This window comes from Sander lucioperca, chromosome 14, assembly GCF_008315115.2.
Source record: "Sander lucioperca isolate FBNREF2018 chromosome 14, SLUC_FBN_1.2, whole genome shotgun sequence".
NCBI classification, from domain to species: Eukaryota; Metazoa; Chordata; class Actinopteri; order Perciformes; family Percidae; genus Sander; species Sander lucioperca.
This window is the reverse complement of record NC_050186.1, coordinates 26,655,828-26,918,812: the sequence shown is the minus strand read 5'-3', so window position 1 is coordinate 26,918,812 and position 262,985 is coordinate 26,655,828. Positions and strand designations below refer to the sequence as shown.

Genomic DNA, 262,985 nt, shown 5'->3' with positions numbered 1-262,985 from the left:
TGGTATGAATGTCAAAAACATTACAGACCAGACAAATAGGAGGAGAAAATGACCAAGTGGAGCTCCAAACCACATCGCTGAGGTTAATGTCGTCACCCTGGGCTGCAGGCCTGCACAGCGCTGATCTCTGACCAGAGGAATTAAATGAAAGGGAACACTTTCTCTAACATTTGTGCAGTTTTATTTTTACAAGACTATTCATTTTATGGCCACAGAGAGAAAAATTTGGTTGGTTGACTAATATTCTCAATTGATTTAACCACAATAACACTATGGTTTTTAGTTTTAAGATAACTTTAGCACTGCATCAGCTTTCTATTAGATTCACTGTTACCTTTTTACCTGGTTTTGATACCTATTTAAAAGACTGTATATGTAATGTCTGAGCCATCATCACAGGCTGCACATTTTTAACCACAGAGTGATGTTTCCTTCTCAGATTGTTTCATTTTAAAACTCTTCAAGAAGTACGACTTGCTAGCGTTTCACAAGGAAAAAAGCAAAGATTTGAGAAAAGCCTGAAAAAATACCAAAAGTTTGTTTTATCTTGTGATCCTTTGGAGGGCTACCCCCATGTTGGGAACCCCTGATTTAAAGGGGATGTACTCGATGTTCAGAAAAAAAAGTGGTCTGGGATTGCCTCCACGTGGCTTTCACAGAAAGTTCCCCAACTTGTCAAATACCGATGCTTTGTCACAGCCCCTGGCGTCCGATACCAACACACTCACATGCACTTTGGGCATACCCACACTTGGCCCAGTCAAACCGTGCCCGAGCATGTTTGACCCCAAAGTCCGGTTCTTTTGACGGGGTCATCCCTTTGTTCCCACAGCCCAATGGTCCCACAGCCCTATGTTCCCACATTTCTAAGATTATTTTCAAAATTAGGCCCTATGTTAGGGTTAGGGATAAGGTTACATTCCATCTGTAGTCCATTGCTACTGGATAATAGGTTGGGTGTAATTGGCTACCAAATTGGGAGAAAAGGGCATAACATCTGATATAAATTATGAAAAAGGAAATAAAATCTTAGAAATGTGGGAACTGTGGGAACATAGGGCATAATTTTCAGTGAAAACAAAAATCTTAGAAATGTGGGAACATAGGGCTGTGGGAACATAGGCACGCTCCCCTTTTGACTGGTGCGATCGCTCCGTGCCATGCCAGTGCACGGTTCAGTTGGAATGCTCAGCGATTGGTTGTTACCTTACAGATGAACGGGAAATGTAGTCGGCGAGTTGTGAATTGTAATGATGCAAGCGTGCTCTGGCCTTAAATCTTTCATTGTAGTGTTATAGTGCGTTCCATTTACCTTGGAACTCGGAAGCCGGAACTGGAAATGACGTCACACCCAAGTTAATTGCGTTCCATTTACAACTCGGATTTTTCATTGTGGGGTTAGCTCTAGCCAGATTAGCAATTGTTGATTAGCAAACGCATTTTGCTGTTTTTTTTGTGCATACAAACTGCGTAACATCATGTCCACAGATAGAAGATGGACTGGACTGTGTGTACGATTGACTTAGTGAGACACAAATAAGAGAGTGCTAATAGAGTGTTACTACAGCTTTCACAACTGTTGATTCAAGGGGCATCCATGTTGGATTTTTAGCTCGGGGTAGTCGGTAGTGGCCTGAGTTCTGAGCTCAGAAATCCGAGGTTAGGGGGGCGTGTTTCCGACTTCGACCTCGGAAAATCCGACCTCCGAGTAAAGATGGAATGCGCTATGAGGGCATGCCAGCGGGAGAGTGGGGAGGGGGTGGGGGCAATCATGCTCGCGCACGGTTCAAGGCAGACTTTATTCTCTGCTCAGGACGCGTTTACTTCATAATATCTTTACATAGCAAAGAGCTGTTTATTGCTATATTAATGTTCTGAAAATTGAGTACAGCCCCTTTACAGCAAAGAGTGAAAAGGGCAGAGAATGATGGGCTGTCTGATCAACACTCAAACTGAACTTTACTAACTGCATCGTCATCATCATCATCATCTGCGCAAATTAAAATTATTTCTCCCAGGGAATAGGTGACTTATACAGAGATGCCATCTGCATAATACAGCCATCATTGCAGATCATTACATCGCAAGAAGTAAACACATATCACAAATCTACTGTACACTTACCATCAAAGCATTTGCCCCTGCTATGAATTTGAAATGCTTCACTACAAACAAAGTGAAGAAGAGATTCCAAATAATAAGGAAACTTGGCCTGTTTTTGTTTGTGCCTCTTTGCAGCCACTTTGAGTTTATTGTCAAGTGCACAATGGGCGTGCTGCGATGAGCTGCCTTTGATGATCACAAATGAAATCAGAGATTGTTATGATGAGTTTGTTGATCATCAGCCGGCCCTTTTTTTTTCTTCCCTCCTGCTCATAATGATCAAAGTCAGCTTCAACGCTTCTCCCTGGGAAGTTCTAGTTCTTGCGGTCTGCCGTGGTTTTGTTTCCAGAGGCAGAGCTGCATTAGCCTGGGGGCTCAGCCGTCCATATGGAAGACATATGCACCCGCTTATTTGCTCATGTAGAGACATACTGCCTTCTCTGCCTGTACTCCATGATGTAATTAGTAGCTCCTCTTGTCAGGAATGAGGTTACTGTTTATCTTTGTCGAAGCCCGTCCATTAAATCATTATTAGCTGGCTAAATGCTGCAGGAGGAGTTCGCTGCCTGCGTGGCCGGTTCACTGAGTTATGGCCAAATATCGTCTGGGTCTGACTGTCCTATAATGGATGGCTCTGGTTAAGCTTTGGCCCGATCCATAAAGAGCAGTTTCTGCACTGTGGGTAATGCAGGCCAGGAAACATGAGGAAATATGAGATAGAGGAGGCAGTGAGTCACAGGAGAGGACACAGAAAAGTCCTGACATGAAAGCCAGAACAGACATTACATCGATCTGTGTAATGTTGCCCGTGTCCACCCTTTACACACCGATTTGTATTACTTTTCAGGAGATTAATAAGAGAAAAAAACTCCCAAGGCCTTTTTCCTTACGGTAGCATTTTTTATTGTTGTGCAGCACTCACCATTTATTAGAAAAATATTAACCCTTTGAACCCCTCCTTTTATACAGGTTCATGACATAGTCGCTAACTGCTTTAACTAGATTTTCAGATTAAAAGTTCTAATCCTTTACATTGGGGCCTTTTTTTCAATGTCATTCCCTATCTCTCCCTCATTTCCTGTCATCTATTTACTATCAGCTCTATAAAATAAGCAGCAAAGGCCGTGAACGTTTAAAAAAAAAAAAACTTCTCAAAAAGGTAACCATCTTTACTGTGTCCTGCCGTTGTGTGAAAACCTACCGTGTGCATTATGAAATTAGATTGCGTTTTTATGTCATGATGGAAAAAGGCTTATTACTGACTGACGTCTTTATTAAAACAATATGAGTTTGTTTGGCTGTGCTGTAAACTGATAAACCAGCTGCTCTTCTGTTGTAATTTTGACAAAGTTGCTGCTGAATACACTTTTTCCCAGCAGCAGCAGCAATGTAACTTTCATAACAATATGCCTGTAAGATTTTGATCTTTATAGTGAGCACACGTCTACAGGATTTGGCCTGATTGAGGCGCTAGAGCAAGGGTCAGCAACCTTATGCACATTGAGGTAGCTCAACCAATGGCACACTAGTATGGACCTAAAAGAGTCTCAATAAAGATAAATTCACATATGCACACACAGGATTCATACATGCACACACATGATTCATAAATACACACACAGGATACACAAATGCGCACAAAATTCACAAATACACACACGAAATTTAAAAAGCACAGAAGATTCACAAATGCATACAAAATTCATAAATGCACACAAAATTCAGATATGCAAACAACATTTACAAATGCACACAAGATTCAGAAATGCACAGGTCAAAATTCAGAAATGTATTTCTGATGCACACACAAATATATCTTGATTTACAAACTGCTTGCGGTCTGTGAACTTCACTGCATTTGTGTGTGAATTTTGAGACTCCCCTGACTTGGCTCGACCATGGATGTATTAAGAGAACTGGATACAGTGTTCGGCGGGAAGCCCCGTACGTTCCAATGAGAGTGCTCAAAAGCGCATAAAGCAAACATGGAGCTCGGCTCTTCCGCATTGTTGGCCCATAACGCTGGTTGGTTCACGTTGGGCATGCGCACTAGCAACAATTTGTTTGCGTTGTCGTAGCAACCGGTAGCAACATGCGCGTTCATGAGCTTCTCTGTCGTGTCTCTTACAAGTGGCGAACTCATGAACTTGCCGTTTTCATTGTCTAAAATATTCACTAACGTTAAACATTGTTTTCGTTGTTCCCGATCGTTTACATGCTTAGCTAAATAAACGATAGATGTATTTAGCTAGACAACTAAGGAGATTTTATAATTATGTTGTGCTACTAGCTAGCTACCTACTAACTAGCACTAGCTAGCTGTTAGCCTGCAGTTTCGTGAACAGAGCTCATCTATGGCTTCAGCTCTCATCCACGTTACAAGCTTTACAGCATACAGCCCTCGGATGTATTATAAGAGAGAACCAAGGCAATGTAATCACTATGTCTGTAGTAACGTTATGTAGGCATATAGCTAGCTATGTATAGATCTTAATACAGCCATGCTAGCTACACCTGATGTTAGCAACTAGCTAGCTAGCCGATAGCCCGCCAGTTTGGGAAACGCTAATGACGTTACATCCACGTAGCTAACAGGCTTTACAGCAGCTACATACATACATCCCTGGGATGTATCATGACTTCATAAGATAATACCATGGACGTATTCATAGAACACATGGTGAATTACAACCATTAGCTATATCCATTATTACAGATAGCTACATGAGCTCGGGAGAACAGTCATGTGAGCGGGCGGGCGCAGTCCCGTGGCTCTACTCGCGTCCACTATGCGCATTCATCATGCCAAATTTAATAATTCTGGATTCGCTTCTAGTGAATGTTAAAAATGTTAAAAACGTAACGTTTTAAACAAGGACCCTTTCAGTGTTCGGGCTGGTAAGTTGATATACCCAGAAACAAATTATCCACTGAAATATAGACGTTTCTTTCGCCATGCAAAGTCTATGTGAAAAGTCTTTCTGGGCCATGGGGTGCAGTACCACCGTTATCCGCTAAGCCCATGGTGGCTTTTAGACTCGGCGCTCTTCCTGGGGGCTTGGGGTCGACACACAAATGCCTTTTTTTAAACAGGAATGTTCTGCAACCAATCAGATATCTCCCTTGTTTTAGCCAATCACAAGAACGCACCCCACGTGGGGGATTCAGAGTGATAGAGAAAGACTAGTCTGTCAAGGTGTACTTGATTGGTCGAACTTATAAGTCACGCCCACTGCCAACTCGGAACTTGCAGACAGAGCAACACCCAACAATGGGACATTTTTAACATCTTCTGACAACATTTTAGGCGAGAAATCAACTATGTAGAGGTCAAATATGGGCCGTATACGAAAAGTGATGGCTAATTGCAAATTTTGTCCGACTGTGTGTCGGGAGTTCAGCGGCCGGTGCTGCCTGTGTTGCTGCCTCGCCGCCCGGCCTGCTGGGAGGTATATGGAGCTCCGTCACGGCTGGCAGCCCACGGTACTCCATACCCGCGCAAAGTCACCATTTTTTGGGTTAATGGACTACCAAACGCCGCTGCCCTGACAGAGCTCCAGGGCCTGCAGCTCCCCTCTTCCTGCTAAATGGCCGCTGTGTGAGTGAGAGCGCGGTCAGTGAGCTTGTTACGCCCGCAATCTCTTACCACAGGTTCCAGTTAATCATATAATGGATATGTGTGTTGAGTTATTTAAACAAACGATCATGGAAATAAACGCCTCTTGTCCGCGATTCTCATTGATAGAGCCTGCGGCTGGATGGAGCTCTATCAATGAGAGCTAGCTAGCCTCCTCTTAGACCTCTGAAATGAAACCCCCTAATCGGACACCATAGTTAGCTTTATAAGACATTGGGGTAGATGTTCTATAAGTGGCATAACGACATTCAAACTGTAAATATACGAAAATTATGCCGAAAGTGTAGCAACGATCTTTCCCATAGGATTAAATGGGACACATAGCTAGCCTAGCTAGCAGCTCTTCCTAAGGAGACCCCTGATGTTTACAAAAATGCATTAAATTGAAATTGGACACCATAGTTAGCTTCATAAGACCTTGGGGTAGATGTTCTGTAAGTGGCATGACGAAATTCAGACTGTAAATATATGAAAATTATGCCAAAAGTGTAGCAACGATCTTTCCCATAGGATTAAATGAGACACATAGCTAGCCTAGCTAGCAGCTCCTCCTAAGGAGATCCCTAATGTTCACAAAAATGCATTATATTGAAATTGGACACCATAGTTAGCTTTATAAGACCTTGGGGTAGCTATTTTATAAATGACGTGACAAAATTCAAACTGTAAATATACGAAAGTTATGCCGGCAGCTGGCAGCCAGCCAGCTCCAGAGCTCTGCGGAGCCCCGAGCCTCGTTCGTCCAATAACCGAGAAACGGTGACTTTCGCTGGGTATGGAGTTTGCTGCTTTCTCGTCAGGCTGTGTGGAGCTCCTAAAGTTGAGCAAAACATTACGTGAATAACTACGAGAATGGATGACTCCTCCCACATTCATATAGCGCTGTGTGAACGCGTTCATGTGATTGGCTTATAAGTAAACAATCCCCCACGTGGGGTGCGTTCTTGTGATTGGCTAAAACAAGGGAGATATCTGATTGGTTGCAGAACATTCCTGTTTAAAAAAAGGCATTTGTGTGTCGAGCCAAGTCAGGGGAGTCTCAAAATTCACACACAAATGCAGTGAAGTTCACAGACCGCAAGCAGTTTGTAAATCAATATATTTGTGTGTGCATCAGAAATACATTTCTGAATTTTGTCCTGTGCATTTATGAATCTTGTGTGCATTTGTAAATGTTGTTTGCATTTCTGAATTTTGTGTGTATTTCTGAATTTTGTGCGCATTTGTGTGTCCTGTGTGTGTATTTATGAATCATGTGTCTGCATGTATGAATCCTGTGTGTGCATATGTGAATGTAGTGTGTGCATTTATCTTTATTGAGACTCTTTTAGCTCCATACACTAGCAACAAGTGTGCAAGAAAGTTTTTGGGGAAATGTTCCAATCGGCATGCTAAATTTACAGCCATTGGCAGGAGCACAGCCTGTTATTTACGGTAGTTTGATTGACCCGCTAGCTAGTACTCATTGCCTTCATCACAGAATGTGGCACAAAGGGAAAAAAAACAACATGATGGCAAGCTGATTTATGCTTTTGCGTCGAATCGACGGCGTACCCCAGCAGACCCCTCTGCGGCGCAGCGAACCCCCCTCCGAGCTCTCTGCCATCGCTCGACGTGCAAATCCAAGAATTTGTAACTTTGCGTCGAGGCGATGCAGACCGCAAGGACTGTGATTGGTCAACCCGTCCTGTGTGTTGATAGTCGGTGTTTCAAGCAGCCTACTGTGGGGAGTAGCAACATGCTAGTTGACTGACATAAGCTTTGCAAATAAACTCAGACATATTTTGGTTATGATGACGGGGTTATCCATTTGTAAAGTGTCTATATGTCAGTAACGTTTTGAAATTAGCACTTCGCCAGCAAGCAGTACTTTGTGGGCAGTTGTGCTAAAGTTTGCTTGCTAACATAAAATAAACAGGCTGGCAGACACCTCAAATATAACCTCAGACTTATCACCCCCTAGCATTATGGCGGTGAAATGCACCGCGATGCAAAGCAACCTCTGACGCAGAACTCCGAAAGGGTCACGACGCTGTAGGAGCGACGGAGTAGCTACGGCGTGGAGTTGACGCAGAAGCATAAACCAGCCTTTAATGCTGATTGTGATTAATTAACAATGACATTTTAAAATAGAACTTCATATTTAAAAGGTTTCTGACTCCAGCAAAAAGTAGTCTATTATATATCTACAATAGAAATACTGTAGCTCATCCTCTGGGGAGCATGAATGTGTTTAGAAAATGCCAGTGGGATTTGAATAGGCCATACCATTTGGATATTTGTTAAGTACAAGTTTTGGGGAGATGGGGGTGCTATAGAGGAAAGGTCAGGATGCCACTGCACATTAGGAATCCTCTGGGAACCATGAACGTCTAATGCTAAGTTAATGACAATCTAGTGTGCTGGATGGATCCCTGACTGTGAACAGGTCAAATATAGTTACAGCATACAATTCATTATGCTCTTTTTCCATGAGAATTGTTTCTTTTAGGAGGGATCAGTGTTGACAACCAAACAGCTGGGAGTGGTGACAAGCGGGGCATCGGAACATCTGTCATAAACACGAAATATTAAAACCTCCTCTCACTGTTTGATGTCCTCCGCTCTTGGCAGACCTGCAGAGACTCACAGGGAAATGTCTGTCTTTTGCAACTGTGTGTGTGTGTTCTTGTTGTTTGTTCTTGGGGTTCAAATACAGTATACGTGTGGGGTCCGGACAACTTTGTGGGGCCAAAATGCTGGACCCCACAACTTTAAAGGGCTGTTTGAGGGTTAAGACTTGGTTTTAGGATTAGGGTTAGAATTAGGTTATAGTTAGGGTGAGGGTAAGGGTTAAGGTTAGGCATTTAGTTGTGATGGTTAAGGTTAGGGTAAGGGGCTAGGGAATGCATTATGTCAATGACGGGTCCACACAAAGATAGTGCCACGCACTGTGTGTGTGTGTGTGATTATGTTTGTGAATGTGCGTGTCCCTGTGTAGTCCCACTTTGCCAGGAAGTCTGGCTCTGTGGGCAACACGCAGTGATGCATGCTGGGAGCCTGAGGCACGGAGATATTAATTAGCTCAGAGGAAACAATAGATGACTGGCTAACAGAGAGCAGAGCACAATGGAGACTTTTAAACAGGGTAATTTTCGTTTGAACTAAATGAAATACTTTACATGCATACCGTGGTTTAAGCCTTAGAGAACGGACCGTCGCGGGAGATCGTTGTTTACATCGTCTGTTTAAATCCATCTAAACTGTAAAGCATAACAGCTAGAGCATTCTTTTTTTCTTCTGCTGCAGAAAGCTAAGGCATCTGTATTTTGGGCCATTACATTGTACGTTCGTAATGATGCCATCACGTTACGTGACGTCCGGTGTAAAACCCCATGTGACACTAGACGAAACTATCAAAACACCTTTACACTCTGCTCATAAAAATTAGCATATCTAAAAAAAAAAAAATAGTTCAAATGACTGATGGGGTGTTTCTTTCATGTTTCTACATTTAGAAATCTTTTGCATCACTATCTTTTGTGTTTATTTAGTAAAATCTGATGAAAACACGTCTTTAACCCTTGTGTTGTCTTCCTGTTGACCACACAATTTTTTGTCTTTCTGGGTCAAAATTAAAAAAAAAAAAATTTCGACACTTTTTTCGCTTTTCCACCCCAACGTTTTTGTCACTTTTATCCAACTTTTTTGTCACTTTTTCCCGTCTGTCATTCTGTTCTGAGCCGTTTTTGAAGCTTTTTCCGACATTTTTGTCACTTTTTTCGACGTTCTTTAATCAATTTGTTTTTCTCAAATGATATAAAATTGAATAAAACACCCAAATTCAAAGAGAGTAGTAAACTGATCATTTATTTTACTTGTGAAGAGCGTTGTAGGGAATCATCCACGTAACTTTTTTTCTTGAAAATTTGCTTGAAAGAAATCCAAATTTCTGATATAGAATTTTATTATTTAATGGGTCAAATTTGACCCGAGGACAACAGGAGGGTTAAATACAATTTATATGACACAACTTCAATACTGTATTGGTTTATTGACTTTCATAACCTTTTAGATTTCCCTGTCTTTTTGAAGATATTCCAAGAAATGACTAGACTGGGTGAACCCAGCCCGATCTGCCGGCGATTTGATTTCGGCCTGCACCTCAGGCTGGAAACCTATACATTTTTCTATCATGCGGGGACCAGTCACAAACTGGCTTATCCACCTGGCCCGCTATTGGCGGGTTCAACACGATGACGATAGAGAAGCGAAGGCAAGCAGCTTTTTGTTTACATTCAACATGGCGGCCACCGAAGCGCAGCAACCCGTTGATGTCGCTGTCGCTGCTCTTTTAAAAGATTTCAAAGGCAAGTTTTCTCTGAAAACGGAACAGAAAATTGCCCTGGAACAATTCCTACAAAAGAAGGATATGTTTGCCTTACTATCGACCGGCTTTGGCAAAAGCCTAATTTGCCAGCTACCCCCACTGGTGGCCAAAAGAATGGAGCTCAGCTCAAACCCGGATTGTTGGTCTGATTGGTTGAAGGACTATCCAATTGCGTACAGAGTCATTTGAACTATGCCCGTTGATCACGCCTCTTGTGCAGTAGAAAATACAGAGTAGACTCCCCAGACTAATGTTCAATCTTAAAAGATTGAGCTTGGTCTGGTGATAGCCAGACTAAGAAATTACATCACAAGAAGCAAAAAGACCACCGTAGGTACTAGCAGACCATTTCTATTTGCAGCGTTCAAAAGGGTTAAACAGAGCAGTAAACACACTCCAGCTCCTGTCATTTTTATGGTGCTGCAAAATGAAAAATCTCCTATTACATTTACGATGGAAGATGGAGCAGGAAATGCAGCTCTGTGAAGAGACCGCTGAACAAATAAAGCAACTTGTTTTGCAAAGTATTAAAAGGGCAGAAAGACCACAATGTGTCTTCGTCGCTAAATTAATTGTTTTCGAAGAATGGGCTGTGACGTCTAACATCAGATTTCCCGCCAGGCTGTGAACATTCATTGAAATTCTTTTTAAGCAGTGGAATTCAAAAAACATCGTCATGTTTTCATCTGCTGCGGTATTTAGATTGATCTTTATTTCGTCACATTAATATTTAATTTCTGCTGTCAGGGACTTGCTTTGAAATGAGGACGTTATTATACTGAATGAGATTGATTTTTAATAAATTATGTTTTCTACGAAGAGATAAGAGACACGGGTGATTGAAACACATGTTCTCAATTATATGGGACTGTATTAAATGTGGTTATCAATTAAAAATGTATGAAAGTTATTAAAATGAAAAGTGACTCCATGACGCCCTTGTTTCTTTTGAGGGGAGAGAAGATAAATATTCTCTTTGTTTCTGTTACTCTGGAGCTCATCTAATAACTGAAAATAATTCATTATTATTATTATTATTATTATTATTATTATTATTATTACTACTACTACTATGGTGACAGTGTGCATTCAGTTTACAGTTTTTAAGAACTCCATAAAAAGCCAAAACAACATCCTTATAATGAAATATCACATACATGAGAATATTATAATACTCATCTATTATATGTTACATGATACATGTTACTTTTGTAACACTAGAAAATCATATTGGTTAAAGGAGAAACCTGGCACAAAATGACCCTAGGGGTTAATAACACATGATTACCAAATCGACCGTTCTCTGGGATATGTTTTCATGCTAATCGAATGTGACCAGTTTTAGCGCAAACCGCTAATTAGCTTTAAAAGCTAGTCGTCGGGGCACAGGTAAAGTAAAAAGAAATCACTATTTCTATACCACTAACAAGGCTCAAAATAGCACCACACTTCCACAGTAGCAAAATGAGGGTCTCTACATGTCAACCGAAGCATTGAGAACTTTGTAAGTGAAGAAAACAGTCATGACCAGTCGAACGATGAACGCCGTGCTTGAGCTATGTTGCTGGTTACTGGTTGCACGGCGTTTGTCGTTCGACTGGTCATGACTGTTTTCCCAAGATGGCGCCCGCCTGTATACGTGAACGGTACAGTCTTTCAAAACTATCTTTGTGGTTTGCGCTAAAACTGGTCACATTCGATTAGCATGAAAACATATCCCAGGGAACGGTCGACTTGGTAATCATGTGTTATTAACCCCTAGGTTCATTTTGCGCCAGATTTCTCCTTTAAGGAATATATTCCAACAAAAATGTAAAAACCTCTTACAGGATATGGCAACTTTTAGTAATTACTGATTAGTATGAAAGACATTGGTCTCAGTTTGATTGACTGTAAATCATTAATAATAATGTAGCTGTAAATATCACATTCTGTGCTGATGGTCTTCCAAATTAAAGGATAAATTCACATTTTTTTCAAATATGTCTGAAAACACACCCATATGTATATTAAAAAGCAGTGTTGATCGCCGAACTTTCTCCTCATGTCCATAACAGCTTCCTCCTAAAAGCAATTTCAGTGATGGGGCATAAAATCCACAGTACTATTTCTGTGCAAAAAATACTTCCAATCCTCAGCCTAAGCAATTATGATTATTCATCAGTCAGAGTTAGACAGGTAACGCAGGCATCTCCCAAAGTTAGAACTCAGGAACCTCACAACTCATTTCACATAATGTGAAGAAGATTCGGGAGATCTTGAAGACTTACACAGGACCATTAAATGAACACTCAATTGAGGAGAGAATTAAGCAGGCAGTACAGTTTAACCACGATGTGTTATTGTGCAGTGCCGTCCCAACTCTCTGATGTTCCTGTCCTCCTGAAGGTGCATTTAAACTCATGCTGGAGGCGTTAGGTTTAGCTGAACCTTTAAGGTAAACAAAGATATCTTTCTCTCTGGAAAGTATGCTAAAGTGTGGCTGGGCCACCGACCTCCAAAAGGAGACAGTCCTGAGACAAAACATTCCCTTATCATACAGCTGCCTAGATTCCTCGAATCTGTACAGAGACAATAATGAACAGGTTTGGTTATTAGACTGGCCCAATATTCTCGTCCCCTGACCTGTGACTTATGAATGACCTGATATTGTCTAAGCTCTCCCTTTGTTTCATCATACCACACCATGTTGTTTTTGGAAATTTAACCACAATTGTCTTTTTAGTATACCATTCCATCTTTTTGTTACTACCCCTCCGCCGCAGCTCAGCAAGATGTGCATCTCTCCCTTATAAGACATCCAACACATGTCTAGATACATGGGCTACGATACGATTCAGGAACGATACATTTTATTATGGAACGATTCAGTGTGATTCAGTCAACCGATTGTCAGTTCACGAGCCATCGGCCGAATCTTGGTCCATTTAGATCGATCCAGGGGTCCGCGTATCAGTGTAATCGTATCTGTAATAATGCAAGCGGATACTGATTCGTATTGGCGAATCTTTACACCCATAGAGGATACCTATTTAAATTGTCTGACTCAGACTGCTGAAGCCTCACAGTAGATTCAGCTGGAGTACTGATATCTGTATTAATATCATTGATTCTGGCCCAGTATTGCTTGGATAGTCCCTACCTCCCAGAGGGCAACAAACTTCTTTGTTCAGTTGTGATCCCCCTAGCTGGTTCCGAGGATTCCCAGCCTCTCCAGCAAAAGTGTTTTTTTTTTTAAATTTTATTTACAACTGAGATGCCCATTGCAGGATGTTAAATTTGAATGTTAGCGTGGCCGGGTCGGCTCAGTGGGTAGAGCAGGCGCACATATACTGAGAGGCTTATGCCTCGACGCAGAGCTCCAGGGTTCAAGTCCAACCTGTGACGATTTCCTGCAAGTCTTCCCCCTCTTTCTCAGCTAGCTTTCCTATCAATTAAAGGCGGAAAAGCCCAAAAATAATCTTAAAAAAAAGAAGCTTAGTTAGCACACTTTCTACCAGTGCTTTACTGTATGAACACTGTCCAGAATACTCTGTCTACCACACAAAGCCATTCAACCACCTGACCAGTTTAAGACACTTTTTTTTAGATTAAATTATTACTGTCAGCAAAACTCTAATTTACATTCCGATATGTAATAGTACCACCAAAACACAACAAACCATGTTTGCAGCAGCTACTCTCAGATACAACTCACTCTACTCAATCAACTCTGATCACTGACACCCCCCCCCCCAAAGTGCATGCGCAATAAATCCCACCCCCTCCCTCAACCATCTTGTCGTTGATTGGCTGGAACGTGGTTTGTTGTACTTTGGTGCACAGCCTGTGCCTCTAGTGTTTGTTTGACGTTTACGACCCCTGTGTTGTCTCCCGAGACCGGGCTTTTTTACAGTGTATTCAGGGGCAGGCAGCTAGCGGATCAAGGAGAGATGCCTATGATTTGGAACAAAAAAGAAATCACGCTGAAACCATGCAGGAGCACCTTTAAAGTGGTAAATTTGAAATTGGAATTAATTACTTCTCTGCAATTTTCACACTTTGCAAAGTCATCCAGTGGGCCTGATTGGACCCTTTGGCGTGCCGGTTCTAGGCCCATGGTCCATATGTTTGACACCAATGTTCTAGACCTTACTATAATTGCATACTTTTAACACAGTAGCTGTCATGTCGTGTTTGGCATTGCTCATAACTACTTGTTTGGATTTCCCCATGCTGATTTCCAATGCACTATTGCAACAATATTGTAGGGCTGCAGCATATGTCTGAGTTACTGTAGGTGTTTTGTGCTTGTATCATTGTACATGTACATGTTAAATGCTATAAAAAGAAAAATATAGAAAAAAAAGCTACTTTTGTAAGCATATTAGCCAGTCCAGTGAATTAAAATAATGATACCAATGGAGGTCATGACACCTCTTTCACACAAACTGTGGATATTTTATGATTCAGGCTGACACAGGACATCTGTACTATGTCTCCCTTTTTTTTTTTTTTTTTTATCACATTGGCACCTATGAGCAGTGAGCGCGTACTGAGGAAGGCGATTTACTAGTCTACTAAAAACCTCAAAGGTGGCAGCACGATGCGGGCAGAAAACAAACAGGGCCGATGCTCTGCAGTGACGAGGTGAGAGCTGTTCTCATGAGGCAGCGTAACGAGCCGCCGCCGCCGCAGCGGGCTAAGCTGCCATTTCCGCCCATTAAAAAAACTAAACCCCGGGGTTGGCCCCGGCCACCATTACAAGGCAGCTGTGTCCACGAGGGTCAGAGACTGACGCGGACTTTGATAGCATGTCTCCAGCTAATTGCGAGAACGCTCATTATGTCTGATAAAGAAGAACATAAATCACAAGGAGAGGACTGACCCGCGGCTGGCCCCCGGACGTTTTGGCGGAGGGAAACTCTCAGGGGCCGACTCAGAACGGCTAAGATCTCATTACGTCTTTATCTTGACAAAGAGCCAGCAGCATCTTTGATACTGCCGGGGAGACCTGCTTTCATACACACTCCCTCTGTTCTTTGTGGCCGGATAAAAGCAACCCGAGACTGACACCAAATCTGGTGTTGAGTCTCTGATGCTGGTGGCTGGGAGTCCCTCCTACCTCACTGAAAAGATCCATGATCTTTCTAAAAGAAGGCCTGTAATCTAGACCGACTCCTGCAACTCTCTCTCTCTCTCTCTCTCTCTCTCATCAGCAGTTGTGTCTTCAGCTTTCATCTATTTCAGGAGGATGTGCTGGACTTCCATTGACTGTTAATAAAATGTTACTCTTGTGCACTTAGGGTTCTGTCACACCTAACCTATTGGGTTCAGTTTAACTAATGCCTACCATACACTAGAAGACTTTGAACAGACTTTGAAAAGACTAAAGTCTGACACCATCTGACATCTTAAGACAATCATCTAACGTTAAAGAATGCCATAATGTGTAAAGACTGGGGATCTTGCAGGGTCACAAATTGCGAGACTACAACTAGATTCGCTAGCGTTAGCTGAGAACTTAAGGGAAAAAGTTTGGCCATTTACTAACTTTCATAGATTATTGATTGATAACCACGTTTAATACAGTCGCAAATAATCGAGAACGTGTTTCAATCGCCCGTGTTTCTTATCTCTTCGTAGAAAACATAATTCGTGGAAAATGAATCTCATTCAGTAATTATTCAGTATAATTTCAAAGCAAATCCCTGACAGCAGAAATTAAATATTAATGTAAATAAACATGAATCGAAATAAATTGAGGACGTCATGTTGGGCTTTGGAAAACACTGTATGTAAGCAATGTACATTATATATTTATGCAGGTTCATCTCCATCACCTGTCAGTCCATGTGACATCCTGTTTACTCTCTTTGGTTTGCTTTGGACACTGTCCTCCCCCCAAAAAACGTTCCCATAGGTCGTTTGTTAAAGCAGCAACTTACGACTCATATCCACTTTTATAGTGGCGGCGCCCTCTAGTGGCCGTATTAGTTATGACGGGAGTGAAGCAGGAAGGAAGGTGACACAGTGTAAAAGGATAAAAAAAAAGGATCAAACTTTATTCTTAATCGTCACATACACATACAATGTAGTGACATTCTATTACTGCATTTAACCCATCCTAAGTATTAGGAGCAGTGGACAACGATACATACAGCATCCGGGGAGCAACTCTGGGTTCAGTGTCTTGTCTTGTCAGTCATCTCATTTTCGACGGGGTCCTTAACGATTAGTAAATAAAAAGTGCTCTCATAATTAGACACAACAGTTAACAAAAACGAAAACAGACACAAAAAAAGAAAGAAAAAACATCAGTCAGTCATAATCAAGTTTGAGGCAGAGCAAGAATGAAACTGGATATTAATAATATTAGAAGAAGTGTTATCATGGTGTTGTAGAGGATTATGAACAGGTAAAGTTGGCATTTTTAAAGGAGTGGATCAAATGCTTACAGGTAGATTATTCCAATCTGAGGGGCCTTTAAACTTAAAGGCTGTAGTGAAAGTTACAGCAGGGACAGAAAGTCTGTTTTAGATAACTAGGGTAATTGAAATGTATACATTTATAAATAAACTGCAACCAGTGCTGATGTCTTCTTACTGAGGGTGATGGCAGAGTAAGTTTTTCATACACAATACAATGATGAGTTGTGAAAGATGAAACATGTCACAATCTTTTTCTAAACTTAACTGAGTAGTTTTTGTGCCTAAATATGACCAAACCGTGACCGTTTCACAACATTAACGACGTGTTTAAAACTGCGACGTTACGTCCTCTGGTTTAGATATGAGGACGGAGAACGTTCCTGCGGGTATTAGAGGGTAGGAATAAACGATCCGTATCATCGTATGGTTTGGAGGACTTGTTGTTTGTTTGTGATAAGTCAGTGTGAACATAGTCTATATCCAAAATGTTCCACTTCCGGGGTTGTTCAGGTGCCGTCGAAATTTCCGCCAGATGTCCCTTCGTTTTTCGGCCGGATGTCCGTTAGCTTCCGCTTTCTTTGTGTTGGAATTCTAAACTCTGGCGGATTTCTGAGGACTATGGTTAACTGCTCCTCAGATCTCTGCAGGGTAAATCCAGACAGCTAGCTAGACTATCTGTCCAATCTGAGTTTTCTGTTACGCGACTAAAACAACTTTTGAACGTACACGTTCCACCAAAACAAGTTCCTTCCCGAGGCTATTTTGCAGAGGCACCGTGGCTCCGTCCGGTGCTTAGTGCCGCCCAAGACAGTTGTGATTGGTTTAAAGAACTGCCAATAAACCAGAGCACGTTTTTCTCCCATCCCGGAATGCTGTGTGAACTAGCCAGACCCTCCTCCGCAGCGCTGTGAAGGAAGGTCTGGCAAAGCAAGACTTGTGTTAACAGAAATTGGACCAGAATGAAAGGCCAACTAACATCAAGTCAAATCCCTGTGAGTACAGAGCATATTGCAAATTGACATGTCAACTTCCTATATATTTGCAGAGGAAAATATAGGGCTATAGTAGAGGTCACATCTGGGTTGTCAACATGTTTGAATCAGGGTGGAAAATGATAAATACATGGCACTCCTTATCCCAACACATCGCACTGCTTTCTGCAAATAAACATACAGACTGGATTGCAAAATAGACAACCTAACAGTGACGGACAGTTTTCTGGTGCATCATGACTGAACATGTCTATTTTGATACTCAGCACCACTTCCTCCAACACTGATCAAGTCTTTGCAAACATTTCACCTTTCAGCGACTTCTCTCTTGTGTCTCTCGTGTGTGCATGGGAATACAGAGATTTCGGGATCTAAAATGTAAAAATTGATTTTATTCGCTATACACAAAGGCCTTCCACATGGTTGTGTTTTTTCTCTCCAGTAAGTTCTGATCTTGAACTGTGGCAGCTGCATCAGAGTGAGATCCTTTACAGCAGCACATGTTGGACTGAGGAAATCCAACTGGCTCAGAGATTTCTTTCAGTAATCCACTGTTTCTGGGGCTACTGTAATACAATCTCCAGTCTTACGGCTGTTGTTTGAGACTGTAAATATATTTTTTCTTACAACATCAAATGTAAATTTGAAAGGAAACTAAATATAGTCATGAAATCAAAATCAGTGAAGTAACTATACATGCTCTTGCTAATGTTTAGTGCAGCTTGAAGGTACAGGTACTTTAGTACTAGTCTCGCATTGCCAGACCTTCCTCCACAGCGCTGCGGAGGAAGGTCTGGCTAGTCCACACAGCATTCTGGGATGGGAGAAAAACGTGCTCTGGTTTATTGGCATTTCGTTAAACCAATTGTCATGGTGCCGGACGGAGCAACGGTGCCGCTGCAAAATAGCCTCCGGATGGAAGTTGTTTTGGTGGAACATGTGTATGTTTAAAAGTTGTTTTAGTCGTGCAACAGAAAACTCCGATTGGACAGATAGTCTAGCTAGCTGTCTGGATTTACCCTGCAGAGATCTGAGGAGCAGTTAACCATAGTCCTCAGAAATCCACCGGAGTTTAGAACGGCAACACAGAGAAAGCGGAAGGTAACGGACATCCGGCCGAAAAGAAGGACATCCGGCGCTAATTTCCTGGTGGCACCTGAACAATCACAGAAATGGAACATCGTCAGTATGGACTACTTTAGTATTACTTACTTTACGCTTTTATTTTGGAAAGCTTTCTGTGTCTCTGCTTTATTAATAGTAATAACAGTAATATTTTGCAATGTGTTTGACATTTTCTGAAAAAAATACTTCATTGCGTTTTGAAATGAACCGTGTTCATTGATAGTGCTTCTACTGTCCGTCACTCAGACAATGAGAAACCAAACATGCATATTCTCCTCATGTGACTACGAATTGAAAAGACAAAAATCTTTGCACACAGACCGGGTCCGGGAACCTTTACAGGACTTTTCTGTCCTTCCGTCTTTCCCGCCTTAATCCTTTCCTCTTTCTTGACTTCCTTGAATCTTAAAGGACCAATGTGCAGGAATTTCTCCCATCTAGCGTTGAGATCATATATTGCAATCAACTCTCTCGCGCCACGCAGTTCAAAGTAAGTATTACAGCTACGGTAGCCTTCACGCTTCAAAAAGCCAGTCTCTTGCTCTTTTCAATATCCTTTATCTTTTTCTGGGCGAAGAAGAAGACTCCTGTTCCTGAAATTTGGATTTTAAATACGTGTGGTCCTCCATGTTTCCTTCTTCAAACTTGCCGGGGCCGGGAAGCTACGATACCCATTAGCAGCATTAGCAGCATCTGTGAGTTTATCATGTGACAGCAAAAACATGAAAGGCGGAGCAGTATATCCTGTATGTCCCTTACCGGCTAACGTATTTCAAGATGGAGCATGAATATGGAGCGTCTACGTCAGTTCATGCAAATGTAAAATTTCAAGCCAAAAGGAATACTTGGAATTGATGGTGGTGGTAAATATTCATGAAAAAGGACAAGTTTGTGAACGGGCAACACAGATTTTGATAATGAACAACTAAACACGTTACACACTGGACCTTTCATTTTTCGTTTAATTCAACTAGTACTTTGATGTTACATTCAACATAAGATATATTTTGCAGGTAAAAAAAATTGTATCTCTGCCTTTCAGCTTTATTACACACTGTAGAAAATATTTTTTTTTTTAGAAAAAAAAGAAATATATATTTTCTGCATTTTTACACGACTTCACACGACTAGGCCTTCATTCCGTCTTTTCATCGTTTCTTTACTTCCATCTATCCTTCCTATATCCCTACTTTTCATTCTATCTGTCCCTCTTTTTGTTTTCTTCTTTCCTTCTTTCCAAATTTCTTGTTTTCTCTATGCTTCAATTTGTCCTTCCTTTTTCCATCCTTTGTCTCTTCCTTTTGTCTCTCTCCTTATTTATTTTCCTTCTTTCCTTCCTCCCTTGTGTGCTACATTGATTCCTTCCTCATTTGCTCTTACGTTCATTTCCTCTCTCTTTCCTTATACAACTGATTCTAAAGCAAAATTATATTGCTAAGAGTATTTTTTATGAGTCAAAATTATTTTATCTCTAAATCTATTGATTTTTTCCCCTAACTTTATGTAGCAGGTGTGTGCTGTACTAGGTACTGTGCATGCTAATATTACATCAATGATTTAAAAACTGAAAAAAAACCCCGTTTTTTTCTAAATAAGTAAATACTTTTTTCTTTTTTTTTATATTCTTTATTTTCTTTATTGCAAGACAGAAGACAAAACATTAAACGACCAACAAAAACAAGAAACATTAACAGAGCAACAAAAACGTAACAAAACAAACAAAAATATTGTGTGTGTGTGTGTGTGTGTGTGTGTGTGTGCGTGCGTGCATGTGTGCGTGTGTGTGTGTGTGTGTGTACATGATCAATCTGGGACAAAGTATGATGGAAGGGTAAATACTTTTGATCCTTGAATACAGATTACTGCAGAAACCTATTTGTTTTGAATTGGAATTTGAATGCCGAATATTTACTGTAATGGAGTATTTTTGCCCTCAGGTACAGTACAGAGTTCTTTCTCCTTGTTTTTCTCTACGTAAAGGTTGAGGTTGTGAGATGGAGAGGGAGGGGTCTGTGTTCAGTGAGGGGAAGTATTGGTTTGAGGAAATGGTTGACCTTTGGCCCTGGCTACATGCTTCCTAAATGCCAGAGGGTTGACAGCACACCAACCGTTTCCAACTTCCCTTCAAACACACCTCGGCTCTCCCCCTCCAGAGGAGCAGGCCTGTACATTACGCCAGGACTTTGACACATGCTGTTATTCTAACACATGGCTAATTTTCTCCCTGACACATTGGAAGCCAAGACAAATATTCACTTTCATTCTGCTGTGTGAGTTTTGGATTATAAGACTCGAGGTTTTGACAGCACAGCATGGAAACAGCAGAGCGGGACATTTGGCCACTGCGGCGGACTGCCGACACTCATCTAAAAGAAATTGCAAATTTATTTTGACATTGAGTACACTTTCGTTTGACGTGAGCGACGCGGATGTGTCCGTGTCTTCGGAGAGCATGATTCAGAGTAAACACAGGCTATGAAAATTTCCAGAAACATTCCAGCACTGTGAGAATCAAGGCGTAGCAACATCTGTACGCCCCACACCCCTCCTGATTCAACTTTTGACCACCAGACCGAGCCAAATTTATTCCTAGTTAAATAATGTGCACTGGAATTTAGCCGCTTTTCAAAATGCATTGCAATGTGCTTATTTGCTGTATGTGATTTAAGAATGTATAGGGAGGCAGAGAGGGACGTGGGAACCTGAGTAATTTCATGTAAATCACGTTTTCCCTTCAATTAAACTTAAGTATTCCCTCCTCAAATGTACGAGAGACAGAGAGACTTGAGTCTGTGGTCCATCCATTCTCATTCAATCCCATTTTGACGAACAGCCTCACATCCGAATAGTACCAGGTTATCAGAAAGAACATTTTATTCAGACAGTCGTTTGACACGCAGAAACCACCACTCCTGACAGCTATTCAACGTTTTCTTTCTACATTTCCTGACAGCTGCAGTCAGTTGTTATGGTCCACTTTGACTGTGCTATGTGTTGTACTGCCACAGTCTCTTCTTTGAGTACGCTAAGACAAGGTGCACAAGTTGGACGTTTTAAAATTCTTGGGGTTTGAATAAATTACACAGCTAATATTGTGGACTCACTATCAAAAGATTAGTCAGATGATATGCAAATTATTTTGTCCACAAATCCCATTAATAGACCAAAATCAACCATGAATTGATCCAACAATATTGTCTGATCTGTGTCTTGTTCCTCTGTGCTGTGATGCTCCATTGAAATCCAAGAACACCCTGTTGCATTGTGTGACATGTCCCTTCATCACCATGAACACACACATTGTAGTTTATTTGGACTCTATCACACTATTTCCTCCTGTTTGAGTAACCTTTGCTAAAAACTATAGTGATGAGCTGTTTTAGGAAATGATTGAGTCTTTCATCAAATACAAAGTTATATACATGGTGCATAACTTTTTGATATTAATGAACGTCCGTTACATTCAAGCCATTGCCAAATGAGTTGCTACAAAGCTAATTAAGACTATCAGCTCCACACAACTCTCTCTGTATTTCTCAGTATGGCTTTGTTCAGAAAATGGTGTCGTCCAGCGACAGAAAGTTGAGCAGAGATAATTCCCTCTTCTGAAGAGTCCATGTTTTTTTAATCCTCTGTGTCCTCCTTGATAGCAAGCAACTGCGTGGAGGAGGGTCATTACTTAGAATTCCTCATTGCTGTGGCAGAAACTATGCACTATAGCTTTAAATTAACATCTCATACAACCACAATCCACCCCAACCATCTCCCTACGACTATTGTGTGACCAATGTTATTATTTGCTGACTTATTTGACACAAACCCCATTTAGGTCATTTAGGGGCCTTGGGCATCCACCAGAGCTCGCCATTTCAGTCTTTGAAGTTTCCAAGTCTCGAGGTATTTTTTGACCTACCCAGTTTCCTCTTTCCCTGGGGATTGTAGTTCATGACTTTTATTGGGATGGTATTTGTGTGAGTGACCATTCCATTTACACTTTGTTCTTTTGAGTGTGGTAGCTATGTCTTCCTGATTGGTAATCCTGCACAGTTCCTCATTTGTGGACTGGATGGGCCACCATAGATTTAGGATGTCATGTAGGCATCTGTTCACAGAATGGATTAAAATCTGATTGTGTATTCAGATCACGAGGGTTGCGATGCCCGAAAAAAAATGTATCACCAGATTTACAGACGTCTCTTGTAAGTCTATGGGGGGAAAGTCTTTTTGGGCCCCATGGCATTACATGACAGACAAGAAGTTGTAATTCCAGTTGTTTGGCAGCTATGTCAAATTGGATTCAAAGCCCGGCACACTTTCTGGAGGGCGCCTGTGCGTGTACCCTTTGATGGCAGACCCTCATGCCCTCGCCGACAGTATAATTTTGGTTTAAGTAGGTGAAATGTTTCACGTCTACACTAGAAAAAAACATTTGCCAAAGAACATAATCCAGACAGCAATTATGTTTCCCTTAGAAATGTAATTAGCAAAACAAAGTAGCAGTATTTACAATAATTCTTTAGGGGGGGGGGGGCATTTTTGTCACAGTGCATGTTTTAATTCAATTTCAATTCAATTTTATTTATAGTATCAAATCATAACAAGAGTTATCTCGAGACACTTTACAGATAGAGTAGGTCTAGACCACACTCTATAAAGCCCCAACAATTCCAATAGTTCCCCCAAGAGCAAGCATTAGCAGTGGCTATTGCGACAGTGGCGAGGAAAAACTCCCTTTTAGGAAGAAACCTCGGCAGACCCAGACTCTTGGTGGGCGGTGTCTGACGGTTGGGGTTATGACAGTACAGGGTGTAGCGTGGCACAGCAGAGCATGGGTGGACGCGGTGGACGCAGCAGGACGTAGCCGGGCATTGCAGGGAATCGCAGAGCGTAGCAGGGTGTAGCAGGTCCATAGCCACAGCTGCACCCAAGACCCAGGTCTTGGTGTCGCCCTAATCCGAGGCGATGTTCTGGGCGAAGAAGAAACATAAGGACTCTGGGGAGTAAACTCCCCAGAGCTAGGTTAGTAAGAAGCACTTCTGGGACAGGATGTGCATAAAAGGAAACAAAAGAAAAGAGCGTGTCATAAGAAGGAACTTCCTCGGCAGTCTAGAATTATAACAGCATAACTAGGAGAGGCACTATATTATTGATTATACGATAGGTAAATCTGATGACTGTAAAGAGAAGCAGAGAAAAGCAGGGGTGCTGTGTCTGCAGCTATACACCCTGCCCCGCCGGTCTAGGCATTCACTGCAACTCCTCACTCCCTAACTATAAGCTTTATCAAAGAGGAGAGTTTTCAGTTTAGTCTTAAATGTAGCGACGGTGTCTGCCCCCCGAACCCAGACTGGGAGCTGGTTCCACAGGAGAGGAGCCTGATAGCTGAAGGCTCTACCTCCCATTCTACTTTTAGAGACTCTAGGAACCACAAGTAACTCTGCATTCTGGGAGCGTAGTGCTCTAGTGGGACAATAAGGTACTAAGAGGTCCTCAAGATATGAAGGAGCTTGACCATTTAGAGCTTTATAGGTCAGAAGAAGGATTTTAAATTCAATCCTGGATTTTACAGGAAGCCAATGGAGAGAAGCTAATACAGGAGAAATATGATCTCTTTTCTTAGTTCTTGTCAGAACACGCGCTGCAGCATTCTGGATCAGCTGGAGAGTCCTAACGGACTTATTTGAGCATCCTGATAATAAGGAATTACAGTAGTCCAGCCTGGAAGTAACGAATGCATGGACTAGTTTTTCTGCATCGTTTTGAGATAGGATGTTCCTAATTTTAGCAATGTTACGAAGGTGAAAAAAGGCTGTTCTAGAGGTGTGTTTTAGATGGGCGTTAAAGGATAGATCCTGATCAAAAATAACTCCTAGATTTCTGACAGTAGTACTGGAGGCCAGGGCAATGCCATCCAGAGTAATTATATCTTCGGCTAATGAGGTTCGTAGGTGTTTGGAGCCCAGGACAATAACTTTGGTTTTGTTTGAGTTTAACATCAGGAAATTGTAGGCCATCCATGATTTTATATCTTTAAAGTCTTTCAGTTTTAGTAAATATTTTTTGTAAGTATTTCAGTTGTTTGTGGATTTCATATTTCATATTATTTGTTATGTGTGTGGCCTTTTACCTATTTTTACCATTTAAAAAAACAAAAATGTGCAGGAGTTGACATCAGAGATGTCCATGTAATAACAATCAATATTACAAAAAAAATTCATCCTAATACAGTACAGTTACAATTACATCTGATTCGAGATGAGATATATGACTGAAGGAAAGCGAACAAGGGCCTGCCAAGGCTCCATACCGAAGTTTACAAAAAAATGCAAGTGCCATTCCATTTTTCATTGGTGATAATCGGCCGTGTCGACCTGTTCAGCCCTGGGAGTGGTGCCTTTTAATGGCACTGCATGACTAATGGGCCAAAGGCACTCATCCATCAAAGCATGTGAGCCAGCGTCTGTGGGCCACCATACACTCCTTATCCTCAGGCGGGTTAATGGCACTGTACTGTAGCATGGGAAACAGAACCAGGTGTCACCTCACTGTAAAGCTATGCTAATTAGCCAAGCAATAAAAACACTCAGGCTAATTAACAAAGAGGCATATAAAAGGAAGGAATGTCAAACTGTGACTCACAAAAGGAAGGAATGTAGGCGAGCAAACACCAGCTGAGGGTGTGCTGAGCATGCTCCTGTCTGTGTTTTTATGCGTGTGTGTGTGTGTGTGTGTGTGTGTGTGTGTGTGTGTTAGTGTGTTATAGTGTTTGTGTATGGACAGAGGTCATAATGTATGAGAATATCCAGCCCTTCCACATGGTCTCTGGGGTCTGTTTTCTAATTACAGCCTCTGCCATGTCAGGCCCATTATTCATTTTCTTCCGCAAAATTGTTTATTTATTAATCTACGAGACACATTGAATCCAATGGGTAGCATATTAAAGTTGAAACACGTATTACCCAATATAGTCCCAAGATGGTAAACAAAAACAGAAAAAAAACCTGGCATGAAATTTATAATCTTCTAAACTAACCTGCCACCGAGCCCCTGTCAGATAAGCCCTGATCCAAACTCTATTTTGTTTTTGGAGAACTCTTGTTTTCTCGGCCTATTGGTTTAACTTGAAGGACAACCAGACCAATCCGCTCATCGTCCTATTCTCCCCGACTTCCAAGAACATTGTTTCTTTTGCTGCTATACAATCAACCTTGGAAAAAATGTTTACAGCCACATTATGGAAAATGAAAATTACATTTTTACCTGTTGATAGTGCTAGAAGTTACCCAGTCTATATCCACGATGTTCCACTTCTGGCATTGCTCCGCCAGATGTCCATTACTTTCTGCTTTCTTTGTGTTGTAATTTTAAACTCTGGTGGATTTATGAGGACTATGGTTAACTGCTCCTCAGATCTCTGCAGGGTAAATCCAGACAGCTAGCTAGACTATCTGTCCAATCTGAGTTTTCTGAGCAATCCCAGAAGTGGAACGTGGTGGATATAGACTAGGCAATGTGAGACTATAAGTTACCTAACTAGCCTTGCAGGTATCACAAGGACACACATGATTCGTTGTGATCAGGGCTTTAGACAAAAAAAAAATATTTGTAACTTTTTAAATAGTAAGATGGTTCCTAACTGCGAGGGACATCTAATCACTCAACGAAACGGGAAAAAAAATGAGCGTTATGCGGCCACTGCAGTTAAGTTTAGGCACCAAAACGACTAGTTAAGTTTACGAAAAAGATTGTGGTTGGGTTTAAAACACTTCCAAGAAAGAGGCATTTCCGGGTTGAAAGTCCTTTGTTTTCCCCAGGAAAGCGAACTACACTCACCGGCTTGAATGTTCTGTGTTTTATGACACTTCTTTAAGTAATAAATGGAAAACATTTAAAAAAAATAAATAAAATATATATATATATATATATATATATATATATATATATATATATATATATATATATATTGTCCCCCCATTTTTGTGCTGATCCGAAAATTGATCCGATCCATGACTCAAAACCATGATCCGTTCTGAACCGTGAGTTTTGTGATCCATTGCACTCCTAGTGATAAAAAACAACAACCAACACTTACATGTTGCACTTTGTAGTTTGGCTTTTTTGTCACTAATGTACTTCTTTGTGATTCTTGCTGCTCTGAGTTTGTACCTTCATGGTTGAATGGACTTATTGGAAGTCGCTTTGGATAAAAGAGTCAGCTAAATGAAATGTAATGTAATAAACCTATGTAGCCTATACTATATGATAGGGAGAGTTTCCCAAGTCACACCAGACATCATTTTTTGTTTTCAGGATGGTGGCCGCACGGCAGTGTGAAACTAGCTCACAAAGCATTTTAACCTGAGCTCTCGTTAAGTTTCAAAATTGGTCATTTCTTTCCCTTCTCTCTTTTGTGTAACACTTCTGTTGAAAAAAAAATAAATAAAAAACTCACATGACCAAAAAAAAGCTTTTTCATTAACTGCACACTATTAAATATAGTGATTTCTACAAAGGGCACCTTTAGGGGAAATAATAATTAAGGTACTCTTCCTGGTCTTTATGCCAAAATGAACATTTTCTCCCTCTTCAGATTTTATATGGCTTGTCTCCATTTCATTCTTTACACTTATACATTTAACCTGACAAGGAGAAACACTTTGTTCATGATGAACTGTGAGCAGTTAAACTCTCCAGACACACTTGTGATCAGTTGTCATGATTGCGGTCGTTTGCCTGCAGGTGGGGCCTTTAAAGGACCTGTGTGTTTCCTGCTCTGTAAACCACAGTAGTGTGTGGCTGCTTTTGAATCCAAAATGTGTTTTTTTTTGCACAGTTACAAATTGACAAGGGCAAACAAAAAAAAAAAATAGGGATGACGTTTTATGGCTTTCAACTTTTTTTCAAGTGGTGCACTGAAAAGGGAAGTTTGAACATGTTACATGATGTACTGTTGGGAGGAAACATGTCGTTCAACCAGAAAAACTGGAGCAAAACCTTTTCACTCTGAACACCAACGCCAATTTTCATGTTGACTGTATCCAGTGTTCTCCAGCCCAGGGGACCTGTGTAGTTGATCCTGAATGATCTTAGTGTTATTGTCTTTTTATTATAGTGAAAATAAATGAACTGAAAACCCAAACAAACATTAGTCCTAATGAGGCAGTTAACAAAAAAAACAAGACAGAACAAACAACTGTAGACAACGGAGCTGGGGTTGCAGTGATGTAATTGCTGCAGCAGCAGCACCATGGGCCTATCAGTCTTTAGAGTTTATGCTCTTTTAGTAAATATTAGGATGCCTTCTTTAAGTGTGAGCCCTTCATTTTCAGCCCGTTTATTTACACAGATCAGACACCAGACAGCTGTGGTATCTTTTTTTCTGTTAAAGCTACACTCCCTACTACGAAACAATCTTTCTTAGCAACTAATGTTTGTATAATCATAGTCCTGAACCAAATGTAGGCAGATAACTTCACTAGAAATAAGAAAAATTGACACTAATTTTGGAAATGTGTTACAAGGCAATGCATTCCCATGAACGGGTTCGTATGATACTGTACGAAAATGCATACGCACCAATTTGTTTGATATCCCATGGAATTAGGCGGCCGCCGGCTGGTCACGTGACGAGCTGCGTGAGCTGTTGGTCGTATCAGCGGCCGTTGCTAGTTGAGTTTAGCCGACAAAAGGTGAGCGTCACGCGGCGACGACAGTTAAATAGGCACCAAAACGACTAGCTTAATTTAGGAAAAAGATCCTGGTTTGGATTAATAGTGTGTTACATTTTTACTCAGTGTTCAAAATCTCCAATTCTAAGTCGAAACGCTAGCCTGGTCCTACCAGACTCTGGTAGCCTACATTTCATTTGTACAGAGAGTCTGGCCACTCTCCATTGACAAGTGTTAACTTCCTTGAAGGCGGGTTTAAGTTTAAAACTATTGGATCTGCCCAGAGCCACTCTGGATCTGCCATAACCAATCGCTAACGTTTGGTCGTGACGTCGGCTTAGCATCGCTAGCGTTAGCCTTAGCCAACTCCTTCAACACTAACAGAGCGAGCAGGAAAATCAAACTTTTCCCGAACCCCGCGGGGAAGAGGGCCACAACATCATGGCCACCAGCTCGCATCTTTTCCCGCCACAACTCAATCTAGCGCACAACTTCAACGTCATCGTTTTCAGCCATTCCCTCTGTTCGCTGATAGGAACGCCAAAGATTTGACCGGAGATAACCCAAGAATATACTGCAAACCCAGACGGTGTACTGAAGGAAAATAGAGAAACGCACCCCGTGAACTCAGACTTCCGAGTTGGGAAGTCGGAGAACATCACAGTATTGTCCAACTTCTATCTGTGGACACGTTGTTTGTATGCACAAAAACAACCAAATGCGTTGTTATCAACTGGTATTGCTAACAATGGCTAACCTGGCTAGAGCTTTAACCCCACAGTGAATTCCGACTTGTTAAATGGGTGTGACATCATTCTGAGCTACAGCTTCCGATTTCCAAGGTAAATGGAACGCACTATAAAACAATCCCATGGAACACACATCCGTTTCCTGGGTGAAAGACTTTGATTTTCCCCAGGAAGCAAACTCCGCTCCCCGGCTTTAAGGCTCTGTGTTTTATGACCCACCCATCCCCCCCAACTTCCTCCCTACAAGGTCCACAGTGTTCTTATAAAGCAGCAGTCAATGTGGTACATACAGCAAAAAATGTGGAATACATATGAATAACAGTATGTTACTTGCCGTACCTATATCGTAGCCTGTACAGTGATGTCATCACACTCGCAGATTTTTAAAAAACTTGCTTCAAAAACAGACTTTTAGCACTAAAGACAAACAAAGGTTTTTGCAGTGCGCTAGCATAATTTATGCTTATTTAGTCAACTCAGTTTTTGTGCATTTAGACAAGTAGAACTGCATGCCTAATATGCATGTTTACATACTGCATAGTCTGGATCAACAAAACACTTCCAGGAAAAATCCTGACATCTGTCTCTTATCTTCCGCTCTCACTGTGTTGCCATTCTCGAACTCTGTTCACTTCGGGAAGCAACACCAAACTTCGAACTAGCAAGCACTACACTGGCAAGAGCAAATGACGTTTAACCATGTATCGAGCTGATTTAAATAGCTCACGTTATTGTGTGTGTTGTTTTGCAGAGCCATCGTCGCTGTGTCCGGAGCTTAGCGCCGGCCAAGACCATTGTGATTGGTTTAAAGAAATGCAAACAACCCAGTGCATTTTTGTTTTCTGTTTTTTTCCACCTATCCCAGAATGTATCTGTGGTATAGCCAGACCTTACTCCTGATAGGTCTGGCAATGCAAGACTACATATTGCGAAACTTCATTAACAGTCATTTACTAAATGTATTTCCCTAAAGGAGACACTGCCAAAACAGTTCAGTAACTTTTCAGTACCTTGGTACTTTTCTTTGGTATCCCTGACATTTGCAGACGCCTCACCAGCAACCAGACTTTCTAAATATTTAAACACAAGCAGTCTACAACAGTTTATACCCAGTCTGAATTTCTGAGAGGTTGGTACTTCAGACCATCAGCATAACTCACTTTCACTGTTCCCATCAACAATAACATTGGATGCATTTAGAAACACATCACAGCAGAGTTTGAGCCTGGAAAGCTCAGCACAAGAATGTACCATAGAAATAAAATTAATAGAGAGGACATTCCCGGTCCGCTAAGCCACTGCTGCTTGGTCTAACAATCCCTCGTTCTTACCCTCCGGAGAACGTCCTCCCAAACGGCATCTGCCTGTCCTCTCAGCCAGCGGCAACAGATTTTACCAACAAGTTCCCGAAACCAACGACGATATGGTATTTGATCCTACCCACAAATGTAAGACAGTTCTATCATGACTTTCTATATAAAGCTTTGTGTATGCATGGAAGCCATTTAGAATTTAGACAAGAGTCCTACACTCAAGATCATCATGTAAAGAATAAATGAAAGAATGGTTTCAGGGAAACTTTCCACATTTACTGCACACTTTTAGTACAAGGACACTACCAGCGTGTATGCATGTTTGTGCCCATTTACCCCGAATGTACATTTTTCTAGGAATAATAATTTTCCAAAGCATTTTAAACAATTTTTTTCCTTGTGATCAAAAAAGTCAGGCTGCTAATTACTAAACTGCTAATTTTTCCATAACCACTTAAAATACTATTTCTAAGTGTCAAAATCATAGCAGGGCACCTCAGATAGGTCAACCGTCAAACTACTGTTCTAAGGGCTTACCTTTTTTTGTTACATTAACAGTAACTGGTAAAACTAATCCAAGTGGGTCAAGGCGTGGTCACACTAGCTTTTTAAATATTGAAATGTTGAGGTGAAATCAATTAATTTCAATTCAAGTTGATTTCTAAGTGGATTTATTCATTTATCCCAGGATAGTGTAATCTACAATACATCTAAAAATGTTTCTTTTATGTATGTGTGTTCTGATTTGACTGAGTTGTGATTCCAAGAAAGTGTATGACTTTTGGTTAAAGCAATCAGTCTGTAAAGTGTAATAAGGTATCGTAACCAGCTCCCCGATATGTGCGTCACAGCTGCAGCTCCAACACTTCCTGTTGTTAGTACCTGCATGCACCTGTCCCTTTCACCACAAAAGTGACTTCCAATAAGTTCATTCAACCATGAAGGTAAAAACTATATATATATATATTTATTTATATATATATATATATATATATATATATATATATATATATATATATATTTATTTATTTATTTATATATATATATATTTAGTATTTATATATATATATATATATATTATGTATATATATATATATATATATATATTTATTTATATATATATATATATATATTTATATATATTATATATATATTAGTATATATTTATGTATTTATGTATTTATATATGTATTTATGTATTTATATATATATATATATATATATATATATATATATATATATATATATATATATATATATTTATTTATTTATTTTTTCTTTTTTTTCCATTTATTACTTAAAGAAGTGTCATAAAACACAGCGCATTCAAGCCGCTTTCCCGGGGAAAACAAAGGACTTTCAACCCTTAAATGCCTCTCTCTTGGGAGTGTTTTAAACCCAACCACATCATTTGTGTGTCCTTGTGATACCTACAAGGCTAGTTAGGTAACTTCTAGTCTCACATTGCCTAGTCTATATCCACGATATTCCACTTCCGGGATTGCTCCATTGCCGACGGAAATTCCGCCGGATTTCACTCATTTAGGCCGGATATTGGTTACCTTGGGCTTCCTTTAGCTCACACAGTCACAGCTTGAGAACCTTTGTGTTATACCATTTTATTAGACTATGAATCCAAAACTACGGACCAGAAGTTTGAGGTTTTGAGTCACTTTTTGTCTCATGACTTCCTCAGTTAGCCTGTAGTTTAAAATATTTATAAAAGTTGTTCGAAACTTCATGCCCTCGGCTTAAGCACAGAATCCTGCAGAGAGAAAGAGCGAGAAAGAAATCAGTTCTGTCTGACATCAAGCATCTTAATTTCATGATTTAATCAGACAGGTTTAAAAGGTGTAGCACCGTTCTTGGGGTCGTAGATGAAGTCTGGTTCTCTGGAGAAGCCGAGGCAGCTCGCCTGCTGCTTGAAATGTTCGAGTTCGGAGTCCTTCACGGTGGACTCTTTGCCTGGAAACATAGCAAAAATAAATGAGTATTTAGATATAAAATGTTATTTTCTCTCAGGCTCGTTCCTTCCTACCTATCAAATAAATGGCACGAACGTTGACCTCCTCCACTGTAACGTCTATGTTGAAGTTTAATTGCTGTAATAACTTGTCGAGGTTTCTGACGGTGGTGTTGACGTTCAAGATGAAACAGCCGTCACAGCTCGGCAGCAAGTGGAATTCCGAAAAGACCATGTCGCCCACTGAGGACAGAAACACAGTTTACACCTTACACAGCGTCTGTACTTTGACGTATTTTGTAGAGAAACTGAATATTTGAGCGGTAAATCACACACTTCACATTTGATTGGACCGCTAAAAAGTGGGAAGAGTTTAGGTCAGTTCTGAGGGTTGTTGGCATCGGCTCAACACAAACTTGCCTCAAATTAGACCAGGAGCAGGACGAAAGATTAATGAGAAACTTTGCTGATTTTCAAACTGCTCTGTCACTGCAGCACTGGCAGTACATGCAGATTAACACCATGCAGATCACCAAATACAACCAATGGTTCAAGAAGCCTTTTTGGGCATCACTAATTGAAAGACTATAAGCATCTGAAGGCAACATGATCTGCCCTGCTGGATTCTCTGACCAACAGGACTAACAAACATGTAGAAACAGTATCGTCTTTGATAGGGTATCTTACCTGACCCTGATGCAGTGTTGCCATCAATGGTTACATTGATAGCTAGGTCCACACAGGTTCCATTTCTGAGGAAAACAACAAGAGGAATAGGTGAGTTCAAATTCTGACAGAGCTGTTTTACGACTTTCCTATCCATGTTGTCTTAAAACATTAAGATTTCTTCACTTATGATTACTGAATGACATTTAAAAGCTTGGAAAAGGTTAGTTAGTGGATGTTAAGTTAGGATTGTTTCATCAAACTTCTTCCGAGATCAAGATTTGACCTTTAAGCCAATGCATCCAAGAAGTATGTAATTTAACAATAATCAAAATACGACTCCTGAGCTCTCATGTTGGGTTTGGATGAGTCTGGATCAACGGAAGTACATTTCTAGAATAACTGCCCGACATCTGGATGTCCCTCCGCTTCCGTTCTCTGTTGCCATTCACAAAACCACTGCTTAAGGGAAACAACAGCAAACTTGGAGCTAGCAAGTTTCACACTGAAAATGGCAAGTTTTGAAGAAAAAGCCCAATCAGAGCTTGTATGGGCCTTTCATCAGTAAAGTTAATCAGTTAAAGAGAGAGTTAAAGGAGGTAGTGAAGAGCCTACCCCCCAAAACATCCTTTCTTTCTTTTATTTGCAGCGTACCACCACTGTCCAGGATGCATCGGACAGTTGTGAACCAAGGGGTAAGCTTCTCCTCACAACACATAGAGCCATTTTGATGCTAACTAGCACTCACCCCCCGTTAGCATTCCATTGACTGTCATTCATTTTGACGTCACTTTGACAGCGAATAACTTTACATCTGAAGTGTTTAAAAACTTTATTTGTCCATTGTTTATTTCTAAAGAAACACGACAATGTATAAAAGGCTCCATTACCTTGTATCTCACGTTATGGCTCCGTAGCAGGTGTTTTTGTAAAAATAGGATAACGATTGTGCCATAACCATGGGACTTACTGTTGCATAGTAGAGGAATTACCGTCTAGTACAGGAGAAGCTCGCAGGCAGTTTCGACTTACATTAGCTGTTTAAGTGTAATTACTAATGTTAACTAGCATTTTAGTTAGCAATAATTAGCCTGTGCCTATGTTATCTCCTTACATATACATACGCTCTCCGTCTCTGCAATATTCGGAATGATTGAGATTTCTCTTGGCACAGCTACCAGAAGACTTACAACTTTCAGACAGGTTGCTCACGTCACATTATGTCGTCTCTCTCAGTTGGAGGCTGCGCCGTAACGCTCAGCGCTCACCGAAAAAGTGCTTCTAATATCCTTCACTGGTCTCTGTCCAGAGCAACGGGATCTGTTGGTTCATTCTATATGCAGTCTATGCTGTGAACTGGGGCCATTAGCGGTGTCAGTGTTGTGATGTCGGAAATTGTAGAGTAAGGTCTGGCCCCTCCACACATGGTCAGGGGTTGTTTGCCTTTCTTTAAACCAATCACAATTGTCTTGGCCGGCGCTAATCTCCAGTCGCAAAGACAGTGGATCTGTAAAATTTTCTTGGGGAGGAACTTGTTTTGTTGGAACATTTGCACCCCGCTAAAGAATACGTCACATACAATATTAAATAAAGTTAACTGTTCACTCGATACAGTAACTTGAGCTATTTAAATTAGCTGGATATTTGGTTGAATGTAATTTGCTCTTACCACTGTATCAAGTGTGTACTTTGTCGACAACAAATCCTTCCCAAAACGTCCCAGTTAGAGAGTACCGTATTGGTCCGAATATAAGACTTTTTTTCCCCTGGAAATACGTCTGAAAAAGTGGGTCATCTTATATTTGGGGTCTAGACTTTCAGCTGTTCAAGTCGCAGAGGCTGGTTTTAGAACGTAATGGACGTCACCTGTTTTAACAATCAATAGAGAAGTCAGCTGGTAAAGTCAGCTACAACTATAGAAATTAAATGATCCATAATCCATTTTATTTTAATGTTACAAACAGCTGGTCGAAATGGCAGAGTTTTAGAAAGAGCCTCAACGACCGCCCAAAAGCACTGTAACGTTATATGGTCAAGCGAGATAGAGAGTGACTGAAGAGGGGGAGCACCCAGCGGCGTCAGAACAAAGCCGGGAATCAGAGAAATAAGTGTTTTCGCTGATATTTATCACTAGAAATGTAACTGTAGCAAGCATCTCAATATCACTAACGTTATCCACATTCATATTTAGACGCAACAAATGATATATCCAGCTACAGAAAAGTCTAAAAGTCGGAAGTTAGAACGGAAGTACAACGAGGCGTTGTCATGGATACACCGTCTAAATATACAAACAGCCAGATAAAATCCTACCATGGTCCTCATAGCGGCCGCTTCCATGAGATTGACAGGAGAGTGTGTGATTATGTGTCCAAAAAACAAAATGATGGGATGCCCTTTACCAGAACAGTCATTCAGCTGAAGGCCTTGGAAATATTTACCGTTAATTTAAATGTGACACTTTCATCTAAAAAAAGTATTTAAAAGATGTTAAAAACAGCCTACCTTGTTTTATTCTGTGTTTTTATTAGAATTATTTTCAAATAATTTTTTTTTCTTTATAAAAAACAAGATTTGTTCTTCAAAAAAGTATTTTTCCAAAAATGAGTCTTGAAAGAGTGGGGGTCGTCTTATAATCAGGGGCGTCTTAAATTCGGACCAATACGGTAAATGCCCTAAACATATTCGTTGTAAATCTTTACAACCATTCACCGAAAGAACCAAGCAGGCCTGCCTGGTTGGACCATCCAAATCTTTCTTCAAAACTTTACATTTTCAGCATGTAACGTTAGCTTGCTAGCTCGGAGGATCCCGGTTGCTATTCCTCGAAGCGACCGGAGTTTAGGACGTAAACACAAAGAAACTGGAAGGTGAGGGACACCAGGTTAACCTCCAGCGGCGCAGCAACTATACGTTAAATGAACCGTCGTCGATCCAGACTACACTTAGGTTGATTCAAAAGGTTGTAGTGATAATAACGGAGTATCATCTGCATAGTGGTGTAACTGGATGTTATTATTAGGATATATAAGTGTAGTAAGTGTAGTGAGCCAGGAGCCGCATATAGTAAAATAATGAATAATGGATGTAAGCAGGAAAAGTAGCACTTGTTTAACAGTGTTAAATATGTGTTTTCTTCCCTCAAATGTTTTCCTAATTATAATTTGCATACATTATTATGTTGTGTATTTGTACAGTCATCAACTCACATCTTGTCCTTCTCAGATAAAATAAATACATTTGGGCTGGATGGTGATTCAGTCACATTCACCCAGACGCTCTCTGTTGCCAGTAGAAGGGCATTTAATCCTTCACCATCAACGTAACCCGCAATAGTGGTCCACCTGCCATACATCTGCACACAAAAACATGAAGTAATTTAGTCACAAGCAACATAAATATGTATATATAGCTATTGCAACTTTGGGATAAGGGCAAAAGTACCAAAAATGTCAAAAGGTACCTAGAACTAACAGAGTTTTTGCGCAAAGGTAGTGTCAGTGCAGTGGAGACATCAGAGCCAGCATTAAGGGTCTGCTGACAGATAGCCAGTGACCTTAGAAACTGGGCTGTTAGCTGCTGAGATGATAAGTCCTCACATCTTCAAAACCCAGAGGCAGTTTCAAATTGAACACATATTAGAAAACAAAATGGTTGTGTGTTGGATATATATGTGGGGATGTTTGAAAAACCTGGTTTAACAATAGCCTACTACTGTTCTAACAGGATTTCCAGAATCCCCAAACACTCAACATCTGGATGAAAAAAGGTTTGTTCACTGCACGCTAAAAATCTTTTTTCAACCAAACAAAAATTGTAGCCAGTGGCTACGTGGATTAAAAACAGAGTTACATCTTGGGAAATTGGTTAAAATATTTTTTAATTGTGTAAGGGTTTACATATTTATTTCTTATCATGCATTTATTTATCTTTAAGAGAAATGCATGCTTAACTCTGACTCAAATGTGATGCTAATCCTTGAGAAGCACAAACTGTGGAAGAACTTTCCAAAACGCTGAATAATGCTTTAATGCCTCAATGCTAATGCATAATACACAAACCCAAAGACCAAGGCAGTAGAACGATGAAGGCTTACCATTGATGGTTCAATCAGAGGCAAAGGCTTGACCAAGGGTCGGCATTCTTCAGGCGTCAGGGCCGAGCTGCTCAGAAACAGTCCTGCTACCAGAAAATAACTGCAGAGCCACAGATTCATGATGATACAGCTGATCAGCTTCAAAATATAACTGAAAAAAACACCAAGCACAGATGATAGCTGTCACGAAAGTCACGATGACTGAGCGTCAGAGAGGCGGTCAGCCTTTATGGAAGTAGCTAGTGGTGCAGTTACAAGCTTCTGTTGTGCAAGCAATTTCACTGCCAGCATACCTCTCTGCAGGTTCAAATGGGGTTCCAAGGTTTGCTGTGGGTGTAGGATTTCATAACACTGTTGTTTTGTGGATTAATCATTTATACTGATTTGTTTGAGTTGCCTGTGACCACCAATGCCTACATTGACTATAGTCCAACACAGGACTGCTTAAATCCAGTTAAAACCAGGACTGACCTTTGCCATATACTGCTGTAATATCCAAAACTCCATTATTTACTGTGGGTCATGGCTTCACATCTTAATGCACAATAAATTGAGAAAAACGAAAATTTGCCCAAATAAAGTTTCTTAATGGTATGATGAACACAACAAGGTTGGACTGTCTACTCTAGACTGAAATGCTTATTAAGCTGGTAGTAGGCTATGACCACGTTGTGACCGCTTTTGAGCCTGGCCAGAGTACAGATGTTACTAAAGAAGACGAGAAGATTGCTTAAAAATCTGTCTCCAACTTTCAGCTGGAGAGAACATCATGCATGCCCTCGAAACATACCCTGGATCAACGGTGAAGAGAAGAGCTAGACGTTTTTTACTATAGTCAAGGTGTGACAAAACCACCTTTACAGCCCCCACTGACGTGTGTTGTCATCATAACAAATAACTGCTATTGAAACTTTGTTTTGTACTAGTAAAATGACCAGCAGCTCAATGTCCTTTCCATCGATTTTTTTTCTATAGTTGGTACATTACAAGAGAAGAAGGAACATGTAAGACAGTTCTATCATGACTTTCTATATAAGGCTGCGTGTATGCATGGAAGCCATTCAGAATTTAGACAGAGTACTACACTCAAGATCATCATGTAAACAATAAATGAAAGAATGGTTCCAGGGAAACTTTCCACATGTACTGCACACTTTATTAGTACAAGGATACTACCAGCGTGTATGCATGTTTGTGCCCATTTACCCCAAATGTCAATTTTTCTAGGAATAATAATTTTCCAAAGCATTTTAAACATTTTTTTTTCCTTTTGATCAAAAGGAAAAAACTAAACTGCTAATTTTGTTTTTAAAAGTGTCAAACCACTGTTCTAAGGGCTTCCCTTCTTTTGTTACATTAGCAGTAACTGGTGACACTAATCCAAGCCTTAACTAACTTGGATTTATTAATTTATCCCAGGATAGTGTAATCTACAATACATCTAAAAATGTTTCTTTTATGTATGTGTGTTCTGATTTGACTGAGTTGTGACTCCAAGAAAGTGTATGACTTTTGGTTAAAGCAATCAGTATGTAAAGTGTAATAAGGTATCTTAACCAGCTCCCCGATATGTGCGTCACAGCTACAGCTCCAACACTTCCTGTTGTTAAAGTACCTGCATGCACCTGTCCCTTTCACCTCACACAGTATCTTTAGCTCACACAGTCACAACTTGAGAACGTTTGTGTTATACCATTTTATTCAACTATGAATCTAAAACTACGGCCCAGACGTTTTATGTTTTAAGTCACTTTTTGTCTCTTGACTTCGTGAGTTAGCCTATAGTTTAAAATATTTATAAAAGTTGGTCGAAACTTCATGCACTCGGCTTAAGCACAGAATCCTGCAGAGAGAAAGAGCGAGAAAGAAATCAGTTCTGTCTGACATCAAGCATCTTAATTTCATGATTTAATCAGACAGGTTTAAAAGGTGTAGCACCGTTCTTGGGGTCGTAGAGGAAGTCTGGTTCTCTGGAGAAGCCGAGGCAGTTCGCCTGCTGCTTGAAATGTTCGAGTTCGGAATCCTTCAGGGTGGACTCTTTGCCTGGAAACATAGCAAAAATGAATGAGTATTTTAGATATAAAATGTTATTTTCTCTCAGGCTCCTTCATACCTACCTATCAAATAAATGGCACGAACGTTGACCTCTTCCCCTGTAACGTCTATGTTGAAGTTTAATTGCTGAAATAACTTGTCGAGGTTTCTGGCGGTGGTGTTGACGCTCAAGATGAAACAGCCATCACAGCTCGGCAGCAAGTAGAATTCCGAAAAGACCAAATCCAAAGACCAAGGCAGTAGAACGATGAAGGCTTACCATTGATGGTGCAATCAGAGGCAAAGGCTTCACCAAGTGTTGGCATTCTTCAGGCGTCAGGGCCGAGCTGCTCAGAAACAGTCCCGCTACCAGAAAATAACTGCTGAGCCACAGATTCATGATGATACAGCTGATCAGCTTCAAAATATAACTGAAAAAAACCACCAAGCACAGATGATAGCTGTCACGAAAGTAACAATGACTGAGTGCCAGAGAGGCGGTCAGCCTTTATAGAAGAGGCTAGTTAGGCGCAGTTACAAGCTTCTGTTGTGCTAGCGATATTTCACTGCCAGCATACCTCTCTGCAGGTTCAAATGGGGTTCCAAGGTTTGCTGTGTGTGTAGGATTTCATAACACTGTTGTTTTGTGAATTAATCATTCATACTGATTTGTTCAAGAGGTCCTGGCTGCAGGCCTCCATTGTGAGGTCGCTACCGCAGCAGGCTCCACTCTCAAGCCACTTCCACTCTCAGGACAGGAAACACACGGGATGCATTTCAAAATAAAATCACTTCCGGTTGAATCGCTTTCCTCACAAATGCATTAATTAGTAAACAATATGATGTAAAATCTATCAATTCCTTGTCTATAGTATATATCGTTTTTATTTATATAGTAAACTTTTGTTTTGTTTGTCATTTTTGTTCTGTGTTTTCCTTTTATGTTGCGCATGAGCCCCAACGTGGGCATTTTGATTTATTCTGTCCAAAAAAGCCATCCATAACCTATTAATTCAAAGAAAAAAATAAAGCTTTTGATTTGGACAATTGAAGCATTAGCCTTTGTCTTTTTCAAAACACTTCTCATTAATGATTGCCATATATGTAGACTAATATACACTGCACTGCGTAACTTTACAACTTAGTCATTATGAAAAACAAATGGGTGATATGACTCGGGGCTCAATTGTCTTTTTAGCCTACTATAAAGCTGAGGATCTTGAAAAGAGGTCGTCAAATAATTGATCAATGAAAACAATGTAGGGCAGGACTAACTGGTCAGTGCACACATTTTCTTTTAAGTTATTACTCATATTCATAAGCCAACATCTCATAAGATGTCATAGGCCTATACATTTTATTGTGTACTATACAGTATATACAGTACTTCGCTGCCTTTTCATTATCATTTAACTTTGACTTTATTGCACTGCTCTTTTTCTATATATTTTTTTCAATTTGTTTTTCTGTTGTATTATTCTGTAATTTTATTCTTAACCACCATACATTTCATTTTTGGTCCTATGTCTATGCTAATTATGTTATTGTGCTGCTGGAACACCTAAGTACCACTAGATACAACCCTAACTCTTGATATCTACAGTATAATCCAAGTGAATTATTAAGTGATCAATGAGAAAAACAAAAAACACACCAAGTCACAACATGATCAAATGTTCTGTAGCCCTTTGTTCTCGAACACAAACTCACTCATCTGTGTCACATTCACAATAGGCCAAATTATGTCTTTTGTCCATTATTTCCTCACATAATTTTCACATGTCCTCAGTGCTGTAAAATGTGAATTTGAAGGGCTCCAGGATTGATTCCTTTTCATGGTCATCCACTTCATCTTTCCACAACCTCCCATACTGCAGAGCAGCCTCAGCCTGGTTCTCCTCCCTCATGTACAGAACATCAGGCAGGTCCACTTTGGGGGCAGTGTAACTGACTGCAATATATTGTGCAGCGTTCCACTGCAGGCTTTCCACCACATGGAATGATGCATCTAAAAAGGATATAAAATGCATCATGTTTGAATTATAGTACATGAACTTCAATTCAAAATTAATGTATACAACCTGCAAACTTAGATTGTCTTTGCTTACAGGTAAAATGGCCACTTGCACCAGGTACTGTAAAGGAGGCCTTACTTATGTAGAAGTAGTAATAATGACTACGAAAATACTTCACTACGGGTTAAAGTCCGGCATTCAAAAACGTACTTAAGTGAAAGTGGCTAAAACAAGACACTTAAGTAATTTAGTATGTTATGTTAGAAGCAAAATATACTCAAGTATCAAAAATAAAAGTACTGATGGTGCAGAAGCATGCTATTTCTCAGTAATTTCAGTGACTATTCGTTTTGTTTATATACTGTAGCATACAACAGATGTGGAAAAATAAAAATAAAATGTGCCATGTAGTCCTGCCACATTTTGATCACTTGTGCACTTAAACAGGTGATATCACTAATTAGCTAGTTGACCTCTGGCAAAACATCATGGTGTATTGCATCGTGTTGGTAGCTTGGCTGTCTCACATATCACGTTTGTGAGTTCAGAAAGACACATTTTCAACTTTGTGACGATGCCCAGCTAATGCAAGGAGAGTTTACAAAAATGTGTTATAACGATATATACAAAACAAATGCGAGCAGTTACTTTACGTTATGCACTAAAACGTGAATAATCACTGAGAACTTAAGGTGTTGATGCTAACCGCCATTGGTGAAAGTTAACTTTGACGTTATCTAACTTAGCTTCAAAACGACAACCCAACCGACATGTAACATTCGGTAATTTGCATCATTAATGACTTCTATAACGTTACTATTTTACGGCACCTATATTGACGAAGAACACAAGAAACCATGCATTTACTTTCTGTGGACATATGCTGACTCGCTGGTCTCCATAGAATTAAAAGGCAGGTAAAATCGACATTTAAAAAAGCACTTCCCGTCCTGATAGTGGAGGTGTTCTGACAGTGGGGCCTGCACCGGAAGCTACCTCACAGTGGAGGCCTGCAGCCAGGTGCCTCTCGATTTGTTTGAGTTGCCTGTGACCACCAATGCCTAACTTGACTATAGTCCAACACAGGACTGCTTAAATCCAGTTAAAACCAGGACTGACCTTTGCCATATACTGCTGTAATATCCAAAACTCCATTATTTACTGTGGGTCATGGCTTCACATCATAATGCAAAATAAATTCAGAAAAAGAACAATTTGCCCAAATAAAGTTTCTTAATGGTATGATGAACACAACAAGGTTGGACTGGCTACTCTAGACTGAAATGCTTATTAAGCTGGTAGTAGGCTATGACCATGTTGTGACCGCTTTTGATCCTGGCCAAAGTACAGATGTTACGAAAGAAGATGAGAAGATTGCTTAAAAATCTGTCCCCAACTTTCAGCTGGAGAGAACATCATGCATGCCCTCGAAACTTGCCCTGGATCAACAGTGAAGAGAAGAGCTAGACGTTTTGCACTATAGTCAAGGTGTGAGAAAACCAGCGATTGTATTATACTTGTCTACATTTAAAAAAAAAACAATCTCTTGAGTTAGACTTGAAGGCAGCTCAATACTTATTTAAAATAAAATCTATTTTGTGTTTGTCAAAGTTATCAGTGTATCAACCATTTACTACCAGTTGCCACCAATTTGACTCCCAGAATTCTAGTGCCTGTTCTAGTTACTTTGTACCACTTGGTACTAATTCTACCCAATTCTGTCAATTGTACTAATTAATAATGGGCAATGTAGATATTGCATTAAAGATCAGCCACTTCTTTCTATAACAGTCGAGAACCCTTTTGCAATTATGTAAGCACATAATGTCATCTGAAAACTACTGCCCTGATTAAAAAGCAATGCAACTGATCTCAGCTGGTATTCTGTCTGTAATGGAGTGGAATGGAAATTTCTAAGTGACCCCAAACTTTTGACCGGTAGTGTACATTGTTGGGAAGTGATTGTCTTCATACAGTCAGTCTCAGCCAGCTGCAACAGACTTTACCAACAAGTTCTCCAAACCAACCAAAATATGATTTATTTGTTCCTACCCACAAATACAACCCACAGGAGTGGTTTTATCAATTAGTGCCCCTAGCGTTGGCATTAATACAACGTCATGTCTAAACCAGAGAACGTTGGTCTCAGTTTTGAACGTAAAGTTTGCAATTTTAAACAGTTCTTTAACATTGTGAAATGGTCGCAGTTTGGTTATGTTCAGGCACTACTTAGTTAAGTTTAGTAAAAGTTCATGGTTTGGGTTAAAATCAGACGTTACTTCACTTCCTGAAGGTTACGCACGTCACGCTGAACGAGAAGATTAAGTTAAAAAATAACTGTTTACTTTTATCCTTAAACCCCAGTCTTCCGGGTGAAAGTCCTGTGCTTGTTTGACCAATCCACCACCCCAACCGACCCTGAAATGTAAATATAGGTCGTAATTGTTGCTTGTACAAGCAACTTTTGGGAGCGTTTTTCAGGATAGGACAGTCTCCCCTTTACAGCCCCCACTGACGTGTGTTGTCATCATGACAAATAACTGCTATTGAAATTTTGTTTTGTACTAGTAAAATGACCACAGCAATCAGCTCAATGTCCTTTCCATACATTTTTTCTATAGTTTGTACATTACAAGAGAAGAAGGAACATGTAAGACAGTTCTATCATGACTTTCTATATAAGGCTGCGTGTATGCATGGAAGCCATTCAGAATTTAGACGGAGTACTACACTCAAGATCATCATGTAAACAATAAATGAAAGAATGGTTTCAGGGAAACTTTCCACATTTACTGCACACTTTATTAGTACAAGGATACTACCAGCGTGTATGCATGTTTGTGCCCATTTACCCCAAATGTAAATTTTTCTAGGAATAATAATTTTCCAAAGCATTTTAAACAGTTTTTTTCCTTGTGATCACAAAAGTCAGGCTGCTAATTACTAAACTGCTATTTTTTTTTTAAACTAACTAACTTCCTCAGTTAGCCTATAGTTTAAAATATTTATAAAAGTTGGTCGAAACTTCATGCCCTCGCCTTAAGCACAGAATCCTGCAGAGGGAAAGAGAGAGAAAGAAATCAGTTCTGTCTGACATCAAGCATCTTAATTTCATTATTTAATCAGACAGGTTTAAAAGGTGTAGCACCGTTCTTGGGGTCGTAGATGAAGTCTGGTTCTCTGGAGAAGCCGAGGCAGTTCGCCTGCTGCTTGAAATGTTCGAGTTCGGAATCCTTCACGGTGGACTCTTTGCCTGGAAACATAGCAAAAATAAATGAGTATTTTAGATATAAAATGTTATTTTCTCTCAGGCTCCTTCATACCTACCTATCAAATAAATGGCACGAATGTTGATCTCTTCCCCTGTAACGTCTATGTTGATGTTTAATTGCTGTAATAACTTGTCGAGGTTTCTGGCGGTGGTGTTGACGCTCAAGATGAAACAGCCGTCACAGCTCGGCAGCAATCGGAATTCCGAAAAGACCATGTCACCCACTGAGGACAGAAACAAAGTCAGAACAGTTTAAAGTCCTTTAAACCTTTAGCATCTGTACTGTGATGTATTTTCTAGAGAAACAGAATATTTGAGCGGTAAATCATACACTTCACATTTGATTGGACCGCAAAAATGTGGGAAGAGTTTACTTCCCTCAACCAGAGCAGGAGCAGGACGAAAGATTAATGGGAAACTTTGCTGATTTTCAAACTGCTCTGTCACTGTAGCACTGGCAGTACATGCAGATTAACACCATGCAGATCACCAAATACAACCAATGGTTCATGAAGCCTTTTTGGGCATCACTAATTGAAAGACTATAAGCATCTGAAGGCAACATGATCTGCCCTGACGAATTCTCTGACCAACAGGACTAACAAACATGTAGAAACAGTATCGTCTTTGATAGGGTATCTTACCTGACCCTGATGCAGTGTTGCCATCAATGGTTAAATTGACAGCTAGGTCCACACAGGTTCCATTTCTGAGGAAAACAACAAGAGGAAAAGGTGAGTTCATATTCTGACAGAGCTGTTTTATGACTTTCTTATCCATGTTGTCTTAAAAAGTTAAGATTTCTTCCCTTATGAATACTGAATGACATTTGAAAGCTTGGAAAAGGCTAGTTAATGGACCTTAAGTTAGGATTGTTTCGTCAAACTACTACCGAGATCAAGATTTGACCTTTAAAGGAACATGCCGACTTATTGGGATTTTAGCTTATTCACCGTAACCCCCAGAGTTAGATAAGTCTATACATACCCTTCTCATCTCCTTGCGTGTTGTAACTCTGTCCGACGGCTCCTCCGGTAGCTTAGCCTAGCACGGATCCTGAAGGTAATCGGTTCCAACTAGCCAACTGCTCCGAATAACTGACAAAATAACGGCAACTTGTCCCTTTTTACATGTTGTGATTTGTATAGTCACAGCATGTACAAATAACAAGGTCACATGAGACACCGCCATCTTCTAACCGTATATAAACTGGGAACGATATATTCACAGAAAGGCGAAGCATTGCTACTCTGCTCGGGGCTTCTCAGGTGCTGCAAGCATATCACTCCGCCCAAGTAGCAGAAGTAGCACTGCTTCGCCTTTCTGAGAATACAGTTCCCAGTTTATATACGGTTAGATGATGGCTGTGTGTTATGTGACCTTGTTATTTGTACACGCTGTGACTATACAAATCACAACATGTAAATAGGAACATGTTGGCGTTACTTTGTCACTTAATTGGAGCAGTAGGCTAGTTGGAGCCGATTACCTTCAGGATCTGTGCTAGGCTAAGCTACCGGTGGAGCCGTCGGACAGAGTTACAACACACACGGAGATGAGAAGGGTATGTATGGACTTATCTAACTCTGGGGGATACGGGGAATAAGCTAAAGTCCCAATAAGTCGGCATGTTCCTTTAAGCCAACGCAGACAAGAAGTATGTCATTTACCGATATTCAAAATATGACTCCTGAGCTCTCATGTTGGGTTTGGATGAATCTGGATTAACGGAAGTACATTTCCAGGATAATTGCTTGACATCTGGATGTCCCCCCGCTTCCGCTCTCTGTGTGTTGCTGTTCACAAAACCACTTTGCTTAAGGGAAACGACAACAAACTTCGAGCTAGCAAGCTTCATGCTGAAAATGGCAAGTTTTGAAGAAAAAGCCCAACCAGAGCTTGTATGGGCCTTTCATCAGTAAAGTTAATCAGTTAAAGAGAGAGTTAAAGGAGGTTGTCAAGAACCTCCCCCCAAAAAAAACCTTCTTTCTTTCTTTTATCTGCAGCGTACCACCACTGTCCAGGATGCATCGGATGGCTTTGGAGTGTGGCTGTGAACTGGGGCCATTAGCGATGTCAGTGTTGTGACATTGGTTATTGTAGAGTAAGGTCTGGCCCCTCCACACATGGTCAGGGGTTGTTTGCCTTTCTTTAAACCAATCACAATTGTCTTGGCCAGCGCTAATCTCCAGTCGCAAAGACAGTGGATCTGTAAAATGTTCTTGGGGAGGAACTTGTTTTGGTGGAACATTTGCACCCGGCTAAAGAAAACGTAACATACAATATTAAATAAAGTTAACTGTTTACACAATATAACTTGAGCTATTTAAATTAGCTGGATACTTGGTTGAATGTAATTTGCTCTTACCAGTGTATCAAGTCTGTACTTTGTCGACAACAAATCCTTGCCAATCCGTCCCAACCCGTCCCAGTTAAAGAGTACCGTATTGGTCCGAATATACGTTTTTTTCTTCCTGGAAATAGCTCTGAAATAGTGGGGTCGCCGTTCTATTTGGGGTCTAGACTTTCAGCTGTTCAAGTCGCAGAGGCTGGTTTAACAACGTAAGGGACGTCACCTGTTTCAACAGCCAATAGAGAAGTCAGCTGGTAAAGTCAGCTATAATTATATAAATGAAATTATCCATAATCCATTTTATTTTAATGTTACAAACAGCTGGTCGAAATGGCAGAGTTTTAGATGGCACCTCAACGAACGCCCGAAAGCACTGTAATTTTATATGATCAAGCGAGATAGAGAGTACAACGGTACACCGTCTAAAAATACGAACAGCCAGAGAAAATCTTAACGTGGTCCTCAAAGCGGCCGCTTCCAAGAGATTGACAAGAGAGTGTGTGATTACGTGTCTAAAAAATGAAATGATGGGATGCCCATTACCAGAGCAGTCATTCAGCGGAAGGCCTTGGAAATATTTACCGTTAATTTAAATGTGACACTTTCATCTAAAAAAATTTATTTAAAAGATGTTAAAAACAACCGTCTACCTTGTTTTATTCAATGTGTTTTTATTAGAATTATTTTCAAATAAAATTATTTTCTTTATAAAAACAAGATGTGTTCTTCAAAAAAGTATTTTTCCAAAAATGAGTCTTGAAAGAGTGGGGGTCGTCTTATAATCAGGGTCGTCTTATATTCGGAGCAATAAGGTAAATGCCCTAAACATATTCGTTGTAAATCTTTACAACCATTCACCAAAAGAACCAAGCAGGCCTGCCTGGTTGGACCATCCAAATCTTTCTTCAAAACTTTACATTTTCAGCATGTAACGTTAGCTTGCTAGCTCGGAGGATCCCGGTTGCTATTCCTCGAAGCGACCGGAGTTTAGAACGTAAACACAAAGAAACTGGAAGGTGAGGGACACCCAGCTTAACCTCCAGCGGCGCAGCAACTATCCGGTAAATTAACTGTGGTCGATCCAGACTACACTTAGGTTGATTCTAAAGGTTTTAGTGATAATGACGGAGTATCATCTGCATAGTGGTGTAACTGGATGTTATTATTAGGAAATAAGTGAGCCAGCAGCCGCATATATAAAAAATGACAAATAATGGACGTAAGCAGGAAAAGTGATCACCATTAGCACTGTTTTCTTCCCTCAAATGCTTTCTTAATTATAATTTGCATACATTATTATGTTGTGTATTTGTACAGTCATAAACTCACATCTTGTTCTTCTCAGATAAAACAACTACATTTGGGCTGGATGGTGATTGAGTCACATTCATCGAGGTGCTCTCTGTTGCCTTCTGAATGGCATCAAATCCTTCACCATCAACGTAACCCGCAATAGTGGTCCACCAGCCATACATCTGCATACAAAAGCATGAAGTAATTTAGTCACAAGCGACATAAATATTTATATAGCTATTGAAACTTTGGGATAAGGGCAAAAGTACCAACCGTTTCAAAAGGTACCTAGAACTAACTGAAAGAGTTTTTGGGCAAAGGTAGTGTCAGTGCAGTGGAGACATCAGAGCCAGAATTAAGGGGCTGCTGACACATAGCCAGTCACCTTAGCAGCTGGGCTGTTAGCTGCTGAGATGATAAGTCCTCACATCTTCAAAACCCAGAGGCAAAGTTTCAAATTGAACACATATTAGAAAACAAAATGGTTGTGTGTTGGATATATATGTGGGGATGTTTGAAAAACCTGGTTTAACAATAGCCTACTACTGTTCTAACAGGATTTCCAGAATCCTTAAACACTCAACCATCTGGATGAAAAAAGTTTTGTCCACTGCACGCTAAAAGTCTTTTAAAACAAACAAAAATGGTAGCCAGTCACTACCTGGATTAAAAACAGAGTTACATCTTGGGAAATTGGTTAAAATATATATTTTTTTTTTATTGTGCAAGGGTTTACATATTTATTTCTTATCATGCATTTATTTATCTTTAAGAGAAATGCATGCTTATCTCTGACTCAAATGTGACGCTAATCCTTGAGAGGCACAAACTGTGGAAGAACTTTCCAAAACGCTGAATAATGCTTTAATGCCTCAATGCTAATGCCTAATACACAAACCCAAAGACCAAGGCAGTAGAACGATGAAGGCTTACCATTGACGGTTCAATCAGAAGCAAAGGCTTCACCAAGTGTTGGCATTCTTCAGGCGTCAGGGCCGAGCTGCTCAGAAACAGTCCCACTACCAGAAAACAACTGCAGAGCCACAGATTCATGATGATACAGCTGATCAGCTTCAAAATATAACTGAAAAAAACACCAAGCACAGATGATAGCTGTCACGAAAGTAACGATGACTGAGCGTCAGAGAGGCGGTCAGCCTTTATAGAAGTAGCTAGTGGCATAGTTACAAGCTTCTGTTGTGCAAGCAATTTCACTGCCAGCATACCTCTCTGCAGGTTCAAATGGGGTTCCAAGGTTTGCTGTGGGTGTAGGATTTCTGTTGTTTTTGTGGATTAATTATTTATTAATTTGTTTGAGTTGCCTGTGAACACCAATGCCTACATTGACTATAGTCCAACACAGGACTGCTTAAATCCAGCTAAAACCAGGACTGACCTTTGCCATATACTGCTGTAATATCCAAAACTCCATTATTTACTGTGGGTCATGGCTTCACATCTTAATGCACAATAAATTCAGAAAAATTAAAATTTGCCTAAATAAAATTTCTTAATGGTATGATGAACACAAGAAGGTCGGACTGTCTACTCTAGACTGAAATGCTTATTGAGCTGGTAGTAGGCTATGACCACGTTGTGACCGCTTTTGAGCCTGGCCAGAGTACAGATGTTACTAAAGAAGATGAGAAGATTGCTTAAAAATCGGACACTACCAGCGTGTATGCATGTTTGTGCCCATTTACCCCAAATGTAAATCTTTCTAGGAATAATAATTTTCAAAAGAATTTTAAACATTTTTTTTTCCTTGTGATCAAAAAAGTCAGGCTGCTAATTTTTTTTTTATAAAAATAATTTTTTTGGCTGTTTTTTTTCAAAGTGTCAAACCACTGTTCTAAGGGCTTCCATTATTTTGTTACATTAACGGTAACTGGTGACACTAATCCAAGCCTTAACCAACTTGGATTTATTCATTTATCCCTGGATAGTGTAATCTACAATACATCTAAATTTTTTTCTTTTATGTATGTGTTTTCTGATTCCATTATTTACTGTGGGTCATGACTTCACATCTTAATGCAAAATAAATTCAGAAAAATGAAAATTTGCCCAAATAAAGTTTCTTAATGGTATGGTGAACACAAGAAGGTCGAACTGGCTACTCTAGACTGAAATGCTTATTAAGCTGGTAGTAGGCTATGACCATGTTGTGACCGCTTCTGGGCCTGGCCAGAGTACAGATGTTACGAAAGAAGATGAGAAGATTGCTTAAAAATCTGTCCCCAACTTTTAGCTGGAGAGAACATTATGCATGCCCTCGAAATTTGCCCTGGATCAACAGTGAAAAGAAGAGCTAGACGTTTTGCACTATAGCCAAGGAGTGACAAAACCAGTGATTGTATTATACCTGTCTACATTTAAAAAAAAAGTCTCTTCAGTTAGACTTGAAGGCAGCTGATTACTTCATTAATACAAAATGTATTTTGTATTTGTCAAAGTTATCAGTGTATCACCCATTTGCTACCAGCTGCCACCCATTTGATTCCCAGAATTCCAGTGCCTGTTCCAGTTACTTTGTACCACTTTGTACTAATTCTACCTGGGCAGAGGTTGTCTCCTCAGCTACTGGTTGTGTATGTGTGCGTATGTGTGTTATAGTGTGTGTTGTAGAGCTGCCCTGTCTGTGAGCTGGCTCTTGGGATCTCATGCAGTTACATTATTGGGAAGTGAGAGTCTTCATACAGTAACTGTGTGTGTACCTGAGTGCCAGGTGGCCCTTTGAGGCCCCGGGCTGGGAGAACACCTGCCTCTGTGCCGCCTGCAGCTCTGTATTGTCCCATGTGTTTCGGCTTCATGTTGTTGTTGTGTAACAGTTACCTTAACACGCTGCTGAAGGCTGCATGGAAACATTAGGCGTATCAGAACTAGTCAACACTATGCATCAACCCTACAACTACTTCTACCACTAATACTTTTATTTTGCTAATCATACTAAAGCCTCTATCAAAGGGTGATTTTTAGACTTTAATACATTTCACCTGTGTGCCAGACTACATTCTAATTTACCCCTTTTTAAGAACTCAACTATATGTCTTGACCTCACTATGAATAATCAACTCGTTCTTATTCCCAACTCGTTCTTATTCCCAAAAATCACCCTTTAGCATCTGTGTGGGACGCACCGGGCATAGCAGCAGTTCGACTGCGGTGCTGCAACATGATGTAGTATTAAGAGCCACAGGTAGTGAGTAGTAAGAAAGACATAAAATCCGTGTAAGCAGGTTGGTTGGGGTGGTGGACGGGTCAAACAACACAGGACTTTCACACAGGAGACCGGGGTTCATGTCACATTCTTGTCCCGTGTGTCACAGAAACATACATTTTGTAACCCCACCCACGATTTTTTCCTAAACCTAACTGTCCTGTTCTTGTGCCGCATGTCAGTTAAAGGTTAGGTTATGTATTCCCCTTTTTGAGCAGTTTTAGGCTGTTAAAAATCTAGCAGGTGATAACCACAGCTAGCCTTTGCTCAATCTAAATTCACCTAGCTTACTTATCCCTGCCTGATTCTTGTCATCGAAAACATAGGCATGTTATCCCACATGAATAAGGCAGTAAAATGCTACATAACCAGCTAAATTAAACTTGCTCAAAGATAACTATAGCCTAGCTTAGCTGAGAAGCATCGGGGCTACTTCCCACATCGCCTCTCGATTCTAGCAAAATCCACATCTTTTGGTGTGGTGGACCTGCCTTATAAATCACATTTAAGTGTATCTAATTATAGATTAATGTATAAGTTAATTAACTTGACAAGATGGCTAAATTAACACATTTTGATTGTAGATATTACATTTTCCTCAACATTCCATTAAGATTGTCTCATTCATTTTTTGAGGGAAATAAATGTCTAAAAATGCATGAAATTAAGATATGTATTTATCTGTTGTACAGTTTGGTTGACTAACTTATTCTGAACCTTTCTACCATTTGTATAACAGTGCTGTATGCTGTAAAGCAGAGATCTTCAACAGGGGGTCCGGGACCCCTAGGGGTTACTCAGAGTAGCTGCAGTACATAAGTGCATAAGTGCAGCTTATTACAGAGCTACATACAAAAGAAATCAATAACTTGTCACAAAATGTTGATTTCAAAATGATTTCATCGATTTCAAAATGGTCCTCCAGACTCTATGATCAGTATTGCATCCACAGCAACGGTCTGTTATTCACAGCAGCAGCCTGCTTTACAGAAATAACAGAAGGTAGAATGCCGTAATTGACCATAATTGAGTATATAACAAAGCCGTGTAATAATCCAAAATACAGCAGCCACTGCAGCAAGAAGTCCTGCTAGCTTCATTTATATAGAGCCACACATAATTACTTAGTATAACAGTTATTATTCTAACATGACATAATACAGGAAAAAGGGGATCAATGACAGACAGTATAACATATCGTGGCTCTATTGTAGCAAGAAATAACTAATGATCAATCACAATGCTCTACTGTGCTGCACCGGTACAAAAGGCCATTTGGCAAATATTGATTTTATTCCCCCTAAGGTATGGGCTTCACCCTACAGTCCTGTATAAGTCTGAATAATAGATTTAGCCTATTTCACAGGCCTTGAGTCAATCACAGCGCAGTGCTCTGTGTTTTCTCTGGCTCAGCTCTCTCTTTTCAGAGATCCCATTCAGCTCGAAGCCATCTACAGCGAGAGCAGAGAGCGATGAATATGTTCTATTCCACTCAATCTTTATTTTTAGGATTGAGTAGACTTACAGATGGCCTACATAAAACTGAATAGGGCTTCATTTTAACAGTGGGGCAGAGAATTGGCCAGCGTGCCATTGTGTGGTCTCTATTATGGGAATACGGGGGAGTTCAGTAATACAGCCTGTCCCTCGCTGTCCGTACACACGGCCAACATGATTTTCCATGATGATTTCTGAAATGGGTTTGTCCTCGGGGTTTGCGGCTGCGCTGCCACGCGGTCGAAGGTCGCCCTTTCTGAAGAGGAGGTGCGATTGTTTGGCTGCTGATATCACGTCTCACTCCCAAAACGATTAATTTACTGCGGCCCGTCGCCCAATTCCATCTGCTCAAGCCTTCAGCTAAATTGAAAAGGACAGGAATATAAGTTTGAACAGGAAGCGTTAAGAATTAAATTGGAGATATTATGGGGGGCTCTCCCCGTGAGATCAAATTAACACGAGCCACATGAGACGTTCTTAAGACCAAGGCGACAGGAAAATTAATCAGGAAAATGAATGGTTATAAATTAGGTGTCAAACTAGTCTGTTAAGTATGCTGGATGTTCAGAGATATCTGCTCAGTCTCGCATCTCATTTTGACCTCGGTGGCAGTCAATTTATCCCCTAATTTTATTTTAGAGCACATAAGTACATCCTGAAAATCCACATCTATCAGCTAATTTTTTCACCACCAGTTTTTCATTAAACAGACTACATGGCATTTTTGCATCCATGATCAAAACTGTGTCAGATTAGGCAATCACAGAGGAATAAAATGAATGATGTGGCTGAGAAAGTTGGCCCCCCACCAATCATAGGTTGCCATTTATCACGACTTAAGTGCTGCACACCAGTAATCGGGAAGTTGCCAGGGACTAACTTCACTTTTCGACCTGATAGTGTTGGAGGGCTGTTGCACAGGAAGTAGTTTCGCATTGCCAGACCTTCCTCCACAGTGCTGCAGAGGAGGGTCGGGCTAGTCCACACAGCATTCTGGGATAGGAGAAAAACAGTGCTCTGGTTTATTGGCATTTCTTTAAACCAATCACAATCGTCTTGGGCGGTGCCAGGTGCCGGACGCAATAACGGTGCCTCTGCAAAATAGCCTCGGGAAGGAACTTGTTTAGGTTGAACATGTGCTCGCTCAAAAGTTGTTTTAGTCATGCAACCGAAAACTCAGATTGGACAGATAGTCTAGCTAGCTGTCTGGATTTACCCTGCAGAGATCCGAGGAGCAGTTAACCATCGTCTTCATAAATGGACCGGAGTTTAGAACGCCAATACAAAAAGCGGAAGGTGACGGACATCCGGCCGAAAATGAGGGACATCCAGGGGATCTTCCGGCGGAACCGGAGCAATCCCCTAAATTAATCGTCGTCGATATAGACTACTTAGGTCCACTTTGTCCAGTCATCACAGGTTTGGAGCTTCAGCCCCTGGCTCCTCCTATTATCAACTAGTGCAAATTGCTCCTGATGGTCAGACCAGCATGGTAGCTCGCTGACATCAGTGTGTGAGTGGCAGGCCAAATGTAAAGCACTTTGCATAAAAGTATATAAGTGCAGCTGTCTCCCAAAAAGAGTGGGAACAGGCTTTCACCTGCTGCCAAAGAAAGACGGAACCTGGAGGTTTTGTGTTGATTACCGACGGCTGAATGCTCTCACCCATAAGGACGCCTACCCCCTACAATGCATCAAAGAGTCTCTTACCACCTTGTCCAAAGCAGGGACATGAATGCTAGAGGGAATTCGACAAAGCACAGACCCATGTCCAACCAAAAGAAAAATCTTTTGTAATTACATAAGATACAAATGGGGCTATAGTCTTTACCCTGAGTGATACGGGGAAGGTGCTAGCGGCACCTGTAGTGTCCAGTCCGCTCTTCCTGGTCGGGGCACCTGTGCAATGCTGGTGAGCCAATCTGCCAGACGTCCTCTGCTGCAAAAATTGTTTTATGATTAAAATATTTATTATAAAAACATACATACCATAATGGGTGAAAATTGCTAGACTCCGCCCAGACAGTTCGTTTGAAGTGTGAACACATCCATGCCCAAGTCCACTTGAACATTTTAATTTTCTTTTTTTAATTTAACCTTTATTTATCCAGGTAAGTCGATTGAGAACAAATTCTCATTTGCAACGACGGTCACCTTCACACAGTTACACATTCATACTTGGAAGCCACCCAATACAACCACAATCTGCTGGCCACTGAGCAGCTCCACTGGAGTGGTTGGGGTTAAGGGCCTTGCTCAAGGGCACCTCAGTGGTGGTAATGAGGGAGGGACAAGCGCTGCTCTTTCACTTTCCCACTTTTCCAGATTTTATCCTGTCGGTCTGGGGATTGAACCGATGACCTCCCGGTCACAAGCTCACTGCTTTAACCTTTCGGCCACCACTGTTCCCAAAATGTGGTCATTACAGTTCATGTGTTTGCATCAGGTGTAAAAACCAACTGTACTAAAACACGGAAGTTGACTCCAACTATCTACGGAGGTCCGGGGACATGTATGCCCAAATAGGCTGTTTCACATTAATGTTAAGACCCATAGCAAAACAACATGCTCTATAGGGTTGGGTATCGTTTGTTTTTTTTCCCGATACCGGTGCTAAAGCGATACTTTTAAAACGGTGCCGGTGCCTAAACGGTGCCTGAACCCATACTTTTTAAGAAAGTTAAAAAAAAGAAGAAAAAAAAGAAGGGTACTAAACAACAGTCGGCGACATTTAAGAACATCTTGTTTATTACTTCGGCCATATGGTCAAAATGAAATGATTTAATAGTAATGTACTAACTATAACTTATAATAAACAATAACTTATTTCACCAGTAAATTGCTGTTGAATGACAAAAACAACCACCAGATGGGAAAAGGGTATTTTACAATAACTTTGAATGCACCGCGAGGCTGTAGGTTACCAGTTTCAGTGAACGCACCGCACTGTGTTTTTCCGACGTCGGCATCTGCTGTGCTGCAGAGCAGACTGTTGCGTCCCGGTGTTGAAATACAGTCACACTTTACACAGTTTAACGTTAGCTGTCAGCATTTTAACTGTGTTTAATCCAGCTGCTAGCTAAAGGTAGGCTAAGGTTACCTGCTGTTGAGTGTAGTGTAAAGTCAGGCACCGAAATTTTCGTTCTTCTTCGGTCTCGTTACTACCGTTTAGGTCGGAACCGGTGTCCTGTTGGCACCGCGTTTCGGTACCCAACCCTAATGCTCTACATAGCTCAACAAGTTCAGTTGAATAACATAAATCATTTATTTTGCACCACTTTTGCAATTTTTAATGCTTCCTTTGTGAAGCATTTTCTTTACAGATGGCGCTCTCTGGTCAACAAAGGATTGAAAGCACGATGAATTGTCATTCCTTGAGCCTGTTTTTTCAAATCAAAAGCGCCATCTAAGGGGGCCAACAAATCCAACTAATGATTCATGAAGCTTTATTTGGAAATTGCTAGAGTTGTACCTTTTGATGTATGGTTTTGCTGTTCTTTTCATGTACTGTGAGTATAAATGTTAAGGATGTATGTAATCCAGTTTATGTAATATTCTTGTGAAATGATGGAGACCCCAGAAAGAGTAGCTTCTATTTAAGACAGACAGAAGGAAATGGGGATCTTAATAAGCTAACTAACCAGTGTTCACACCTACCCAAACAAAACCACAGGGGTTACCACTACCAGTAATGGAGGTACGGGGATGAGTTGTAAGGAAAACATCCCTTGTGATGATAAGCAGTTTACACTGTCTTTAAGTTGATCTATCTGAAAGCAGAGCAGATAGAGGGAGTCTGTCGGTATAGCTAATCCCGCTGCTGTGAACAGGTTTCTCTGTTTATCCTCAATAATCTTACAGTAAGAGTTTAAACATGAGAGGAAACCCACAGTCTTAAACACTGATTACATCCTCCATAAATCAAAGTGGATAGTATTGACGTTTACATATTTACACTGTATTCCTAAAGGTTTACTGACAGCTCACCTAACAACAGACGAGGTCCCTGAATCTGTGAGAGTGGAGCAGAGAGAACAAGAAGTGGAAGTGTCTGACAGATGTGTTTCCCTTGGACCCAAAACACAGATAAAAGGAGACTGGTTATCAGTGGGAAGTCCAGTCTCAGACATTCCCACAATCCAACATCTGTCAACATGGAACACGTGCTGTAGGGGAGGTAACTACAATAATGGAGACTTCATGCCAGTTACACACCAGGGTTATAATACAGTAGTAAACTAAAATGAAAATAAGCAGTGAGAAATACTTTTAGTAAACTGAAACTAAATTAAAAACTAAAACCTTCAAGAAAAACAAACTGAACTGAAACTATATTGCCAGGTTAAAAACTAATAAATACAATAAAAAATTAAGCATTTCAGTTTTAGTTGTTTAGCTATAATATACCACTGCTGAAAATAAAAAGTTGTCAGCATGCATTTTCATCAACTTTCGTGACATTGAACAACAGAAATTGAACGGACTTGACATCACGCCACACGGCATCCCTCCCCTTCTCTGCTTCTCTTCATAGTCATTCGATTCATCTACCAACCATTGTAGGGCTGGCTCAGGTTTGCCTTGGACCAGCTCAACGTTATGCTGCTATAGTTTCAGACTTCCGGGGGACTTCCTTTGACACACTCATCTCCTCTCTCTCTGAAACAGAAATACTTGTTACTAACTTATCTCCGGGGAGCTTATTCCACCAGAGTCCTTAGATTTTCTCGCAGTTTTCCTTCGATTTTTGTTATTTAGTTCTGTAAGCAGATATTGTTGTATTTTTTTTCTTTTCTTTATTTCTTTTCTTTTTTGTAGATGTCATGAAATATTTTAATATTGTCTGATTAAATGTTGTTTTTGACCCCAGGAAGACTAGCTGGTCGTCTAGGCGTCAGCTAATGGGGATCCATATAATAAATATGAAATCGGGGTGGCACCTAAATCATGGTAGCAGCTGCCGCCGTGGTCCTGCTCCACACCCTGCTACGCCCTACTTCGCCCTGCAATGCCCTAATACACCCCAAACTGCTACAGCTATTATTTCTAGTCATAGTTCTACTATCTTTATTGTTACTATAACTGCCACTGTTTATCATTCCTGCTATAACTATTATGAATCATATTTCTCTATATCTGTATATCTGTATCAGTGTCTGTGTCCAAACCGGCAGCAACAGATGCCGTCCACAAAAAGCCTGGGTCTGTCCAAGGTTTCTGTCTAAAGGAAGTTTTTCCTCGCCACTGTTGCACCAGATGCTTGCTCATTAAAAATTGTTGGGTCTTTGTCAATTATAGAGTGTGGTCTAGACCTACTCTATCTGTAAAGTGTCTTGAGATAACTCTTGTTATGATTTGATACTACAAATAAAATTGAATTGAATTGAGATGGCACCGGAGTAGCACAAAGATTAAACATTAAACACGATGGCAATTCTCCAACAATATTTCTTGTATGTCGCCTGTACGTAGCTATGAGACATTATACCTGGCTCTGACAAAAACAAACTAAAACTACTGTAAAACTAAATATAGAAAAACTAAAACTAAACCTTTCTGAAAACCTGAAACTAAAGTGAAACTAGCAAACACAATCTGAAAACTAACTAAAACTGAACGAAAATGAAAGTCAAAAATATAATAAAATAAAAGTAATTGAAAATTCAAAACAAGTATAACCTTGTTACAAACCCGTCTAGAAAGGTGTCCATAAAGGTTATTATGTTGAAAAACAACTAGCAGCATCCTTCTGTACAGTATATTGGCAGAGCAGAATCCCTGATTTTAATGTGTTTCCATGACAACAGGATACAAGAGCTCAACAGTCAAAGCATCTATGTGTATGAATTGCACTAGTCAAAAACATTCTGAAAGACCTCAAATATCAGAGGGAATGTTGTGTTTTGTTTTCACTTTGCATAAAAATGAAACTAAAGAACAGAAGGAGTTTAAACCCCTGTGTCTGTTTTTGCTTTCTGTCATTGCATATGCTTTTTGTTCCCCTCTGCATATTTCTAAATTGCAAAAGAACATTTTAAAACCCCTAGCTAATTGTTTCTGGTCAAAAAAACATCTGTTAAATGTAGCTTGAAAGCTACATGAGGTGGTTAACTGCTAATTGGTATGAAACCAAACACCTGCAGTGTTTGCAGTGCTGGTAACAGTAAAGTGCTTTTGAATGAAGTGTTCACATTATTTCTGAATAGTAGACCTACAGCTCTGCAAAACATCACCGTCCTTGAGTCTTAAACAGGGCCGTTGTCTCATGTTCTTTCATTTGTGTTATATTTTTGGAATTTTCTTCATTTATGTGGACACCCATTAATAGATATTTCTTTACATGTGCAGTGATGGGCAGCCCATAAAGTGACAGTTAAAGAGAACAGTAAGACACTGAAATAATCTAAATGGTTCGATAGCTTTTGGTCTATGTCGACGACGTTTCATTTCTGGGATTGTCCAATTGCCGCCGGAAATTCTGCCAGATGCCCCTCATTTTCGGCCGGATGTCCGTTACCTTCCTCTTTCTTTGTGTTGACATTCTAAACTCCGGTGGATTTATGAGGACTATGGTTAACTGCTCCTCAGATCTCTGCAGGTAAATCCAGACAGCTAGCTAGACTATCTGTCCAATCTGAGTTTTCTCTCGCACGACTAAAACAACTTTTGAACATAACACGTTCCACCAAAACAAGTTCCTTCCTGAGGCTATTTTGCAGAGGCACCATTCCTCCGTCCGGCGCTTAGTGACACCCAAGACAATTCAATTGGTTTAAAGAAATACCAATACACCAGAGCACGTTTTTCTCCCATCCCGGAATGCTGTGTGGACTAGCCAGACCCTCCTCCGCAGCGCTGTGGAGGAAGGTCTGGCAATGCCTTGCCCTCCGTGGTAACCCTGTCTCAAATACATTTTGAAGCAAATGTAATGCCGGCCAGCCTAATGAGGAAATATTGTTAGTTATCGTATCTGGACGAGTTGTGAAAATGTAAAAATGTCATTGACAACATATGTCTATTGGTTTTCAATACATCATCCATTTTTTATTGACTACTGTATCATTGAATTTTTTAATGGTTATGTTTTAGGCACTGGCCCTAGTTAAGGTTACTGAAAGATCTTTGTTTTGGTTGACTAAAGAAAAAGTCTTTAGTGGCTTAAAGCACCGGACAAGACGTGTCTATTAAAGGGGCGCTATGCAGTTTTGGCAATTTCTTCGCTGTTTTCTCGCTTTTTGCTCGCAGGTTTCTCTATACAGCTCCCCCTACAGCTTTGGAATAGATATTTGGCAATACTGTCGTAAAAACTCGGTGGCGACTCTCCCCCCCCCTCCCATCTTCTCCCTCTGGTCATGTGCATTTGTTTTCAAAGAAGCCAGCGAACGCACAGAGCCACGTCCGCTGAGGTTTTTCTCTAAATATTACCCTTCTCTCCGTAACATATTCTTTTTTCCTACAATGGCCTTAGAACAACAAGCTGACAAGAAACTCTGTGACAGATAAGGTTTCTGATCAAAGATACTTACAAGTGCAACAGCAAGAACGCAAGGTCAGCATCAGATTTGCAGGCTTGTGTTTGTCTCAGTTCTCGCCATTCAGAAAACGCAGGTCCGATGTTTACTCGTGTCTGACTCCTCACTCGGTCTCTGTTCCTCAAACAATGCTTTCCTGGCATTCTGCTTCTTTTTTGCCCAGCCATGACGATGGTGTGAAAAACTCCATCACTACCTTGTTCTTATAGCCTACCGGTTCCTGGATGGGGGCGTGTAGCAGCAATAGACAGTGAAAGAAAGAGAAAGTTGCAAGGGTGGTTTTTCCGCTCACAGGCGCTAGGGGGGAGCGAGACGACCACCATTCAACTAGAAAAAAGTCATATAACCATTCCAATGACTCCGAAACTGTTTGGTTAAGGTAAGTTAAGCTAAAAAAAACTGTATAGTTCCCCTTTAACATTTAACTGACCCTAACCTTAACCAAAGTACGGCTGAGGATCAGGTGGTAGAGCGGCTGTCTACCAATTGGTAGGTCGGTGGTTCTTTGGGCAAGACACTGAACCCATTTTCTCCCGATGCTGCGCCATCGCTGTGTGAATGTGCGTGGATGTTTATCTGATGAGCAGGTGGCACCTTGTATGGCATCCTCGGCCACCAGTGTATGAATGTGTGAATGGTACCTGTACTGTGTAAAAGCGCTTTGAGTAGTCATTAAAACTAGAAAAGCTCCAGTAAATACAGTCCATTAATAAATGCAGTCCATTTACATGGTACTGAGGATGAGAGTCCCACACTCTCATGTTAAAGTTCTGCGCTTTGTGCATTCTTTCTAAGAAGAAGAAGAAGAAAGGCATACTTTATTAATCCCTCACTAGGAAAATTTTTGTTATTTTACACACACAGGCCCAAAATACACACATGCACAAACAGGACCTATACGCCTGCATTAATGCCGTGGTTTCCAAACTATTTCTGCAGGGCCCCTCTTTTGTAGATAAAGATTAATTAATGTATTTATATTTAGTGTCAATCTTTACATAATCCATGATCCTGAAAGAACCAAGCAGTCCTGCCTTGTTGCACGATCCACATTTTCTTCCAAACCATTTTCAGCGTGTAGCTTGCTAGCTCAAAGTTTGTTGTTGTTTCGAAGCGAAGGGATTTTGAGAACGGCAACACACAGAGAGCGGAAGGTCCGGATGTCGGGCAGATATCCCGGAAAGGTACTTCTTTTGATCCAGACTAAAATGTGAAATTCAGACATACAAAGAGCAGGACTTTGACACCAGGGACTGGGGTTGGCATCCCTGAGTGTGGTTAGAAAAGATTGGTTTTGGTAAAATTATATTTTTGTCAAATTCTTGATGTCCCTGGGAAATTGTTTGTATTGTATGTATTTGCTGTTGCAATGTAGTGGTACATAATGTGATTTCTAGGCAAAAACAATAAACAATAAAACTCACCATGTGAATTGTGTGTATACACAATGTAAACTGATCTGTGTCCTCAGTTGCAACAACAAACAACAAAATCTGCCAGTGCAGTTCGAGGATTTCCGCCTGTTTCCAAAGCAAATTGAGTTGTTTCAAGACAATAATGCTAGAAATGAGTGTCAGTACCCTGAAACAAGACACTAGACAGGATTTTATGACTCAATTACATTGCTTGAGGACACTTCAGCCGGGTAGACACTTTGGGCTCATAAAGAGCATGAAGTGGGCCCTTGTGCTTGCAGTAAAGTCTCTCTAACCACTAAGGCCTATCTTCCTTCTTTAACCTTAGTTTTTTTTGGCCATTTTAGGTCTTTATTCATAGGACAGATGAAGACATGAAAGGTGAGAGAGAGAGGGGGGAACGACATGCAGCAAAGGGCCGCAGGTCGGAGTCAACCCCGCGGCCGGTGCGTCGAGGAGTAAACCTCTATTAATGGGCGCTCGCTCTACGAGGTGAGTTACCCAGGTGTGCTAATTATAAATTAACCTACACAATAATATAATGGCCTACAATACAGCTGAAGTTAATTAAACACCGATTTAACACTTAGTTTATTGACAGAACTGTTTGGATCGTTTCCAGTTCCTAAAACGTGAGGATTTTTCTGCATTGCGTTTCTTACATACTTTTACTTCAGTAACATTTTCAATGCAGGACTTTTACTTAAGTAAATGATCTGAATACTTCTTCCACCACTGCTCAGAGAGAACCACAGAGTGTTGGTCCTTCAGTTAGCACCTGACTACAGAGCCGTCTGAGAGTTGACATGGCCTCATCAGGACCAAGATGGTGGGTGGAGGTGGACTTGGGTGTCACCAGCGGTCATGGAAGGGCACCAGCAGCGTCTGTTTACAAACGGGGATGCTTTTTTTGTTTGTTTTTTTCACATTGGGAAAATACACTGCCATGTTTCTAGCAGAGCTGAGACATGATACACGATCATCAACCTCAGAGCTGCAGAGGTGGAACATATCTCAAATACCATTACTCAACTACTGTGATTGGAGTACAGTTCTGAGGTTTTGGTATTTTTAGTAAGTATTTTTCTCTAGTGTTTTCCCATTCTTTCTGCCCATCTTCATTTTATATTACTTTTCACCCAACAACTCTTCGTTACTATCAGTTCTTTCACTTTTGATATTCGAGTGCAATTGTATGCTTATACTTCCTTTTACTTGAGTAACATTTGCAATGCAGAACTTCTACTTAAAATTGGGTATTTTTTTACAATATTGTATTGCTTGAATTAAAAGGGAAACTTTACTAATTGTACACATAAAGATGAGCTTACTCACATAAGGAGTTACTCAGCCTGTGAAAACAGTTTTATGACGTCTTCTGTAGCTCTGGAGGAGTCACAAAATAACCCTCATGATGTGATAGTGACGTCATCAGAGTAATCTCGACTTGGAGGCTACTGGGATACAGAGTCCTCAAGTGTGTTGATGACATGAAGGCCTGGATGGCTCTTAAAGAGCCCCTATTACGCTCCTTTTCAGCGTCATATTTGTACCTATGGGCTCTCTTAGAATAGGTTTATATGTTTTGATATTCAAAAAACATATTATGTTTCTCATACAGCCCATTGCTGCAGTGCCTCCACCTGAAACACTCTGTCTGAGCTTTTGGCCCGCCTTCCTTAAAAAGGCCCATCTGCTCTGATTGGTCAGCTGGCCCACTCTGTTGTGATTGGTCAACCAAATTCCAAACAAGCCAATAGGCGGGCTGTGCTTGCTCAGGCAGCACCAATGGGCAGCACATATGAAAAACTGGGCTGGCTTTCTCAATCAGTGACATCACTAATTGAGGAATTTCAAACAGGAATGTGAGCGAGGCGTTTTTAGGCAGGTGAGAAAAAGTGGAAGTCTGTGGAGTCTGTGGAAGAGAAAGCTCCATTTAGAATGAAATGTTTTTTTTTTTGTCCATTATAAATCTATTACTACAAAAAAAAAAAATATATATATATATATATATAACACAATAAAAGACCAGGGGGAAAAAAGCAGAGTAGGGGCTCTTTAACTTTTTAAGTTTTAATGAAAGAAAGACTGAAGTGATAGTTTTTGGTGACCCACTGGGACCTCCCTGTAGATTTGGGTTCCTTGGCCCAACCATCACAAACCTATGGTTTACAATGGACTCTGATCTTAAGCTCGACAGTCAGATCAGGTCATTAAATCAGGCTTTTCCCAATTAAGGAAGCTGGCCAAAATAAAGCCAATTCTTCCGAGGCATCACTTTGAGACAGTAATCCACGCCTTTGTTACCACAAGGCTGGATTACTGTAATGCACTGTGTGTGGGTCCTCTGTCGCCCGTCTCCAGATGGTACAAAACGCCACCGCGCGCCTTTTAACTGGCACATGTAAACCCATTTACCCTCACTCCAATGGCTGCCCGTACATTTTAGGTATCACTTTAAAATTCTTTTATTGCTTTAATATTCCTTCAATGGTCTTGCCCCACCCCAGTTGTGGAAGAAGTATTCAGACCCTTTCCTTAAAGCTATAGTGCGTAGTTTCTGCTGCCCCCATGAGGAATTCTAAGTAATGACAACAAAACTGTAGGCACATCCACATGATACAAGCCTTCCATGACTGCGAACCCCCCCCCCCTTTGCTTTGCTTGAGTTTCTGCGCGCGAAAGTCACCGGACGACACAATCGTCTGAACAAAGCCATACTGAGAAATGCAGAGAGTTGTGTGGAGCTGAAAGTCTTAATTAGCTTTGTAGCAACTCATTTGGCAATGGCTTGAATGTTAACGGACGTTCACTAATATTAAAAAGTTATGCACTAAAGCTTTAAGTAAAAGTACTAATACCACACTGTAAAAATACTGTTACAAGTAAAAGTCCTATATTTATAAACAGTGTTGGGCAAGTTACTTCCAAAATGTAATACATTATAGATTACTAGTTACTGTCATTTGAGAGTAATTAGTTATATTACAATATTACTGTCTCTGAATTGTAATGCGTTACACTACTTTTGCATTACTTTTGAGTTACTTTCACCAAAATAACAGGGGAAGTTTGATTTGGCAGCTAGCTTGTGAATTTCACCACCGGATCAATAAAGTCTCCTCTTTATCCACTTTAATACATCATAGATTATTCATATTTTGTATAATTAATATAAATATGCAAAGTAACTAAAGCTGTACAAAATAGATAAGTAAAACGTATAATAGGCAAGTAGGAGAAAATGAAAATACTCAATTAAAAGTACGGCATTGTTGTAAAATGTTTGTTTATAGCACTTCAATAAGAAATTCATGTTGTTTAGGTTAAAACACTCTAAAGGAAATGTTCAATTATAGTGTGATTAAAACTCACTATTAACATTATTTACAGTACTTGATTTACAGCTGATTTGTGAAAAGGTAGCCTGCACAACCTTATTTAACAGTAATTTAGTTTTACTGCGAACCGTCACAGGAAGTGCTTTTATTTTGAAGTAGGCTACACGGAAGTTGTCTGTTGTGTAGCCTACTCTTGCTAGCTTACTGAGATGCAACATGTCCGTCAGGCTCAAGTTGTTCACTTTCTTGTTTGTAAAACTGCAACATATTGAACAGTAAATGGTCACAGTAAAAGACAAGCGTTTTTGGTCGTCATTCGAAGCCATTCCACTACATCATAGTTACTCTCCACGGCTGATAAAAATGCAATGATATTTACGTGTAGCAAGCCTCAGCATTAATTCCCGACATGTTTATATCTGTCAACCGCTGACGTACCGTCACCTGTTGGGACATACATGCTGTCCGTACCGTCTCTGGTTCTGACCACGGGAACAGAAACAGGACAGCTCACTTCAACGCAGCGTAATAACTCCTGAAAATAATATCCATCTCGCAAATGTATCTGTCTCTGCAGTCATCTCAACCATCGAATACAGCGACAGGAAAATAATACGGCTTTTTTTTTTTCCTGTGAAGAAATGTGTCGCGGTGTTGGTGAATTCTTAAAGAAACCAATGCACCACTAAATGTTGCGTTAAAATGCGTTGTAACTCGCGTTACTGAGATTGTAACGAGTATCATATTACCGAAATTTAATTAGTAATGCGTTATATTACTGCGTTACAGCAAAAAGGAATACATTACTGTAATCGCGTTACTTTTGTAACGCGTTACTCCCAACACTGTTTATAAATGTTACTTAAGTAAAATTATGTAAGTATCATCAGGTTAATGAACTTTAAGTATTAAAAAAATACTCAATGCACATTTTAGAAACTGGAAACGATCCAAACAGTTCTGTGTTTAATCGTATAATCGTTTTAGCTGTACTTGTAGGCCATTATATTGTTGGGTATAATGTATAAAAAACATCATATTTCATAAACTACATGTGTTTGGTGTGTTTTAATGTAGTGGAGTAAAAAATACAATATTTCTCTCTGAAATGTAGTGGAGTAGAATTAGAAAGTGGCATGAAAAGAAAAGACTCAAGTACTTAAGTATGGTACTTGAGTACGTTTACTTAGTTACATTCCACCCTACATCTCTGGCTATATTGACATTGCTACATTTAGGTTATTTTGAAGTGGAATGTGTTTTTAGCTCCAGTAGAAGAACTAATCTCCGTTTAAACTAACATGCCCAAACTGAATATCTCATCAACATTCTTGTATACTGGGCATAAACAGGAGGCAGCATGTATACTTCGCCCATTGCTGGTAGTTGCCGTGGAAATGTTAGTAGCTTAGTCTCAGAGACCGAGACGTCATGACCCAATCAGGCAGCAAAACATTTGGCGTCAGTGTCGGTGTTGCCAAAGGTCTCCGTTTGTGGCTGTTGAGACTGCAACACAACCCCGCAGATTCCAAACCAAAACGGGTCCAGAAGTACTTTTAAATGTCTCCAGTTTAAAAGCTCTGAAACACCAGAGCAGGGGGAATGCGAGGTGTAAACGTAGCAATAGATATACGTTTTTAGACCAAAATGTAGCAATGTAAATGTAGCCTCTGAGCTGCTGCACCCTCGTACACCCACTGGTTCTCTCAGGTCAGCTGATCAACTGCTCCTGACAGTGCCAAAAACGTAACAACAAAAGTGTAAGCTCAAAGAGGACCGTGCCTTCACTGTTGCGGCTCTTAAATTGTTGAACGATCTCCCTCTTCCTATCTTCACTGTCTGTTATTAAATCTCTTCTTCTCCTTGGCCTTTGACACCTTGTATGACGTTGACATTACTTGATTTTATTTGTGATAGTTTTCACGGATGTTATTTTTTCTCATGTTTTTAGTATTTTATCTTTTGTGTGAGCTGTGTATTTTATGTTTTGAATGTTGAATGTTTTTGAATTTAAAATAATTCCGGTTGGGAAGGGTCTAGTGCAGGCTTAAGGATGTCGGCATGTCTTATAAAGTCGCCTCACTTACAGTTTTGTCAACATAAAGCCCTAAACAAAAGTCAGCCATAAAAAGAAAAAGTGTCAAAAAACGTCCGAAAAGTGATAAAAAAAAGTAGGTGGGCCACAAATTATTGTTAACCTGAGTTGATGTGCGTGGTGTATCAAAATCTGCAAGGGGCCTGGTTTGGCCCGCGGGCCTTGAGTTTGACACATCAAGATGCATTGTGGAAAATGCAGGACCCAGTGTTTTGGAGCCTGACCCCCATCGAAGAAACCATTATGACCATTATTGTATCATTCTGTGTGAGTACATGTGAGTGTAAAGGATTTTTGTCACCGCTAAGAGTTCGTGGCTCCAAACCATCCAAGGTACATTCCCAGCAGCAGCACTTTGACTCAGACACCCTTAGCTGCACTTTTATTACAACTGATAAAACAGGTGGGCACACAGGACCAAAGGACAGGGTGTTCTTGACCTTTTCCTGGAATTCTCCCCATTGTGTTCGTGACAACACAGTCTGAATGTCATGATGGGATGTCTTAAAGTTCTTGCAGCAGGTTGGTGACAGGTGGCACCGCTCCAAAAAAGCAAAATCTTACCAAGTATATTAAGTCTTAGGCCCTGTTTACACGTACATGGTTGTTTTGAAAAACGGAGACATTTCCCTTCGTTTGTGCCCTTCGTTTACACGCAAACGGCGAATTCGCCTCTGAAAGCGAGTCTTTCTAAAACCTCCAGCCACAGTAGAGATTTTTGAAATCTTCGTTTGCCCGTTTGCATGTAAACTGAGACAAACAGAGGTTTAGGCAGCCGAGGAAGTGAGGAAGAGAAGAGAGAGAAAGTGATTTGTTGCTGTTGTTGCTATTTTCAGGATTCTGATTGGCTAACGTGGGCTTGAGCTTCTCGTTACACTGCCACCTACAGGTTTGGCATGCTCTTGAGGGCATTGACGGCATATATACACGGGTATATGTAAACAAACACTGTGCACGATGTTATTTTTGAAAATCTAGAGGTTGAAATGTCCGTTTATGAAAATAGCCGGCCACGTGTAAACGTAGCGAGAATGTGACTTCCCAACATTGCATGTTTTGGTTAATTGCCCAGTTTGAGTTTTAGCAGTGTGTGTTTTTCATTTGGTTTTATTAGATGTGTTGCATGTTTTAACAGTTATTATTTGCATGGGTTTGTGGATTTGCTGTTTTTTTCTAATTGTTTGTTGGATTTGGAATTAGGATTATGAGAAGCTGTTGTGATTGCCTGAACCCCCCCCCCTTCCCCCCACAGCTCATGATTGCCCACAGGATCTAATGATGTGCTTGTTAAAAGTGTACGCGGAACAGGTGCACAGGAGGAAAAAAGAGGACAAAGAAAGAGAATCCCTGATGTGACCGGCCGGAGAGAGTTGTGTTTTTAAGTTTGTTAGTCATTTTTTATTGCTGTGCAGAAGTAACCGGTTTGATTTTAAATAAATGATTGAAGAAACCATCCTGTGGAACTTAAGTTATTTTCACAGTGCGAAATGCCTTGTTTTGCTGGTAATAAAGGACCTCACACAACCGTGTGACATATATTCAGGTCATTTCTAGTCAACATCTAATAACACTTAGTGTAAGACACGATCACTTGACAAGTTATATTTCAGTGAGATATGGGGACTTGTTTTCGGACGATGCATCTTAAATATATGAAGTAATATTAAGTTAAAAGATCTTGTTTTGAGTCACGTCTCAGTTGAAACGAACTTCCTTTGACATCCAATGTTATTTGTTAAAGATAGATCATCTTGTTTGAAGATCATATTTCAAGAATTCCTGCCAAGTGAATTTGTACTTATTACAAGCAAAAAAACACCTACTTAGTTTTATGGGCTTTTTTTTCTCCAGTGGACAGAGGGAGGGAGAGACAGACAGAAAGTGAGGAATCGAAGCAGACAGTGGGAGAGGCAGAGCGAAAGCGAGGAGCAGAAGAGTGTGTGAGACCGAGTTTTCTTGGCAGGGGCGCCCTGAAGCGCTGCACATTCCCACAAGATTAATCAAAGCTGTTTCTGTTTATTTTTATTTTTTTTTTCAGTCAGTGAATTACCTCCAGATCATAGAGAAACAGCTGTTCACCCACTTCCACTGTGTGATTATGCATCGAGTGACAACCAAGACAAAAAAACCATCACGCCTACTTGATGTTCATCCCATTTCACAACTCGTCACTCATTTGCATAGTGATTAATAAAAAACAAACCAGACGGCGGTAATTACAACGACAAAGAAATATTTATTAAATCTTTTTTTTCTCGTTTTGTTGTAGTTAGTCATAGCTGCTCCGACACGTGGTATTTACAAAGAAATTGCCTTTTTTTTGTAGAAAACTCTAGTGAGGGACTTGAGCAAGAAACAGACATTAGAATAGTTTTAGATGAGTACAGGAGAGGATGGGGGTCATATAGGCACAAGGTACACTTAACTACAATGTTCAAAGAAAATGTGCAGTTTTGTGGCACATTCATGTCCAGTTGGGGAAAAGAAACACAACTGTGGCTAAAGGAACCAAAACCTTCCCGGTGCTAGATGCACCGACAAAAGCACACATCTTTTTTTTTTTTTTTTCTTTTTTTTTTTGAAGATACAGAGGATGGAAAACAGTCGCTGCATAACAGGGACACAGTGGTGTTAGCTTCAAGCTGTTCTCATGAACCATGTTGTAAATATAGCTACGAAACGTTAAGGACTGTAATGCATAAGCATTCCACGTAATCCTCTAACCCTAACCCTAACCCCATAAAACACAACGCTTTCAAGCCGGGGATCAGAGTTCATTACTGGGGGAAACACAAGTGTTTCACCCAGGAAACTAGTCATTTTGCTGCCTTAACTTGACTGTCATCGCTGCATGACGCTCAACTTTTTGTTGACTCAACTCAACTGCCACGGCCCCCTGAAAAGACCGTCACATCGCCGTGCTCTGCACCCAGCTCGCAGTCACCTTTTTTAAAAACGCAAACTAACAGTGGCCGCTGATACGACCGACAGCTCGGTGTTAGCTTCAAGCTGTTCTCATGAACCATGTTGTAAATATAGCTACGAAAAGTTAAGCACTATAATGCGTAAGCATTCCACGTAACCCTCTAACCCTAACCCTAACCCTAATCCCATAAAACACAGCGCTTTCAAGCCAGGGATTGGAGTTCATTACTGGGGGAAACACAAGCGTTTCCCCCAGGAAACTAGTCGTTTTGCTGCCGTAACTTAACTGTCGTCGCTGCATGACGCTCAACTTTTTGTCAGCTAAACTCAACTACCATGGCCCCCTGAAAAGACCGCCACATCGCCATGCTCTGCACCCGGCTCGCAGTCACCTTTTTCAAAACGCAAACTAACAGTGGCCGCTAATACGGCCGACAGCTCACGGAGCTCTGTAGCCGACGTCACGTGACCAACCGGTGGTCTCCTAATTTCGTAGGGTTTTCACACAAATTGGTGTGCATACATTTTCGTACGATATCATACAAACCCGTTCATGAGAATGCTTTGAACAAAAAACCTTCCCAATGCTAGATGCACCGACAAAAGCACACATCCTTTCTTTTAAGATACAGAGGATGGAAAACAGTCGCTGCCAAACAGGGATACAGTGGTGTTAGCTTCAAGCTGTTCTCATGAACCATATTGAAATATAGCTACGTAAAGTTAAGCACTGTAATGCGATCCTTTCCCTAAAATGTAACTAGTCATTTTGCTGCCTTAAAGGTGCCGTAGGCAGGATTGTGAAGATCCAGGACTTAGCCAAAAAATCTGAACATCGACAACTTCTCAGTCCCTCCCCCGCTTTCCGTTAAAGCCCAAAACGGTCTCCTAAGCCCCTCCCCTCACAAGGGAGAATGAATGCGTGTGCGTGAGCAGTGATTGACATGCAGTTAGACATCCCCCCCCCGGCCATGATTGGAGCATCTGAACAGGGAGCGGTGGACTTTTGCAAATCGCACTACAGGCTGTAGGTGAAACAGAAAGTTAGTTTTATAAGTCTTACCTACTGCACCTTTAACTTAACTGTCGTCGCTACATGACGCTCACTTTTTGTCGGCTAAACTCAACTGCCACGGCCCCTGAAAAGACCGTCACATCGCCGTGCTCTGCACCCGGCTCACAGTCACCTTTTGTTGGCTAAAGTCAACTACCAACTGCCAATTATACGACCGACAGCTCACGGAGCACTGTAGCCGGCGTCACGTGACCAACCGGCGGTCTCCTAATTTCGTAGGGTTTTTCATACGAATCGGTGTGCATACATTTTCGTACGATATCATACAAACCCGTTCATGAGAATACTTTGAACAAAAACACTTCCCAATGCTAGATGCACCGACAAAAGCAAACATCCTATTGAGATACAGAGGATGGAAAAACAGTCACTGCAATTACAGTGGTGTTAGCTTCAGGCTACATGGTATCAAAATCAGGTGAAGAAGAAGTCCTCAGGACATATTACTCGCCCTCCTTGTAAGCACAGTTTGCTCAATAGAACATGAAACATCAAAATTCGAGGTGGAAAACAGACTTCCTCCCGCTGCCACAAACAAACAGACATTGAGCTTTCTACACCAATAAAAGCCAACCGCGTCTCCTGCACCGTGCGACACCGTCGTCACGGTGATCTTAACCGCAGGTTGGCTCGGACACAGCTGGGGGTAAAGATCAGCGAAAGACCACAAGCAGTCACAAAGAAACAATACTGCACCTTAAAGACACTTTTGATGCAACAACACAATAAACAAGAGTGGGTTTTTTTTTGGGGGGGGGGAGGTAAAATGATATTCGAGCTGTTGGAGATGCATGTGTTCTTTCTTCAGACCCTTTGATCCATTATTGTAACCCGAGCACACTGTGTGATATGTGCTACGTTTGCACAAAAACATTTACAGACAGAGGGTGCAATGTTGATCCTGTTATTTGTTTTTTCCTGTTTCATATAAAAGACATACAAAATGAAACGAAGCATTTTTGTTTTTTATATCAAACACTGAACCTTTTCTTTTGTGCTAAGAACATTAATGTGCCCTTCAAAACAGGTGTGAAAAAAGCGAAAGTATCTAACACTGTATGTTACAACGGACTAATTGTTGGATACACAGTATCCACAAAACTAACTTTTGATTGTTTTTTTCTCATCGTGGCGTGGCTAATAGAGGCAATGATTACAGTGACACTGGACTCTTAATGGTGAACTAAAATATGTGGAGGCTGGTAGGTGTGAGGAGGAAACCATTTTTAATAAAGTGTTCATGTGTGGCCCCTCAAATTAAAGATGACTCCTGTGCTGAATCATTCGCACGTTCAAAATACTTCTATTTGTTCCTTCAAATTTGAAATGTGTGGGACAAAATGTCCTCAAACTAAAAGTGTTGTGCTATCTTGAGTTCTTTTCTCCCTGCCACACTCAGCTCAGATTTAATGACATTTTTTTTTATTTCGATGTCATACTAAGAAATGTGAATATTCTTTTAGGTTTTGTTTCTGAGAAACCGAAGAGAGAATAGCAAATGAAGTAATCTGAGATTATGGAATTCGAATGTAGTCATTCAAGGAATGAATGAATGTAGTAAACAATATAATGTATTAAGTATTGAGTGGCGAAGTTAGCAATGCTACTAATTAGAAATAAACAGCAATACAGAATCTGATGGAACTATTTCTATATGGATAAAGGATCATTTTTAAAGGGGCATTGGACGGATTTAACACATCAATTTAAAAAACAGTGGCTCTGAAAGGTAACCTTGGATAAAGTCGTAAAAAAAATAACAAGTTGTCCTTGAAGACTGGTGGTGTGGAGTTTGAAAGGCATGGAGAGGCAGGGACGGTGTAACAAAAGAACTGCATTATGGGATTTGTAGGATCCTGGGTTTGGGGGGGGGGCAGCATACCTCGACCTCTATATTGATATCATTATTATCTGGTAAAATGATAATTTAGAATTTTATCCTTTTTATTATCACTTTTTTTGTAAAATGTAATTGTATTCTACTGATATGACTTAGTTTTTGAAATTATCAATCAAAATTTTAATGTCACCACTACCGATCCCAATATCGGGACTTCCATAGTGGTTCATAAACGATTATTTTCTCCATACAAATTTTATGAAGCACACATTTTTCAGCTTCTTTGTAGAATCATGCTGCATGCTTATTGGCTCTCTGACGCTGATGAGATTTACTTCTTATTATATTTTGAAATTAGGTATTGAATGACGAGGCATTTTTTCGATTACTCAATACTTCAGAGGCAATTCTGTCGGTGCATAAAAAGTATTGAATTCCATACCCAGCCCTAGTAGCATTTATGAGCCGTGATCAAATTCCACGCTACTTCTGACGTCTGACAACAGACAGACCAATGTGTGAATGAGAACTGCTATATTGTGAATTCAGCTTCATTAAAACACAGTATATGTGATCACATATGATCACTTCTCCCTCCGGCAAAAAGTAGCTCTGCTGCATCAGACAGAGTCCGTAATGAATGAAAGGCATAATTCAAAATGAATTTGAAGTCAACCGTTGATAATTACAGGCATTTTTATACATTCACGAGTGAATTTGATGCCCGATTCCCGTCTGGAAAAACAGCAGAGGAAAGCTGTGGTGAAGAGGCATATACTGTATATGGTGAATGGAGATGCAGGGTTATTGTCAGATTGCACAGCGCACTTGTCAGGATTGGAGAAAGGATCACAAACGGGTTGCTTTAAATTAAGGAGTACAGGGACTAAAAGTGACCATAATGATCACACAAGATGGATTTTAGATTACATTTGAACAATTTAGTTTAGGGCTGGGCAATATATCGATATTATGTCGACATCGATATATGAGACTAGATGTCTTAAATTTTGGATATGGTAATATCGTGATATGACACAAGTGTTGTCTTTTCCTGGTTTTAAAGGCTGCATTACAGTAAAGTGATGTCATTTTCTGAACTTACCAGACTTACTAGCTGTTATATATATATTTCCCTTTACCCACTTAAGTCATTGTATCCACATTATTGGTGATTATTTATCAAAACTCTCATTGTGTAAATATTTTGTGAAAGCACCAATAGTCAACCCTACAATATCGCCGCAGTATCGACATTAATGTATTTGGTCAAAAATATCGTGATATTTGATTTTTTTCCGCCCAGCTCTAATTTAGTTCCTTAATATTGGCACGGAAAAAAACAATACCCATCAAGTCCCTTTAAATCGTCGATGGTCGAGCAGATCGCCAATCTGAACAAGCCTGGTGGAAAATACATGTTTACCGCATGTCCGTGCTTGGAAAACATGACTATTGATCTCAGCGGAGGCTCTACAAAGCTTCACAAGTTGCTCTGAGAGTTTCAGTTTGCCCTGAGAGAACAGGACACCTTGTTCTGTTTATTCCATCTCTGCGGGTGGTCGATTTTTCATTCCAGAAATAACCGGTAGGAGGGTGCCCCCGGTGTATGTTCTGTACACGCGCCACTTTACACGACATCAAAGAGGGCAACTGAATCGCACACCACCCCCTCCGCCCTCACACACACTACCACCACCTGCTCTGCACCTCCGTCACTGTCTCACTGAAACATCTATCGCCACACAAAACTTGTGCTGCTTTATCTGAGGGAGAGTAACCCTCTTGATTTAAAAAAACAACACAATTTTTTTACCTCATATTAGGCATGGACACATCCCTGAACTTTGTAGGAAATTTGTCTCTATATACAATAGTCGTGTTATGACAGTGATTCACAAAAGCAATAGTGTAATAGTAAAACTACATTTGTGACATTTTTAATGACAAAATCCAAACACAAACATTCTACGATTTCTACACCCTGATAGCACATCAGACTTTTTTTTTTTTTTTTCTTCTTCCTGGACTTTGTTAAAAACATTTAAAAGACCATCATCAGCAAACAGATACATAAACTGTACTCAGTGTTTTTTTGTATGATTGTATCCAAAAATGTTGTAATATGTGAACTAACTTAATGGGTAAGGGTAGTTGTTTTTATTGCCTTTTCTACTGTTTGTACTTGCAGACTAAAACCAGAACAGAAAGAAAGCACGAGGACTTCACAATAAATAGGAAAATACATTTTGCCTGGCAAAATACCATATCCACTTCTACGCTCCGTTCGAATATTTTACTGTACACCCGTGATGGCTGCTACAATTGAATTAGGTGATTATTAAAAAAACGAAAAACACATTAACCGATCATTAAATCGGCTCTATCCCAACACTAAAAGATGAGTGATTCTTTAAATTTTCTTCTTTCACTCTCAACATGGGTCCTCTGCAGTCTGACATCCGACTCCTTTTTAACCTGAGAGGAAGGTTAAGTCATCAAAGGCCCACCCTGTACACCCCCACACCTTTGGCAACAGTCTCCTAGCAACAACATCTTTCTTCTTTTCCTTTCCGTTGGCCTGTGTGCGATGCTTCGCTCCCGGATCTTCTTCGAAACCTCTTCCACTTTGATGTGAGATTTAATCATGTTATATGTCAAGGGGTTAGGTGAGGTTTTCCTGAACACAAATCAAATGTTAAAAGTCTGTAAACGTTTGCGGGATCCTGCTGTGCTTCTTTACCATTCAAGCTAAAGAGTGTACTGATTGTGTCGTCTGTGTTCTGTGTGTGTGTATATGTCTGTAAGCATGTATGTGTGCTTGTCTTTAACACAAAGAAAAAAATCTGCATACTGTGGACGGCAGCGAGGCGGAAAAGTAAGAGACTAGGCCTCCTTCACCTCGGGGCGCCTTGTCCATCAGCACCCACCAGAAAGTCAAGAACCACTCAATGTTGGCAAGTCAAAAAACAACAAAAGGCTTCAGCGTCGAAGTCCCTTCCTCTCTCGTTTCACCTAGAGAGATGTCAGTGTTTTTCTTCTTCTTTTTTTTTTTTTTTTAAAAGTGCTCCTTGAGGGGAGGGGTTGCAGGGTAGGGCGGCCTATGGTCCAATAAGGACAGTCCATTCCTGGGGGATTCCTCAGGCTGGGCGCTATAAAGACATGATGGCAGCCAGGAGTATGAGGGCGGAGCTCAGCAGCAGGACGGAAGTCTGGCGCCGACCAACTGAGTTCACATCCCTTCTCGCCGGCTCTGGCGACTCATGACCGATGCCGTCTAAAGGGAAAGAGATGAAAAATGATCATTGATGGTTAGCTTATGCTTACCATGAAAACTCTGAAAAGAAGTCTGATCCCATATCACATCTAAAGACTATTTGTCATAATATGTAAAGACTGGGAATTTTGCAGGTTGACAATTTGCAAGGCTACAACAAGATTGGTTTTGAAAAATTTAACCAAGCTAGCTAGCTACCGCTAGCATTAGCTGGTAACTTTAAGAGAAGGTTTGCTGATTTTCTGTTCTGCTGTCCATGCAGATGAATGGTGGCAGCACCCGGAGGTCCGCGTTTACCCGCCGGTAAAACTTTGTGGGATGACGCGCTTCAGAAGGGTTGAAAATCTGGAACTTTCCCTCTTTAGTGTTTAGCTTAGCACGGCGCCATAGCAACCATAAACAACACTGGCTCTAGCCGGTTTGCTGCTTTCTGTTTGGTGCAGGAAGGAGCGCACCAATTGGTTGTTGACAATGTTCACTTGAATTGACTTTCACTACCAAGACTTAACGATAATATCAAACATATTTGATTTTGTCTGAACTTCAAGACGGGAAAAAGACTGACTCGGACTTCTTATTACGAGTTTTATGACCACCTTGCACCAAACTACTGAGACGATGGGAGCGCGCGCCAACTCCAGGACTCATTATTTCATTCCGATATTGAAGAATGTGTCTGCGACAATGGAATAGTTTGGTGTAAGGTTGATTTCAGCTTAGCAAATAGGCTGGAAATACTTTTTTTGATTAACAGCTTGCCATACATCGGCAGATTATACATTTGTTCCAAACATTCGTACTGTATTTAGCTGAGTTATTGTCTGTGTTTAAAAATGACTGTTCTAATACAGTTCAAAGTTCATGACTACGTGATTATTCTAAGAGTATACAGTGTGTGCTCTATACTAAATGTCACGTCAATTCAGTAAAATCTTGATGTATAAAATGAATGAAAATTCTCAAGGAAATGAAAAGAAAAGATTTTCATCAGCAGACGTAACAGACATAAATATTATGTACTGCATATTCCCACCAACCTCTGGGTTCTAGAGAGTTGTGATTGTTGTCTTCGAAATCAACCCCTTCCTGCACGGTCCCAGAGTTTTTCACACAATTGTCTTTGAAAAACAAAGAGGAGAGAGGATATGTGAAGATTAGAGCAGTCAAACGTCACAAGTCCACAGCCTGATCACAACAGAATGGCAAACTGGGCAGAGTAGACACAACAATCAGTAACTCACTCTGAGGCCTGACGAAGATTTTGAGTCGAAGGCAGCTTCTTCTTCCCTTGTCGTCAGTGATGGAGGCTGTGGAGACATCAGGCAGGAGTTGAGAACAAAACACTTCAGACACATTACCCACACGTTTTCATTTCAAAATCCCTTCCTTGATCTAATCGAGGGTTGTGCGATTATGGTTTAAAATGGCTGTTGTCGTATTTTGCTCAATAATGAGATCATGATGATTCATCCACATCTGGAAATACAAACAGTTTGGTTTTTAATTTGACGAAATTGCCTTCACTTCCATATTGCATTAAACATCACAATATAAAGGGGAATAGCTTTAATGTACAAGCCTTTGAATCAAAGTAGGGACACAAATCAAACACTACAAATCAAAGTGTCAGCATTGCACCGTGTCACCTTTTAGTACGGCTGCTTGTGTTTAGACATTTACCTTTTGAGAACTTTGGCCACTTTTGTTAGAAATAAATAGCTCTGTAAAACAATGGGTTTGTATTTCTCAAGGTGCGGTATCAAAACCAAAACTCAGATATAACGATATTTTTGTATCCATTGATAATCCAGAATCACAGGTAAAGGACTGATGGGATCAGCCTAGTCCATAGTAACGGACAACGGACGCAATATCTTGGTCACTTTTTTTTTTTGTTGCCTTGTCTGGCCTAACTTCAACTTCTAAAGTCTCCTTTCAGTTTGACTAGAGTATGTAATAATGCAAGTCTTAAAAAACGGCACACTATATGTTGGACCCCAACCAATCATTAGTCGTTTTGGGAGCAGAGGAACCTTTTAATAGTTCTAAAAACACAATTCTAAGAACTACAAGACAGCCATTTTGAGGGGATATTTTTTGCTCCTATTTCAGAGTAGGAACTCTTCCAGCACAGGAGTGACGTGAGTGATTGGTCGAACACATGAGCCAATGCAGCATTTTTTTTTTTTTTTTTACGTTTTAGCAGCAACAGCTCGTAACGAAAAAAAAAAATGGAAGAAAACACAGACAAATGATCAGACAGCGAAGTCCAGGCTTTACTGAGCATATATGCAATGGGGGAAATACATGTTGATTTGGGCTCAGCAAAGCCAAATTAAAGAATCTTTGATAGCTTCTCTCTGAACTTGCTATACCAACTGGCAACTACTTCAGCCTTCCTATTGGTGGTTGTTGAAGGTATGTAGTTCTTGGGGGAGCTCCCCAATAAGCAATTCCTTTCAGGGAGTCCCCAGAACAGTTTGTTCTGAAAACGCCTATAGATTGCCACGTCTGTAGTTCAAGTCACGACTCCATGATCACCTGATCTACATCTCGAAAGAAAAAAATAATAATTTAGTCCGATTTTAGCCTAAGTTTTGTTGTCCTAGTTCTGCAAACTAGGGCTGCACGATATTAAGAAAATGTGCAAGAGGCGATAATGTTGTTGGTGATAACGATATTACTTGCGATCAATAAACTGATATTAAAGTGTACTCAGTTCTGCCTTTCTGCTGCTTTTTCCATATCCTCCTAAAATACAACAACTTGCTTGTTGACTTGAAACAAATGAAAGGAAATCATTTCCAACATTCTTGTATTGAACAAATTGAACATTGAATTGAATATGAAAGGCACCACTAATACTTTCAATTTAAAGTGTAGTTTTCTACTGATATTCTCTTTCAACTAACAACGAGTGTCGTCCGCGATATGTCGCAGCCTTCGCCACGTCTTTATTGCCGCAGTTGATATTGCGATTGTGCAGCCCTACTGCAAACCCACTCGGTATTCTTCATTCTCTTTCGCTTCAAACTTCACCAGAGACCGCTTCACTAAAAAAACTACCTTCATTCATAAACATCAGCTAACCAGTAGAAATGAACAATCTGACAAGGTCCATTGTTTCTCCATCGGAGGCATTCCACACTTATCTCTCCTTTAAATACAGCCTGAAGAGATTTATCTCCCCTCTCATCCTGATGTGAAAGCCTTTCTGCTCCATATTTTATCATATGAAACAACTCAATGTCACCCTCATATTTCCAAGTCTAATTTGGCCACGGGCAGTCATTTCTGCAGATGAGTGGCATGCTGTTATGCCCACCTACAAAATCTCATTTCCTCTGTGTTACTGGTTGTGAAAGGCGAAGATTAAAAACTTCTTTTTGTAGGGGTTGCTGTGATTGTTCTGTAGAGCTAACAAAACTAATTCGTTTTCAAGTAGTGCAGGGGACCGAGTCGCTAATAGAGCACTGACGGTGTCTCCAGCTGTGACGGAATGACTTCAACTTCTGTCTGCACTTTTGTCAAGAACATTTTTATGTTTCGTCTGACCTTAATTATTCCCACTATACATTTTTCTCTTTTCTTTTTCAGACTTTTCCTCACAGGACTTGATACTCTGACCTCTCTCATTTCCTGCTGCCTGCCGAGTCCCTAAAACTGCTCTTAATCTGACCACACACTCAAACATACACACACACACACACACACACACACAAACACAACCTGGAGTGTGTTAGGATATCTGTCACCGTGTGTTGAGTATGTATGTGCTCGTTAGGGGTGGGGGAATTATCGTATCACGTACTGTATGTATTGTGATACCAATTTTAAAAATGGATTCATTTCCCTTCACTGTTTTCTGTTCATACGGTACTGTCAATGGCGACTACATCATATCCCTTTCCAGCAAAACAGAGCGAAAGCCGAAAATGCAGAAAATACATGTGATGTACTTCTTTACAAGTGAAATAAATGTCGGACTGACTGACTGACATGTGATGTGCATTCTTCTTAGAAAACAATTAGTTTTTTTTTAGAAATGTCTCATGGTATATTGTCTCTAGAAGTGTATTATTTAACTTTTGTTTCTGTTAAAGAAGAAAAAGAAAATCTCAATACTATTGAATCGTAATACTTCTACAATCGCAGTACAAATCGAATCGCCACCCATGTATCATGAAAGAATCAAATCAGGACAAATCATATCGTCCCAGCAAGTTGTGGTTGCATCTGTATAAATGATGTCCATATAGTTTGTCCTCAGACAGTCCTCTGTCCTTCCACCCAGGCGTTCGGCGTGATGGATTCTGGCCGTGCGGTGAATTCCTGATAAAAGTAAAACCATGTCAGTGTTTCCACTGTCGCAGATGACTCTGGCTCTTATTTCAAAAAGGCACTTTATCAGATGCCGTGCGGCTGTGAGAGGAGATAAAATCCATCTTTAAAAACGTCACCATGAGAGGAATATTGGAAGTGAAGCAGCAGAGGGAGGAAATAAACCAGAGAGAATGGGTGTCAATCACGCCGCTTCTGTCTGTGTCAGCGGGTATCGAGTAACTTACCTCACACCCCGACGGTGGCTGGAACTCACTCACTGTCTCAGTTTCTGTCTCGGAACTCAACTGGCCCAAAGCCTGTCTTTGTCTTTCTCTACGTCTCTCAAGCTCCTTCTGTTTCCTCGGCTTTTCTCTTTGACTGCAATAATAAAAGGTCTACTTCTGCACTCTCGCACAAACGTCTTGAGGGACGGATATATCAAGACACATTAAAGGGCAAAAGAAAGCTCTGATCCAGGACGTTTCATTAATCTTGTGAAATGATTGGGATTAGGGCTTCAAAGAAGTAATTATTTTAGTTATCAAAAAATCTCTTGATTACTTCTCGATAAAAGTTTTAGTCTATGAAATGTCACAAAGTAGCGAAAAATGTCAATCACAAGTTCTCAAAGTGGGAGGTGACATCTTCAAATTGCATATTTTATCCCATAGGCCAACAAATGTCATTTAAAATGATATAAAAGAGAGAAAAAGCAGCACATTCTCACATTTCAGAAGGAATTTGGTATTCCTTCTTTAACTATTTAATAAATAGTTAATAATAATAATGATGTTCTGGATCAGTTAATCATTTGAGCACTAATACAGATATTGATATGCTTTCTTTTGATGACCATTTCTATTAGCCTGTAGCCAAAACAGCCAGGGAAATGCTTTACCACAGTCACTAAATCAGTGAGCAAGATATATTAAACTGCAAGTAACCATAGCAACTATACATATGTCTCTCACTGCATTGCAATTAACTCGCAGCTGAAACAGACTGACTGCATATGTTAGATGGCAACACACCGCGACAAACAATCTGTTGTCATTATTCTATGAAGAACTTCTTGCCCCTAACGCCCAAACAAAAGCTGAGTAAACCCAAAGAGCGTCGAGACGCAGTTATCTCTGGAACATTGGTGAAAGCTCAGTGCCGTGTGTAAACCCTGCTATTACAGCTGGGCAATATGGAAAAAAAATCAAATTACGATATTTTAGAACAAATACATCGATGTTGATATTGCGGCGATATTGTAGGGTTGACTATTGGTGCTTTTACAAAATGTTTACACAATGAGAGTTTTGATAAATAATCACCAATAATGCGGGTACAATGACTCAGTGGATAAGGGCATATTATAAAACAGCTACAACAGTCTGGTAAGTTCAGAAAGTTACATCACTTTACTGTAATGCAGCCTTTGAAACCAGGAAAAGACAACACTTGTGTCATATCACGATATTACTTTATCCAAAATCTAAGACGATATCTAGCCTCATATGTCAATGCCGATATAATATCGATATATTGCCCAGCCCTGCCTGCCATGAAAGTTACAATTGACGAAAACTAAATCGTAGGTTGTCTACAGTGCAGATTCCAGACTTTCAATTAGGTGCAACGCTCTTGTTTCCCTTTGGTAAGTCTCCATGGTACAAGCAGGATAATGCACCCTGGGGTGTCATGTACTGTATAGGGCTGGGTACCAAACTTTGATACTTTCAGGGAAACCAACATAATTGCCTCCATAGTATCGAGTATCCAAAAATGGCTCCTCATTCAATCCCAAATTTCAATACCTAAGGAGTAAATCTCATCAGTGTCACTGAGCCAATAAGAACGCAGCATGCTTATACCAAGATCTAATAATGCTACGTGGAGACATGCAGGAAAAACACTACATTACGCACAGAGACGGCATGTGTGTGTTGTTGTATTTTGAGTAGTCTATATTCACGATGTTCCACTTCAGGGATTGGTCCGTTGCCGCCGGAAATTCCGCTGGATCAGGCTCTTTTTGGCCGGATGTCCGTTACCTTCCGCTTTCTTTGTGTTGGAATTTTAAACTCCGGTAACTGCTCCTCAGATCTCTGCAGGGTAAATCCAGACAGCTAGCTAGACTATCTGTCCAATCTGAGTTTTCTGACGGCATGACTAAAACTGCTATTTCACAGCGGCACCGTGGCTCTGTCGGGCGCTTAGTGCCACCCATGACAATTGTGATTGGTTTAAAGAAATGCCAATAAACCAGAGCATGTTTTTCTCCCATCCCGGAATGCCGTGTGGACTAGCTAGACCCTCCTCTGCAGCGCTGTGGAGGAAGGTCTGGCAAAGCGAGATTATATCGATATATATCTATATATCTATATATATATATAGCAAAAGATTTTTTGATACCAATATCGAATATATATATATCTATATCTATATATATATATAGATATATATATATATATATTCGATATTGGTATCAAAAAATCTTTGATCGACAGCCAACCCTTGTCATGTCTCGGAACACCTCATCATGCATTATCTCGTCTTACAGTATCTTGTTAGGGCTTTGATCTGGTTTTTAATGTGGAGTGTCAGTAGCACGTTCTATTGTGTTTTAGTCCTTTTACGTCTCCTATGGATCTGTGGAAGATCCTTCATCCTCCAAAATGTTGTCTTGAACTGCAGAATCCTTTCTTCCTTCCTTCTCTGTTTCTCTACTATTTCTCACCCTCATTCTTTATCTTTCTTTGACATCGTGTCACCCTGTCTTTCTCTCATCTCCCTCTCTCACCTGCTTCCTCTCCCCATACCGCCGTCCCTTCACACAATTAACCGACTGTCTCTCTCCCTTTCTCTCATGTCTGCCACTGAGGTCAGAGTCTGGCTTTTCTATCCTCGAGCAACACAGCCGGGCTTCACCGTGACTGTAACTCCAGCTCTCGCCTGCAACTCTAAACCCAGAGTTAGATGGGTCATCCGGCCGCCACCTCACCATGACAACAGTGAACCTGTCAGTCACATGTTCAGACACATGTTACACGTTTAGTCATGACTTGTGATCGTCGCTGTCGCACGTTCGGGACCGCCAACACACATCACAGATCACTAAACAGGCCGGGGCCAGGATTTGGCAGTGGTGGAAGAAGTATTCAGATCCTTTACTTAAGAAATAGTACTAATAACACACTGTAAACATACTTTGTTGCAAGTTAAAGTCCTGCATTGAAAATATTTCTTATGTAAAAGTATGTAAGAATCATCAGGAAAAAGTACTCAAAGTATTACAAGTAAAAGTACTCAATGCAGAAAAATCCTCACATTTTAGGAACTGAAAACAATCCAAACAGTTGTGTCAATCAACTCAGTGTTTGATCGGCTAATCATTTTAGCTGTATTTGTAGGCCGTTATATTGTTGTGTAGTTTCATTTACAACATTGTGTTTTATAAACTACATATATTTTGAGTGCAAAAATCTTAATATTTTTCTCTGAAATGTAGTGGAGAAGAAGTAGAAAGTAGCATGAAAAGAAAAGCAAAGTACAAGTACCTTTAATTTGTACTTAAGTACAGTACGTACCGGAGTAAATGTACTTAGTTACATTCCACCACTGGGATTTGGTGTGACTGTGAGTTGAATTAGATGGATCCTGATTTAAATAGTGTGAGATCAGATGTTTTTCTTGTGATGAGCGGTCTATCTTGGGGAACAAAGCCCTTTTGTCTTTGCATCAGCCGCAAGAGCGAAAGGGAAGCTGTCTGGGCTGTGCTGGAGGGGTTCATGTCATTACCGATGTAGATCTGCACTGACTGTACGGAGCGGGACCCGTGCGTTTGAAGCACAAGGGCTTTACAGGGAGACAGTCATCTCTCTCACACAGGGAGAGCCAGACTCTCAACTGTCTCCTCTGAAAATTGGATTTCTATCCCCTGAGATTAGGATCAGGCTTTTCCCCGCTCCACCGGGGCTCTATTAGAAAAACATGCCGCCCTCTGAGGCCACGAGAAAGCTTGGTGACCTTTGACCCTTCCAGGACCAGCCGCAATACTGATCCCACACCAGGGTGGCTTTCCTCCGGGTGTTTGTCTTGTCTGCCAGACGGGCAGGCCCTTAGCCAACTGCAGGTGTCATCTATTTGACGTGGCCCCGCCCTCTCTTCCCCTCACTGCCTGGGGGCGAACGATGATCACCACACAGGAGGAGGACAAAGAAGTGTCTGTCTTCACTCAGACAAGCAGACATGATCCCCCCTTTCAATGTGTCATTTACATGCCCACTGAACAGATTCTGAAACCCTATTGTATGTACAACACTGGTATGAACTATCAGGTATTGTTGAGCTTTTGTTAGCGTAAGTCAACATGGGATCTGACACCAGCAGCTGATAAAACATAGTTTACAGTAACGCAACTGTAACAATGCTGCTGGGTAAAAAAACAACAAAAAAAAACAAGTATCCATTTGGGAAAATATGTTTTTATGTGTGATGGCAATACTTATTTTCTCACTGATGCCATTATACGCTTCAAAGCTCCAAGAAAGATGCATTGAGAAAGTCTGAGTGAAGAAATGACGACACACTCTAAGCATTCAAATAAAATAAAAGAAAGCAAATCCTTTTTTTTGCAGGGACAATGTTAGGCTTGCATGGACATAAAACTCAAGCACTAAAGATAAGCAACTGATTTAACAACTAAATGTTCTTTAAAAAGTCAAAGGGACATGCATGTGGACATAAAAGATTTTTCGGTACAAGAAATGTAATCACCAAGCCTAAAATTGTGTTTACGCAGCAAGCTAAAGCTAAGGATTACACTGTGTAAATGAAACATTCGAAACGTAAAGCTGCACTCGACAATATATTAACAATGAATCAAATTACTATGTGTAAAGGTGTCACTCTGAATAGGGATCCTATAAGAATTATCACTCAGCCTTCTGTGCAGTTCCCCTCAGCTCTACGGAGCATGTTAGCCTCTTTTAGCTAATGGCTTAGTTTTTTTATTAACCCACAACTTTACTTTTTTGGTTCACTCACATCAAACTTGTTTTTGGCTGCAGGAAGCAGCTGTTTTCAGTGAAAAAAAAACATCTGTCGTTTGGTGTTGGGCAGGTAGTGTACACTGGGTTTATCAAAGTTAGCAACTAGCTAACGTCACTAGTGTAGCAGCATTTAGCAGCTAAAGAGCCAGATATTTCCCTCTGGAGACCGAAACACAGCTGAAATAACAGTGAATATTTAACTTTAACATTCTTCAGATGGCCAAAATCACAACTAACTCTAATGCTCCATGTCTGTTGGATGTGTAACTTCTTTGCTAACATTTTAAAAGGTGATTACATGTCAATGCTGTGTTTTTAGCTTGTTCTGCTTCCCCCCAAGGGGCCAAAAAAGTAGTCAAATCTGCTTTAAATCACTGAATGATGAAGTGTTCTGACTTTGCTACTGATTCTGACTAGCTTCTTTCCACGGCAACAGCAGCTGAGGCTCATGAGTATTGTAGTAGTTAGAGCCATTCAACATACCAAACTGGCATAAAAACATGATTTCTCAAAACATTAAATTTAAGTATTTATACAATTGATGGCCACAACATAAATCTATAGTATTACATATAGTATTACAATATTCAGTTGAACCAAGTGTTTCTATGTGGAGGAACAAAGAGGTTTCTATTAAAAGAAAACGATTAAATTCCAGAAACAGCTCTTCTTTCCTACACAACTCTAAACAATGTGAGGACAAATATGGGTATTATGTGAAATGTTCTGACTATAAAACCTTGATAGTTTCCCAAAGGTGTCTTTGTCTTATGTTACTTCATCCCGTTCTCAGATCACATGTTCTCAGAGGGAAAAAAAGGTGTCTTTGGCGAACAAGAATCTGATGGATGAGTCATGAATCTGAGTCAGTGAGAGATGGCCCATATGGCCTCAAACTGCTCAAAGCCATATGGGCTGTCTCTCTGCCTTTCTCTCTCTGGATGATCAATCAAAATTAAAGTCCACAAGAACATCATCCTTACTTAGTTTCACATCAACCAGAGCCAACTTAACAAATAAAGCAGAATTAGGCAATCTGTGACTTTTCTTATCGACATCCAATTGCAACAGCATCAACAATTCCCTGGCACGACTAGAAGCAGACCACAATTCCCCTAAACAATACAGTCACATTTATGCAACAGAGTTGAGAAAACTGTCCAATGGACACAGAAATCCAACAGAAACATCAAGTGAAGGGTAATCCATCACAACACAAAATACTACAACAAAAATTGGATCTGGCTTAACTCGCACAAGGACGAAAGTGTTGAAAGACATGAGGAGAACAAATTCCCCAGTGGCTATTATTTTATCATCAACCTTACTAAATTATATATATAAAAAAATCTTCCTTATGATCTTAAACTCAACTGACCTTGATTGCAAACCCACAATACTTAATTTCAGCTTAGTTGAGTTTGCCAAGTTTCCAAAGATATGTGTCAAGATGGAAATCATTGGTCCAAAGTGTTGACTCAGTGACCAGCTAACAGATACTAAATCCTTATTTGCATTTCAACCCAAATCAACATCCTCTGAGATAGATCAGATGAGCCAAACTGTGTATTCCTTTGAATGAATTTAGAGTTTTAGGCAGCTTTCCAAAATACTTGTTCTGGGTATAGGAGCAAAGCTGAAAAGTTATACTAAAAACCAGACAACTTTCTCCATACTTTCCCTGTCCTCTCACCAGTCTCTTTGGATTTAACATCTACATTTTGTACTTTGTTGTAATGCCAATATTAGATTTCCTTTCCCTGACTCTTGCACTTCTTACAATAAAGTTCCTCTGACCTGTGTCAGCTAAATACCAAAAATCTACCGTGGAGAGCAGTGTATCTCTTTAAGTCTTCTTCTGCCCCTGCAGGGCACTGACTTCACTTATGAAAACATGACTTCCCAGCTGTTTGTTTTCCCCAGTTTTCTCACAAAGAAGAGAAAGCTGAGCTCAGCCAGTCAGCAACAAAACACATTTCAAACGAGACCTCGAAAGTGGAGATGTTTTGCTCCCACTGGCTTGTATTTTGGCTTGGCCCTCATTCCAAGGACTTGCAAAACAGAACACGGACATTGCTGCTGTCTTTTCTGCAAGATGACACGGAAAGGGATCTTCTGATATAACTCCAAGTTAGAGCTGGGTAGCATTGTAAATCTTTCTTTGCTAGTGCTGATACCTGAGTTTCAGAACTGATACCAAATCAATACTTTTTGGGCAATTTACTTTGAGAAATATGAACTTTTTCCATTGACAGAGGAACCGAAAGTTGTCAAATACTACATAATACGTCTTCTTGCAGCCGTACAAGAAAAGGGTGTAAAATTGGCACAATTTTTCTTCCAATCAGCAATTATCTAATCAAACAACAAGTAAAACATTTTTCAAATTAACGACATTTATCAAATTAACGATCTTCAAGTTGCCCAATTTGTTCATGGATCTTTAAACAAAACACAACCTCCTCCTTTTTGCAATTTGTTTATCCCTAACAATCAATATCGCAATTTTCCCACTCAAAAAGCAGCCCAGCTTTACCCCCCTCAAACGGGAATCACCAATATCCCAATTTAGCATTTACAGAGGTTCTAAGATATGGAAATTGCTTCCCTCCCAGCCTAGAGAAACTTTCTCATCATTTAAAAAATCTGTGAAAAATATTTTACTGTATCTATAACATAACATGTTTCTTTTTTTCATGATCACTTTTCCTTTCTCTGTTTCTTAACTCTTTATATTATTTCCTCATTTGATTGTTCCTTGATGTGTCCATGGTTGCGATTTTCTGTTATAGTTTTTCCTATTTTAATTTAGTTAAAGTTAATTTATTCCCCATTTCCTTGTTTACTGTCTCTTGTGTTCGTTTTACCCTGTTTTCATCTTTGTGTATGTTTTATGCTTCAGTTTCCTGTTTTATTTTGTAGTCTCTGTTTTCTCCCTTGTCATATCTTGTTTTACTTCCTGCCTTGTGTTTTCCCACCTTTGTGATTGTCTGCCCCACCCTGATGTGTTTCACCTGTTCCTGGGTCCTCGTGTCACCTGTCCCTTGTTTCACCTCGTTACCTTGTGTATGTAGTCTCGGTGTTGTCTTTGTCTGTTGTCAGATCATTGTATTTGTCTTTTGGCTTCTTCAACATTTTTTGGTACTATTTTGCCTACTTACTTCAGGACTCTTTTTATTGTAACCCTTTTTATTTATTAAATCTTTGAACTTAACTCTGCCCCGTCGTCTATTTCTCTAAATTCTGACACTATGTTTTTTGATTTGCTATCTTTTATGCTACCTATTGTTAAATTATTCTAGGAAACCCAACTTGCCAAGCCCCCCTTTTCTGGGTTTACTTTGCATGACTTTCTTTCCCTAATGTCTCTTAAATGTATCATTGCTGTTTTTTGTTTTTTTTAGATGTGCTAAATAAATAAATACTAAAAATCTGACAAAATATTTGTCGCCATCTTTCAGTAAATTACAGTTTTGGATACGAAATGTGTCCATACATTTTTGTCCTTATCAAAAGTACAATCACTTTCATAAATATAGGTAACAGGGTAGGTAAGCGCATACTCACAGATATAATAATACTCTCTGCCAGGGCGAAACTCAAAGCCTAAGGAGAAGGGAGTAAAGAGCTGGAACTTCTCGGAGAACTTCAGCGGTCCGTTGGGCGACAGAGGCCTGTTGCACTCCCAGCGTTTGAAGCCCTTGGCGGTGTGGTCGCAGGAGCTATAGCCGTCGTAGTTCACCATGTAGAGGACGTATCGCTCGGCCCGCTCGTCAGACACCGGGCCGATGTAGTGCGGACAGTAGACATCAAGGTAGTCGTTGATGCAGACGTCGATGTGGTAATCACCCCGGTAAAACCTGGAGGAAAGAGAGAGAAAAGGGTGTCACGTGAATATGTTGCGCAGAAAAACATAAAATCTGCGTTAAATACCTAAATGTTTTGGAGTCAAAGTGTTAAATCTTCATAATCTGTATTACAGTCAATTCCAGTGTTTTTACATGACTGTGACCAATTTGGGCATTTTAATTAAATAATCTGCCTCTTGTACTTCTATTTCTGGGGTATAGCCAATTGTAGTCTATATCCACGACGTTCCACTTCTTGTTACGATTCCGCCGGACATTCCGCCGGATGTCGCTTGTTTTAGGTCGGATGTCCAATCTGAGTTTTCTGTCGCACAACTAAAACAACTTTTGAACGTACAAATGTTCTACCAAAACAAGTTCCTTCCCGAGGGTACTTTGCAGAGAAAATAGGGCTCCGTGTCGTGCTTTGCGCCGCCCATGCCGATTGTGATTGGTTTAAAGAAATGCCAATAATTCCAGAGCATGTTTTTCTCCCATCCCGGAATGCTGTGTGGACTAGCTAGACCCTCCTCCTCAGCGCTGAACCTTTGTTGAAGTCTCAGGTCAAGTCATCAGGGAATCTCAAGTAAGTCAGGTCTAGAGTCCTTATTATGGTCACTTAAAGGTACCCTATGTGGTTTTTGATCACCAATAGCACTAAGGAGCAACATTTTTGCATGTGGGTTCCAGCATATGGGTGAAGCAATACATATACCTGCCAATGGTTTTACACCATTCCACTGATTGACAGGTGGTGCTAACATGCCAAGAAACGCAGCAATGTGTTAGCAAAAGGCAGGGAATGAGAAGACTTCTAGCAAAGACAACATTGCCTTTGCAAATATTCTGAGAAAAGAAATGCATTGGCATTTGTAAGACCTAAAGGAGACGCACAATGTGTTTGGTAGTGAAGCAACAATACACTCAACTCACGATTCACGAGTTTAAGTTCACGATACGATTGTCTCACAATGTTTTTAAACAGAATGAGATGCAGACAAATGACTGAAAGATTTCTTTAAACTGTGCAAAACAACCCCCTTATCAAAAGTGCAACTGGAATTGTATTTTGTCTCAAATAACAAAAATGAAAGCTAACAGATTTTAAAACAAATCCCACATCAAAACAACAAAACAAAAAAATGAACTAAAGAAATAGAAGACGTAGTGACGTCTGAAGTCAGACAAGTGAAATTAAATGTAATGCCCGTAATTTTTCCATCTTAAACAGTAATCTTTACACATTTATATTGATTTTTAACTAGGGATGTTTGGCTGAGTAACAATGAAAGTATACAGGGCACCATACAACTCTGAAAACGCAGATTAATAAAAACATGTTTGCATTTCCATCAAAGAAGCTTGTGAGCCCCTATGCTTACATGACCAAATGTAATTGTTTATAATCCACAGTGAGGGCACTTTTCTGTATGTCAGCAATATTAATAACACAATGAATCTATCATTGGTGAGCCGATTGTTCCACATTTATGTATGCAAGGATAATCCCCACGATAACATCATGCGATCTCTGACCTTGACCTTTTTAATGATTTATTTACCAAATGAAAATACGCTGAGCATGCATGCTCTCTCTGCTGAAGCCTGCTTTTTTTATTGTTTTGTACACATCTAACATTGAGATCCCCTGAAGCAGGGCTTTGCTCAAGGGTACGTCAATAGCAGCTGTCTTAATTGGGAGGATAGTTACATGCTGGTTTGTTTGGGGAGTCTCTCGCCATGATGCGTTCTCCAAAGAGTTATGAGTGCTCCAACGCCTGATGACAAGAGCTGATACTTTAGTTATCTCAGGCTGTTTTCACACCTAAGCAGTTTGGTCCGTTTTAACCGAAGCCTGGAGCTCATTGAGAAATACCAATGCTTACCTGAGCTTGAAAACAGGCGTCCCGGTTCGCTTCCAATTGATCTAGAGCAGGGGTCTTCAACGTTTTTTAAGCCAAGGACCCCTAACTGAAAGAGAGATGGAGCAGAGACCCCCTACTACATTGTAAAGTTGTATAAAATTGTATAAAATTGAGTTGCATATTAAACTGGGCCTACAATAACGTACCTAAAGTCTTTATACCTGCCATTTTTGCATAGAATACTAAGCTAGAAAAATAATTGTTGGCATGATTTTATAAATCATGTTTTAATGTTAAACATACATGTGGCACAATGAATCCTTAAGATGAACTGTATCTGTGGATGGCTACCTTAGTGACTACCTTACCTATAGGCCAGTAAGCCTATCATCAGTGGGTTTTTTTTTTTCACAAATAGGCTGATTTATATTTGCTAATAATATGTTGGATTCATGTCAAGAAATTTTAATGTTCTTGGAAAATTTCAAAAAATGTACATTCATTTGGTGGACCCCCCTGCAGTAGCTCTGAGAACCCCCTAGGGGTCCCAGACCCACTGTTGAAGATCTCTGCTCTAGAGTTCAGTTCACTTCAGGTGAGAACGCGATCCGATCCAAATACAGGAAGTGAACCAACAACAATTTCAACCTCGCACTCAATTTACAGACGTCTTTATGATTTAAGTGACAAACAACTTTCAGATCCATAACCTATTATGACCATGAATCGCTCCTCGAGTGTGTGAAATCACATCATCATCTCTCTCTCATCAGGGCCGTCCTCTCCTTCACTCGCTGTCTTGTCAGCTGCTTACATTGTTTGCCTTCTTCTAAAATATTAGAAACAAGGCAAAACCATAAAACTCTCTTCTCTCTGGGAAGCGCTACAGATCACTGAAAACTCAGACTAACAGACTCAAACACAGCTTTTTTCCCCCACAGCTATAAGAACTCTGAACGGACAAAAACTCACAAGTTGAATGTTTTTGAACCAGTATGCAATGTTCCTAATGTGCAATTTCTCAATGCCGTTTATTTATTATCGTCTGGAATGTATGAATGACTGTGAGGAGAGAATGTTTTTTTGAGAATGTTTTATTTTTGTGTAATTAGCGGCGTAGCATTCTTTCCGTTGTCAGTTTTGAATGATACAACGACAATTAAGGCATTCTATTCATAACGCAAGACGCAAATTTGGTGTTGCTCCATTATTTCTGAGACCAGAAGGTGTCAGAGAGTTTCACTCGGATATTCTGTCCAATAATAAAGTAACCATTTCCGCGTGATATTTGTTTACAATTTTTGGTGTGTTTTGACAAAGTGCAGTCTGAACGCAAACCGAACCAAATAAAAACTTCAACAGTGTTGCCCCAAATCTACTGAGCTATAGGAGTGAAAGCGCCCTCAGTGAAACCACAGCTGAAGAAAAAGTGGCCGTATGCGCTGGGTAACTGAGGCCTGGACTGTGAAAGACACATCCAGGCTATGGTTCTGTTTTTTTGTTTACAGGATCTCATCACGTCAGTCTCAATCATCCCGAGTCTCTCGTGAGACTCCACCGATCCCCCTGCAACACACCCTCCCTGGGAGAAACCCTCTTACGACACACGCTAGTCAGTCCTAAGCCATATATCTATGTCGGTGCTCGGCAGTGATGACTTATGCTGGTGCTGAAATTGAAGTCCCCTAGCGTTACAGGGCTAATCCCCTGGTTAGCATGTGCCTTTAGCAGCTTTAGGAGGATCCCTCTGTAGAATGAGATTTTCATTAGCCCAATGTGACAGCTTGATGGAGGAGCCCCTTGTGGGAAAACTCAGAGTCTGGGAAAATGAGGCCTGTTCTCAATCCTCGCCGTTAAAGAGCCCCGAGATTTTTTTTCGCCTGGTGTTTACTGTAAACCGAGTGGACAGGAGAAGGGCGGGAAAAAAAAGTTGCAGCGGCGTGATATGCCAGGTATTCATTCCTGAGGAGTGTGATTGGAAACACATATTCCCATCGGCGCCGTATAAGGTTGCATTTCTGAGGCTTTTAGCGGAGACAGATTAGGCTCGGGACGGCCGGCTGCTTGGGTCTCCATAGCTGCTAATGGCCCGCGGTTCAGTATCACTGACATACTGCGGATGTCTTCAATACTCCACCTCTGTTCATTGACACAGTGAGCGCCGTCAGGGGAGACAGGCCAGAGACCGTGTTGGAGCATGCAGCAGGCTGATGATCCGATACGGGGGAACTCGCCGGAGCACGTTTTCACAGAGCCACATTGGCCACGGATCAGATATTACCCACAGGCTTCCTGTCTCCCAAAGAATTAATTTCAAAATACTATTGTTGGATTATACAGCATTGAATAGGGCCAAAATACATTTGGGATCTGCTGCTACATTATGAACCATCCAGACCTCTCAGGTCACCTGGGACAGGTCTGCTTTCTGTCCCCATGCAGAGTCAGAACTAACCACATATCTGGAACAAACTGCCAGAAAACTGTAGGTCTGCTAAAACTCTGTTCTTTTAAATCAAGGCTGAAGACTCTTCTATTTGACGCTGCCCCTTTTAAAGTAATTGTTCGTTTCATACAGTGCGTTCCATTTGTACTCGGAAGTCGGATTTTCCGAGGTCAAAGTCGGAAAACACGCCCCCTGACCTCGAATTTATGAGCTCGGAACTCTGACAACCACCGAGTACCCCGAGCTAAAAATCCAACATGGCTGCTCCATGCATCAACAGTTGTGAAAGGTGTAGTAACATATAGTTAAAAGCACTTCTGTCTTATTTGTGTCTCACTAAATCAGTCGTACACACAGTTTCTATCTGTGGACATGTTGCTACGCTGTTTGTATGCACACAAAAAAACTCATTTGCATTCAACTCGGGTGCGAAGTCATTCCCAGCTTCAACGCACTATTACACTTCACTGTTACTTTTATTCTTGTATTTCATAGCTGTCTTATTCTATTTTAACTGTTTTTAACTGCTCTTTAATGTTTTATGAAAAGCACTTTGAATTGGCTTGATGCTGAAACGTGCTATACACATCCAGCTACCTTGCATAGCTTTGCATACTCCTGCTCCTTGCCAATGGAATGGGAGTACCAATCAGCTGATCTGAGGCCAGGTGAGACAGGCAGGGAGGGATCCAGACGCAGCTGTTGCTGCTGACACGTAGTGTACATGTTGGGTTTTTTTCCCGAGAGGCATGGGTAGCATAAAGGGAGGTGTGTGCTCACCGAGGCCTCCTGGGGGTATCATGTTGCCGTTACAGATTGTAAATGTGCTGCAGGATTAGTGGGCGTCCTACTGGGTTTGCATTGGCCACAAATGAGCGGATGCGTGTGTTGGGGTCTTATGCAGTGGTGGAAGAAGTACTCCGATCCTTTACTTAAGTATAAGTACTAATCCCACACTGTAAAATACTGTTACAAGTAAAAGTCCTGCATTGAAAATGTTACATACTGTAAATAAAAGTATGTAAGTATCATCGGGAAAATGTACTTAAAGTATTAAAAGTAAAAGTACTCAATGCAGAAAAATCCTCACATTTAAGAAACAGGAAACGTTCCAAACAGTTGTATGTTTAAGGGTCTAATCATTTCAGCTGGACTTGTAGACCTATATATTTTGGTGTAGTTTAATTTATAATAAAACATTATATTGCATAAACTACATGTGTTTGGTGTGTAAAAATCTTAATCTGTAAAATAACTAGTAACTAAAGCTTTCAGATTAATGTAGTGGAGTAAACATATAATATAATAGTACAATATTTCTCTCTGAGATGTAGTGGAGTAGAAGTAGAAAGTGGCATGAAAAGAAAAGACTCAAATACAAATTTGAGGTACTTGTACTTTACTTAAGTACAGTCCTTAAGTACAGTCCTTGAGTACAGGGGCGTCGGACTGGGGGGAAAAAGGGGACTGAGTACCCAGGGCCCTCATGTGAGGAGGGCCCAAAAAGATGCTAGAATGAATAGCTGTGGATGCGGGGAGGGGCCCATAGAAAATGCCTTTCTATAGGGCCCAGAATTTTGTGCTACGCCCCTGCTTGAGTAAATGTACTAAGTTACAGTCCACCACTCTTTTTCTCTCTCTGAATATAGTCTGGTCAAACTTGAAACCAAAGCCCTTGTTTTCTCACACAGTTTTTTTCCCCCCTTCGGCACCAGCTGAGCGCTTCGGCTCCAGGCAGGCACAGCATGGCCTCCTTCAGCTTCTAGTTTCAGAGCCGCTTGCTGATATTATGACTACCAGGGGTCAACCGGCTCTACAGTATTGTGTCCTCAGCCAGAAGCACTGTGGGGATAGCCTGCTTTGTCCTCCCGTGTCTTTGCTAAGCCTTAAATGTTAGCTTTAACCTCGGGAGTGTCAGTGGCTGTCAATCAAACCTGACCCAGGAGGAACGGATACGATTTGTCAGGATTAAGAAGAGTCTGTAAGTAAAGCCTTTCTGTGAGAGAGAGGTGGGAAACAAAGTTTGCGAAGGTGATGATAATTTGGATATTTGTAATTCAATTACATCCCGATTGTGTCCGCAGTGTGGACAGCGATTACTCCTGGCGTGGACACGCATCTCATAGTCAGTCTCCAGTGACCACTCCTGATTGGATTTCACTTCTGCACTCAAAAGTAAAAACATTCTATGGTTCAGAGCAGAAAAAATCTAAACAGTTAGTCAGCGGCCTCGATGTCGGCTTTGGAAAACACTGATCGACATTCTTCACCATTTTCTGACATTTTATAGACCAAACAACTAATTGATCCATTGACAAGGAAAATAATCGTTAGTTGTAGCTGCATTTGAACTTTTTTTAGGTCACGCTGGAAAGGTGGTGCGAAACTTCCTACCACGAAAAACCAAAGACAGACAAATTACTATAGAACACTTTGCAAAATATGATAGGGTTAGGGGTTAGCGGTTAGGGTTATTGTGAGCGTTATCTCACAATAATTAAAAGAAAAGACATTACGGATGGCAGCCAGGGACCAGAAAGTGTAGGTGAGGTGTAACGCGACTAATATTCCTCAGGTCGAGTCGAAAAACCAAGATGGACAAATTACTATGGAACACTTTATAAAATATGATAGGGTTAGGGGTTAGGGTTATTGTGAGTGTCTCACAATAATTAGAAGAAAAGACATTGCGGATGGCAGCCAGGTTCTAGGAAGTGTAGGTGAGGTGTAACGCGACAAATATTCCTCTGGTCGAGTCTAGGTGCAGAATAAGTGCATCCCTGTCTGCCTGCAAATGTACTTTGGCCGATCAGTTTCTCTTTCTTGCCTTGGAAGCATATTTGCCTTCCAATATGTTTATGATCACTTCACCAGAGATGCGTTTGGATGGCAGTTCTCAAGAGGGTCAAATCAGGCCAAACATATGCAGCCTAAATCAAAAAATGTGGATTGTACGTGTTTGTTGGAAAAGACGATAAAAATTCACAGTGAGAGAACAGATGATCCAGATGTTTGCCAGATAGAGGCTATAAGGAGGTTTTTGAGTGACAGAAATGAAATATTGATAAGAGACACAGAGTCATAAACGCACAGCTCCGACTCAAGATGTGCTGGAATAGATGACATTTCATATCTCAATGTCTTCTGGTCTCTCCTTTATGTGGAGCCGGACTAGACACTTTGTCCTGCGGATATTTTTTATGATCTCTACTATCTGTACACTAGGGGACTGTCCTCCCCCAAAAACTCCCACATAGGTCATTTTTCCAAGCAGTTATTACGACTCATATTTACGTTTTTAGTGACAGCGCCAAATAGCGGCCGTAAAAGTTATGACATGAGCAAAGCTGGAAGTGAGATGACGAAGTATAAGAGCACCAAATGTCTGTGTAAGGAGGCAGGTTGAGGGTAAGGGATGGGTCAAACAAACAGGGGACTCTGAGACAGGTTTGAGTCCCATTTGAAAATCAAAGTAAACATTTTATTCAAACTTTCATAATCAGAAAAAGTTCTATTGACACAATAAGTACACTTATGTGGAATTTGCCAAACAAACATGTTAAACGTTAATATGAAATAAACAGTAACTGGAAGTGAAATAGCGTCTGGTTTTAAAACAAAACCTCAATCTTTTTTCTAAACTTAACTAACCAGTGTTGGTACCTAAACATAACAGTAGGGTTTTTTTGCCTAAAGCTAACCAAACTGCAACCGTTTCACAACGTTAAAGACGTGTCTAAAAACCGTGACCGTTACCTTCTGTGGTTTAGATATGAGATTGTATTTCCTGCCACCTCCAGGGGTGCTAATTTATGAAACGCTCCCGTGGGTCGTATTAGAGGGTAGAAATAGTCGGCTGAAATCGTCATATGGTTAACAGCATCCGTCACCCCAACCCCACCACCCTCCTGCTGTGTTCTGGACTGAAGCGTGAGAAAGCGTCATTCATTTACAGAGCTACAAACCATCAGGGTTTCTTCATTTCCATTACCAGCAGGATTTATTTGTCTGTTTCTCTAAATTGCTTTGTTGTCATAGGCTATTTAGTGAGTCATTAAGCCTTCACAGGGCTGATCGAGGCAATTTCAACAGTTGTGTTTTCCTTCTGGTATTGTTCTGAGCAGCAGGACGCTCGTAAGGCTCTTCCAGGGTTCGGGGGTTTTGATAGAAGGAAGTTGAAAGAAAAAAAAACGATCTGACTTAAGAACAACAGCACAGTTCAGCAGTTCTGCGTCAGTTATAAATGTGTCATAATGAGCCATTAGCAAAATAAAACCACCTAAATCCTGAATCCATTTGTCTTGGGGATTAATGATCCCTGATTGGCTGAATAACTCGCGGCCAGTTGGAGGGGCTTATCAATGACTCAGTAACTGGAGCTCTTAACAAAGCACACATCTACGGATAATCCCTCTTTTCAGCAAACTCCCTTGCTTGTTTGCTTTCTTTATCCCCTTCTGTTGTGGTAGTGTCACTCCGTGGCCTGGCACAGGTAAGGGACAGGCAGAGGCAGTATAGACAGAAATAGAAAAAAAACGAGAGCTAATGGGAAGGAGAGAAGAGAGGAGGGAAAGGGTGGAAAGGAAGGAGAGTGGGAGTAAGTGAAAGAAGAAAGGAAGGGACGAAGACAAGGGGGTATAAGAAACTAAAAGACAGTCGGGGGAGGGAAGTAGAGGAAAAGGAGGAAGACGCACAGTCGAGTTCATCAAGACCCGTAGACCTACCTCTAAAATATCCCAAAATGTGGATAATCAACAAGTGCTTTTAACTCTTGTGTTGTCTTCGGGTGGGTGGTTTATTACATTTTTTTGCATTTGAAAAAAAAAAAAACTGACATGTTTTGAAACAGTATCCCGATGAAACGTTGACATACACCAGTCTGTGATGTTCCTTCCTTAAATATTAATCTAAATAACTCATAATTTCTGCTTTTTTAACTCAAGAATTTTCTATAAATGACGTTTATTGACTTTGAATTCCAAAAAGTAGTGTAAAACTGGTAATAAGTTGGTGTTAGTGGTGTGTATACATGGTAGTGAAAAGAAGCGTTGGAACGGCCCAAAAAAGCGCCAAAAACATTAAACAGTGCCAAAAGTGTCGACAAAAAGGGACAAAAACATCAAAAATGTTGATTTTTGTTTTGACCCGGGAGGACGATACCTGGTCGAATGGAAGACAACCCAAGGGTTAAACTTTGCACGACTGAATAAAGTCTCACTAACACATCAGTATTACATAAATTATATGTTACACAGCTCTTTCCAGGAAACTTCCAAAGAAATTGGAAATTGTACATGGAGACGTACATTTCGTGGACGTAATGTATTCCGATGGTCTGACAAAATTCTAAAAAAATAAAGAATAATAATAATAAATAAGATTGACTGAAGTGCGTCGTCGTTTCCAAAAGGTCTCCGTTTGTGCCCGTCCAGACTACAAAGCAACGCAGAGTTTTCAAACCAAAACAGGTGCAGCAATGTTTCAAAAAAAGTCCGAAGATATTTGTTATTCAACCGAAACCTAGTGGTTTGGATGTTTCCTGAGAAGAGGAGCAAAAACGAGATGGAAAAAAAGAAGAATGTAGGCAAACAAGAGGGTCCAGGAAAGTAAAAGGGGAGGAGGAGAATAAGATAAAGCCCTCCTGTTGTTTTCCTCATGAACGCAGTTGGGTCAGACAAGGGGCAGCTTCCCAGGGTTATTCCACATCGAAAGAAAAGAGGAGATGCTTTTCGGCCACAGGAACACATGAAGCTTCTCTCTTAACACACACACACACACCCACACACACACACACACACACACACATAATGTCTGCATTGAAAGACAAGAGAGCACAAAAACCACAGACCTCACGCTGATTCTATACCAAGTCCCTCATTTTACTCCTCCACAAACCCGCTGTCTTTTTAAACAGCACACCAGTGTTTTAATCTAACACAGTATAAATACTGCCAAGTACAAATACTTTGTCACTACATAGGTCGAATGTTCACGTATTTGTTATTCATATTTTCTGGAAACTTTTACTAATAAAATCTGAAGAAATCTGTTAGACTGCAAAAGATAACGTTACACACCTGTGGCCGTATTTTCAAGAAATGTCTCCGTTCGTTTGGAGTGAAAGATTCTTCCTCCCAAAAGAACTGTCTCTGTTTTCTTGTGTTGTCACACTTTGAGTCAGATTTTTAAGAACGTGTGGAAACCCTGAATCCTATGCGTCACTATAGGGAAGCCACAATGAAGTTCATAATCAAAGTTTTTTTCAAAAAATCAAAACACTTTACTTGAAGGTATCTAAATTAAGAGTGACATGAACCCTAACCCTAACCATAACTTGTCATGACAAAAAACCAAATGACACATACTAAAAGAAGCGTTATGTCATAAACATTTTTGACTTGTTCATAACGTTTATGACACGTTCATGACAGTGTCATGTCACTCTTATGTAGATACCTTCTTCTAATTAGTTACATTTCTTATCAGAAAATTAATTTTGATACTTACGTACAGTAAATATCAGATACTTTAAGACTTTTACTCAAGTTATATTCTAAAAGGTGCACTTCCACTTCTACCAAAGTCATTTTCTGGTAGTACTTTTACTCAAGTATTGGCTTTCGAGCACTTTATACGAGACCGCAGCACACTATCTTGATCTGCAGTTCCTGATGACAGCCTCTAGGGGGAACTCTTTATGGGGCCAAACAGGGGGTGATGAGGCCTGTGATGTCACCAGATGGGGTTTGTCCATCCCGTTGCCCCCGGGGGGTTGGGAGGTCTCCATCCCCCCCTCCCTCCACCTGTCCCATCATTCATAGCTTTTCGCCGCTGGGAAGTTAAAGCCATTATTACTTAGCTGGCTAATTACATACACACATCTGTCTGAGGACTTCCAAACACAAACGTACAGACACACACACACACACACACACACACACACACACACACACACACACACACACACACAATGTATTTAAACACATAATGTGTCTGCCAGGGGGCTCGGTCTGACTGGGCGTTGACAGCAGAGAGATGAGAAAAATGGAGTCTGTAAAGTATAGACAGTTCTATGTTTTTTTTCTTACTTTTTTTTTTTTAAACTGCTGGGAACAAAACCAGGGGAGGTGAATAATTGACCTCAGATTGAAAACACATTGCTGCTTGTGGGAAGGCACCTCGAAAGGTTAAAAAATACAACAGAGGATAGAGAGAGACCGGAAGAATGAGAGCGCACGGTGGTGTGTTTATGGATCCTGGTGGTCCTGACTGTGCCAATCACTAAGTCGTCCTGCGGTGCAGCTGCAGTGTGCTGCTGTGTGTGCCAGGCGTACGGAGTCCATGCAGACAGAGAACGTGTTATGTAAAGCTCCGTGTATATTCTAATCTCTTGCTAATTATGCCCTGCTGTCTTTGTGCCTTGTGTGCCAGTACACGCTTTGAGAAAAACAGGAAAACAGCAAAACAATACTTATTTTTTCTTCTTCTCAATACGCTACTTGGAAAAATATAACCTTGTTTTTTTGGCCATTTCTGCCTTTAATGGATAGGACAGCTAGACACAAGCGCTCTAGGTGAGGCATTAGTTTTGTGGTCCATCATTTCCTAATAGTTTCTGAGGAAGTTTCCAGGAAAGAACTACAGTAGGCCTATATAATGTCATTTCATTGTTATTAAAGAACGTAGGAATTTCCTTTAAAAAATAAGCTGCATGTAAATTAGCACCTCAGAGTTTAGTTAGGGGACTCACAAAAGAGAGATATAAAAAAAAAAGGAATGGTCAAAATTGAGATATTCTGACTTTTTAGTCCCTATCTCCAAAAAAACAACTTGCATTTCCCATAATGCAACTGAATAGTTTCTTTCATTAGAACCCCATTGCCCGGTAAGTGCCCACTTCTTTCAAACTCAATGCCACCTGTTTATAATGGCCAGTTCAAGATGACCCTGATGACATCACTATGACATCATCAGGGTTTTCACAGGCTTAGTATTACTAACCATGACAAGTAAACTGATGATGTGTGAAGTCGGTAGAGTGCCCCATTAAATCCAAGTAGGCAGTAATTTATTACTAATGTTTTATTACAAACGGTATTATTCTCCATATATGTATTAAACTGCAGGGTTTTCCCTACCATTATAATGCTTAGGCGCAGCACCAAAGCCGTTTTGGGCCACACCACTTCAGCCGAATGAAAGTAAAATCCAAGTGGAGAGCATCAAAACTAACTGAATGACTTTTCCCAGGTTGTAGTTGATTCCCAGTAGACTTCTTTAGCAAGTTTAATCTTTAACCCTCTGAGGTGTAAGGGCATTTTTAGATATCTTTTCTTTAATTCTCCTTTTAAAGGTACACTGTGTAGCATTTTAAGTATTTGATTAACTAAAATAAATGTCTTCATTCATAAACATGTCCTTCATTGGTGTAAAATGACCTCTGCCAATGATCTGACTATATCCTCGTAAGCGAAGAATTTCTTATCTGTATTAACATTGGACGGGCATGTCCCTATAATCGCTGAGAGGGACATGAAGCACTAGCCTCAACGCGTTTTCATTCAGAGCCAGCATCATGTGACTGAAACCAGCTGAAAATGGAGAAGGAGATGGCACTTGTCGCCACCCCGGCAAATTTGAAAGCCTGCACTGCACTTTAGATCATAATGGAGGATCATACTTATGACGAGCCACAGGAGAAAGAATCCTCGTCGCCAATAAAGCGAAAAATGAAATTAAAAAGGCAATGTGACACATAACGGCTACCGTAGTTGCAACACACATTTGAAAAAGTGAGGCGCTAGAGAGCACTATTCGTTTGAATGCAAAGTACAATTTCACCACTAGATGGGAGAAATTCCTACACAGTGTACCTTTAAGGGTTTTTGCATATAACCTGATCCCCATGTGTTTCATATCAAAATGTTCAGAATAACCTCAGCTTTCTGTAAGGTGCAAAATGGTTCCAGAGCAATGTATAAAGAGATGCTCTGGCCCTAAAGCGGAAATATTTCTCAAATCTATTGTCAAAACATACCTACACTCAATTGTTTTGCTGCTTGAAATGAGTTAACAAAAGTCTTGGGTTCACAAAAGAAGAGTAATGTATGTATAAAATAGTAAATAAATGTCTAAAATTAACTTTTGCAACATCGTTTTTTTTTGGCGTAGGAGTGTTGTGAAACATCGGCTGGACTCGCCGGTGCGTCTTTTGTCCTCAGAGGGTTAAGCCTTTTGGCTGTTGTTTATTATTCATCATCTGCTCTAGCTTTTTTTTCAAATTCATGTACATAAATATGGTAATAAGAATTGTTCAAAATGATGTGAAATTGCTTATTTTGTATTGCAAAACGTAACATTTTCTTGGGGAAGGACCTCCATACCCCCTGCCTAATACGTGCACCTAAGACTTCCACAAACCTAGAGGGAAAACCCTGAAACTGTACGCTGACCTGCTGTTCACTGAATAAAACTGGACGCAGTTGAAAAGTAATAGGTTTCTCCAGCTGAGTACTAAATGAGACACAGCAGGCAATCACACAGTTACTTGACTACTTTGAGTGACATGGCCCTTTTAAGATGAATATTTCTGACTTGTTACAGACTGAGAAGGACAAGAGATTCTCCTTCTGGCTTACATGGATGAGGCAGGTTAATTACTGACAACGCTATTCTGCTGTCAAAAAGGTCAAAGCAGCAACAGCAGAAAGGGGTTAGTGTCAGTCAACACACACACTCACACACACAGCAGGGCTCCGTCATTCAGTCAGTGTAAAACCCCAAGGGGCTGACAGAGCGAGTCATCAACCCCCTCTGTGCCAAAGATGGTTGCTCAGGTTGCCATGACGGCAGTTTACAACAACACACTACTCAGTTGGTTAACATGCAGTTTTAAAACCTGATTATATTCAGGTTAAGGCAATATCCCGGTTAGCTCAAACGCCATGTAAACACCTTACCTTGGCTAAAGTCAGGGTTCTCATACACAAGTTATAAGTAGTGCTAGGTACCAATACCTGGTTCCACTATGGAACCGGTTCCTAGGCAAGCGGTAGGAATCAGACCGGATTAGAATGCAAATTTTGGTTCCTTATTTCGATTCCATTTAATGTGTCAACTGAAATATTTTCCCTCTGTCACTCCGAAACGGAAGTAAAAATATCACACTTTCTCTTTAGTCTACCGTTAGTTAGCTACTGTGAATGTAGGCTACTTTTAAAATGCCCTATTTTCCCTCTGGGCTCACCAAAACGGACGTAAAAGCCTTTCTTTGATGTCATTTTTCAGTTTTTCTAATAATCGGTTTAGGAATTGGAATCGTTTTAAAAGTACTGGTTCGGCATCAGAATCGTAAAAATCCAAACAATACCCAAACCTAGTTATAAGACCAAGATTACTCCTTTAGTAACCGGGGTATTCCTGCATATATATATATATATCTATCTATATATATATATACACCTTAACCGGGGTAAAATATTTTCTGCACATGCTCCGCAGGTTATAACTGCCCCTCCCCACTCCGCTGCGGTGGGTTTTTAACCCACAAATAGAAGAGAGCACTTGGAAGCAATGGCGCCAAAAACAACAGCAACAACCCGATCTGTAAAACCTTTAAACCCTCCGAGGGATACTATCTAGAAGACCCATTTCGGATGGACGAGAAGACACACAAAACACAAGTTTTTCCAAAGATTTTGACAAAGGTCAACGGAAAGATTACGTTATAATTTGTACTCATTCGGCTGATGTGGCCTTTTGTTTGTCCCCTTTCCTCATGACTTGTTACGTTAATCCCATTCTATTTTTATGTTGTGTGTAAACCTTTTTTAAAACGCTCAATAAAAATACTTTTAAAAAAAAAAGGTCAAGCGGAAGAAAAAGCCTTTTGGACCATTTGTACATCAGCAGAGCGCCACCTACTGTACCGAAGGTAGAGTTACTCCTGTCATTCTCCTCATTCTTCCCTGCTCATGTATACGGGGAGAACTGGCATAACCCAGTTATTCACTTAACCCGGTTACTCCCGGTTACTGCTGTGCATCTAAACGCACTGACTACCACAGAATCGGCGCTTTTGGCAAACACATATCGTTCGATAGATGGATGGATGGATGGATAGATGGATGGATACTTTATTCATCCAGAGGGAAATTTTAGGCATCCAGTAGCTTAGACAACCATAACACAACAAACACACATACACACATATATCTCACATACATAAAAATCACTCACAGAAATTTAAAGAGTTAACAATTTGTGAAGTGATTACAAAGGTCTGGAATGGACTGACCATGTGATGCAATCACTGTGATAAGGTGCAATGGTGGTAGTGCAAAAGTAAACAGTGCAGTGATTGAACAGTGCAATGACTTATTATTAAATATGAACTATGATTAAAAAGACAAGAATGTAAACATAATAGAACTGCTTGACGAACAAGAAAAGAAATAACATACTTTAAGAACAATATCTGCATTAGGCTACTGCAGGTGTATACCACACAGGAACACACTCCTCTACGACCCATAATGCCACATAACTCCAGGAGTCCCATAGCAGCTCCTGTTAAAAATTACCCCACTTAAATATATCCCATCAGCCCCCTGCTGGAACATGTGCACTGAGGAAGAATCTGCAGGTTGCTAGAGATCACTGTATACACATCGTGATGATGATAATGAGTTTTTAATTCGACTTAATGTGGACGCCCACGCCCAAGCACACAGCCGGGGTAAGCTCTGAGAGCCCAGCATGCCTCCCGGCAGACGAGCTGCTTCGCCATGCCCGCCTGATATCGATCTGACACCTTAGACTCTGAGCCGAGGTCAGGGGGTTAGCGACAGCCCATTATTCAGCCTGGGAGCCAGTGTTTGGTCAGTGTCTGGGCCCAGGTGACGGACTGACCTCGCTGTCGTCCATCTTAGGAGCCGCTGAGGGACGGAAGGGGAAATTTAAAAAGTCTAAAAACAACCCGCCATGAAATGCTCGATGCTTCATTCACGTCTACCTCAAGCTGGATCCCTTCTCTCTTTTTCGTCTTCATTTGTCCTCTTCTTGCCTATTTACTGAATGTTTTTTTTTTTTTTAAATGACTGAAAACTGCGCAGTTTTCTTTTAAATAAGATAGGTAGATTGTTGTAGATTATCAATATATATTGTAACAAAGACTGTCTATGTTGTCCATTCTATTCCGACGGTTTTTGGACAAAATAATGGGGACGTCGATATTTGGCAAATACAGCAGGGCCACACGGACTCCTCACACGCAGAATTCCACAGATCTGAAACAAATTCAGAAAAATAGACTCTGAATGTTAACACATCTCAACCCCATGCAGAATACCAGTCTGCTTTATTCTGCAGCTTTTCATTCTGGATCAGCGCTGAAAACTGTAAAACAATCTCTACATTCCGTTTGGATCTGGTGATCAGCCACATTTCCTATAATGGTCCGATACAACCGTGGTATTTAAAGTGGGAGCGACCACAACATGACAGCTGACAAATGAATATGGTGCCCATTGTATTATTTATATTGCCCAACGCTTCATTCCAAAGCGTCAATTTGGACTCCTGTTGCAAGAGACTGCAGAAAGTGACAACTGACTGCATAGAAAATAAACAGAAAAAAATAAAAATAAAATAATAAGAACCTGCAAATCAGCTGCAGGTGTAACAGCAACCCGGTTTCACACGAGCTTCTCTTTGAATTAATTTTCTCTTTTTGTCAGAAACTCATTTTTAACAGTTTAAAAAGTAATTTCTTGCTGCAGTTGCTTCCGTATCACAGAACGAGAATACAGGGAAGAATACGTTAACAACCAGAGGAAAGACTAATCCCCCCCCCCCCCACACACACACACACACACACACACACACACCCCCTACACACACACACAGACAGAAACCCAGATGCGAGCTAGCCTAAGCAGCGGTGCATTCTACAGGCAGGCCCCACCTGAAGCGTGCTTGACTAACATGGACCCTGATCCTGGCCTCGGCAGGGCCCAGACTCCGACCCCTGACCTCCCTCCCCAGGGAGGGATCCGAGCCCCCTGCACTGCCCCTATCACTTTACTGCACCCCAGGGAGTCGCGGCCCCGCCCGCCCACCCTGCCCCAGGCCCAACACACTCTGAACCCCCCGACTAGGGGGGGGAGGGGTTGGGGGGGAAAGGGGGGGGGAAAGGACGGCGGTGAAGAGAGGAACCCACAACGTCTGGACTCAATCACCCGCCCATGACATGCCTGCAAAGCTCTCACACACAAACACACCACCACTGCACGCAGGTACACACACACACACAAACACACACGCACACGCACACACACACACACACACACACACACACACACACACACACACACACACCAACACCAGCACTTATCCACCAGTGAGGTCTCACACACATCAAAGTGCGGTGGAGCTGACTCGGTTGAGTAATAGGCGTTCTGTGGGGAGATGGTGAAATGCTCAAAACTCGGGCTCGGAAAATTTGTTGTGTTCAAGGCTCGGAGGAAGAGAGGGGGGGGAGAGAGGCAGAGAGAGGATTATATTCAAGGTCTGAAAGAGAGAGAGAGAGACAGAGAGAGAAAGACAGAGGAAGGGGTGGCGGTGGGGGGGTAGAAATGGCAGTGAAAGATTGACGAGTGAGAGAAACGCAAAGGAAGAAGAAGCCAAAGTGATGCGAGAACATGCCAGTGATGAGAAAGAAAGGAGTGGGAACGAGCCCATCCTTGATTTAAAACTCCCATAGGTCCTGTAGAAGAGCTAGGAGGTCTGTGTGTGTGTGTGTGTGTGTGTGTGTGTGTGCGTGCGCGCAAACTTGGTTGTGAGACCGTGGAGTTTATTTGTATGGCCCAACATCACATAGCAACTCTCAACGGCTCCCAACGCAGCACAACCTCTTAATAAGGAGGACAATTCCTACAAAGAAATAACGACAGAAAAGAAAGAAAAACCAGGGTGTCCATTTGCGCAGAGATGTGTCACCCACAGTAAATGAGTTTCAAAGGAAAAAATGTATCTTCATAACTTTCAAGAACAACAACACTGAATTGAATATGAAAGGCACCCGCTAAAAAAAGAATGACAGTTACATTCCAAAGTGCAGTTTTCCACTATTTTCTTCCAACTGACAAAAAGAATCGGTGTCTTTCGCAATATGTTGCAGCCTTTCGCGATGTGTTAATTGTACCAGTTGATATCGCGACGATTAAAAAAAAAAAAAAAAAAAATATATATATATATATATATATATATATATATACTGTGCAGCCTTAGTCTAAAGTGGCCGTTGTACAGGCTTACGGTGGGAGAAGCACTAAGGAGCACAGCTCTGTCGTCTTTACATCCAACAGCAGGCCCAGAAAAAACAGCACATGTAACATCATGTAAGGGCTAAACATAGACGCGCCCTCCGAGTGCCACGCATGCCAGCGCCCGAGCCGTACCACCTGGTCCGCTCAATCTGCCCCCCCCCTTCTCCTTTCCCCTTGACACAGAATGTCTGTCAAAGTCCCGTCCATCAGCCTGCAAAACCGGAGACTATATCTCAGATCTGCACATACCGCCTTAAGAGAGCCATAGCTCAGGTTCACACACGGCGCCTTTTACAGGTTCCGGGCTCAGATTCACACGCTCCACCTTAACATGCTGTATTTCATATTCACACCGGCTGTAGCATTCCTGTGCCAGCGCCAGTGGAGGCCATGTTCCTCATTCACATACAGTATTCAGCGCAGGCTAGAGCGAGGCGTACAGTCAGTAGGGTAATGACCCGTCTTTTAGGACCTCCAGCGGGCACATTTTAATGCATATAAATAGGTTCCCCACTGCTACAGAGCATAAACAGACCCGAGAGGTGCTCCAAAATTTCAAGCACATGTGAATACCTGCGAACACACACACCCCACACAGAGGCAGCGGGAGCTAAAAGTTTATGACTAAGGATTTGCTAGTTTGAATCTCTGACTGAATGGGATATGTGATACGGAGGAAGAATAACAAACAATACTTCTTCAACAAGTGCCTTCAGCCAGACAGTTCATTTTATTGCATGTAAATCCAGTATTACAGCTAGTTTTCCAATCTAGAAGGATTTCATTTTTTCAAATATTCAAAGTAACAGAAGTTATAAATAATTACGTTTTGAAAAACTAAAACATACCGACATTCAACTTTGATTTTTGCCGACACAAATATATATAAAAGATTTGTAGGACCTTTAAGGGTCATTTCAACTATTTCTTTGAAAGAAAGTTGTTCCAGTCAAATCTGTGAGTAGCCCTATGCTCTGTGGATTATTCTGAGTAACTGTTAACATTGTTCCTGGATACAAAAATTGCTTTTGAGATTAATAAAATAAATATGTTTACAAAATGTTAGGAACGCCACGCAAAGAAATTCCATCCAGCTTCATTGCATTGGAGTGGAGGCAGACTGGTGTCTAAAAACCTGGACAAACAAACTCAAAACAACCTGTACGACTAGATACCACTAGTTATTTTATTTACTATAGATAGACGGAAAGGAAGAAGATAGATGGAAAAGAAAGAAGAAGAAAAAAAAATTCTTTTAAATGTGTGTGTATGCATGAATGTATGCATCTGTGTCTGTGTATGCATGGGTATATGTGAGCTGTATGTAGGTAGTTATATGGTGTACTTGTATGTAAAGAAGAGTTGTGTTGAATTGTTTTGTATTTAACTAAAAGATCAAAATAGAGAAAGGGGGTAGGACTAGAAAAGTTTGTTTATGAACTTCTTCCTACTCCTTTTTGAAAATGGGAATTTCTTATTTGAATTACTTATAATAGCTTTGGTAGATTGTGCTGAGAAGTACATGTCCTTATGTATCTGTCATTTTAATTTTATATATGTATACATATATAAAATTAAAATGACAGATACATATACACACAGATACATATACAATATATATATATATATATATTTTGGTCTGGGGACCATGACGGGTCCTTGAGGGGGTCCCCAGGCAAAAAGGGGAATCATTTATTTTCACTATAATTCCATCCATAAGTAACACAATGACAGAATGTAGGACTATTTTGCTGATGGCTTTCATACACTTTATCATCTGAAAGCAAAATCAGATGGGGGACCCTGGGACAAAATACTATCAAATTGGGGTCTGTGGTCTAATTTGTGTCAGTTTCGGAGTCCTTGTAAAGGTTTGGGAACCACTCTTCTATACTACGTTGTAACTCTGAGCCTGAAGCAGGGCGTTGCCAACAAAAACAGATCTCCCTGGATAAATAAAAGTAAAGTAAAAAAGCACACATACAAATCCGTGCGGCCACATGTACAGTACATGCACTCTGCAGACACAGCTCATATTATTCAGAGCCAAAGGCCACCGAGAGCAGCAGAAATCTGGCCCGGGACAAAACAGACCGGTCGGACGGTGTGGACTGGCCCCAAAAACAAATATGACCAGCTGCTCTCCAACGGCTGATCAGCATTAAACCAAACCAAGCCCACTCCCATACAGAAACACGCCTTTCAAATGTTTGAATCAACTCACATCCGCATCACATCCAAGAAACATCGCGGGCCTAATATTTTTTCCCTCATATGTTTTGCAACACCTGACACATATCCCGTCTCCATCCGTGCGCTCTCTGAACTTCACACCCGGACCCCAGATCAGCTATCAGATCGCTCCTCGCCCCAATGAGCGTCGCCTCGGCCCAATCCAGGCCAGTTGTGAACTCACTAGATGGGAACCACATGTCAGCAGCTGCATGTCAGATTGAGGAAGGATTTACTGCTTGGATGTGATGATGGAGAGAGCCATAAAGGAGAGATAGAGCCGCTGTTGATAGATGGCCTCACTGCCGCCCGCTTTCCATCTCTGAGAACACAGGCAGACGGCTTCTTTCGGCAAGGACGCTTACAACAGATGTGTATCTATTTTCGGTCTTCTGACTGTCTTAGTGTCTAGAGCTGCAAAGATGAATCGATGAATCTAATAACCCTCGTGTTGTCTTCCTGTTGATGTCGTTGTTGTCCTTGCGGGTCAATATTTGAAATGTTTTTTTTTTTGTTTCTTTCCCCCACGTTTTTGTTGCTTTCTTCGATGTTTTTGATTATTTTTGTAAAAGTTGTTGTCACTTTTTTCAACGCGGTTTTTATTCATTTTTTTATTTCATTCATGGTCAATAAACCTAATGTATGTGACATTATACCACATTTTTTTTGCAGAAACTATGAATTATTTTGAGTCATTGTTAAGATCAGAGGATGTTGAGTGGATCACAGACTGATTTATGTCAAAGTTTAGTCGGGATGCTGTTTTGGAACCACAAAAAAACAAAAAAATTCAAATGCTATAAAATTTAATAAAATAATGAATGAAAATAATCATTGATTTTACCTGCGAAGATCGCCATTCAGCGTACAACAGTGTTGTTTTGGGGCAATTTGGTTGAAAGAAACCCATATTTCTGATATAAAAAAAACTTTGAAAACGGGTCAAATTTGACCCGGAGGAAAACACAAGGGTTAAATGAATCACCATCTATCTTAATAATCGATTAAAGGTGCTCTAAGGGATGTTGGGTGACGTCACTTCTTGTTGACGTTCGAAGTATTGTCAAACAAAACGGAGGCTAGCTCGCCCCTCCCTCCTCCTTATCCCATCCCCTCCCCCTCCCTTCCGCGCACTAACCCCCCCAACCCCCACCCCAAAATCCTTCTTGTCGGTTATTGGCTGGAACACTGTTTGTTATGTTTGGTGGTGCAGGTTGGCACAACTTGTTGTTGTTGCCGTTTGTGGAGCCTGGGCTGTCTACAGAGTCCGCGTTTTCAGTCAGCTCGCGGACAGTGCGGAGATGTTTGCTGTATGTGACAAAAAATGTTGTAGCCTAAAAAATGCGTGACATTGCTTAGAGCACCTTTAATATAATATAATAGATAAATAAACTAGGGGTCGACCAATACTGTTTTTTTTTGTTTGTTTTTTTTAGGGACAATACCAATTATTAGTAGTTAATGGAACCGATAACCTCTATTTGGAGCCAATATGCATTTACAGTGAAAATGAAAATCTTTTAGTCAAAATTAACATTTTGGAATGTTGCAAAAATGCTTTGGGCAATTATTTAATAAAACTGAAACTTTAAACATAATATGCAGTCAAAAGTTCTTCAAGTTTTAACATGCTAACAGTTTGTTTGCAGGTGTTAACAGACTGCTTACAGAGCTGTAGCGGAGCCAAAGTAGCTCGCTTTTTAAATAATTAACTTTATCGGTAAAATAAAACCAAGATACAGATAATCTGCAAATTGCCATATATTGTCCCAGATAATCCGCCAGGCCGATAACTGGTGAATCCCTAAAATAGATAACCGATATTGTTCTTATGCCGGTGTTTTCTGTGTCGTTTTCTTTGTAATTTGACCCGATGTCGTTGTAAATGAAGGTCGCCCCTCAATGATCTCTTGAGTATGAATAAGAGTTCTTTATCATTAATAAAAAAGTCTAAATTCTCTGATTCTAGCTTCTTAAATGTGAATATTTTCTAGTTTCTTCACTCCTCTGTGACAGTAAACTGGATATCTCTTTTGAATTGTGAACATAAGCCATTTGAGGATGTCATCTTCAGCTTTGGGAAACAATTAAACCATTTTCTGACATTTTATAGACCAAACAACTATGCCATTATTCGAGGAAATAATCAACAGATTAATTGACAATTAAAATCATCATTAGCCTCAGCCATATTAGTGTCGGAAACATCCTTTTTCTTTGCATTCACTGTCCACCACAGTGTGTCTGTGTGTGTGTTTTGACATGTACAGTACGTGCCTGTGTTAAATTAAGCGTTTCGAGGCAACCGAATCCTCCCCTGTGCCCGTCATTATCGCCGTGTTTTAGGGAGCAGACTGCACAGATTAGCCCCAGCCGCTGAACCGTGGGCCACCTCATTTAACACACCACTTGATGTAATTGTTATTGGAGTGGAGATACTAGCCTGCTGTTCAAACTGCAACACTTCTCTCCTCTCTTTCTCATTCTGACAGTTGTTGGCACCTGGCCTTGTTTGTGATAGGAGGAGAAAAAAAGAGAAATTAAGATTTGGCAACAGAGCTCGAACAGCGTATGGAATGGAGGCCAAAAATACCATGATTAAGACAATGGTTTTATATGTGTTTCTGCACACATTTGCCATATTGTGATTACTATGCATTACTATCAGACAAAACACTATGGGTGGGAATCACCAGAGGCCCCACGATGCAGTATTATCATTATACTTATGTCACAATACAATATTATTGCGATTCTAAACGTATCGCAATATTCTGCGATATATTGCCTTATAACCTAACCCTAACCCCTAACCCATTTACTTCTTCCAAATTCAAATGATTCCCCCAAAACATCAGCTTTATCTAAAAAAACTAAAATCTCTGTTCATCTTACTTAAATTTTCCATCTTGTGGACTGAAAACAAGCAAGTGATTTGATTATTCTAATACCAAAAAGTTAAATTCTCCTTTTAATTTAAATTTATAAAATAAAAGATTGATATTTGGCGTCCGTGTATCGAAACAGTATTGCCACAGAAATTATCGTGATACTATGCTTATCTATTTGTTTTCCCCCACCCCTAAAAAGAATACACCCATATTAGTATCGTAGTATTGACTTTATTACACTTGCAGTTCACCAATTCAGTGCTTCCTGGGATGGGGCCGAGGGAGTTTTAAAGACAAAGAGACAAAGGGAGATATTAGGGTGAAAAAAAGACAAGGCTGAAAATTGAAAATAAAAGATTTAAAAGAGGAAAGAGAGAAAAAGGAAAGAGCTGGAACAGAGATAGTAAGATATTCAGTGGGAGACAGTGGGGGGTGGAGGATTGGATAAATATACTCCCCTTCACTGAATGACATGCATTCTCATCTCTCATCTCCCCCCTGGGGAGAGAGAGAGAGAGAGAGAGAGAGAGAGAGAGAGAGAGAGAGAGAGAGAGAGAGAGAGACAGAGAGAGCAGAGCAGGGCTGGACCTGCCATCTTAACCCTTCCTCTCTGCTCATTTTACACCACTATCCCCTTTCTTCATTTCTCCGCCTGCTCTTCTTCCACTCACGCTCTGGGCTGCCATCTTAACCCTGCATCTCTAATCGTTTTAACACAACCCCTTCCCCTTTGTTTCTTTCTCCCACTCTCAGCCCTTTCATTGCTATCACTAAACTCTCTCTCTCCTGTCCTAAATGGCATGTGACCGCCATTATCGCCCTGTGGAAAAGAGCGGCGTCATCATGTGTGCCATCATTTCCATCCATAACCATTAAGGAACGTTGTAAAAAGATACGACCACTCACACGGCGTCTTCAAATAGCGGAGTGTGTAGGGAAACACAGTTGGGCCGGAGCTGCCTCGCCCCGCATCAGCAGACGCTGTCATTACTTTTTACAACTTTGAGTACTTTGGCCCCTAATGTACAGTACATCCTTCCTGCCATTCGCTGTTGGAAGCCAAAGGGGGGGGGGGCAGATTAGCGGTGGGAGAGACCTTTCGCTTATCAAAACTGCCACACATTTCCATCTTCGCACCAATTAGCAAAGCTGCGTTTGTGAGCTGAATCCACGCTGATGTTATTAGACCGGGGCGGGGCAGCACTTACAATACACTGGTGATCATGTTTCAGTGGAATCACAGCGAGATGTAGTGCCGGTGTCGACTTGTCATGAATGATACGTGACTCTCTTGGCCAAATGATATAAATACAAAAGAAATTCTGACACCGTGTTCAAGCAGGTTTGTGTTTATTGTGATAGTAAGAAGAGTCCGTATGAACGTTGCAGTGTTAGTCATAGCATGGAGGTTGGACATGTTGCAGTTGCAGAGAGTGCACTACATGTCAATAGGGACCAGGTAAAAAGCCTCCAAAGGCTTAATCATTTACAATACAGCCAGTGGAGGCTTGCTACCTATTTTATCTACTCTTGCAGAAAAAACAAGTCTAAAGCCTGATTTATGGTTCTGGGTCGAATCCACGCAGTTGGTACATACGTAGGTACGCACATAGGTACGCGTAGATACGGACCCTACACTGTACCCTACGCTGTAGTCTACGCTGTAGCCTGACGTGCTCCTCCCAGGAAATGGGATGGTGCAGACGCGCCGCCGCAAACTGCAACAAATTGCTGCACAATACAAGTTGGGTGAGCTCTGTCATCTGGATATTCAACTTGCCAAATCATAGGCATACGTGTACATTTAAACATCATTAAACCTCTAAGACTATTAAAACTTGACTTTGAGTGTACTTCATATTTCCATCCTGCATAACTTTGATTACCTATTTTGACATTTTGCACATATTGGCAAATTTTGAAGGCTACAATCAAAAACAAATTGTATCCATGGTGCCCAAACTCCTCGGATCCCTGAAGCCTTTGTGAAGCTTTTCATTTTCAGGTTTAATTAAGAATGGTGCTGTGGCAATTTCTGAAGCTGAGGCGGGCCGGAAGGCCTTTCAAAATAAGGCTAAAATAATAATTAATTAATAAATTAATTTAAAACCGTAAGTAAGAGCTATTCCTCATGTGGAAATACACAGCAAATACACACCAAAGTCACTCAAAACATATGGAATCCACTGGAAGTTAGCAATAGTCCTGAAAAGTCAAGAATATCGGCCACTTTTCCAGGCTAATATATAAATAATGAAATATAAAAAGTGTTTCTGCAGATTGGTTGACATTCAGTTACCAAAAACTACCAAGTGAACAATGACCACTGAAAGAAAAAGTCTGTGTGCGTGAAAGAGACAGTTTGGTTAAGAAGGCCAGAGTTTAAAATCATTCTGAACCGCTATTAGTCAGCACGCACACACACACACACACACACACACACACTGCTGAACACGCAGTACACACACTGCACTCAGCACTCCCCATGATAACACACACACTGAAACACTTCACAGGCTCAACACCTCTCAGATAGTGTTTACCCTCGGCACAACGGCCAATTACACGGACAGGGAGGAGACACAAATATTTGGACATATTTCATGTTTTCCTACAAAAGAACTACATAACTCAGTGTAGACATGTATACATTGTTAAAAACATTTTCAACAGAGGCTTATACACTTAACTGTTCCTGAACTCTGTCAGTGTAATTTTTCCATTTCTCTTATTTTTAAACTATTTGTTACACTCTGGTGAAAACTGTCATACAAACAAGACTGAAAGAATGGCCAATTATTTTGCCGCCTTAATGTACCGCCTGCACATTGTATATATTTCCCCTATGACTGGTACCAAATCACTTTGTCTTTTCTAGAAGCCATCCTAAGAATTAACCGCTACTTAGCAGTCTCTGTAGAAAAATGATAGGAAACTTCAGGACCCTAAAATAAAGTGTAACCTCATAACTCCTTTTCACAGATCAATCTCCTAAAATTTAGTTTTCCTCTAATGACTATTGACTAATAGCTCATTCCCTATAAAAAGACCAAGAAAAACGACTAAAGGTTTCTTGGTTGACTGAAGGTCCTAATGACCAATTAGTTGAGTAATCGACCGAGAGGCGGCAGCCCTACAGTTCAGTTGAAATTGACTACTTTATATTTTTGCTTACATTGATACAAACTACTGTTTTTACTCGTTCTGGAGCAAAGTATCACAGAAAAGCAGAGTCGTTCCATCACTCCATTCACATACGGTTGTGCAATTATTAAAATTTCAATCGCGATTTCGATTTTGGCTCCTAACAATCACAAAAACTATGTAATCCAGAATTATTTTCCCCTCTACGCTTTAAAAGCAAACTCATATTTTTGATTGTGTTTTGAATGAAAAAGAAGGCTCAGGAAAAGTATGAAGGGAAATTTCACAGTTCAAGGTGTTTTCACAGTTTTTTAAAGGTCCCATATTGTAAAAAGAGAGGTTTTCATGTCTTTTTGTATTATAAAGCAGGTTGAGGTGCTATATAAATGTTAAAGTATCAAAACACCCAATCCACAGAGAAATACACACACCCTGTATTTCAAAAACTGTGCCTTAAAACAAGCCGTCAGGATTTCTCTATGGTTGTGATGTCACAACTATATTATATATAGGTAGAAAGTGTCACTACGGTGCTGTTACAATCATTCCCTGGCTGCAATGATGTGCAAAGAGAGCGTCGATGTGGGGCGGGGGGGGCTTAAAGAGAGAGGCGCTAAAACGGAGCATTTCAGGCAGAGTATACAGGTATATTAAGACAGATGATATAAGGAAAATAATGTGTTTTTTTAAACATTAAAGCATGCAAACATGTTCTTGTAGAAAAAAAAAAGTATGAACCTGAAAATGCATTATATGGGACCTTTCATTTCAATAAATGCAACATCTTTCCAAAAGTCAACGAGTAATCGTGTTAAATAAGCGTGATTTCAATATTGACTAAAATAATCATTGTGATTGTGATTTTTTTTTCCCCATAATCGAGCAGCCTTACATTCACGTCGACTGCAGCATTACTGCTGCTGTTTGAGGTCACTCACATGTGGTGGGGAAAAAAAATGTTATGAGAGTTGAGATGTCATCTGGCACATCCGGCCTTTCCCGATGGCAGAGCCGGGTCATCACAGTTCAGAAGAGGTCTCAGTTTAACACCTACAGGTCACAGTGTGCACCTTTCCTCTGTCATGAGGCGCTAGCTGAGCCTAAACCCAGGGAGTAACCCGAGCCCTGCGCTGCAGTCGGCTAATCCACCTCAACAAAGCCGTTCTGCTGCTCTGACAGCCTGAGCGATCATCAGTCAGGCAATGCAAACTGCTTCGGCCTGACCGCCGTACACACAGGTGGCTCTACTGACCGCTCTTGTGTTTGACTAGGTGTGTGTTTGTGTGTGTTGTAGGGGTGGTATGAGGTCGTAGGACACACTTTTGATAAACAGTGTGTCCCTGTCTGACAGCGTTGTTCTATAATATGAGTGTTTGTGTGACATGTCCGGACCTGTAAGCCTTTCATACGACATGAGACGCTGGCCAACACTGCAACCGAGGCAGACAGACTGATTAGGTTGATTTTCTCACGCTAGGTAAAGACTCAAATCCCCATAATCCCGCATATGACTAAGCTCAGGTCAGGAGTGACAGCACACACACAGGTACAAACAGCTCATTGGTTTATTAAGTAATATAAAGATGGACATTTTATTAAACTAAGCGTTATCTCTCACTTTAATAACATGTATGTCACTAGCTAAGTTTCCATCCACTTGTCAATCGAATTATCTGAAGTTCGGTAAAAAGAACTCATGCGAATAAAGCTGGTGAAAGTGTGTTTCCATCCAACGGCTTTAAAGCGAATAAAAACCTGTGCGTAATGACGTCACATGCTGTTTTGCGGTCAAATTGGTATATCGAATTGATTTTAGACATCTTAAGGTGTTTCCATTAATTTTCGCACTGAATCGCACAACATTCAAGCAAACATTTGCGAACAAAGTTTTGCTAGACAAAATGGATCGCGCCATCTAGCAACAAATGATCAATATTGCACAAGTTGTAATAGTGCTCATGTGCCAGCTGATAGCGACATATCAAGCTATAATAAGAAAACGACGACGCTATCAACACATTGCTGTGATGATGCAGATGCACGACGACAACGGAGGCGGCCTGTGGTGTGTGAACGACAGCGTTATATTTTGCTAGTAAATTAAATTCGAAAAGTCTCTCGTCTCCTCGTTCGTCCACTTACATCTGTCTTTGTTGACACCCGCCATGTGTGCAAACAGAGCGGAAATACTGGGCGGAAATTAACTAAAACTTCTTCTTCTTCGTTTTGTGGCAGGTTGCAACCATAAAATGACCTAAAACTTAATCGCAGTTCATTATTTATTCGGCAAATAACGTTTCCATCAGTGATTATCGCATAAGCCGTATATTGATCAAGATAAAATCCGATGAGACCGAACGTATTTCCTTTGAGTCGATATTCATGAATTTCAATCGAATTTTACTGTTTCCATATTTTTCATTCAATATCACTTAATTTGGATAAGAATGTGTGGATGGAAACATAGCTACTGACCTAACTAGTCATCAACCTGTTTTCAAAGTTTCTAAATTTATATAAAAAATATGGGTTTCTTTCAACCAAATTGCCTAAAAAATAGCATGAATGGTTCCATACACGAAACAGGCTGTGATTATAAATCAACATAGGTTCCTCTGATCTTAACTTTTAGTCAAAACAATTAATAATTTCTGGGGTTTTTTATGCAAAAGATAGGTATAATTTAATATGAATTATGTTTATTGACCATGCATTCTGAAAAATAAGTGTAGTATACGTTAATGCTTTATAAAACAGGCAAAACGAAGACGACAAGTGCATGGTTGACAGGAAGACAGCACAAGGGTAAAAAAAAAAGTCCTTATTCAAACACCTAGTGTGTTTGACATGAACTAGGTACTATAGAGTAATAAAAAACTACTGTAATAAAGATGTTTAAGGAGGAATAGGCAACAGGGCAAGTGATCTGAGATTTAAAAATAAAAGGAAGTGAAAGGCTTTGTCAGCAGGCTGGTTGAGATTCTGGAACAGACGCTGGTTAGCCAGAGGCGAACAAACTAAGAAAACAACAAGAATAGCCTTCAACGAGCTAGTGGGAGCAATTCTTCCATTCTGAAACAGTACAGGGAATTAGAGAAACACACACACACACACACACACACACACTCACACACACACACACACACACACACACACACACACACTCACACACACACACACACACACACACACACACACACACCAGAGAGTGTGCATTCCTGTGTGCCTTCTGGCTCTCGTCCCTCCACACTTGTCAGCGGACAGCGCAGCAGGGCCCGGCAGTATGTGCCGGGCCGGCCCGAAGAGGCTCTCAAAGGCCTGTTAGCACGCAGATGGTGACAGGTGACAAGAGCAAGGAGCTGATTGGAGGGTTTGTGGCCGCTCCAGCCTGAAGACGCAATACTTTGTTTCCAAAATGCGACATCTCAAAGGGGAAGACAAAGTCACTCAAGCTCAACCGGCAACATCCAGGATCCAGACCTGGCTTCTGATTGTCACCAAAGGCCTTAATAAGGAACCTTTTTTTTAATTTGAGCTTCAAAACATTATTTGCAATTCACTTGTTATCAATGTAACTGAGTACACATACTCAGGTTCTATACTGTATCCTGGATTTTTTTTTAAGGCTTAAACTGTTATCGATATTTGAAGGTTAAAATAAAAAATAAAATACAGGTCAACAAGAAACACTTCTGACATGTTTTCCTTAAATTAGAGTATAGTGACCAAAATATGTACTCTTGTACAGTTGATACTGAACATTTTATGAAACTAATTTATTTTAAAATATAAAAGTGTATGTAATTATAACAGCTTTCAACTTTCAAAAAACTGAATGTTTTTGTTAACGAGTAAAATATTTGTCTTTTTTGATACTACCACTACTACTTTTTTGGTGGCCAACGTCGGACATTTTCAAATTCCACGTTCTTTAGAATAATATTTTGTAAAGTATTGCACTTTCAGAAACAAAAAAAAAGAAGATAAAGTTGGAATATGCCAAAAATATATAAGGCTTTTCAATGACAATACAGTCTGTAATAAGACAAATAAGTCTCAATTTCAAGGTTAGATCAGGATGATTGAGCCAAATGTGGCAGTAATACAATCTGGGTGGACAAAGCCAAAGCCAGACGGACACACAGCAGTGAGTGACAGCAGTCAGTGGCGGCGGTGATGTGTGTGTGTGTGTGTGTGTGTGTGTGTGTGTGTGTGTGTGTGTGTTGGAGGCTCTTAATTGGAAAGAATAACATTGCTCTTTTCAGCTTGGCAGCAGATGTGAAGCAGGTTTCAGGACAGACAGCCCATGAGAGGAATGTAAATTACCTCTCTGACCTTTCTCACCTTTCAGACTGGGATATCTGTCTCCTCCTCATTTTTTTTCATGGAGGATCATTTATGAAAAATTGGTGTCACTGTTTCAATTTCAGCACTGAATATCAGGTATTCTACTGGCACCAATACCAAAGCCTGAGCATTATATGTAGTGTAGTCTGGATAGACGACGGGTCATTTACCGAATAGTTCTGGGCCCACAGCCAAGTTCCACTGGATGTCCCTCACTTTCTATTTTCTTTGCGTCAACTTTAAACTCCGGTCGCGTCAAAGAAACATTTAACCGGAACCTCTGGGCAACGTTACACGCTGAAAATGGCAAGTGTTGACAAAAATTTGGATCGTGCAACAAGGCAGGTCTGCTTGGTTCGTTCAGGGAATGATTGTAAAGACTTAAAAAGAATATGTTTACGGCATTTCCTCTCTAACCGGGACGTTTTGGGACCGATTGGTGAGGTTGCTTTAGACAGTACACACGACAGTACACTGGTAAGAGAAAATTACGTTTGACCATGTATCCAGCTAATTTAAATAGCTCATGTTACTGTATTGTGTGAACAGTTAACTTCATTTAATATCGTATGTGGCATTTTCTTTTGTGGGTTGCAAATGTTCCCCCTAAACCAGTTCCTCCCGAGACTATTTTGCTGAGCAACTGTTGCTGATCTTGGTACAACCGTTTTGAATGCTTATTGGCTGACTTCTCAGGTTTTGAAATTTGGTATTGAATGACAAGGCATTTTCGATACTCATTACTATGGAGGCAATTTGCCTTAAAGTATCGAAGTTTGGAACCCGGCCCTAATATTTACGAGATAAAATTTCCTCTTGAAACCAGTACAAGTACTGTATTCGCTCTGAGACGGTACAAACAGAAGAAGGACGGAGAGGGGGATTCTGGGAAGAGACAGAGGACCCGACTGCAGGGTCACAATGCAGCTGTGCTCACTTGGCTTCATCACAGAGGGAGGGAGGAGAAACAGTACGGGAGATAATGGACGAAAGGAGCAGAGATAATTGACTCTTTGGTGCGCTTGTCAACTTAAATGTTTATACAACCTATAATAAGTACACTGTTACAGAATAATGAATATTTATATGTAGCGGTGTATGTATAGTCTACTCTGCATGGCACAGTATGTCTTGCCATGTCTTTGTATATTGTATGCGGGCTCCTGTTTATATTTTACCATATGTTTCCATATAAACTGTTGTCAGAAAGTCCCTGTGGCAGCGTCATTAAGAGAAATTCTTGCCTCTTTAATGTTTCCCAGTGATGAATCGATGCTTTGATAAAAAAAAAAAAAAACGCTCACTTGTCAGTTTGTCTGCATTCCGTTGTTCTGACATGTAACGCAGAGCAAACAAGATGGAGGATCAAGCACCAGATGATTAAAACGGGAAAAACTTGTACATCTTAATAACTGCTAATGAATCTTTGAGAGAAGGTCTTTATTTGTGGAATTCTTTCCGGCGTTGTCTCATCCTGTATTTGTCTTAATAAAGAGGAATTTCCCCTGTTTGGAATAAATATTCACCTCTGTGCTTCCGCTCTTTGAGGCGATGATCTGACACCGGAGATGAGAGCTCATACTCGCGCGCACACACACACACACACACACACACACACACACACACACACACACACACACACACACACACACACACACACCTTCAGGCTGTTCTGCTTCTCATTAACACCGCAGTAAAGTTCACAGATGTATGCATACAAAAGCACACACACACACACACATCCCGAGACATTTGCTTGCACGCACACTGAGATCTCGCAAGTCGCAAATGAGCCTTCTTTCATTCGATTCAGTCAGCGTGCCCATCGCGCAATATTCGACACAGTACTTTGCTTCTGACACACACATCACAGAGGGCTGCGTTCAATCACTCACTAACCTACTCTCACAGACACTTGTGGGCTCTGCCAGCTCTGCCTCTGGGCCTCTCGTCATGACTGAAGCACTCACTGCCTCGCCGTAAATGGATGAGAGCGTCAGGGGTGGCCCGGCGGTCAGCGGGACCGTCCCGCAAATGACATGTCACAGATTTGGTGCCAGCGACGGCTGATATGCGCATTCTGAGGCCGCGCTAAGTGGGTGGTGTTGACGGTGAACGCTGCACAATAGGATGATATTACAGTCGATGAGTTTTTAAATGGCCCCGAGTGGATTTCTCAGCACAGAGTGCCAGTGTTTGTCCAAAAGGTTGCTCTGACATCGCCGGCGGGGGTAAATAAACGCACATGTGCCTGAGAGGGACTAAAGCAGGGAAAACCAATGATTCAGCACCAAAGGAATTCTTATTTCAGTAATGATTTAAAGACAAACTGAAAAGTATCCAAAAACCTGAAGAGGAGGTCAAATGGAACATGAATAGTGTAGCTTCAGATTCCTTTCGCTGAAAATCGCCAGAATGCCAAGCACAAGGATTTTTTTTCCTTATTATGACAGCTGCGATACATCCATAGACTGTAAAATTGTGGACGTAGCATCTGTGTCACCTCTTGGTTTGTAGACTGCCGTTTTGAAGCCTTGCGTTGGGAGGTATGGGCATTGCCATCTTGCTTTTTGCAACCGAATGTGTTGGTTTTTTGCGAATGGGTTGAGCTGGGGAGGATGGTGCGGCCAAAACAGTTTTGTTTATGGTTGCAATGGCGCTGCGCTAAGCTAAACGCTAAAGAGGGAAAGTTGCATGTACGGCAGTCAAGAAAATCTGCAAACTATTCCTTAAGTTACCAGCTAGCTGTAGCGGTAGCTAGCCAGCTTGGTTGGCATAACGCTGAACAAGACATCTTTAGGCGACTATAAGTGAGACCAAGTGAGAGGGTCAAATTTTAAGATGAAAACACGTTCACAGCTATTTTAATGTGCTGATGGTTATCATTGCTAAGCCTCCATCATGACTTGGTTGGCGTGTAGCCATTTCCTGTGTAACCATTCCCTGCTTTATCGACCATTTTAAAGCTATAGTGCGTAGTTTCTGCCGCCCCCATGAGGAATTCTAAGTAATGACAACAAAACTGTCGGTGGGTCCACATGATACAAGCCTTCCGTGATTGCGCACCACCCCCACCCCTCCTCCACGCAGTTGCTAGTAGCCAAGGAGGACACGGAGGATTAAAAAAACATAATGGACTCTTCCGAAGAGGATATACCTTCACTCGAGAGAGTTGTGTGGAGCTGATAGTCTTAATTAGTTTTGTAGCAACTCATTTGGCAATGGCTTGAATGTAACAGACGTTCATTAATATCAAAAAGTTACGCACTAAAGATTTAAAATAAATTGTCAAAATAAATAAACATCATGCTGTATTGAAGAAGACTTGAAAATAGCGATTGTGGTCATAAACTAATTATGAACATTTTTATTGAGGTAATAAATCAAGTGAAAAGTAGGGCCATTTTATCATAGACCTATATAGAAACTGACTTCTTTTTGCAACCAGTTGAGTCGTTTTCAGACTGAGAAGCCTCGTCCGTTATTTATTTATTTTATTCTATTTATTTATTTATTGCTATATCCTGTACCACTAAGAGTAAGAAACATTGGCTGGTTTAAGGCAGAAGAGGTGGGAGGACTAGTGAGGGATGGCAGGGTGGGAGTCATGGAGGTGGGGCTTCCTGGCCCTTCACTAAGGCTCTAATCCGCCTGGGCTCAGGAGAAGGTGTCGGCGTGAAGAGCGGGCCTGTCAGCACCCAGGCACTCCATCCTCTCCCCTTTATCCTTCCCCTCCCTTTATCCCTCTTTCTCTTTCCCTCCATCCCTGGCCTCGCTGCATTCCCGCATTCCTCAGATAAAATGGCAGGTAGAGAGGAAGAAGCCGGGTGGAGAGTTGAAGGGGCAGCTGTGGCCCGCGGCAGCGGAGGTGCGTTGGGTAAAGCCCACCACTGAAGCCCTGATAAGCGTATCTCCCTCACTCATGTGTGCCAGACAAAACCCATTTGTTGTTCATCTGTTCCCCTGATTTGGGCTTGACAGCTCGGGGGTGAGCTGTGGAGGACCTGTGACAGAGTGATGGAGGTTGGGGGAAGGTGGGGGGGTGGGGGGAAAAAAGGAAGAACATGCCTTCCATTTGTTTGGCATGTTGGCAGAGAGTCCTCTACTCCATCAATCACACGCAGCCATCAGACACCACTGACGGGACCGTGATGGGGGTAAAAGTGCATCTCGTGGATTTCCTGTCAGAAGGAACAATGTATTTTTTTAGGGGGACAACTGCAGGTTCGCTTATTAGCTTTGTTGGAGCTTTTCAACTGCACCTTTATCGCTGACAGGAACTAGCTCATCTGGGTGGGAAAGGTCAGAGAAAGCTGGTAAGTGGAGGTTAAGTCGAGATTATTGTGTCACACTATTTGTTTGTTTCATCAAACCTGCGACAACCAATTTTTTGACCATTTGGGGGCAGCGAAAGCGACAACACCACTGACAGCTTTTAAGTTGATATGGTGAACTTGTTGCCTTTTTTACTCATCGAGGAGTCACCGAGCAAACAAGTCATGTTTCTGGCCAGACAGCGGATGGGAAAAATATTATTTGATCATTAAATGCCACAAATGCCATGAGAGCTGTGAGAGTGAACCAAAACAGTAAAGTTATTAGTAAACGCTATAAAGCTCCGTCGAGCTGACAGGAACTGCAGAGGTGATAATTATTATGATCCAGATCCCGAAAAATGAACAAAGAACATGTAAGTTGTTTGTTTTTTTTTGGTATTGGGGGGCGACATCTTGTAATGACTTTTTGCGTCAATAACTAACGCTAAAGGCACCTGACCAAGCGTCGGTTTTTTGATGCTCTGAGAGTTAGACTGCGTTGCATATGTGCTGCATTGATGCGATGTCGGAAAAATGAGTTCCCGGCTGGGAAAGTTCACACTTTCAGTATTGTGAAATAGGGGCGTGCCTTGGCAGAGGTCTGCACTCTCAGACTTACCATCTACTGTAGTTCTCTGTGGAACACCTTTAACATTACACCCAGTCATTTGATCTATTGGTATGAAAAGATTAAAACCTTTCACCACAAAGCCAGCCCTCTACCGTGCTAACAGTCCACACACACACACACACACACACACACACACACACACACACACACACACACAAAAGACATGTGGTGTAACCATGACCGAGGCAGCTGTCAGGAAAAAGCAGGACGTTGCTCTAATAATTTACAGAAGCGTCTGCAGAGAAGGACTAACGAGGAGGGAAGAAGTGTGTGGTCCCGCATAGCTCAACTGGCAGAGCATGGTACCGCCTCGGCCAGGGTGGCAGTGATGAGAGTGGCGGGGGGGGGGTGGCGTTGCATTCCCAGTAGAGCCACCCAATGCTAAAAATGTATGCACGCCTGGTACGGCGAGGGGCTTTGGATAAAAGAACTCACTTAATGGCGCAGGAGAACAAAAGAGAAGAGACAGGAGGAGACAGGTCTGCTGTAAGTACTGTAAATGGACTCTCTTTCACTCTCTCTCTCTCTCTCTCTCTCTGTTCTTCCCTTCATCCTGTTTTGTGTGGATGTAGGTCTCTCATCCCTCATAATCCCTTCCCCAAACACCGATGAGTAAGTCCTCCTGACACACAGCCGGATTGCCAGGCTCGGCCCTGCCTGCCACTGGGGATTTACTGCCTAAATAAACACTCCACACATACACACAAAAACACACGCTCATAAAAAAATAAATTGAAGCAATAAATTCACACTGTCATCTGTTACTAGGGCTGGGTATCGTTGGACGTTTTCTGACTCCGGTGCCAATACAACACCTGAGAATCAGAACAGATACAAAGACAATATGTTTTGTGATTCATATTTTAAGGGGATATAAACTTTTTTTTTTTCTACAAATCCATTTTTCTTTCCCAGAAGCCAGAGTTCCTAAATGGGGAATGTTGCCTGGACACCTGGATTTTCTCAATTTAGATGCTAACGAATGTCTTATCGAAGCTTTTATCTCTCCCGCGCTCCATTTCATTTGCAGAGAGTGGCGCTGGCATCTCTTTAAACCGGATATGATGATCACATGCAGCAGATAACAGCTCATTACCGTAAACTTAATGTCAATTACTTCTTAATTAACTCAATTAGACCTCCAATATTTGGAAGAAGCATTTCCTATCTTTTTCTACTACTGTGTCTACTGTACTTAAGATAATGTAGTTACAGGTTGTGGATATTATTAAGTACTGACGACCCTGTGGTGTTTTGGGGTGTGTGTGTGTCCCAGGGTGCCCGTAGCAGGGTTTTTCCTGGCTCAGAAGGGGCTACGCACGGCAGTAGGCATGATCGGTCCGCGTAAAGTAATAGTCTGTGTTACCTTATTTGACAGAAATCTATGCATTTTCCTGTTATTTTTGACAATTTGATATACAAAAATGTATATAATGCTTGAGTAAATAAAACCACAATTAACAAAACTGGTAAAAAAACTATATATATATATATATATATATATATATATTTAAATAAATCACTGGGAGAGTCCGGTACAGCCAGACTCTGGAGATAAAACTGAAATTACCTCTTATATTCAAGTTTATGTTCTGCTTGTTCAACACGTTTGGTAATTCAATTAAATTTTACTTATATTGTCAAATCCCAACAGGAGTTATCTAAGGACACTTTACAGATAGAGTAGGTCTAGACCACACTATCATTTACAGAGACCCAATAATTTCCCAAAAGCAAGCATTTAGAGAGGATTTAAATTGCTATTTTTTATTTTCAATTCTTGCCATTTTGGTACTGGTGATTGGTGCAGTGCCAAAGATTCCTCTATACAGGAAACAGCCTGTGTGTAGGCGGAGTCCAGGCCGGGGCCGTCAGAGGAGATGTGGCACACCTGTACAGCCTGGCTGGCTGGCTGGCTCCCGTGTATTTAAGATGGCTGCAAACTATACTCTGGTTTCTCTCTTCACCATGCTCCACCCCGGGGGAAACTTTTTTTGACTTTTTCCTTTTACAGACACCTCATAATACACTGACCCATACACTCCTGGCACTACTGATATTACTGGCTTCCATGTTTTCCTTAAAGTCGTTAACACTCCTGTTTTCAAAGTTTGTATATCTTGTTTGTATATATAGAAAATTGGGTTTCTTTCAAACCAATTGCCCAAAAATAACACGGATGGTTCCATACAACAAGTAAAAGGAAGGATCAGTTCACTACTTTCATTGCTTCTGGGGTGTTTTAGCATTTGAAAAAAAACAATTGAAATAGCTTTAAAACAGTATCCTGACGGGTGCCCGGATAGCTCAGTTGGTAGAGTGGGCATCCATATATAAAGGTTTACTCCTCGACGCAGCAGGCCCAGGTTCGACTCTGACCTGCGGCCCTTTGCTGCATGTCATTCCCTCTGTCTCTCCCCTTTCATGTCTTTTGCTGTCCTATCAAAATAAAGATAAAAAAAAAAAAAATAAAAATAATAATAACAGTATACTGACTAAACTTAAGCATGCGTTCCTCTGATCTTAACTATTACTCCAAATTCATAATTTCAGCTTTTTAACTCAAAAATTGGATATAATTTCATACACAGTTTATTGACGATTAGTTAAAACAAGGGTGTAAAACTAGTGGTAATAATGTGGTGTGTTGGTGAAAAAAAGCATAGAAGAAAAGTGACAAAAACGTTGAAAAAAGCCCCGGAGGACAACAAGTTGCAATGGCCGACAACACGAGGGTGAAGTTGATGTTTGTGCGAGCTTCCTCCTTTGTTACAAGAAGACGCCAACGTACAAAGCGACCACTCTCCAAACTGCAGCGTTTCTGCATTCTTAACCAACAACTGAAAGCTGATGACAGATTGTCAATTGAAGTTATTTATAGTCCCTTGCAAATGTTAATTCAGCTAAACCTAATTAGACTGGTTAAAAGGATTTAGATTCAATAAGAGGAAACTGATACTGGGTTTGATGAATGCAAACGCCAATAAACCCCCGATCCTTCAAAGAATACGTAAACAAGATTACGGATCTGCTGAGCCACAGACACATTTTACCGTGCCAAAAACGTTGTTGAAGTATACAGTATCTTGGGCTTTACCAAATAGTTCAAAGCTTCGTAGCTTTATTTATAACAATGACATTAAAATTCGAAACATGTGAAATCTGAGCAGTTTTTTTGTTGCATTTATTCAGTTTAAACCTGTTATTCCTGCCAGTTGCAGATTAAGATTAGGCCACACTAATATTATTAGTATAATACTATTTGTAGAATTAGATTCCAGTATTGACTGTGTAGAATTTTTCCCTGAGTCATGTGATCCAAACATTTCCAAGAACTCCAGAGCAATGAGGCATAATGTTGCTATAGGCCTAAAGGCACGATTATCATTATTTTATGCCCTCATTGGATTAGCCTGCTGCCTGCATGGATTTATGTTGACAAAACAGATGCGTTAGATTCTTTAAATAAAGTTGATTTAATACAACAAAAAAAAACTTTATGTTGACAAAACAGATGCGTTATATTCATTAAATAAAGTTGATTTAATACAAAAAAATTAACTCATTAGTTGATGAATCACTCAATCAAATTGAGGATTTCGGAGGGAAAAAAAATCAGGGTGATGATATAACATATACCGACAGACATTCAAAGAAATTCGAAAAGCTCAACAGAAGCTTTGAATGAAAAAAAAAAAGATATTGGGTACAGCCCCAATTACGGAAGAGGATTAGGGCCACATGTGAAAAAAAATTATTTGAGTTCTGAGTTTAAGGTCCAAATTCTGAGAAAAATTCAGAATTCTGACTTTTAACTTAGAATTCTGAGGAAAAAAGAATTCTGACTATTTTCTCAGAATTCTCACTTTAATCTCAGAATTATGACCTTTTAACTCGGAACTCAATAAATGTTTTCACATGTGGCCCTAATCCTCTTCTGTACCTAACACTATTCATTATTCTTCCAGATGAAATAGCTGTTGGCCGAAATCCTGCAGTCACTCCAGCATCCCTCAGCATTTCGGAGTCTGCACCTGAGATGTCACACCGCCTGAAAGAATTTAATTAGCATGTGTCTCGGCGGAGATTTTTAATGGCGCATCAGCTCGATGCTTGTCCGGAGGCCACCATTAATTCTAGGGGCGAGCCCCGGTCTAAAACAAAGTTAAAATCTCATCTAAGACAATATAAAGTTTTATCTTCTTCCTAATGTGATACATGGCGCCGGAGAGACGAATGGCTCCCAGCGGGTTTAGGTTTCCTCTCGCAGTTTTACTTCCTCCTTCCTCCCTAACCCTCTTTTCCTCTTAACAACCGTGCCGCTCGCTGGCACATGGCCCACATTGATCCATAACCAACCATCTGGCATGTGTATGCCGTCTGTGTGGGTTTGGGATGAGGCAATGATGAATCGAAAGGTGCACAGGAGTGTGTGTGTGTGTGTGTGTGTGTGTGTGTGTGTGTGTGTGTGTGCATATTTTTCTGCCACACCTGCTCCACATACAGCGCACGTCCTGTTGGGCTCCTCAACACTGTGTATTGTGCCGTTAGCCAGCGTGGCGTTGCTAATCGGTAGTGTTCGGGGTTAGCTGGAGGCTAACGCGCTGCTGTCTCTTTACACTTGTGTGAATGGGAGAGGAATGTGGCACAGATGTTGGCTGTGTGGATCTGGCGGTTGGACTGCATGGCGACTTGGCTGAGACACGGACTGGCAGTGTGCGAAGCTGTGTCACCGCGTGAAACGGTAATGGATTTTGAACACGGTGTTGTTGTTACACCGTCTGTTTGAGCCGCGTGAGAAGACACGGTGTCCTCTGTAGTTGCGTATCAAGATGTACTGATAAACAGAATCACTTAAAATGTTTTAGTAATATATTAAGCACTAGAGCTGCAATATCGATCGATGAGTTGTCAACTATTAAAGGTGCTCTAAGCGATGTCACACGTTTTTTAGGCTACCTTTTTTGTCACATACACCATCTCCTACACACTGCAAAAAAAAACACTGTCTCTGTAGACAGCCCAGGCTCCACAAACGGCAACAAAAACAAACTGCGCCAACCCGCACCACAAAACATAACAAACAGTGTTCCAGCCAATAACCGACAAGAAGGAGTTGGTTGAGCCATCACCGCAGCAGCGTTAGCACGTAGGCTACTCCCACAATGCGTGTTCATGACTGTTACAGGAAGCACGGAAGGGAGGGGTAGGGGATGGGATGAGGAGGAGGGAGGGGCGAGCTAGCCTCCGTTTTGTTTGACAGTACTTCGAACGTCAACAAGAAGTAACGTCACCCAACATCGCTTAGAGCACCTTTAAAGATATGGTGCGTAGTTTATGTCAAAAAGGTATTCTCTGAAAGACAGTATTCTAATTATCTGATTCCAGCTTCTGAAATGGGAATATTTTTGAGTTTCTTCACTCCTAGGCAGGGGGCCTAGCACAACATTCTGGGCCCTGTAGAAAGGCTTTCTCTATGGGCAGCTTCCCGCATCCACAGCTATTCATTTCAGCATCTTTTTGGGTACTCTGTCCCATTTCTAAAAAAAAAAAAAGGCATTTGAGGACTTCATCTTGTGCTTTTCGGAAACACAGATTGACATTTTTTGACATTTTATAGACCAAACAACTAATCGATTAATTCGAGAAAAGAATCCACTGATTAATCGACAATGAAAATAAGCGTTAGTTTCAGCCCTTATGAGCACCTATTCATTTCAACTGAGATTAAACTATGGTTATTTTGTCAGGCGTTCATCCCCTGACCTAAAGACTACACACAGCAGCAGTGGCTGACATGAATCACAGCCGCTGACATCTTGTGACAGAAATCTGGAAAAGCAACAATTTGATCACATTTGGCACATGTACCTTGACTACATCTTTATGGCACATTTTGTGTGTGTGTGTGTGTGTGTGTGCGCGTGCGTGCGTGTGTGTGCGCGCGCGTGTGTGCGCGCTGCGGGCGTCAAATGACATGACACATGGTGACACGGCTGGTGTGTGTTGCCCTTTAGCTACTGGCATGCCGTGTAAGCCTTATGGGAGCTGTAGTTGTTGACTGCTAACATAATTATAGTTTTTTTCCTTGGTTAAAATGACAGTGTGTCATTTTTCCCCCACAGTAGAACACCAATTTTCTTAGAATGTGAACACAAAAAGGTAAAAGACTGATACAGAAAAGTGCTCGGAGAAAATACAGTTGCTTTACAGATATTAGTTGAGGCAGCTCAGAGTCAAAAGTTTTATACATGAAATACATCGGCATTCTGTTCCGCCAGTTTTTTCAAATGTCTTTGTCGTGTCCTATGGTCGTGTCTCGTTTGAACTGTTGGCTACCCTGCCCCCATTCATTTCCGGTGGTTTGATAAAGTAGTTGAAAAAGTTCCAGTACTATTACATTTTAACCCTCCTGTTTTCCTCGGGTCAAATTGGACCCATTTTCAAAAAGTTTCTATATCAGAAATTTGGGTTTCTTTCAACTGAATTGTCACAAAAAAATAACCTGAATGGTTCCATCCAACCATTACTCTTCACAAGTAAAAAAATAAAAAGATCAGTTCACTACTTTCATTGAATTTTGGTGTTTTAATTCAATTTCATAACAGAACGCTGAAAAAAGTGACAAATGTCGAAAAAATTGAAAAACAACTTGGGAAAAAGTTACAAAAACATCAGGAAAAAACGACAAAAGTGTTGCCCAAAAAGTTTTAATTTCAAATTTTGACCTAGAAAATCAAAAAGGTTGCATGGTCGACGGTAAGACAACACAAGGGCTAAATACGGTGACTTGTAATCGGTAACCAATTACATTTCCAAAGTAACCTTCCCAAAACTGCACAACGCACACATGATTGGACAGTGGCTCTTGCAGGAATTGGAACTACATGTTGGTACATTATAGCCAACCCCAACACTCCTTACATACGCGCCAGGCTCGCAGCTCGCAGTTCGCACAACTTTCCAAGAAGAAAACACAAACCACTTGAGCAGGGAGACAATGAGGCAATAACTCTTCCTCCCCTGAAAGATAGTTATTATGACAGCGGGCCCATTAGCTAAATGGAGAAAGAGCATGTGCAGCATGTAGCTCTGGCTATATAAATCTGCATCCCTCACCCTGACCCTTCTCTGGAGGAGTCAACCTGGGATAATTCCAGCCACCCCGTGATGGCCTTCCCTGGGTCAGGTCACCGTAAATCTCAGGCTGATCAAGACAAAGTGACACCCGGGAACGTCCCCCTTTTTTCTCCACGGCAACACGGTGTCAGTGGTCATGAGGCATGTCAAGGACTTGGTCATGACCAAAAAGTGCTTAGCTGGGCAGCTGGTGGTCAGGAAGCTATAGCGGAGTAATGTGCCCTCGCTTTTAGTTTTCCACTCAGGATATTTATGTGTCTCTCGGCAGGGGCGAAGCGAAGAGGGGGCGGCTTCTGGAGCTCCAGCCCCCTAATGTTCTCTCAAAAAGCCCCAAATCTTTGACGGTTTTCAAATAACTTCAACCTTTTGTCACTTCCCCTCAAGTCTCTCTGATGCAGTTTACGCCAAATTCCTACCTTATCTACTGTACGTTATTTAATAGTAAGATCAATTTCTGCCCCTTTTTTAGGTGGCAGGAGGGAAGATTAGTCATCCTTGTTGTGTTCTGGTTTCAGAATGATGAAGACAGATGTAGGGCTGCACAATTGATATAATGCAATATGGACTAGTGCAATATCCAAATCGCAGGGGGGGGGCGCAATATTTGTTAAAGGCAAAATATGGGTCAAACCATTCTGAATTAGGTATGGTGGGGCTGTAGAGATGTCCCAGAATACAAATGGTATATTAAAGACTAAAGAAAAAAATGCTGCTTGGTACAGATCCTCTCAAAAATCACACAATAACCATTTTAATTTTAATATTTTTCAATGAAAATGAGAATAATGATACCAAACTGATCATTCCCTCCAATATCATTAATCATATCGCAATATCAGTCAGAATAATCGCAATTAGATATTTTCCTCATATCATGCAGCCCTAGACAGTTGGAGTGCAGTTGGAGTTGAAGAGACTTGTGTGCCATAAACCCCAAAAACTGGAAGTGCAATAACAGTATGTATATAGTGCCACCTCACTGGGTTTATTTATCTTGATTGTTATATTTTACTATTTAAATTTTCTATTTGTCTATTTGTCATATTGAGAGCTGCTAAACTGTGTGTCGTTGTTGAAAACAATGACAATAAAGATCTATTCTATTCTATTGGAGAACAATTAGATACCAAACAGGATGTAGGCTCTACAGGTTCATTCTTTTCCTTGGCAACTTTCATGTTTTTCCCCCAAATGATGTACAGATTTTTATACATTTTATTATCAAATGGCTTGAGTGCATATAGCTGCTGTAAATGGAGCATGACCCCGGACACCCACCTAGATTTGAGGCTGAGCCGAGAATGTTTACAACATTTGGCTCCGCCCCTGTCTCTGGTTAGGCCTTCAGCAAAGAGAGAGAAAGGAATGAACTGTGGCTAATAGCCATGTTAGCTAAACGAGTCACACGTGCGCAGGGGTTACAGAATGACTTCCATTCCGTGCTGTAGAACAGATGAGGGCTGAGACCGCACAGTCTCACAGCAAAAAAAACAAAACAGTAAAGATGTAAATTAAGGCCTTCGCTTCTGGTGGAGAAGAAGTGTTGGGCGAAAATAACGGTCTTAAATCAAACGCTCCAGCAGGCTTCATCCAGCTCTGGGAAGCCTGCGAGACATCGGAGAACCTCAAGTCATGGCACAGATTCATACCAAAGAAAATGAACTGGAAGTTCACGGACAACACGTCCCCAGAGCGACGATAAGAGCCCATCCCTTTACAAAAGGGGTTCAGAGGAAGGGAGGCAGCGCTAACATGTTCTCTGGCTTCTGTACATCTGATGTATTTAATATAATGAGGCAGAAATCGTCAGATGTTTGCCGTGCGCTTTAGGGCACGGATCCTTTGTTTGCGCAGTGAGTCGAGATGTATAATGATTCACTGTAACCATTTAACCAAACACCGATTTGATTTAAAGCCTTTAGCAAATATTCAATGAAACATTATCTCCACAACGTCAGTTCAATTTAAAGGAATATTTATTTTGTTATTCATAAAAAAATGTATGACAGATCAAATGAATATTGTAAAAAGAAGCTAAACATGTTAAAAATGTAAACCTTGTACCAAGGCACTGGAATACATATGGAGTACTGAAATAAAAATGTATGTATTGGCTCACAGTTTCTAAGATCACACAATCCTATGAGAGATTATGTCTGAATGTACTACTAACCCTAATGTACTACCCTTTTATGTTAAAGCTGTAGTGCGTAGTTTCTGTCGCACCAATGAGGAATTCTAAGTAATGACAACAAAACTGTCGGTGTGTCCACATGATACAAGCCTTCTGTGATCGTGCACCGCCCCCACCCCTCCTCCATGCAGTTGCTAGTAGCCAAGGAGTACACGGAGGATTAAAAGAACATGATGGACTCTTCAGAAGAGGTAATTATCTTCACTTGAGTTTCTGCGCGAGAAAGTCCACGGGCGACACAATCTTCTGAACATAGCCATACTGAGAAATACAGAGAGTTGTGTGGAGCTGATAGTCTTAATTAGCTTTGTAGCAACTTTGTCACGCCTCGCATGCCAATCATCTTTCATTAATAAACTGTTCAAACGTATCTGGTTGATGTTGTGGTCCTTGTAAGCAGGGCTGTAGTCAAGTCCACCTTTGTCGAGTCCAACACCAGGACTAGTCAAGGCTGAGTCCAAAAAAGTTTGAGTCCAAGTCAAGACCGAGTCCAAATGAGAGACAGTCAAGATCGTAGAAAGACAGGGTCAAATTAGGCCACATTATTTTATTAAAATATAAAAATGGAAATGTTCCCATTATTGAACTTATTACTTGTCCTGAAGAACTCATAGTACAAGTCCTCTCTGACATTGTGTCTGTGGCCAAAATGAAAATGATTGATACCTGATGATTGAGGTACTGTATATGACGCAGCCAGGCGACCAATCTCAATGCCTGTTCTAGACTGATTTTGAATTAAACTAATACCTGTTTTCTGAATGAGCGTGCTTCATCAATGGTTTTGTTTTGAAGGAGGAAGTTACTTTAGAATAAAAGTATATAGTGCTGGATTGGTCGAAACCAACTAGAATATTTGGCGAGTCCAACGGCTGAGTACGAGACAAGTCCGAGTCCAAATACCAACGAGTTCAAGAAGAGTCCGAAACTACAGAAAAGCTTCTTCAGTCCGGACTCGAGTCCGAGTCCGGACTTAAGTACTACAGCTCTGCTTGTAAGTGAATGTAATACTTAAAGGTCCCATGACATGGTGCTCTTTGGATGCTTTTATATAGGCCTTAGTGGTCCCCTAATACTGTATCTGAAGTCTCTTTTATATAGGCCTTAGTGGTCCCCTAATACTGTATCTGAAGTCTCTTTTATATAGGCCTTAGTGGTCCCCTAATACTGTATCTGAAGTCTCTTTCCGAAATTCAGCCTTGGTGCAGAATTACATCCACTAGAGCCAGTCCCACAATGAGCTTTCCTTAGGATGTGCCATTTCTGTGTCTGTAGCTATTGAGGAGAAGAGAGGGGGGTGCAAGGTGGAGGGTGGGGGTGTGGCCTTGACCAACTGCCACTTTGCTCGTTTGAAAGCCATGATCTCTCTCTCATGGGTGGGCCAAATTCTCTGGGCGGGGAAAGCAGAGAAAGGGGAGGTAACCTTCCTCCTTATGACGACATAAGGAGGAGATTCCAGATCAGCCCATCTGAGCTTTCATTTTCTCAAAGGCAGAGCAGGATACCCAGGGCTCGGTTTACACCTATCACCATTTCTAGCCACTAGGGGACCATAGGCAGGCTGGGGGAACGCATATTAATGTTAAAAAACCTCATAAAGTGAAATTGTCATGCCATGGGACCTTTAACATCTATGCCAAAAGGACGCATGAAAGTTTGTAGGCAGTCACGGTTACATTGTTTGAAATTAATTATTTTCGTACATAAAGGGAGCTTAAATTAGCCTTAAATCTCACCATATTTGCAGTACAGTACTGACCTGTACAGGACCGTAGACCATACCCATGTGGGCTGTCCTCTCTTAGTGACCAGAGGGTCAATAATGGGACCATCCCGCTCCCTCCACCATGATGACGTCCAGCATTTTATCGATATCAGCTGTCAGGACCGGTCACCACACACCAGCAGGAATCCTGTCCTTTCAAAGAGCACCACTGATGAATGTATTGAACGCTTTTGGAGCATTTCCTCTGATCTGCTTTGTTTAGGTGTGTGTGTGTGTGTGTGTGTGTGTGTGTGTGTGTGTGTGTGTGTGTGTGTGTTTTTATTGACAATCTCAAGAGCAGAAAGGGGAGGACGGGATGCAGGAGGAGGCAGAGACAACGTGATAAGGTCAGGCCCCCTTACATCTGTGTGCTGATAAAGCAGGGCGCACACACGCAGGGCGCACACACACACACACACACACACACTCAGACACACTCAGACAACCATACCAAAGCATCAAAGACTGATATCACACCTCAGCATTATCTTCCTGTGGCTTTGTCACTGACTACAACACGGCACGTCCTCTTCATTTTTATTTGTATTTCCCCAGAGCAGGGCTTCAACAAGGCGCATCCATCTCAAAGTGTTTCCAGGAGATCAAGCTTTTTTCTGACGGAAAGTTTTGCCTAAAACAACATTTTTATCAACTGAGAAAATCCGAATCACACGGATCACTGTTATCAACATAGCAGAACATTAAGATAACAGTGCTTCGGAACTCCGCCTCCCATTTCATTCCTTTGCTGCGGTCGGCTATATCACCAGAATGTGCGGTTTTACGTTCTTTTGAGCACGTAATGGTTCAGTTTATCAAACCGTACAAAATCCCAAACAAGATACATGGTTTGTACCTGACAGCAATGCCCTAATATGGCAAAGTAACACGGTTGCAGTTCGGAGATTTTCTTCCCCCACGTTGGACGTTTAGTTTGCAAATGAACTCTCTAAATGCATCGTGTAATTAAAACACTGCAGCTGATAAAAGGTCTTCATTTGCAACAGGAAATAATCAAAATAAATTCCAAGAACACAAAATCAGACTGCTTGTCTCCGTGGTGGAAACCCAGCAACTGAAACACCGACAAGGTAAACTGAAAATTCCTTGGGCAATTTTGACAAAAGCTCAATCCAGACAATAGTCTTATCCCTCACCCGGTACAAAGCCCATTCAGTCAGCTCTTTCATCTGCGCAAACAGGGCGGGGGGGGGGGGGGAACAGAAAACATTTGATCAAGTCAAAGTTAATCTTCCAACAGTTTGAACTCACTGAGCTTTGTTACAATGGGACCCTTCAGAGGATTTTTTTGCCACCAAAAGAAAAATGTCTTCTCTGCGTTGTTACCTGTTGTCCCTGAATGTGGCTTAATGCATTTTTGCACAGTTTCATATCAAAGCCTTGTCATTTTCCTTTTCTTACCGAGAGACACATCCTGCACTTTGGAGCTTGTATAAAAATTCCCATTTATTTAAAAAAAAAAAGCATAATAGATTTTGGAGTGATCTAACCAAAGTCCCCCCGTCATACAGCGTAAAAACTTGCAGATCTTTCTTTGAATTTGAAATTAAGTTTATCATCAAAGAACCAAATTTTGCCCTCTGAGGACAAAAGACGCACCGGCTTTTTGGATTTCAAATTTTAGACATTTATTTACCATTTTATTCATATATTATGCTACTTAGACTTCTGTAAACTCATTTCAATCACCAAAACAACTGACTGTAGGTATGTTTTCACAAGAGATTTGAGAAATATTTCCGCCAAATTATCTCTTTATAGTGCATTGCTCTGGAACAATTGTTGGCATCACTATACAGAAAGCTGAGTTTGTTCTGAACATTTTGATATGAAATACATGGGGATCAGGTTATAAACAAAAACACTTAAAAGGAGAATTCAAGAAGATATGTGAAAATGCCCTTAGACCTCAGGGGGTTTAACAAGATGCAAAGAAGTTCAAGAGTTCTTTGAGTTTATTTGTGTGCTAGTCACATATACAGTATGTACGGAGCCCGGACATTCTCCTCACACTGCGCTCAACGTATACGCGAGGCCCTTGTAGTCCTCGGTTAAGTCGTCAACACATCTCGGTACAGGAAAACAAATGCCTCATAATGACGGCTAAAATGACTTTTCATACTAAATATTAACTTTGAACCTGTGAAAATAACTTTCCTTTAACTTGTTGTTACACTTTTCCTATCAACCTTGACTTAGAAACTACATTTTTTAACACCCCACTTCGCTGGAAAAAGAAGGAATAATCAGTAAGAAAAATTGCATTTCAAAAAATGTCTTTTGGGTAATACAAGCGTTATCTGAGTAACTCAAGCGAATGTCTCGAACAAAAAGTCATGGGAGACCTTCAGGTACCTTTGGGGAAACCCAACCCTGAGCTGCATGATAAAAAATAAAAAAACACTGGCCCTGGACCAGATGATAAGGACGTAAAGTTTAAGTTGTTAGAGGGCATAAAGTAAACAACCGGGTTGAACTCGACTACTCCGGGGCGGCCCCTGGGCTGGCACACTGGGCAGCAGCGCCACCCGATCCCGGAGCCGCCGTAAATCAAGAGGCGTCCGAGACGCTGAGCTCGCGGGTGACACGAAGACGAAACCGCAACCAGACAGGCAGGAATGCTGATGTGTGTCTCTGATAACGCACTCCTACAGGACACACACACACACACACACACACACACACACACACACACACACACACACACACACACACACACACACAAATCTGCATTTCCCTCAGCGTTCCCACTCGGCTCACAATAGAGCCCCACAAACAGTGGAACAAGAGGAGATCACAGGACTGCTGACATAGTTGTGTAGACACTAATTAGGCACACTGGCAAAGCCACAATGGGCTTTTTTATAGCCTGCGTGCACAAATCATACACACACACACGCACACACACACAGGATGGGCATTAGGTTCGGCAGGATCTCTGCCATGTTTGCTATGATACCCTCTTTGATCTGGGGTGAGAAGTTCTTTGCCCCCCGATAACAATATGAAAAAAAGAAATGAGACCGCCTGGGGGGGGGGGCAGCAGTTTGTTGGGAGTGTTTGACAGTCGCAGTGTGAATGGAGGATGCTGTGTTTTGTTCCGGCTCTGTATGAACAGGCGTTTTTGTTTGCCAGATGACATTTAGACAATGGCTGCAGGACGGGATGGAGGAGGCGGCGATCGTATGAGCGACGTCTGACGCTTTTGTGCACGGCTGAAGAACGGCGGGTCAGCAGGTCAAGACTGAGTGAACTCTACCGGCATCAGGGCACAAAATGACATGCGGAGAGAGAGGAGCCAATAACGCCTTGATGCATCGGTGTCAGAGCCATTATATCATTTATGCTCACTTATACAAGTCCTATCTATTTTTTTTGTATTATTATTAGTTCACACCCCCCACTTTTAGCATGTTAGATATTAAAATGCATCAAGAACATCGGACAGAGCGCTGTGTCAGTGCACCTTTTATTAAATGCATCACCCTTGCATATTGAGAGAATGCCCAAAAATGTATAACTCCCTACCAGGTTTTCACTGCTACCTCGCACCCAGGCAGATTCTAACAAGAGCGTGCACACACATACCTAAAAACACGCGAGCAACACAGCACCCTGGTTTGAGAGACGGAGATGGAAGGTGCAATGTTTCTCTAAGTTATTAACTCAATGTAAGAACGTTTACTGTAAGTTATAGGTCTGTATAGGATCATGAGCTACATGCCTCTAATGTGAATAAAAGTGTGATTTATGTTGGAATCCTCCACTTCCATTTTTGGACAGCTTTATGGAGCCAAAATGCTGGATCCCACAAGTTTAAAGGGCTGTTTGAGGGTTAAGACTTGGTTGTAGGATTGGGGTTAGAATTAGGTTATGGTTAGGGTGAAGGTAAGGGTTAAGGTTAGGCATTTAGTTGTGATGGTTAAGGTTAGGGTAAGGGGCTAGGGAATGTGTTATGTCAATGACGGGTCCCCACAAAGATAGTGCCACAAACCTGTGTGTGTGTGTGTGTGTGTGTGTGTGTGTGTGTGTGTGCGTGCAGAGTCTGGCTCAGTGTGTGTGTTAAGTGACTTCCTGCCGCCTGTTTGTCCTCTTATCTCTTAACCAGAGGCTGATCACTGTGATAAATACACACAGGGTCATCACACAAACAAACTCACAAACAAACACACACACACACACACACACACACACACACACACACACGTGGAAACATTCAGGTAACTCCTATCAGACCAGTTTTTGTTGTGTCGCTGTTATTCACCACAGGTGATGACTCAGGTAGGACTTCCACTGATATCAACAACGCACTTCAGAGTCAAATCATCCAACACACACACACACACACACACACACACACACACACACACAGAGGCTAAGCAGTATGGGTGAAGTGGCGGCAGACATGAGATTAGGTCTTGATTTGGTGCACATGGCGGGACCTCAGACTCTCTGTTGCGAGTGACTCAGCGGCTCGGTGGAAATGTTGACACAGAGATGAAGATCTGAGTGGATTCACTCTGCTCTGCTATCTCTGAGGTGTCCCCTCAATCCTTCCCCTTCCTCTCCCCCCACCACCCCTCTCCTTTCCTTTCTCCATGCACGTCTCCACTTCCTCACGCACTACTTTGAAATGCACGCAACAAATAGCTGTTGGAAGAAATCAGGGAAAAAAATCCAATTCAATTGGTGTGAAATGGTATTATTAGGCGCCAGTACGCTGCATCAGAAGTGCTAGTTTGATGGTTTGAACAGTCTCGGAAACCATCACCAACCACACCCTTCTGACATCTTAACTAGGTGTGTGTGTGTGTGTGTGTGTGTGTGTGTGTGTGTGTGTGTATGTGTTTGTGTGTGGGGGGGGACAATTTCTGTAACTTAACAAAACCGACAATCCGACATTCACACATTCACACGCATGTGAAGGTGAGACGGTGTGCAGGGTTTGAACTCTCACACTTATCGTGTGTGTGTGTGTAACAGAGGGCAACACTGTGAATGCCTCGCAGGGGAGAGACTGTCTGAAAATGTGTGCCACCATCCCCATATTTAAACGATTATCGCGTCTGGCTCCTCCCTATGATGACTCTTATGACTCGATGCTCTTCACCACCCATCTTTTGGTTGAGGCTGTTGGGAACCGTAACTACAAACATTTTGGCTTTCCTCCATTGGTCAGAGACGTCCTACGAACCCCGTTCAATGTTATGTTCCCAATGTCCCACGTCATCTGTTTGATAGAGCCATTCCAACCTCTTTGTTTCAGGGCTGCAACAATTAGTCGATGAATCAATGAGTCGGTCGATGGAAAAATAATCTGCTACTATTTCAATAAAGGATTCATGTTTAAGTCATTCTAAAGCAAATATGCTACGCATTTCATGGTTCCCCCCCCCCATTCTCACATGTGAGAATGTGTTGCTTTTTCTTCTTCTACTTTGCAGTAAATTGAATATCTTTAAATTTGGGACAGTTCGAACGAACAAAACAGGACATTTACTAGCATTACCTTGGGCTCTGTTACATTATGTGCATTTCTCACCGTTTTCTGAGGTTGTATAGACAGAACGATGAATCAAAATAATTGCTAAATCAACACATACTAAAAAGTTCGAAGAATTATTTTTCACATTGTCCTTTTCATCCCGCCACACTAGTGTCCCAAGTGGTGCTGTCCCTGTCTGGAGCCTTTGTCCCACACATGCCCATGTACAAAAAAAACCCATCTGTTTTCCAGTAGAAATGTGACTCCCTAACGGAGAAAAGTTAAACCCAGTCCATCAAGGGTACAGAGAGGCCATCACCGAGCCCTAAGATTGGCCTCTATCCCCACCCTGATTTAAACACTTCATCAAGCCGGCCTTACACCTCCCCCAGAAATAGATGCTTTCTATAAATAGTAAATAAAATAAACAGTTGAGGCACTGTCTGCTTCCACGGATGCCTGGGCCAGAGAGAAGATTTCTGGGCTATCAGCTGCTCCACGGCAGCGGTTAAAAGGGAATCACATGTTTGGCCTGACATGAGAAAGCTCTGTCAGATGAGAAGAGACAAAGATGTTGAGAGATAAGTGCGAGAGAAGAGGAGTGTCTGGTTGCACTGCTACGCGAGGTAAAGAGAACCAGATCTTTATGGGAGGATTTATCAATAACGGTTCTATCTCTAAGTCTGTGTCCCTGTTACACTAAGTCCAAAATGTGTTCTGTTCTGAAGCTAAATCTCCCTAGTCAACCTTTTGGTACAGGCAGTATAACGGTTTAGTAAATCTACTACACAGTATCATGAAATATGGTCGCTAAAATACTTTTAGACAACAGTTATATATCAACTGGACATATTAACTTAAGTTTTCAAACAGCCTGACTTTAACCTAGACATCTAGACATCATAAGAACCGGAATCGAAAGGAAGAATCGGAATTGGAAATAGAATTGTTAAAATCCAAACGATGCCCAACCCTAATAATTCATAATCGAATACAACTAATGTCACCTCGATTTCAAATAATCAAGTGTTTGTCCACTCTTGTCCATCACATTAGGCGATCTAGAGACGGAAAGGGAATCACATGTTTGGCCTGACATGAGAAAGCTCTGTCATGATGAGGAGAGAGAGAAAAGACGTTGAAGAATAAGTGCGAGAGAAGAGGAGTGAGTGGTTGCCTTCCAGCCCGACTTCAACTCCCCGCTCCGTGCGCTGTGACCACCTCCGTGAGGTAAAGAGAACCAGATCTTTATGGGAGGATTTACTACGTGTAAAATATTAGGTGTTGATAAGGCGCCGCGCGGTTGAGAGCCTGAGAAAAGAGGAGAAAGGAACAGAGCCTCGGTTTTATTTTTAGGGATTAGTTTTCCCATCAATTTCACTCGAGTTTGAAAAAAAAGTCCATTATGGCGAGTCGAGTAGAACAGCAACAGAGGGCGACCTGACATCCATCCCCTCTGCTGCTTCAGAGCCCGGCAACGCACACCCCAAAGAAAGCCAAGTGAAAGGAAAAAGTTGGAGTGTGTGTGTGTGTGTGTGTGTGTGTGTGTGTGTGTGTGTGTGTGTGTGTGTGTGTGTGTGTGTGTGTTGGTGCGCGCACAAGCTAAGCGCCTTCTTTTGTGTACAATCCTATCAATGTCACAAAGGTTACGCTCCCTCAAGATAACCCGCGGAGATCGCCATGGGCTCCGGCTGTTTTTTTGTTTTTTTTTTACTCCTTCTCTTTTTGTGATTAGGTGTCAGCAGAATTTCCTTGGTGTGCAGACGACGGCTTTCAAGTCGGGGGTTTCTCATGGGCTCACGGCCTATCGAGCCGCTCATTCAAAAGTGCCATGCAAAATAGCGGCTGCAGAGCAAAGTACACAATGTCTGTTTGTAGTCGGGTCACACAAGCGTGAACCCATATTTATCCGAGCACAATGACGTTCACTCCTGCAATTTCTGATGTCGGCTGGCAATAAGAAACAGCTATTTTCTTTATTTTCACGACTGAAAGTGTTATAAAGTGTAGACCCTTAAGGGGGTCTGAAAAAAGTCAAAAGTGCTTCAGGTATTTCTCACATACAGTTATCGCATAAATTGAGAAAAAGTGGAATTTAAGAGCCTGAACAAGTCCAGATTTTATTGTCTTTGAACTCAAGATCTTGTGATTGAAAACATGTCTCCAGATTTTGGGTAGAAGGAATGTAGCAGAAACAACTTTGAGTAGGCACAGATGTGGCAGGACTGGCAGGAGTGGGATGTTTGGCAATGACACAGTCTTTGGAAAAAGGGGATTTGTTTCTCTGCCACCACTTGGATAGACTGTGGTTCGGTCGGTATGTACTTTCCTTTTCGACAAACTTGCCATTTAGAGCAATAAATCCTGAAAAGACCAGTGGCTCGGGAAACTGGGCTCAGTATCCTTCATGCTTCCACCTGCACCAGTGATTCAAATACAGGTTTGTTTCCACAGTTGTTTTTGCATTATCTGTACTTAAATGTGTTATGGAACACATAACATATTCAAACGTTTAGGTATCGTTGAAATTATGAAATAAATACAAAAGCTGTTTACATTTTTAACTGAATTTTTAACGGTCAAAGTTTATACTTTTTAATATTGGAAAATGCTTGTTTAATCGTGTTAGTGAACAATATAATAGTTTTTGCTGCTGGATTTATCAATAAGGTTTGCATCTCTAATGCTGTGCCCCTGTTCCATAAAATCCAAAATGTGTTCTGTTCTGAAGCAAAATCTCCCTGCTCAACTTTTTGGCACAAACAGTATAACAGTTTTTTACATCTACTATACAGTTCCATGAAATGAAATGCTTTTAAACAACAGTTATATATGAACTGGACATCTTACTAAAGTTTTCAAAAGCCTGACTTTAACCTAGACATCTTTGGGGGGTCGGGGGAACACAACTCTCCACTCTCCATTGACTTGTATTGAGTGAAGGGACCTCCTCGTCAACTCCGTCTGCTAGCAAACAACAGAAAAATGCCAAAAAGCCGCTGTGTGGTGATACTCGCTACCAGCAATGTAAAGAACCCATAACCACTGAAAAACAGCTTTTATGAAGACAAAAGTGGATACAGAAGTGAGGAATCAGTAGATAGAATGGGAAGACTGTGGGATCCTGACAGTAAGCTAATATGTCCGACGTTACATGGGTTGGCTTAGCTTACAGACAGATAGTTCCAGGGTGTGACGCGATGCGCTCTGTCTCCATTGGGCATCACATTAAGCAAGAGATGTAAAAATGTGTTCAAACTGCATCAAAAAACATTAACTTAGCTTCTTCATTCACAGCAACAAGAAACGCAGCCTCATCGTCTGCAAAAAAGTTGAACCTGGCATCGCAACTTTTGTTGCGATGCTGTCCAGGGTCATCTGCAAACACTGGTTGACCAATCAAATTCAATAACCCAAATGAATATCAGAGTCTGAATACTCTATTGATCCCCTCAGGGAAATTGTTCCGTTGCAGTTGCCCACAGTCAGATTTAAGGTAAAAGTAAGAGTAAGAAAAGAGCTAGTCAATAAGTATATAAAGTAACATATAGCAACATAGCTACAGTGCAAGAAATAAAAAAAGTTAAGTAGAAGTAAAGTAAGATTAGGTTAAAGTACAGTATGAACATAAATACAGTGTGACTACAAGTAGAAATCCAAGTAGAAGACATTGTTGCGTATAGCCTGTATAGCATTGTATAGCTTTTTTTATTATTAAACTCTTGATACTTTAATATTGGTGCTTCCTTTTTCCGTAAATGGATTTTTTTTTCTTCTCTCATTTACATTTGTTTTCTTTTATTTGCTGTTGTCTTATCTCTCAGCTGACTGGATTTGCAAGTATAATTCTATTATTGGAGACAATGACAATGAAGCTCTCTTGAATCATGAGCTAGTTCTACGGTTTGTCTCTCAAACACTAAGAAGGCAGAGAAAGCTGCTGCCTCTGTTTGTTTCTTTTCAGAGTTGTAAAATTGTGCCTCAAAGAAGTATAAACTGCAGTGAAATGTGTTGGTGTTTAATATCCCTTTTTAAACTGTATTTACTGGTTTGTGTTCACACCAGTGCAAGCTGTTATGGCTGTTTAATGCAGTGCCTTTGTGGGTCTGAACGCAGCCTCTCCCATAGCATTCATTGCATTCTGGATGAGGCCTAAAATGTAAATGTGAATGTGATTTACCATGGGAACTTCATAGCATTCTTCTTGTTTTGGAAGACTGTGAAAGGAACCGGACCTGAGCCAGCTGAAAAGAACAGTGAGGTCTAACAGCCCAAGGAGCGGCTGCAGTGAAGCTAAATTGAGAACGCCATATAAATCTTGGCTTTTCAGTGAGCAACATCAACACGCAACCAGACACACACACACACACACACACAGATACACACATGGACAGCAGCTCTGCAGCGACAACTGTTTACAGCTGATATGTTAATGGTTCAACTGAGGGCTGGTTTGGTGCCAGGGCGCCAACACTGGCCTCAGAAAAACTCCAGTTCTAATGAAGACGATGTCCCAAAACTCATTTACACATCGGGGGGGGGAGAAACACCGAAGGGTGTCCTGTAACTAGGATTGACCACCGAGAACCGGTTCCAACTTGGAATAGTTTCAACAACAAAAAAATTGGAATCGTTTGCAAAATTTTTGAATACCATCCTCGGTTCCAAATTGAACACGCACGGGTTTTGTAGCGGCCACTAGCGGTAATTCCAGGCGCTTCTTCTTCTTCTGTTGCAGCCATGACGCACAGTAAGCGCCGCTCTAAAGCAGTGGTTCCCAACCTGGGGTCCGGATAAGTCCAGATAAGTCTTTATCTGGTTTGAGGTTGAGGTAAAAAAAAAAATATTTGCACTAGAATATATAATGTATACAAAAGTCTGTATAAAAACTATATATTTTTGTTCTCGCTTAAACTTGTAGGCAGGTTACTTAGTAGGCCAAACCTCCGGGACCTCTTGACCTGGGACCCTGCTGTCATCAGGTCAGCTGCTAGCTGCTATCATCCTCGTTTTTCCTGCCGCCAAGGCATCACTATTTTATGAATGAAACATGGCGGAGAAACGTAAAAGTGCTGATAACTCCTCTGTATAAAAAAAGAAAGTAAGGGAAAGTTACCTCACCTTCGGTTTCGGAGGGGGGGCTCAGCTTTTCTTAGACATAAGTAGGGGGGGGCGCCAAGGAAAAAAGGTTGGGAACCACTGCTCTAAAGTGTGGCTTTATTTTACTTTGGGAAAGCCCGGTAAAACTGTAAATCACCATCGAATCAAAATAAAACGTTCCTCTTATCGTTGAAATAAGCATGTGACCCGTTTCAACTCCACCCCTCAGAGAATCGGAATCGGGAACGAGGTATCGAGTATCGGGAATTGAGTATCGGGAATCGAGAATTGGAATCGAGAATCAATAAGAAGCAGAATCGAAAGGAAAGGAAGAATCAGAATCAGAATTTAAAACGATGCACAACCCTACCTGTAACTGAACACCAGTCTGCCACATAGTCAGTGTGTGTGCAAGAACCTGTGAAAAAAATGTGTGTGTGTGTGTGTGTGTGTGTGCAGCATGTGTGAAAGAGAGAGAAGAGGGAGGCGGCAGGAGACAATGAGTGAGAGGGAGAGCAACTGTCAAATGCAAAACAGCTATCCCGCCGCTGATAGGCACCTTGAAATGTCAGGAAAGAATGTGGGAGAGTGTTGAGAGCAGCGCGCGAGTGAGAATGGAGTGGCGGTGAATAGACTCGACTAGCAGCGGAGGAGAAACGCAGCTCATCTCAGTGTGGAGCAGTGGGCGTCAGTGAGAGAGGGAGAGGCTGATGTGAGGATGGAGGAAGCTCTGGGGGGGGGGGGATTTCCTGGACTGTGATGTCACAGGGTGGGTGGAGGCCTCCACTACAAAGCTGACCCCTGACTGCCCGGGCCTTCCTGATCCTTATCATGCCAGTGGTGCTACTACAGTCTGATCCAGACAGCCTCGCATAAAGTTTGAGCTGTACTCCACAGAGGCTTTATTTGTGTCTGGGGAATATCTTTTTTTTTTTTTTTTTGGGAGGGTGGGGGGTTATTTATTTATTTGACAGGGACAATGCACAGCTCCTTAGCTGTACCCAGTGGTGTAGTCTAAGTGATTACGCAGGTATACGCACTAAGAAATCTACAGGATTTCCATATACCCACTTAAAAATGGTGCAATGATACGCAACAGCATATATTTGTGACAGAACTTTCACTTCAGATATTTGTATTCACAAATACGGGGTCGAGTAATGTGACAGCAAACTAAACTAACACTGGAGAACATGCGGAGAGCGTTTTCTCATCTTTCATCGACCCGCACCTCGCTGAGCGCAGTGCGTAGTGTGTGCGTAGCGACCGTGCCCAAATGCTCCGCCTACACTAACGCCAGCATCCTCCCTTCACCACACATTTAAGATAAATATAAGTAGCCTATTTTATTTTGTCCTCGTTGCTTTGGGGTCAACTTTTGGCCCATTCTGAGCCAGGAAAAAAAAAAAGTGGTACGGTATACCCACTACAGTACATTAGCCTACACCACTGGCTGTACCAGAGTAAACTCAACAAGCACTGCGTTGTATTTTTAGCAGAATACTGAAAGCAGCAGAAATGCAAAGCTGAGTACACATTAATATCTGTTGATTTATCGCGAGAAATATCGTTATCGTGGTATTCAACAGCGGTATCGCATACGTATGGTGCAGCCCTATTTCATACAGACCATGCATATGAGCAGCTGAGTGATAAAAAACCATGGAAGCGTCCTTGCTGTTGAGTGTGTGACCAACGTCAAAAGATAAATCCAATACTAAAACTTTCAGTGCAGCACAACATCTTGAAATAATGTGTGAAAGATCCCAGGTCATAAATGTGTGACGTTATTTTACCGTGAGAGTTTTCACGTTCTGCCAACAATGTGGGAGAGCAGAATTCACAAAGAGAGAGAAAAAAAAAAAGTGGAAAACAACCAAACTCTTAAGAGAATAAACCTAAAAAACAGGCACTGGTACTTTTGGGGCTCATTAAAAATGTTTAATGATCGTTTACACCCATCATTAACATATTTGGGAGTTTGGATCGGCAGAAGTGTGCGTTTAGAAAGTTCAAGGCCCGAGGTGAGAGCCAAAACACAAACATGCCAAACTTATCTGCCACTTGTTTATTTCCTTCCTTGTCTGGGTTTTTCCCTTCATGCCTTGCTCCGGCTCCGTCAGCAACATGCCTAACTGTAGGCCAAGGCCAAACACCCGCAGGCAGCGACCCTGTCCTCGACACCGCTGCCTAGCACATCATGCGGCTTCTTTCTTCCTCCCACTTAACCCCTCACCACACACACAAATATGCTTCCCGCAACCCCCCCCCCCCCCCACAAAAAAAATAGAAAAAACAGAAAATATGCTAGAGACATAATAAACATTGCAAGCTGGTGAGGAGATGCAAAGAAAAGGCTGAGATGTAGAACAAAAAAATTGTCCGAACGTTGAAGCCAGGCGGGCTGGAGCAATGTTGGCAATGCACCAACACACTCACACACTCACCCACACACACAGGGGTCTGCAGCAGAGCGAGGTGTCAGAGCCCGTTAGAGGCCTTTGGCTGGACACAGCTCCAGAACAAGCCGGACAAAAGCGTTGCCTGTCTCCCCTCATTAAGTGATTTAAGATCCCGTGTTCCCCAGACTCCTTTCATCGCCGTCCAAAGTGAACACGTTCAAAAAAAGCCCAACAAGACTGCCAGGACCTGCTGACATGAATGGGGTGAAGAGGGGGCAAGGAAAGCCAAGTTCATGGCGGAGGACCAGGGTCTAAAGCTGAGCTACGCTAGCCATGCCCATTAGCCTGCAAGCAGATGGAGGGCTTGAATAAAACCGGGGCTACGACGGAGGCTTGGCCCCCGGGTGGGAAACAGCGGCCACTTAATCCATTAACAGTTCTTCCTCTCCCAACAGAAGAAGCAGCGTTTTCCCATGAAGTTGAGCAGAAATGTGGCGTTTCCACATTCCTGGCTAACAAGGGCCGCGCTATCTGGGGAGGTGGGATACGACGAGAAAGACGGAGGAGATGGATGGAACATCAGAGCCGCATCCAAAATCAACCTTATGAGAGCGCCGGGTTTTGGTCGAGCCGTGTCATAATTATGAGTGATTAAAGCACACTATCGTATATCACACGGTTACCTGCTCTGAAAAGTCCATTAGTGCCTGCGGTTCGGGTTGGGGTCTGGATTTGTTAGCAGTGGGGGAATGTACCAAATGTTTTAGCAGCTGCTGCAGAACAAATCTCAATCCTTACAAGCCATTTTGGTATATTATCGGAGGCGGAAAGTTTTGCATTGTTAAAATAAGTGCAAAAATCATGTCTTTTCTGTAAGAGGATATGGGTCAGAATAAGGATGCTTCAGGACAGAACATACCAAAGGATTGGGCAGCTGCTGCAAAAACTATCTCCGTCTTATCAAATTAATCTTGTATTTTAAGAAAGGAAAAAAAACAAGTTTCTTGTCAAAAAAAAATACAAGGCAGATTGGTGCACTGGAATAAAGGAAATTCATACTTTTGTGTCGCAAATTCAGCTCAATTGTACATGGAACAAGTCTTTTACTTGTGTTAACAAAATAATGATTTTCAAGTCTTAATATAGACATAAAATAGAGATTTCTGCATCTCTGTGTGTGTCTGTGTAGGGGTGATTATGTGGCAAAAATACATGCTCAGATACACCGACACACACATATATAAACATACCGCACACAGCTTCAATTAACACCCGAAAGGCAGCAGGCTCCTCTGGGTCATTATGTCATCTGTTAGCGTTCAGAGGGAAGCTTTGCCAACGCCTCCTCAGATCAACCTGTGATCTGCCCCCTTAAGGAACGACGTTCTACAGCCGCTTTGAAAATGTGTTTGATGTCGGTCAACTCTTTGAAAGATGCGACAAGCAGAGGAGAGCCCCGAACTGTGCTGAGCATCAAGGAACCTCTAATTCTGACTGGTCTGATGCTGCACAGTAGTGCTGCATGGGAGAAATCTTTACCATATCTGTTAAAAGAAAGAGCCTAATTGGAGAGTGAGTGTGGTCTGAAGTGGACAGTATACAGAGAATGCAGAAAATGCACTATTTGGATTTGGGAGGAGGAAGAAGAAGAAAAAAAAACGATCCTCTGTGCAGCCAAGGTCCAATTAGTGTGGTATACGATGTGGGATCCAAACATTTGTTTACAAGAGGCTGCTTTTTTTCCTCATATCTCTCTCTCTCTCTCTCTCTCTCTCTCTCTCTCTCTCTCTCTCTCTCTCTCTCTCTCTCTCTCTCTCCAGGACAGGGAACCCTGGTCGGATTCCACGACGGCTCCACAACAGAGTGGGTGTGGCTACACCGCACAAACCTCGGGGCCTTTTGACATTACACTGCGCAACCATGAGGTCAGAGGAAGGCTCTTTCTTCCGAGGCACAAAGGAGTGATTTTTCACTCGCCCCGTGAGAACAGCGGCGAATAATGAACTCTCGGGCCCCTGGTATCACGTTCGGTTTCACACGCGTCAACTCCATTCTGGAGCGGAACAAAAGGGCAGTAGGAGAAACATTTGTGGGGAGGGAACAGCGTGCCCAGGGCATGCCACGCAGGGTGAGTTTGAAGCATTTTAAGGCATTTTAATGGCAATGATAGAGTTTCGTTCGGACATACAGAGAAGCATGCACAAACCAGACAGACATGTACGTGAAGGGCGTTGTTTAGGCTAGGACTGCACGATATGAGGAAAATATCTAATTGCGATTATTTTGACTGATATTGCGATTGCGATATGATTCGTGATATTGGAGGGAATGATAATTTTGTATCATTCTTATTTTCATTGAAAAATATTATGTGATTTATGCAAGGACCTGTATCAACAAAAAAAATCTTTAGTCTGTAGGACACAATTAGTTGGCTGGGATGTCTGCAGAACCACAGTACTTAATTCATAATGGTTTGACAAATATTTTGCCTTTAACAAATATTGCGCCCCCCCCACCCACTCAAAATTAGCAATAAATTCCCGATTTTTTTTAATCTTAGAAAATAAAGGTGGGAAATAACGTGTTCTACCTAAAGACTGAACATAAAGAACACAACAATTATTGACCAACTGAAAGCGACAATTAACTAGAAAGCAGCGATCGAAGCTGCACAAACATTTGGGCTACGCAGACTGCAAACAGGCCAGCTTTGTTTAATCAGCCGGATAGAATGTTAGCTATGTTAGCGTATTTGCTTCATGTTAGACTGCTGCTGTATTAGTGGAGGAAACCTGCACCGACTGGACAAAAAGCCACTTACACCCACTAACATCTGGCTTTTATCTTTAGTGGGAAAGGTTACAATTGGTTGTTCATTCCTGAGACAATTGAGTCTGCAGTAAACGCGGGTACTTCGCCTTTGTCTGTAACTTCCGCGTCTCCTTTTGTTATGTTGACCACAAATTCCGTCGGCCTCTGCCCAAGCAGTGCTCAAACATGATTTCAAATTAGTCAGCACAGAGTTTAAAATACAGATAACAGACATTAAAAAAAGAAGTAAACACTAACATGTTCACTGGGCTCAATGCTGCTTTCTACAGTTTACCAACCCTGTTTTCCGGCACGTTTGTGCCATCGAACGTAACACAACCATAAGAAAAGAAAAAACGAAAGGCACACTCGTCTACTGTACTGGCCATGGGGAAGAAGTCTATCGCCCATGTTTAGCAGGTTTTGCCGCATTTAAAAAAAAACCTGCATATGCGCTAAATTTGGTAGAAAAGGGTACAAGATAGTAGTCTTTTGACACGTGACATTTTCAGCCAAATTGATGACACTGACCAATCATATAGCACACCTGGCATGTATTAGCCTACCTGTTACTCCTGACTACCTGCTTTTGGTAATGGTTTCAAAGTGAAACTGAAAGCTATAATATGCCTCTGTCTGTTTATGGAGTAACTCTACTCTTACATACATTCTAAATGTCAGTGGATCTTTTAGGACTTTCGGTGTCTAAGTGAAACAATATTCCACATACTTTAGCCACTATGTTGAATCGCTTCTATTCGATTTCGGTTCCTTTTAGTCTTTCCCTACTGCAGCTAATTAAACCCGCACTCCTTAGACATTTATTATAGATGATAGATTATTATAGAGTGCAGAGTCCTTGCTGTGGAGGTGGGCGTGGTTTGCAATCAGCTGCAGTGGAGACAGGTGTGGGGATAGCTCATGAGAGCAGTGCCAGGTGAGTTAATTGACACAGCTGGTGCTCGTTGGCCTAATTACACTGTGCACTTAGATGCAGTAGTGTGCTGGACTTTAGACATCACAGACAGAAGGAAGCTGTGCTGTGAGACAGTGGTTCCCAACCTTTTCAGTCTAATATAGCGCCACAACCCAGTCAGATGATGACTGACACGATTCCCAATGTGTTCCAAATGTATTTAACACCATTCATTATATACAAGTGGATACTTTATAATTATTTCATGCAACTGAACTGTCAACAATAAGGTTGGTATGATCAGCAATTGTACTACTACAACCCTTCTAGGTACTACTGCTTGAAGTGTAGATGAATTCAACCATTTATCCATCAACGTTTCCTCTAACGCTATACTGGTAGTTTCTGTCTCCCCCATGAGGAACTTGCATCCACGTGATACAAGCCTTCTGTGATTTTGCACCCCCCCCTCCAAAGAGTTGCTAGTAGCCAAGGAGGACACGGAGGGTTAAAAAAAAAAAATCTTGGATTCGGGCGCCAGGATAGCTCAGTTGGTAGAGCGGGCGCCCATATAAAGAGGTTTACTCCTTGACGCAGACAGCCCAGGTTCGACTCCGACCTGCTGCCCTTTGCTGCATGTCATTCCCCCTTCTCTCCCCTTTCATGTCTTCAGCTGTCCTGTCAAATAAAGGCCTAAAATGCCTAAAAATAATCTTTAAAAAAAATTTAAAAACATGGACTCTTCAGAAGAGGTAATTATATTCACTAATTTTCTGCGCGCGAAAGTCGCCGGACGACACCAGTTTCTGAACAAAGCCATACTGAGAAATGCAGAGAGTTGTGTGGAGCTGATAGTCTTAATTAGCTTTGTATCAACTCATTTGGCAATGGCTTGAATGTAACGGACGTTCATTAATATCAAAAAGTTATGCGCTACATTTTTAAGCCATTAGCCTACTTTTAGCAACTGTTAGCTGACTATTTCAACTGTTAGCTGATTATATCAACTGTTAGCTCACTATTTCAACTGTTAGCTCACTATTTCAACCATTAGCTAACTATTTCAATTGTTAGCTAACTATTTCAATTTTGCTATTTTAAGTGTTTCTCCATTACTTTTAGCTAATCATTCGAACTGTTTAGTCATTACTTTTAGCTAGTTATTTCTTCCATTTGCTACTTGTTACTATAAGTTGACTTAATGATAATATGTGGATATATTCTTCCAATCAAATCATAATTTCTATTATTATTTTTTAAAGTTGAGCTACACGTACACATACCCCTGGTTGGGAATCAGTGCTGTGAGATATTGTTTACTTGAACTGTGTTAAATGCTCTGAGCCACTGGATTGCACGCGAGAGAGAATGCGCATACTCAGAAAGTTTGTGAATTTATGTTTGTGTATGTGTGTGAGCAGTTGTAAAATAAATACTGTTATTAGTGAATGGTCTGTAGTGGCTCTGATTTGTGCTAAGGATGACCCACAGTGGCAGCGAGACTTGCTACGCTCGCCTGCTCAGATCGTGTAGATGTGACAAACTGTCTCAATGTGAAGGCAGATGCTTCCGAGATATAACATATCCTCCTGGATACACATTTCATCATTGGGGCAGGGATTTATTGCGCTCAAGACACGGCTGGCACTAAAAGCGGCGACTTTTCTAGTTCTAAGGCATTCTATAACCAGCACCAGCACTGAGCCACCCCACTCTGTGTCATCTGCTCTGCTCAACTATAAAGCATTTGGGAAAGGCCAGACGGATTAGGCTGCAGTTACTCTGACATGAAAAGCTGCACTTAATTCAAAAGCTCTCATGGTTGATTAATCACAAATTATGATCAAACAGCTGACTTACAGGATAAACATATGACACCCTGCTCACAAGTCTGCATCAGTGTGTGTGTTTGTGAAGATATGCGTGGCCTGTGTGTTTGTAAAGTAAAAGTGTGTGTGTGTGTGTGCGCATTCACACTGTCTCCCCAAAGTCTGCAGACTCATTTTCCACAGCAGATTAAATGTGTGTCTGCACCCACAGAGCACACCGCCAAATTAAAGTCCCCAATGCGCTGACATTCATCTGTGCAGCATGTGAACTTTTTTATGTACGGGATCGCAACCAAAAAAAGCAAAAATGGTCCTCGTTTACAACACAGGTCCAAATTCTGAAGGAAGACTTGAAGCTGGAACGATTAGTCGACTTATCGATTAGTCGATCTCTACAAAAATATAATCACCAACTATTTTGATAATAAATGAATCGTCAAAGTAATAATTTCATGCAAAAATGGCAGAAAATGCTGTTTTCAGCCTCTCCAATATGGAGGTTTCCTGCTCTTCATTTTTATATCATATTAAACGGAATATCTTTGGGTTTTGGATAAAAAAACTAAACATTTAAAAACACCACTTTTGGACTTTTGAGGAAAGTGGGATAGACATTTTTTGACTATTTTCTGACATTTGATAGACCAAACGATTAATCGATGAAACGAGAAAATAATCGGCAGATTATGGACAACGAAAATAACCGTTAGTTGCAGCCCTACTTGAAGCATTAGTGTTGTCTGGAGGCCGAACGCCAGCTTGTTGTATGTTGCACACACGGAGGAATGGAGGAAGTGACTTCCGCTCAAACCTGGCAGAGAGTGAAGGAGTCAGCTGAGGTGGATTTTTTTGATGGAGTAGAACAAAACTGTGAAGTCTGAGAAGCTTTAATCGCCCTCATCATATGTGATAGCTTAGCGGTAGGAGTCAGCAGCTGGATGAAAAACATCTGGACCCCGGGATTAGCCGAGCCGAATCAATACGCAGCTCATGGCAACAGGGGCAGTGTGCAGAAAACTTGGAGCGTTTCTTAGTTGTTTGTCATTAATAAAATATCTAAAGATAATAATCTGAAAGGTGTATGTCTTGATGGAGCTTATGGTGATTAGTGCACTAGCTTGGCAGACATTTTGTAATTTGGGGGTGCTACAGCAAATTTTGAGTATGCTCTCCTGCATGTCCGGATTTCTGGGGCTATACAAATTTGGTTTTATACAAAACATTTTGGGAACTAACAAATACATATTGGTTGAAAACAATGAGTGGGAGTCTGCGTTGCCATAACGCATTTATTTTATGAAAATTATATATATATACTGTTGCCGTTGTATAGTGAAAACCAATGTCCAAAAATGTAGTTTTTTCAGGAAATGAAAAAATGGCTAATTTGAAAACTATGTACTGAGCTATTCACCTTAAAATCGTTTCAATATTTGTAAAAAGCCACAGACGGACGTAAATTGTGACCAATAACATTCATCTATGAAAGAGAATTAAAACGACAAAATATTTCGATAGGTTTCTGCCCGACAGCGACGATATATATATTTTAAGTGGATTTTGTGGTGCTATGACAAATTTGGTGACTATCACATATACATTTTTTAGGACACTACACCAAATCTGTAGTATTTGTGTACACTAAAACATATTTTTTCAATCATGACAAGAAGCTTCTGAGTAAAGTTTAGATTCTCTGCCCGAGCCCAAGCCCGGCCCGACCCGACCCTCGGCCCTTGATCAAGCATTTGTGTTTTTTTAATCATTAATTTATTAGCCTTATTCGGTGGGGAGAAAGCTATGCCTCTCCAGCTCGGAATTGTAGTTGAGAACGTCAGTTATAACGGCCTACTTATTAAAAAAATGTCGGGTTTAAATCGGGCTCGGGCTCATAATTACAGTTAATGTGTCGGGCCGGGCCGGGCTCGGACGCAACGTGCACGGGCTCGGGTAGGGTCGGGCTTGATTTTTTGGGCCCGATCTAAGCTCTACTTCTGAGTGCCCTACATACAAGTTTTGCAAATATATTCTGACACTGTAAAAAAATGTTGGGATTATCACACATAACAAATTGTAGGGCCACTACACTGGATTTTAGTATCTGTTTGCACCATAGTATATTTTAGGATACATTTTACAGCCCTATAACACATTTTGGGATCATAACAAATACATGTTAGATTTACTGAACCAAATTTGGGGATCCTGTGAAAACTAATTTCACAGTTCTCACAAATTACACATTTTTGGGACAGTACAGCAAATTTTGGGGATATAAACATGCACTATGACCATGATAAGACATGTATTTGGGCCCTGTATGCACATTTTGTAATTCTTACAAATGTTGAGGCTGCTTCTCTAAATGTCGGGATTCTGGTACTGTAACAAATTTTGTGATTATCTTAAATTACACCATTTTAAGACACTCTAGCAAATATAGGTGATTTGCATGAACTATAGCAATCACGTTTTTAATAATGGCCGTGTAACAAATGCGTCGTATATAACAGATTTGGGGTTTTTTGCACTGCATTTACAAAGTCTGATGCTTTTAGTTTTAAGATGATGCCAAATAACGAACAATTTGGTATCACTAAACCACATTTGGGCAATTTATGAGTATCATGACATTTTGGCTTTTGGACAGCAAACTCTAAAGACGGTATAAAAACATTGGTATTAAAATAAATAAAAAAAGGGTTCAGGAGGGGGGACACAATAATAGAATTTGAGATATTGTGCTGTGGTGTGTACAACAAATTTGAGCATGTACACGAATACCAATTTTGGGGGGGTTTATATACGCTAAAACCAAATCTGAAATTGTATAGTTAACAGCCAGTTGTTTTTTATTTTTACATAGTTGTATATATTAGTCATTTCTTTAATAAGGAAACTGTACAGAACATGTAGTGCTCAATCTTTACAGATTTTTAACTCGGAGTGATTTGAATTGTCACAAGTTTGAGGTAATTGTTGGGGGACAAAAAAGCTGGGAGCTGAAAGGAAAAGACAGAGAGAGAAAAAGATAATGAGGAAGCAAGGAAGAAAGAAAGCAAACTCAGCTCCCTGTAACCTTCAGTAACATTTATACTGTGGCGGACACAACTGTGTGTGTGTGTGTGTGTGTGTGTGTGTGTGTGTGTGTGTGTGTGTGTGTGTGTGTGTGTGTTCTTGTTTAACTATATTCGTGGGGTCCCAAAACTGGGAATACAGTATACTTGTGGGGTCCGGACAGCTTTGTGGGGCCAAAATGCTGGACCCCACAACTTTAAAGGGCTGGTTGAGGGTTAAGACTTGGTTTTAGGATTAGGGATAGAATTAGGTTATGGTTAGGGTGAGGGTAAGGGTTAAGGTTAGGCATTTAGTTGTGATGGTTAAGGTTAGGGTAAGGGGCTAGGGAATGCATTATGTCAATGACGGGTCCCCACAAAGATAGTGAAACACTGTGTGTGTGTGTGTGTGTGTGTGTGTGTGTCCGTCCTTGCCATGACGAATAGACACTATACAGATAGTGATTATCTCAGATAGTTGTTGGCATTTGAGTCTGCATCCCCCAGAAAGCAGCAGGCTGCTGCAGCACGAGTTCAGCATGCTGCATTAAGAAGAGCGTCGCTCCCTTCAGGCAGCAAGGAATTTTGGGTTATTTCTACCCTGGTGTATCTGGCACAGTTTTGGTTATCCGTGGCTCGACCGACGGGCCAATGAAAGCACAGTTGCCTGCCTCCACAGCTCATTGGCTGCCGCAGGCTTACGGGTTAATCCTGATTGGTGACTTTGTGAGAGGACACACCCCTGGTATTCTTTTTTTCTTCTTCTTCTTTTTTTTGGGAGGGGGGGGGGGGCTGGAACACATTTTGCAGATTTATCCATTTCCACTGTAGTGTGGAGGATGTGTAACCTAATTTTGGAACATTTTAGGCTCCCAATGTCAGAGACTTGATATCACCAAATGTAAAATAAAATAAAAAAACTCAGCTGGGGCTTCAGCCTCCACACAGTTGCTCCTCAAACTCTTAATTCAACACAGGGAATATGTATTTAAAATATTGTAATCATCTCGACACAGAGTCTTCACTGTTTTTTGAAATACTCAGAAAATAATGTGAAAAATAAAAAGAAAAAAAGAAAAATAAAATAAAAAAGTGTGTCAAACACTCCACTGCTGGGTTGCTGGGCAAATTTTTCGAAGGGGCCTGCCTCCATACAGGAGTGGCTTGGTGGATGGTAAATGTGTGTGACGTGTTTCTCTAACCCCCCCGTGTATCGCGTGTCTAGACCTCACCACCACCGCCACCACTTCTTCTTCTTCTTCTTCTTCTTCTGGAAGAACCTTGTGACCCAGATGAGCAGTCACGGGATTTCAACATACACACTTCAGGCCCATTTGTTTCTTCTTCTCCTTCGATCAATTCTCCCCCCCCCCCTTTTTATTGCAGTCCGTAACCACACACGCTCAGACCAGTCAAACTGAGGGGAAGTGACAGACGTAGAACTCAGCGCCAGCGACACATGGCTGCATCAACGCAACCACGCAAACCAACCAGCTCGCTTTTCAATTAGTGCCTTTTTTCCCCCCAAAGTTGTTTAACACCACTCATAGGACTAAATATCGCATGAATTTCCAGAACTATAGCTACAACCATGCAAAAAATCCCAAATCAAATGAAAACGAATGTAATCAATACATTTATCTTGATTTTTTTAATTTATTTTTTTATTTTTAAGTAAATTTATCGTTTATTACATGCAAAAATGTGGTTGAATTAATACCTTCTGTCAGTTTTAACACAGTATGTAAGAATTCAATTACTTTAGGTTGAACTGTGATGTCACATTACACACTGGAGACGTACAATATGACATATTTGGGCAAATGCATCTATGCAGATACAAACTATACACGTTGTGAAAGTAAATTGTATGATTTTGATGTATTTTCATTTCAAAGAACAGTACGATCTATAATTATGTTTATGCCAAAATAAAAATTTTGTTTTAAACAAATTCTACGTTCAAGATTTATTTATATTATATTTATTTTATTTATTTATTTATATTTATTAATTATATTTAGTATGTAGCTATGAATACATAGGCTATCGTGAGAAATAATGTGTAAGCCATGACATATGAATAATCATAATAGCTGTGTAGATGCAGGCAAAGATAATCTGATAATACTAATAAAAAGGCATCCTTAACATTTAAATATTTAGCTATGAATAAAAAAAAAGACAACATCTTGCATCTGAATGTGTTCTCCCTGTCATGTAGATATTATTCTAACAGCTGCCATAAAATCACACCACAGACAGTATCACAGAGATTCCAAAGTTGCAGTTAAAAAAACAAAGCCGAAAAACTCCATTAACAAAAATACAAAAAATAAATAATTTGTGAACTTTTGGTGACCACGCACAAAAGTCCACTAAAAAGTGACTAGTCAGCTCCATCAGAGACAGAAATATGAGCACGGAGCTATAAAGACTTCTGATGGAAACCTGAGCAGCCGGCCAACTCAGGAAACAAATAAAACTCCTTCATGAGCCGAGTTTTATGATCTTAATATAGGCACCGTGGCGGTCCAGTGGCCTCTAAGTGGTCCGCTGGACAGTTCTGGGTTTCAGACAGTAGCACACTGAACTCTGGGTAATTAAAAGAACACGCTCACTGCCCGTGAAATTACAATAAATTCCCCATTAGCTGGGTCGAATGCACATTTTGAATATTAGGACAGAATATAAAACTAATGGATACACAACAAACACTGTATGTAGGAATCATTAGCTCTGTGTAGTAATAATAATAATAATAATAATAATAATAATAATAGGAGACCAAATGTAATTGGAGGTGTGCTGATTACTGTGCAAAAAAACTCCCATTTTTCCAATTCACTTAATTCCAGAAGCATATTTCATTAAAAAAAAAATGCTAATCTGCTAATGAGGTTAAAAATGGTTCCAGCTGAAATTAGGGTTTTATCTTAGTGTTAATTCTGTGTTATTCCACAATACTGACTTTTTCGTTTTATAGAAAATCCAAAAATAAAGTGCTTCTGCTAAAAACAAGTGCCATCATTTCACCACCACTGGCTGTTTGGAAGTAGCTTTTGTGTTTTGCAGTGCTCTTTGTGTTTGTAAGTCATAACAACTTCATATTACTATGACGTGATCAATTCAGTGCCAGAGTAAAGTGAGGATTTTCTCACTTTATGAAGTACTAATCAATGACATTTGTTTGTTTTTAATTTTCTTTTCACTCTTTTGACTTATCTTCCTATTCTTAGACAAAATCACTCATATATCTATTGTTTGCAGTGATTCCATATTTTGTATAACCCTAACCCCTAACCCTAAACCCTAACCCTTTTCTAACCCTAATAATTTTTTTCCCCTGACATTATTAATTTCAGGCATTCTTTTTTTTTTTTTTACTTTATTCATGACATTGAATCAGAGTGAAACTCTGGGCGAGGTTGGTTGCCGGCTGAAACCCATCTCCTGTGTTTTTGGGATTTGTTCCAGTCTCTTTGAAGCGGGACGGGGATGGGTCGCCTTTTGTGAATCAGACAAAACAAGCTCGTTGGGCCATTAGTTTCTCTTTTGTAGGTGCTCGTCTAGGTGCGATATCCACCCTGTCGTCGCTGATAGTACAGGGACAAAGAAAGAAAAAACAAAGAAAGAAAGCCTTCTGAGGCCCAAAAAAAGCACCCCCCCGAGGTAATTTACAACATTCCTTTCCAGTTTAAAGGAATCTCCAGTAAAATGTGATTATCTCAATAATACATCCCAATCAGATTTAAAACCACAAATCATATCTGGCCTCTGAAACATCTGAAACAAACGTCTGAAATGTAAGATCTCAGGGCTGGGGAGTATAATTTCATAGTACTGAGAACAGTATTTCATTCTTCATGACTAGGGGCTGCACAATATATCGTTGTTTTTTTTACCGCTATCACGATATCGACATCGCGAAAGACATTTCGAGATTTTTTGTGTTGGTTGAAAGAAAATATCAGCAGAAAACTGCACTTTAAAATCTAACTGTCATTCTCTCAGTCTCTCTTACTGTTAGCTTTATTTACGTATAGGGGGAATATCTTTTGTAACCTAAACCTGTAGAAATAACCTGGTTTTTGTCTTGTAAAGCAAAACTAGGCTAAAAAACAAACAAAGACAATCTCATAGTCCTGTTAAGTTATTTTTTAACACTAGGGCTGCACAATATCTTGTTTTTTTTTATCGTCATCGAGATCAATTGCATCAACTGCCGCAATAAACACATCGCATAAGGCTGTGACATTTTGCGACTTTTTGCAATTTTATTTGTGTTATTTGAAAAGGACATATCAGTCGAAAACTGCACATTAAAATGCAACTGCCATTCCTTTTTTAGTTTAGTCTTTTATTGTTAATTCAACATTCAGTTTGTTCAATAAAATGTTGGACAGGATTTGCTTTCTTTCTTTTTTTTTATTCCACAAACAATTTGTCGTATTTTAGCAGAATACTGCAAGAAGCAGAAATCCAGAACTGAGTACACTTATTTGTCACAAGTTATATCATTATCGCCAAATCGCATATTTTTCCTCACAGTGTGCGGCCCTTGCCATAACCTGTAAGTGCTTACTGGAATAAAAGTGAAGTTAAAAAAAAATTAAAATGAAAAAATAAAAACCCACAAATCATAAAGGAACAGAAGCCGATGAGAGCTCCTAGAAGTCTCTTGCCCGGTTCATGGGAACGTAGTACTCCACTCCAAGGAGACACATCTGATTGGGCGGGGAAGAGGAGCGCTGCGATTGGCTGAAGGAGCGCTGACATATTCTGTGTCTTGTCATCGCTGGGACCTGTTCTCCGCCAGATGCCCTCCTCTCGTCCCCTGCAATGTTTGCAGCCCCACGCACGCGATCCCTCGCTCCGCTCGGCTGCACCCTCTCATCGCATTACTTCTGCTATTCTAACTCCTCCATCAATTATGCACTAGAATAACTCTGCCCCCCCCCTCCCCCCGATTGGAGCCAAGACATAAAAGAGGATCATCAGCGCTATAGCGCTGGCAGCGTCTGCCCGTGCAGCGTGTTCCCGCCGTGCTGCAGTGATACGCTGGAGCCAAGGTGCCAGCTCCTATAGGACGCCACGCACAAACTAACACATCACAGCATGGACCGCCATCAATGTGTTAGTAGGTCAATCAGAGCTCAGTAGGCTAAGCCATGAAACATTATTTAAGGATGATCAACTCCTATTTCAGAATCGATAATCGTTATCTTTTTTGAAAGATGAATTTTTGGGGCATTTTCTGCCTTTAATCACTGGGACAGCTTAGATATGAAAGGGGGGAGGGGGGGAAGACGTGCAGGACATTGCCGCAGGTCGGATTCGAACCGTGGGCCTCTGCGTCGAGGAATAAACCCTCTGCCATGTGCTCTACTAACTTGGCTTCCCCGGGTGCCCAAGATCAATAACCTTGGCACCCAATTTGAGTTATTAAACTTGTTCTGGGGTAATTGTTTTTTTTATGGATTTGTTCACCACAAACGGCTGTCTGCCGTCGCACTCGTTATCTCAAACATCTTTCAAGCATCAAACCGACATCCGAGCTAAGACCAAAGAGCAACACAGCAACTTCTGAACTGAGGTGAATTAAAAAGCCAATGTAGCTTCAACAACCTGCACAAGTCTAGTCTTTTTGACTAGTTTGAAGATTAGGGCTGCAACTGGATCGATGGATGGATGGATAGATGGATGGATACTTTATTCATCCCGATTATTTGCATTGTCGATTAATCTGTCAATTATTTTCTCGATTAATCGATTAGTCGTTTGGTCTGTAAAATGTCAGAAAATGGTGACGATCAGTGTTTCCCAAAGGCCAAGATGACGTCCTCAAATGTCTTGTTTTGTCCACAACTCAAAGATATTCACAGAGGAGAGAAGAAACTAGAAAATATTCACATTGAGGAAGCTGGAATCACAGAATCTTTACTTGTTTTACGACTCAAACTGATAAATCGATCATCAAAGTAGTTTGGCAATTGATTTATCAGTTGACAACTAATCAATTCGTCTTTGCAGCTCCATTTAAGATGAGATGATGTTTTGTCGTGGCCGGATTTCATATAGCAGTTTCAGGAAAATCAAGTCATTTTGTCTTCCTCACTGCTTGATTAGTTTTGTTTCAAACTAGCAAATACCTGTAGAAAGTCCCCAATATTTTAGCTTGTTTGTGGCAGTGCTGCTTCTCACTTCTCACACTCAAGTTCAGCCTTTATCCATCTGCTCATACAATGTCAATAGATGAAAAAAAGGCCACAAAGTTCAGACGATAATTTCCATCCCGCAAAACAAAAATCATTTTTCCTGAAAAAACAAAGACATTTTCTTCACACAGGGGAAGCTGTCTGTCTGCACAGAAAGAATACGTTTTACAATTCCAATAGAAACCAATAACAAGAACTTCCAAGGAACAATATTTTCTGGAAATGAATGTCTGTCATATTTCAGGCAAATTTGTGATTTGTGATAGTGGGCTATGTAAATGAAATTTGGAGTTGACTTAAAACTAGACAAGAAAAGGGAAAAAAAGCATGACACTGCACTAGAATCAAGATTCAAAAAATATTTGAACTTCACATGGATATTTTCCAGTTTTTAGGAAGATCCGACTTTAATAACTCGTTAACAGGCATAAATGACTTCCTATGGAGTCATGTATGTCTGTCTGTATAAGGTGGGGATTTTTTTTCTTTGCAGTAGTTGAGCGTCGGATCAGGGAATGCTCAAGTGACATCCCAGGATTCGTAACCTACTTTTTTTTATTCCTTGAAACAAAATGGAGCCGAATTTTGGAAAATGGCTGCCTTGTGCTCCCCGCACCAACGCAGCAGCAGCAGCAGCACATTGAAAAGAGGAAGGCGAAGAGGAGGAGAAGTCAGCCACGTCCTCATGGAAAGTGTAGCTACACATGTTGGCAGTCTGAGATTTCAATTAATGACCCTGCAACTCAAGTTGTGCGATGATAAAATACCAACAACAAAAAAAAACTATTTAATCGCAGTCATTCATCATCAAGGCAACGCCAGGCCAGGAAAAGATTAGTTATAAAAATAAAAAGGAAACATAAAATAAAAGCCCGACATAACGTCGACCCCTGTATTAAAGTGGTGGCGGTCCTGACCTGGATTTCTCCAGGTTGCGTGTCAAGGTTTGTCCAGGCTCTATATCGTGTGATCACACAACAGCTTTTTGAATATTTCATGGATTCCCAGAGCACCAAGTGTGCTGAAATCCAACAGGAGGAAACACTTTGAGTCCCAACGGACCGGAGAGCCACACGAAAGGGTCCCGCAAAGTCACGGCAAGTTCATGCAACAACTGTTCTTCACACGCAGACACAATCATGACAATTTCCCCCCCTTTCCTTAGTCTGCACCGCGGGTGGCTGAAAAACGGAGAAAACAAGCTGAAACTTTCTCCTCTGTTGCGGTTCAGCTCCAAACCATCAACAGATCAGTGGTGGAATGTCACTAAGTACGTTTACTCAAGTACTGTACTTGAGTACAAATGTTGAGGTACTCGTACTTTACTTGAGACTTTTCTTTTCATGGCACTTTCTACTTCTACTCCGCTACATTTCAGAGAGAAATATTGTACTTTTTACTCCACTACATTCACCTGACAGCTTTAAGTTACTAGTTACTTTACACAAAACACATGTAGTTTATAAAATATGTTTTATCATAAATTAAACTACCCAATGATATAACGGCCTACAAGTCCAGCTGAAATTATCAGAACATTAAACACACAACTGTTTGGATCGTTTCCAGTTTATAAAATGTGAGGATTTTTCTGCATTGAGTACTTTTACTTTTTATACTTTAAGTACATGTTCCTGATGATACTTACGTACTTTTACTTAAGTAACATTTTCAATGCAGGACTTTTACTTGTAACTGGGGAATCGACCGATACTGGTTTTTCAAAGCCGATACCGATACCGATTATTAATGGAACCGATAACCGATATTTGGAACCGATATGCATTTACAGCGAAGATGAAAATCTTTAAGTCAAAATCAAGTTTTTGGGATGTTACAAAAATCCAACACAAAACTTAGTTTAAATGCTTTAAGCAATTATTTAATACATTAAAAACTTTCAACATAATATCCAGTAACAGAGAATCAGATAGCGTTGTGGGCGGGACATTAAGTCAGACTCAGTGGTGAGTGGAGCCGAAGCAGAGGGACAGACACAGAGCTGGAGCCGAGCCAAAGTAGACCACTTTTGAATTCATTAACTTTATCGGTTATCAGGCACATAAAACGCAGATACAATCTGCAAACTGGCAAAAAAAAAAAAAGAACGGCCCCAATAATCGGCCAGGGCCGATAATCGGTCTGTACCTATTTGTAACACAGTATTTTTACAGTGTGGTATTAAGTACTTTTAAGTGAAGGATCTGAATACCTCTTCCACCGCTGCATCAGATAAAACCCTCTTACCCCAAATGATTCCAGGAGACATTTGAACCGGAGAAACGTAAGCAATTACACCGCAGCGCCGTCTCCCACAAAAACATATTTTTGCCTCATCAGAGATGTTTTGGGTTTGCCTGCGTGGCCGAAAGACAAACTAGCCTATATCGTACTTGCCGGCACTGTGAATCTCACACGATTCACACACAAACATCGACAGGAAGAGCAATGCACTCACACGGCAGCTTTGTCTTAATTTCTTCCAAGATACACAAAGAGCTAAGCAAGAGTCAGCAGCCATTTAAAATCAGGAAATATGGCCCTGATGAAGAGGAAAACATACTCTTTAGTTTCAGGCATCCCTCCAGAGGCCGCGGTGACCCAAATACACTTCCAGAAACATTTACTCCGAGGTTTGGCCCCCGCTGTCAAAAATCATCACACTCTGAGCCAATTGACATTTCAGCTGTAATCATATATGATTTCAATCTACAGACGTGCCAATGTTCCTATTGCCTCCATTTGTCTTGAAGCAGAAGAGACAGCGAAGCCTTCCCCGTACTGACATCACAGCTAACGAGTCAAAAACCACAGACTTTTAACAGTTTGGAGTCCAAAGTGAAGCTGAATAATCCAACAAAGAGAGGTATTCACCTACATACAATAATCCAAACATGCAAAAGAAAACACTGCCGACTTCTTTCACTGGGTGCTGTTGAATCTAGAGCTGCAAAGATTATTCGATAAGTTGTCGTATTAAATTAATCGGCCACTTTTTTCATTTTTTCTTCATTTCATGTTTATTTGAATAGGGAGAGATGCTTAGACATAAACATTTGTGCAACACATCTCCAATGCACAGCATCGCAGCATGTATAGCTATTGCTAGTTCCCAATGCCCGATGATAATTCATTAATGGATTTGGGTCCTTTCTTATGAAAAAAAAAAAGTCCAAAATCTTTGATTCCGGCTTCTTAAATGTGAATATTTTCTAGTTTCTTCGCTCCTCTGTGACAGTAAACTGGATCTATTTGAGCTGTGGACAAAACAAGACATTTAAGGGCATTTCATCTTGGGCTTTGGGAAACACTGGTCGACATTTTTCATAATTTTCTGACATTTTCTAGACCACAACAACTAAACCATTAATCCAGAAAATAATCAACAGAATTCGACAATAAAACAGCCGTTAGTTGCAGCTGTCTAGTTAAATCCACTCATCCTTTATATTGATTCTACTTTTAGAATGGAGTAGAAAATGCACCTTTTAACAGCTCCACTGCGAAAAATCTCCCTATTATCAAGTCATGTTGTCTATTATGACTCCTTAAAGTCTGGTGGAAAGATAAACCAGTGAGTGTAACATTATTCCAGCCTGTTTCCAATACAAATAAACTTGTTTTAAGACTTTTTCTAGTAAGAAAAAACATAGGATAAGGCCAACAGTTGCACTAGAATGAAGCCAAAATGTAGAAAATGCTTAAAACCAAGTCAAAATAATCTAAGACTTTGTGTTGACATTATTCCAGCCTGTCACTCATACAAAGCAACTTGTTTAAAGACATTTCTGGAAGAAAAAACATCAAGTAAGGCCAATTGTCACACTAGAATCAAGACAAAATGTAGAAAATGATTGAAACAAAGACTTCTACAGCCGATAATACAAAGAGATTTATTGGTCAATTTTTTTCAGTGCAGCTGTAGCGTTCTCTGTCAAACTTTCACTGTTTTTTATTTTTCTAGTTTCCTAACAAAAAAACTCCTGTTTCACTATTTTTGGGTGTTTGAGGAGTCTACAGAGGGGCTGTAGCATTGGCCAAGCAGCCGCCCTGCACTCTTTGTGATACTGTGTGCTGCCCTACAAACCAGCAGCAGCCTTGCCCTGTCTGTTAGCAGCTTAGTGGCTCTTTAGGAGCTTTTTTAGAGGCCGTTTTCCGAAGCTTTACTGCAGTCATTAGGAGCTAAGGCTGATTAATGTGAATGGTCAGGCAGGGCCTGGCTTTCTGAGGGGAGAACACAGAGGGGTGAAGGGTCCCACAGGAAGTGTTTTGTGTCTCCACACAAAGGGAGGGCTGACCTCTTAAGCCCCTTAGAGCCTCTTTGCTAATACCCTCACCGGTGCCTACAAAGACACGGGGGATGCCATTTCACCACTCACATTTAAACAGCATACACACACACACACACACACAAACACAAAAAGATTCAAACGGCAGAAAAGTGAACCTCTGTGCAGCGAAGTGAGACTGAGATTAGGCCTGGAGAGCTCCACCCCCCCACCCCCCCCAACTAATCCATTGACTGTCATGCATATAAAACTCAGGATGGCAAGCTCACACAGTATCTGATCAGGACACTATCAATCTCATCAAGTCATACAAGTTTAGTTTTCTTCAACAAGTGCAAATAATCTGCTAATTTAGAAAGATTATCTTAAACTGTTTCCACCTGTCTAAATTTGTTTCCACCTGTCTAATAGGTTTGGTGATTTTTTTTTTTTCTTCACATTCAAGTCACAATTTCCCTTCTTTCAAGATAATAACAGGATCAATTCTGGATCCATTCTTGAAACAGGTTTATTATTGTATATGAAAAACAGGTTGGAATAATCATACCGCTGACAGCTTTTCTTCAGGTTTTCTAGATCAAGAAACATTCTAATGTTTGAATTCTTTTTCACTTTTGAGTGGAATTCAGTCAGATTCAAGTTGGTTTTTTTCTTGATTCCAGTGCAGCAATTTGACTTGTTCTGTCTTCTTTCAAGATAATGACAATCAATTCTAGAACAATCTTGTAACAAGTGGACTTCTGTTGGACAGAAGTCATCCGGCTTCACCGGTAGATTTGCTTTTACATATTTTAAGTAAAGATTTCTAAAATAAAGTGTGATTTTTTTTAAATTGAATTTAAAGCTGTGATCTCTCGTATTCTTTCTATTTTTTTCTATCAAGATAACAACAAACAAAAAAGTTCTAAAAATATTCTTGAAGTAGTTGATTTGAAATGAAAACATTTAAGTTATCATGCTGCACTGACAGACTTTTTCGCTTCTGCTAAATGGAATTTTCTAGATTTGAAGTGTGATTTTTTTTATTTATTTTTTTTATCTTTCTTGATTCCAGTTCAACGATTTACCTCGGTGAGTACTTCAGCCTTCTTCCAAGATAAAGAGACTCAGTTCTAGAACATTCTTGAAACAAGTTGGGAACCTTGATGAAAGGGTCCTGCGTTGGTCGATTCGTTCACTTTTATGTCAAATTTTCTAAATTCAAGTCAAATTTGTCTCAGTTCCATTCCATTCATGATTACGGTCACTAAATTCTAGAAAAATTCATGAAACAACTTGACTTCTGCTGGAATCGGAATGAAGTGATCGTGCTGCACTTTGACGATTTGTTTGCTCTTATGTTAGGAAACCAATACTTTTTTGAGCTCAAAACCTTTTCAACATGGAAATTGCTTGTGATGAAGAAGAAAAAAATAGCAAACGAAAAGAAAATGCACCAACTTGCAACACAATGACTGTAACCGTCAGTGCGTTTGCTGTGCCAAAGCACATAGAACATTTGCCGTGAACCAATAAAGCGTCCACGCTTATTAGTAACCTTTCATCACTACTTCCTGTCAATCAGGCCTTGTCGGCCTGAGGGCCTCGCCTTATTAGTGAGAGCGTAAAAGGGAGGGCGGGGGCGGCCTCTCTCTCCAGGCAGGGTCGTAGAGAGCATGGGGGAATGTCGGGTGTCTCCACAGGACAACTGCCCCCCCCCCCAACAATCTGCGGAGAGCTGAGTCTATGGAGCTCAGTCTTATTAAGTACATTCCGTAAGGCATGACTGATTAAAGTACTCCGAGTGGTAGCAAACTGGCACGATATGACAAAGTGCCACACTGTAAAAAAAATACTCTGTTAATCTCTGTTAGTTTAATTTAAAATAAAACATATTTTAAAAACTACGTGTGTTTTGTGTGCAAAAATCTTAGTTTGTAACCAGTAACTAAAGCTGTCGGATAAATGAAGTGGAGTAAAAAGTACAACATGTCCATCTGAAATGTAGTGGAGTAGAAGTAGAAAGTGGCATGAAAAGAAAAGACTCAAATTTTTACTTACAGTACAGTGCTTGAGTGAATCTACTATACTATAGTTCCCATTCCACCACTGGCGATATGACGCTCTTTTCATTTCAAGCACTGAGAGACTGAAGTGCTGCGAGCAGGCTTAATGCTGCTGCACTTTGTAATAAAATGGAAAGTAAACCTCAGATAAGAAGCCTCTCATCCTCACTTTATTGATAGTTTCTGAACCCTACTCTGCAGGAAATCACATTCAGCCATGCTCTCTTTGATGCCTTTAGAGATTGACACTTCCTCAGGGTGGAAACATTGGTTCTGACCCCACCCTGGGACTCCGCGGCCTGGACACTGTTTCCTCTGTCGTAGCCTCTGGCCTCTTATGAGGAAGTTTCTCTCACCCCCGCGACTGTATTGTCCTGTCCTGTTATAATCCCCCTTGCCCCACCTCCGATAACATATGCACACTCTCCACAACCATCCTCTCCCGTCTCCCTGCTCTCAGTCCGTCTCTCTGCACAGCTAAAAGCCGTCCATGGGCCGCTGAGTTCAAGCGGAACAATGGCGCTTGGGAGAAGGCTGCGGTCCTGAGGTCCAGTCAATATTTGGACGTGGTTTGCCTTTTTGTGCCTGTTTTTTAATCCAAGCGGAACCAAGCGGCAGGGAGCCAGGGAAAAGGCTGAGAGGGGGGAAGCGAGGGTAAACACTGGGAACAATGCGATTGGGGCAACTCACAATGCCACTGGGAAACTATCACAACATCAGCTGGCCACCAAGTGAAAAGTGGAGTATTGTTTCTTTAAGTGGAGATTAAAAAGAGAGCAGAGTAAGAAAAGCAAATAGCGGAGGTTGTTCTGCTATGACAAGAAATGTGTGCAAGCGTCGAGTCAAGGACCTTAAGTACCATTTCTGAGGAATTGGCTCAACCAGAAGCAATCAATTATGTCTGGAAACTGAGAGGAAAGAGACAGTTTGGATCATCAGAGAGGTCTTCTAAGTCTAAGTGATTCCCAACCAGGGGTACTTGTACCCAAGGGGGGCACGGGGCAATATTGTCGGTTAGCTACTAATTTGAAAATTTAGAAATTATGGTTTGATTAAAAAAATATATACATTAAGTCAACTGTAAGAACACTGCATGTTGCAGTTATGTAAGAGAAAACTAGGTAGCAAGCGATCACAGAATTTAAAACGGGTACCAAAAAGTAATGACTAAATGGTAGAAATAAATAGCTAGAACTATTTGCTAAACACAGTTCAAATGATAAGTTATAAGTACTGGATAAATGGTTGAAATGAAACTAAAAGTAAACGGATGGATGGTCAATGTTCAGCTTTGTTTTAAGTAGTAGTAGCCCAGTATGCTAGTTTTAGTCAACTGCTGACCAAACCACCCTTAATACTGACAGTTTAATTGTATAACAAAATAAACAACCACTTTTATATAACGAATAGTGTTACACATTTGGACAATTAGTCCTCCAAACCATCCGAAGATTTGGGTTGTTTGTTCCTACCCTCTTATACGGGACACCACCATCATATCTAAACCAGAGAATGTCGGTCGCGGTTTTGAACGTAAAGGTTCCAGTTTTAAACGTGCCAAACATTGTCAAACAGGTCACAGTTTGCCTTTGTTTAGGCACAGAAATTACTTGGTTATGTTTACGCACCAAATCTACTTAGTTGGGTTTAAGAAAAAGATATAAGATATCACTTCACTTCCGTGAAGTTAGGCGTTAGGGTCGCCATTTAATTTGATTCTCAAACAGGACTTGAACCCTGAAGTGAAAGTCGTTCTTTTATTTGACCCATCCACCAACCCAACCTGCCTCCTTAAATGGAAATTTGGCGCTCTTATAGTACATCACCTTACTTCCTGCTTTGCTCCCGACAAAATGACTAGCCTGCGCCATTACTCTAAATATAGGTCGTAATTGCTGCTTGAACAAGCGACCTATGGGAGCGCTTTTTTGGGGGGAGGACATTCTCCATTTGGAACATAACTTGGGAATTGATGAAGGGGTACGTGAGTTCATCTGACATGGCTGTGGGGGTACCTCGGACCAAAAAGGGTAGGAAACCACTGCTGTAAGTCAATAATCACACTTATAACAGAAATGCAAACAGGCCACTGAAACGATTCTTTGATTGTCTTATTGAGAAATATGTTGCATCTGCTTGGGAAGGCTTTGGATGGGCATTATCAAGGATTAAAGGAAACCCCTGGGGTGACAGTGCTCTCTCTGAATGCTGGAATCCCCCTCTCCCCAGCTGTCAGGTCCTTAGTCCCACCCAATGAGGTTCTTTGATGACGAGGGGTATCAGTTTCCATGGCGTCGGCGACACAAACAGCTTGGGAGATTAGGGACGGAACTCGGCCCTGATTCTCTGTTGATCCCGCCTATCAGCAACAAATAAACACCTTGGGCCACGGCAACGCCTGCACGCGGACCATATGGACCCGCGTGGGTTTTAATGAAGCAACTAAATAGCTGGTGAGCAGGGAATTCGCTAATAGCTCCTTGTCAGAGCAGCAGTAAATACTCCACTCATGCACTTTATTCCATCATTTGGTTGCCGACACAGGCAAAGCTGACAAGGAACATCTGTGACTCATTTTTCTTACACGAGCGTTTCAACCATGAACGCTACAGCTTTTATTTTACGGGTTGTGACTTATTGTCTTCATTGGGAGGCTTCTGTATCGGTGCCACTTTCTTATAAAGCTGTAACTAATGCCTTTATTAATGGTTGATACCGGTGTTAATAGCACTTTATTGATGACACAAAAAGGACACATTTGGACAGTTTGGATTGCTATAATCAAATCTGATAAAACACACTATAAAGTCTTAAATTGTAACTAATGGCTTTATTCATGTTAATAAATCATTTGTTAATACTGCATATATCTAATAAGGATTGTGTCTGTACTGAAATTCATTCATTTACAGCTTTTTGACATTTACAGCTTTCTAATAAGGCATACTTTATAAAGGGTTTATAAGTTGTAACGTATGGTTAATAATGGTTAATAAATCAGTTATTAATGCTTCATAGATCAGACATTAGCAAAGAGCTAATTCCACCACAACCTCTGATCTATTTATAAATGATTTAATAACTATTAGGGTGTAACGGTAGGCAGAAGTCACGGTTCAGTTAATACCATGGTTTAGGAGTCACGGTTTGGTTCATACCATGGTTTAGGAGTCACGGTTCGGTTCATACTGTGGTTTAGGAGTCACGGTTCAGTTCAACGGGAAAAAAACCCCAAATGCATAAGGATCCCTTTCTTTGATTTATTCTGAACAGACAGTGCAATTCTTCAGATGTAAGTCAATGTAAAATGTCAATAAGTTATTTATAAATTGGTTTTGTTCTACATGTTCTGAAATAAATGATTCAATAACATGAATAAATCCATTTGTTACAATTTATTTTATAAAGTACGCCTTATTAGAAAGTGAATGAATCTAAAACCATTCTAAGTCTACAACTAAAAGGAGTCACGTCAGTGTTTAGCCATGTACTCTTACCAGATTTTTGTTAAATTTGTGAAAGTTTTCTAAATCTAAAAAATTAAGCATTCCCAGACTTTCCAAACCTGCATAGCAACTATTTGCACACTTTGACTAATGGACTGACTCTGAGTAGACCGAACAATGCCAAAGCTTTCACTCCAGCATCTACACTAAATGAATTACATTTTGAGATATAAATACCAAAATGGCACAATTATCTAAGGCCCTTTTGGTTGGTTGTTGGAGAGATCTGGCATCGGAAAAACAACTAAGGGTCATTACATCAGTGGTATCTCAGCAGTTTCTCTCTAACAAGGCTCCCTGATACTGGAGTTTGATTTAATTGCATTAGGTAGCTTATACAAGCACAGCTACTTTCTGTCATTATGGAAGCTTTTCAAACTCCAGGAGAAGCTGAGCCATCCTCAGGGCTGTACTGTACTCCTCCTCTCCTCCTCCCGAGTCCTGCTAGTCTGATCCTAATCAGCAACAAGCATCAGGGCAGGAAGATGAAAGCAGAGCAAACATGGACGCACGTTTATCTGAATTACAAAACAAAAAAGGTTCCTTTCAGCCCCCTTTTGAAACAATAGAAAAACACGAAAATGACATTGCATTTTCATTTTTCACGACTCACTTCCCATTTCAATTCCAGAGCTCCTGTAGGGGATTTCATGAATGGCTGAGTATGGACTGCTGCTCCGGATGCCATTTCTCCCCACTTTGGTCAAATATGCAGCAGAGAAGGCAGAAGAGGGGGGTGAGAAAGCTCATCTGGAAGTTGGGACTGTACCACAGCAGGTTTCCCTGAGCTCCAATACTGAGTATGGTTACATTAAACAGCAGGGAACCCGGGGCCCTGCGAGCTTGTATGGAATACTGTTAGGTTCTGCTGCAGGTCAGGGGGCCCCCAGGCTTTAAGCACAGCCCTCTCTTACATTATACAGCCGGGGTCAGGTTTAGATTAAAGTCATGAATGAGAAAAGGAGACAGTCATTTAGAGTTACTCATTTATTTAGCCTTCATTCTGCAGAGACAAAGCCCAGGCGGGGTGCCGTGCCGGGGCCGTCACCGGGCCCCATGGCAGGCGGTACTGCCCCGGTTTTGACCCTGACAACGGTCCCCTCTGTGCTGCTTAACCCGCAACTCGCCTGGTTACTACCAAGTGTGTGACCTCAGCATGTGTGGATCTCTCACAAGGCCGAGCACCATGCTGTGCCTTGGCCGCAGTTGAAATACCCCTGTGTACCCCCTTATTGTCTGCCCCAGCGTGGGCCAGGGGGGGATGGGGGGGACCCTTGGATGGGTGAGCATGGCAACCAAGAAACCAGACTTGGGAACTGGGAACTGTTTGAAAGAGACTGTCCTCCCCCGGGAAAAAAAAACGCCCACATAAGTCGCTTTGTACAAGCAGCAATTACGACTCATATTTACATTTGTAGTGACGGCACTAACTAGTGTAAGAGCGCCAAATTTCCGCGTTAGGATGGAAGGTTGGGGTGGTGGATGGGTCAAACAAACACAAGACTTTCACCCAGGAGCCCGGGGTAGAAGCGAGATCTTTCAACTTTACGTGTAAAGAAGCATCTAATTTGAAACCAAACCACAATCTTTCAAACATAACTAAGTTGTTTTTTGTGCCAAAAGCTAACCAAACTGTGACCGTTACTATCTCTGGTTTAGATATAAGCATCCATTCTGGGCTTTTTCCAATATTATTGTTGCTTTTTTCCACATTTTTGTTGCTTTTTTCAAGGGTATTTTTTTGGGGCAAAAATGTGATGTTTCGGTGGTTTTTTTGTTGCTTCTTTTGGAGTTTTTCTTGCCTTTTTTGGCACTTTTTTCTGATATTTGTAGCCTTTTGACGTTGAACAACTTTTTGGAGCTTTTTGGAGCGTTTTTTTCTGAGATTGTTTTCAACAATTTCTTCAATGTCTTTGTCTCTTTTCTCAATACATGCGGACATGTCCCAGGAACTCCCTGGATACTTGGGGAGCTCAACCCCCACAATGTGGAACCCAAAGTTACGCCCTTGGATATAAGGTTGTATTTCCTGCCACCTCTAGGGGCGTTAGGTTATGAAACGCTCCTGTGGGTTGTATTAGAGGGTAGGGAACAAACCACTATCGTAGTATGATTTTGAAGACACAAAAACAGAACAACGTGCAGCCTGTGAGTGGGACAGAAAGCCGTTATCAGACTCAGATATCCATCTGTTAGCGGAGCAGGAACTCCCTCAGCCTTTGATGTCACCACCACAACATTTGCATTCGAATAATTAACACCCTGTCAGCCCAACAGACCAGTTTCTCGCTCCTGAGCAAATGTTGATATCATTTCTTGTTCTTTTCTTTTATTTTGACTCATGCCGAAACTGTAGCAAGCTAATACCAGAGCAGAGAATTCCTGTCCAACTGAAACAAAGTGACACACACTCATTATATCACTAAGTGCCAAGGCCATGGCACTGAGTCACCCAGGGAGGAGTCCTGACACATTCAGGAGAGAGTCTAGGAGGAGAAATGTCACTTTAGTATTTAAACTAGAAGGATCAGGGCTCATATGAACAGACTTTTTTTGTGTGTGTGGGGGGGGGACTTGTAGTAATTTAAACCAGGAAGCAACCTAAAGTTTTTCACTGCAGGTCACCAAACACAACAAAGACACTCAATGAGCACTTTCTGTGCAAAGCACTGTGTCACTGAAGAATAAGCCACAGAAACTCTTAACTCCACTATATATATATATATATATATCCAAAGACAAAAACATATCTACAAAGTCTCACAGGATGAGTCTCCATTTGGCACAAAAGCAATTCTGTCAATTCTAATCGATGACAGCAGACTGGAAGCGACTCAGCGTTATTTCAACGCCACGGCGCAGCTCAGCCGAATGCATCTGTGCCGGCGCTTGTAACCCTCCTCATATATTTCATTTCCCGAGCTGAACGTGCAGCAAAAACACTGAACATAAATGCGTAATAGCGCGTAATGGTGCGTAATAGCGGACAGCCTTGTGTGAGAGTGCCTTGTCCCTCTGTCAGGTCATGATGTATGCCGCTACGGTGTTGCACAAACAGTGGTTCAGATATGGAGGATTATTAACTGCAAGCGTGACAACAATCCGTCAGGGAAGACAAAACAAATAAAGGTTGTAGTCAAGCGGTAACATAACAAATACTAAACCTTGTGTGTGTGTGTGTGTGTGTGTGTGTGTGTGTGTGTGTGTGTGTGTGTGTGTGTGTGTGTGTGTGTCGAAGAGGAGTTCATAATGGTATAGCTCAACGCAAATGTTAAATCATAATACGCTTTGTTGCAAATTGACGTAATAACAGAATCGTCTTTAAATTGTGAATAGGCTATATAAAGTGGCGTTTTGTTGAGCTTCTAAACTAAACTAACTAAAGCTTGCAATTTGTGATGTCTTAAACTGGGCTCAGAGTGTAAGCTACACACTGTACATCCAGTCACTCAACAATCAAACTGCTGCAAGCCGGTTAGAGTGCAGCAACAACCGGGCAACGACAAGGGTGAAGTCCGCCGCCTCCAGCGGGCGGAGGGAGCCCGTGTGCCGGGGCGTTCCTGCGGAAGAGCGGCGCTCACTCAGCGGGGTTACTTACTTTGGGTTGGTGCGGTTCCAGTACACGGCGTAGCGGTCCGTCACCACCTTGGAAGCCGGGTCCTGGCCGTACACACACATCGCAAAGATGAGTGTGAGGAAGAGGAGGATCATTTCCACCTGCGGCATATTGGCTCTGGAACTCCGGGGAAGCCAAGGTTGATTCCAGCCCGTCTGTCTGTCTCTCTCGCTATCTATCTCTCTCTCTCTTTCTCTCCTCTGGTTCGGCTTTTTAAGGATTCTGCTGGAAGTGTTTGGTGAAATGTCCACTTGAAGCGTTTTATTCCCGCACAGATGTAGAAGCTCCCTCCTCGGTGTTTAAGAACTAAGAAATATCTCTCTTTCGTTTCTTGCTCAGTCCTCGGTTTGTCAGTCAGGTCAACGACTTTGCACCAAAACGCTCACTCCTCCAAAAAAAAAAACAGTTCTAGGATATTTCAAGTAGTGAATATAGTCGCTGGAAATCCACAATATTTCTGCCTGAACAATCTTCCTCCGGCTCAACTCCGCGCCGCGCAGCGAACACTTTCTCCAACTCGCCTTGGATTTCCCAGAGAGGAGCTATACGCAGTGGGAAAATATCTACTAAAAACCAGAGAATGAATTCCCCACAATACAAAGATAAAGAGAGCAGAAACGCAGTCCTTGTGCCGTAGCACAAGCTCTCCAGCTTTCAGAGTCTCTCCTCCTGTTCGCTGGGAATGAACCAAGAAGCGCTCCCCCCCAAAAAAAAAAAAAAAGAAGAAGAAAGAAGACTTAAAGCTTCAGCTCCGGCTGAACCCTCAGCAGCACGAGCGCTTCTGTTGTGCCGAGCAACAACGCACGCAGTAAATTAAACCCTTTCTCGTAAACACACACACACACACACACAATTATGGAATCTCCGGGTTAAATGTTCCCTGGCGCGCGGCTCCGCAGCATCACCGAGAGCGCACGAGAAAGCGGTGTTATCACTGTGGAGGAAGCGAACTAAAAGTGTGCAGCGCTCCGGCTCCTGCGGCCATGCTCTCTCCCGGACAAACCCCCTAGCTTCCACCAACTCCCCCTCCCCCCCCCCCCCCCTCTCTCTCTCTCTCTCTCTCTCTCTCTCTCTCTCTCTCCCTCTCTCCCTCTCCTTCTGTGCCAGGGCCACACTGCAAGAAATGTCCGCCTTTTTTTTGTTTTTGTTTTTTTTTTTGCAGTTGTGGGGTTTGGATTTTTAGAGACTGTTTGCTTGAATCTTCGGGGTGAAATTAAATCAAAGAATCATGCAAATGCATTGATCAGCTTTGCTTTGTTCTCAATTTTTGTCGCGATGCTTCACGTGTTCACAGGTTGCAGATAACACCATCAAAGCACAGATGTCCCTTTTAAAAAAAAAAAAAAAAAAAAGAGGAAATCAAATGTTACCATTCTGCGCAGTAATGGATGCATTTGATGGCCGCGCGGTGAGGCTGTCATGATGCTGCAGCACTATAGCTGCTTGTTGCTGCACGTATTTCTTGCAGTGTACAGTTTCACGGTTGCGCGCAGTCTGATTGGCTTGGGGGGGGGGGGGTTGAATGACGGGCGTTTCGTTTATAAAAACAACATCCCTCCTCCTGCGGGGGGGGGGGGGGATCTGTGTTTCCCAATGCCGGCAGACAGATCCCAGGTCATTTCATTTCAAAAAGCTGCACAACAAGCTCTTTCGCCGGATCAACTTTCCACTTGTAATGACACGATCACAATCTTACGGAAGAGGATGAGGGCCAATGTGGAAAAATGTCAGAATGCTGAGTTTAAATTCAGAATTCTGAGGGGGGGAAAAAAAAGTTGGAACTCAAATATATATTTTTTATATTGTCTCTTATCCTTTTCCGTACAATCTGTCCAATCTTTTTAAAGTTGATTTTATTGGGGTGACGCCTGCGAGCTAGTTCAGGCAGGCAAGTCGAGCCGCACCGCTGCATACACAATGTTACACGCTTCACACACCGTATAATTAACCAAACACACCCCATCAATTTGGCGGCCTATTTAAGCTGCTCATCAATGCTGCTGCTGCCCTGCTCCTGTATCGCTGCCTGCTTTCAGCCCCACCACCACCCCAGCATCCACCTGCAGGCTCCGGCCAGGGGGGGAAGCTACTTTATCATCACTCCCCAATATCTCATGTAAAAACAAACTGCGGGGAGTGATGAGGTCGGAGTCTGGCCGCCAAAACACAACATTCTGCTGTTATAATAAACATTTCAAGCGTGAGTTGTCTGACTGAACCAAAGTTCAGCTGTTTTTAATGCAAATGAACTCCTTTTTATGAATTTACTCAAATTATTTGTGTTGTCAGTAAATGCTTTGCTCTCCCAGTGTTCCGCCTGCCATAAAGAAATAGTTTCCAACTGGTTTCAGTTCTTCTTTAACTGGCAAACATTGCCTTGAAACCAGTAAAGTATGTCAGCTGGCAGAGTTTTCTCTTGTTTGGGGGAAAACTACATTTCCATTCTGCACTAAATGACCACACCAGACACACAGTTTAATGTCAGCACAAAACAGCTTTCATTTCTTCTAGTTTGCTTCATTAAGTTTTGGAGCATTTTTATTGGCCTCCCATTAGTCTCACAGACATTTCAAATGTTGCCTCCATCAGGTTTCAGGGCTGTAGATCTCCAGTGAGCTGTGCACTGCTTTGGGTTCATGACTCAATGCGCCACGTAGTGGTGATCATGGGAAAGCCATCATGAATTGTCTGAGGAGGTCTTTTTTGTTGTTGCAGGAATACAATACGCTGCTCATTAAAGAAGAAAACATTGTACGGAAGAGGATTAGGGCCACATGTGAAAAATTGTTTTGAGTTCTGAGTTTAAAGTCAGAATTCTGGGAACAAAAGTCAGAGTTCTGACTTTAATCTCAGAATTCAGACTTTTTTTTCCTCAGAATTCTGTGATTAAAGTCAGAATTCTGTCTTTAAACTCAAATACATTTTTAACATGTGGCCCTAATCCTCTTCCGTACATTTGAACTATTTCTCAGTTTGGATGGGATTTGAAGGGGAGACACTGCAGGTGAATTGGGGATTTTTTTTGTTATTTAACTAACAGATATCACCATGAAACCTCCGCAGTTGATTTCTTACATGACGACAAATCTTTTTTGTATTACACGTTTTTTGAAATTTTATGTTTAAATATGCAAATTAGACAGTTTTCTTGTTAAATGTGCGCGCACATTTCCAGAGCAGGAGTCTGAACATTGGATAAAGCCAGTTTCAAAATTCTTGTTTTATTTTGTTGAAATATTAGAGTCAAATGTTTTTACAGAGGGGATTTTGGAGATCCCTTTCTATAACTCTTCTATCCTTTCTATATTTTATATTGAACTATGCAAATCAAGCATTATCTTATGCTATCTTTTGGTGAATTTAGGAGAGATCTAAAGGCGCAAATAGACAAGTGTGGTAAAATAAACATCTAGGCCTTAATGTGTATTTTGGATGTTTTGTTCCCAATAGTCTGAAAGAAGACATGTTATGGAAGCAAAATAGCCCCAAAACTCCAAATGTGAAAGTCAAAGTAAAAAGTGATGATTTTGCCTGTAGTGTCTCCCCCTAAAAATGATTTTAGACTACATAAAGATCACCCGGTGAGGTTTGGAGATTGTCCATTAGTGAGTGAGTGCAGATCCAGACAGACTTGAGTCTGGTTGCTGAACTAATCCTCCTCATAACAACAGTACCACGGAGGGAGCGTGTCTCAGGGCCGCTGGGCTTAACGGGGCGGTTGTAAACTTTTCAGAGACACTTAACAGCCGCCGCCGCTCCTCCAACTGTGGCTCCTGTTCACAAACGGACTGATTTACTCCACCTGAACAGGCTCATTGAACTCAATCTCGCATGGTTCAGAGTCCATCTGTAAGTCTTATTTCAAAAACTATTGGGTTTCTCAGAGCACCAAATGAAATAGCTTCTGTAGAAGCAACACTTAAATGGATGAATACTTTTTCAAATGATGAGTTTTTTTTATATATTAACCAGCATGTATGTATATATATATATATATATATATATATATATATATACATATAAAATGTGTTGTTGATTTTTCTGCATTGAGTACTTTTAATACTTTTAGTACATTTAGTAACATTTTCAATGCAGTACTTTTACTTGTAACAGAGTATTTTACAGTGTGGTATTAGTACTTTTACTTAAGGAAAGGATCTGAATACTTCTTCCACCACTGGTCCATACCTGAACCCTACTGAAAAACAAACAAACATGTAAACCGCAGCGACATGCACCTGCTGTACGCCATGATTCATCAAATCATTTGGACTGAACCCAATTCGCCAGCAGCATGATCATGTTCCTGTGGGCTTTGTTTACAGTAAATCCCCCTCACACTGTCTGTTGGGTGCTGTGTGTGTGTGTGTGTGTGTGTGTGTGTGTGTGTGTGTGTGTGTGCGTGCATGTACACGCATGCATGTGTACATGCATGCACGAGTAAAAAAAAACGGCAGGTCTGAGTGTTTTGCGTGTGTGCATGTAAGCTTGATTGCACTTGATTGGGCTAGGGAATGTGTTATGTCAATGACGGGTCCCCACAAAGATAGTGCCACAAACCTGTGTGTGTGTGTGTGTGTGTGTGTGTGTGTGTGTGTGTGTGTGTGTGTGTGTGTGCGTGCATGCGCATGTGTCCTGTACATGCATGAACATGTAAAAAAAAAAAAACAGCAGGTCTGAGTGTTTTGTGTGTGAGCATGTAAGCTTGATTGCACACACACACTTGTGTGTGTGTGTGTGTGTGTGTGTGTGTGTGTGTGTGTGTGTGTGTGTGTGTGTGTGTGTGTATCAGGCTGATGATCCACCTCACCCAGGCAGACTAATCCATGAGCTATAATCACCTCATCTCCCCAGCTAAAGTGCCTGTCCTACTTCATTTGCGCCTGATATACGTCTGTGTTCCCCAAGACAATGGACTTATTATAAATCAGGGTCAGTGGGGCTGCCAGCACAGCGGTGCATCCTAATGTTTCTCATGGCCCTTTGAGTCGACTGTCACATGTGCGGAGGAGACTGTCCTCCCCCATAAAACGCTCCCAGACCGTGTTTGTACAAGCAGCAGTTACAATCTATGATTACGTTTCTAGTGGAAACACCCTATAGTGGACGTAGTAGTTATGACAGAGCAGGAAGTAAGATGACCAAATATAAGAGGGCCAAATTTCCACGTGCGTAACCTTCAGGAAGTGAAGTAACGTCTGATTTTAACCCAAACCATGATCTTATAAACTTGAAGTGTAACTTCCGTTTTTTTCAACCTGGACCCTATTTTACTATGTTTTTGTGTCTAAGTGACTGATGGGAACAACAATCTTTGACATTGGTCCAATATTAAGCAAGTTTGCTGCTGTCGGCAGTCCGCGAAACAAGCTACAATGTTGGGTAATAGGGCTATTGTGCAGCTTGTATTTACTGTATGTTCACAAAACTGCTTGATTTGCCATTGAGAGACTCATGTTAATATTCTAAGTGTCTGAGAACATTATGGAAAGGATTTCTAAGGAGTTCGATCTTTCTGTTAAAGAGTAAGATCCTTTTAAAAAAATGTAATTCGCTAAAGCTACCAGACTCCATGTAAATAAACAATAATTTTAGCATCGTAAAATACACTTCATTCCAAATCGACAGAAACTAAATAAATCTATGAAAAGCCGGTTTGGGTCACCTTTCCACTTTTCCAACCATCACAACTCTAGTTTTGGTTGAAATAAAGACATTGTTTACCGATTTACATGTGAAAATATGTTGGCTCTATACACGCTAAAAGTGTTGCTTTTTTAAATGGAGTCTGGTGGGTTTAGCGCTAGCGGTCTAAGAGCTGTTTCTGGTTAAACAGAAAGGTCTTGAAGAGGTTTTTAAAGGTCTATCTCTGTAGGGATCCTTTTCATACTGTTCTCAGACACTTATAATAATAATCTAAGCCTTTTAGGGGCAAAAACAGCACTTTTAGTGGACGAAATTGGCACATTTGACCCTATAGGGTTACATTGCAGCTTGGTCTGTGGCTGCCGGTTACAGGTTCACGCTTAATACTGGACCAATTTCAAAGATTGTTGTTACTATCAATCACTTACACAAAAAAACATAGGAAAATAGGGTCCAGGTTGAAAAAAAAACGAAATTACCCTTTAACCAAGCAGTTTTGGTGCCTAAACATAAAAAATTGCGACCGTGGCATGTTTTTTTTTTTTTTTACTTTATGAGCTTCACGTTCAGCATCACATGCGTAACCGAAGTGAAGTAATGTCTAATTTCAACCCAAACAACGACCTTTTTCCTAATCTTATCCAAGTAGTTTTTGTGCCTAAACATAACCAAACTGCAACCGTTTTCACGTCTATGTTTAAAAATCGCAATGTTTATGTTCAAACCAGCAACCTACGTTCTCTGGTTGAGATATGAGGTTGTATTTCCTGCCACCACTAGGGGGCACTATTTTATGATACGCTCCCGCGAGTCGTAATAGAGAGTAGAGAACAAACAACCCATATTGTCGTATGGTTTGGTTGGAGGAATGAGATCCCTATATAAAGTATGTATGTGTATATATATATATATATATATATATATATATATATATTTTGTTTTTGCCACAGGACGTTGAATCACACGTGCTACCGGAGAGCAGAGTGACGGCAGTGATAAGAGCTGCAGATGGTTCTGATTGTTTTCTCTTTCTGATGTTTATGAGTGCAATCTGTAATAAACCAGTGCCATCAAAGTGTTTATATTGTCACACAGGCATTACAGCCCCTCAGTCATCTTCCATTAGCAGCTGGTAAACACACTGTTTTCTTCTGCAAAGAAAAATCCATTTCAATATTCCTCTCGTGTACTGAGAAGTAAATAAATTGTTACAAGTTAAATAATTGCTGCAATCACTTGAGTTGTTTATATTTGGTGGATTAATTTGTTTTATAAACACTTCACCATAGCTTTTTTATCATTTTTGTATAAAGACCCACATTAAGTATGTACGGAGGATGATTAAAGGCAAAATTGCAAAAAATAAAAATGCAATAAATCAAAGGGTATTTCTCAGAACACTGAGTATATTGCTTTCCTCTAAATTGCGATTTTCTTTTTTCTCAGGATTATTATTTTCTTCCCTGAAAAAGTTTGTTAAAGGTGTCAGGACCTGGATGGGCCTTAAAACATTTCCCTGGCATCCTCCTAGGTGTTTTATGTTTGTTTCTTTTTTTTTCATGGTTTATTGTTTGGTCCCTTGGATGGGTTCTTGTCTTTGGATACATGCACTGTATATACACATACTCAGTGTTGGGGAAGTTTTAAAAAGTAGTGTTTGCTCGTTACTCGTTACTTCTTAAAAAAGTAATCTGTTACTTTACTTAGTTACCCCCTATGGAAAGTAACTTTTTACATTACTTGTTACTTTTACGTTACTTTTAAAAGCAGGGGTCTCTGGCAGAGACTGAAGTTAATTATACAAAAACTATCTTTGACCATAAAGCCAATCTATGGTTTATCACTGAAGTGTCTGAACTCCACTGCAGACTGGATTCTCTACTCACAGAGTGACGGCTGATTCATTATGAACAAGTCCAGCATGGGTTGAATGCACATCGGCAGGTCATTGGCGTTACATGGTGTTAGTGTATACTATGTAATGTCTGTGTCGACTTGTACCGGCCGCGCAGCCACGATGGTCCGTGCATTGTGGTAGACACATGAAGCCTCTTGTCTGGAAATCCTTGCGTGTCCGTGCGACCGACACAAGTCCACAGCGGTCCGCTGCGTGTATGTATGAGGCCATCTCCACCGCATCCATCTGTGAGGTTCAGCTCTGTGTCTGCCTGGCTCAGAGCGCCGTCTAGCAAAAAGCCACGAAGCTTGAAACGCTCTCAAAAGTTAGCGTTGGCTGCTTCTCGCTTGCCATGATTGCTCTGCTACCAGCCTCTGTCACGTCCCGTGTGGAGCTTGTGAGCGTGCAGCTGAGAAGGCAGTGTCGCTGTCAAATCTGTCCCTGGGAAAAGTAACGTTGCGCCGAATTGAAAAAGGAACTACATTTCGTTACCAAATTTTCAGTAGTAGCGGGTTACACTACTTTTTACCCGAAAAAGTAGTTACGTTACTGTAACGCGTTACTTTGTACTTTTAACCCTCGTGTTGTTACTTTGTAGCGCGTTACACCCAACACTGCACATACTGTATGAGGGCTTGCTGTCACTATTTATGTGAAATAACAGGCCCAAAACATAGGTATTCAATACATTTACAAATAGTGTCGTGATGCTGGTTTTTGGTTACTTTGACTTGACATCTCAGAATTTAACCCTTGTGTTGTCTTCCCGTAGACCATTAACTTGTTGTCCTTCTGGGTCAGAATAGAAAATTAACTTTTTTTGGTGCTTTTCCAATGTTTTTGTCGCTTTTTTTAATGCATGGTCAATAAACCTAATTTAAATGACATTATACCTAATTTGTGAGTTAAAAGTAGCAGAAATTATGAATTATTTTGACTAATAGTTAAGACTTTGACAGGTTCATGTCAAAGTTTAGTCAGGATACTGTTTTAAAAAACATTTAAATTTATTTTTGAAATGCTATAAAATTTTATAAAACACCCAAAATTCTATATAAGTAATTATTAATTTGACCTGCAAAGAATGTTGTATGGGTTCCATACAATGTACATCATGCATCCATGTCATTTTTGGGCAATTTGGTTGTAAGAAACCCATATTTCTGATATAAAAAAAACTTTGAAAACGGGTTGAAAAATTTGACCCGTGGACAAGGGTTAATTTTGCAATACCGTCCATGATTCTGTTATCCAACAAACTATTGGGCTCTAACGTTACATTATTGCTGCCATCAGTCAGAGGCTACATATACATCACTACGTTTTGGTTTAACCCTCGAGTTGTTTTCCCGTCCACCATTCAACGTTTTATTTTTCTGGGTCAAAATGTACATCTTCGTCGTCTCTTTCCACACTTTTTCTTTTACGTTTTTTTGCCTTTTTCACCAATGTTTTTTCTTCTAATGCTATAAAATTGAATAAAACACCCAAATTCAATAAAAGTAGTGAACTGATCATTTATTTTACTTCCACGTTATTTTTGTGACAATTTGGTTTGAAATAAACCCAAATGTTCTGATATAAAAACGTATTGAAAATTGGTCAAATTTGACCCGAGGACAACAGGAGGGTTAAAATGCTGTGTTTACGTCTGACTTTTTTTATCTATTCACTGACCTTTAGTCATCATTTTCATGTTAATTGACATTTGTTTTATGCCCCATAGCATACTAAATACTAACTGGAAGAAGAGATTTTTGAAGGAGGAATAACCTCGCCATAGACATAAAGGACACCATGTTAACCATGTTAGCTTGTCTTGACTAAAACAAAAAATAAATAATAAAATCTAAGTAAATACACAATTTTGCCAAAAGAAGAAAACTTAACTACTCAAATCAGGTGTCAAAACTAACACTGGACTTGAAGCACAAGACAAGGTGTGTTTACCATACTGTTTTAGTAGCTTAAACCAAACCACATGCAGGACACGGGACACATACCCCAGTCTCTGGTGTCAAAGTATCCTGCTTTACACTGTACACCCAACATCCAGGGAACACATGCTGTCTGGATTACGTTCGTTTATGAAGACGTTTGAGCAGGATCTCAGTATGTGTTTTTTTCCCAGTGAACACAGCTTCTACTGGCTGAAAGAACTACTTGGTTAGGTAAACTTTAGGTCTTGAAGTTGTAAACACGAAGTGAGCAATGCTGTGTGTTCATTCATTATCACTTCTTTCCATTCTACAAAAGGATCATAAACTGTATTACATGAACCCATTTTAGTATACAGTCATAATAATCATCTTCCATAACAGTTCAGACCAAAGATTTGCGACGAGACAAGTTGAAACTTGCAGCTACTTGCAACGAGCCGGCCTGCAGCGTTCTGAAACCTGCCAGTTCACACCGATACGACAAGACGAGACGGTGTATAATCTCCATAGCAACAACTCTTTGTACTTCTGTCCTTACTTCCGACTTCCAGGCTTTTTGTAGCTAATTATATAATTTGTTGCGTCTAAACATGAATGTGGATAACGTAAGTCATAGTGAGATGCTTGCTACAGTTCCATTTCTAGTGATAAATCGGCGAAAATACGTTTAATTGGTCTGATTCACGGCTTTGTCTGAGGCGCTCCCTCTCTTTAGTCACTCTCTAGCTCGCTCGACCGGACGTGCTGGCGGGCGCACGTTGAGCCTCCGTTAACAGTTTGTAACTGGATCATGGATCATTTTATTGTAGCTGACTTTACACGATGACTTCGCTATTGGCTATTGAAACAGGTGACGCCCCTTGCATTCTAATGCTGCGTTCCAGGCAACCCGTAACCCGTGTTTTCACAACCTTCTCCCCGTGAAAATGCCCTGGAACGGCAATCAAACCCGTAACTTACTACCCGTGAACTCGTACCAGATCGTTGTACTCCCAGTTACAGTTTTTGACGTCACACACACATAAACAACAATGGTACAGACGCCGGTGATTAACGGTGAGAAATAGAAATAAATAGACATAAATAGGCAACGTAAAGTAATTCCGCACATTTTAATCAAAACAATACACATACAATTGTGTACTACTACAGGTTATATTTATTAAATGAAGCCCAAAATATGTTGCCGACTAGAAATCGCTAGTATCAGCTAGTGCTAGCTGGCGCTAGCTAACGTCAATGTTAGGTAGCCGCTAACTAGCGTCAACGTTAGATACCCTAACCTGAACCCTGCCAACGGTACAATGTTTAGCTAGCCAGCTTTGACGGTGTGCCAAATGTCATTATTTTTATCATCAGACACAAATCTGCTGTTCATGTAGAGTGAGCAGCTACTTGTGTGAGCAGAGCTTGGCTTGCTGACGCGAAGATCATCAGACCAGAGCCGAAGGGTTTGTCGTGACTTTGCCTGGAATGCTACCAAGTCATGAGTTGTGACTTGAAGTCGTAACTTACGGGCTAAAAATTGTGTCTGGAACGCACAATTAAACCAGCCTCTGGAGACTCGAGCAGCTGAGTCGCAGACACACCATCAGCTGGTTTGAGTCGAGCTGAGACGGGTCGCTTCAGACCACTGCAACTGTTCTCTGCGACGTTCTAAAACGGTTTTGTCTCTTTGCAAAACCTTTGGTCTGAACTGGGCTTGAGACACTAATTTAATGAAGTTAATGAATTTAGTGAGCAGGGCCACGCCTCAACCACACCTCTAATCACTGACCAGCCTTTATATTCCAAACCAACCCACTCAGTGCTGTTTGTCTCCGCATTCTCGACCCACCCTCCCTTCCCCTTTGATACCTCATCTTCTCTCCTACGCCCGCTTCCCTCCTACCCTCATTCCTTCATTCATTCGCTTTCCCCCAATCCCTCCCTCCATTTATCCCTACTCTGACCCTCTCATCATCTCCTCCCTCATCCCTTCATCCCCTCATCCCTCCTACCCTCATCCCTTCCTATTCAGTCCTGTGCATTCCTCTCTCATTTCTCATTCTAGGTAATGTCCGGGGGGTTCGAAATCAGCTCGGATGAAAGCATCTTAGACGGAACCCCCACACTGAGTCTCACTCCACCCAGTACATCCTCCCGGAACAACCAATCAGATGACATCTCTTTTCAATCTCACCCACCATCCAAATCTATTCCTGTGCTCTGAACATTCACTATAATCAAGCATTCATTAAATCTTTAAATCACATATTGTTGTGGCGTGGTCCTTGCTAGTGAATGGATCTATAATTACATTTATAAATGTAACATTAGCGACAGCTGGTTAATGCTACTGTCTGTAATTAAATGACAAGGATGAAGTAAGGACAAAACTGCTCTGGTTAAGTTTCTACAGGCCAGAGTTTGTGGTTGCATATCAGATGAAAACCTTGCAATCATTTTCCAACAAATGCAATTCCCTGGGAGATCCGACTGGGTTTCTATTTCAATTTTCCATAACAAATCAAAGCTTGCAATGCCTCTTTCTTATTCCTCAAAGCCCACAGTGGGTTCTATTAACCTGTCCGCACTGCAGACTAATGCCTGGTAATGGTTATGGTCACTTAACATTCTACAAGCCCCTCTCTGTTAGTTTTCAAAAGATTTTTTTTTTAAAGACACAGATCAGCCATTGTTGGAATACATTGTGTGTTAGATACAGATTTATAAGTCATGTACTTCCCTTTCTCTTTCCCTACTCTCACTGTCCATTTGATTTTCTTTTACTTTCACGTCTTTATTCTTTCCCTCGTTTTCCTCCTGCTCGTAATGCTATCGCCATCTCCTCAGGGAAAAGTAAATGTTTATCTCTCCCCCAAGGAAGCAGTTTATTACTGTGGTTTTCCTTCTTCATCGCTTTGTCTAAAACTCCAGTGTGAACCTTCCCAGCTGGCCTTGCATGCAGCCTCGTAAGCTACAGGACTTAGCTGTTGAGGTTAGAAGAAGAACAGCGTTGTATAAAAGATTTGGCTGTGGTGAAAAATATACAAATTAAGGTGAAATAGGGGTTGGGAGAGGAGGGGTGTGAGGAAGATGCACGATGACAGGCTGACTTCGAGCCAGAAAGATGTGGGAGGTCTGGATTATTCCTGTCCATTCTGCACTTGTACGTCTGTGTGTGGCACCTGGTTGAACTCTTTCTGTATACACGACCTCTGCAGACACAAATACACAAACTCACACTGGCACACAAAAGCCTGAGAGCATGTGTAAGCCCACACACACACACACACACACACACACACACACACACACACACACACACACACACACACACACCTCATGTGTTTTTATGGAGGAAAAACCTCTCTCCATCAGTGTTTTCCTAGTGATGTTTCCCTGCATGTAGGTAAGTAATGTCTGTGACCCGTGGAGCCTGCCCTGCTTAAAGTCTTTCAAACAGAGGGCTGCTGACACTGGAATGCTAGCTATGTCGGTGGGGGGAGGTGCTCACCAGATCTGTACATTTATACAAGTGGCGTGTACAGAGAGTGGTGATGTGGTGAAGTGCCTCTTTTATGTAGCCTTTATATATGTACATGTGTATGTCTTTATCATAATGGGACAGTGTCATGCCTCATTTTTGCTCTATTATCAAGGGCCCCCAAGTGCCTTTTGTACTTACTTATGCCCTTGCCCCCTTTGAGGCATAAGGCATCGATAATGTTCTTCCACCTATCACTGTCATTAGCTGCTAGTTGTGCTTCACCCCATGAGAGACCTAGCTCCAGCAGCTCAGCCTCCACTGTTCTTCTGTTGCCCAAAGTGGCCCTCTGGTTGAATAAGGTGCTCCTGTGTTCAACCAAAGGGCCTGATGGGCTTCAATTATCCCATATGCCCCTGTGGATGAGTTGTCCTTTCTTGTCAGCCCAAGTGCCCCTCTGGTCAGCCATAGCATGCCCTCTAATCAACCCAAGTGCCCCTCTGGTCAAGCCAAAGTCATTTATAGACAACCAAGACGCCCATCTAGTCAGCCCAAGTGGCCATCTGGTTGTCCAAAGTTCTCCAGGTGCCCCTGTCGCAGAACAGTGTCCTGGTTGGCCAACATGCCTCTCTGGTCAATCAAAATCCTCACGTGGTTGACTGTAGTTCCCCCAAGTGCCTTTATGGTCAGCTCAAATGCCCCTCTAGTCACCCAACTTGTCCCAAAGTTGGTTGCATTTAGTGCCTCTCTTTACACCTGGTTGACCAAAGTGCCTTTCTAGACAGCCCAAATGCCCTCTGACCAACCCAAGTGCCCCTGTGGTCAACCAAAATGCCCCCACATGCCCATCTGGCCAGCCCATATTTGTCAGACCAAACGCCCCTCTGGTTGACCAACATTTCCCCTCAAATGCCCCTCTGATAAACCAAAGTTGTCTCTATATCAGCCCATGTTGACCAGTGGTCCAAGTCTGTGTCCCTATGGTTATCTTAAATGCCTTTTTTGTGAATTACGCAAGGGGGAAGAGTTTCACCCTCTTTTTATTCCACCCTTGGCCCAGTTATGTTTGAATCCTGGTCACTGAATCTGTGCATGGCACTGGTTCATACAGTTCATTTGGAGGTGACTGTTGCAAACCCAGGATCAGATCGAGAGCTAGGAAGAGTCCCAGCTGTAGATGTCTGTCCCACAGACTAAATGAGAGGGTGCTATCAGAATCAAAGCCAAACCTGCCTCGGGGAGTCACACACTGTGGAGTTAAAGGTCCAGCGCTCATCTGCTCATTGATCGGCCCTCATTGCCCTATCAATCAATCTGCTCACTCCCATTCCCATAACACAATTTGTTCTGCCTGAAATTAACTTATTGTTTAAACCGTAGGAGCCATGATTAGATTTGGGGAGAGGAATATTTAGAGGAAAATTGCTAAATAAATGTACGTACATTGAGTATTTTGCAGCCAGTGCCTAGTTGCCCCCTCTTGGAAAACATCCCGTACAGTATGTGGGACCTGTAAACAAAAGCAGAAATCAGCTTGGCTAGAAACTACTTTATGTTAATTTCTATCAAACTGATTAATTATACACACAGCACTTAAACCTCTTAGTTCTTCGAATGAAAAGGCCCTGGAAGTTAGTTTAGCAGACTATTATTCATTAGCCTTTGATCTGAGGCATTTCAAGATGAAGTGGGGACTTGATCATAACTGGAAATCAGGAGCTGTGGATCAGACAGGCAAAACAAAATTGCTCCGAGCACAGTAAAATTGATCTGTAGCCAATGATCGAAAGGACTCATCAGCTCACGTGTCTGCCGGATAAATGAGGCGGGTGAGGAGGGGTCATGTATTGGAGGGTTATGAGTGCACCCTGGCAGGGTCATGGTGGGGCAGTGGGGGAATACATTGTCTGGCTCTGCTTCCGACAGATATCTGATCCCCCTCTGGGAAGATCTGTCTGAAAACGAAACAGACACTTTTCAATAAAGCTGGTGGCCTTTTGAAAATAAATGACTTGTGCTGCGGTCAGCCTGAGGAATAGCTCCACCAAATTCAAAATGGAAACATCTAATAATTTGAAGTGCAATTTCAGGGTAGAGCAAGCAAAGACACTCAGTTACACAAATAAACTGAATTACACGGAGTGTTGATGCAAGTATGTGATACTTTTCATATAAGTGACTTTAGATTCAAACATAACCAGAGGAACAGTTGTGAAACAACCTCATCTTTCCTACAAGACTCACAAATAATGTTTATTTTCATTATCGATTCAGCTAATGAGTATTAGCTTTGTCTGTTAAATACCAGAACATTGTGAGACAGTGCCCATAACAATTTCCTAAAGCCCAAGTTGCCATACCGACCAAAACCCAAAGATATTTGGTTTACTATCATAAACGACACGGAAAACTAGCACACATACATCTTCAAGAAACTAAAGCAAGCCTAGTTGCCTTTCACTTAGAAACTCAGGAGACAGCAAATATTTACATTTGAGAAGCTGATTTCTGTTTAAAGGTTATTCAAACGACTATTCGATTAATAAAATGAATGCGAGTGACAAATAAATTAATTAACTAATCGTTCCGGCTCTATTGCATAGCAAGAGATTGTCACGATTCTGAGTTTTGTTTATTTCCTGTTTTATTTTGTAGGTTCTTCTCGTGTCATGTCTAGTTTTACTTCCTGCCCTGTGTGTTTTCTCCTACTTTTTGATCGGTCTGCCCCGCCCTGATGTGTTTCACCTGTTCCTTGTCAGTCACATCAGCTGTCCCTCGTTACCACCCTTTTTTCCCTGTGTATATTAGGGTTCACTTGGCTCTGACTGTCTGTGTTTGTTCCTGGCTCTCAGTGTATCTGCTAGTGTTAAGTGTTTCCAGTTTTCTTGTTTTTTTTGGATTCAGCCTAATGTTTATTTAAGCTCGCTGTTTGTTCTGCTACCCTGCCTGACTGGTCTCCAGCCTTTGAGTCTTCCTTTTTATTCTCAAACTGTGACAGGCATACATTTACATAAAAAAAAATTATATCAATGTAAAGTTTTTGAGCCATTAATTAAGGGCTCAAATTTTTTTGCATGTGTTTAATGTGTAATGTGTTATACACAACTTTGCACCCCGAGTCCGAGCCTTTTTCTAAAATGATTCCTGGTGAAAGTCTTTACTACAAAATAAAATGCAACCTAAATGAAATCTTCATATAAATACTGTTGAACTCGGCCAAACCACATGTCAAAACTGACTTTGAAATGCATTTGTGAAAAAATGAACACTAACTACGTGGGTTGTTTTCCATGATTTGAGGCTTTTAGAGCCAGTGAAGAGAAATCTTTACACTACAGTATACAATATTCTGGACAACTGCGCCTCTAACTTGTTGCATCAGTTTGGAAAAGAGCCTTTCCTGTTTCAACATGCACCCAAACACAAAGTCAGGTCCATAAAGAAATGGTTTTCCCAGTTTGATTTTGAAGAACTTCCACTGGCCTGCACAGAGCCCTGACCTCAACCGCACCCAACACCTTTGGGATGAACTGGAATGCAGACTGTGAGCCAGTAAGCCAGACCTTATCCCAACATGGGAGCAATGCGTTCAAACAGAGGGGGTACGTCCCAGAGCCTGAAATTGCATTCACATTTCCTTCACTTGCTTCCCATCCTCGCGTCTTAGTCCGTCTCACTGAGGAAACCCGGGAGATACGCAAGGAAATCATGTGATGAGAGGGGAAACAAGGAAATGTGTGCTGTCAGCTGCACAGGAAGGCTGCTCTCATGTATCCTCACTCATAGCTCCTCGGAGATCCATCCTCCATCCTAGCTTCTCAGGGCAGGAATAAGAGCTTAGAGACGGCCTTCATGAAGGAGGGCCAGAACGACTTCCGGTTCTAAGGAGTAGCGAGGAGATATCAAATAAGAGACTTGGGAAGCTAGCATCTCAGACAGAGGGTGAAGACAGGTGCCATGGGGCAGTATGAGAAAGATAAAGTCATTTTTGAAAATTAAAGCATGTAAACACGTTCTAGTAGAAATCCCAAAATACAAGTATTAAGGGGGGGGGGTTGTATTTATTTGGTAGTTGAGTTCAAATAATTCAACAGTCTTTGCCCAGCATAGCTTACTGCACCTTTAACAATAACGTTACGCTAACTCAAGGCTAACATTGATTAAGCTAACGTGGTCGACCTGGTGTCTTTTATGTTTTCCCCCCATTCATTACAGGATGCATTTTTTGGTCTGTTTAGGCCAATGGTTGTGAAATCCCTGTATCCAAAGAGCAATGAGAGCAAATCCCTGCAGCCACGTTCCAAAATCTGGTGAGGAGTCTTACCAGAAGAATGGAGGCTGTTTAGCAGCTGCTGCTTAGCAGCAGATTAATACCCATGGGTTCGGAATACCATGTTCAACAATCACATATGGGCGTCAAGTTTACATGTCTACATACATGTGGCCATGTTGTGTAAAATGCAGCCCTGAAGCAGTGATGACTGCTTTTCCTCAGGAGAAACACAATCTGATACCGGAGCTGCAGAATGGCCGCGTAATCTACTTGATGATGTCAGGAGCCAGGGGCGGGGCTAGAAGTGGTGGCAAGGGGGGCCCCCCCCCCCCCCGACACAAAATTATAATACCATGGAACCAGCACTGAAATAGTTTTTTTTTTTTTTTTAAGTGGCAGACTGAGCCTATAGAAAATGTGTATTGTATTTGGATATACAATTTGTTTAAAATGAAAACAAGTGAAATGAATGGGATGTTTAAGTCCCTATATTCCCCCGACTGATTATTGGTCCCCCCTGTGCCACTTCACATCAAACAGAAGCCGACCAATTAATATCCAGTTTTCCCTGAACTTCAGCTGGCAGTAACATGTGCACACACTGAATGTTGCCTCAAGAGAAATTACTTTTTCTTTTTTAAATCCTCATGTAGTTCATATATAATATACGGCTGTAGATCATTTATAAATAAATCATTGTAAGAATGTTGAGATAGTGTTATTTCTGTGATGCTGAATACATCACTGCACTATGCCTCTGAGTGCTCAATGCTAGTAAATGAAGAATCAAAGTGCAAGCAGATTGTATTTTTCTCCCAGGATTTTATTGAATTACAATATTTAGACCTGACAAATGTGGATTGAAACAGGATTCAATCAAATCCAACGAGCACCAAATAAGAGTTGTCAGCCCCTACTCTTTCTCATTTGTATATCTCTAGCTTTTAAAGTGTGGCTCAGGGCCAAGAATTCCTGTACGGAATCCTACGAGCAACCAAATTATCATGAAATTGTCAGACAGCCAACAGGAACCAGCTGCCAGGCGTTGCACCGGTGGCATTTCAGCGATTGGTGGGACATGTGGTAACAGCGGTATGTGGGCGACACCGACGATGTCACTCCAAAGATCAGCTGAAAGCAGTCATCAACATTTACTGACATTTCTCTGCACTGGGGAAAAATAAATGGGTGTCTGGCAGCTGGTTTGATGAGATGTACCCACAAAAACACAGCCTCATGGTGCTAAACTGCAATTTCACCAATATGCAGAGCTGCATACAGATATGAAACATACATAACAAGAAATGTTTACTTGTACCTTATACCTGATGGTGTACATAAATGAAAATTGTGTCATAATGTCCTTAATTTTCAGCTCATGTTATATCCTGGATTAAACTCTCACAATTTTTATTTTTTTAAACATAAAGAACATACAATTCGTAACATGAACGCATGTTGCGAATTGTGTGTTCGCAACATGTGCGTCATCAGCGCTCCCCATTCATCAGCGACCCCCCCCTCCCCATTAGTCATCAGCACCCACCCACACAAAAATCCAAAGAAAACTTTTTTAATTTGTTTAAGTCATTTCGTGCTTTTTACAGCGGAAGTGGAAGCCTTATTTCAGGACAAAACTTTTGATATAACGGCATATTTAAACATCCCCTCACAGAGCTAAATCTAAAATATCACTGCTCCATGTCGGGCACTCACGCATAACTTGTAGATGTTATTACTCCGCAGCTACTCCCCAACTCTCTGCTTCTCCTAATTAGCAGACGGCCTGCAGAGAAGTGTGGGGCTGAGGTGACTCTGCATTGCCTGTGGCTGGTAATGATGGATCACAGGCGTCTGCGCCAGCCCAGCAGAGCGGCACAGCCAGGACTCAGTGGAGAGAGAGCAGCGAAAATATCTGCATCTTAGCCACTGATTCCATCTCGTAGTGAGTCGAGAAAACTCTGTTAACATCTTAGACTTCTGAAAGAGGGTTTTAAAAAAAAATCCTTTTCACAAGAAACGGTACAACAATATGAGATGAAACACATGCAATGCAGAATTGTATTGTTTCCCATACAAATACTTTTGATTTGCCTTGAATCCAGTAATTAAAGCTCGACATGAGTGATAATGGGTGATTTGACAAATTGTTTGTTGGCCGCACCTACTGGCCCCCACCAGCCTCCAAAGAATAATAATGTAAATACTGAAGTTTTTAACTCAAAGTTATGCCTCCAAATATTTCGAGAGCCAAACTGCCCCTTTAAGACAAAAGCAGATGATTCCATCTTACTACGCCTGTGAAGTACCATTCAAGGCAGATCAATGTGACAATTAAAAGCAGAGCTTTCTGCAACAAAAATGAAACACATTTATCTGAGTGAGGCATAGAAAAGACATATGAGGAGGAGGAAATCACAATACAAATTCGGAAACTTCCAAAGTACACAAAACATCTTTTGTTTCTCCACAGTCATCTCTACTGGGGAAAAGTCAACAACGTAAAAAAGCAACCGCCTGTGTAAAGATATGATACAAGTAGTTGTGATTGTGAAACAAACTAAAGATAGAAAGGGGGAACAATTGACGGTAACTGTTGTGTTTGCATTCAGCCTCCAAATTAGGAACTCAGTCCTTGCTGTTCTGAGTTCGCACCTGCATGGTTTAACGCACTTATTGTAAGTTGCTTTGGATAAAAGCATCAGCTAAATGAAATGTAATGTAACCTAATGAGCCAGATGGTTTGTTGTCCGTATGTGTGTGAGTGAGTATGTGTGTAGTTCCTTGTAACTTGCTGCTGTAACAGAGACATTTTCCAATTTGGGATTAATAAAGTCCATCTATCTATCTATCTATTCAGAACCTCAGGAACAGTATCAGTTTCCTCCTTTTCCCAGGCTTTGCGGGTCTGGCTAGTCCACACAGCATTCTGGGATGGGAATAAAACTTGCTCTAGTTTATTGGCATTTCTTTGAACCAATCACAATTGTCCTGGGTGGTGATAAGCCCCGGACACAATGACGGTGCCGCTGCAAAATAGCCTCGGGAAGGAACTTGTTTTGGTGGAACATGTGTACGTTCAAAGGTTGTTCAAAGTGCTCATATTATGCTAATGTTCAGGTTCATAATTGTATTTAAAGGTTATATCAGAAGGTTTACATGGTTTAATTAAAAAAAAAAAAGTATTTTTGTTGTACTGCACATTGCTGCAGCTCCTCTTTTCACCCTGTGTGTTGAGCTCTCTGTTTTAGCTACAGAGTGAGGCATCTCACTTCTGTTCCATCTTTGTTGGGAGTCACACTACTAGCCAGTCAGAAGCAGAGTATGAGGGCGTGCCACGCTAGCAGCTAGGTGAGCATTATAACGTGTGTTACAAAGTGACCACGTTGGTCCCTGAAGTAAAGGCTGGACTACAATAGAGCTATTTGGAGCAGTTTGTGAACAGTGTTTTCTGTTGGAAATGGTAAGTCCCTTTGGGGTGGACTTTGGGCTTTCTCACTTTGTAAACCTATAACATGCACAAAAATATATATAACACAATAAAGGAAAGGGAAAAAGCCAAAAAGCATAATATGAGCACTTTAAGTCATGCAACAGAAAACTCAGATTGGACAGATAGTCTAGCTAGCTGTCTGGATTTACCCTGCAGAGATCTGAGGAGCAGTTAACCATAGTCCTCAGAAATCCACCAGAGTTTAAAATTCCAACACAAAGAAAGCGGAAGGTAACGAACATCCCGCCAAAAAGAAGTGACATCCAGGAATTTCCAGTGGTACCGGAGCAATCCCGGAAGTGGAACGTCGTGGATATAGACTACTTTTTAACTAGCGATCCCTTACCCTTCCTTATGTATTCATTTTGAGAGGTTGTAAAGCACTTTGCAATGCAAAATAAATACATTATTTTTATGCATTACTCAATATAGGTCATACATACCAGAGGAGGGGAGGCTGAAGGACACTTCGACAGTGAATGACACATACAGTAGATTGCTGTAAACATAAAACGTGTGCTTCACAGGATGCCCTCAGTAGCTACCAGATCACCCTGCTCTCACAAACGGAAACCTCGGTCTCATTCATTGCCTTTATTTCCCTGCACAGAAGCTCAGCCCTCACCAGTCTCCTTGAAGACAGATTTAGCCTCTAAAGGTGAAGGTATTTGTTTAGTTAATGTCCTTTTACAATCCTGAAAGCCCTCGCTGGTGAATTGTCAGCAAAGTTTATTGGGTAAATCTGCCAGTGGCTGCCTGGAGTGGAAACAGGGGTCAGAAGAGAGGTCTCTTGACTAATATCGTTGCAGTTTTATCTTTCATGTTTGAAGTGAATGAATCCAGGCAAAAGTTAAAGACGTCATCCCCTTTGGGCCCAAGAAAGCAAGTCATCGTTCTAAAATTTTTTAAATTGTTTTCTGTTCCCACAGAAACGGACACTTAGACATTGACATTTACCTGACAGCAGAAATATATACAAAGTGAGTCAATTCCTCTCCATGCCTGGTTTGTGTCACACAATGGATGCGGCTGACGTGATTCATAGAAAGGTTGAATGGGAGCTGGCAGCGATAGCTCAAGGTAATCAACGTTCCACAGCATTGAGGTGTCTGGTTATTGTAACCTTGTCATGAAAAAAAAAAACAATAGATTCCCATAATGGACTGAAGCGAGCTGGGTCATGGAGAACTGAACTCTAGTCTATCACATCTACGAAGGAAGATTGGGTTAAAAACATCAGAGCAGCAGAATTATCAAATAGTTGTGCTTCCAGGGTAAAAGCTCTGTCTTAGGACCTTTTCACACCTGAAAGTCCCAACCAAGGCCCGGACCAAGGTTCATCTTTTCATTACATTGTATACATTTGATCATTTGACCAAATTTGATCGAGCTATGTTGTTATATGTACAGTATCAGGATACATTGTGTGTGATCTGCAACTTCGCTAAGCACTCTTGGCTGTTTCTTGGTAAACTAAATAAACTCACAAAAAAAAAGCTCCTTCCGTACGGAAGCAGAGCCGATTTTGAAGCTACGGCCGGCTGAGCAGCCGAGACAGAGAACATTGGAAAGAACTGCAGGCTTTTTCCACACCATATCCCTTATTCCTCATTCAGAGAGATAGAGATATGGCTGAACGAACGTCGCTGAATTGTCCCCTAAATGTCTTTTGAGCTGCCACTTTGTGAGACTGTCCTCGCCAGAGAAAAACAAATCTCACATACAGTAGTAAGACAAGTAATGGTTTTGAATGGGTTTTATGGGCTTTTGGTGTTCATCCAGTACTTGTAAAACTTTACATTTAGGAAAAATGCAAAAATACCCCGACTGAAGTTCACATAATGTCATCTCTCAGCATAATTATGTGATTTTCTGCAAACATTAAGGCCGGTTCTGAACAATAGTTTGTCTTTGAGAGTCTATTACTGCAGTGAAACAATAAACCCTGCTGCGCTAGCGGAGCCATTAGCTTTGTATTGCCTCTGCCTCTTATTGCCACTTTATGAATATGGCTTGTATTTCATCTGCCAATTTGGTCAATAAATAAAATTACAATATCCAGTGTGTTTGTCTCTCTGTGATGGAACTCGGCTGTTGTGATCTGCATCAGTTCCATCTAACGTTTTGGCTTCATCACAGTGTGTGTATGGATATGGATGTGGTCATGAATACAAACATTTATGTTTTTCTTATAATAATAATAAGACTGTTACATTGTCCCAGGGCCGTGGAGTGTTTACATATCTCCCTGTTATTACAGCTGATGGTGACACTGAAATTATTTTTCACTTGCCCCCATCCACTCGCAGGTCAAAGCGCTGTGTCAGCAGTGGGGGGTTCAGTGCCTTGCTAAACGGCATTAAGGCATTGTGGATTCTTGCAGGGGCCTTTAAATACAGAAGCAGGACACCTAGTTGTGTATTATTGCTTAAACATGAGTGTGTTACATCCAGGGGTAGATGCGTAGGCTGAAGCTCAAGTCTCTTATTTGATAGCTCTTAGCTTCTCGCTTGAACCGGAAGTTGTTCTGGCCCTCCTTCGTGAGGGCCGTCTCAAAGCTCTTATTTCTGCCTCGAGGAGCTAGGATGGAGGAGGGATCTCTGAGGAGCTATGAGCGAGGATCAGTACCGTAGTCACAAGATCGGTCTTGGTCATAAGACCGGTCTCAAGACAACTTTTTGGAGGTCTCGGTCTCGTCTCGGAATCGACCATATTTTTACTCGGTCTCATCTCAGTCTCGGATGAAGGACTCAGGATTTTATTTCAAGACCAGAACTGCAGGGATATGACTACATTGCCCCTGCATTGTCTAATTTTATGTGTTAAGATTATTACTGTGATGGATGTAAAACTCCCTGCTTGAAATGCAACCAATAACTTGACTCATTTCTAGTTTGAAATTTGTTACTGTTAACCCCCTCTCCCCGCCCTTCTTAACACGCACTCTAAAGAAAGTGAATGCTGGAGACAGGAGAAGCTCTGGCTGTCTGACACTGGTCTGGTCTTGGTCTTGACTCAGTCTCAACCCCTCACAGTCTTGGTCTTGACATGGTCTCGATACACTCTAGTCTACACACTGTGATAATTCTTTTTATTTTTTATTTAACCTTTATTTAACCAGGTAAGCCAATTGAGAACATATTCTCATTTGCAACAATGACCTGTCCAAGAGAAGGCATAAAACGTGCGAGATAACATAGACTTACCCATTAAATACACAAAAATAAAGACAGACATGCAAAATACAACATTAGGTGGTCTTGACTACAACACGGGCGAGGATACACGAGAGCAGCCTTCCCAAAAGCCGTGCAGCTGAAGGCCGTTGCAAACTCCGCCCATACAGCTGACGAATTCATGTGACGCTTCACAGGAAAGGACATCACATCCCTCTAAAAACACAATTCCTCGTTTCCTCTGTCCTCACGTGATTTCCTCCGTCTCTCCCATGCTTCCTTGGTGGGACGGACTAAGACGTGAAGAAGGAAGCAAGTGAAGGAAACGTGGATGCAATTTAACGACATGAGAACTAGCCATAGCCTGTGTAAGTGAAGCCAAAACATCTGGATTGGCCCCTGGTGGCTGCCTGCAGTACAGGTCACATCAAACACATTTTTCCCAAAGATGGTTACTGTCATTTTAGGTAGTTCTGATCACGCTGATGTTTGTATAAGTGTTCCATTTTTCTGATAAGTTGGTTTTTAATAGTTATTAGATGCTATAAAAACGGGGTGAAACTCCATGATTGACAGCTGTGATTGACAGCTGTGATCGACTCGCGATTGGTCAGCAGGGTATCTGGGATATTTAGGCTTCTCTTTTATACAGTGGGAGGAAGTGGAGACGTGTCGTCCATCTTTTTTTTCTTTTACCGTCTATGGTATTAGTGTCTTGTGTGCTGCTTTTGTGTATATAAATGAATGCCAGCACGTTTTCACAACCTGGCATTAGCATGTCATCCTATTAGCTGCGGCTGTAACTCTACAAAGAGCGTACCAAATAAGAAGTCACAGGTTCAGAGATGAGTCAGACAATCTGCTTTAGCATCTGTGACTCGGCAGCACTCCTTGCCACCCTCTCCTCAACCATTTTCCCCGTGTAAGTGCGCGAGATAAGAGAGGAGCGGATGAAAGATGATGATGATTAAAATAATACGCCTCTTATCAGGGGCGCAGAAAGCCTCTCAGTGCCCACTGAAGAGGCCTTGTCATGCGGTCGATACTGCCTCTGTGTTAAAAATGAAAAGTATTGATCTCTTTCACCTCAAGCTGCTCAGCTGATTGAGCCTGAGAAAATCTGTATTAGCTGCCAACCCCTCAGAAGCGGGGCCGAGAATGATAAACCAGACGAAATGCCTCACAGTTCATCTGAGGGAGCCGCATTTCCCGTCAATATGATTTCAGGGAGGGGAGCTGAGTGGCTTGTCCCGTCCAGTCCTGTAAGTCACACTGATAACAGCTTTATCTCTGAGACGCCTCTGTCCTCAATCACACCTGGACATCCCCCAGGTTTCAGATAGACCTGGCGTGACTCCTTGTTTACACTAACATGCCTAACCGGAGCGGGTGAGGTGACTAAATTGAAGCAAAGGCCCGCTCCCTCCCACAATAATCAGTCTGGGAAACAGCTGCAGGCTATCAGAGTCGGCCCAGACAAAGTTTGTCATTGAGCAAAAGGTAACGTGGTGACAGACTGAGGTCTGTGCTCGGCAGCACTACAGTCCCTTTCATAAAGGCCTGCACAGTGAGCTCACAGCTGGATGATTAGATTAGTGTGACCTGTAATCGAATGACAGGGTCCTGTGACACAGACACACACACACACACACACACACACACACACACACACACACACACACACACACACACAAACAAACCGCAGTGGGTTATTTCTGCTCATCTCTCCGTATCACAACATCACATGCACATACCAACACAGATATGTGGGATAAATCTCCAGCATGAACACAAACATGTACCTCCTGAGTGAATGTTTCCCATCACTGTGTCCATATGTTTTGTGAGATAATGAGCAAAGTGGAGAATGGGCCAGAGAGGCAGAGATCACCTGCTCCATACTGATGAGGGACATTGATCGCAGAATGCTACTTTCAATCTGTTAGCGGCTGAGTGGCTGGGACTGAACACACCAGGAGGTTTACAAACTGCTTTTCTCCATTATTCTTGATTTGGATCCTAATTAGTCTCCACAAATATAAAGACAGTGAGTATTATCTTAAACAGCAACGTCTATATCACACAGTATGAATGAAGCTAGCTGCTATACAGAAGCATTATACCACTCTGCCACAGTACACAAGTTTCTATGTTTCTGCAGTAAAGAAAGCTGCAGTTTCAGGACCACATTTCTACAACCCTAGTTACCGAACAAAACTGGAATACTGCACAAGCGTCAACACTTAAGTTAGGTTAGGTTTTACCCTGAAAATCTAGGGTTCTTCAAATGGGGTCCTAGGAACATGCTACTTGAAAGATTATATTAAAGGGACAACCGTTTTAATCAGTGTTGCTACTATGTAGCTTCTGGCCAACTGTGGCAGCACTGAGAGCACTGCTGACTCAACTTGGGCTGTGTCTCAAACCGCCTACTTGCACACTTCAAACACTTAGTTTTAAGTACATAGTGGAGATAACGCAAAAAAGTCTAAAAGTACCCGGATGACCCCCTAAAAACGGTCAAAAAGTTCAGTGTGGAACGATGGACACTACGCACACTAAACGGGCGCCATCTTGACTACAAAGCGGAAAGGGGAGGGACCATGGACGTCGACCGACAGCTGATTGGACGAACGCGTCACGTGGTTTTGGCTTCTCCCGGATTTCACAACCGAGCATAATGGCGGCTCGTTCAGAATACGATCTCGTATTTTACGAAAATAGTTCACCGAAACGTGTTTCTGAAAACATTTTAAGCGAGAAATAGGCCGTGCAGTTGCTGAATCTGTCTTCATTTCAGATCAACAAAGGTCAGTTTGAAAGATTTTCATCAGATTTTGAGAGGCGGCGAGCCGAGCCGACCGCTCGTCATTGCCCGTAAGTGTTTTAACGTAAGTGTTCCTTTTGGGACAATACTAACCATTGAAAGTGGGCACTACGGCAGTAAGTGGTCAGTGCACATTAGCAGTGTACTGACGGAAGTAGGCGGTTTGAGACACAGCCTTGGTGTGCGAGGAAGAAATCCTGCGCCATCTTTGATTTTACATGAGGCCATCAATCTGCATTCTTGTCTGTACAATACTTTTTGGATGTTTCACAAGTCCACGACAACCATAGCAACCATGGACTCTTGAAACAACAAAAAGTATTGTCCGTTGTCTATTTAGGCAAGAACGATCCAAATGCCCAAAGTGTTGATGCTCTTAACGTCGAGGGTGTTTTGGGAGTTGAATAGTGTGAACTTGGGGTAGTATTCCAGCATCCATTTCATATGAACTGGCAGCTATGGTGAAGGTTGATCAATCCTTAGTCTCTGCAAAATAGTCTCGGGAAGGAACTTGGTTTGGTGAACATTTGCACCCCGCAAAAGAAAACGTCACATGCAATGTTATATGAAGGTAACTGTTCACACAATACAGTAAGATGAGCTATTTAAATTAACTGGATACATGGTGAAACGTAATTTGCTCTTACCAGTGTATCGCTGTGTACTTTGTCCACAGTAATCCCTCCAATCAGTCCCAAAACGTTCCAGTTAGAAAGTAAATGCAGTAAATTTTTATAAATCTTCACAATCATTCCATAAATGAACCAAGCAGGCCTGCCTTATTGCACAATTCAAATTCCATTTTTAGCATGTAGCTTGCTAGCTCGAAGGCTATTGTGGTTTCCCGTAGTGAAGGGATTTTGAGAACGGCAACACACAGAGAGCAGACATGCAGGATATCAAGCTTTATCCTGGAAATGTACTTCCGTTGATCCAGACTACTCAATCGTCCTAGAAGGCAGTTGTGTCTTTTGTCCTCAGAGGATTTAATATTTTTTTCTGACTCGCCTTCAGTTATGGTGCACTTAAAGCAATGACCAGCAGCAAGCGGTGCCATGAATGCTTTAGGACTTTTTTGCCCCGGGCTTCACCTTGCAGGTTGCATACAGTCCTAACTTGTTTTTAGAGTTCTTATGCAGCCTGAAAGAAAAAAACCTGCAGGCAGACTGACGCCGCCTTAACACTGGCAGTGTGTTCCGGAAACGACCGGAAGTCATTCATTTCCTATGGAGATTCGCAGACTGCATGCGAATGGGTCCGAACTGGGTCCGAAGGAGTGCGGTGCGGAATAAATCGTGTCAGTTGGTCATCCGGATGCGTTAAATAAATTGAACTCTTGCGAAAGGCTACGGACGGTTCCTATCCAACAATTCCAGCGTTGCTATGGTACTGATAAACAAACCTACTAATGCTAATTAGTTAGCTAGCAACAGACATCGAACTATTGACATTATACCGCTATATCACATTTAACCGACGTGACATGTCAACGTCCTGGGCAACTTTTCTCCACGCAGCAGCCTCTCTATTTATATCTGTATAAGAGAGGTCATAGAGAATCGTACATTCAGACACTTATCAGTTGTTCTAGTCTCTCTGCCATTTTTGTGAGTCGCTTCCGAAACTTTTCCACGGTGTAGTACGACGTCCGCTGGGGGCGTATTACGGAGCTGATTTCAAGTGCCAGTGTGAAGGCGGTGTGAGGGTTGAAAACTGTTCTTTTGTTAACAATATTCAATCTATTTACAGTTAATATTCTCCTAAAAAAAAAAAAAAAATATATATATATATATATATATATTTTATACTTAACCCAAACCACATAACTAAATAATGGGTGGGACTCAGGATGCAAACCCCACGCTGTCCACCACCACCACCCCCTAACAAATTTGGAGTGTAACACTTCCCTCACTCAAAAAGAGCAGTGCCACAAAACATAATCCGAGATGCAATTTCCAAGCAGCAATTTTGTCTTCCTTCAAAGCGTATTTGATACAAATAGAGACAGGGGTGAAATAAAATGTTTCCCAATTTACATATAAAATGGCTATTTACATTCTCAGAGCCTGAAAGGCCTGAAGAAAAATGTGTAAAAGCAACGCTTTTAGGATGCTAAACAGTCACATTTCCCTTGTTCTTATTTATTAAAGGACTTTTTTTTTTCCTGGCTTTGAACTGCTCACGGCAGTTTCAGTCCCATGCAATATGATTAAAGTAGACTGTTGTATTATTATGTCTAAATTATCTTTTCAACATACTCTACTTGGTAGCACAGTTAGCAAGCACCAGCTTGCTAACTAGCACCAGCAAGTAGGCACTGCAGACTCTGACCCTTGGTTCGATCCCCAGTCTGGGCTAGGCCTTTTTGTGTGGAGTTTGCATGTTCTTCCAGACTTTCTTTGACATACTATTCTATGACTTTTTTATGATTTTTTTTAATATACTATACGATGACTTTTTTATGACTTTGTTTTGACATACTACACTATGACCTTTTTATCACTTTTTTCTCATTACTATACTTCGACATACTATACTATGATTTTATTTCGATATTCTATCGATGACTTTTTTATCACTTTTTCCAATATACTATACTATGGCGTTTTATGACTTTTGATACTATGACAGGCTACAGTATTTCTTGCCATACACAAAGCCTTCGTCTTGAGGCATCAATACACATTTGCAATCCCAAAACGGTGTTCTCTTCAAGCAATAATCCAAGTTCAACAGCTCCAGTATTTTTTTTCTGTGCTCCAGTATTTTCCAGACATGTGCAGTGTCAAAAAAAACTAATAAAATGAATAGATCAGATGAACTGCATCTGGGCTTATTTATTTTTCTATGTATTTATTTGCACCCCTGCTGGTAATTTGTAACAGGCTTAGTAACAGTCCCCCATGCGTTGCATGTTCCCACCCCATCTTTTTAAGTACGTGTTTGCAGCGGGCACTTAAATGATGACGGAGTGAGTCTTAATGGGTGTTATCTTATTAAGTGGGAGGAAGAGGAGGAAGAAGAGAAGCGGGAGATGAAAGAGAGCAATTGTGACTGGTGAGAGAGGATGAGGAATGAAAGAAGGAGCAGCAAGAGGTGAGAGAGTAAGAAGAGGATGAGGGGGAGGGAAAAGGATAAGGAGGAGAAGATTAAACATGTAAGGGGAGAAGTAGCAGGAGACGAGAAAGAAAGAGGTTTTGTGAAACTCGAGGAGCAATAAAAGCAGGAGGACAAAGATGAGTGAGGGGACAAGGAACCTAAGAATGCAGAGCAAGAGATAAATGACTAAAGGAAAGTAATCGAGAAAGAGGAGGGGAAGAAGGAGGGAAGAAAAGAAGGATGAGGAGGAGACGAGTGACAAGGAGTAGGAGGAGCAGTGGTGGACTGGTTCTAAGTAACTCAAGTACTGTACTAAAGTACAAATTTGAGGTATTTGTAATTTACTCGAGACTTTTCTTTTCATGCCACTTTATACTTCTATTCGCCACATTTCAGAGAGAAATATTGTACTGTTTACTCTACTACAATAATCTGACACCTTAAGTTACTAGTTACTTAACAAATTAAGATTTTTTTTTGCACACAAAACACACATTGTTTATAAAATTCAATGTTTTCTTATAAATAAAACTACCCAACAATATACAGGCCTACAAGTCCAGCTGAAATGATTTGCCAATTAAATGCATTATTAAACTCTTATGATCATTTCCAGTTTCTAAAATGTGAGGATTTTCCTGCATTGAGTACTTTTTTTATACTTACATACATTTACTTAAGTACCATTTTCAATGCAGGACTTTAACGTTTTTTAACAGGGTGGTATTAGTACTTTTACTTAAGTAAAGGATCTGTTGGAGTATTGGATTGGCAGTGCATGGGCAGCTGCAGGTCATGGAGGCCACAGCCGATCCCAAAGATGGGAGGATCTGACGGGGACCTTCCTGAAAGAGGAGGTGATTTATTACACAGGCCATAAATCAGCATGTCTGACCTCCCCTGCACACAGCTCACGCCCCTAACTGTTTACTCTGCCGCCCCGGCTATCCATTATGTGGCAACTGTCAGACGCAAACAGCAGCAGATACACTGATGATACTCGGGTCTGAGTTGCCCGGGGCGTGGAGATGGACTGCTAAATGATCACTGGTTCAGCCAACTGCTTTTTTTGAAGTTGCATTTCAAGTTGAACGGAGGTCACCTGTGTTTTTATGTTAAATACCTGTATCTGGAGGGTCTAATGAGTGGTTGGTCAAAGAAGGGCAGGGGACAAAAATCTGTTTACTAAAAAATACCTTCTAAATGGTTTTGACAAATATGTTTGGGAGGAAACATGCTGTGTGGATTCTGTTTATTGGCAGTGTTTTGTTTTTTTCCAGTCTGCATCCAAAGATCTTTTACTGCAAAGAATTAGTAGAGTGGTGGTCCTGGTGCATGGTGAGCGTACAAGGTGCAAAAAAACTTTTGCTTTGCTGAAAAGTATCAATTTTGTTTTACCCAACCTGATAATGACATGTTCTACTGATTTGGTTTGTGAGCTTGTTCTGTGTTTGTACCATAGACTAAAAATAATGGACAAAGCTTCCAGGCCTGAAAGATGAAGCCAATGCGGAAGTGCATTAAAGAGGTCTGTTTCTATAGAAGTCTATGAGAAAATGACCTTACATCTCACTTGCTTTATTATCTTAATAAACATTTACATAATGAATTTATGGTCTCAATTGCTACTTTCAAGTCTTCCTCAAAACAGCATGATGTTCCATTTACTTTAAAATAGACAATAGCGCAGGGGATGCTTTAGGGGCGTGGCTACAATCATGATAGAGGCTTAGCAATGCTAACCATGGCCCTGTGGACATTAAAAAAGAAGTTAACTTGTTTTTTGGGTGTTGTCCATGTTTCCATCTCAAACTTCGACCCTCTCACTGTGGGTTATCACTTCGTCATAGTTAATTGGAACATTTTGGTCGCCTTAAAATGTCTTGTTCAGCTTTCTGCCAACCAAGCTAGCTAGTTAGCGATAGCGTTAGCTGCTAACTTATAGCAAAGTTTGCCGATTTTCTTTTACCCGCCGGTAAATTGCAACCGTAAACAACACTGGCTTGGCCGCGTCATCCTCCACATTCGGTTGCAAAAAACCAAGATCGCCAAGCACCAGGTTCCAAAAGGACAATCCACAATGGGTTACGTCACTGATGCTACATCCATTATTTTTTACAGTCAATGGTGTTTCCCCACATACGAGTGCATGACTGTGTGCTACGGTGTGTGTATGCATATGTTGTATCGAATTAATTCAACCCCACAAGTGACAGAAGCAGAGATTACAAAACTAAAGCCTCTGGAAGATTCCTCCTGCGGTCTCTGCAGGTCTCTCAGTGTTAGTTTAGATAAGATAACCTCACACACTTTAGCCAATCAACCTAAATTATCTGAAAACTGGAGAATGTAAACATTGACTTATCTCATGGCTGATGAGGGGCAGGTTTGCTTTCAGGCAATATCTCTGTGTCCCTGCTGTCATCAGGTGAACAGTCCTTACCTTTTACACAACAGAATGATAAAGAAGTTGCTAACTATGTTTCACCCCTCAGTGGTCTACCTCGAGGATTATGAAGAGATTAAGAATGTTTCATTTAATGTATTTATTTGAAATGCGGCCACTGTAGATTGAATTCTGAGTCATGTGACCCAAATACAGAACCACTGTGGTTCTGTATGTGGGTCAACCACATTGGAATATTTGGTGCAATTTTTGATTGTCTCTTGCTTAAAGTTTTAAGTCAAGCTCGCAGCATGGCTGGAAAAGTCAGTTGGTCCACCACTAAAATAGTAAGGCTAAAATGTCTCAACAAGTTGAATAGCTTGCAATGAAACTGGCGGGGCTACAGATATTTACATTCTCCACAGGATGATCCCCTGACTTTCCATCTGGTGCCACCATCAAGTTAAAACTTTAATTTAATACTAGCAAAACCATCACTCCCACCTTAGCTGTGTTAGCATTACTTAGCTAACGTTAGCATGCTAACATGTTAAACTACAACGGCAAACCATAGACTGTAAAATAATGGACGTGGCATCAGTGACATCACCCATTGGTTTGTGGACTGCCGTTTTGAAGCCTCGACTTTGGCGATATGGGCTTCGCCATCTTGTTTTTTAGCAACCTGATGTGACGATTTTTGACATGAGAGTGGAGCTGGGGAGGATGAGGCTGCGCTAAACTAAACGCTAAAGAGGGAAAGTTGCCGATTTTCAACCCTTCTGAAGCGAGTCATCCAGTGGACATTTACTGGTGAGCAAACACGGACCTTCCGGGTACCATTCATCTGCATGTACGACAGTAGAAAGAATCGGCAAGCTAGCGTTAGCGGTAGATAGGTAGATCGTTTGGCATAACGATGAACAATACATTTTTAGGCGACCAAATGTTTCACTCAACTTTGATCAAGTGAAAACACACAGTGAAAGGGTCAAAGTTGAAGAAGAAAACCTACACCCAAAAACAAGTTGACATTAGGTTAGGGTTAACATTTCATATCAAAGTACTGCTGGCTGTACCACACAGACCTGAAAGCAAGGCATTTTATCATTTATTGAGCTAGGATACTGCTGCCCCAGAAAGTCTGAAGCCAGCCATGTCATACTGTACAGAAACCATGACTGTAATGTAGATAATGGGTAGATACTCAGTCTTGGTGCTAGTTGTAGGGTTATCACTAAGTTCACGCAGGTGTGTCGGCCAGAACACCACTTAAGGCCAAATATCATGTGAGTAAATAAATGAAGAGCTGAGAGATGTTCCTTTTCTGTTTATTTCTTCCTTGTTCCTTTTATACATTTGAGTGTGAGTGTGGTTTCTATAAACAGAGAAACAAATACAAATGAATAAAGAAACATATGTATATACTCATTCCTCTTTAAGCACTAATATACATTACCAAACATAAATAAACAATAATCAGCATATGGCTATATACCTCTTAAACTCCAAGAATATAAGCAGAGAAGAGGGATTCAAACACTTATTATATGGGATTCTCATAGATTTTCCACCATCCGTTAAGTTACTGCTAACGTAGACAGCACTTCCTGTTATCTATGATACGCTTTAAAGCCTCCAACTAAGTAGACGGCTTGATGCCTTTATTGTGAAAATCCCAGACCGGATGTTATATTCCGTTCAAGCTAGCAAAGTCTCGATAGAGAAGCCTCAATAGCGGCACAGATAACACTATTCAATACCACTAATTACTTATTTTACTCAACCACAAAGTACTGAACAATTTCAACAACAAATATAAAACGTATCAACATGTTTAAACACAATGTTACATATTCTGACCCGACCCGACGTACTGAGTCGGGTGAGCCGAAGGCGACAAACTAGCTTGAATGAACGTGGCTATAATTAGCACAGTGGTTGCGTAGCGTGGCGACCCCTTAAACTCTTAACTCTCGTCCACATTAAATAGCAGAAATGAAAGCTGGTCTAACAAAGAAATACAATATTACGAGTGGTGCAGCAGATATACTTACTCTTCTCATTTACGCACACTCTGAAGAAAATGCTGCTCACAACTACACTCCAACTGACCGACTATCTTACTGCTAATTAACCGTGTGACGTCAGCTATAATATACCAACCAGCACGCACTTTGGCTACCCTGTTATAAGCACTGAATAAACGAGAGTAAACGTGAAGCATAAAAAATATGGTCAACTGTACTAAATAATTGCAACACTAACATAACTTTGGGGCCTTTTCTACAGCCGCCCCCAAATATATGTAATAAATTTGCTCATCAATAAAGGCAACAAAGTTCTATGGCTGGGGTGTAGTGGCAGGAGTAGAACTGTCTCCATCTTCTCCAGAAGGAAGTGCAGGGAGGACAATCAGTCTGGCAACTGGCCGGGTGTAGACTCTGTCCTTCACCTTTACATCAGCGGCTCTGATGTGCCCGTCAGGGCTGGGATGAGTCTTGACCACTCTCCCAATGGGCCAGAGGGCCCTCGGAAGATGTGGATCAGTGATCATCACTACACAGTCCCCTGCGATATCAGCTGGTGTAGCCTGCCACTTCTGGCGAGCTTGCAGACTCGACAAGTAGAGCCGGATGAAACGGGCCCAAAAGTGGTCAGCCAAAACTTGGGAGTGTTTCCAACGTCGGCGACAGATGAGCTCGCTTTCGGGGTAGACTACCTGCGGTAGAGAACCATCAGGCCGCCCCATAAGAAGAACACTGGGGGTCACTGGATCTGGGTCGCTGGCATCTGAAGAAACATAACCCAAGGGCTTACTGTTGAGGATCCCTTCCACCTCAGTCAGTACGGTGCGAAGCACTTCTTCAGGAACAGGTTGAGCACCAACGGTGGCATAGAGTGCACTCTTAACTGAGCGTATCTCCCTCTCCCACACCCCTCCGAAGTGGGGAGCTGCTGGGGGGTTAAAGTGGAACGAGATCTTCTGTGGTGCAAGGAGATGTTGCAGTTCGTTAGACATTCCAACAAAGGTCTCGCGGAGCTCTCGCTCACCTCCCTTGAAATTTGTCCCCTGATCGGAGAACAGCTCAGCAGGCGTTCCTCTACGGGCGATAAACCGACGAAGGGACATCAGAAAAGCGTCAGTGTCAATAGAGCTGAGGAGGTCCAAGTGCACCGCCCTAGTTGTGAGGCACTTGAAGATGATCCCCCATCTCTTCTCCCGGCGTCGGCCCACTTTGATCTCAAATGGCCCAAAGCAGTCCATCCCTGTAGAATAGAAAGCAGGCTTGAAAAGGCGCATACGGGCTGATGGTAGGTCTGCCATCTTCGGCACTGTAGGTCTTGCCCTCCATCGTCGACAGTCAGCGCAGCTGTACTGATAGCGCCGGACAGCCTCACGCCCTCGCAGGATCCAGAAAGAGCGTCGAAGCTCGGCAAACACCCGCTCTGGACCTGGGTGGCGGAGGCGGTTGTCAAAGTCTTGGATCAGAAGCGTAGTCACTCGGTGACTTGGGTCTAAGATGACTGGATGGAGAGTGGTCAGTTCTAGGCCTTCTGCTCGACGGAGTCGTCCTCCAACCCGGATGAGCTCTCCCCTTTCATCCAGCTCCGGAGACAGCGTGCGAAGTCGGCTGCTGCTGGGGACTGGCTTACCAGCTTTCAGTAGGCTGTATTCTTGCTGAAAACAATCCCTCTGAGCCCTCTGCAGTATCAGCTGTTCAGCCTGTCGGTAGTCTTCAGCTGTGGGCTTATCATTAGAGTTGGCCGCCCCATGCAGCTCCTGCACTGTCTCTTCCAGCAGCTCCTTCCAAGAGCCGTACTGGCCCATGTCTGAAGTAGATTGGCTTGATGCAACTGCGGCGACCCCACAGAAGGTAGATTTGCGCAGCTCTGAGGTATCTTCTGCTTGGTCAACAGTGGGGTCCTCTGGCCATGAGTCTGGACTAGTCAAGAGGAAAGTGGGTCCCAGGCTCCATCTATTTGGCTGAACAAGCTCTCGCAGCCTTTTCCCTCGTGTTACGTCATCAGCAGGGTTCCTTGCGGTATCAACATATCTCCAGGCATGCCTGTCAGTCAGCTCCTGTATCTCGGCCACGCGGGTGCCCACAAAGACTTTGAATCGGCAGGATTCAGACTTCAGCCATGTCAGCACCGTTGTGGAATCTGACCAAAGGGTTGTCTGATCAATATGTATGGTAAGCTCCCTCTTCAGCACCTGTGAGAGCTGTGCACCAGTAAGGGCAGCACAGAGTTCCAATCGGGGCATAGAGTGAAATCGCTTGGGAGCAACTCTGGAACGGGCCATCAAGAATGACAGATGAACTTCACCGTGTCTGTCAGTGGTCCGGAGGTACGCCACTGAGCCATAAGCCTCTTCTGAGGCATCGCAAAATACATGCACCTCTCTCTGAAGACCGGAGATGTCCACGTCCTTCGACAAGTACGGTCGGGGCAGGGTGACTTGAGGTAAAACTTGTAGTTCTTCTTCCCAGGCTTTCCACTGCTGCAGAAGCTCCTGCGGTAGTAGTGGATCATCCCATCCCCTGTGTTTGTCCCACAGGTGTCGGACGATTATCTTAGCCCTGGTGGTGTAGGGTAGGATGAACCCCAAGGGGTCGTACTGACTCGCTAGCACCTTGTAGATATTACGCATCGTGGGGACACCGTACTCCACATGACGATGCTTGTAGCCAAGGACATCAGTGTGGAAGAGCCAGCTTAGCCCTAGAGTAGATTCTGGGGTATCTGTCTTGTTCTGAGCCAGCCATAACTCAACACTAGCTGAGCAGCTCTCTTCTGGTAGGTGACTTATTACACCTGGGTCGTTGCTGGCCCACTGACGGAGATCGAAGCCTGCAGATGCAAGAAGGGCTCGTAGTTTGTCGACAAGGTGCCTTGCCTCAGCAATTGTGGGGACGCTCTGGAGGCAGTTATCCACATAAAAACATTTCTCGACTGAGATCCTCACGTCTTCATCTGGCTGGGTGTTATCAGAGACGTGGCGTTGCAAGGCAAATGTGGCACAGCATGGGCTACATGTTGTTCCAAACGGTAGCACCTGCCACTCGTACACTGCAGGAGGTCCGTCTTGACTGACATCGCGCCAAAGAAATCTAAGGAGAGCACGATCTTCTGGGAGGAGGCGAACTTGGTGGAACATGCCTCTGATGTCTCCGCTAACTGCAACTGCATGCTCGCGGAATCGTAGCAGAACCCCCAGCAGTGATGCTCCTAAGGTTGGCCCAGGCAGCAGATAGTCATTGAGATTCTGCCCTCGATACTGATAGGAGCAGTTGAATACCAGCCGATTCTTGCCATTATGGCTCACCATATGGTGAGGGATGTACCATGCCTCACAACCTTCCTCGGCTGGAACTTCTGGTCCATGCTTGATGACAGAGCCTGCCTTTATCAGTTTCTCCATCTCCACTCTGTAGGCTTCTGCCTGTACAGGGTCTCTGGCCAGTCGCCTCTCTACACTTCGTAAGCTGGGCATGACGGCTTCTTTAGTAGCCTGAAAGAGTGGCATGTCTCTCCGGCGGAGCAGCGGGGTGGCGTAACGTAGAATGCCATCAACCTCTACCCTGAAGGTTTTGGTCTCAAGGATGCTGATGGCCTCTTGGTCTTGCCTTGAACGAGTAACTAGTTTCTCGCTTCTGAATGGGACACTGTCGACTTGCCATAATCTCTCAACATGTTTCATCAGCTCGCTCACCTGAGGTGCTACTGTGGTGAATAGACACTGCTTTGGTTGGGCCAGGTGACGGACTACACTTGCTGGGCCCTGCAGTGTCCAGCCCAGCCTTGTGCGGATGGCCGCAGGCCCACCTGGAGGTCCCAATCTGACAGGTTCAATGGGAGTGACAAGATGGGGATGGTCACTCCCAATGAGAAGCAGGGGCTTAACATTTGTAAGGGTCCGTATGGGAAGGCCAATAAGGTGCTTGTAGGTGTTCCGGAGTTGCTCCATGGGGTAGGTATGGGCAGCTAGTCCAATGCGAGCACTGGTGAATGCACCTGTAATCTTGAACTTGCTCTTTGGCTTTGATGGCGAAGAAATGGAGAACGACACCGATGCACCCCTGAGGGTCTGCACTTCCTCTCTAATTGTGCGTAGTGGCAGGTCCTCTTGAGTCCCCTGCACACCTAGCTTCTCTGCAGCATCTGGCAACAGCATAGTTCTCTCTGAACCATCATCAAGTATGGCGTAGGTGTTGATCGATTGGTCACCATGGTGAATACGGACTTTGACAACTTTCAGAAGGACCCGACTGCCTTCAGTGGGTCGGTCTAGATACAGAACCTCTGTTGTGCCCCTTGTGCTATGGTTTTCCGCTGCCTGTGTTGACGCTGCCTCCTTAGGTGACCTCATATTCACCTCATGCAGCACCTGGAGGTGTTTCCCTTGGCAAAGGCTACATGTCTTCTTTAAGTTGCATTGGGCCGCCTGGTGTGGCCGTGCACATCGCCAACACCTCTTGTTGCTTTTTATCCATTCGGTCAGCTGATCCTTTGTTAGCCTGGATACCTCTGTACACTGACTGAGGTAGTGTTCCTCGTTGTTGCAGAATGGACAGTATGGCTTGCTCTTGTTCCCTTTGAAAGAGCCGCTTGGCACTGGAGCCTCTGGTTTCTTAGTGGTGTCCTTCACACCATGGAGGACAGTGGTGGGGTGCTTACCCTTCCTACCCTCAGGTCTGGACACCGGTTTCTCCTGAGCTCCTCTCACAGCTAACTGTCCTTCAGAGTCCTGGCACCAAGACTCGTATTTCAGCCACTCCGAAAGATTAGTTAAGGTGTGGGTTTGTGTGCCCTGATGGTACATGCAGCGGCGAAACTCGGCTCTCTGCTCAGGTGGCAGCTTGCTCAGCAGACGAGCAACGTGTGAGCCACACTGTAGTTCCACTTCACCCTCGTGGCCTAGTGTTTTCAGCATTCCCACAAGTGACTGTATCTGGAGTGAAAACTTCTCAAATGCAGCAAAGTCTCCCCGCCTTATGTCTGGTGAGTCCATCACAGCAGCAATACGCCTCAGCGCTATCTGATGTGGTTGGCCAAACTTGTCATTTAGGGCAACCATTGTGTCTGAGAAGGGTGTTGAGGAGTTAAGGTAAGCGTCTGCTATTAACCTGGCTTCTTCTAGTTGCAGGTGATCGACCAACACTTGGTATTTAAACAGCTCAGATGCATCATGTGGTAAGAGGTTCTCCAATGAAATCTTGAGCCGTGCAAACTCACTTGGGTCCCGACTTGAGAAGTTGCGGATTGTTGGGCGTGGCCCACGGTAACTTGGCTCTGGGACGTTGGAGTTATGACCCTCAGGTGATCTGAAGGGCAGTGGCTGTGTCCACGCCATGCTTAGATGTCGCTGTGGGGGCGTTGGGTTGCAGCCAAGCTCACTTCGTTGACCACCATAAGCCGTAGAGTACTTGGGCTCAGCTGGAGATAAACTGTGCGGCTGCGGCCGGAGCTGAACGGGCTTGAACCAGGGAGGTGGATGGGCCCCTTGTGCTGAGTGGCTAACTTGTGGCTGGCCCACGAACATGCCAGGAGCTGGGGCTGGCTGAGCTTCTTCCTTAATTCTTGGAGCCTCATCTATTCTCCTGATAAGAGGATGTAGCATAGGTGGGTCACCAGGCAGGAGTTCATCCGTTACTGGGGCTGGCCATGGCGGTGGTGCAGGCCAATCATCCTCTTCCTCAGCTTTAGGTTCACTTTCAACAGGTGGCCGTGGCGGCATCACCGTTAACTCTGGCTTTCTGATATGAAAAGATGTTGGACTCTGTATGTTGCAAACAGCATCTACTAACTGTCTCATATCTACTTGCAGCTCTCTAAGCTCGACTAAATCCGATGCCATGTGCCGCTGTGTCTGCTGCAGGAGGCGTCTTTCATGACGAATGTCATCTAACTCAACTCGGCTGTCCTCATGTGGATGTATGGGGTGCAGCGCTGGAGGTAGGGGAGTAGAGTAATCTCGTGGCTGTTCCCTAAACTCTCTCTCTGGAAACCGTTGGGGGGCTAGCTGATTCTTCTGGCTGTGCTGTTGGCTCTCAGCCCTATAACCCAGGTCCATCTCTTGAAGAATAGCATCCCTCCTCTGCAGGCGAAGGGGGGAGTCATAAGGGGAGGTGAGGGATGTCATCCTGGCCTTTCCCTCCTGGTGAGTACTCTCTAATTCCTCTCTGTACCTCTGACCGATGTAGTCTAGATGACCGACCTCATAATCTGCATAGCGCACAGGTGGGCGAATATGCCGTTTGGGACGTGCACCACTAGCATCATACTCTGGATGTAATTCCATCTCCGACGTAAACCCAGTGATCCGGCTCGAAGGACCATCAATGTAATGTAGATAATGGGTAGATACTCAGTCTTGGTGCTAGTTGTAGGGTTATCACTAAGTTCACGCAGGTGTGTCGGCCAGAACACCACTTAAGGCCAAATATCATGTGAGTAAATAAATGAAGAGCTGAGAGATGTTCCTTTTCTGTTTATTTCTTCCTTGTTCCTTTTATACATTTGAGTGTGAGTGTGGTTTCTATAAACAGAGAAACAAATACAAATGAATAAAGAAACATATGTATATACTCATTCCTCTTTAAGCACTAATATACATTACCAAACATAAATAAACAATAATCAGCATATGGCTATATACCTCTTAAACTCCAAGAATATAAGCAGAGAAGAGGGATTCAAACACTTATTATATGGGATTCTCATAGATTTTCCACCATCCGTTAAGTTACTGCTAACGTAGACAGCACTTCCTGTTATCTATGATACGCTTTAAAGCCTCCAACTAAGTAGACGGCTTGATGCCTTTATTGTGAAAATCCCAGACCGGATGTTATATTCCGTTCAAGCTAGCAAAGTCTCGATAGAGAAGCCTCAATAGCGGCACAGATAACACTATTCAACACCACTAATTACTTATTTTACTCAACTACAAAGTACTGAACAATTTCAACAACAAATATAAAACGTATCAACATGTTTAAACACAATGTTACATATTCTGACCCGACCCGACGTACTGAGTCGGGTGAGCCGAAGGCGACAAACTAGCTTGAATGAACGTGGCTATAATTAGCACAGTGGTTGCGTAGCGTGGCGACCCCTTAAACTCTTAACTCTCGTCCACATTAAATAGCAGAAATGAAAGCTGGTCTAACAAAGAAATACAATATTACGAGTGGTGCAGCAGATATACTTACTCTTCTCATTTACGCACACTCTGAAGAAAATGCTGCTCACAACTACACTCCAACTGACCGACTATCTTACTGCTAATTAACCGTGTGACGTCAGCTATAATATACCAACCAGCACGCACTTTGGCTACCCTGTTATAAGCACTGAATAAACGAGAGTAAACGTGAAGCATAAAAAATATGGTCAACTGTACTAAATAATTGCAACACTAACATAACTTTGGGGCCTTTTCTACAATGACCATTCATTATGGTTGGACAGTTAGCATTTTAGTAAAGCCTATAACGCGACATTTGGGACTTTGTAATGAATCCCCATTGCAAACACATACGTGAGCTTTCTTGCTAGTTAGCAGGAGTTTTCCCCCCCCCCCCCCCCCCCCCTCTTTACAGTAGGCCTATATATTCTCAATATCAAAATGTTCTTTTTTAACATGTAGATTGGACACTGAACATGTTGGCCCTTTGAGGCTCTGTTCATATCTGTCACAGTTTTCTTTATTTTAAATATATTTTCTTTATTGAAACAATGAACAGGATTTTTTGTTTTGTTTGTGTTGCTATGGCCGACCTTTTCAAACATCTGGCACAAGCCTCCTGCCTGACCATCTGCAGTAATTGTCGTGTGTTTGTGTAGCCTAAAGGCGGGGTTTTGTGTGGTGTCAACTTTTTCGGCTCATTGCAGTTGTTTACATATCACTACCAAGCCGAGCTTGTCAAGAGTTCAGTGTCGTGGGTTTTCATATTCAGGTGCTCTTTCTCAGAAGCAACAGTGTTGTTCATGTCACCAAGTTCAAGTTTCTTTTATTACCACACGGCCAGGCTGGTGGATTTATTCGTAGTAGAAATTTAAAGGCTGTGACATTACACAACATAAAGGACATGATTGCGAAAAAGAAATACAATACACGACTTCACATACAATTACAGTCAGGCCGACTTTTGTGTATATATCAAATACACAGTTTTGGGGATAACCAGTATTTCTGGTTTCAGTTCCTAAGCGCTTGTGTAATCTACATGATATCGCACAATCAGAGTATTTTTCTCACTTTTGTATCCATAGCTAACCCAGTGGTGGAAAGTAACTAAGTATATTTACTCAAGTACTGTACTTAAGTACAAATTTGTGGTACTTGTACTTTACTTTAGTCTTTTCTTTTCATGCCACTTTCTACTTCTACTCCGCTACATTTCAGAGAGAAATATTGTACTTTTTACTCTGCTACATTCATGTGACAGCTTAAGTTACTAGTTACTTTACAAATTAAGATTGTTGCACACAAAACACATGTAGTTTATAAAACACAATGTTTTATTATCAATTAAACTACCCAACAATATAATATAACAAGTGCAGCTGAAATGATGAGGCTTTTTCTGCATTGAGTACTTTTACATTTAATACTTTAAGTACATTTTCCTGATGATACTAACATATTTTTACCTAAGTAACATTCTAAAAGCAGGACTTTTTCTTGTAAAAGAGTATTTTTTCAGTATGGTATGTACTTTTACTTAAGTAAAGGAACTGAATACTTCTTCCACCACTGCCATAACCTCCCTCTTTGCTGTGTGAGCTCACACATATCAGCAGAGGTCCCCTGCCTTAAGGACAGATGACATCATCATTTCCCTACTATAAACCTCATGGGAAGAAATAGAGCCCCATGTGACCTGCAGCGCCTCCTAGTGTCTGAATGTCAGCAGCACAGGATGGTGTGAGTTCACAGGATAATGAGCTGTAATCAAATAATCACAATGAGGTGCTTGGAATCCAGTTAGCTCATATCAGCAGAGACAGTAGCCACATTCAGATGGAGCAAATTAAATCATGAGCAGCATGCGGTCTGGAGCAGCACGTGTTGGTGTGTTTAGCCACGCATGAACTCCCTCACACAAATGCACTCGTAAAATAAAAAATTCACACACGTAACACAGACACATATATGAATACTATGCACTTTAGCACCAGCATGATGCGGTTTTTAGGATCACATACTTGACAAATTAGTTATTGTCACAACTCTGATCAAGCTCCCCTCCTGATTAGGAAAAAAAACGTTCAACCTTAAAGGTTGCTACCAGTTCATAGAGACTCTAATGCTTATTATACCGCATAATACAAAAGTGTGTTATGCGTACAGGATGATGCCACAGAAAAAAAGCCATGGAGTTATTAAAATCCAAATGGTTTATCACCCTGGAATAATGGATGCAAAGTACCACATTTCATAGAAATGTTCGTGTTAGATAATAATAAATATCCTGAGCCAAAAGACAAAAAAACAAAAACATTTTGGCTAGAGAATGGAGCTAAAGTAAAGTTTATTTATGTTTTCATAAAGGTAATTATACTAAAAGGGTTCATCCTCTAGGGAGCATGTCGATTGGATTTTTAAATGTTTTTCTTTTTTTGGCATTTCATGGCTTTATTAGATAGCTGATTTTTTTTTAAATGATGACAAGAAATGAGGGGAGAGAGATGGGAAATGACAAATAATAAATGCCAAGGCCAGAATTGAACTGGCGGTTTACTATCTTTTACGTGACAAATACATGATCTCACCATGGCGGTATTACTCCTAACACTCCTCGCTGCTGTTTGTAATGAGCTAAATATGCCGCTGCTAGTCCCACAGTGCCAGCTAAATTCCTAAAAAGCAGCGGATTGTGTAATGTAATGTCACCTTATACCACGTATACGAGAGCGCGTGGTGCTAACTTCTCCCAGAGAACACGAGGAGTCCACATTCCACAGGCCCAGCTTGCCTCGGACATCCAGACAGGGGTCCTCATTAGCAGCGACCTCCCTGTTAATAGCTCTTAATTTCACATGAGCATGGTGAACTTCAGCACATTAGGGTCAGGGGTCGTGGCCTGGCTTTTGTTAGCTCCGTGAGAGGACACTGGCTACATTTTGTATCCTGGTGATTGAACCCTAAAGCTGTGGCTCGTCCTCGTTTCAAAAGAGTCTTTTCAACCCTAAGAGTTTACCCGACCCTAACACTCAGCTCTGTTTAAAGCCAAAGAGCTTTCAGAGAGAGGGGCGCGACCCCACGCCTGAGCCAGACGCTATCGAGAAGATGACACACTCCTTTTGTTCCTTTTACTAATTCATTTATTCCCTCCATTAACCCTTCAAAACCCTTTGGAGGAACCATACGTTAGCCACGCTGGCTGCTCACGCTCAACGGATGGCAGGGTTTGGTCAGGACTGAGTTGCCTTGACGACTTTTGGATCAAGCTCCACCAGCAGGTTGACATCTTTGATTCAGAGTGGAATGTCTTGGCAACTGTTGGATGGATTGACGTGACATCTGTTACAGACATTCATTTCCCCCTCAGGGTGAATTCTAATTAGTTTGGTGATGTCCGGACTTTTCATCTAGAGCTGCCAACAGGCCAACATTTCAAGTTGTTTAATGTTAAGGAAAAACTCAGGAGCAGTACAATTCATGTCACATACGTGAAGACAATCCGGGAGACCTTGATGAATTACACAGGACCATTAAATGAACACTCAATTGAGGAGAGAATTAAGCAGGCAGTACAGTTTAACCACGATGTGTTATTGTGCAGTGCCGTCCCAACTCTCTGATGTTCCTGTCCTTCTGAAGGTGCATTTAAACTCATGCTGGAGGCGTTAGGTTTAGCTGAACCTTTAAGGTAAACAAAGATATTGCGGGCGCCTAAACACAGATGCTAAAGCCTAGTTCAGCTTATCTTTCTCTCTGGAAAGTATGCTAAAGTGTGGCTGGGCCACCAACCTCCAAAAGGAGACAGTCCTGAGACAAAACATTCCCTTATCATACAGCTGCCTAGATTCCCCGAATCTGTACAGAGACAATAATGAACAGGTTTGGTTATTAGACTGGCCCAATATTCTCTTACCCTGACCTGTGACTTATGAATGACCTGATGTTGTCTAAACTGATGCATTAGTTGTTCTTTCATATTTCAACTAAGTACGCCATTGCCTTGGATTTGAGCTCCAAAATGGGTAAATCAAGAGTCTTCAATTCTATTGATTTCCTTAATAACTTAACACTTACATGTGTATTCTTAACAAGTTTAAGAACTATGCTCATGCATTTCCTGTATTTCACCTTTACTGAGGCAAAACATAATAATAGGCTGGTAGTAAGCCACTGTGGCAGGTGGATTTTAAATCCACCTGCCACAGTGGCTGGTGGCCAAAAAAGTTAACTTCAGGCCCTGGTGGGTGGTAAAAGGATGAAGTAATTAACCCTGCCATAGCAGTTTATGTATCCACTAAGGGGGAAGCAGGAACAAGCTGTAAACATGACATTCGTGTATAATCACCTTTTAAGTTGATATGAACTTGTTAGTGGACAGTTGCCTAAACATCCAGCAGATCCAAAGCAGTATTAGCATTCCTTTTAGGCGATTTGTCTTTCTGGCCACCTGGCGTGTCTAAGGGCGCTTTCACACCTGTAGTTTGGTCGACTCTGTTTGTTTCGGTGGGTGAAGTTGGAACATTGTTGCATTTTTTGAATTTGGTTCAGTTAGCATTCACACTGCACTTTGTCAAGCACACCAAACATTGTAAACAAATTTCCCATTCGACAGAATTACTGGACCATTACGGAATATCCGCGTGAAACTTGATGACACTTCCTGGTCTCAAAAATAATGGAGCAACATCACATTTATGCGGTCTTGGGCTTTCTGGCTTTGCTTTGTTAACCATTGTATTTTAGGATGCCTACTGTAAGCTTGCCGGGGACTACAGCTGGAAATTAGCCATAGAGGCTAATAAACTAAACTAAATTAAACTGGTTTGCTTTGGTGTTTCTAACTTAATATGAGCAGCTGACATTTTCAGACTTTTTCAGTTTTTGAGCATTTCATTCTTTGAATGAGACGCATCAAAGGAGAAGGAGGGCCATGATGGCATGGGAGAGATTATGATGTGTTGTCTGTTCCTCTATTTGGGTAGGATCACATTCTCAAGTGAACCAAACTCTAGTGCACTTGGAAGCAAACTTAACCCAGTTTATCGGGCGGACAGAGTTCGGTTGTTTGGACCATCCTAAACCAACCGGACTTTCTGACGAAACACTCCATGGTTGTGTTAAAACGGACCAAACGGCTCAGGTGTGAAAGCAACCTAAGTCCAATATTTAGCTCTTTCTTTGGACTTCTCCAACTCCTGAGGGAAATATCTGGCTCTTTCGTTGCTTAATACTCCTCTATGTTCACCAGCTAACTGTGTGTGTCTGTTGTGTGTTACTGGGCAGGTGGTGTACAGTGGGTTTTTAGAGCTTTGTCTCTGGAAACAGCTACAAATGTACGCAAGGCTATTAGGTGAGGGTGAACTAAAAGAGAAAATGTGTGCGGCAGAAAAACTGAGCTGAAAGATGCTTTACAGCTCTGAACAGAACATACTAAAATCATATATTTGGCGAAGATTAAAGAAAAATGCAACAGCTTGGCTAATGAATTAATCACCATAACCCAACATAAATGACGACAGTCAAGGAACAGATGAACCTCTTTGACCTCTCATGGGTGTAACCGCCGAATCTGCAAAGGTGGAGATGAGGCCAAACAGCTTTTCACATCCAAATAGTACAAAGAATGTAAATGCAAAGATTGAGTTACTGAAAACAAGCAAGCAGCAGGGCACAGGGTGTTGTAAAATAAACCTTTCCTTGGAATTTATTAATGTTTCTGCTGCGAGTCGATAAAATAAATGGTAGATTAGGTTCCGCGAGGAGAGAGAAGAAGAGAATGATGAAAGTCAAGTTGAGTCAAAGTTGATTTTAACGCTCCTTTAACAAAGTGAGTTTGTCTTTATGGTGCAGGACAGGACGAGAGTCATAAAGCAAATATATGCTGCTGTATTCTTCTACTCTGCCTCATTTCAGGAGGAAATATTGGACTTACATAGACTACACTACTTTTGTTCTACAACTATAGTTGGTAGTTAGTGCAATTCACATAGAAAAAAATAAGATCAGCTTGTAAAAGCAGCTCATTTTAGTCTTTATTGTCCCACTTGGGAAATTTGGCATGCAGCTGATTAAAACAGACTCAATATTAAAAGAGAATAAAAAAATATCACTTATAAAGCGTAAAGGTAGTAAAAACAAATTAAAAAAGTTAAATGAACAATAAATAGACCATATAAAAAAGAAGACAGGGACTATCGTGCTTGTAACTACGGAGGGTGCAAATTAATTGCTGCAGTGCAAATTAAGTGATTTTATTGCACATACTAAAAAGGAATGTTTGTATCTACAGTATTGCACCTGACCCTAGGGGGGGTTTGGTACCTCGACCCTGAAGGAAGCAGCTCAAAGTGTTCATCTAAAGGGTGGTAGCTATTAGTGGCAGTTGTGTTTGCCTTTTGCCAAACCTTTCTATCAGAAATGGGCTGCTGCTCACTGATAATCCTATGTACTGTATGGAAATGATTGGGGGGGGGCTGAATCTTAAATTTAATTTTATAAAATGTATATTTTCGTTTGACCCACCCCCCTAAGATCTCAATGCAATGTATGTATGGCAAACTCATTACATTTGAATAAAGAGTTGCTAAATGAATGGGTTAACATCCACTGCATTTGCAAATTATGAACAGGCACAGACGCCTCGCGATGTTTGTTGCCACGCAGGATTCTAAATAACAAAAACAAATATGAAATCAGATTGGATTGGAGGGAGATCAGATATCCACATGTCACAAACTAGAGAAAATAAACAAAGCCCAGTTATATTAAGAAGCAACACGTATGTGATTCCCTCCCCCCTTTGTTATAACACATGCTATGTTAGTGTCTCTCAGCTACAGTGCCCTACTACTTGGTTAGGTTTAGGAAAATATTGTAAGTAGATAAATAAGTAGGTTTATTATGTAACTTCCTGTACATACATGGCGTTAGTTTAGTATGTAAGTTACGTAATAAAAGTACGAATTTCTAGGTATTTGTAGCTGGAAATTTGATAAAGAAAGACTGACATGTTAAAATAAAAAATTTTGTATTGAAAATGTACTGCATTGTACAAGATCCTGCAACCAAAACAACAATTAAGTTTACCCTGCAATCAAACAGTGATTGGTAAAGACAGCTATAAACCTATGGCATAAACATTATTACATGATTTTTTTAAATATCTACTGTCCCTATCCGGACCAGTGGAATGAATCATACAACGACATACAACTGTTAAGCAGGGTTATTTTGTAAGGCCTGATTTTTTTTGTTATTTACGTTAGTACTAGTCTTGCATTGCCAGACCTTCCTCCACAGCGCTGCGGAGGAGGGTCTGGCTAGTCCACACAGCATTCTGGGATGGGAGAGAAACATGCTCTGGTTTATTGGCATTTCTTTTTAAACTAATCACAATCGTCTTGGGAGGCGCTTAGCAAAATAGCCTCGGGAAGGAACTTGTTTTGGTGGAACATGTGTACATTCAACAGTTGTTTTAGTCGTGCAACAGAAAACTCAGATTGGACAGATAGTCTAGCTAGCTGTCAGGATTTACCCTGCAGAGATCTGAGGAGCAGTTAACCATAGTCCTCAGAAATCCACCAGAGTTTCCGGCGGCAACAGAGCAATCCCGGAAGTGGAACGTCGTGGATATAGACTACGTTAGTACAAATGTCAGTGTGATTTTAAATTAGGTTTTCTTACGTACTTCTGGAACACAACCTAGAAGTTCCAGTTTAAATGTGGCTCTTTGTATTTATTATAAAATAGAAAAAGGAGACTGAGACTACTAATGCACACAAATACTAAAACAACATCACATGATCCCCTCAGGGCCCATCAACAAAGATGTCAACCGGAGCAAACATATTGAGTTGTCTACCAAGGCCTAATGATAAACAAAGGCTTACACACACACACACACACACACACACACAGTGAGACTCCATCAGCCTGGGAATTGATGCTGACAGTGGATGTGCATCTCAGCTGGTGGCGTAAGAAGAGACAACACACTGTTCAAAGACTGATAGAGAGCATGGTTTTGCATACTCACTGCTGATATTAGCCGCCTCCTGCTAACACCTCAGCACAGCAGGCCAATAACACCACTAATGATTTTTGCAAATGCGAGTGGCAAAATCATTAAATATTATGACAAACAATTTTAATGTGTATCTATGCGTCAGTATCTTATTATTTTCTTAAGGAATTGCGTTCGCCTCAAACTGTTTTCGGGATGAGAAGGATAATAGGATCAGATGATTTGTATGTAATTAATGAGACAGCAATAGCGGTTAAATATATGGGATTGGTGATATCAGGCTGATCATTAATTTGTAACATGTAACAAATACATGGGGAAGGGTAAGGAGAGCTGGAATGACAATCGCTGATGCTATTGTCTTGGATTCAACTAATGATTCAAATTTATAAAAACATCTATGTACTTTTTTCCAATAATGTAAATGATATACTGATACACATTTTGTGTTTAAATCGAAATGAACAGTTTACTTCTTTGATATAATGGCCTAAGAATCTGTCCATCCAACACTGGTCCAGAGAAAACGTCACACATAATATTAAATGAGGTTAACTGTTCACACAGTACAGTAACATGAGCTATTTAAATTAGCTGGATACATGGTTAAACCTCCTATGATCTTACCAGTGTGTAGCAATCCCACCAATCTGTATCAAACGGCCCAGTTAGAGAGTAAATGCCGTAAACATATTCTTTTTAAATCTGTTCTTTGCAGGCCTGCCTTGTTGCATGGTCCAAATTTGATTCAGTTCTGCCATTTTTAGCGTGTAGCTTCTTAGCTCAAAGTTTGTTGTTGTTTCCCAAAGTGAGCAGAGTTTGAGAACGGCAGCACACAGAGAGCAGAAGAGATGTCAGGCAATTATCCTGGAAATGTAGTGCCCTTGATCCCATATGATGGGAGCAAAGCAGGAAGTCATGTAACATTGTATTAAGACTGAGAACGTCTGTTTAGGGTGGGCGGGATGGGTGGTGGATGGGTCAAACAAACACGGGACTTTGACACAGTCCACTGTTCCATGTCCATTTGAAGCTAAAGGTCAACAAACGTACATAACGTTTTACATCTCATGCATTTATGTCACACTTAAGTCATGTACTTACATACGGAAGTGAAGTAACGTAACCAGCCTGGTCTCACAGAATTCCGTGAAATGATCACGAACTGTTAACACCGCATTACGTGGTGGTGGCATGGAATGTGTGAAAATTCCGTGTGGCCACCACGGAAAACAATGCCAATGTAAAGTCAGTGAGAAGATGACGTAGCATTAAGAGTTACTACGGTAGCGAGTAGTATGAAAGGCCTAAAATCCGCATAGGGAGTTTGGTTGGGGTGGTGGATGGGTCAAACACAGGACTTTCACCCAGGAGACCGGGGATCGTGTCCCGTGTGCCATGTTTCATAAACCCAACCGTCTCGTTGTTGTCCCGTGTGTCAAACGTTAGCCTACCCACGACCTTTTCCTTAACTTAAGGGGCCGTGTTTATTTCACGCAATTCTTCCGTGGGCCCATCCCGGAATTTTTGGCGATCCATGTTCATTTCACAAAATTCTTCTGTGGGCCCATCACGGAATTTTCGGTGATTCTGTAAAACTGCCACAGATTTTGAGTTAAGGAACGTAACAAATGTAATGATTTTAAACCAAACCACAATCTTTTTCCTAAACCTCACTTAGTACTTTTGGTGCGTAAACCTAACCAAACTGCGATCGTTTCACAACATTAACCACGTGTGTATAAAAAAAATGACCCATATGTGGTGATGTGGGTTGGAGGACTTGTTGCTTGTGCTATACATAAATGTAACATTTTATTCCCTCAGATATTCTATCTCAGTCAGGTTTTTTATGCATCAATACAACTTTAAATAGTTTTTGTTTTATCTTGACGTCTTGATGATTTTTATACCCTTTGATAAATTATATGTCCATCCTTTAGCTGTATTTGTTATGGTTGAAATGACATAAAATCTAACTTAACTCATCCAAATGATACTTATACAACAAGGAAAACAAAACAAAATAATGGAAAAGAAGAAATGAAGGCAACAGAACCAAATATGTAAATTATTTCCATCTGAGACAAATGAGAGCATTTACCCACCATTGGGTTATAATGGTTAAAATTGGCCTGCATCTACTTGTAACACAATAAAACATCTTGTATCCTCTTTGTAAGTATTTCCTACCATTGTGCAAAATAATGTCAGTGTGGTCTTTAAAGGAGGTAATAACATCATATGACTTTGTGGGAGAGGAAAGCAGAGAACCACATGAGCTCAGGGATTCTTTTAGAAGTAGAACAAAGGCTTTGGGACTTACTGTGGTCACCAAGAACCACTGCAAATATACGCTTCTTTACAGGGTATTCAACATAGTTTTGGTTCAAACCATTTTATAAGTGAAGTGGTACAATGCTAATGACATTAGATCATTTAATTGATTTCTACTATAAAACAGCTGATATTTAACTATGCGAAACCAACAGTGTGGAGCCAACAGACCAGGCCACAAGGGGCACATGGAACACACACACACACACACACACACACACACAACTAATCAGACTTTATTGATCAATCTCCTGAAAGTCACAGAGAGCCTGCACTTATTTAGACAGTTTATTTACAGTATCAAGGTTATATTAGTACACCAAAACAAGGCAAAAGATGTTACGAAAATACTGATACCACAGAGTAGTCAAAATATGAGTAAAACTTGTATATATTTAAAAAATATATATATTTGTCATACATCAAAGATTTATATTTCATGTTATAAGGCTGTCAACATGAACGCGATAATAACGAGTTAACACAAATTCCTTTTAACGCTACCAATTTTTTGAACGCGTGAAGTAACGCACGCACATTCTGAGATTTGGGCCTCGGGTCGCTCCGTAGTTTGGGAAATCAGACAGGAAGGGGGGGAGGGGACATGCAGCAAAGGGCCGCAGGTCGGACTCAAACCCGAGCCACTGCGGTGCCACTGAGCCTTAGTACACGCGGCGCGTGCTCAACCAGGTGAGCTACTAGGGTACCCCTAGAAAAGGGTCTTTTGAATGGCAAGTTCAGTTTCAAAGCCCTCTCAGATAGTTCTCTCCACAAGACTAAAGTTATTTCGATGTACTGTCGATGTGAATTGAGTTACCACCGGAGTACTTTGAGTCTTAATTAACACTTGAGCATGAAAAATATCCACATTTAAAACAGATAAAACGATTGACAGCCCTAGTATAATGTAAACGTTGGTTAACTAAACCTGTGCAGAACTACTTCTTTAGCCTTTCATAGCCAGGATATTTTCTTATGGCATCATCAGACAAATATTTGGGAATAGGGGGCGTGTGGGGGATTACTGAAGAAGGCTACAAGGAGCAACATAGAAGAGAATAGAATTGTACCAGTTCTGGTAATCAGGTAACACATAACTCTAGGCAACAAAAGGTTTTATAAAAATGCATAATGGAATCATTTTCAAGAGGGAATGCGTGTATGTTTGTGGTTTAAACGCTACATGCTTGTGCAAACCTGTTGTATGTTCACTCACCTGCCTGTCACACATACCTTCAATCACAGTGTAAATTAACGAGTTATTTCACATGTGCATGTGTGTACATAATGTTTGAACCGTCAGATTAATGAGCAGGGAGCTACATGTATTCCACTCCCCTCTGGCTACAGGAAAGATGATGTATGCATACACATACCTGCGTGTACTCCTGTGCAGGTCCGTGTGTCTGCACAATGTCAATAAATGTCCTCCACCCCACGGCTGTCAGCATGTTTTTCTTATTGATAATCCTGCTGTTTCTCCACAGGCCCCTGTGTGCAGGTGCACCAGGATTTGGAGCATGCTTTGTTAAGTCCTTTCCAATGTTGCGCACATGCTTCGTGCCTGGGAGAATCCTCCGGCTAGCCTGCATGTAAACCAGGGTGGGTATGTGTTTACACCCCATAATCCCTACAGTGCACCCACCGTTGTGCACACCAGCTACAACCTTACATTTCCGCTTCAGCAATGTAGGTGTTGAATTGCTTATTATTTATTTAAAGCTCCACTTAACAATATTTTTTGTATTTAAATTGGATACAAAGACTGTGACTGAGCGTAAAAGAGGGTTTGGGTGAGGGTACACTGCCTGCCCAGTAGCACCAAATGACAGACAGACAAACCCAGGGACTAGCTGATGAATGAAGTGGAACATGTAGCAGCTAAAAACACAGATTTTTTTTTTCCTCAGGAGTTCAGGTAAAATATTGGACTTGCATTCATCAGGTGGACACAGACAAAAGATAAATACTTGTTGCCAACGTGTGAAACTGTAGTGGCTCTCGCATTGCCAGACCTTCCTCCGCAGCGCTGCGAAGGAAGGTCTGGCGAGTCGACACAGCATTCCGGGATGGGATTAAAACGTGCTCTAGTTTATTGGCATTTCTTTAAACCAATCACAATCGTCCTGGGCTTGCTGCTATGCCCGCTGCGTCCCGTACAGACGCTAAACGGTGATTTTTGCGTTGGTATCCGACGCTGAGGGCAACTGACCAAACGTCAGTATTTTACGAGTTGGGCGTGGGAACGTGTTGAGTAAACATGTTCTGAGTTTAGATGCTGTGAAGCCTGTCTGCATGTCATCTTCCTATAAAAGTGAGGCGCCGGAGATCATACACCTGTATTTGGCTGAGAGCTAAAGGGGCGGCGGCTGTTGTTATGTCATGCAGGAAGAAAGGAGTTTAGAATGCTGGGAGCTAGTGAGCGGCTAGTAATGCCATAAGTGACGGGGTTTGTGGCTTTGTTTTGGCGTTGGCTACGGCCCACATTAGCCTGGGTTCAGGTCAGTAATAAACTGCAGTAAACTGGCTAACGTCTCACCGAGTTCTTATTGAGGGCCATTACAATATTTACACATGTCAACGTTGCTTTCTGAATTTACTGAGCATTGAGAGTTGTGGTGTACGTGAGAACATCCGACCAACCTTTGTGACGTGGGCTGCTCTGTTTTCAGTGTACACATCCTAAATTGAATCATAAATATATCCTGCACTGCCCTTTTGCACCATGACATCCTGTTGTCCTACTACCTTGTGTGTCATTATTATATTCTGTGAAGCCCTATTATGTTTCCGCTAACATTATATTCCGCCAATACAAACTCTCGGGCAGTTATTGGTGGCCGAGGCGATTCTTATAATCATAATATCATGTTCCCTGAGGGAAAACAAAGAGAACTTGATCTTTCATTTATGGTCTCTTTGTTTTATTACCAGGGGCTCTGTTCGTTTTTAGAGGCTCTGACTGTTAAAACACACACACAGTGTACTGAAACAGATATGTTGGTTAGGCAATATTACTTTTGTCCTGCAGACGCAGAGTCAAACAAACTCCTGGTTGCCATTTTTTTTTTTTTTGTCTGCATTTTGTTTAAAGGTACAGTATAAGATTAACAATCAGCTGGATGTGTGTCGGCTTGCATAGCCACTCATCCTTTTTTTTTAAAGTGAAAAACACAAAGATGTTGGTATGGGTTTACAAGGTGATGATGACACTCTGGAAACATAAATATCATGACACCACCTATATCACTGTTTGCTTGTCACTAAACACTGAAGCAAACACCATAAATAGGGGACCTACAAATTACTTTTCCTTTGTTTTTTGCGTTTTGAGTGTTTTGGCAAATTACTATAGAACGCACAGACGAATCTTGGCCATCATTTGCATACATTTAAACAGAAATTTAACTATCAACATCCCCCTCAAAGTCCCATGTGGCCTGCTATCCCACTATTCTGTAATAACACAAATACAATATAAAATATGATCCAGAAACTGGTTTGGGTGATAGATTCATAAGTTTGAAGGTTTATCAGACATCATGGCACTGCACGACAGCTGTTTTAGCCCCAAAATGACATGTTTTTAAGTTCAAGTCTCAGCCCTACTGTTGAGTAGTCTATATCCACGACGTTCCACTTCTGGGATTGCTCCGTTGGCCCGCAGAAAGTTCCGCTGGATGTCCCTCTTTTCGCCCGGATGTCCGTTACCTTCCTCTTTCTTTGTGTTGGAATTTTAAACTCTGGTGGATTTCTGAGGACTATGGTTAACTGCTCCTCAGATCTCTGCAGGGTAAATCCAGACAGCTAGCTAGACTATCTGTCCAATCTGAGTTTTCTGTTGCACGACTAAAACAACCTTTGAACATACACATGTTCCACCAAAACAAGTTCCTTCCAGAGGCTATTTGGGGTTGGCTCACATGGTTGGTTATTGTGCAGAGCCACAGGATCCTGTCAGGTTCAGCGTCTTGCTCATAGAAACTGACAAAGACTGAGTCAACACTGTGCAATGGAGCAATGGGATGCTCTCTCAAAGTACCAGGAAACTCTCCTGCCCAGTTTTGTCTGCCAAGTCTCAATCCTTCACTGCTGCCACTGTCAAGTGTTCTTGACCCTATTGCCACGTCCTTGTTGATGTTCAGTGCGAGCCATGTTTGCAGTGGTATTTTGTCTTTGTTTTCAAGTGAATACCGCTGCATTCACATGTGAAATGACCTTCAGGTGTTTATTCTCATTGGCCCTCCATCTCATACAGTCTTTAGTCCCTTTTTTATGTCTCGTTATTCTCTCTCAAGTGCCCCTTCTCTGAATTGTGACTCTGACTGGCCTCGCATCCCAGAAGCCCATGCGAGGAAGGCAATCTAACCCTGCACAGGAAACCAGTCAGCCTGTTATTGCTGGCAGCCAATGGAGAGGCCGTGTTTTAATATTTATCCACCAAACCCCTCGTACCACATAAATCAGGGGTGCAGAGGCGCAATACCAAACCTTACCCACTGTTACAAAAACCACAAACGTCCTTCAACAGGAAGAAAAGGTAAATAGCTGAGCAGAGAGGAAGGGATCAGCAGTGCCAACATTGAAATTGAGCTGCTGCATCGCTAAATGAGAGAGAAATGTAGAACCTTCCAGTGCGAGGGACATGAAAAGATGTCTTGTTCTTGATTTGGACTAATCAGAATCACATTGACTTTAAGGATAATACATGACAACAGTTTTCCTTCATGACGTTGTAGACATACAGACAGCTGGCTGTACGTATACTGTATGTCACTGTTCGACATAACATCTGTCAGTATTTGAGTATTTCCTGCTTTGTCAGGCTGAGAAGAAAAGTGGTTTTGCTTGGAAAGAATTCTATCTATTCATTTATTTGAGGGATTTTATAGCATTTCAGTTGTCATATGACACACAGCATAACTAATGTGTTTATGTGTAACGCCCTCTTGTGAGCCTTTCATAGTGTACATAATCACATTTAAACTGACGGGCCAGACTGAAAAAGCAGCCAGGAGCAACATTCCCCAAAGTAGGTTTTGGATTCAGCTTTTAGTTCGAAAACTTTGGCTGTTGTTAAAATCAAACCTGTACATTTTGGGGGGGTATCAACGCTACACAGAGTGATAGAATAAAACCATGGTAAAATTAAGCTTGATTAAAGGCTGGGTTGGTAATGTTGAAAAGCTAGCAAGATTTTGAAAGCAGCATGTCATCGGGGCTCCGTCTAACTCCTCCCCCTGCCCTCGGGGCTCCGACACACACACAGCTATGCCAATGTTTACTTTAGTTGTTCTCTTTTGCCTTTTTAGCAGGGCTGGCGGTTGCATTTAACCGCAGCAATGGCAACTTTTGCCGAGTTTTCTCTTCCATTCTCCAATAGACTTGCAGTAATTCCGGCGGCGATGACGCACGCGCATTGAGCTCAGGCTCGTACGCGGGAGGGGTAGAGTTTGCGCAGCCGGGCAAGGAGGCATTTCATTGGCTCTTTCCAAGCGGAGGACGAGGCAGTGATTGGTGGGTTTTACGGGATTACAGCAGCTCCTTTTTCAGAGCCCATTCAATTAAATTCAGGAGACGGTGCATATTAATAAAACGCATGATTTTACATGGGTTAAAAATGCCAGAAGTAGCCAAAAGGTTATTTTTCATCTGTAGTCCCCTGGCCTGGATGTTAAAAAAACCTTTTTAAAATATAAAGAAAAAGACAACGGAAGCAAAGCAGAACAAAAAACAAGACAGCACAGCAGCAAAAAGATTAGCAACGAAACAAAGCACAAAGCAGAACGGGTTACAAGATAAAACAACAGAGCCCAAAAGTTATTTTTTATGCTGTTTTGGAAGTAGTCTATATCCACGACGTTCCACTTCCGGGATTGCTCCATTGCCGCCGAAAATTCCGCCGGATTTCACTCTTTTCGGCCAGACATTTGGTACCTTGGGCTTTCTTTGTGTTGGAATTCTAAACTCCAACTATGGTTAACAGCTCCTCAGATCTCTGCAGGGTAAATCCAGACAGCTAGCTAGACTATCTGTCCAATCTGAGTTTTCTGTTGCACGACAAAAACAACTTTTGAACGTACATGTTCCACCAAAACAAGTTCCTTCCCGAGGCTATTTTGCAGCGGCACCTTGGCTCCGTACGGTGCTTAGCGGCGCCCAAGATGATTGCAATTGGTTTAAGGAAATGCCAATAAACCAGAGCACGTTTTTCTCCCATCCTGGAATGTTGTGTGGACTCGCCAGGACCTCCTCTGCAGCGCTCTGGAGGAAGGTCTGGCAAAACGAGACTAGTTGGGGAGTAAAAACCATTTCAAACAATATATAAAGAAGTGTATATTGGATTTAGTTTCCAACCCTGCCTTTAATGAATCATCAAACGTTATCTGCAATGCAACCTCACCCAACTACCACTGCATCATCACACTCCCAGGCTGAAACTGACTGCTGGGTTCTGTCCGTCACATCCACAGCTAAGGCCAAAATCCAGAGCAGGGGCGTAGTTAATCCTTCTGGGCTAACAAAGTGGCTCTTAACTCTCCTCCGAGGAATCAACTTGTCAGATCCCGCAGATAGAGCTTGTGCAATGAAAGGGTACAGTGCACACTGTTTAAATACATAAAGCCATTAGTGTGTCAGGTTAGAACTATGCAGGTCCCTGGGTCCTGTAAACCCAGTTCCAGCCAGCCGTAGGGATCAGCAGCCTTGGAAGCATAAACCGGCGCCCCGACATGGATCCTGTCACCAGCTAATATGTCACTTGTGGTTTTTTTAATCCCGCACTTAACAGGAGGGAAAACACTCAAGCCGTTCAGTTCTGACAGACCCTAAAGAAAGTCAGAAACAGCTAGAACTCCGGTTCAGTGTTAGGCCAGCATATTGGAGAATCCCCAGAAGCATACACAGATTGTATTACACACTGTAATTGATAAAGGGTGCAGGCTTTACATTTTTTTTGTTTTGCTTGTACATATATCTTAATTTCGCTTATAGGAGCAGGGGCAAAGGTGTGCGGAAGCTCGGTGCACAATTCCCTCATAAATTTTCAGCTGGGGCATTCATGCCCCTCTCAGCCAATGAAAAGCACAAAGCTGGTTCTAGGTGTCCTTAAGGCCCGGTGTCACGGGGAGTATCTGGTGTCAGGTACGCTGCACGTGCTCAGCCCTCCTGCCTTTTATAGAAAGCCCAGATGTTTAGTAGGAGATTTATAAGCAGCTGAGCTGCGGTCTGGAGCTAGCGCTGTGTAGCAGACCGTAGCTTTCAGCCTGACACTGTTATTGCAGGTTGCTAATTCTTTCAGGAGCGCGCAGTTTGAAGAGGATGTATATGGAGCTGAGGAAAGTAACAGCACCCGCGGGGCAGGTAATGTCAAAATCAGCCTTGATCAAACCTGCTATGAGAAACAGAGAGGCTTTCTGTTGTTTTTTGTTCTGAATTAGGCACATGAGGTACTGAATATGCTGCAAGTTTGCCCGCCTGTTCGTCTGTGTGTGAACAAGCACCCTCTCAAGGACTTTTATCTGTGTCGAGAAAGAAGAGATGAACTGACAGATACGAGAGAAAGCTGAAAGATAGATTTAAACTTTGTAAACAAAATAATCTAATCCAATGTTCTATTTCGTATAGGCTTCGCCCTCTAAGAGCTGTTGCTATTGGGTTTATCCCTTCGCGCATGCGCAGTCGTGAAGATTTCTTTCGCGCCCTTGTGCCCTGCACGGGCCTCTCTTACGTCCACAGTTACTGTATATTACAGCTGCGAGACCCGAGATCTGCTCCCTATTTTTCTTCAGCGACAAGCCGTTTGAAGACTTCAAAGAACAGCGGTGTCCGCCTGTGTGCCGATTGACGGACCGACTACATCCTGCATGCCAGATCTCCGCCCGAGCTGCGAGGCGTGCCTCGGCCCCGTTCGGCGGGCTGTCACCCCGCCGGCCGCCAGCAGTTCTGCCCCGCTTACCGACGGAGGAACTGAAGCGGCAGACGATGGCAGCCGGGCAGACCGTCAGGTAAGGTAAGGATACCACCAGCAGCAGTGGTGTAGTCTACGTGATACCCACTAAGAAAGCTCCAGAATTTCCATATACCCACATAAAAATGCCCAGTGACACGCAACAACATACTTTCCATTATGTTTGATATATTTTTAATTGTCATCTGTGTTTTTCTTCTTCACATACATGAGACATTTGGACTTGTCATCAGTTTTCCTTTGCTGTATACACACACAAAAATGGAACTGTGCACCAAATTCTGAAAACTTAAAAGCTCATGTATCAACAAGATTACAAGCACAATGTCATTGTTTTCACTCACATAGCAATTCTAACACATTTTTGCATGTGTCTAAGCACTAATTGCATAATTTAGCATACCTGGAAAACACAAAATGCCAGACACTGATTACCAATTGGTCTCACCTGTTTAAACACAACTGGCAAACACTCCAATCATGTGTCAGCGCATAAAAGAAGCCTCAGGGTTGTTTTGGTGGTAAGAAGCAGAATCATTTCGCAAGAGATTTGAGAAGTTTTGACAACAACAACAAAAACTGTTTTCAGGAAATGTGCGTAAATGATTGGGGAAAAAAACCTGTAACAATGGCTCTGCTCTATTCAATTGAATACATGTTTGCACCAAACCATGACTACTGTGAAAAGTCTGAAGTCATTTTTTTTCAGATCATTATGTCTCAAGGCTTTACAACCAAACTGCTAGTCGAGGTGCACGTTTTTTTAAGGCTCTAAAACAGGGGTCTTCAACGTTTTTTAAGCCAAGGACCCCGTATCTGAGAGAGAGACAGAGTAAGGACCCCCTACTTCATATTTAATATAAGTTAAGTTGCATATTCAACTGGGCCTACAATAAAAGCCTAAAGTCTTTACAGTACATAGAAACCTAATCTATAAAAAATTGTTGCCATGATTTTACAAGTCATGATTTAATGTTAACATACATGTGACAGTGAGTCTTTAGGATGAACTGTATCTGTGGATGGCCTTAGTGACTTCCTAATCTACAGTATAGGCCAGTAAGCCTATCATCACTGTTGTTGTTTTTTCACAAATAGGCTTATTTATATTTGCTAATAATTTGTTGGATCCATGTTAAAGTGCTCATATTATGCTAATTTTCAGGTTCATAATTGTATTTAGAGTTTGTACCAGAATAGGTTTATGTGGTTTAATTTTCAAAAAACACCATATATTTGTTGTACTGCACATTGCTGCAGCTCCTCTTTTCACCCTGTGTGTTGAGCTCTCTGTTTTAGCTACAGAGTGAGACATCTCACTTCTGTTCCATCTTTGTTGGGAGTCGCACATGCGCAGTAGCTAGGTGAGGACTACTAGCCAGTCAGAAGCAGAGTATGAGGGCGTGCCAGGCTAGCAGCTAGGTGAGCATTATAACGTGTTACAAAGTGACGCATGTTCGTCTCTGAAGTAAAGGCTGGACTACAATAGAGCTGTTTGGAGCAGTTTGTGAACAGTGTTTTCTGTTGGAGATGGTAAGTCCCTTTGGGGTGGACGTTGGGCTTTTTCACTTTGTAAACCTGTAACATGCACAAAAAGCTATATAACACAATAAAGGAAAGGGGAAAAGCCAATAAGCATAATATGAGCACTTTAAAAAACTAAAGTTCCTTCAAAACTTTTAAAAGTTGCAAAGAAACTCCCTTCATTAATTTTGCCTGATGAAGGTCTAGTACTGAAACGTTGCCAATTCAATTTATTTTTTGCAAGTTAGAGTGTGTGGGAGTTTCTTTGCAACTTATGACTCACTTATCCCCCTCCGATGCACTTGTCTCACATTATAGATGTGCAAAGTATTTTTCACATTTGAGTTTTACATTTAAAAGGTCCAAAAAACAAGTATACATGTTATACATTTCACCTCATGTTAAATTGTTCACCCTGTGATGAGTTTATATTTGATATTTTGTAAAAGTCTTGTGAAGGTATCTTTCTATCTATCTATATATACTATGCATCTATCTTGTACTAATTATGGCCTAGTGCCCCAGTCGGTACTAGAAAGACAAAAAAGAAAGGTTGAGAGGAGAAAAGCAAAGAAAGAAAGAGCAACTGGAGGAAGACAGCAGAGTCATCCTCGCCCGGGGCATGTCTGCCCAGATAATGACTAGGTGAGGAGAACATGACTCTCATGGACCAGCTGTACAGTCAAAAGGACAAACAGGCAGCCCCTTCATTCCATTACTGCTAATGTTGAACGGTTCTCCACCTCCGTGTCCTTCCATCTTTGCATCCCAAGAACCACAACTGACATAAATGTGCTAGTTGGTTGTGACATCTTCACATGAATCCAAATTAAATGAAACTAGCAGAGAGAAACTTTGTCAAGACTGTTTGATCTCTTGTGATGGCGGAGTGAGAAAACTGTCGCAAGATTGTGACAGAAAAACAAGACAAACAGACCAGGAGATAGACAGGCAGCCTGATTGATAATGACTTACTCTTAGTCATGTCACAGTTAAAGAAGAAAACAGGGCATGATGAATGTGACTATTATTTTTTATCCGTGATAGGATATGATCCTAATCTAATCTCCTCATAGCCGGAGGTAAAAGGACAAGTTGAGACATGATTTGACATAATACATCTCTTGCCCAACCCTTCAGGAAATGTGAAGATGCACAAAGAGAGCCACGTCCTTAAAAAACTTTCAGCCACTTGGTCATTTTATATGAAACCGTATGCATAGCTCCATAACAGTTCACATGAAGATATTACTGTATGTGAATAAATATGCATTTTAACATGGGGACAGGGGCAGAGTGAGGGCGTGGCTTCAGAGTCTTTTAGCCCAGAATTACCTAAACCTAACTGCCTCGTTCTTGTGGCGCATGTCCGTTAAACGTATGTCCTGACCCAGAGCGCCAAAAAGTGACGCCACGAGTCCAGACCAAGTGCGTCTTACCTAGACGCTACAGGAGACTTGTTGCGTCAGTTAGGTCTGGGACGGTTACCGCATTACCGCATTACTGCAATACCGCGGTCACGTGACGCCTAGACGGGTCTGAGCTCGTCACCGTCATCACCGCAAAAAAAAAAACATTGGCCTGTTGTGTCTAATGACATGGATTCATTGATTCTAATGACATGGATTGTGATTGATGACATTATGTCTGACATGGATTCAAGATTTTCTAAACAAAACTTATCAAAAGATGGAGCAAATCCGACCTTTTGCGTGTTGGAGAGCGCAATGTTCCATACCATTTATTACGGTAGGAAAGGTAAAGACATTTCTCCGTTCTCAGCTGAGGTAGACACATTAACGTTACAGCTGCAGTGTTTACCATTGCACATTAGCCTAGCAGCTAGCAGAGTTTCCTTCTGTTTATAGCTTTATCCCGATAAAACGGCACGTTGAATTTCAGCTTGCGTGCACGTTTCGTAGCCTAAAACAGAGCGGCTTATATCGGTAGAGAGAGCAACAAGTTAGCGGACTGCCGAGTCACCGAGTCGCCCTCTCAGCTCTCTGTCTGCTCAGCTGCTAGACGGGCTGCACTCGGGCTGCAACATGTTGTAAGGTTTAAGCCGATGTTTTTTCGGGGGTAACGCCATTCACTTTACCGGCAGTATTGACAACAGATAAAGCCACCGTGTCTTGAGAAGCTCTAGCTTGTTGTTTTCTTGTTCACTTTTAACTCACTTTGCATGATCTATGCTATCTTTTTTTCCTTTTTCTTTTCCTCACAGCGGCACTCATACTCTACTCTCCGTTACCGCTCGCTCTCCTTGCGCAACCACACGGGCACTGACATCACTCACTTAAGGCACCCTGCCATTCTCGCTCTAACTTACGCTACTCTCGTAAGGGGGTTGCGGTATACCGCGCTACCGCAGGAATTTCTTGCTTTTCAACCGCGGTAGAAAAAAATACATACCGCTCCATCCCTAGCGTCAGTAACAAACGCCAAAGGCACATGACCAAGCGTCACTTTTTGACGCGCTGGGAGTGAGAATGTGTTGCCATGTCTCCAGTACATAACAATCAAATCTTGTTATCACGGTAACATGAACCTTCGAAAGTCCCTCCAGCCCTTGTACTTTCTCGCCTCTTTGTCACCAACTAAACAGCTATATTTTTTATTTGACTGATTCACACCCCGGCTCTTTGCCCTGCCCTCCACTCTCATTTGATTTTCCTGTTTAACTTTCTCCGCTCCATCTCCAAAGTTTAGTTGCATTACCCCTATCCCTTTTATCAAAGCTATTTTACCATTCAGAAGCGGCTTCCTGCTTCCTCCCTGAGACGGAGAGCCGGTCTTTCATAGGAAAGTGCTATCTCAGCCATGAATATGAAGTATTAATAGCATCTACTTACAATAGCATGCAGCTTTCATTGCAGTCTCACAAATGGAACTGTTTTGTATTAGGTGTGCTTCTCACATTTCTCACAAAAGGATTAAGTGCCACGCCACTGGCACTATTATGACTTTTTTTTCAGGCTATGGCTGAATTATTGACGACATTAGTCTAAAACAGTGGCAGCTCACTGATCAATAGCAGCCCCTTCAGGTTCCATTAGTTCTATTGTTCAGTAATGACTGGTTCTTTTGCAATGCATTTAACTGGCTGTAATGGCCTCATCAAAAGCAATATTCCCCATTAACTCCATTCAACCTATATGAGCCCTGGTCATAAAACATAGAGGCATAACATATGACACATCAAACAACAGTTTCTAACGGTCAATTGCATTTAAAACTTTATTGAATAGACATTTAAGTTTTTTAAAGTAGCAACAAGAAACAACTGGCAAAAACACAGCCATGACATAATATTATTGCAATATAAAGATGTTATAACACGTTAGCAAAAAATTGCATATTTAAACATCCAGTCAGGAGCACCATGCATCCATGGCTTCAAAATTTAACACAAACCGTTGTACCTCATTATACCTTAATATATTATATAAATGTACTATAGATGATAAAAAAATGGAATATTACTATATAACTATATAATATTACAGGGTCCTGTCTGAATTAAGCTTGTGTCAAATCGCATAAATGTGAGGGGAAGGTGACACCTTTTCGTCCATATATGTTTCTGGCCAACGGATGAATTTAAAGTAGAACTGTAACGTGCATTCTATTCCACTTTGTGCAAGAACATATGAACTAGAATGACACTATTGTACATAGATTTCCATTTTTCAAAAAAAGATGAAACCGTTTTTGACACATCTGTCTACCCTGTCTCCTAAAAAAGTACGCTCCCATACAACAAAACTGGGTTCTCAATTGAATTTCGAGGGAAACGTATTTCCCAGCGACGAAACGGTCGCTGTTTTAAACACGTGGTTAACGTTGCGAATTGAAATAAAACTACTTGGTTTAAGATAACGACGATGGTTAAGGTTAAAATAAGTGAGTTTGTCACATAACTTAAGTTACGTACGTATGTTACGTACCCGGGTCACGTTTCTTTTCACAAAGGACACGAACAGAGCTCTCCTGGGTGAAAGTCCTTTTTGTTTGACACACTCATCCACTTCCTCCCAACACGGACTTTCGCGGACATTGATCAGAAACGTATTTGTCTAAGACAAACGTAACCTCGGACATATGATACCTAATTGAGAATGCAGTTTCATTGTATGGGAACGTCATTTCTACGAGACGGCTAGGGCTGGGCAATATATCGATATTATATCAACATAGATATATGAGGCTAGATATCGTCTTAAATTCTGGATATCGTAATATCCTGATATGACACAAGTGTTGTCTTTTCCTGGTTTTAAAGGCTGCATTATAGTAAAGTGATGTAATTTTCTGAACACGCCAGACTGTTCTAGCTGTTCCATTATTTGCCTTTACCCTCATAGTTATTATATTAACATAACTGATGATTATTTATCAAAAATCTCATTGTGTGCATATTTTGTGAAAGCACCAATTGTCAACCCTACAATATTGCCCCAATATTGAGGTATTTGGTGAAAAATATGGGGATTTTCTCCATATCGCCCAGCTCTAGAAAGGGCTGAATCTGAATGTTTGCAAGATAATCAGGTTCAGCTTTATCTTAACATGTGTGTTTCCTCTATTACTAAGTAATGTTTCTTCCTTCCTTAGCCCCAGTCCAGCCTGCCATTTCTTGTCAGTTTCTGTTTCTGAAATGGATGTAATCATCATTTACAACACACAGCAAACAGAAAGGTAAGAGTTTAAATAAAGACAGCAGAGCCAATCTCTTGTATTCCATTATACAACTACATATTAAACTCCTGTATTTTCTGTTTGCTCTCAATTTGTGCTCATGTCTGGGTTTTCATTTCTGTTCTAATTTACAGCAGTATTTGGTTATGCTGAGCTGACACTGAATTGACTGGTCTTTTAACACTTCTGCTTTACGGAGAGGAAAAAAAAAAAAAAAAATTTAAGAAAACAAAAGAAATGTGAAATGGACTGCAGTTGTCTGTGTGTATTTAGTTTTAGATAACTGAAAATGAGATTTGATTGTATTTTGATGTTTGATGTTTTTTTTAACTCTCTTACATTAAGATGCAGGATTCTTCCTTGAAAACTCAGTCTCTCCTTATCCTTTGAAGTTAAACCTTAAAGCCTTAAAAAAAAGTTGTTTTTATCCACCACAGAAAAGACAAATGTGATTTGCATGACAAGTAAACAGAAAATGAAGAGTACCTTCCATATTAGTATTAGATAAATACACACAGCCATACACTGGTAAGTGCTTCTTTGCAGGGGGGGGGATGTTCCACTTAAACAAGTTCCCTCCTGAGACTATTTTGCAGAGCCACCGTCGCTGCGTCCGGAGCTTAGCACCGCCCAAGACGATTGTGATTGGTTTAAAGAAATGCAAACAACCCAGAGCGTTTTTTTTCCTCCTATCCCAGAATGTATGTGTGGTGTAGGCAGACCTATCTCCACAGCCCTCCATGACGCCGAGTGGCAGTTGCTAGCCTTTTAAGCCGCTACAGAGCTTCGTGACGCCGGCTACAGATCTCCGTATCAGCAGCAGTAAGTAGATGTGTTTAGCCGCTCCAGAGCTCTGCGACGCCAGCTACGGTGCTCTGCATGGTGCTCCGCCGTATCCGCGGTAGTTGATGGGTTCAGTTTACCCAAGAATAGGTGACTTTGAGCAAGAGACAGAGCACCGCAGGCGGACATTACGATACATTTTAAGCAATAAAAAGTGAGCGTTGTGCGGCCACGAAAGTTTTATATTACTGCTACACCAAACTAGTTAAGTATAGGAAAAAGATTGTGGTTTGGATTAAAACACTCCCAAGGAACACGCATTTCCTGGGTGAAAGACTTTTTTTTTCCCCCCGCAAAGCAAACTCCGCTCCCCGGCTTGAAAGCACTGTGTTTTAACCCCCTCTCCATCCACCCTGACCTGGTCTCTACGCGGCTAGCCATGTCCTATACAGCAGCAGTCATTGGGGTGCACACAGCAAAACAAACGTGGAATGCTTACGGATTACAGTGCTTAACTTTTCGTAGCGTTTTGTACCAATGTGTGTGTGTGTGTGTGTGTGTGTGTGTGTGTGTGTGTGTGTGGCAGTCCGCCCGGTCTCTCTCTGTCTGTGCCTGATCGACTGTCTCACTAGATACAGCTGAGAAGTCAAGACAGCCAAAATCACCATAAAACTAGGTGTTTTATTTTGAAATGTGCTTTATTTTGTAAAGCATCTGGCTGCGCTGTGGCCTTCCTGTATGTGATTACCTACCTGACACATTCGCTCACGACTCGCGAAATAAAGGAGGAGATGCCGAAACGATTGTTGCCGTTCCTGATTGCCGCTGGTATGAAGTAACAGATTGGACAGTCTGTATCGACGACGTTCCACTTCCGGGATTGTTAAGATGCCGCGAGAATTCCACTGGATGTCCCTCTTTTTAGATCGGATGTCCCACACCTTCTGCTTTCTTTGTGTTGGCATTCTAAACTCTGGCGGATTTCTGAGGACTATGGTTAACTGCTCCTCAGATCTCTGCAGGGTAAATCCAGACAGCTAGCTAGACTAAATGACTAAAACAACTTTCAAACAAGTTCCTTCCCGAGGCTATTTTGCATAGGCATCGTTATCGTGTCCGGGGCTTAGCACCACCCAAGACGATTGTGATTAGTTTAAAGAAATGCCAATAAACCAGAGCATGTGTTTCTCTCATCCCAGAATGCTGTGTGGACTAGCCAGACCCTCCTCCGCAGCACTGTGGAGGGCTGTGGGGAAAAAGCTGTTTCTCAATCAGTTTGTCTCTCAGTTTGTTGTGGATCTGATTGTCCTGTATCGTTTTCCAATGGGTAGGGGGGAGAACAGGTGATGACCAGGGTGAGTGGGGTCCTTTATGATACGATGTGATGTGGATAGTGGTCATATCTGTAGTGGACACTCAGATTTATTTCATTCTATAATTAGATAATGACCAGCAGGATATTCTCCCGTTACAGTGAGATCCTCATAAAGTCGCTGCTGGGACTTGCAGGAGGTTTCTAATTAAACTGCCAGGCCTGCCTCTGCCTCTGCCTCAGTGTGATCAGTGATCTCTGCTCCGTTATGCTTAGCACTTCGTCAACTTCTACCTGTTCTGGTAACACTGATGATTTCTAGTAGAATTTCCTGTTGTTGTGCAGTGTGGTGTTTTTGTAGTCCACGGTATGCTTCTCTACCATTTGCAAATCTATTTCTGGATGTTATTTTTCACTATGTTCCATCGTCAGTTTACAAGACATTCTGTAACACTCTGTAATAACACTTAATGGGCTGTGCTGAAATGTTTTTGTGTTTAAAGGGATTTGTACAGCAGTAAGCAGGTGTGTGTGTGTGTGTGTGTGTGTGTCTGTGTGTGTCTGTGTGTGTGTGTGTGTGTGTGTGTGTGTGTGTGTGTGTGTGTGTGTGTGTGCGTGCAATAACACTTAATGGGCTGTGTTGAAATGTTTTTGTGTTTATAGGGATTTGTACAGCAGTAAGCAGTAGTGTGTGTGTGTGTGTGTGTGTGTGCGTGCGTGCGTGCGTGCGTGCGTGCGTGTGCGTGCGTGTGTGTGTGTGTGTGTGCGTGCGTGCGTGTGTGTGCGTGCATGATGCTCAGAGGGGCTGGGTGCCACGAGTGTGCTCAGCAGGACCTCTTCCGCCTTTTCCTTGGACCACTGACTGTGACTATCACAGTGGCCGGATAATCTTGAGGCCTGCAATGAGCTAAAAATGAACAGAGAAGGGGCAGCAGATGTGTCACCATGGTCCGCGGTTCCAGCTCAATCTCCAATTCAAATCCCTCAGTTACAGCCATGGCATGTTTGGCTACTTAGCTGGTTATTTAGAACCACGACGGAACCAGCATTGTCAGAAGAAAACCCTGAAATCTCGAAAAAGTAACAAAAAAAAATAACAAAACAAAAAAAGAACTAATATGCATTGGTTTGTGTATACAGTAATACTTGACCCATTTGTCCTTTTATTTCTTTTTTTTTTTTTTTAGTGAGAGTAGCCATCTCTTCAGCTGGGGAATAGTTAAACAGATTTGGGGGCTCAGGTGCCACAGCTGCACATTGACTTAAACACAAAGCATCAATCCAACAAGGCTCGTGTGTGTCATGGGTGGATTTAAAATTAAACCCCAGGCATTTTTGATACTATGTATGGCCGGCATTCAATGTATTTGCTTACTGTAATTACCAAACCTTTTCATGTTGTTTTTTTATTACTGTTGGAGCTAAATTACATACCGACCCACAAGAGGTTCACAGGACATTTTCCTCTGAACATACTACATACATGCATGCTAGAGAATGGATACCCGAACCGAGGGCCGGGTTCGGTCACATCAGCGCGATATGGCATTGAACATTTTAAATTTAAAAAAGCTTATTATGTAGGTGCGTGCCTGTGTTAACGTGCGCTTGTTGCCCCGTGTGTGCTGATGCGCTCATCTGTTGACATTTCCAAATGCCTTCCTACAGTTGCCTAATAAAAGCGGGCTTTCCACAGAAAACATATGTGTCATTAGGCTGTCAATCGATTAAAAACAATCTAATTAATTACAGACTGTGATTAATTAATCGAAATTAATCGCATACATAATTAACGGTGCCTGAACCGATACTTTTTAAGAAAGTAAAAAAAGAAAAAACAAAGGGTACTAAACAACAGTTGGTGACATTAAAGAACGGCTTGTTTATTGCTAAGGCCATATGGTCAAAATTAAATGATTTAATAATAATGTATAACAATAACTAGTAAATTGCTGTTGAACGACAAAAACAACCACCAAGGACATTTACAATAACTTCAAATGCACCACGAAGCTGTAGTTTACCAGTTTCAATGAACGCACCGTCTGTGTTTTTCCGACGGCAGCTCGGCAGCTGCAGATTGTTACATCCCGCTGTTGAGTCACAGTCCTCTACAGTAAAACACAGTCAAACTTTACACCGTTCAGCGTTAGCTGTCAGCATTGTAACCGTGTTTAATCCAGCTACTAGCTAGCGGTAGGCTAACGTTAGCTGCTGTCGAGTATAGTGTTAACTAGCTAGCGGTAGGCTAACGTTAGCTGCTGTCGAGTATAGTGTTAACTAGCTAGCGGTAGGCTAACGTTAGCTGCTGTCGAGTGTAGTGTTAACTAGCTAGCGGTAGGCTAACGTTAGCTGCTGTCGAGTATAGTGTTAACTAGCGTCACATGCAGCGGTGTTTGTGTTGCCTGTATCGTCTTCAGAGCACCAGAGAGAAGTGCAGACATATCAGTGGCACCAGATTTCGGTAGCCAGGGTTGGCAGGAAGAAGATTTTTACAAGTTAATGATCCAGGCAGCGCTTTCTCGTCTCCCTCCTTCATTTTACAGTCCAATGGTGGCTAGAACGGCTCCGGGTCAAACGTCAATATGGAATGGATTAATCTGCGTTATTTTTTTTAACGCGTTATTTTTTCTCAGATTAATTAATCGAAATGAACGCGTTATTTTGACAGCCCTAGTCATTAGTATGACAAAAAAACGAGATTTAAACTGTGTCGGGCTCGGGTTGGGCTCAGACATAAATATCTTAATGCCTGTCAGGCTCGGTTACTGCTCTGTCGGACGGGGGCCGGGCTCGGACAGAAAAATGCGGCCCGATCCGCGCTCTAATGCATGCATATACTGGACGTAATGCATCTAAAGGTCCACTCACTAGCTTTGTCAGAGCTTTCAACTGCATCACACGGTCTTAATCAGCAAGTAGAACTGAGTCACATAAGTCAGCCCGTTCTCACTACCAATTCACGTCTGTATGAGACGGACCGGGATTTCAACTGTGAGAAGACGTCATATTAAGAGCAACAAAGTCTGTGTAGGGAAGAGGATGGGGTAGATCAAACAAACACAGGACTTTTACTCAGAAGACCTTGAGTCAAGTTGAGTTATTTTGTCTCAAACACTGTAGTTTTGACCATAGTTGTAGTCCAGATTCAACTTTCTGAAAACATGAACAGACTCACCTACACTCCCTCAGTTCAGGACCAGGCCTTGCCAAGTACCTTAGAAAAAAACATCCAGATCATGTGTGGCGTACTGACTGTGAGTAAAAACAAAATTCCCATGTGTTCAAGGCTGATTAAATATGGTCACATGCCCATCCAGCAGTAGAGGCATGTGACAATATTAAATCTGTCTGTATAACAGACTGAAATGAAGAAATACAAGCAAATATTGTAGATAAAATAGCGCAAGACGAGTGAAGGAAAATGTGACAGGTCACAGACTAAGGGGACAAACTGGAGGAATAAAGGACAGAAGGGATGATGGGCAAGGAGAACCAAAGAATAAATAAACGAGTGAAGGTCATTTCTTAAGGGAGGGCAGGATATTTACTTTAAAACAAAGCCTGTGAGACAGAACAGTTAAAGTGTGTGTGTGTGTGTGTGTGTGTGTGTGTGTGTGTGTGTGTGTGTGTGTGGATCTTCCGGCCAGGCAGCAGGTGCTGGTTTGGTCCCTGCTCCAGTGAGCTGTGTCTGGGTGGCTCCACTCCCAGCTGGGGCACAACAAGTTCTGGAGTGTGTGTGTGTGTGTGTGTGTGTTTGTGTGTGTGAGGTGAAAGGAGGTGAGCTGCCATGTGGACGAGGTGATTAGATTAGCAGCATCTGAGGCCTGGGCGCTTGGCCGGGTGTCTGTCGGAGGGTCAGGGCTCGTCTCTCGCCGTACATTCAGCTGCTGTGATTAGCTGCTGATGGGCGAAGTCACCCAAAACTTACAGCCGAGCCAACTTTTCTTCTCGGTAAACAAGTAAACAAGGTGACCGTGTTCCGCATTTGCCAACATGTCTCTGCCCATCGCAAAATTAATGAGCTCACAGCCGTGAGTGTTTTGGCAGATGGTGAAATATCGATTATGTAGACATACAGAAGGACTGGATGGTGAGCTGGCAATTTGCTCTGATTGGTCTGCTCATCTCTACTAATCTCATGACCTTAATCAAGAACTATGAATCCATTCATTTCTTGTCTTTTCACTGCACCTGACAACTTGTGAAAAGGGACATTAGGCAAATAGACCATCAACAGTTTAGAAATGGCTCAGGTTGGGGCGCCCGGATAGCTCAGTTGGTAGAGTGGGCGCCCATGTATAGAGGTTTACTCCTCGACGCAGCGGGCCTGGGTTCGACTCCGACCTGCAGCCTTTTGCTGCATGTCATTCCCCCCTTTCTCTCCCCTTTAAAGAAGTCGACTCCATCTGGCCTCAAAGACTACTGCCCAGTGGCTCTCACATCCCATGTGATGAAGGTGCTGGAGAGGCTGGTCTTGGCCTACATAAGACCGCAGGTGAGATCTTCTCTGGACCCTCTACAGTTTGCCTACCATCCTCGTCTGGGAGTGGACGATGCTGTCATCTATCTCCTGCAGCGAGCTCATTTGCACCTGGATGGCGGTGGCAGCACTGTGAGAATCACATTTTTCGATTTCTCCAGTGCATTCAACACCATCCAGCCACTGCTACTGGGTGAGAAGCTGCGGCTGATGGGTGTCGGTGCGTCCACAGTCTCCTGGATCACCCCTTTGCATTCTAGGTGGAGATGTGGACATGGTTGAGGAGTACAGATACCTTGGGTGTCAGGTTGAACTGGAAAATCAACAGCTCTGCTGTTTACAAGAAGGGGATGAGCAGACTCTATTTCCTGAGGAAGCTGAGATCCTTCAACGTGTGCAGCAGAATGTTGGAGATGTTCTACCAGTCTGTTGTGGACAGCGCTCTGTTCTCCTCCCCCATCTGCTGGGGCATCAGAGCCAGCGACACAAACAGACTGAACCAACTGATCAGGAAGGCTGACTCCGTTATTGGCTGCAAACAGGAGACATTTGAAGCTGTGGTGGAAAGGAGGTCACTGAACAAACTGTTATCTATCATGGATAACCTCGACCACCCTCTCCACCCCACGCTGGTCCAACAGAGGAGCACCTTCTCTAAGAGGCTCCGACATCGCTGTCGCACGGACCGCTACAGGAAATCATTCCTACCACAGGCAATTCAACTTTTTAACCCTTCATCTCTGAGTGTGAGATGAGACTCATATACATCACAACTGCACTAAATGCACCTTGCACAATAGGTTTATCTACATCTTCATCAATACTGCCCGACGGCACCAGACGGGAGGCTCCAGGCTGCAGCCGTACAGTCTTGCATATTTTTGTCAAACTAGTGTGAAACGCCAGTGTTGCCGCATTTTTTTTATTTTTTCCAGCGGCCCAAATCGGCAAACCAAGAGTGCACCGGCCCTTCCGGCATTCGCCAGAACTGCCAGATTGCCAGTCCGCCTATGACACACTCGCACACACACACACACACGTGCGTTGATCTGTTTTTAAATGAATACCTTTATTCCCACATTTTTTCGCCGTTTCTTTATATATGTATGTATTATTATTTCATTAGTTTGTATCAATCTTGTGTTGTCTTATTATTTTCTCTGTTTTTTGTTCTATATCACGTTATGGAAGTTTAAAATTATTAAGGTGGAGGCTTCAAATAAGCCCACTGGGTTTTCCCTACACTGTATTTCAATCAGGAGAGACTTCGTTGCAGATAGGCAAAAGTTTATTGTATATAAGCATAATGAAATATGCGGAGTCTTTGACAATTAGACTCCATCGTAATAGGTAATATTTAAAAGGGGTAGAGAAACAGGACATATCCCCCGATGGAGTCCAGACACTGGTGATGGTGGAGAAGGAACCCGAAGGCCGACCGAAAGAGCTGTCTGCCGGAAGGGGACTGGAGGTGGAAGGGGAGGAGGGTTGTTTGTTATCTTTGTCATTCTGTACATTTTAAATCGTTCAAATAAACCTAAACCTAACCCTAAACATGTCTTCATGGAAAACCACGCCTTTTACACTGGCTCAGCTTTCATACGTGTGCCAACTAGTGGTGGTCGGATCGATCCAAATATCGATAATATCGATATCAACGTTGGTATTGATATTGATCAATACCAGTGTAATGCGATCGATACTTTAGTTTCAGTTTCTCTCCAGTATGCACTGCTGCGGTTTCATCAAAGAGGCGAGCTGGCTGTCTGTGTCTGTCTAAGTGCCGCTCCTGTCACAGCGCGGAGCAGACACACTTTGCTCCTCCTCCCCAATCTTGTGATTTGATGTTGCACCGTGACGTGACTCAGCGGCGCCAGGCAAACAAGCAAGCAGCCAGGCCCGGCGACAGCGGCGGCCAGCAGCACACACACACACAAGCAGGACAGAGACGGAGCAGAAGAATGGCAGAGAGGAAGAGGAGCGCTGTGTGGCTATATTTTCAGGCTGAAAATGAACGGCAAGCTGTATAATTTGTAAAAAGGCTGTAAGGTACAGTGGTAGTAGGACAACAAATTTATACAAGCAATTCTGTCCTTGGTTTTAACTTATTAATAATCCAAATGTAAAATCACAAAAACACTTTTGAGGCTAAAGGTCATGAAAATGAATTTTCATGACCTTTCATCATTCAAGTATCGGTATCGGCGATATTGGCCCTGTATTTACTTGGTATCGGATCGATACCAAATATTGCAGTATCGCGCGCCACTAGTGCCAACTCAAAGAGTTAGCATTTTCACTGCATTTCAAGAGCCGTGACTAGACAACAGCAAAGTTGTTATGTTGTAAATTTACTGTTGAGTGAAGGTGTGACATTTGAATAGGTGTTGAAAAGGAGACATTTATCGGCCACATAATACAAATCTAAAAGCTTAAGTTGTGTGGTCTTATTTGTGTTCCACAACGTTATGATATGTGTTAAAATGGCTCTACTGTCTGAGGTGTTGGTGCAGATCATCTGCGCAATCAGGGAAAGTGAAAACAGGTGCGCATCGCTAGGTGTCTTGGTAGTGAGGAACAGGGCACTGTCAAGTTGTGGACGGAGGGGTGAAACTGTTCTGCATTAAATAACGTTACATAACTTGTGTGCACTCATTAGTGTATGTTTGTGCCCATACAGTAGGTACATCTGAAGTCAACAGTAACTGAGGAATCTTACATTATATTTTTTGTGTTGCTGTGTGTTATTTGAATGCTGTGTAATCTGTCTAGCTTACCCCTGAGCAGGTGGTACGTTCCAGTGAGGTGAGGCAGAGAGGGTAGAATACCACTCACTGGTCTGCAGTAGGAGAGGATGTGGAAGCTTGTTGTGAGGCTGTAGGTTTTATCGGTTTGTCCTATTAACCATGGTAGTGGCGTGGCTCTAGAGATGGCATTGTCAGTCGGCTGGTCCACCACTTTGGTCCAGACTGAAATGTCTCAACAGATATTCATGAGGACGAATGTTATTGACTTTGGTTACCCCCTCACTTTTATTTTATTTTATTTTTTATTGTATTGGTTTATTTTAAGGGACCATGCATATTTATGAACATTGTTGTATAAAAAAACACCATAATATGCCAGAATTAGTAAAAATAACTACTTTTCATCTGCAGTCCCTAAGCAGGTGACATAGGACAAACATAGCCAAGCCAGCAGTCATACAGCACTCATTCACTATAAATTAAAAGGTACATATAATGGTGACATATACGTTGACAAAACAAACAAACAAAAATACATGATGACAAAGACATTATTCATCCACCTCTATTCAATTTAACAGTGAAAGTGTATGGGTGATGAAATGTGTGACATGTGTTTTGAGGTTGACATTTGTGGTTTTTAGTGAAATGTCTCACCTGGTGGATGAATTTTAGTGAAATTTGGTACAAATACTGAGTACATTTTACTTGGGATGTTCCCGTATTTTTCGGGTTTTAGAGGCATTCTTTGGACATGTGTACAGCGCATTGGAAATATGCGTCCATTCAGAGTTTTTACCACAGTTTACGCCCAGTTTACGGCCTCTTGCCTGTTTACGGCTTATGGTCAGCTCTGTGCGTTGCTATGGTTGCTATGACACAAACCAACCAGCTAACAGTTTGCAAGGCTGCAGACCCGATAAGGAGAAACACAGCTACTTTTAAACATTATCAAAGACTTGGGTATCAACAGGTTTTTGGATATGTGCACACATCGCTACATTGCTGGTTGAAGGACTGAAAGAGGGACGCTGTGTTCGCACGGTTCAACAAGTCCGGCACTGCTGGAAAACTTTGAAAAAAATCGTATATTGCAGAGCTACATGTAAACAGGAATATTATTGGAATATTCACTTTCATTAGCCGTTTGTAAACTGCTTAGTCGGAATATCGTCTTTTTCGGAATAAGGGCAAAAACCGGAATATTATGTGCATGTAAACATAGTTATTCATTTCCCCCCAACGACGAATTGTAATAAAGGTTTGAACTTTCCATCACCAGGTCAGGGAAATATGTGAAATACTTTGATTTATGACCAAATGTCTGCAAAACTAATGACCCATCAGCCTCAGCTGTTCTTTTGTGTTAACCCTAACCCGCAAAATTGAGGTAAAGTTCCTGGGATCAGTCTCTGAAAAAGTTCCTGCAATCAAATGATGCCTTTTAGAAAGTTTTTTTTTTTCCCCTAGATCAGAGAATCATAGATCCTTGCCCTGAGACAGTGGTGCATTTTGTTTGCCAATGATACGGGTGAAAAAAGTCAGCTCGGAACATAATTAAAACACCTTTTCCTGGTCACTTTTCGATTGCCGAGAGCGTCTACCAATCACAAAGGCTTATAGACTAGATTTACACAACATTTCTTGAATCCTACATTCTGCACCAAACAGTTCTGTGGCTTCTGACTAAATCCCCTCCTCAAACAAACTTTTCACTTGTGTCCTCTTTGTGTCTTTGGTTTGTTGCTGCACGCGCATCACCTGCAGATCAGCACCTTTTTTTTTTTTTTTTTTTTAACGCAGGTTTCACCTTACAAGCTTCTTAAGTCTGACTGTCTGGCACACATCCATATTCAGCGTCCTCCTTTCCATCTTGAATAATCTCTTTTGAATCCCAGCTTCTCTGTGTGAGTGATGCTCGCCTCTCCCGTCTTGCTCGTCGGGATTGGCTGGTGTGGCTGGCAGCCGGTGTACCCAGGTGTGGTGCTGGAGGTACCCAGCTGTGAGGCCACCAGCCCAGGCATGACTCATAACAGCGTCCCCCTGTCATCCTGTCAGTCACGGCTGACAGAGGCCTCAGCAAGACACAGCACAGAGGGTGACAGGGTGTTTTGATAGCAAGTTTGAAATGTGAGAGGCCATGTGATGTCTGTGTGTGTGCGTGTAAATGCAGGTGTGCGCTACATTCAGGATGTCGTGCGCGTGACTCAGTGAAGAACTGTAGCATCATCGCCCGGAGAGGTGTGTGTGTTCCCAGACCTGCAGTGCATTATGCTTGTGAAGTACACTATTGATGCGTAACCAGGGATGGAGAGAAATTGCCTGGTCACTCTCAGCGTGAACAATTCTCTCTCCTGTCCTCGTCGTCCTATCCGTCTCTCTGCACAACAGAGCTCAGGCCTTTAAGAAGAGAGATTAACTCTGTGTGCGGCAATCTCAGGCAGCAACAGTTTTATTGGACTATATTAAATTTCACTGCATTTCACGAACCTCCAGTTTATCGTAAATATAGCTGCATTAGTGTTTATGTTGCAACTTATTGGCCTTTTTTTCCCCCCAGGGAAATCTAATTCTCAAGAAATAGTTTCCATCACTAAAACAGACAGCATGACCAATACAGACAGAGGTATGCACTTTCCTAGTTTGTGCATGGCTTATCTGTCACTCTTGTTTCTACTTCCATCCAATCTATTTCAGAAAGTGCTACGAATATGAATATCCGGCTCATTGTTATTAGTTTTAATACCCGATAGCAACATGGCTCTAGGGATGGCAATGTTGCTCTTTCAGTTGGTCCAGATTAAAATATCTCAACAATTAATAGATGAAATTTGGTACAGATATTAATGATGCCCAGAGGAAAAAGCCTAATGACTTTGGTAATCCCCTGACTTTAAACGCACCACCAGTGGGTCAAGGTTTTCACTTCAACATCTACAAGATGGATTGTCAAAAACAAAGTTATACATACATTCATGACTCCCAAATGACTTTCATGATCCTCTGACTTTTCCTTTAGCGCCACGACGAGGTTCTCGTTTTTGGTTTTGAGTGGAATGTCTTAACTTATCTGTTATTAACTATTGGATGGATTGCCATGAAATTCGATGCAGACATTCTTGTCCCCCTACAGTATGAATTGTGATGACTTAACCAAAGAGTGCTGCAGGGTTGGCGTATTTTTGTAGGCCCACCCTGAAGTTAGCATCGCTCTGGTTACCTCAACAAAAAGCCAATGTGATTTTTCCATTAGATTTCGGATTGTTGCGTGTTCGGAGTATTGGAATATCCCCGTCAACATCTGACTTCTCATTTTGCCACTCAGCAACCGCCTTTTTAACGATACGTAAAGGCTTCAAAATTCATGAATATGGTATTTACTGATGTATGTTATGTTGTAAAACAAAATGTACAAGTCTCTTAACCACAGACCTTATTTCAGGCATCCAACCAAAAACCCATTCAAAAAAATCCATTGACATAAGACGAGGGAACCAGACATGCAAAAATGACAGTTTTCCAAAAGCTCTGTTTACAGTGACCTAAAAGTCTCTATGTGTGTGGACGGATGGTCAAAATGCTTACAGAATGCTACATTGTTATACTTTTTTTCTATTGGTTTGTGTACATATAGACTACAGGTGTTGTAATCGGATGAGGGTATTTTCTTGTCATTTGTAGGGTCCACACATCACATCTGTGAATTCTTTGCGACTGTGGCTTAGAGCGGTCACCTACCGATTGCAAGGTTGGTGGATGGATATATATATATATATATATATATATATATATATATATATATATATATATATATATATATATATATATATATATAGTTTAACATCCATTTTAACTCCCTTGCCTGACCCTTTTCTTCCTCCACCATCCTTCTTCCACTGTAACCCCACCTATATCACACCCTGTCGCTGTCTCATTCATTGTGTCCAGCCATGTGGAAATGATGGTCTGTGAGCCCCCTCTGAATAGATGTACTGTGGGAATGACCAATTATTCCACACTTGGGCAACGAGAGCGTATGAATAAAAGACTTCCCCCTGCTGGCGCCGGAGGTTCACACCTCCTCTTCTCTTTTTCCCTCTTCACTTCCAGTCTCCCAACCTTCTCACACTCCACCACTCATCCAGAACAACACTACAGAAACAAGTCATTTCATCTTCATGTCTCTCATGGTCTTGAGTCTTTCCATGAATGCAATTTCAACTATCAAATGAAATCAGTTTTTGCTCTGAGTTAGAGTAACTTGAAATGAGGCACATTATTTTACTCAAGGGTATAAAAAAAAACGTACTGGCTGTTCTGATTGCAGCTGAATAGCACTTAAAGTCCAGATGTAAGTTTTACAACGTGCAGTAAAGTTGTAATCATCCGGTCCAAAGCTTACGAGGTAGTCAGTGGTGCATTTGGCTTCATTAAACAGAAGTGATGATGCTCATATCCAACCAGGAAACAAAAGCAACATGGTGCTCAATCAGCAACATACATATAGTAATGGATATTCAAGAAACGCATGAAGAGAGACAAGCACTTTATTAAGTATCATTACTCATTTCCTCTGTTTTATTAGTATCTTATGACAGTTTAGGCTAAAGGCCTTCTTGTTTTCCGGTCAGAGAATGTTGATGATGTTAATGCCAACTTCCTCCTCTTGATAAATTCAGGATAATGTACATATCCACAGAATAAAATTCCATCAGTACAACAATAAACCTGCTCGCCATTCTGCTGCTCTGTTTCTCTTCCCTAACACAGATATTTCTTCTGTAGTTTTTCCATCGCTGTTAAGCTACTGTCAATGAAAGTTAAAGCTTCCTTCACAGATGTTTCACATTAAAAGCCCTCCAACAGCTCAAAGGACATGACCCCCCTGTTCCTGGTTTTATTTTCAAACTTTTGCAGAAAGTGTTGAGTTTCATTGGCAGTAACATCTGTTTGTATTCCAGTCCCACAGGAACCTGATTCCACTTCTGGGTCACGGGTTGTAGTTCGTATCTTGAAAAACATGAGCCTGAAATATGGCATAACAAAGAATCTGCAAACTTCATTCACAATTCAGAGTTTTAGAATTACATTTTTAGACTTTTCAATTTCGAACATCAGGGTTAAGTCTGCCAAAATATGGATGTATTAAGAAAGCTGGAAATGGTGTGAATTCTCTGAACTGACGTGCCAGATGGTTTGTTGCAGCACACAGAACCATCTGAGAAACCGTCATTGGAAACTGTTTGGATAAAAGGCAGGCACTTTCAAAAAAATACCTGCCAGCTGATTGGAAGAACCATCTGTCTATCGTGTCCGCCATTGTTTTGAACAAACAGTCGCGGCCGTCACACACGTTATTATGGATCCCACGTAACTTCTAGGCAAGTCCCGCGCTACGAAGCAGCTCGACTGGTTGGGGTTAGGCATTGACCTTTATTAGTTCAAGGTTGGATTACTGTAATGCTCTTTATATTGGTCTGAATCAGACCTCCATCTCACGCCTTCAACTTGTTCAAAATGCTGCTGCTCGCTGTTTTAACAAATACATCTAGACGTGCACACATCACTCCTGTTCTCTACACCCTACATTGGCTCCCTGTGCATTTTAGAATAGATTTTAAGATCTTATTGTTTGTTTTCAAGGCCTTAAATGGCCTGGCCCCGGAGTATTTGTCCGAAATTTTAACTTTGTGTGAGCACAACCGGTCATTGCGGTCTTCACATCAGTTGGTCCCAAGGTCAAGGTGTAAACAGTGGGGTAATCAGGCTTCTGCAGTTGCTGCCCCGAGACTCTGGAACAAGTTACCCCCTGATATTCGCACTACTACGGATGTAGCTCTTTTTAGGTCCAAACTCAAAACCTATTTGTTTAGACTGGCTTTTAATACGTAGTAGTGGTGTGACAATTTCACTCTCCTGTTTCTTTGTAACCTTTTCTGATTATACTGTGTTATATGTTTCATTCTTTTTATTGTATGATATGTTGTTTTATACTTGATTCCTGATGTCACTTTGGATACCTGCTGGTTGCTGTAAAGTGCTATATAAATAACTTTTGATTGATTGATAGTTGGATAGCCGATTGGTCAGTTGATAGGACCTGGACAAATTAGGTTACATTACCTTGCGTAAGCATGGATGCCTGGCCAATAGTAGTGTATGAATGCTATTGAAGGGTGGGCCTTGCCTCGAAGTTGCGTCGGTTCCATAATAACTCCCGTCACACACATCTAAACCACGCCTATAGCTGCCTGTAGCTCCTCGCAGGACGCTGGTTGGTTCGGTAAGCTGCTAGTTCAGACACAAACGCATTACTTGACAAGATGGATTTTCATGTGATATGTGATCCCACAATTCTCGTGCAATCTCGTGATATCGTGAGCATCCATCTGCTGAAATACCTCAGAAATTTGGATGGATTGCCATTGAATTTGTACAGACATTCATTTTCCCCAGAGGATGGATCATACTGACTTTTTTGGTCCCTTAACTTTTCCTGTAGCACCACCATGAAGTTAACTTTCTTTGGTTTTATATATTCATTGAAATATCTTAATAACTGTTGGATGGATTGTGATGATTTGGTTCATGTTCCCCTCAGAAGGAATTGATTACAATTTTGGAGATCCTTTGACATTTATTGTGGAACAACCGAGTGATTACCAAAAACAGTAAATCCATTTTTAAAGATGATTGGAATTACAGAACCTTTGTCTATGATTTAATGAATGTAGATGGATGGACACTTGTCAGTCTTTGATGATTTCATCATTAAGTATTTCCGTATTGTGGACGATTGCACGCAAAGTTTCTGTAAGTTATTAACAACTTATTCTGAGCTTGCATGGTTGTAGGCTGTTAGTGTTCATTCCCTTAAAAAGAGGATTTCAGAGATACTGTTAGTCATTTCATTATGTACAATATGCTGAATTAATAACGCAATTTATTAGCGTACAGATATTTCCAGTGTATAGGTATTCCACTACTCCTCAGCCTATATTTGGGACCGTGCTATATTTGTTAATGCAGGTCATCTTTGAATACAAACCTCAAATTATATATATTTTATGTATATTTGTTATCTTGCTATGAATATATAATATAAAATATATGATACATTCATTTACAAAATATATAATATATACAGGAACTATTTAAAGTTGAATGAGGGGTGGGACAAACAACAAGCTTCGACTTCGTCCCGCTCCTTTTCGGACAAATTGAACATATTGTTTGTAACTCTTTATATATATTGTTTTCCTTTTGGTGTGTTGCTAAGCACTTATATTTTATTTTATTATTTTTTTAGTTTGAAATAAAAAATAAAGAAAGAACCTTAGCTAAAATTTAAATGACACTAAAAACGTCTTTGGTTAAATGGATTCAGAATGTCAAAAATCTTAAACTCAACTGAATCAAAATTAAGTGATGAAAGATCTTAATTGTGTTCAGCTGCTGCTGGGACTTCCCCACACCGAGGCTACTGGTGGTCTTTAGAGGCAGTCTTAATGTAATTATTATTTAGACCAATTTGTGGCATACATTGAATTGCTTTAGTTAAAGCCTACTTGCAAACATTTATTTTTGTACCGTGGACTAAATACATACACACATTATATCCTTTTCCATATCCTGTATATTCAATTTTCAACCATGAAGGAAATGTATTCCACTATTCAAAATACAATTACTTGCGCATATGCTCCTCGTGAATTAAGTGTATCTTAATACAGACATAGATTTCCCATTGGATGTACAATAATCACACCAGGGTATCTTAGATAAAAGATACAGCTGCTGGTTGAGAGTACTGGCAACGTTTTTGTTCCTCAAGCACTGACCTCATAAACACAGGAGTAGTTCTTGACACATCTTGTTTTTCTTTATTAGAGGCAGGGTATGACTAAATCTGGAGAGAGCAGTGTGTACCAGGTGGAGGGAAGAGACGAGAGGATGTGGAGGCGTGAGGTGGAGAAAAATTGGCTGATAAACGATGGAGAGGGAGCCTCTCTCACCAGAGACAGAGATGCTGAAAAACAGCCTCCGAATTCATTAGAGGAAAGGAGATGATGTTGATGATTTTCTACTGGCCTCATCCACAGGGGCGAGTCTAGGATCTGACCTTTGGGGGGGCTCAGCCCCTAATGAAAAGTTGATAGCTGTTAAGCTAGGGGGGGGGGGGGGTCCGGGGGCATGCCCCCGTAAGATTTTTTTTTTTAAACCCTTAAATCATGACTTCTGGTGAGTTTTGGGGAAAGAAATAGACAGATTGAGATGTGCAATTATGACAGACTATCAACAGATTCAAGGCATCTGCTGTGAAAAAAGATGGCAACTACAAAGCATGATTATATATATTATATATTACACATACCCAGGGGTGTCGGACTGGGCGGGGGGGGGGAAAGGGACTGAGTTCCTCATGTGAGGAGGGCCCAAAAATATGCTAGAATGAATAGCTGTGGATGCAGGGAGGGGCCCATAGAAAATGCCTTTCTACAGGGTTCAGAATTCTGAGCTACGCCCCTGCACATACCTTGAACTGGTAAAATAAGCCTTAACATATTCTCAGACAGGATTATTCATGTTTTTTTCTGCTGTTAATTTTCAACTTTTTCATTTACATCATTGATAGAAACTGATATGGTTATACAGCTAAATGATGAATAATCTAATCTAATAATGCCTGTGAACCAGATGGGGAAAATACAACATCTCTTTTTCTTAAGAGCCTAGTCCTCCATGAAATGCATATGTAAATATAATGTGAATGGAATATTTTAAGTGTTTTAAGTGTTTTTGCCCGTACAATATATGTCCACTTTCTCACCTGGTTCTTCCAGGTCCCTCTCTTTGTCCACTCTCTCTCCATCCTGCTCTCTCTCTATCCCCCTCCCTCCGTCGTATCACTGACAATCACATAGAAAACATTTTGTAATCAATATATGTGTGTGTGTGTGTGTCTAATAGGCTACATAGCCATTTTCTCACCTTGTTCATCTTGCTCTCTCTGCCCTACTCCCTCTCTATTCTCCTCACTCCTTTGTGCTGTCAACCAGAAGGCAAATGTAATTGACTAATCAATAGAGAATGCATGGTGTAGGCTACCAAAGGTTATAAATTCACCTATTTATAACATATGTGAATATGAGGTTGCTGTTCAGTGCAGTGGGATAACGTTAAAGGGTTATCTTATACTTTCTCACCTGAACCTGGCTGTTTTCTTTAAAAAAATAAAGTATATCCATCTATGGGGAAACAGAATGGGTGTCAGAGTTTGTTGTTCCAGTGTTTCAGTTCTGATATGAATGAGTCTGATGATCCGTCAGGTCGAATTATTTATTTTTCATTGGCATTGACTTATTTATAGTAGGCTATATATATATATATATATATATATATATATATATATATGATTAAAAAATAAGAAAGTGTCTGGTAGGGAGGTAACTGCAGCGGCAGCGCTAGGCTATTTTTAGCAGTGCTCAAGCCGTTATGGCAGGCTATTAATAGCACACTTTAAAAACTCGTAGGCTACTCTTAAGCTACATTTGCCTACAGTTAGCAATTTTGTCTAACGTTGCACAACAAAATTGGACTCTGTGGTGAATAAGCTA

At 41.5% G+C, this 262,985-nt stretch overlaps 3 protein-coding genes and 3 long non-coding RNA genes across 12 annotated transcripts; 2 read left to right on the top strand and 4 right to left on the bottom strand.

Moving 5' to 3' along the window:
• Positions 1–30,856: 30,856 nt before the first annotated feature.
• On the top strand, positions 30,857–36,473 carry LOC116034721. The gene is made up of 3 exons (XR_004101188.2): positions 30,857–30,945; positions 35,256–35,260; positions 36,463–36,473. It is a non-coding gene; the product is annotated as an uncharacterized LOC116034721 (long non-coding RNA).
• LOC116034719 lies at positions 31,969–55,638 on the bottom strand. Of its 3 annotated transcripts, XM_035991173.1 has the most exons (7): positions 55,628–55,638; positions 39,406–39,556; positions 36,205–36,350; positions 33,017–33,081; positions 32,405–32,572; positions 32,227–32,331; positions 31,969–32,131 (listed from the first exon to the last, which is right to left on the bottom strand). In XM_035991173.1, exons 2-7 carry the CDS (start codon positions 39,523–39,525, stop codon positions 32,118–32,120), a joined length of 618 nt encoding a protein of 205 aa, XP_035847066.1. In that variant the 5' UTR covers positions 39,526–39,556; positions 55,628–55,638; the 3' UTR covers positions 31,969–32,117. The 3 variants fall into 3 exon arrangements, with proteins under 3 accessions (XP_035847066.1, XP_035847065.1, XP_031133277.2); XM_035991172.1 differs by lacking the exon at positions 55,628–55,638 and having other exon boundaries at positions 39,406–39,650; XM_031277417.2 differs by lacking the exons at positions 39,406–39,556; positions 55,628–55,638 and adding an exon at positions 37,092–37,363.
• On the bottom strand, positions 31,970–49,273 carry LOC116034718. 3 transcript variants are annotated; one of them, XR_004894965.1, is made up of 7 exons: positions 48,991–49,272; positions 48,094–48,239; positions 45,056–45,120; positions 44,468–44,635; positions 44,289–44,393; positions 44,124–44,193; positions 31,970–32,048 (listed from the first exon to the last, which is right to left on the bottom strand). XR_004894965.1 is itself a non-coding variant. In XM_031277416.2 (7 exons), the coding sequence occupies exons 1-6, from the start codon at positions 49,108–49,110 to the stop codon at positions 44,180–44,182; spliced, it is 618 nt and encodes a 205-aa protein (XP_031133276.1). In that variant the 5' UTR covers positions 49,111–49,273; the 3' UTR covers positions 38,414–38,875; positions 44,149–44,179. The 3 variants fall into 3 exon arrangements, 2 of the variants coding, with proteins under 2 accessions (XP_031133276.1, XP_031133275.1); XM_031277416.2 differs by lacking the exon at positions 31,970–32,048 and adding an exon at positions 38,414–38,875 and having other exon boundaries at positions 44,149–44,193; positions 48,991–49,273; XM_031277415.2 differs by lacking the exon at positions 31,970–32,048 and having other exon boundaries at positions 44,105–44,193; positions 48,991–49,271.
• Positions 55,639–69,372: 13,734 nt separating the features above from the next.
• Positions 69,373–71,203, bottom strand: LOC118493042. 2 transcript variants are annotated; one of them, XR_004894967.1, is made up of 2 exons: positions 71,189–71,203; positions 69,373–70,018 (listed from the first exon to the last, which is right to left on the bottom strand). It is a non-coding gene; the product is annotated as an uncharacterized LOC118493042 (long non-coding RNA). The 2 variants fall into 2 exon arrangements; XR_004894966.1 differs by lacking the exon at positions 71,189–71,203 and adding an exon at positions 70,393–70,409.
• Positions 71,204–74,908: 3,705 nt separating this feature from the next.
• On the bottom strand, positions 74,909–179,092 carry LOC116034795 (ephrin-A5b-like). Of its 2 annotated transcripts, XM_035991171.1 has the most exons (6): positions 178,267–179,092; positions 178,064–178,234; positions 89,206–89,498; positions 77,515–77,580; positions 77,311–77,391; positions 74,909–76,273 (listed from the first exon to the last, which is right to left on the bottom strand). In XM_035991171.1, the coding sequence occupies exons 2-6, from the start codon at positions 178,189–178,191 to the stop codon at positions 76,149–76,151; spliced, it is 693 nt and encodes a 230-aa protein (XP_035847064.1). In that variant the 5' UTR covers positions 178,192–178,234; positions 178,267–179,092; the 3' UTR covers positions 74,909–76,148. The 2 variants fall into 2 exon arrangements, with proteins under 2 accessions (XP_035847064.1, XP_031133397.1); XM_031277537.2 differs by having other exon boundaries at positions 178,064–179,092.
• Positions 179,093–235,929: 56,837 nt separating this feature from the next.
• Positions 235,930–250,306, top strand: LOC116034812. Its single transcript, XR_004101211.2, has 3 exons — positions 235,930–236,080; positions 249,054–249,056; positions 250,295–250,306. It is a non-coding gene; the product is annotated as an uncharacterized LOC116034812 (long non-coding RNA).
• Positions 250,307–262,985: the final 12,679 nt, after the last annotated feature.

What these genes read in the sequence shown, in the direction of transcription:
- LOC116034719 (XM_035991173.1), bottom strand. Translation starts at nt 39,525, where the DNA reads ATGAATCTGTGGCTCAGCAGTTATTTTCTGGTAGCGGGACTGTTTCTG. An exon ending in CTCTGATTGCACCATCAATG is followed by an intron (nt 36,351 to 39,405) that starts GTAAGCCTTCAT and finishes TTTTGTGTGCAG; the next exon opens with ATGTATGGCAGGTGGACCAC. An exon ending in TTATCTGAGAAGGACAAGAT is followed by an intron (nt 33,082 to 36,204) that starts GTGAGTTGATGA and finishes TGTTTTCCTCAG; the next exon opens with AAATGGAACCTGTGTGGACC.
- LOC116034718 (XM_031277416.2), bottom strand. Translation starts at nt 49,110, where the DNA reads ATGAATCTGTGGCTCTGCAGTTGTTTTCTGGTAGTGGGACTGTTTCTG. An exon ending in TTCTGATTGAACCGTCAATG is followed by an intron (nt 48,240 to 48,990) that starts GTAAGCCTTCAT and finishes TTTTGTATGCAG; the next exon opens with ATGTATGGCTGGTGGACCAC. An exon ending in CAACACTGCATCAGGGTCAG is followed by an intron (nt 44,636 to 45,055) that starts GTAAGATACCCT and finishes TTCTGTCCTCAG; the next exon opens with TGGGTGACATGGTCTTTTCG.
- LOC116034795 (XM_031277537.2), bottom strand. Translation starts at nt 178,191, where the DNA reads ATGCCGCAGGTGGAAATGATCCTCCTCTTCCTCACACTCATCTTTGCG. An exon ending in TGGAACCGCACCAACCCAAA is followed by an intron (nt 89,499 to 178,063) that starts GTAAGTAACCCC and finishes TCTTTCCTCCAG; the next exon opens with GTTTTACCGGGGTGATTACC. An exon ending in CAGAGAGTATTATTATATCT is followed by an intron (nt 77,581 to 89,205) that starts GTGAGTATGCGC and finishes ATGTCTCCACAG; the next exon opens with CCTCCATCACTGACGACAAG.